The sequence below is a fragment of the Bos javanicus genome, chromosome 13 (genome assembly GCF_032452875.1).
Source record: "Bos javanicus breed banteng chromosome 13, ARS-OSU_banteng_1.0, whole genome shotgun sequence".
Taxonomy (NCBI): Eukaryota; Metazoa; Chordata; class Mammalia; order Artiodactyla; family Bovidae; genus Bos; species Bos javanicus.
Window position 1 is genome coordinate 75,714,563 of NC_083880.1, and position 245,328 is coordinate 75,959,890.

The 245,328-nt window shown below is 46.0% G+C and overlaps 1 protein-coding gene, 2 long non-coding RNA genes, 2 other non-coding genes and 2 pseudogenes across 30 annotated transcripts; 4 read left to right on the forward strand and 3 right to left on the reverse strand.

Moving 5' to 3' along the window:
- Positions 1-888: 888 nt before the first annotated feature.
- Positions 889-125,946, reverse strand: ZMYND8 (zinc finger MYND-type containing 8). Of its 26 annotated transcripts, XM_061437844.1 has the most exons (26): positions 125,859-125,946; positions 124,910-125,145; positions 123,677-123,747; positions 121,092-121,262; positions 116,061-116,131; positions 86,368-86,516; positions 77,128-77,346; positions 74,307-74,420; positions 71,672-71,764; positions 70,436-70,523; positions 67,063-67,118; positions 65,716-65,793; positions 64,191-64,306; positions 59,784-60,265; positions 41,831-41,971; positions 31,686-31,838; positions 28,578-29,090; positions 23,319-23,705; positions 21,183-21,373; positions 15,045-15,125; positions 12,061-12,139; positions 10,876-11,115; positions 9,352-9,509; positions 8,129-8,195; positions 4,471-4,554; positions 889-2,618 (listed from the first exon to the last, which is right to left on the reverse strand). In XM_061437844.1, exons 5-26 carry the CDS (start codon positions 116,083-116,085, stop codon positions 2,479-2,481), a joined length of 3,654 nt encoding a protein of 1,217 aa, XP_061293828.1. In that variant the 5' UTR covers positions 116,086-116,131; positions 121,092-121,262; positions 123,677-123,747; positions 124,910-125,145; positions 125,859-125,946; the 3' UTR covers positions 889-2,478. The 26 variants fall into 26 exon arrangements, with proteins under 26 accessions (XP_061293828.1, XP_061293827.1, XP_061293841.1 ...); XM_061437843.1 differs by lacking the exon at positions 121,092-121,262; XM_061437857.1 differs by lacking the exons at positions 121,092-121,262; positions 123,677-123,747 and having other exon boundaries at positions 23,460-23,705; positions 77,128-77,271.
- LOC133259847 (heterogeneous nuclear ribonucleoprotein A1-like) lies at positions 17,497-18,874 on the forward strand (annotated as a pseudogene).
- LOC133259950 (small nucleolar RNA SNORA79) lies at positions 36,492-36,638 on the reverse strand. The gene has a single exon (XR_009740616.1). It is a non-coding gene; the product is annotated as a small nucleolar RNA SNORA79 (small nucleolar RNA).
- On the forward strand, positions 65,864-66,661 carry LOC133258877 (ubiquitin-conjugating enzyme E2 variant 1-like; annotated as a pseudogene).
- LOC133259849 (uncharacterized) lies at positions 105,344-119,423 on the forward strand. The gene is made up of 2 exons (XR_009740535.1): positions 105,344-106,667; positions 119,069-119,423. It is a non-coding gene; the product is annotated as an uncharacterized LOC133259849 (long non-coding RNA).
- Positions 125,947-126,257: 311 nt separating the features above from the next.
- LOC133259848 (uncharacterized) lies at positions 126,258-150,720 on the forward strand. The gene is made up of 2 exons (XR_009740534.1): positions 126,258-127,752; positions 142,567-150,720. It is a non-coding gene; the product is annotated as an uncharacterized LOC133259848 (long non-coding RNA).
- On the reverse strand, positions 150,164-150,270 carry LOC133259966 (U6 spliceosomal RNA). Its single transcript, XR_009740629.1, has one exon. It is a non-coding gene; the product is annotated as a U6 spliceosomal RNA (small nuclear RNA).
- Positions 150,721-245,328: the final 94,608 nt, after the last annotated feature.

Genomic DNA, 245,328 nt, shown 5'->3' on the forward strand with positions numbered 1-245,328 from the left:
TGGGGAGGGGGACCCATCCTGCCCTGCGCCCGGCCATCGCTCAGAGACAGGGGCAAGAACCACGGCAGACAACATGGGGTTCTTCCTCTCCTCATTCCTAGACTCACAGCAACTGAGCCCTGAGAACACTCCACTCAGACTGAAGTCAGAGAGAGAAGGCCCCACTGCCCTGTCTGGAGCCTCCAAGTCCTCCCCCTCTTCCCTGGCCCCTCACTGAGCCCTGGATGTAAGCTGGGATGACTCCCACAGGCCCCTCAGCTGGCTCATGACCTGCACACGAGGCAGGTGTGCCAGCCACGCCTGAATATCCGTCAACTGGGGCTGTGACACACACTGTCACCTTCCACGTGGTAGGCTCCCACACCCACGAAGAAGAACAAAGACGCTCTTGTACGGTCCTCTCTAAACCAGTCCCATTCGGTTCCTTTCACAGCACTGGCCAGGGATGGCCTGAGGGGCCAAACCATGCCCTGCTCTTGTCCAGCCATGAGCTGAGGCGTGTTCACATGTTTAAGTGATTGAAAAAAACAAAACCAAAATAATTACATGATGCATGAAGACGAAATGACCAGGGTGTGCCTGGGCAGTCAAGGTCACACGTTGCCCACAGAGCTCCTTATAGCGGAGGCTGCCATCCCGGCCACAGAAACACAAATTCACTCCCTCCAAGTGTTCTTCCAAGACTGACCCAGGATTTCCCTTCTGTCTCCATCTCTGTCAGTAAATCCCCAAGAACTGGACTTCCCAGGAAAGCTCCCAGTGGGGGCCGTGATTTATAATGTGGAGAGAGGGGCTCCTGACCTTGTGTGGCCCTGTCTCTGTGTTTGGTCCAAATCTGACATGGCCATCCCAACCAAAGGGAAAACCGCAAATTCGAGGACGACCAAGGCATTTTTCCAAAACAGTTTAATTAAAAAAAGGGTGAAGAATCTGAAAAACTTAAGGGGTGGGGGGAACCCAAGAGAGCATACCGCGTGAGTCCACTGGCTCAGTCACAAAGAAACACCATCATCAAAAAAGATATTTAAGTTTAATACAAATTTTATACAAAGAAAATGTGAAAAAATACTTCCATATGCTAAAAGCAATTATGCTTCACAAATAAGGCCAGCTAGGCTAGGTTTTTTTTTGTTGTTTTTTTTTTTTGACAACTGCAATCGACAAATGTTCTTTCCTGTTTTCTTCTAGGACTCTTTTTTATTTCTTTTCTAATATGGGTAACTAGCTGGAAACTGTACAGTTCGCATCCTCTTATCAACAATGAAGAGAAAGGAAACGAGACTAAGATGTACAACAGAATGTACTGGAATGATATCGTACAATTAATTTTTCTCATATACATACATCGCCTTTTTGCTTTGTTCAATGCTTCTTGTTTTACACGACATACAAAATGGTTCTACATTATACGTAGTGTAACCGACAGCACGGCGGCCTCCTGCTTCCCCTCAAACTGCCTTTGTTTCATGCTGACGTAAAAACGTAAAATGCCATCGCATAAATATTACATACATGCTTCATCTCAGACGCAAATGTCCTCTCCGCGTGCGTCTCGCCTTTGACCTCTCACTTCCGTGAAGCACAGCCATCTCTTACCGAGCGGGTGTGAGTGTCTTTAAAGGAAACACAAAGCAAAGAAAAACTCTCTGTTTCGGAGCTTCTGACTCGAACGCTTTCTACGGTCCTCTCTTCTGCAAACTGAGCTGAGCGGGGCTTGTTTCTAGTTAATCTTCTGTAAACAAGGATGTGGGTGTGGGGTTTTTTTTTTGTCTTTTTTCCCTTTTATAGGAGTAGAGTCATCGTGGAAATCACATACAATTAACGAGCTCCTCCGTGTGTCCTTCTGGTCCAGAGAGCTTGCCTTTTGTAACATGACAACGTAGTATTTGAAAGGGGCCAATGGGTGCATGGGATGTGTCCGCAGCAGCACCGAATTCTGTGCTGGAAATTCCTGATCCCAATGTGCCGCGCACTGACATACGAATGGAAACGGCTCACGGGGCATCAGAGGAGGAGGAGCTGTGCGCCCCAAAGCGAGCCCCGCGCCCTCTCCGCACCCTGTGACAGACGGGCTGGATGACCATCCTTTCTCCAGCATCCAAACCTTCTTTTTGTTGTTGGGTGTGTTTTCTGTTTTTTATTGTTTTTTCCTCCTCTCTCTTTTTATAAGTTAAAGTCAATACAAATATAAAAAGGGGAAGGTACTCTAGGCTCGATGACATCCACAAATTGTACATTATTTACATCTAAAGCAAAGGTTTCACGTGGGTGGAACAGTCCTCAGTCAAGGCTATCGCCGGACGTGACGTAGTGTGGGCGGCCCTCCGTGCCGGGTGCAGAGGCCGAGTCTGAATGGCTGGCATCCTCCAGGCTGAGGGTGGCGGTCTTCCGGTCTCACGTTTCTTTGCGGTTTCCGGTTTCCCTGGCGTCTGGGTTGTTTCCCTCCATGGGGCGGGCGGCCTGTGTCCCAGCGTGTCCCTAGTCCCAGAAGGTGTCCAGGCGGGACTCTTTCGGGATGAGGCTCTTCGAACTGGTACCGGCGTTGTGCTCGGAGCGGGCCGATCCTCGCTTCTCCTCGCTGCCGCTCCAGCAACTGGATTTACTGCTCCGGGAATGGTCTGGGGAGGGGGGAAGCCAAGGGGAAACGGAGCTTTAGCATCCCTGCCCACCCCTGGCCAAGGGCAACCATCCCCTTCTACGTGATCTGCACCTGGTCCCCCAGGAAGCCACCTTCCCCTCCCGACTCCCCACAACACACAGGGGCAAAATCCTGCCACCGTTTACTGCCCTGTATTTGGTGGGGGTCTGTAAGGATTTAACAAGAGCTGGTTGGAAAAACAGGAGGGCATCATGCTCAGAGAAAATAAAGACAAGTGGGGAAAAGGTACTAAATTATCGAGGAAGATGTTTGTTGTGTGCCGCTTGGGACCAGGCACCCTTGCTGCATGAGCAGACACCAAGTACCCATGTCCTCGCTGCGTCGGACCTTGGCCACTAAAAAAGGCACTGAAATTTGGCGTTCAGTCTACTCACTTCTGTTAATGGGGTTTCTTTAATCATTGTACAGGCAACTTGAAAAAACAGACTTACACCTAAACCAGCCAAAGGAAAAGGAGTGAGGACCAGAATGGTTAAGCCCACCTGGGCTTAATAGTCAAGCCCACCTGGCTCCCAGTAAGGACGAGCTTAAGGGTCAACTGAAGGATGCAAGAACCAGAGTGAGACCTAAGGGAGCTTCAAGGACATGTGCGTTGTAAGGAGCTACATCGAGGATGAGTAAGACGTGAGGACTCTGAAGGAAGAGCCAAAGGAGGTGTCTGTCCAGCTGGGAGACAGTCCAGCCTGCAGGCTCAGCGGGATGGTCGACTCTGAGAGACCCACCAGCACATCACTGATGATCCCATCATATCCTAGATCATTTACCAAGTTCAGACAGGTTGGGACAACACTTTTTTTAACTTCTTGAGGTGGGATGAAAATATTTGATTGAAAGAAGTCGGCTGTCAAGCTTAGAGACAGAATCGGAGTGAGGGAGCAAGGGACCGGATCACCGCCTAGAAGGGTGACCGCTCGTATCACCGCCGGGTGATAGAGGCATGTGTGCGGTCCTGAGCTCTGGTTCTGGAAGAGAAGCAGCAAAGACAGTGATACGGATCTCCCAAGCCCTGGATTCACTCAGGAGGGAATGCTTCCTCGTCACTTGCATCTGTGACCCAAAGGGGGCACTACTGTGGTGGGCAGAGCTGGGGTCCGGGGTCCAGCTCTCTTACGGTCCTTGAATCCACCTCTTCTTACACGTTCTTCCCTAGTCGTGACACCTACACTGTTGTTCCTCTGCAAGGTCAGTGATGCAGCTGGTCATCACGACACGGGAACTCTGACTACAAGGCAGTCAAGTCACACTGGAGTCTCCCCAGCTCTGCTGAAGGCAGAGTCCAGCTGGGCAGCAGGGCTTAGCTTTCTTAGCACAGAAGCCGCATCCCAGAGCCAGGCTGGCCACCTGAGGAACTGCAGAGCTGACAGGACAGGGAGTGCTGGCTGGTTCAGCTGGTCACTGCAGAGCCTGTGACTCTAGAACTCATCATGAAAAGACCAAGGATGAAGCCCCTTCAAGAAGCCAGATGGGGAATTCCCTGGCAGTTCAGTGGTTAGGACTTGGTGCTTTCACTGCCAAGGGTAACAGGTTCAATCCCTGCTTGGGGAACTAAGATCCCATGAGCTGCACAGCATGGTCAAAAAAAAAAAAAAGAAGCCAGACCATCTGTCCTGGCTCTCTCGTTTCCTACTGCAGTTTCCAATGGCCATCAGAGGCACAACGAGGAAGAAACCAGGCAAAGCCAAGACCCATCACTCAGGAGAACAGGAGAAGACACGCCCACAGAGAAAACACACACGGACACACACAAGACGAGCCCTCCGCCTGCTGGGAAAAGCTCCCCGCTGGCTGCCGTGAGGCGGGTTCATACTTACACTTCTGGGCTGGGTAGTTGGGGTGCGGCTGGTGGTCTGTGGAGGTTGGGGCAGAGGCAGGTTGCTTGTCGCACCTGTTGCTAACTGGAGAGATAGCACAGGCCCCCTCAGAGTCTGGCAGAGAGCTGAGTCCGCCAACCCCACGGGCTCGCTCTCCTGCTCATCAACAGGCTACTGGTCTTAGCATGGGGGGCTGCTGGGTCGATGTCACCATTTTCCAACTCAAGGCATTCACAGGAGACTCAGGCTTTTAAAAATGCATATTAAAACCATGAACAGGATCACTGGACACAGCACGAGAATACAGGTGGAAATACGGCATACAAGGACAGAAAAGCAACCACATGAAGCCATCAACTCCCAGAATTCTGACAGCAAATTTTTCTCAGAACCACTAGCTCTACCAAGAGCTTAATTCAGCCAGGGAAACGGAAGGTGCCGGCCCCACCACACTTAGGTGGGATGGCTCCACCCAAGGAACCCAGATTATTTACGGCAAGTATAATCACAAATCTACTGCCAAGGCTGATGACAGATCAGAAAAGAGAGGGCGATGGAGGTGTGTGTGGTGAAAAGGACTGAGGGAGGAGCCACAGGTGAGATTCAGCGGGCCACTCTGAATCTCAGGACACCAACACATAACTGTCTGAGATGGAAGAGCCCGAAATGTGTGACAGGAAAAGTGTCTCAATAAAACAACTGTCATGGTGAAGAACCTGGCAGGGAAATCGCTGAAGATACGATACAGGGGGGAGGAAAAAACCTCCAGGGAAAAGTGGCTATACAGAGATGGGAATGTATTCACAGTGTACTATTTGACTCTGCAACGAACAGCACGACCATAATGATGGAAACAGATGATCACCTGTCAACCTTAAGAGAGCCAACAGCCGGAACTGAGAAGGACCAACTGCAGTTAAAGAGAATGCACACATTCTCCACCTTGATGATGGGGAAGTCAGAGCAGGAAGATGGGAAAGGCTGAATGTGACAGTGGAGGAGAGGTGAGGGAGGCGATGAGCACGAAGAGAGGGGCCCAGGGACACTGCTTCCTCCAGCTGGAGAACAAGGACGAAGGAGTAAGTGCCGAATTGGACCAAGGGAACCCATAGAGCACGTCAAACAGGGACAGAGTGGTCTGGGAGACAGGGGAGGAGAGAGGTGATTAGTGACCCCGATGCTCATCTTCTAAAGCCACAAGTCAACAAGCAACGTCTAGATAAAGTCGAGAAACAGACATATAGGGAAACAAGTTATTTACAAATAAGTACCAGATGCAAAAAGATAGCCATGAAAACTGGGACAAGGAATTTTTTTTCCCCGTACGATTTTCTCTGACTAGTCATCCCTTGGTATCAGGGATGGTACAGCAGATCCATTCCAGGACCCACCATGGATACCAGATTCCATGGATACTTAAGTCTCATGGTCAGCCCTCCATATCCACATCCACAGATTCAACCAGCTACAGACTGTGTAGAACTGTATTCATTATGGGGGAAAAAATCCACACAGACATGGGCCTGCAGGGTTCAAACCTATGTTGTTTAAGAGTCAACTCGATAGGCAGGCGTCGCTTTAAAATCTTAAAATGAAGAGACAAGTGAACAGGAGAGGCCCACGCCCACCCCCAGGAAGCTCCTGTCTCCTATTCAACCTTTCTCCCTCCCGACTAGACCCTCATCTTAAACAGCCAGGTTCCAGAAGCCAATAAAGAGCACAGGAACCTCCATGTTTTTGCAAAGCCCACTTTTCTCCAAATTCTTTCTACACTGTCAGCGAGAAGCAAGCACTAACAGAAGCCCGGAGACGTATGAGGAATCAGAAAATGAGCTGGTCTGTCTGCTTTGACGACAACCCATCAGCCAGACAGCTGTGGAGCGCGAACAGCGGGCAATGAGGAGCCGTGAGCTGCCAGTCCTGATCCAGCCTCCAGGGACCTCTGGTTCAGCTCCTTCTGCCCCTGCTCTAGAGTAACACTGCAGCACTCCCTAAAAAATGCTGACAATTCGGGACCTTTCCCTCCCTCCCCCTCTAGTTATCAGACTCCCTGGGACGGTCTTCTTCCTACTCCACCCTCCGCACCAACTCCCCAGCAACTTGAGCCTCCCTTTCTACTCCCTCGCACACCAGGGCGCTTCAGGCCGGGGGTCAGCCAGTGACGCCCACAGGCCCAATCCAGCCCAACGCCGGCTTCCAAGCGCGAGCTCACTGCAGCACAGGCCCATCTGTTTACATGCTGTCTGAGGCTGCTTCCATCCGACGACGGCAGTTCTGATAAAGACGGGGTGGCCCTCGAAGCTTCACCTCTTTTACTCTCTGGTTCTTTACAGCAAGCCTATCAACCCCTGGGCCAGGGAACACCTCATCCACCTCACAACTGGGAGATGCTGCGTCTCCCAACCGCCTTCCTGCATGAAGCCTCTCGTCCCACCCGACTCCATACCCCACAGCATCGCTGATCTTCCTAAGGTCCGTTAATCTTCCCACATGGATGCTGCCACTTGGCTGCTCCGAGACCTCAACAGCGCCCCCTGCCCGCAACAGTGTTTTCCCCACAACTTGAACCCTTCCCCATGCCAACCACCTCTGCAGCTCTGACACATCCAAAATCCTCCTACTTACGGCTCAGCTGATGTTTCTAAACTCACTCTCCACTTAAGTTGAACAGAAACTCTTTTATCACCGCCAAAAGCAGGAACGCATAATACCTGCCATACACAGCAGGCAACTCTACAAATCAACATAATGAAACCCAAACTGTAGCAGGAAGCTCTAGGCGGGTGCCATGCTGCTGAGGTCTCGAGTCCGCTCTGCCTTGGTTAAAAAGAGAAGCTAGAAGAAGGGATGAGGAAGACACCTCAGCTCCAAACTCAACGTGTCCTCAAAATGCAATCACAAGACCTGAGAGTGAGTGACAGGTGGCTCAATCATAATTCCATGCCCAGTTCATATTGCCCCTGAAGTCAGCTCATGCCACCCCCACTTCATGTCCCCTGAACCTAAACCCCACTTCCAGCGCCACTGGGAAACCTCCAGCCACCCTAACAAGGGACATGACTTCTTCCTCTAGGTACTCAATACGCAGAAATGAAAAAAAAAAAAGTTTGGTTTTCAACAGAAGAGAATGATCTAGAAGAGAAAAAGACCCTGGCTGGAGCTGAAGGACCCTGAAAGCAGCAGAACGGTTCTCACCGAGGATGAACTCTTTTGGAAGGCCCTAAAACTGGTTTGAGAGGGGGTAGGGGAAACACCCACTGGGCTAGAAAACAGCACAAACTCCACAGAAGAGGAGAACCAGAAAAGTTAGCGCCAGCCTGCCAGGTTATCCCTCAAAAGGAAAGATTGCTAAAGAAGAATCATCTACTAGAAATGGTTTTTTTCCTCTGAAGGCTCAAGTACCCTCCTCCACGGAATGTGGGCGCTGGGACCTCAGGGACAGTTTCACTCAATTTCATTCCGCTTGGAGAAATGCCTCAACGCCGCCTGCCCAGCCGCTCCCTCATCCCTGCTGACCGGCCCAGGGCGCCCCCGAGAATCCCTAAGGAAACCCAGTTTGCAAACCACCGCCCTGAACCCTTCAGGCTCTCCCTGAGGACATGGCTCCCCTCTGCCCGTGTGGAACATGAGAGCATTCACCCACCAGGGAGCAACATACCAGAGCCTTGGTTGGAGCCTAAGAGAATGGAGGAGGGCGTCTCCCTGGAGCCAGAGAGGTCGAGGGTCTAGAAATACAGAGAGAGAGAGAGATGGAGGCAAGGCACTGGGGTCAACGGAGCCCTCCCAGGGAGCCCCGGGATCCATGGGCTGCTCGTCACGGCCCCGCCAGCACCTGCATGGCCCCTGCCTGGCGTGCTCGGGGGGGTGGCCAGGTCAGCTGGGCTGGGTCTACCCCTGTGCCCTTTTCTGCCCTGTCTCCCTGGACACAGGCCTAGGGGGGCCCCTTACTCCACTCTAGAGCCTCAGTGTCAAGAACACTGTTCCTCAACTGCCCTCTCTCTGACCTACTCCCCTCTCCGGATTTCTGCCCTATCCCAAAAAGGAAGTACAGCCGTCCCCCAGGACCCAAGGTGGAATGGTTCCAGGAGCCCTCAAGGATACTAAAACCCAAGGATGCACAATTTCCTTATATAAAATGGCCCAGAAGGATGAATATAACCACGCCTTTGTATCCGAGGGTTTCACATTCACGGATTCAACCAAACACAGAATGGCATTTTGGCTGGTTGCATCTGCAGATGAGAAATCCACGGATACTGAGGGCTGACTACATATTACACCGTATTATATTGACTCACTTTTATTTCACAATAACCTCTTCCTAGGCAATACTATCAATGAAATCAAAGAGGTTTGACTTCTGGGATGACTTGATGTTTTCCCTAATACACATGAAGTAAACCCATAATGACTACAAATGTAAAAAACGGCCAACGTGTCATCTACAATAATGTCTGCATACAATCCATATACCACGCCCTGGGAAAATAAGAGGTGCAACCTCTGTGTCCAATACGGCAGCCACCAGCCAGCCATGGCGATTGCATTTAAATTAGTTGTTATTAATTTACTAACATCTGAAATCCAGGTTCTTGGTCACACTGGCCACAGTTCAAGTGCTCAACAGCCACCTGAGGCTGGTGGCTCCCACAAGGGGCAGAGGAGATACAGAACACTGCCGTCATCACAGAAGGTTCTACCGGACAATGCTTGCCCCCAACACACACCTGGAGAGGAGGAGCCCTGCAGAGACCCTCTCGCCCCCACCTGCAGCCTGAAGACAGACAAGCTCCTCCTACAGCACAGGACTCGCCGTGCCGGTGGGAGCGGGGCAGGTTTGAGATTCTGCTTGGCCCTGAGGCGTGTGGGATGGATACTCACCGAGCCACCGTCCTTGCTTTTCTCAGCTGGCGTCTCCTTCTCTTTCGAGGCGCTGCTTTCCGCGGGGGCTGCCTGAGTACTGGAGGAGGCGCCCTGGGATGACTTAGTTAGTGTTTCTGTGTTCACCTCAGGGTCTGCTTCCGGCTGAGGAGCAGTAGCTGAGGGCAAAGGGCGACAGAAGCCATGTATAAGCCAAGCGTAGTAGCGCCCAGGCCCGCAGGGAACCCTGCTCCGTGCAAACCACCACGTGTTAAGAGATGCCAGCCAACCCCGCCCAGGGCACAGCGCCGGCCCAGAATAGCTGGACCAGAGCCTTCCCAGACGCAAGAATTCCAAACTGTGCATGATATGTTCATTTTTCAGAGTCTGTGATTTAAGTTTTATTAAGTCATTCTGGAGACAAAAGCATGTTCATGAAGCAAACAGCCTGGTACAGCTGTTCCAATTACTCATAATTTCTGATTTTAGACCAGTGTTCACCTCATGCACTCGCTTTCACCCTGTAACAGCACAGTTGAGAGGTTCTGACAGACCCCATGGGCCACAAATCCTAAAACATTTATTCTCTGGACCTTCATAAAAAAAGCTCACCAACCCCTGCCTAGAGCTTCTCAAACTTGGGTCATTCATCTACCACCTTTGAAAACTTTGCCAGTCCACTGACACAGTCCCTTGTCATATTATTTATGTTATTTGCATTTAAATAAATTCTTTGAAGTGGAGACTTCTACTTCTAAACACAGAAATCTAATATTGGCCATAAATAAGTGCTAACTGTAAAATATTACTAATAAATATTATTAATAAGTTCTAACTAGACGGTGTTTCCTGCTAGAGTCTCCTGGCCTGGGATCTGCTTGCTCTGCATTAGAAAGAGATTTCAAAGACAGATTAGTTCCAAACCAACACTTTGCCATTCACATAAGAACCGGTGATTGTTTAAAGCCTTCAGTCCAGGATGGGCTCCATGGTGGGGGGCTGTCCTGTGCATTGGAGAATGGGGTAGAAGATGCATTTGATTTGTGCGTGTGTCTGCTTAGTCACTCAGTCATGTCCTACTCTTTGTGACCCCATGAACTGAAGCCTGCCAGGCTCCTCTGTGGGATTCTCCAGGCAAGCAAACTAGAGTGAGTTGCCATTTCATTCTCCAGGGGATCTTCTCAATCCAGGGATCGAACCCAGGTCTCCTGCATTGCAGGCAGATTCTTTACCATCTGAGCCACCAGGGATGCCCACATTTGGTTTGGGCAGAGACAGATATTGCCCCCAGTGGAGAACCACAGCAAGCCACAGGAAACTGAAGTCATCTGGGCTGTCATTATAAGCTCCATTCACACAAGGGAACGCTGCCAAGGAAACCAGAGGGTGGAGGCAACGGAGCCTGGAGACTTGGCTATGTGTCTGCCTGCTCTCTTGTGTGCAGGAGTCACCTGTAGTGAGTGAGCGTGGCAAGTGTCCTGTGGTCCACGGGGGCCAAGGGCCCGTCCGCCACAGCCTGGGCAAGGGGGTGCTCCTAAGGCCTACCTGACTGGGTACAAGACTTCATGTGCTCGGGCCAGTGGGCCTGCTGGCAGGGGTAGTCACAGTAGCTGGTGTTCCAGCAGCAGTAGAAGATGGCCTCCTTCTTGCAGTTGGCGCACCACTGCTTCTTCTTGGTCTCATCCACGGCCTGCTGCTTCTCCAGCTCCAGTTGCTTCTTCACCTCGGCAATGAGCCGGTCCCGCTCCTGCTCTAGGCTCTGCCGCATCTCCGCCATGGTCAGCTCTGCCAGGAGAGAGAAGGGGAGAGGACGCCAACTTCATTCCCCGATCCCGAGCCGTGGGCTCATTCACAGCAGGTCAGAGGGTGGATCCTAACAGCTGCAAATCCCTGGCTCGGGGATGTCCTGGTCATGTGAGCCAGTGCAGAGAGTCACCCTGCCTCCCTGAGCTCCAACGTCCTCATCTGTAAAATAGGCATCCACCGAGCCGACCTGAGGAACTATTTGTGATCAGGAATGTCAGGTCCTGAGGATACTGATAACGGGGCCCCGTGGTGACTCTGCAGGAAGTGCTCACATAAATCCTCAGAACAATTTTCACTCAATTCCTTCTGAAATTTATCATTCATATAAGCTTTTTTTCTATAAAATACTTACACAGCACCTATGATCTGTAGGCACTGCTGTAAACACTTTATAAATATGAACTCTTTTAATCCTCACTATTACGGAGGTGACTACCTCTATAATACCCATTTCACAGATGAGGAAACTAAGGCACACAGCTTTTAAGATGGGCAGAGCTGGGGCTACAACTTGGATATACTTCCTTCTTGATGTGTTCAGTGGCAGTGGATCTAATCTGCCAGACAGGACATCAGAGCTGATCACTAGGCTGACAGGACAATTATCAAACTGCTCAGGCTACTGAGATGTCTCTCAATGTTACAGCAGGTCAGAGCTCCCAAGCAGGAGCAGCTACCACAGCTGTTGGGATGAATTGGTTGCTGATGTCAGTATCTGCAAGTGAGGCAAGGGGGTTCCCGCCAGCTCCTGCTCCATACCTGGTTTCTCCAGGTCAGACTCCCCAGGATGCTGTGTTCTCCCCAGGAGTGGTACGTCCCCCTGGCCTACTTTTGACCCAGTTCACATCTGGGCCCGACTCTAGACACGGTAAGAAGTTCCTATCCAGAACATTCATCAGTGCAGACCAGGTCAGCAGCACTTACCCAAGTTGTGTTTCATTTCCGAGAGCTCCTGCTGGTGCAGCCACTGGAGTTTCTCTATCTCAATCCTCAGCCTGCGGATCTGTAAGGGGACAGAAAGACTGAGAAAGCGCATCTGGGTGCCTACTGCCAACAGGGCTCAGAAGCTCCAGCTCTCACTATGGGTTAATGTCACGTGCAGAGTCAGAGGGCGGGCAGCCTAGTCTCTGCTGGCCTCCCCCAGATGGGTGCCAGTGAGTTAATCCAAATTCATGAGAAATTCTGCTTCAAAACACCAAATACAAGTGATTCATCTTTTCTAAGAGATACTCCGGGAAAAGCCATTAAAGAGAAAAAGACGACCAGATTTTCAAAATAAATAGTACAGTGAGTCTCCTACATACGAACAAGTTCCATTCCTAGAGCCCGTGCATAAGCCCAATTTGTTCGTAAGTCCAACAAAGTTAGCCTAAGCAACCAACTGCACAATGGCTATATAGTACAGTACCAGCTCCATCCCGCCGCTTTTACGCTGGCTTCTGGACATCCGGGCTTGAGATAAAGGTACTGTAATACTGCACTCCACAGAGTAAAGCACACAAAGCACAACCGCTTGCAGAGGGCGTATGCACGTGACAACGTGCGCCAGACACGTGGGCTAACTTAGGTGGCTGGACGCGCAAACGTTCACATCTTTCAAAGTTCCCAATTTGAAGGTTCACGCCTAAGAGACTTACTATACATAAAAGCTTTGAGCAGGACTTTGGCCTAAAAAAATAAAACTAAAACATCCTAAAAACAGCTTTATTTTATTTCTGACCTAAAGTTTTGGGTGGGGGCCATAATCATTCACCTGAAATCCCAAAGCTTAACCATTCTGGAAACCATGGGCTATTTGGGGTGGAGGGGAGGAGGAGTATATTTGGGGCCAAATTCATCTGGAGAGAAGAAAATACAAACCAAAACTGAATTGACACAAGGCTGCTGACAGTGTTTAATCATCGCCATGGCTCTTAACTGAGATGACTTTTGCCCCCCTCCTCTGTCTATGACGCTGCAGTGCCTGGAGACACTCTGGGTTGTTTCTGGCATCCAGAGTGTAGAGACCGGGAATTCTGTTCAACATCCCGGACGGACAGGACGGCCCCCACCGGAGCGAAACATCTGGCACCGACGTCAGGAGCTTCAAGGCTGAGAAATTCTGATTCCTCCAACACAGTGGAAACAATCATACTGTATCACTGCAGAAATGCTGCCTCTAATTGTGGAAGGGGGCTGTATATTACCTCATTAAAATCTGGAATAATCTGACATCTATAGACACCCAAGGTTTCAGGTAACCTGACATCAATTAAACGAACAAAAAGGAATGAAGTATGACGACAGGTCAGGGTGAGGGAGAGGAGATTTTTCTAAAAACAGCATTTGGCCTTGTTGTTTGACACCCCAGCATAATCATAAAGACGGTCATATAGCAAAAATACCTAAAGAGATTCACTGATTTTTCTTGGGACCTCCCTGAAATCTTTACATTCACACAGCTCTCTTGAAACTTCCCTGGCAGTCCAGTGGTTAAGACTCCACGCTCCCAACGCAGAGGTCACAGGTTCAATCCCTGGTCAGGGAACTAGGATCCTATAAGCGGCTCAGTGTGGCACAAAAAAAAAACAAAAAAAGCTGAAGCACACAGGTCTGTTTAAGGCCCATCAGAGCATCTTCCTGGAGATGTTCCCCTCTTTTTCCAGGTGCCGGCCTCACTCTGCCTGCCCTCTCACATCAGTGGCTCCATGTGAGGCTCTCGTCACTTTCCATCATGACTTTCAATGACCTCAACAAGTCCTGCCACCTGTCATTTCCCCAAGGGACCCGTTTGCAGCCGGCTTGCGCTGACATTATCCTAGGAAGAAAATTCAGGGAGGCTTTAAAAAAAAAAAAAAATAAGTAAGTGGTCACTTCAGAAGTGGATATTTCCATGTTTTAACCACTCCATTCTCTAAGTAATCACCTAAAGTGAGGAAGTTTGGGATACTACCTCTTGAACACCAAGATCACTTGAATAAAAAAGTCCAAACTTCAGGAGATGACAAAGGAGCCAATTTTATATGGGGCCAAAACAACCGGTTTCTGGTTTCGCCAGTGGGTCAATAACTCGGGCTCTGGTTTCAGCTGTTTGGTTAGAAGTGAGGTGATCGCAGAGAGCAAGGTGTGTCTCCACGGCACCAGCTTCCCAGCCAAGTGAAGAAATACCCTCAATACCACCATTAAGGCAGAGCAAGCCTGGGGACCGGGGCCAGACCTGAGAGGGGTTTCCAGAGAACTTCTTCAGTTCAGTTCAGTCGCTCAGTCGTGTCCGACTCTTTGCGACCCCATAAATCGCAGCACGCCAGGCCTCCCTGTCCATCACCAACTCCCGGAGTTCACCCAGACTCATGTCCATCGAGTCGGTGATGCCATCCAGCCATTTCATCCTCTGTCGTCCCCTTCTCCTCCTGCCGCCAATCCTTCCCAGCATCAGAGTCTTTTCCAATGAGTCAACTCTTCGCATGAGGAGGCCAAAGTACTGGAGTTTTAGCTTTAGCATCAGTCCTTCCAAAGAACACCCAGGACTGATCTCCTTTAGAATGGACTGGTTGGATCTCCTTGCAGTCCAAGGGACTCTCAAGAGTCTTCTCCAACACCACAGTTCAAAACCATCAATTCTTCGGCGCTCAGCTTTCTTCACAGTCAAACTCTCACATCTATACGTGACCACAGGAAAAACCATAGCCTTGACTAGACGGACCTTTGTTGGCAAACTTCTTCAGGACGCCCCCGTATCAGCCCAGAGAAAATACCCTTAGCAAAAAGGGAGTAAAGAACGGGAGGGAGGCTCAAGGGAGAGGAGACGCATGTATACAGACAGCTGGTTCACACTGTTGTACAGCAGAAACTAACAACACTGTAAAGGAATTTTACTCCAATTTTTAAAAACTTAAAAAAAAACAAGAATGACATGTGTCACCTCTGACCTCAGCTATTGTGCTTCCAGTAGTGTTCTTCGAAAGATCGTTATATATTTCCGTCATCGTGCCTTTTATTGCATCCATCATCTGAAAAGATAAAAAGAGAAACAATCTGGGTGATCAACTTCCCTGAGACTTTTTCTAGATGACATATATCCAAAATCTACCTGTAGGCAGCAAAGGAAAGCATAAACAAAACAAAAAGACAACCTTCATAATGGGAGAAAACATTTGCAAATAAAGCAAGGAATTAATCTCCAAAAAGGAATTACTCTCCAAAATATACAAACAGCTCATGCAGCTCATAAAAAACCCCAAGTAACCCAATCATAAAATGGGGGGGAAAGATCTGAATAGACATTTCTCCAGAGAAGATACACAGATGGCCAAAAACACACGAAAAGATGCTCAACACCACTAATGATTAGAGAAATGCCAATCAAAACTACCATGAGGTGTCCACCTCACACCAGTCAGAATGCCCATCATCAAAAAATCTCAAACCATAAATGCTGGAAAGAGGGTGCAGAAAAGGGAGCCCTCCTCCACTGCTGGTGGGAATGTGAACTGGTGCAGACACTAAGGAGAACTACATGGAGGTTCCTTAAAAAACTAAAAACAGAGAGAGCTACCGTGTGAGCCAGCAATCCTCCTCCTGGGCATGTATCTGGAGAAAACTGTAATTCAAAGGGAGGCATGCACCCCAGTGTCCACTGTAGCGCTGTCGAAAATAGCCGGGACTCGGACAAAGCCTAAAGTGTCCATCACAGAGGAACGGATATGGAAGATGTACTTATGTACGACGGAGTACTACTCAGCCATAAAAAAGGCACGAAATAGTGCCATTTGCAGAGATGTGCGCGAACCTAGAGACTGTCATACAGAGTGAAGTAAGACAGAAAAATACTGTCCAATATCACTTCTCTGTGGAATCCAAAAAAATGGCAGAGATGAACTTACTGGCAAAGCAGAAACAGAGTCACAGGTAAAACAAACAAACTTTTGGCGACCAAAGGAGGGGATGGGGGAGCAGGGAGATTCAGACTGGGACTGACATATACACAGTACTATGTACACAGCAGATAACTCATGAGAGCCTACTGCTCAGCACAGGGAGCCCTCCTCAAGGCTCTGTGGTGACCTAAACGGGCACACACCCGCTGAGTCCCCCCACATCACTGGAGGGGCAGGAGGAGACAGGAGGCCAAACCAGGTCTTGGATCTGGCCCGGCCACCGCCAAGATGCCCCGGCGCCATGCCGTTTGCTCCAATTCAGCAAGAAAAGAGGACGAAGAGCACCCTTGGATCTGATGCCCGAGATTTGTTCCTGCCATTCTATCTTGCCATCCACAACTCTCTCTGGGCCCCAGGCACAAAACAAGGATAACAACAGTGCCCCTTGTAGGGTGTGTACAAGGATTAAATGAGGAGAAGAGGCGACTGTGGTTCCGTACCTGCTGAGGAGTTCATAAAGAGATACCTGTTTTCTTATTTTCACAGAAGAATTCATTCTCAAGAACATGTGATCGCAAAACTGCTGCCAACCCCCAAAAGAGTAACCCCCAATTCACCCCCAAAATAGGCGGAAAATGAATAAAGTATCTGTTGAAATATTAGTTCTCCCCCTTGTTGCAGGGACCACAGGAGGACGTTGCCAGCAAAAACACTTTGTGCTTTATGGTCAGTCATTCTGCACGGGCCTCCCTGCTCAGGTCCATTTAAAATATTCAAACGAAATTGCTTTACGAGAAAACTTTAGAGACTGGATGAAATCCAATACGTTACTAATGCCATAGTTACATTCCATTTTAAAGAAATCATGAATTTGTGGGCTGACCTTCGTTCTCACTTCCAAATATAGCAAAGAACTCAAGATTAATAAAAAAGAGCCCTTCTGCCAAAACACACAAATCTGGGTCTTCAACTCTGGGTCACCTCAGACACAAGCAAGTTCACCAGCTCCAAAACTACGTCGCTGAGTGTATTTTCTTAACTGCAAAGAAAATGCCTATCAAAAAGTTTATTCCTCAATTTTGCTCCATGAGTAAGGGGGAGAACTTTAGGAGATGGAATAAGAAGGGCTGCAGGAGCGGAGAACACTGGGCTTGGTGTGAACACCAGCCTGAGCTGCGTGGCAAACTCAGTTTTCTCATTTGTAAATGGACAACTTGGACCAAATCAACAGAAGGCGATACAAGAAGTCCAATCAATGGCAAGCAAACGAGAAGCCATTTGGGGGGACTTCCCTGGTGGCCCAGCGGCTAAGCTTCTGCACCTCCAATGCAGGGCGCCTGGGTTTGATTCCTGGTCAGAGAACTAGATCCCACATGCGAACTAAGAATCTGCACACCACAACTAAAGACCTAGAACAGCCAAACAGATAAATAATTTAAAAAAAAAAAAAAAAAAGCCATTTAGGCAATACCAGACATCTTAAGTCAGTAGTTTTAAAAAGTAGTCTCTGCTTTCTGCCCGTGGACGCCGCCGAGAAAGCATCGTTGAAGTCTTCCCCGCCTCCACTGCCATCATGTCTAAATCAGAGTCTCCCAAAGAGCCCAAACAGCTGCGGAAGCTCTTCATCGGAGGATTGAGCTTTGAAACAACCGATGAGAGTCTGAGGAGCCATTTTGAGCAACGGGGAACGCTCACAGACTGTGTGGTAATGAGGGATCCAAACACCAAGCGCTCCAGAGACTTCGGGTTTGTCACATACGCCACGGTGGAGGAGGTGGATGCGGCCATGAATGCAAGGCCACACAAGGTGGACGGAAGAGTTGTGGAACCAAAGAGGGCCGTCTCAAGAGAAGATTCTCAAAGACCTGGTGCCCACTTAACTGTGAAAAAGATTTTTGTTGGTGGCATTAAAGAAGACACTGAAGAACATCACCTGAGAGATTATTTTGAACAGTACGGGAAAATTGAAGTAATTGAAATCATGACTGACCAAGGCAGTGGCAAAAAGAGAGGCTTTGCTTTTGTAACCTTTGATGACCATGACTCCGTAGACAAGATTGTCATTCAGAAATACCACACTGTGAATGGCCACAACTGTGAAGTGAGAAAAGCCCTGTCTAAGCAAGAGATGGCTAGTGCTTCATCCAGCCAGAGAGGTCGAAGTGGTTCTGGAAACTTTGGTGGCGGTCGTGGAGGGTTTTTGGTGGGAATGACAACTTCGGTCGTGGAGGAAACTTCAGTGGTCGAGGTGGCTTTGGTGGCAGCCGTGGTGGTGGCGGATATGGTGGCAGTGGGGATGGATATAATGGATTTGGTAATGACGGAAGCAATTTTGGAGGTGGCGGAAGCTACAATGATTTTGGCAATTACAACAATCAATCTTCAAATTCTGGACCCATGAAAGGAGGAAACTTTGGAGGCAGAAGTTCCGGCCCCTGTGGTGGTGGAGGCCAATACTTTGCCAAACCACGAAACCAAGGTGGCTATGGTGGCTCCAGCAGCAGCAGTAGCTATGGCAGTGGCAGAAGGTTTTAATTACTGCCAGGAAACAAAGCTTAGCAGGAGAGGAGAGCCAGAGAAGTGACAGGGAAGCTACAGGTTACCACAGATTTGTGAACTCAGCCAAGCACAGTGGTGGCAGGGCCTAGCTGCTATAAAGAAGACATGTTTTAGACAATACTCACGTGTATGGGCAAAAAACTCGAGGACTGTACTTGTGACTAATTGTATAACAGGTTATTTTAGCTTCTGTTCTGTGGAAAGTGTAAAGCATTCCAACAAAGGGTTTTAATGTAGATTTTTTTTTTGCACCCATGCTGTTGATTGCTAAATGTAATAGTCTGATCATGACGCTGAATAAATGTCTTTTTTTTTTTTTTTAATGTGCCGTGTAAAGTTAGTCTACTCTGAAGCCATTTTGGTAAACTACCCCAACAGTGTGAAGTTAGAATTCCTTCAGGGTGATGCCAGGTTCCATTTGAAATTTATTTACAACCTGCTTGGTGGAGAAGCTGTTGTCTTCAGAACCTTGGTGTAGTTGAACTGACAGTTACTGTGTTGTGACCTGGAGTTCACCATTAAAAGGGTCACCCATGCAAAGTCATGGAGTTTTTTTTTTTTTTTGGTTATTAATGATTGTTGGCACATCCTATGCAATATATCTAAATTGAATTATGGTACGAGATGAAGTTATAGATGGGAATGAAGCTTGTGTATCATCCATTATCATGTGTAATCAATAAAAGATTTAATACCCTCTTGAAAAAAAAAAAAAGTAGTCTCTTTCAGTTCTCTTATAATTCTACAACAGATCTTGTTAGGAAGAAAGTCTCCACGTGGTACCACTAATTCTTTTTTTTAATATAATTTTATTTATGCATTTATTTCTGGCTGTGCTGGGTCTTTGTTGCTTCACAAGCTTCCATCTAGTGGCAGCGAACCGGGGCTACTCTCCAGGTGCAGTGCACAGGCTTCTCACTGCGGTGGCGTCCCATGCTGGACAGAGAGCACGGGCTCTAGGCACGGGCTCGGTGGTTGCGGTTCCCAGGCTCTGGAGCACGGGCTCGGTGGTTGCAGTGCATGGGCTTAGTTGCTCTAGGGTGTGTGGGATATTCCGACATCAGGAATGGAACCCACGTCTCCTGCATTAGCAGGCGGATTCTTTACCAACAAGCCATCAGGGAAGTTTGCATCAATTCTTTAACACTTTCATGCGAATCACTCTTTTTAAGAGAAGAAAGATGGGCTTAGGCTTCAAGCCTTGAAGAACAGGATCTGGTGAGTTTAGACTTAATTTTACTTCTATTAAGTCACTATAAGTAAAAATATGCAGTCAGTCCTAGTTCAAGGTGATGAACAGGTAAGACGAAAACCCTGAGGATGTAACCATACCTAATAGTTGAACCCTTCCTGTTCCGAAACTCAGGGACTCAATAAGAATTCTTGTGTTTTATTCAAAAGGGGGGGAACAGAAATACTAAATAAAGAGATGTTACACCAAGACTTGGGTTTTCTCTCTTTAGCAACACTGACTCAAGCATGGCTGCTTTAAAAAGCCACATGTAAGAACAATAGGTTTGTGGACACTGGACAGCTGTGGTCAGCAGGCCCGGTGCGAATTCACAAGTCAGCTCAAAGCTGGGTTAAACGGACACTCTAGATCCTGGCTGCTACCATTCAAATGCCAGTTAGACATTCACGGATTATGTGACCCTGGACAAGTTGTGTGGCCTGGCTAGCTCCCAGCATGCTCATCTATAAAATGGGTGTGAGGACGTCCCTGGCAGTCCAGTGGTTGAGACTCTGCCTTCCACTGTGGGGGGTACGGGTTTGATTCCCCAGTCAGGGAGCTAACATCCCACATGCCTTGCAGTCAAAAAACCAAAACATTTTAAAAGAAGGAAAATACAGCAATATTGCAACAAATTCAATAAAGACTTAAAAAACTGTACGCATTAAAAAAAAAAAAAAGGTGCTGATAAGAAGCCCAATGAGAAGTTAGGCAGCAATCTGCTTTCATTGTACAACTATGCATCAAGCACTGTTCTAGGCCCCAGCAGAGAGCAGAATGGACTCCCCAGGGAGCTGCAACTCTGGTGGTAATTTTCACTCCCTGGGTTCCACAGACATGAACCTGAACATCACTCCAGAGCACTTTCATTTGACAGCAAGGAGAGCTGCAAGCTTCACTTGCCTGAATTCAACAGTGAGCATAAAAGCACTTGGCAAATTAAGAGAGAAGTGGAGAGGAGGGCTGGGGTCGGGGATGGGATGCATCGGGAGTCTGGGATTAGCAGATGCAAACTATTATACATAGAGTAAACAAGAAGGTCCTCCTGTATAGCACAGGGAGCTACAACCATTGTCCTGTGATAAACCAGAAAGGAAAGGAATATGAGAAAGTATGTGTGTATGTAACTGAATCATTTTGCTATACAGTAGAAATTAAAACAACACTGTACATCACCTATACTTCAAGAGAATAAATTTTAAAAGAGAGACAACAGAACCTGCATTGAGAGGGTGCCCACAAGTGAACACAGAGCAGGCGAGCCTGCCCACCACACGCCTCCACAAGGAACACGCCAAGAGGACAGGGGAGTCGGGAAGGAACTCCACCACCTCCCGGTCCCCTTCAATTCCGGGAAAGACCCAAGGCTGGTCCTCCCCAATCCCACCGCGGGCACTCACCTTGCTAGTGTACTTGGCGATGTCTGCAGCGACATCAGCTGAGGCAGTGGCGATGGGCAGGTCTGCGCTGACCGCAGATGCGAGGGTGCTCGTGGTCCCTGAGCTGGTGACCAGGGGCGACGACTGGGTGCTGGTCACCAGGGTGATGGTGGAGGTGGATGGGCTCTGTGTGATCTCTTTCTGCTGGACAGCTGGGAAAGCAAAGGTTCTTGGTCACCCCACTGCCTCAGGAAGGCCGCCCCAGCTTGAAGCTGTGGTGGGAGCAGGGCCCAATCCACACCATTCGAGTTTCTCTGCTTTCAAGGGACAAAAATTCTCTCGTCGGCCAAACTCAAGCGAGGTTCCTCCGAGCCCTTTCTCAGCGAGACCTCCATCTGGGTCTATAAGAGCAATACGGTTTCCAACAGCTCAAGGCTGCATCCCTAGGATGACCCCCACCCCTTTAAAGTCCCCACCTACGAAAACTCAAGGCTGCCAATAGAATTGCCTATTTGCTCCAGTCACCACCTAACGACAGGGCCCAGTGTCCAGTCTCTGTGGGAGGGCAGAAGCCTACCTTCAAGACGTACCAGAGTCAGCAAACCCAGACACTTCACATGGACCAACACCCCCGTCCCACTTGGTGTAAAACTGTCCCTTTCTGACTCTACTGAGCCCCCACGATTCCCCCTCCCTATTCCCAAATTCTCCCTTTAAAACCCCAGTCCCCTGTGTACACGTTCAAACTGACTTCAGTTCATGTCGGACGTTTTGCCCTACTGCAACAGTATATAGCAGATTAAAATCCATCTTAACTACTTCAACTAGTGGCCAGCTTTGTTTATCTTTAACAGGACAATCTGGGAATTAGGAGCCATACCATCAATGAGCTCCTTCTCGCCAGCTCCCAAGTTCCCCGGGATGGCTCATTATACTTAAGGGCTATGAACTCAGGAGACTGGAACTGACCATCCCAACCTGAAAGATCCCAGACTCGGTTCTGCCCCAGCAACTCTTCAGACAGCAGGATCACTCCGGCTGTACTCCAACACTGTGTGTCCAATCGCTCAGTTTCCTTCCACCCCAATCTTCGAAGGGTTTCACTGGGGGCCCAGTTCAAGATCTGGCTACTCTTTCATTTCACAACCTGCTGCACCTCTCAAGAGTTCTGCTCACAATAGTGCACTCAGTACATGAGAGTTTCGATCAAGGAGCCCAACCACGAAGGATCTCGATGCGGGTTTCCCCAGGAAACAAGCCCTGTGTCAGTCCTCACGAGAGCTGGACAAACTAGTACCCATCAGATCAGCGCTTTGTACGGCTTTACGTCAGCCCAGATGGAGCCTCCTGCTGGGAGCTGTCATTCCACGCTTCAGCAACGGATCCTGAGGCTGCATCTTCTTGCGTTGAGGGGCTAATCCCTACTTATTAAGGTATCCTTTACTATCCACTTCTCATACTGTACTCTTTCAAAAATAATGCCCAGGGGTACACGGGCATGCACAAGGAAACTTATACAAAGGTATTCATTGCAGCACTGTTTACAACAGGGAAAAACTGGAAGCAACCTAAATGTCTATCCATAGGGGAATACTTTATTAAATAAACTGGAATACTACGCAGCAGTCCAAAAGAATCAGGGAGAGCTCTATGTACTGCATGGATGGACCTCCAAAACATGCTGATGGGTGGGGAGAAAAAAAAGGCAAGGATGGTACCATTTTTATGTTTCCAAAAAGAAAAAAAAAAAAAAAGTAATACTTTTATGAAGTCATATATATATATACATAAATATATATGCATACATGCATTAAAAAAAGATCTTATGGTTAACAATAACCTCAGAGAAAGGGTGGAGAATGAAATAGAAAGTCAATCAAGACAACAGATTTTTGTGTGTCTAGGCATCTATTTCACCCCTTTCTAAGAAGACGTGCATGTACCATTTATAAAATGAAAAAGGAAAAAGAAAAGTACAAAAAGCAAGCTGCAAAACAACTTTAAAAAATAATGCCAAATGGAATGTGTCAGGCCTCCCGGATACGGTGGCCAGGCAACCAAGGGGAACTGAAAAAATAAAACGAGGACGATTTTTCTCCTGTCCATGTGGCGAAAAGGGAGCGGGCGCCACGGAGAGCAGAGGGGGAGGCTCGGTACCTTTCACAGCCTGTCTGGTCTGATATCTCGTCCCCTGGGAAGACTGAGGCTGCTGCTGCTGCTGGCTTTGCTGCTGCTGCTGCTGCTGCTGGCGCTGCATCTTCTGCATGTGCCACTTTTGGGAGGACGTTTGAAACTTACTTGAGGAGTTCCACACGACCCGCTGCACGGCCGGGGCAGTCTCCTTCGGTAAAAGCGGCCTCTGCTTTTTCACCGGGCTTCCCGTGGTGGTGGCGGCGGCGGCGGCGGCGGCCGGGGCCGTGACCGTGGACGTGGTGCTGGCCGTGACCCCAGCCGTGGGAGTTTGGGAGGATGAGCGGGTGAGGACCGGCGTTTCGGGGGGAGACTGGCTGCCCGCTGTTGTGGATGGTGGAGCTTTACCTACGACTGAAGCCAAGGCATGAAAAAACAAAACAGAAAGTAGACGGGACTCCGGCTGACCTGCAGGGTCTCCAGGCCAGTGAGTTCCAGGTGACCATCCCAGGCTAGCATGCCAAGGACCTCCCCGTGAATGGGTACATTGTCACTCTACATGCTTAGGCCACTTCTGCAGCAGGTTCTAGCGTAAAACATCAGCCTCCTTGGGTTACGTGCTGGCTCACATTTGAGATACTTGTCAAGGCCTCCGGGGGACTGAGGCCAACATGACCCAGCCCCTGGTCTGGAGTTGCCCACCTGCTAGTCGATGACCCAGTGGATGAACAGAATCACTGCAAGTACCTTGTTTTACAAAGTTAAGAGTTCAGTAAGCACTTTGAGAGAGACTTAGCCAAAGTCCATCTGGAGATTAACAGGAATCCTTTCCTTGGCCAGGAAACCTACAGAGCATGTCCCCCAAGGAATCAGACAGCCTCCCAATGGCCAATAACAATGAATCACCCAGAAAGAAGAGTATTGTCTTTCATCTCTTCTAATTCCTTCCAGAACAGTCTCAGTGTGGTCCTGGCAGCCTTGACACCTAACACGCAAGGGAACTCCACCCCAAGGCCAGAACCTTCCCCAGCACAATGGTCTTTATGGAGAATTTAGAAGCCTTGCTTTTATTTTGACTGCAATTATTCCTGTTACGTCTTTTATGCAGAGCACAAAATACTGTTTCACCTACTGTGTGGTAGTCAAGTTTAAGTTCAAAATTGAGTTCAATTTAAAAAAAAAAAGAGCTGCTGCTTCAAATAAAAATATATTAAGTCAATAATTGTATGAGCAGGTCTTGGGTATGGCAAAAAGAATGAATGCGAGTGACTCAAGTTTGAAAAAAGCTGCCTTTTGGAGTGTATCTTCTGGGAGGAGCTGGGCTATAAGGGAGGAGGGCAGGATGTCAACAGGCAGCAGGGAGAATTTGGAGGGGAACAGCTTTAGCCAAGACATGCCCAGGAATCGGCAGCATATTGGTAAGTGAGGGCAGGCAGTGAGAAGGGCTGGTCAGAAGGCAGGTTAGAGCCAGAAGCACTGAGCAGCGGAGAGGAGATGACCACACGAGTGCTCGTCTGTAAGGGGGAGGGGGTCAGTTACTACTGCAGGGGCCCCAGGCCCTGCAGAGATGAACCTGCGTCCCCAGAGAGGACTCCCCGGGATTCACACAAAAAACACAGGTGCAAGTCAGCATCCTTAATCTCAGACGATGTGCCTGGACATCAAACACTTTTTCATAAGGACTGAAAGTGAAGTTGCTCAGTCGTGTTCGACTCTTTTGCAATCTCATGGACTAGCCTGCCAGGCTCCTCTGTCCGTGGGATTTCCCAGGCAAGAATACTGGAGTGGGTTGCCTTTTCCTTCCTCCCCCAGGGGATCTTCTCGACCCAGGGAAAGAATCTGGGCCTCCTGCATTGCAGGTGGATTCTTTACTAGCTGAGCCACCAAGGAAGCCCTTAATAAGGACTACACCTTTTTTAGGGGCTCAGCACACTTCCGACGTGTGACTCCATGCCTGTCATTTTTAGATTTCTATCACCCAGAAAAGACATGAGCTCTTGATCATTCTAGGGGAAATTTTCAGTTAACGGTGGGTCTGGAAAAACCAAGGAGTATGAAAGGAAAGGAGCGCTGACAGGCTGACTTTACTGCCTGGGGGTGGGGGTGTCTCGGTGGTTATCACAACTGACTGGCCCTCTTGGCTCCTCTGGGGAAAAATTCAGCCAAGTCCTGGGCAAGAACACAGGGCGGGGCTGGGAGAAGATCCCTACCTACAGTGAGGAGCCCCCATCCCTGCCCAGGACAACCTTCCAGATATCGGACGCAGCCTCTGCCCCTTCCCCTTCCGGGGCAAAGTGGCTTTGAGCTTAGCCCTTCTAAAAAAGCAGAGATGCCACAGGCAGGGCTTCTAACCTGCAAAAGCATCTTTAGTGCCTCTCTTTTCTGCCATGTGATTAAAAAATACACTGCCCTTGTTGATTAGCTAGCCTGAACCCTCCTTGGGCAAAGGGCAACCACAAATAGGTCTTTTTCTCTCTCTCATCTTGCAAAAGCAAACAGCTGGCTTTGTAGATGGTTAACTGCTCTGCAAGAGTCCCTTTGGAGCTCTTTTCCAAATTAAAAAAAAAAAAAATTCCAGGTTTGACGCACTCTTGGTGGGGGGGTGGATGTTTCATTTAGACACTAAAACATTTTAATTTCTAGAGGATGCTGATGGTTTATTGGGGGTGGGGGTAGGGAGAGGAAGGGCCATGGAAAATTCCATTTGTCCTAAAAATTTGGGAGCGTATAATCACCTGTAGTCTCAAAAAGAAGTGAATTTCTTAAAGGTCAACACTCCAAAAACGACCCCACCCAACTAACCTACTTCTATCAGACTCAGGTTGCTGTCCTGTACATTAAAAAAGGACTTTTTAAGAGAAGGCTAGAAATGACTGATGTGACCCGGGTAAGCATAGTCAAGGTCCTGAAGCAAGCTCCCTTAGCCTCTGCTCTGGGATCTCTAGCTAGAACAGCTGTCTTTCTATCTGAGGATTCAGATTCTGTGTATAAGCTGCACTCCAAACTGAAGATCAGCTGGAGGTCACCAAGCACTCTCCAACACACCCTTCACTTAATAAACTTATAAGTGAAAGCACATTGTTGAAAAGATGCTCAACTGCAGAGTCGGACACGAAGTTGAATCTTCAAAACGCAAATCATCCTCAGGTGACTCTGGATTTCAACCCCTGCGAAGTTCCTCTAACTGAATTATGTTTCAGAATCATCCTTTGCTTGAAAGTCCCACCATACACTCAGGGGCTCCTAGAGAAATTTGCTCCAGATACCAGTGAGAGGAACAGTTCAGCTTCATTTTATCAACTGGAGTGCTTTCTATTTAGGTGGAGATCTTTTAGGGCACTACTCAAATGTGTTTCCCTTTTTGCTTTGACTGCCAGGAAGCTCGGAGCCAAAATGGAAGCCTGGCTTTGCTAATTCTGAAGGCGGGAAGAATTATTTCTGTATACAAACTTTCCCCAGATTTCTCACTGTTCTATTTTCATCTTTCTCACTGATGTCTTGATTTCCATTTTATCAGTATGTCACAAATCCTTTCTGGAAGGAGCAAAAAAATCCCACAACCAAACAAAAGATCTATTCCAGAAAAAGAGGAATAGTATAAATGTATCCTTCATAGGAACACTGCCATCTGGGACCCAACAATTCCACAAACTTCATGGAATAATTGCTACTCCTGTTGCTTTCTGCAGCATCAGAAGTGGTACCTCAAACCCCAATCCACACAGAAATGGATGTTTCAGATGCCATTCGTAATTCTAAGGGATGGGGCAGTAATCCATCCTTCCTGACCCACTCAACTGCCTCTCTCTCTTCCTGCCTTATATCACTGAGAGATATTCCATCCTCTTTCAATGAACTGCAGGAACTGAGGTTCCAGAACAGTTCATGTTGATACAAACACAGAAGGAAGATGCTCAAAGCCCATCCCCCTCCTGTTTAAGCAGCCAGACTAAGAAATCCCCAGGGGATACATAACTGAGAAGTTACCTCCTGTCAGAAGCTGTGGGTTGTCTGTTTAGTCACTAAGTCATGTCCAACTCTTTTGTGAACCCATGGACTACAGCCCACCAGGCTCCTCTGTCCATGGAATTCTCTAGGCAAGAATACTGGAGTGCATTGCCATTTTCTTCTCCAGGAGATCTTCCCGACCCAGGGATCGAACCTACGTCTCCTGCATTGGCAGGAGGACTCTTTACCACTGAGCCACAGAATTAAACCTGGCTATCCCCTTATGTAACCCACAAAGTACAAGAGGTTTTATGGCTACAACCTCCAGTTTGTCTTTTGGCCCTGTCTCTCCTGGGCCCTTAATTAATTCTTAATTATCTTTCCTGGGTATATTGGAATCCCCTCACCACCCACTTGCCAAGCCAGCTGAGAAATTTGCTGACTGCTTCGCCCATGGGCCAAACATGTTTCAAATCATTCCCATGTTCCACTGGGGGGTCTGCCAACATGCCTGGGATGCAGCGGGTTTGAGAGCAGCCACAGCTAGTTCGGTCCCTAACAGCAGCAAAGGGAGAACTTAGGTAGTAGTCCAGAACTAGGGGAGATTTTGTTTTGTCAAACCCTTTTGAAGGCCACCACTGGGTAGACGCTACTGACATCCAGGGATACTGCTAAACATCCTCCAATACACAGGACAAAGAATTATCTAGCATAAAAAGTCAATTAGTGCCAAGGCTGAGAAACCTCGGGCCCATGTCAGTTAAACACAAATATGGCAGAACATGGGCTTAGGTGGGAATCATACATTAATTCCCCCTTGGATTTCTAGAGGCCTTAAGAAGAACTCAGCAGTCTGGTGCCACCGACCCAAAAGGTCTTACACTCTAGTAAGAAAATGTGTTTTGAGAAGCCTGGGCAGCGTGAGGGGAGGTAAAGAATAAACTCATCAAGGTCTTTGAACCGAACACTTTTAACAATTTTAGCCCTGTTCAATGTCTTAACTTTGACAAACACTTTAGGCATATAAGTGAACACATTGGAAAAGAAACTGCTTAAGTTCAAAACGACTTGACTGTTAGAAGCAACTACTACTTTCTAAGAGACTTCTTTTCCTGTGCTCAAAATCAGCCACATCAGGTACTGAGAAGGTACAAGGTGGGCAGGCCCAGGTTAAGGCCTGGTCCCGCTCAGTAACTAGCTAGGTGACCAGGAGCCAATCCAAGCTTTGCTGTGCCACCCTTCACGATGTCAGAGCGCGACATGACACGTGATACTACAAACGGCAAGGTGGCATTCTCACACCAAACCAAGAAACCGGAAACGGGCGCAAGCACTTACCCTCCTGCTTGGGAGACGGTTCTTTGGGTTCCTTCTTATTTTTTCGACCCTCCCGCCCAGAGTGGTCTTCTCCTAAATCTATGACAAGTTCGCTCTCTGAATCGGAGTCCAGGCCCAAATGCACCGTTGGGGAATCCGTCTCATCTTTTCCCTTCAGCTTATCCTTTGTGGGATGAGGCGAGGGTTTTGCTTTGTCTGAAAAGTCCTTCTCAGGCTGGGGGCTCGTCTTCTCCTTGACCGAGCTTGGGTCCGCTTTCTCGCTGGCTGGTGACGTGCTGCCTTTCAGCTCCTCTTTCGTCTCCACTGGGTTCGGCAATTTGGGCTTTTTTTTGACAGCAGATGGCTCTTTGTCCATCCGAGTCCCCTCTTTGTCTTCGGCATCTTCTGGCTCGTTCTTGGACCTCTGTTCCTCATCACTGATAGAGTCACTACCGCTACTATCTGACTTCTCAGAATCCTCCGAATCGCTGTGCTCGACAGCCGTATAAACATCTTCCGAGATTTCATTTATGCCTAAATTCAAAAAGAAAACCCAGCATGTGGCGTAGTCACAGAATAAAGAGCAGGACCAAAAAAACGCAAACATTTTCCACGCCCAACGCTGGAATGAAAAAAAGAAAATTTCACATTGCATCACATTGCATCACATTGGCCTGGTGGGGTAGCAGCAGACTCAAGTTGCAGCTGACTACAGCTGACAAATGGGACTTGTCTGCTGAGGGTTTCAGTTACTGACATTCCAAGATGACATGGGACCAAACGACGTTAATTTCTAATTTATCCAGAGCTCAATCTTGGCGGCATGGGTAACTCACTGGGACACAGAGAACGGGAGGGATGGAAGGGAATGCTACAAAGGAGTGGTTAAAACTGATCCATTTTACAGATGACAAAAAAAGAGGCCCTGAGAAATCACTTGTCCTGGGACACAAAGAAAATCAAGAGAGGCGAGGCCAGAGACATGGGCTCGAGTCAGCACTAGGGCTCTTCCAACAAACTCCCAAAGCATTAAGTCTTTTACCCTTTGCGTACAGGACTCAAAGAAATAAGCCAAGGCTTAAAGCAGGGGATGCAAACTCACAGCCCACGAGCCACATGAGCAGACATGTTATTTAGGAAGCAATGGTTTGACCCAATGCTCTCCAACATTGTGTTATTTGTTGTTTTTATTTTTAACTTAGAACATGCTGGCCAATTCATAAATCGGGAAGTTTCACATAAAAATTAAGATGCTAGGCTTGTGCTGCAAGAGCAGAAGCCCTGGCCACTCGGTCAGAGGCCTGCGAGGCTGGCCGGGGCTGAGAACCACTGGCCCCTTTCGGCTGGGAAGCAGCCTCCAGGTGGCCCAGCTGCCCAGCCCCCAGCGGGCTCCCCGCCCTGAAGCAGAGTCAACACCACTGCGTTTCTACTGTTTCTCTACTTGTAACCGAGTCCAGAGGAAAGTCACCCATTTCCACGACTCAAGCACAAGGAGAAACGATAGAACAGCAGGAGTTTCCTATATACACAAGCCCAAATGGGCAAAAGCCTATTTCTAACAATAGTTTCATTTAACCTATTCATGTTTCCTGCTCTCGGGAGTGAGCGTCATCCACCTGGAGGTAAGTAATCCGATACCCTACAATTTTGAAAACAGGAAATCCCCATCAACTCTGTATTGTCTTCATTCTAGAGCAATGGTTACCGTGAGTGGGGTCACGTAAGAGAAACTTGTAAAAGGCTAAGAGCCACAAACAGCCCAGCAGGATCAGGAGTGAATTATATCCACCTCCTCCAGGGCTCAAATTGAAAGAATCTAAAAACCAAATCTGGTTTAATTTCTGGATCTCAGGGCTTGGGCAACTGGTAACTAAAGGCTGGACGCCAGACTGACAAGCATGACCACACATGCTTGGATACTGGAGCCCAAAGGATATGAATTCAGATCCTGCTCCCCCGCTTCTATTAGTTGTGTGGCCCTGAACAGGTGAACTTCCTCTCTGAACCTCCATTTCTTCACCTGTACAATGGGTTTGTTAACAGTATCAAACCTCCAGGACAATCTATGCACAGTGCAGGAGGCATGGGAAGTCCTCCATAAATCCTTATTAACAATAACAAACTGAGGAGCTAGACCAGCTGCTTGGAAGAACCCAAGAGGGATATACCTTGCAAAATTTCATCCATGTCACTCAGTGTCCTAACCAAATGGGCAACTCAGCAAGGAATGCTTTCCTCGGACAGCCTGAGTGACTCCCAACTAGCTCCTTTCTCAGCCAAAGGTCCAGAGCACCCAGTGACATGGAAATCTCATCTTGGACTGGCTTTCTCTACTGAGACCCAGCCACCCCCTATTTCCTTATAAATACCTTCTGACTTCATTTACCTCTTCAACAAACATTCTAGAGCATCACTATGTGTATAAGACCAAGTACCTTGGAGAAGGCTAGTCTTTATAACATCTTTATTAAGACAAACCTCTCTGCCCTCAAGGAGCTTCCAGTCTAGACTGGGAGGAATACCCCCACACAAAAGGACCACTGATGCTTTGGAGCCATAAAGTACCAAAGGAGGTGGGCAGATGGGGAGGGCAGTCAAGGAAGACTTCCTGAAGGAGGTGACGCCCAAGCTCAGCCTTAGGGATAGGATTCAGGTAGGCAGTGTAAAAAGGCAGGCGGGACGAGGAAAGGGGAAAATAGATACAGAAACAGGATGTATGTGCCGGGGGCGGGGACAGGGGGGTGTGGCCCAGCCTGGAGGGGAAGGGTTTGTGCTGGGGACACTCGTGGGATACACGTGATGCTGAAGTGGAGACGCCGACACGTGCAGAGAAGCACAACGGCAAACTCAAGAGGCTCTTCCTGCTTCCAAACTTTCTTACAAGCGGCACCTCAGATCAGCAGGCTGTCACAATCAAAGAATGCACTCTGACAAACTCAAAATACCCCACTGAACAATTAACTAGCAAATGTGAAATATTCTGCCCTGAGAAATAATTTTTTGTTGAACAAACACACCAAAGTTAAACCTGCTGCGCAAACAGCAGCCAGGATCAGGCTTTCATTTCATCCAGGTGGTCCCCCTAAAGTAACGATGGTGATAACGATATAAGCAAACCGAGACACATACCTAATTGTGCTTTGCAACTCTCTATCGTCTTGTCGAGATTCAGCTGGAATCTGCTGCGAATCTGTCGCTTAGGAGAGATGAGAGGAACAGGAGCAGACTGCTGCTGGACAGACTCACTCAGCTCCTTCAGGTCCATCTCGGCCTTGCTTCGATCTGGAAGACACCACCACACCCTCATAAGATCAAGCACTGGAGGGAACTAGTGAATTACGCTCATCACTCGGCTTCTTCTCGAAAACACGCTTTTGAGCCCAGGAGGAAAAAACCTAAAATGTGTCTGTTTATCCCAACAATATTATCTACTCGACGGCCAGGGCTGACTTGGCGATAAGAGCCTGAGAGAACATTTGGCTGGTTTCTACTGAACTATCGCCTGGGTTGCTTTCAATACAGAAAATGCACAATCCCAGCCAGATCGTTGGTTTCTAGGAAGCTCAGCATCACTATGGATCCTCCAAAGCCAAAGGTTACGCTACATTCAACCTCAACAACAGCAGATAAAGTGACACTGAGTCTGGCCAGTTTGCTTTGAATTTCAGGCCCAGATCAGAGAGGGCTTGTAACCTAGAGAGGCGCTGAGCCTTGCGGAGAACATGTTGATAAAGACGGGGAGCCCAGCTCCTCCTTTACCACAGAGACTTCGATCTTCGCCGACCTAGTCTGGAGCTCAAATTAGAAAGAAAGGGTAAACAGGAACCTCCCTGGGGTACAGAGGTTAAGACTCTGTACTCCCAATGCAGCAGGCCCAGGTTCGATCTCTAGTCGGGGAACTAGATCCCACATACAGCAACTAAGAGTTCACATGCCGCCAAGGAAGGCCAAAGACACCGCGTCTCACAAATAAGACCCAGCCTAGCCAAATAAACAAATAAATACTTAAGGAAAGGGGAAATACAAGACAGGCAGACCCTCCAGCTGGTGTGCTGTACCTCCCTTTGGCTCCTGGCATCTGTCTGAGGAATGGGGACCGCTTAGTTTTGGACATGAACCTATGTCTTCTTGCTCAGGTAAGATGTCAACTCCTCCTCACCCTGACTGCAGGCAAAGGCCCCTGCTTAATGACTCAGGTCCAGAGGTTCTGCCCACCCCCACCCCCATACCACAGTTGCTGTGGGTCTTTGTATGACCAAGCTGGCCCAGATTCCAAAGGATCCATGAGCTTGTATGTCTTGAACTCCTTCCCTACCTCCTCTGCTGCCTCCTCTAGCTACTCCCCAAAACATAAAAAGGGGACAAAATGGTGGAAGTAGCAAAGGCCGGGAAACAGTGAGAGACTCTGCAGGAAGGAAGCATGGTCTTTCACCCTGACGTTGCCTCTAAGACCCCAAGCAGAGAATGCACTTGGGGTCTGATAAGGGGGTGGGGGGTGCCCAGCTCCTCTTCTCAATCCCTGAAAGCGGGTCAGGGTCAGAAAGGATGTGGGATCCCTCAAGGATCCATCAAGAACAAAGATGAGCCACCTGTGAGCTAGTTCCACTGGCTACGCACTCACTACCTGACTTCGCCCATCTCTTTGTTACCCCACCCAGAAGGCCACCTCTAGCCACCAACCTGGTGCAAAGACCAAGATACAGGCTGAGTGCTGGACTGCAGGCTCCTCCAAAGCCTTCATTCTTCCCCTTAACGTGACCCTAGCATTCCGCCCTGTACCCAAGACAGGGGCATGCTCCTAACACCACACACCAGAGATTTACCCACTTAAAGGGCCACAGGTAGTCTCCCCAAAGTCCTACACAACCCACTCATAGATGACTGGAGCCACAAATTGCTCCAACTTCATTTATCACCATAACGAGGTAAGATCAGGAAGAGCCCTGTCCCAAAGACACACTTCAGGTTGGCCACCAGTGAGATTCCAAAAGTGAGCTTTCAAAGCAAACAGGAACAGCATCCTTGTCATTAAAGCAACGGCTCTAAAAAAAACAGACCTGTGTGTGCACGCATGTGTTTGTCTGGTGTGTGTGCACACGCTGATCAGGGAACCTTCAGAGAGTCTCTGGGGGCCAGGACTGAAGATGCTTGCAAGGAGAATGGCTGAATGCACAACTACTTCAGAGGGGGAAGAATATTCATTCAATTTTACTGGAGAGGCATCTTACAAAGTAAACAGAGAGAGTGAAATAGATAAAAGAGAAAAAAAAAAAGAGGACAACTGGGGAACAGAGAAAAGAAGAAGATCTGATTAAACAACAGTGTAATCAGGACTTAAGGACTTCAACTGCTGAGCCAAGAACACGACAGTAAAAGGGGGAAGATGCGAGGCCCGTCTCGTCATTTCTGCTCTCAGAAATGAAGAAGCACTGCGTTCCAGAGGGAAACTGCAGGCAGCCTTTTCAAGTATAAAGTTGGAAAAGAAGTATCTCACAAAAATACTTTCCATGAAGTGGAGAAGCAGGAGACGGCGGTGTTGCCTACGTTACAGGAGGACACCCTGTCCTCTACAACATTCCTATGTGGTTAACAGATTCCACACAGCCGTTACCGAAAAACACAACTGACCATATCAGGCAAGGGTCAACCAAATTTTTTCCATAAAGGGCCACAGAATAAATGAAGCTCTGCAGGTGTATAGGCTCTGCTGAGTGCCATAAAATAATGTGTTAAATGAATGTGGCTGCATTCCAATAAAACTTTATTTACAAAAACAAGTTGGGGGCCAGATTTGGTCCACAGGCTGGAAACTGTGGACCCCTGACTGCTAACCTTGGCCGCACATTGAAATTGCTCACTGTCCAGTCCAGAGCTTTAAAAAAAAAACCAAAACCCTGACTACTTGGCCCCATCCCCAGAGACTGAATTCACCAGCATGCGGGGAGGCCTAAGCACTGGCCATATAAAGCTTCCCCAGGTGTTCACAACTGGCAGGCAAGGCTGTAAGCCCCTGTATTTGGACCAACGTTGTCTGTGAGGAAAGAAAATGCCTCACGATTAGCCTTAACCCTTATGCACCTTGTATGAAACCTTGGGGTTCATACAAACAGATCTACACATCACCAAAATAATCCAGTATGAGCACGTGTGTGCACCTGTGTGTGTCTACACTGCGTGGTTTTGTTTTGTTTTTGCACGTGCGCTCAGTCATGTCTGAGTCTTTGCAACCCTATGGACTGCAGCGCACCAGGCTCCTCTGTCCACGAGATTTCCCAGGCAGGAATACTGGAATGGACGGCCACTTCCTTCTCCAGGGGATCTCCCTGACCCAGGAACCCGCACTGACGGGAGGATTCTTCACCACAGAGCCACCCGGGAAGCCTTATGGGCATGCTGCCTCATTTGCGTGCCTACGTAAGGGCAATCCCTTACCTTTAGCCTAAGATTGAACATTCATAATCAAGAAGAATGAAAAGATAAAGCACTTCTCCATTGTGATGTTTATTCTAACGAGACACCACCAAAAGCCAGGGAGGGGGCTGCTCCAGGGTCCCTGAGAGCGGACCTTCAGGAGTTAAGCCAGATGTAATTATCTTTCTCAAACTTTCAGCTGTGTGTGGACTCAACTGTCCTCCGCAGGGAGAAAAGATGAGCTTCTCTTTCTTATTTAGCTCCTAGTGGCTTATCAGGACTCCTTCCACTTCTGCCCTTCTATATCGGGAATATCTGCAGAATCCACCCTGGCTGTCAACATTTTGAACTTCTCAGCTGATAGGAAGACAGCTTAGGCTATAAATGGAAACCAGGGATTGAAAAAAAAAAAAAACACCCACGCTAGAGAAACAAGGCACGATCCTCACATTGCTGGAGGGAGCATAAATCAGAACCACCCTTCAGAGGGCAATCTGGCAATATCTTTCCAAATGTCAGCAGCTCGAGGCCTCTGACCTGCAGCTCCACTTCTAGGAACATATCCTGTTTTTAGATCTGTTCACTACCACCTGGGCAGAAGGGTCTTCCTCACAGCTGTTTCCAACAGCAAAAATGGAGATCTACTCAATAACTAAAGTGCCTGGATGAATAAGTTACTGGTCACCTTTAAAGGGAATAAAATACAGCCGCTAAAATAACAGCAGCATAGCTCTCTGTGTGGTGATATGGAAAGCCCATCTGTTTAACGAAAAGGAAAATAGTCAGTCAAGGACATGAGCACTGGTGCGAGGCAGAAAAGGAGGAAAGGAAATGCAAATACTAATATATGTGTTCTCGGGCTTCTTGGTGTGGGCATTTGGGCCTAGCGGGGTGGAGGTAGGGGGCCAGGAGGGGTTCTGGCACTGCAGAATGTTTGACAGCAACCCTGACCTCCACCCACTAGACGGCAGCACTCACGGCCCAGCTGGGACAATAAAAAGGGGTCCAGGGGATTCCCTGGAGGTCCAGTGGTTAGGACTCCACCTTCCAGCAGGGAGCACAGGTTTGATCCCCGGTCGGGGTACTAAGATCCCACATGAGATACACAGTGCAGCGTCCCGACCTGGACTCCTTGCTTCAAAAGTGTGTAGACGTTGCTAACTGGGGACCAGATCACCCAGACTGATGTCTAAAAGAGCTCTCCAAGGAGACTAAATAGAGCCAACAGGGGCAGAGGGTGGACCAAACAAAGGAGCCAACACTGGTCGCTCTCTTTCTCAGCAGGCAGCAGGGGGAGGATGAAGAGAGGAACAGGTGATCAGAGGTGACAGGTGTGGACTGCCTTTTCATTCATCATCTTTCTATACTCTGACTTGGAGAAGGGAATGCCAATCCACTCCACCATCCTTGCCTGAAGCATCTCCATGGACAGAAGAGCCTGGCAGGCTACAGACCATGGGATCGTACTTTGACTATTTGTTCCCGGTGTGCATTCATTACTTATAAAAACAATTTTTTTTCTTCAATTGTGTGATTCTGCAAAAGTCAAAACACACTAACAAACAGCCAAGCCATCCCTGTGGTGTCCTGAGAGAAGACAAGCCAGCTTAGACGTATGACAGACTAAAATCCCACGGCCTAAGGCTCCAGCCACAAGAGAAACAGCCATCACAACAAAATGTTTTAAGGGCGCTTCCTTGGCAGTCAGTGGTTAAGACAAAGTTTTCACTGCAGGGGGCACAGGTTCCATCTCCGATCCGGGAACTAAGATCCTGCATGCCATGAATCATGCACCTCCCCCCGCCACAAAAAGTTTTAAAACAAAAATATAAGCACTTCTTTTTAAACTAAAAAAAAAAAGAACTCCTTTATTCAAAAGACATAGGCATACTATAAAGAATGGTCTTTCAGGAGGCACAAGATAACGGTTCCTTCAAAGGAAAATCTTTAGACAAGACACCCGGGCAGATGCTCTTATCAATCAGTAAAGCAGAGATCTTCCTCACCTCATTCACTCTTAAAAAAAATCAAGACAACATCTGGACAACCGGGGTACCCAGCCCCGCATCCACATCCTCAAAGAAGGCCTGGCCTCCACAGTCTTGCCCCCTGCTGGTGACAGCAACAGTGGAAGAATAAACCAGAGGCAAGTTTTCGGGTCTGAGGACGTTTCATCATCGGCATCTCTGACGGGGCATCGAGGCACATTTTGTCACTAACAGTATGACTAACTGCTGAGTCTGTTGAGCCCAAAGCAAACACCGTGCATGAGACAGGAGGAGAGAAGGTTCCCAGAAAAAGCAAAAAGGAGTCGAGGTGAAGGAAAGAAACACACACCCCACCCCACCTCCATCCCACCACGTGCCACAAGCATATTCTTATTCAGGACTCATCTTATTAACTGCCAGAAGGGCACAGAAGGAGCCAGAACCATCTGCCTAACTTGGCTCCTTATTTTAGAGCAGAAGAAGGGGCCCAAGACAGCAAGTGAGGCCCAGTGTATCAGCAAGCAGGGCCTTCCCCTCCGTCATGCTGTAAAATAAACCATAACAGTATCCAACTGGTATCTAACCAGTGGGCTGGCTATATTTTTGGTTGTACTTGTTTCTTTGGTCTAAAAGGTGATGGGTGGCTTGGTTTATTTACTTACTTCCTTGTTTATCTATTTTAATTTGCTGCCGGGATTTTAGTTCCCTGAAGTGAAGTCGCTCAGCCATGTCCGACTCGTAGTGACCCCATGGACTGCAGCCTACCAAGCTCCTCCGTCCATGGGATTTTCCAGGCAAGAGTACTGGAGTGGGTTGCCATTTCCTTCTCCAGGGGATCTTCCCGACCCAGGGATCGAACCCGGGTCTCCCGCATTGTAGACAGACGCTTTACCATCTGAGCCACCAGGGAAGTTCCCTGAGCAGGGATCAAACTCGCCCTTGGTAGTGAAAGCACAGTCCTAGACACTGAACCTCCAGGAAATCCCCAAACAGAGGTTTTTAATGAAACTGATGGTCAACTTTTAAAACCTAGAAGAGTTCATACTAAAAACCTGGATTTCTGTTTTCTTAAAAATTCAGGGTTGGACAAGTACAAGTTCAATGGGTGGGAGCAGCTTCCTTGAAAAACGCACTTTGTGCTTCATTCCACTGCCATCCAAATCCTCACCTGATCCTTGACCCCTACAGCTGGGCCAACTAACCCTACAGCACTAAGCGGTAAGAGCCCACGAGAGTGAAAATATGCCCTGTCCTGCAGCACTGCAGTTCACGTGTCTTGATTAAAAACACAAGCTACACACGGCAGACAGACCCAAATCTAAAGGCCAAACTCAACCACAAACCATGTGTGATCCTGGGAGGTAACTTTATTTCTCTGTGCAATGGTGCTATTACCTTACCTTGAAGGTCACTGTATATTTTTTAATAGTTTTCAAACACAGAGAGTAAAATTCACTTTTTGGAGAATGCATCAATTTTAACACCTGCGCAGATTCGAGTAACCACCAGGACAAACAGGATGCAGAACAATTCCCTCTACCAAAGAGTTCCTTTGTGATGTATAGTCAAACCCTCCCCAACTCCAGGCAATAACTGATCTTTTTTCTATCTGCATAATTTTGCCTTTTCTAGTTTTTGGTTTTGTTTTGCTTTTTAATGAAACACTATTTTGTTAGACAGAATAATGTCATTATTATCCCTGGCACTCTCACTTCTCTCTGCTCAAAATAGTTACGGGGATGCCAGACATCAAGTGCCATGAGAATTATTATTTCCCTCCACTTTCTGATTTTTCTACCCATTCACAGCACTTTTCACCAGTCCCTATCTGATCCTCTTGGCATCGGGTAACTGAAACGCCAGGCCATAAACTGCCAACATTGCCAACGCTTTTGTCTCTACTGACATGAAGCCTATGTCCCAGGAATGGAAGGAGCTGGCAGGGAGCTTCTGCAAAGAGAGCCTGGGACTCCACTGTGCCCACCACCGATACACACGCCAGGAGAAAACCTTTCTCTCCCACCGCATGACTCAAGTCAAACAGAAAGACCCAGAGCACGGCACAGATGCCCAAGGACAGCCTCGTTTAGGGAAGGAGCTAGTCCTGCCACACATGACAGGCAATTAGGAAGGGTGACTGTGAGAACGCCTCCATACAGCTTTCTTTTTGAGGCTGTGGAGGAGAGTGTGAGAAAGCACACCACACTGCTGAGAACGGGAGTGATCCCCAGGGGCGCAGATGGGTCCTCGTGTGTTCAAATAAGGAGTTCCCACCAGCCAACCTGAGCGGGAACCCCTCAAGCCACTGCCCAGCCTGTCCTGTCACTTCTGGGCCGGACAATCAGGTGATGGGGGTGAACATGGCCTCGGCCTCTGTGGGGACAGAGACGCGCCCCAGCCCCGCCACCTCTGCCTCTGCAATCCCAGTCCCTTAGGGCCTCCTCTCCAGGCCTCAGCTCCTCCATCTGAAAATGGCATCTCAGGACAAGATGAGCCCAGAGGGCACTGACCACCAGAGGCTGTGAATTCAGGCTGGAGCATCACTCCACACAGGTGGCTTCCCCTCCCTCCCTGCTGCTGTTGCTAAGTCGCTTCAGTCATGTCTGACTCTGTGCGACCCCATAGACGGCAGCCCACCAGGCTCCCCGTCCCTGGGATTCTCCAGGCAAGAATACTGGAGTGGATTGCCATTTCCTTCTGTAATGCACGAAAGTGAAAAGTGAAAATGAAGTCGCTCAATCTTGTCCGACTCTTCGCAACCCCATGGACTGCACCCCATCAGGCTCCTCCGTCCATGGAATTTTCCAGGCAAGAGAACTGGAGTGGGGTGCCATTGCCCTCCCTCCCTAAAACCTGGTGTATTCAAAGGGCTCTGGATCATACACCCTGAGCGTTGCTTTCTGCTTGTCTCCTGCTCCTTTCTCAGTCTCCTCCGCTCACTTTTCCTAAGGTCTACATGGCAAGTGGGCTATCCTGATGGCTAAGAACCCGGCTGCCAATGCAGGAGACTCAGCTTCTATCCCTGGGTCAGGAAGATCCCCTGGAGAAGGAAACGGCAACCCACTCCAGTGTTCTTGCCTGGAAAATCCCATGGACAGAGGAGCCTGGGGGGCTACAGTCCGTGGGGTTGCAAAGAGTCAGACACGACTGACCGACTAAACACCAACATGGGCAGGTGGCTCCAGCCTCTCACTCTCTTTATGCTCTGGGCCAGGGTCTCTGAGCCTCAGCAGTGCCCCCATCGAGGCTGGACAATTCTCTGTCGTGGGGACTGTTTTGTGCACTGCAGAAAGTCTAGCAGCGTCCCTCCTTCCCCTAAGTTATGAGACCTACTGCTTTGAATCCAATCCCATGAAGAAATCAATATTCTCAGAATTACACGTTCTGCCCTGACCTGGCCTGATCCAGGCCTCCACCTGCCCTCATGCCCTCTCCACCTAGGAATCTAGCAGGCATCTCAAACTTACGAAATCGAAAACTGAACCCTTGGCTCCTATTTCTCCTGCTGTAACCAAATCTGTCAACCCAGGCACGATCCAGCAGATCTCCTTTGCGGGGCTCGCTCTGGATGCTGGTAGCAACAGCCTCCCCGCGAGCTACGACAACTGAAAAATGTGTCCAGACGTTGCCAAGTGTCCCCTGGGACGAGGTGGGGGGGGGGCTGTCCCTGGTGAAGAATGGCTGACACAGGCTAATTCCCAACACAGCACTCAGAGAGGTCCTTCTAAAATGCCCGGTCACATCACTCCTCTGCCCAGATGGCCCCACCTCAAAGTCCACAAGGTCACTGTGTTCTCTGACCTCAACACCTCACCTCCGCCCCTTCACCCACTGGGACGTGTCACTGGGCTTCCTTACCATTGCTACAACACACCAAGTTCAGACTGATCCTAAGGCCTTGACATTCCTCTTCCTTCTAGAATGTTCTTCCTCCTAATACTGGAATGGTTATCTTTCCTTGTCAGACAAACCCTTGATGGGATATCACATCCCCAGAGGCTTCCCCTAACCACTGCCTCTTGCTCCCCGCCGCCATCCTGCCCAGCTCTCCCCTTGTCGAAGGAACGCCTTTTACCTTCCATGACGACATGACCTGTCTTGGTTTTTTTTCAGTTTGATTATTATTTCTCCCTCTGTAGAACCTAGCTCCACAAGACAGCAAGGCCCACACTCACCGCTCTCTGCCTCAGGCCGAACACAGTGCACAGCACATAACAGATGCTCAATCAAAATCCGGGCTCATGATGCAATCAATTAATAAAATAACTTCACAGTTGAGTGTTTAGCACTCCTGGTGCCAAGTTTAGTTAAAGACTTTGACCTGAGATAATGCTTTCGGAAGAATCTACTGAGACTCAGTAAGTTTTTTTAAAAAGAAAGTAAATACTGATTCATAAAACAATAGATACTATGTGTATACAGATAACTTGAAATATACATTTTACACATGGAAGAACTGGGCTGCTGTGGTCAAGGGCAAGTAAGGTGGTAAACACTGGCCTCAAGTGTTTCACAGTCAAACAGCCTTGCATTTCAACAAGTCCTGAGCAATGCTCTGCCAGTTCCTTCTACTCATCTCTTCTCATCTCCATCCACTGTATCTTTTCAATATTCCGCACAGAGAAAAGAGTGGTTCAAGAACCACACACGAGGATTCCCCTGGTGGTGCAGTGGTTAAGACTCCATGCTTCTAATGCAGGGGGCACGGGTTCAACCCCTGGTCAGAGAACTAGGATCCCACATGGCCAAACACAAAGAAAATAAAATAAAAATACCAACCTTAAAAAAAAAGAACCACACACAAAAGAGGACATTTTAACTTGCAGAAACATGCACAGCTGCCACAGAAAGAAGCTTCCCAAAATTTCAACTGACCCAGGTTAAGATTCAGGATGCTTCCTGTGGTGGATGTCTTGTCCGTTTTTGTGGTGACTGGCGTTGATACTTGAGGAGAGAAAGGTTTTGGGCTGCCGGATAAACTCCCCGCTTGTCCTGTCTTGGTGGAGGCTGGTGAAGCTGAAAAAGCAGGTTACTTGTTAAAAGACAGATTTACAAATAAAGGAACATATCAAGCTTGTAGGTGTGGGGCAGAGAACAGAGTACAGAAACTGTATTTGATTTCAACGAGACCCCCAAAGCACCATGGAGGGGATGAAGCGGGAAGGGCTGGCCATTTATTTCGAGCAAAGAGCTTTAACCCAATGTTAAACCCTTAAAGCCACGAAGGAAAAAGGCCACCCCAGTCATTCTATTAAACACAAAGCTCTAAGACAAATCGGCTAAGCTGCCACTGAAATTGGTTTGGCCCATTCACGGGTGTAAATCTCAAAATAAAGAGCGATTAAACCGGCCCCCACCACAGTCCAGATGCAGAGGCCAGAGCCAGGCTTACAAATGGCATGTCATCCGTTTGTGGGAGACACAGGGGCCGTGCGCTCAGCCACTGCACCTGCCCCGGGGGCCAGCTTGACCCGCTGGGGGCTCGTGGGCTTCCCATTTCAAAGGTCCTGCGACGCTGAACGAAGCCAAACTCCACGCCAGATGGAGTGAGGGAGTGTCTGGTCAATTATCTGCCTCCTCACTGGGTTTCAAACTCTTATAGGACAGAGTCATACCTATGCCCGAGTCTTTTAAAAAGAAGTTAAAATTCCCTACTTACTGCTCCCCTGAGCCCTGTCCACTGGGTAGCGGGAGGCAGGACAGAAACCAAACCATTTAACAAAACAAAGAGTTCGAATGGGCCAACCGGAACCTGCCAAGAATCTCTGAGATACCGCCCCTTTGCTGCAATGGCTCTATACTACTGGGCTGTCCTGTTACTATAGACATGGGACAGGGAGTTTCCTGGTGGTCCAGTGGCTAAGACTCTGCACTCTCAGTGCAGAGGGCCCAGGTTCTACCCCCGGTCAGGGCACTCGATCCCATGTGTCGCAACTAAAGATCCTGAATGCCACAACTAAGACTCAGAGCAGCTGAAATAAACAAACATTAAAAAAACAAACAAACAACGTGTGACAGGCAACCAAATGATTGTCCATCCCCTCAGACGCACAGGAAACCTCAAGAAAGCTGTGGATGGTGAGGGGTTTAGAACTGAGACATCCCGGGGACTTCACATGTGCTTAGACACGCTGGTGGTGGGTTCTTGCCTTGGTTTCTTTATCTGCCAAACAGGGATCCTCAGAGTGAGGATTTAATGGATTTAACTCTACACCAGGTTCAGCCAGTCAACCTACATGAGGCAGCCCCAGCTCCAGGGCCAAGACCTGCCAATGCTATTTTTAACACAACACAGCGGGAAAGACTCTAGACGTAGGGAGCAACGGATCCAAGCACAGATCAGGAGCCAGAAGGCGAGGTTCAAATCCCAACTCTGTGGCTGACGTACAATGTGACTTTGGGCAAGTGACTTAATGTCTTCAAATCTCCTTTCCTGATGGCTACAAGGAGGGACACTGATAATATAATACAATAGGATCAATAAAAGTACCCAACTTGGGGACTTCCCTGGTGGTCCAGTGGCTAAGACTCCATGTCCCAAGGCGGGGGGCCTGGGTTCAATCCCTGGTCAGGGAACTAGATCCCACATTCCACAACTAAGAGTTCCCGTGCTGTAACTAAAGATCCCACATGCCACAATTAGAAGATCCTGAGTGCTGCAACTAGGAGCCGGCGCAGCCAAATAAGTAAAGTTTTCTAAAGTCACTAAAAAAACAACCAAAGAAGCACCTAACTCATCAACTATAAGGAACAAATAAATTCATCAATTATCTAAACAGTGCCTGATCTCTATTAAGTACTATATTACCATCTGCTATTAGTATCATATTATTTCCCCATTATTTCCCCATCAACCTCCAGGGTTTTGGTTTCAATCATCTAACCTGTGATTCTTAGCCAGGAGTGACTCTGCCCTCCAAGGAGCAGTGGGCAGTGTCTATAAACATTTTTGTTTGTCACAGCTGGGGAGGGAGGTGCTCTGGAATCTAGTAGGTAGAGACCAAGGATGCTGCTACACATCCTATGATGCATAACACAGCACCCCGCCTCAGAACAAATAATTATCTTTGGCCTCAAATGTTAACAGTGCTAAGGTTGATAAATCCATACAGGGATGAAGGAGGTGTGCCTCCAGGAAACCTTCACCTTATTTGCAAATAAGGTGAGGAGGCCAGAATGAGATAAGCAAATACATGCCAACTGGTGCTTAGCAAGTGCTCAATAAACATTTGACATTATCTTGAGAATTTAAATTGTTTAAAAATATAATCAGTTTTACTGGAAGGATTAAATGCCTGCCCCAGCACCTGGCAGACAACATCCTCTCAAATCATGACCCTGATTCCCACTTGTTCTCTAACTGCAGGCACTCCAACAAGCAGAAATGCTTGTCGCACAAAGAAGTAAGAATAAAGCAAGATAAAGGCATTTCAAAAGATGTAAGTAGTAAAAACAAAATCTTCAACATTAGGACTTTAAAATTATGATTATTCATTCATGTACGTTGTTTCCAAAAGAGATGAGCAGTGGCTGAAAACAGCAGAGTAGTGTGCTCCCTCCGCAAGGACTAAAGTCAAGGCCTTTTTAGTTGCATTCCCTTAATTAAAAGCACACAGCGCGGGCGGCTGCGACCGGCGCACACAGCGCGGCCGAGAGGAGCAACCCCACGTCCGAGATCAGGGGCAGAAGCCGGGAGGACCCCATGCCCGAGGGGCGGTAGCCAAGAGGAGTTACCCCACGTCCGAGGTCAGGGGCAGAAGCCGGGAGGACTCCATGCCCGAGGGGCGGCAGCCAAGAGGAGTTACCCCACGTCCGAGGTCAGGGGCAGAAGCCGGAGAACCCCATGCCCGAGGGGCGGCAGCCAAGAGGAGTTACCCTACGTCCGAGGTCAGGGGCAGTGGCCGAGAGTACCAGGCTGCGACGGCGCAGGAACGGCCAAGAGGAGCTACCCCACGTCCGAGATCAGGGGCAGCAGCCGAGGAGCTACCCTGCGTCCGAAGTCAGGGGCGGCAGCCGAGAGTGCCAGGCTGCAACAGCGAGGAGCAGCCGAGAGGACCTACCCCACGTCCGAGGCCGGGGGCGGCGGCGGGGAGGAGCTACCCCGCGTCTGAAGTCAGGGGCGGCGGTGGAGAGTGCCAGGCTGCAATAGCGCAGGAGCAGCGGAGAGGACCTACCCCACGTCCGACGCCAGGGGCGGCGGCGGGGAGGAGCTACCCCACGTCGAGCGATGGCTGCGCCGGCGCAGGAGGGCCTAGAGGAGCTATTCCACGTTCCAGGTCAGGAGGGGCGGCGGTGAGGAGATACCCCTCCTCCAAGGTAAGGAGCAGCGGCTGCACTTTGCTGGAGCAGCCCTGAAGAGATACCCCACGTCCAAGGTAGGAGAAACCCAAGTAAGACGGTAGGTGTTGCAAGAGGGCATCAGAGGGCAGAAACCATACTCACAGAAAACTAGTCAATCTAATCACACTAGGACCACAGCCTTGTCTAACTCAATGAAACTAAGCCATGCCCGTGGGGCCACCCAAGACAGGCGGGTCATGGTGGAGAGGTCTGACAGAATGTGGTCCACTGGACAAGGGATTGCCTTGAGAACCCCATGAACAGTATGAAAAGGCAAAATGATAGGATACTGAAAGAGGAATTCCCCAGGTCAGCAGGTGCTCAATATGCTACTGGAGATCAGTGGAGAAATAACTCCAGAAAGAATGAAGGGATGGAGCCAAAGCAAAAACAATACCCAGTTGTGGATGTGACTGGTGATAGAAGCAAGGTCTGATGCTGTAAAAAGCAATATTGCATAGGAACCTTGGATGTCAGGTCCATGAATCAAGGCAAATTGGAAGTGGTCAAACGAGATGGCAAGAGTGAACGTCAACATTCTACGAATCAGTGAACTAAAATGGACTGGAATGGGTGAATTTAACTCAGATGACCATTATATCTACTACTGTGGGCAGGAATCCCTCAGAAGAAATGGAGTAGCCATCATGATCAACAAAAGAGTCCAAAATGCAGTACTTGGATGCAATCTCAAAAACGACAGAATGCTCTCTGTTCGTTTCCAAGGCAAACCATTCAATATCACAGTAATCCAAGTCTATGCCCCAACCAGTAACGCTGAAGAAGCTGAAGTTGAACGGTTCTATGAAGACCTTTTATAACTAACACCCAAAAAAGACATCCTTTTCATTATAGGGGACTGGAATGCAAAAGTGGGAAGTCAAGAAACACCTGGAGTAACAGGCAAATTTGGCCTTGGAATACGGAATGAAGCAGGGCAAAGACTAATAGAGTTCTGCCAAGAAAATGCACTGGTCATAGCAAACACCCTCTTCCAACAACACAAGAGAAGACTCTACACATGGACATCACCAGATAGTCAACACTGAAATCAGATTGATTATATTCTTTGCAGCCAAAGATGGAGAAGCTCTATACAGTCAACAAAAACAAGACCAGGAGCTGACTGTGGCTCAGATCATGAACTCCTTATTGCCAAATTCAGACTGAAATTGAAGACAGTAGGGAAAACCAGTAGACCATTCAGGTAGGACTTAAATCAAATCCCTTATGATTATACAGTGGAAGTGAGAAATAGATTTAAGGAACTAGATCTGATAGATGGAGTGCCTGATGAACTATGGATGGAGGTTCGTGACACTGTACAGGAACCAGGGATCAAGACCATTCCATCAAGATCATGGAAAAGAAATGCAAAAAAGCAAAATGGCTGTCTGAGGAGGCCTTACAAATAGCTGTGAAAAGAAGAGAAGTGAAAAGCAAAGGAGAAAAGGAAAGATATAAGCATCTGAATGCAGAGTTCCAAAGAATAGCAAGAAGAGATAAGAAAGCCTTCCTCAGTGATCAATGCAAAACAACAGAATGGGAAAGACTAGAGATCTCTTCAAGAAAATTAAGAGATACCAAGGGAACATTTCATGCAAAGATAGGCTCGATAAAGGACAGGAATGGTATGGACCTAACAGAAGCAGAAGATATTAAGAAGAGGTGGCAAGAATACACAGAAGAACTGTACAAAAAAGAGCTTCACGACCCAGATAATCACGATGGTGTGATCACTCACCTAGAGCCAGACATCCTGGAATGTGAAGTCAAGTGGGCCTTAGAAAGCATCACTACGAACAAAGCTAGTGGAGGTGATGGAATTCCAGTGGAGCTATTTCAAATCCTGAAAGATGATGCTGTAAACGTGCTGCACTCAATATGCCAGCAAATTTGGAAAACTCAGCAGTGGCCACAGGACTAGAAAAGGTCAGTTTGCATTCCAATCCCAAAGAAAGGCAATGCCAAAGAATGCTCAAGCTACCGCACAGTTGCACTCATTTCACACGCTAGTAAAGTAATGCTCAAAATTCTCCAAGCCAGGCTTCAGCAATACGTGAACCGTGAACTTCCAGATGTTCAAGCTGGTTTTAGAAAAGGCAGAGGAACCAGAGATCAAAGTGCCAACATCCGCTGGATCATGGAAAAAGCAAGAGAGTTCCAGAAAAACATCTATTTCTGCTTTATTGACTATGCCAATGCCTTTGACTGTGTGGATCACAATAAACTATGGGAGATTCTGAAAGAGATGGGAATACCAGACCACCTGACCTGCCTCTTGAGAAACCTATATGCAGGTCAGGAAGCAACAGTTAGAACTGGACATGGAACAACAGACTGGTTCCAAATAGGAAAAGGAGTACATTAGGGCTGTATATTGTCACCCTGCTTATTTAACTTCTATGAAGAATACATCATGGGAAACACTGGGCTGGAAGAAGCACAAGCTGGAACCAAGATTGCCTGGAGAAATATCAATAACCTCAGATATGCAGATGACACCACCATTATGGCACAAAGTGAAGAGGAACTAAAAAGCCTCTTGATGAAAATGAAAGTAGAGAGTGAATAAGTTGGCTTAAAGCTCAACATTCAGAAAACGAAGATCATGGCATCTGGTCCCATCACTTCACGGGAAATAGAAGGGGAAACAGTGGAAACAGTGTCAGACTTTATTTATTTTTCTGGGCTCCAAAATCACTGCAGATGGTGACTGCAGCCATGAAATTAAAAGACACTTTCTCCTTGAAAGGAAAGTTATGACCAACCTAGATAGCATATTCAAAAGCAGAGACATTACTTTGCCAACAAAAGTCCATCTAGTCAAGGCTATGGTTTTTCCAGTGGTCATGTATGGATGTGAGAGTTGGGCTGTGAAGAAAGCTGAGCGCCGAAGAATTGATGCTTTTGAACTGTGGTGTTGGAGAAGACTCTTGAGAGTCCCTTGGACTGCAAGGAGATCAGCCCTGGGATTTCTTTGGAAGGAATGATGCTAAAGCTGAAACTCCAGTACTTTGGCCACCTCATGCGAAGGGTTGACTCATTGGAAAAGACTCTGATGCTGGGAGAGATTAGGGGCAGGAGGAGAAGGGGACGACAGAGGATGAGATGGCTGGATGGCATCACTGACTCAATGGACCTGAGTCTGAGTGAACTCCGGGAGTTGGTGATGGGCAGGGAGGCCTGGCGTGCTGCGATTCATGGGGTGGCGAAGAGTCGGACACGACTGAGCGACTGAACTGAACTTAACTGAAGTAAACGAGGGAGCCATGAGGTCTCAAGAGAGGGTCTTAACACATTCCGGAAGTTCTGCTTCTGGCTGCAGGCAACTCTGACGAGGAACTCTAACCCCAGAGGGTAGCAGGAACCAAAAGTCTGCAAAAGTGTGGGGTCACACAGAGAACTCAAGCAAGTAGAGTCCATATTTCCTTTCTTAACAGATCAAGTTACAAAAGTAAGCAGCAGCAGCCGGCAGGCAATCTAGCAGAGCCCTCCCCAACTGAGAGCCTGCTGCAGGGAATTTACCAGAAACACAGAAGTCATTAGTTTTATAATTGTGTGTGTGTGTATATATATATATACGTGTGTGTGTGTCTGTGTATATATTCACAGAGTTAAAAAAATAATTATTGGAAAAATGAGCCTTTAATTTCACAAAGTTTCCTTTGTTAATAAAACTTAAGTATTGAAGGTTTAAGAAACATGTCTAAACCATGCCTCACCCAACCTTCAGCGAGGCCTCTGCACACCACTTCGAAAATATAGCCAAATCTCCCCACTTATCTCCACCCCCATCTCCAGGGCTATCACCTTAGTCCGTGAATTCTGAACAGGGGTAATGTGGGCCCCCAAAATAGATCTTAGGGCCTGAAAAAAATCTTACTCTTTATATATATAAAGCCCATTCACAGTATGTAATGGGACATATAATACTTGCAAATTTCATGAGGGTCCACTCCTAGATATAGAGCCCAAAGAACTGAAAACTTGCACTCAAACGCCTCAAGGCAGCCCTATTCAGCCCAAAGATGGAAACAACCCAAACACCCATCAACAGAAAAGCCATGGTGCAAAAGAATGAAGTTCGCATGCGCGCTGCAATGTGGGTGAAAACATCGTATGACATCAGAGGACCCAGACACAAAGGCCCCGTTTTACGGATTTCACTAAAATGAAATATCCGGAATGGGCACATTCAAATAGAATGCAGCCTGGTGGCTGGCAGGGCTGGGCTCAGAGGATGGGGCGGGGGAGGCGGAGGGACGAGGAGGGGCGGCTTGGTGGACACAGGATTTGATTCTGCAGTGACAGAAAAGTTTTGGATCGAGGTAACAGCGGTGAATGCACAATATCACACAATGTGGTGACTGCACTAAATACCGTTGAATTGTTGGCTTTTAAATGATCGATCTTCTGTTATGTGATTCTCACCTCCACTTAAAAAATTCACAGGAGAACGATTAGGAAGAAAGTGTCAAAAAAGGCTCCTTAGGGGGTGATAATCAATGAAAAAAAAAAAAAAAAGGTTGGGAAACACTGCCCTTACCTACCATTTCCACAGAGACCCTGTAAAAGCTTCGCACTGGTCCCCCAACTGCCTGCCACAGCACCCCTCTCCCGGGGCACCTCCACCTAGCAGCTGTGAGCCACCTAAAACAAGGAAAGGGAGCGCTCAGGGGCATCCTGCCGGCCAGCATAAAATCCAAGGACCTTTCCTCGTCTCTTTCTGCAATCTCCAGCCACGTGGCCTTTTGTGCTCAGCCCTTCCAAGATCAAGTCTGCTCCTACCTCAAACCTTTACACTTGGAATTTCCCAGGAAAGACACCCTCCCCACTACCCACCACTCCCACTCAGATCCTCCTGGCTGGCAGTCCTCTACATCTGGGTCCAACACCATCTCCTTGAAGCCCTCCCTGCTGGCCCCACCTAAGGTGACCCCAGTGCCCCTCCTGCCTTGAGAATACCAGCTCCACAAGCACAGCCTCCTTGCCAGCCTCTGACACTGCCAGGCACTGGAGATGACAGAATGAGTCAATATGTGAGATGATTAATTGAAGAATCAGGTCTCCATTTCTCTTCTCATGACTGTGGTCACAATAAGTAATAAAGAAATGATAATGACAATCAAAATGAAACCTCTCTCATACGCAGGTGCCCATGCACACCATCTCCTCGACATTCTGCAGCGTTGTGAGTGATTAAGCGGCCAAGGAAGAAACATGGATAAGCAGCCCACAGAAAAGAATACAAAAGCTCAAGAAGCACATTTAGAGAGAAACTTGAGTTGGATATAAATAAAGGTAAACTCAGCTAACAGGCACAGAGATAAGTAGATACAGTCTGTCTATTTATAGGCTCTATCCTACAGCCTCTTCATCTGCATGGTACACTTGGTACAAAAAATAACAACTTGGGCCCTCCCTGGTGGTCCAGGGACTCTCTGTTCCCAGTGAGGGGGCCTGGGTTTGACCCCTGGTCAGCCTACTAGATCCCACATGCCTCAACTAAGAGTTCGCATATGGCAATTAAAAAAAAACCCCGCATGCCACAACAAAGACTGAAGGTCTAGCGCGTGCTGCAACTAAACCCTGACGCAGTCAAATAAATAAATATTTTTAAAAATAAAAATGAAACATACAGGGCATACAGGGAATTCCCTGGCAGCCCAGTGGTGCAGACTCTGCATTTTCATTGCCAAGGGCCTGGGTTGGACCACAAGTCACACAGTACAGCCAAAAAATAACAAGTGTGGAAAAAAGAGAGAGGTAAAATCAAGTGTACAGAAATGCCCCCATATGTGTAAATACTTCCCAAAAGCAGTCCCACATCCTTAAATGAATGCATACTTTTTTTTTCCTATCAGCACATTCTATAGCCATACAAACTTTGGAGAAAAACTGGAGCCCAGAATTCAAAGATTAACAACAAAAAAAAACCTTGACCTTTTCTTATATACCTTTCTGACCTGCTCTAATATTGCCTGGGTTTCATTTTGTTTTAATTCTAACCATGTGCGTTTAGTCATTTCATCATTTTTTTTAAATAAAGTCAACTAGAGGCATTTAGATTATGGACCATTTTGCTCTTTTTAAAATGCTTTTACTATGGTTTTGTTGTGGGGGAGAAGCATTAAAACGGGTGCAAAAATATATTTATTAATATAAAAAATGTAAGGAAGTGAGAGGAATTCTGTATGATTCCAGTAACATTCAATAGATATGTTCTTGAAGACTTTTATTCATGACCATCTAGAGAAACATGTAAAATACTAAGCTGGCCAACACACCTTCAGCACTGGGGGTTAGAAAGTGAGCAAGGACTCTCTCCCTCTCTCTCTATATATATATTTATATACAGTTGACATTAAGAAAACAAGTTGATGTATCTGTTTAAAACATCTGCATTCGTATGATTTCATAAAACATGAGAAATGCTGTTGATGTTTAGCCACTAAGTCGTGTCCAACTCTTTTCAACCCCATGGACTGCAGCCCTCCAGAATCCTCTGTCCATGGGATTTCCCAGGCAAAGGATACTGGAGTGGGTTGCCATTTCCTTCTCCAGGGCATCTTCCTGACCCAGGGATCAAACCTGTGTCTCCTGCATTGGCAGGCAGATTCTTTACCACTGATCCACCAGAGAAGCCCAATAATAAGTGCATGCAAATAAAATGATGTTAAAGACACAATGCCAAGTTGAAAGAAGCAAAAAGTTCAGTATGATCCCATTCTATCACACACACAAAAATAATTTTTATTACTGTCATCATCAATGTGATAAAAATCTGAAGGACCACCCAATTCTTAGTAGCTGTCACCTCTCAGGATGGAATAATGGACTATTTATTCTACAATGTTAAAATTTCAAAGGAATATTTTATATTCAGGGGGAAATGATGAAATATAAATATTGAAGAGATTCAAACCTGAAGGCTGAGCAAAGGTTTATTGGTGCTGAAAATCAAAAGCATGGTACCTACATCTATGATTCCCGATGAGGACTGGAGAGATGACCATGTGTGACAATGTCTGGAGAGGTTCTGACCACGGCAGGGGTGCAGACTGGCATCAAATGGGTGGAGGGGTACTGCAGGGCACAGGACAGCCCCACCACACAGAACCATCCTTCCCAAAATGTCAGTAGTGCTGGGGTTGAGAAACCCTGTTTTAAATCACTCTAGACATTTTCAAAAGCAGAAAGACATTTGGAAATGCTCGTTTCAATTATGCCTTCAAATGGATGCCAATCCTTTTATAAAGCCATAAATCTTGCCCAAAGGAAGACCTAATTGCCTTTGAAGTCACAAATAATTTAATCAGATAATCTACTTTGATGTACAATTCACGAGTGCCGGCTAAAACACATCATTTATTATCTACATTTACAAAACCCCCAGCCTGTGCTAAGTGCCCTTCTGACTACATGAAATATAAGTTGCAGAATTAAATTAGAAAAAAGGGGCCCTTTCCTCCCACGCACCCCAGCACTCTGGGTGGGGTAGCCGGTGGAGGAGTCATGATTCATGCTTCAGCTCCTCTACTTACAGAACTTTGGAAGCAACCTATACATTCAAAGGGCTGCTGGCATCTTGCACCACTCTTGGTGGCTTGTACAAAGGACCTATATAGCACAGAATCACTGGACGATCAGTACAGGACAGAAATGCTGCTCTAAATGGTTATTTAGTAACATGGAAAAGCAGTCAGAACACAGTTTTATTTTTCTCAGATCAGCTTTAGTCGCTCTGTCGTGTCCCACTCTTTGGGGCCCCATGGGCTGTGGCTCGCCAGGCCCCTCTGTCCATTGAATTTTCCAGGGAAGAATACCAGAGTGGGCAGCCATTCCCTTCTCCAGGGGATCTTTCCAACCCAGGGATCGAACTAGGGTATCCCACATTGCAGGCAGATTCTTCACCACCTGAGCCAGCAGGGGAGCCCATTCAGAATACAAGGCTAAGTTAAATAGGTCTACACGAAAGAGGTGGTCCACGAAGCAAACAGTTCATGGACGCATTTGATGCAGCCTGTAGTTTTTTTCACTTGTCTTGGTTTGTGAGATCCCACAGCATGTGCGATCTTAGTACCCCAACAAGGATTGAACCATGCCCCCTGTACTGGGAGAGCAGAGTCTTAGATCATTAGACCACCAGGGAAGTCCTTCTGAGCTATTTTTAAAAATGGGACATAACGTGTAAAAGCTGGGGTAGTCTGTATTTTAAAAAATATTTGGGATTTCTCTTGAACAGCACAGAAATGTGGCAACACTGAGCCAACCTTCCCACTTGGCTAGAACCAGCAAGGGGAGAGGGCCGCCAGTGACTTTAAAAAAGCACAGGTCTCTAGCTCAGCGCACATATACAGAAGAGTCAGTACTGCTTTGAGAAGCGTTAGACACAGGCACCCATGAGTGGTTAAATGGTCGTGAAGACAAGCAGATTTCTGCTTCAGTTCAGTCCCTGTCACTTCCAATCCTCGCTTATTTCTGTATCTGCCTGATCCCCCAAAGTGCTTGAGTTTTCAACTTGGCATATGATTGTGTCAACCAACATAGAAAAAAAGCTCAGGATGGGGAATTCCCTGGAAGTCCAGTGCTTAGGACTCCTCATGTTCACTGCCAAGGTTCGATCCCTGGTCGAGGAACTAGGATCCAGCATGCCATGTGCCAAAAAAGAAAAAGTTCAGGAAACAATCTCTAAGGGCTGACTGTGGAAGGTGGGATTATCACTGACTTTAGTTTTTGTAACTAACCATTGGTTTATGACAAATACGTATTGATTTCACAGGGCAAAGTGTATACGAAACCATCTTCCTTTTTCCCTGGAGTAACCCATGTGGAGCTGCGAGACCAAAGAACTACCATTAGCCCAGAGGCTGGTGAAAGCCAGGCCCTAGGATTCTTACCCTAATACATATTAATTGTAATTTTATATGTATAATTTCAATATGCATATAAAATGCAACAGGATCCTGCAAGCAAAATACTGGCAAGGCATCAATTCTGGCCAGGAGGTCTAGATAGAGGAAGCAGACAAAGCATGGAGAATATAAACTACTCTGACCCGTAACATGACAAGATTCCAGGAGTGAACAGCTTCTGGCTGACCGAAGTGCTCCTCGAAGACTAAAACCAGCCCTGAGGATTACAGACACAAGATTCTGAGCTCCTCAATGCCCTAAACAAAAGGAGGGTTTCTAAACTCTCATGAAATTTTTATCTAATAACTTATTTCAATGTGTATGTTTATGCTGCAGACTATAAATTTTTCCCTGCTGAAACAAAGAAGGTTTTGCAATCCTATGACAAGCTACTATTTTAATACAATGTTAGATAAAACACAGTCTTGTCTCACTTATATTCTCAATGATTGTGTGGGGGCATTTCAACAAATATCCCATGTCTTCTTCCACTAAATGCTATTATCACTGCCAACAGCAGAGGGCAGTGGCATGCAGGGCAAAGAAAGCCAGTCTCAGAATCTGGCTGTGGAACTCCCTCATTCTTCTGAGACCTCAACCTGCCTTCTGTAAAAGGAGGAGAGTGACTCAGAGTCTCTCTTCTCTTAGTTGGCACCACATATTGGCAAACCAACCCATGTTGCCTGCAAGCTAAGAAGGGTGCTGTTCTTCTTGTTTCGTCACCAAGTCGTGTCCAACTCTTTTTGACCCCATGGACTGTAGCTCGCCAGGCTCCTCTGTCCATGGGATTTCCCAGGCAAGAATACTGGAGTGGGTAGCCATTTCCTTCTCCTGGGGATCTTCCCGACCCAGGGATCGAACCTGTGTGTCCTGCATTGGCAGGCAGATTTATTACTGCTGAGTCACTTGGGAAGCCAAGAAGGGTATTTACCACTTTTAAGTGGTTTAGGGGAGAAAAAAAGGATTCATAGCTCCTGAAAACCTAACAATCATATGGAATTCAAATTTCAGTATCCCAGTCACATACTTACTGCCTATGGCTATTTTAGTAACACAAACAAGGTGTTGAATAATTGCAGAGTTGTGACAAGAGACCTACAAAGCCTAAAATATTTACCATCTGGCTCCAGAAAGGGGACAGTTTCTAAAACTAAAAAGATTTTTAATAAATACCTTCTCTTCCTACACTACTCATTGGCTGCCTAACTAATGATCAGCAAAATCACTCAGACACATACTAGCAAACAGATTATGTTTCGTGAAACAGATTTTAAATTCTACTGAAATGGGGCATCTGCTAACTCACCATCTCAAAAGTCACTCAAATAATGAGAAACTTTGTCAGGAATTCTGGCATCATTTCAACCTCTGCCCCTCTCGAGGGATGAGAGAAGTTTAAGTAAACCCACAATATGTGTTCCTCATACTCCTCTCAACTGTGTTTCCTGAAATATGGTGTAGAAACATCCACAGTGGTTCACAGACCAACATGTTTTACTTTACAAGCTATGTGCTAATTTCATGTACATTAGGGGAAAAAAAAAAAAAAAACAGCAAGCAATTTAAACACATGAGCTTGTGTATTTTATTTAGCTTTACATGAAGCTAAATTGTGGATCTAATATGTAAGAATGTAATAAAACAGGTGGTATGCACACTATAAACAAAAAAATCATGGGTGATAAAAAGTTCAGTTCAGTTCAGTTGCTCAGTCGTGTCCGACTCTTTGCGACCCCATGAATCGCAGGACACCAGGCCTTCCTGTCCATCACCAACTCCTGGAGTTCACCCAAACTCATGTGCATCGAGTCAGTGATGCCATCCACCCATCTCATCCTCTGTCGTCCCCTGCTCCTCCTGCCCCCAATCCCTCCCAGCATCAGGGTCTTTTTCAATGAGTCAACTCTGTGCATGAAGTGGCCAAAGTATTGGAGTTTCAGCCTCAGTATCAGTCCTTCCAACGAACACCCAGGACTGGTCTCCTTAAGGATGGACTGGTTGGATCTCCTTGCAGTCCAAGGGACTCTCAAGAGTCTTCCCCAACACCACAGTTCAAAAGCATCAAGATGGACGGACGGACGTGACATTGTACAGGACACAGGGATCAAGACCATCCCCATGGAAAAGAAATGCAAAAAAGCAAAATGGCTGTCTGAGGAGGCCTTACAAATAGCTGTGAAAAGAAGAGAAACGAAAAGCAAAGGAGAAAAGGAAAGATGTTCCCATTTGAATGCAGAGCTCCAAAGAATAGCAAGGAGAGATAAGAAAGCCTTCCTCAGTGATCAATGCAAAGAAATAGACGAAAACAATAGAATGGAAAAGACTAGAGATCTCTTCAAGAAAATTAGAGATACCAAGGGAACATTTCATGCAAAGATGGACTCGATAAAGGACAGAAATGGTATGGACCTAACAGAAGCAGAAGATGTTAAGAAAAGATGGCAAGAATACACAGAAGAACTGTACAAAAAAGAGCTTCATGACCCAGATAATCACGATGGTGTGATCACTCACCTACAGCCAGACATCCTGGAATGTGAAGTCAAGTGGGCCTTACAAGCATCACTACGAACAAAGCTAGTGGAGGTGATGGAATTCCAGTTGAGCTATTCCAAATCCTGAAAGATGATGCTGTGAACGTGCTGCACTCAATATGCCAGCAAATTTGGAAAACTCAGCAGTCGCCACAGGACTGGAAAAGGTCAGTTTTCATTCCAATCCCAAAGAAAGGCAATGCCAAAGAATGCTCAAACGACCGCACAATTGCACTCATCTCACATGCTAGTAAAATAACGCTCAAAATTCTCCAAGCCAGGCTTCAGCAATACATGAACCATGAACTTCCAGATGTTCAAGCTGGTTTTAGAAAAGGCAGAGGAACCAGAGATCAAAGTGCCAACATCCTCTGGATCATGGAAAAAGCAAGAGAGTTCCAGAAAAACATCTATTTCTGCTTTATGACTATGCCAAAGCCTTTGACTGTGTGGATCACAATAAACTGTGGAAAATTCTGAAAGAGATGAGAATACCAGACCACCTGACCTGCCTCTTGAGAAACCTGTATTCAGGTCAGGAAGCAACATTTAGAACTGGACATGGAACAACAGACTGGTTCCAGATAGGAAAAAGAGTACATCAGGGCTGTATATTGTCACCCTGCTTATTTAACTTATATGTAGAGCACATCATGAGAAATGTTGGGCTGGAAGAAGCACAAGCCGGAATCAAGATTGCCAGGAGAAATATCAATAACTTCAGATATGAAAAGTTCAGGCAACAGTGATTCATGGGATTGCTGCCCATTAAAACAGTTTCTCAAGCAGAAGGATTTCAATAGGAACTCAGAGGCTGAGGAGCTTGTGTGGTTATACACCATATGTTGTTAACTTGGCTTAAATGAAATCATGTCATAGAATAAAAGTAAGCCTTTAAGGACTCTGGTCAGAAACAAGGGGGCAAAGGGCAAGCTTTTTTCTGAAGCTATGTCAACAGAAGTTATGTCATCCCAGAACAAAGCTCTTAACTCAACCTTGAATCCGTCAACCACATGGCTGGATCAGAACCGACTGCAGCCTTTACTCTGAAGAATCAAAAGCCGCTGGTGATGAACTCTGCTCCACCTAGAGCCATTCAGAGCAGCTACAAGCAGTACTTGAAAATAAGCAGCTACCCAGAAAGAAGCCACAGCGTGAACCAAAATGAGTGGAAATCTTCTGAGTTCCCCATTGACTAAGGCTTCACATTTATCTTCTGGGGATACTGATGTTCTCTTAACCGATGCCTGCTCCTCTTTTTGGGGGGCGGGAGGGGGGTGCCATGCAGCTTGTGGGATCTTAGTTCCCCAACAAGGGATCGAACCCAGGCCCCAGCAGGAAGACCTTGCAGCCCTAACCACTGGACCACCAGGAAATTCCTGATGCCTGCTCCCTAAAGAGTTCTCCGTGAAGGAAAGAAGGGAAAGAGGAAAGGAGGGAGGTAGGAAGAGGGGCTGATCTGAAAGGCTATCCAAGGGTAATACTCTGGCCAGAAGTCTAAATACTGGTGGTTCAACCTGTGGATGTGCTTTATTCATTCTGACAAATATCTTAAGACAGTTTGAGCTGCACTTTCATAACTGGAGAGTCTACATAAAAAGGCAGATTTCCCATTTCTCTGTAAGAATGTTAAAACGTGAAAACCCTAAGTCCACATTTCTGGGCAGCAACCATGGGCTGAAACCCTTGAGAATGGGGCATGTGCCTGAGGTTCACCAACAGTCTCCTCAGCCCAGAGCCTGCAGGCTGCCTGCGTCCATCATCACGTTCAGTGTAAAGCTTTGTTTTTTTACCTATGCCTCTCAGAGAACAAGAAAGAGCAAACAGTAAAGGCCCCGTTTCAAGAAAAATGACAGTAAACCCATTTCCTTGAGGAAACCATAAAGTTCTCACAGGGTTTTTTTTTTTTAATATTTATTTATTTCGCTGCACCAGGTCTCAGTTGCGGCATGTGGGATCTAGTTCCCTGACCAGGGATCAAACCTGGGTCCCCTGCATTGGGAGCTCAGAGTCCCAGCCAGTGGACCACCTGGGAAGCCCCCTCATAGGTTTTTAACATGCAACTGAATTATGTCTGGATAGAAAAGAATTCAATTTAAGTCATCCTTGCTTTTGTTACTCAGCCAGCACCCCTCCTTTGCAACACCTCTCCGGATCTGTATCAGCACGGAATGAGTGACTACCAGAATAAATAATAGAGCAGCCAACATTTTTGTAGCACTTATTATCTTAGGTACTACTCTAAACCCCTTATGTATATCGGCTCATTAATCCTCACAAGAAACACTGAGGCAGGGCCTATCATTATGGCTGTGTTACAGGAGAGGAAACCAAGGCATGGGAGGGTCAGGCGCCTTGCCTAAAGCCACAGAGCTAGTAAATGACAGAGCTGGGACCTGATCCGAGACCAGCATCCTCCTCCTTCACCTCTGCTACAGCAGCCAGGCTGCAAGATGCAACATGACTGTTAACCCGAGTGGGGCGCGGGGAGGAGTGGACTGGGACCATTCAAGGAGTGGGAGTCCTCTGCTCTCTCTGGGGAGAGAATATTCTTGTTTCCCTTACATGTTACTCTAATATTTGAGCCTTCAGTAATGCGAGTATCTGGTTTTGATAGAAAAATACTGTTTCCATTAAAATAAAATTCTTGAGAAAGAAAAAAACGATTGCAGGAAGTTGTGATTCATCTCCGAGGCATTTGAACCGAACTCTGAAGGATTTTTGGCCACCTCTGCCCACTTCTAGGAATGACCTCCAGCTGGCCTTTGGGGAACGCTTTTCTCATTTGTGGGGCCGTGCTACAGTCCACGGGGTCACAAAGGGGCAGACACGACGTAGCGACTGAACGACGACACAAGAATCCCAGTGGGTTTACGCACTTAAAATTTAAAATCGGCTCCACTGGGATGAGATCCCCCTACCCAGCTCCCTCTGACTCCGTGTTGCTCACCAGGTAGTCAGGGCCAGACAGGTGTCCCCCAGATGAGAACCCCTGTGTCGCAGGGACCCCCTGCACCCTCTCTCCCCGGGGCTGACCTGTGCTCTTGTCCAGGAAGTCCATGGACTCTTCACTGGCACTGAAGTGGCTGGATGTGGCCTTCTTCTCAGCATCCTGCTCCACATCGGAGCCCGTGTGCACGGAGGAGTTTGTACTCATGGGGGAGCGCGGCATGTCGGACAAGGAGATCCTGCGGCCTGCGCCCCCGCTCAGCATCGGCTTGCTCATCAGGATCTTGGGCGACGCCGTCATGTCAAAGCTGAGCTTGACCTTCTCCTGCTTGTCCATCTTGGCGGCACCAGCACCGGGGTTGGAGGGGTCGAGCAGCATTTGGTACTGGCTGTTGGGCGTGTAGGGTGTCCTGAATGGAGAGTAATTAAAAACCCCAAACTTCCGGCGGATATTCTCCACATAAACCTCCATCTCTTGCATTGCACTGTTGAAGATGCTTTTAGTCTTTTTCACAGAAAAAGGAATTTCTTTAGACATGAGGTAGCAATTATTTATTGGAACCCAGGCCCTGGGAGCACAAAAGAGAAAGGGAGTTTAAATCAGCCTTGGTCATTCCCAAGATTTTTAAGTTTTTTTGTGTTTTTTTTTTTTACAAATTTGATTGTGCAAGAACGCTTAAGTTGAGATCTGCCCTCTTGACAAATGTACTCTCCTAACAAGTGTATCATACATTACTGCTGTGTCAACGGAAAAACAGCACAGCCTAAAAGCTGAGAATTATGTTTTATTTGGCGGACAAAACTGAGGACTTTAGCCCAGGACGCAGTCTCTCAGATCACACTGAGAGACTGCTCCAAAGAGGCAAGGGAGGAGTCAGCATATATACAGGAGATTTTTTGTAACAAAGACCAGGTAGCCAGAACTTCAAAAGATTCCTATTAAAGAAAAACCAGATATCTCGTGTTAAGGAATTCAGCATTTTTCTCAGTCTGGGAAGATGCAAGAGTCTGGGTTCACTGAAATCTTTCCTCTGACATGCAGCTTAGCTATCTGGGGCTTTCTCAGCCTGAGTCCCCTCAGGGTGCACCACTGGGGGTCGGCTGCAGTGGCTGAGCGCTTGGCAGCTGGGTACCCATTTGTCTCCATCCTAAGCTCCCTCAGGGTTCATCATCTGGGAGTCTGTACTGGCTTGATGGCAGTACCATCCTTTGCCTACTGATAGAGCAGGCAACATTTTTTCAACAGTTAGCTGTAGGTACATGCTGGTACTGCAGCTCTCTAAAGCTTATTCAGGTTGTTTAATGGAAACTTTGTATCTGTTAATCAGTAGTCTCCCTTTTTCCCCAGTCCCCAGCCCCTGAACCTGACTATCTCAGATACCTCCTACAAAGGGAATCATGCAGTATTCGTGGAACTGGCTTATTCCACTTTGCTCAAAGTCCTTCTGGTACAGCCGTGATGCTTCATCTTTCTTAAGGCAGAACAGTATCCACTGTGTGCAGAGACCACATTTACTCCATCCATTCATCGCTCGATGGCCACCTGGGTTGTTTCCAGAATGGTGTTTTTTCTTTTTTTCCTTAATGCAAACCAAATTATCCTGGTGGAATTACCAAGATTCTTAAACATGTATTCCATTTTTTAAAAATGACTTGGTTTGAATGGTTAATTAACAATCCACTTAACAGACATGTTCTGTCACAAGGACAGAATGTGAACAAGACACTCAGCTACATTAAAAGGCTCAATAGCTTAGTCAGTTTAATCCATTAAAAAAATAATAAATCCCCTTTGCCTCTGGGTTGGTAGAGAGTAAGAAAACAGTCTGGATCCCAGACCACACCTCCGAGAAGATAATTATTCCCCAAATCTCACTCTCATGCACTCAGACATAAAGAGGTTTCTTTTCTCTTTTAAAACTGTGATTCTCCATGGGACTAGAAGGAAAGGTTAGAAAACCACAGCCCTAAAAGGGGTGCATGGTTCTGAACGTGAGATAATTCACATGGAAAAAATGGGAAAACAGCCTATTACCCTTGGGGTATGAGCCCTTCAACTCTTGATTCAGGCTAGTTCTGTCTTCCTACCATCAACCTTCACATCCTAGTGTGCTCTGCAGAAATCCACTAGAACGTGAGCTGCTTTTCTGGAATCAGCCACCCAAGTGAAGGCAGGCAGGAGACAGAAACAAAACCACCATGCTCTGGGGAAGGCAAGAGTGGATATACGAGCGTTCAGGCGGGTGTGCCTTTGCGATACCTGATGCCCCTAGCCTCAACCCAGCGTATAGATGGGAATCTGGTAGGAATAAGCGTTTCCAAGGAGACCTCAGGGATTTCATAGACCATAAACTCAAGTCAGGTACAAAGCCATGGGGAGCAACGTGGACTTAGTGGGGAGAGCAGGTGGGAAACTCACACCCAGTCTAATGCAAGGACCCCCTACTCAGGTGCTATCAAAGTGCCTTGGGAATTTGGACCCAACACCAAGTCTTCCAAAATTTTAAAGTAGAAAATAGAAACTTTTTATCTTCTCTTTTACCCAAATGTTAAGAGCATCTCCTTCCTATTTTTTAAGAGAAAACCACCAAGGAGAAACAAAGCCTGGCCATGGGGCAGAGTCCAGGGCACAGGCTGGCTGGGCACAGGCTGGCTGCCCACAGCTCACAGCTCTTGGTGATGCTAGGCCACGATGCATATGAACATGGAACCCCTCAAAATACCCACCCGCACCCTCCGAGTGCTGGAAACCACCCGCTTCTCATCCGCTCCCACTCATGCTGTCATTCTGCAGAGGCCCGCGGAAACAAAGGTGCAGCCAGGCAGAACGGGGGCTGGGCAGGAGCCAGAAGCCCCAGGGCCAGCGTCTGTGGGGCCTCCGGGGCTTTCAGCCGAGTGGGCAGGAGTCCGGACCAAAATGGGGCTCTGAGGAGCAGCGGGGAGCTCCAGGCGGCCCCGACAGCTGACGCCCCTTCGCTGGGCCAGCCTCCACTCTGTCGGTGGGGTGGAAGATGAGCCCCTACCTGGAGGGATGCTGGGGAGACGCATCTGACCAGTACCCTGCACCCCCAGGAGCTGACCAGCCACAGTCACCGGGGCTGTACCCTCTCCCATTTTTGTCCGGCATTGGTGTCCTAAGTTCCATGAAGTTATTTTACAAATGATTTCAGAAAAGGGTTTCTTTTTCTTAAAGGAGACCCAGGAAATATTGAAAGGGATATCCTATTTGCTTAGTGACAGGAAGCCTCTAGGAGGCTATGTCTTGAGAGGCAACACGGCACACAGCTGAGCTACTTTCTAATTCTGGACCTTGGTTTTCCTATCAGTGAAATGGGGATAAAAGCAGCTTCTATTAAAAAAAGCACTTAATGTCAGCTGCCACAGGAGCATGCACTCGGCCTGGCACACAGCACACACTGAAAACATGTTTCTTTGAATGAATGAACGAATAAGGGAATTTCAGAAAGCTTCCCAACAAAAAATGGTCAAGATCAAAATATAATACTTGCTATCAAACCCAGAACCATCTCCACTAATTTCCATCTTGTCTCCTATCAATGCACTGCTTGGATTCCTGGTAAGTGACTTTGCAGATTACTTTGAAATTCGTTTTTTTTCCCCCAAGATGACAAGCAAAATTTTACAAGGAGCAATTATTTCAGAGTCTGCTGTTGTTTCAAATGATAAACTGTATTTTCTGTATGTTCTGTGGGTGGGTATAATTTTCAAAATATGTCTTTTAAATATACACACACACAAACACTTTCCCAGCCTGCCTGCTAGGGCTCTGGGGGTGAGGGGGGGCGCGGTTTGCCTCATTTAATCACAACATAACTTGCTGAAAGAGAGCTGGAGATATTAACCGCTGCTCATCTCCGTCTACCTGTTGTTTTGAAGCAGGTGGGGGGGCTGCGCTCTGCAGAGAGCTGCTATTAGCTAGAGTAATTCACATCTAGCTAGAATAATTCGCATCGCTAGGAGGGGGAGGGCAGGAAGGCTAGGAAGGAGGGCTCCTACCTGTCAAAACAGCAACCCCTTCTAGTTTCCCATTTTAGCTCCACAGAAAAAGGAACAGGAGGGGACCACCCCACATGACGATGGGAGATTCATTTACCAGCGATCTGGGGAAATGTTTCTGATCCCTGAAAGCATTATTTTGAAAAGCAATTTGTGCGGTGATTTAATTTACTGCAGGGGGGAGAAAAAAAAAAAAAGAGAACAGTAGAGCTTAAAACAGCCGTGGAACTTATGCCCATGCTGGCTACATCCACAAAATCACGAAAGCAAGATCCTTTCCAACCTACCTGATAAAAACGGAAGCCGGTGCACAATCAGGCTTAACACAGCCCAGGCCAGTATTTTTAAAGTACAAGATCATCGGTGGGTATCATGACAATCAAATAATAGTCGTGCCCCCCGCCCCTTCTCACATTCACTGGCAGGATCAAAGGCTCCCTCGGAGCTACGCATTTGAAGCCCGTGTTTAACTCCCACCTGTCGTGTTGTCCAAAGAAACGGGCATCCACCTGCCCATCTTTATCCCTCAGAGCTTTCGCAGGCCAGAATGGAAACCCCTTCAGTTTTGCCCAAACCAAAGGATGTGGATTGCTCTAGGAAAAGAAAAACAAAATCCCGAGTTTGTACGTATTCGACAGCAAGAACCATATATAAAGCTCAGTAGGTGAGGTTCAGGCAAGGGAGCGGTGAGACAGACCACAAAGTGAAAGAGGACAGTTTCAAACAGGGTCTGTCTCCCCAAGCAGCAGTCCCCAGATGCGTGGCCAGTAAGCCTGGGCAAGGCTGGCAGTTAAACGGGGAAACTGAGAAGAAGTCAGCGCTGACAAATCCAGGCTTGAATCCTGGCTGTGCCACTACCACCTGGATGGCAGTGAGCAGGAGACTGACCCTTTCTGGGCAACACGGGGACAATAATACCTACAACTCTCCATTAAGTTGGAGGGTTAAATGCACATGACACCGAGCACAGAGTAACAGGCAGCACTACATACCTTTATTCTTCATCAAGTGCTACTCAGAGCCTAACTATTCAGATATTCATCTCCAAAGGCAGGAAAAGCTCTCAACTATGCTTTGATTCTCAACTCTAATGACAAGTCTTGCTGCCCAATTCCCTCTAACCCCACCCCCATACTCCCAGCCCACCCCAAAACACACCTCTCTCTACAAAGCACCAGTTTGGAAAATGTAGATCCCTGGGGACAACGAGGGTGACTGACGTTCTCTCCCTACCCCCATCCCATCCTCAAGAACCATGGTTTCATATGTAAAATAGACAGCTAGTGGATTTTACATATGGAACACAGGGGAGCTCAACCTGGTGTTCTGTGACAACCTAGAGGGGTGGGATGGGGTGTGAGGTGGGAGGGGGGGTTCAAGAGCGAGGCAACTAAGTATGCCTATGATTGACTCATGTTGGTGTATGGCAGAAACCAACACAACAATGTAAAGCAATTATCTTCCAATTAAAAACAGATTTAAAAAAAAGGGGGGGGGGGGGAATCCAGACCACCCTGTATTTTCCTGCTCTTTCCTGAGCTCTGACTATGTCAGTGTTGATTAAATCGTTGATCAAATCTTAAAGAAAGGGGAAAAAAAAAGAACCATGGTTTGGCGAGATCATGGAGTTAATCCTAGAAGGGATTTCCAAACCTCTTAAAATAGACCCGGGTGATTCGTAAGTAACATACTCATTCACCACTACTGGCTCACTGTCTGCATGACGTTGGTGTGTCTTCCTTCTGATGAGTTTTTCTTTCACTCTGCATCCTGCTGTTTTCAAGGACCAACAGACCCCGTCAATGATGATGCTTTGAACTTTTAGCCAAAGAGGTTTATCCCACCTGGATTACTCCCTTTCTGACTATAACTATATCAGCAAGAAAATTATCTAAAAACATCATCCACAGTTCCATCCAGTAAGCCACCTGATGAAAGCTGTCCTGGGTCATCCAAGGCAGAGAGTTCAGAGAACAAAGATAGAAAAGGAAACCCAACTTACACAAGGCTCACAAAACCAGTTATCTCGTTTTTGGCAGGCAGCTAGATAACACTCTGGACAAACTTCAATTTCATTCATCTGTAAAGCAAAAAGGTGTTAGAATGCGTCACTCCCAGGGGCCTTATATCTGCAAGTCCTCAAGAAATACATGACGATACTGGCAGGTAAGGTTAGCTAAACTAAATGCCACGGTGGGGAACACCCTGGACATTAATTGGACTATTTCTCACCAACCTTGATGCATTCCCCTAGCCCAAGCCATCATCATCTCTTTCTGAACCTCAGCGTCCTAACTTGGTCCATTCCCCACACACATGGAACAGCCCGAGCCCAGCCCAGGAGGTTCATTTCATCCACACCATCAAAACTAGGGGGCATTTTTCCAGGACACCTAGGCCATTCTTGGAGAAATTCAGGACATTTCCTGCAAATAACATCAATGCAAACACCTGCCACAAGAAGTCTGAAAGGGAATAAGGGGTCGGCCTTTGAGCAACAGCAATGCAAGATGGCAGCCACCACGGGCTCGGACAATTTATGAAAACCGAATATACAGCCTTAAAATAGAATGGGGACCTAAATACCCAGAAGCACCCCCCTTTGTAAGATTTGTAACAAAAACTAACATGAATGGAGCTAATAGTTCTAATGGAGTGGTGGACCCAAGAGCCGTTATCAGTGCTAGCAAAATGGCAGAATTCGTATAGCATCAAAGTTGTCCTGCAAGAGCTTCGGCGCCTAATGATGTCTAAAGAAAATATGAAACTCCCTCAGCCGCCTGAAGGACAGCATTACAGCAATTAATCAAAAAGAAAAACCACAGGCCTCCCCTGCCCCCATCGATTTAAGCAGTCTTCATTTTCCACAGTAGTAAATTTTCTAGATTCGTCTTGTAGACCTCAAAGTACTGGAAAGAAAGCTCCCATTCAAAGGCAGTTTATCTTAAGATACTGTAAATGATACTAATTTTTTTGTCCATTTGAAATATATAAATTGTGCTATAACCAAAAACAAAAAAAAAGAAGACGACTAAAAAGGACCCAGGGAAATGCCACAGACTGTGGGGCAAAGAATCATAAACTCTACGCTACATGCAGTGCTTGACCACCAGTCAAGGCTGAAAAAATCCTCTCTCTTAGATCACAGATAAGGTAAGGGTGTTATTTCATCACGTACTAGGGTCCGCTCTGTTGCTTTTACTTTCCTCAAAGACAAAAGACGCTCTCTATGGGTCAACAAATTCTCAAATCTCCACAACTACCCTCAGACAATTCCACCAATGGGAACATCAATCACCCAACCCATCATTCCAGTTACACTTAAAAGGGGACAGTGAGAAACACATACCTCATGCTCACAGATTTTGATGACTACTTTTGCAATTTGTGTCAATTTGTGATTTCCTAAGGGAATAAGACAATAGGATTAATTCAAATGGAAACACAGAAACACCTTAGGATTTATACCTCTATTAACAACCTTTTCACTTGCTTTCCCTTGGGAGTAACCCTTTAAAGGTTAAAAACAAGACATGTCTGGCTTCTAACATCAGTGTAGATGACTCTTCCCAGGAACCAGCCTTTGGTGCTGAGATACTCCCTGAAAGATGACAATTTGTGGTGGTTTCCCAACAGTTCACAAGTTAATATTTGAAAGATGCTTTTATAGTTTCAAGGCCCAAATTAGTGGAAAGGAGCCTTCTGACTTCCCCAGCAGTCCAGTGATAAAGAGTCCGCGTGCCAATGCAGGGGACGCAGGTTTGATCCCCGCTCCAGGAAAATTACACAAGTAACTGAGCCCGTGCGCCACAACCACTGAGCCCGAGCACCTTACAGCCCATGCTCTGCACCAAGAGAAGTCGCCACAACGAGAAGCCCACGCGTCTCAACCAGAGAGCAGCCCCTGCTCTGTGCAACCAGAGAAAAGCCCTCGCAGCAACAAAGACCCAGCACAGCCGAAAATAAATAAATATATAAAGGAGCCTTCTTCTGCCCATTGTCCCAGACCCCAACCCAAGAAGTGAAAGTGAAAGTGAAGTCGCTCAGTTGTGTCCGACTCTTTGTGATCCCGTGGACTGTAGTCTACCAGGCTTCTCTGTCCATGGGATTTTCCAGGCAAGAGTACTGGAGTGGGTTGCCATTTCCTTCTCCAGGGGATCTTCCTGACCCAGGGATCGAACCCAGGTCTCCTACATTGCAGGCAGATGCTTTACCCTCTGAGCCACCAGGGAATACTACGAAGAAGAGTCCAGGGAAAAGAAAACATTTAGTTGACTAACTCCAGTGTGCCTGGTGCAATGAAATTAACTCCTTAAAAAAGCCTTATTAGGAAGCAAGCATGAATGGCCTCGCTTCACCTAAGAGTAAACCGAGGTTCAGGAATCATCACATATATGAGATCACTGAGCTAATGAACTGAGATTATGGCTCCTGGTCTAACTCTTAAATCCCTCACCTTTGCACTAAACCAGAGAACAAGAAGGTCAAAAAGCCATGTTGTATTGAACAGTATGTTTTCAGAAATTGTAGATTTGGTGGCAAAAGATTTCATACACACAAATACCTAGATTTCTGACATGTTTGAAAACTCACATCAGAAAACTCTGTATCCAATAAACCACTGGAGTGTCCAATGGCGACCTCTCCAGAGTGGGCAGGAGTTCCCTGTTGTCTGCAGTCTCCAGCTCCCCGCACTGGTCATCCTGGCTTATTCTACTGTTTTTCTGCTACCTGGCTTCATTTACTTGTTTATATGATCTTACTGGCCTTTCTCTGTATTTGATTTTATAACCTTTACACAAATTCCCAATGCCTAGATACATACCTTTCTCTCATCCCTGCGTCCCCAGCCCTGCAAACACATTAGTAATACAAAATATGTACTTTAAGCAGATAGTCATCCACTCATATTTCCTTCTTCAAACATCAGCTAACAACAGTCTATGCTATAGGAAACAAGATAGGCCCTTAAAGACCTTATGCCCTGGTGAGCAACTCAAAATTTAAAAAGCACCATCAAGAAAGTGCGATAAATACTGTCATGCGGAAGGACAGGTACTGAGAGCCCTTAACAAAAGTATGTAATACGGTCTGGGTCACAAAGGAAAACTCCTCAGGACTGAAAGGCTGAGACTGAAGGACAAGGAAAAATCTTCAAGGGAAAGAGAGAGGAGTGTTTCAGCAGGGGACTAGAGGAGCAGGATGGGGCAGGACACGCTTAAAGATCTACCCGGCAAGAAGGCAGACAGAGAGGATTATGGGAGAAGATAGGGCAATGGGAAAGGTGCCCACGGGAGAGATTTTAATGGGAAGTCTCCTCCAATCTGTCCAGAAGGCTTAATCCACAAAAACGTAACTAACAAAACTTTATACAAAATCTAAAGAAAACTCCTAAAACTTAATAACAAAAAAAAATTCAATTTTTGAAATGAACAAAACATCTGAATAGACGTTTTACCAACAAAAGATGCATAATGACTAATAAACACAAAAGGTACTCAATACCTAGTCATTAGAGACCAATAAAACAGCCACTGCATAACACTTCATGCCTTCAAGAACGGCTACACAGTATCAAATGTTGGCAATGATACAGCACAACAGAACTCTCACATACACTGCTGGAAGGAGTGTAAAATAATACAACCAACTGACGAAACAATTTGGTAAAATTTCTTATAATTTAAATACAAACCTACTCAATGATCTAGCAATACCACTCTTGGGTATTTATCCAAGAGAAATGAGAGTCTATGTCCACACAAAGACTTCTGTAACAATGTTCACGAGGGGGGCTTTATTCATAATAGCCGAAAACTGAAAACAATACAAATATCCATCAACATCAACAAAGGAAATGGATAAATTGTATATTGACACAATACTGACATCACCCCTCAGTAAGAAACAAAGCAATAATACATACAACAGAAGGGAATCCCCAAAATATTATACTCTGTCCACACAGTCAAGACTCCACTGATATCAAATTCTAGAATATGGAGAATTAATTCTCAGTAATTCCTTTTGAGGAGTGTGGATTTAGTGGAGAGCGGCAACTGGGATATAATAGGGTGATAGAATTGTTTCAGGGTCTTATTTGCAGTTGGAGTTACGGAGGTGGAACACATTTGTCAGATTCATGGAATGTACCTGTAAAACCTGTGCTTTCTATTTTATATAATTATTCCTCCATTAAGAAGGACAGGGAGGCCTTCCCTGATGATATAGTGGTTAAGAATCTGCGTGCCCGTGCAGGGGACACAGGTTCAATCCCAGATTCCACATGCCATGGACCACCTAAGCCCACGCACCATGACTGAAGCCTGAGCACTTAGAGCCTGTTCTCTGCAACAAGAGAAGCCACCGAGATGAGAATCCCATGCACGGCAACGAAGAGTAGCCTCCAACTAGAGAAAGCCCACACGCAGCAGCAAAGACCCAGCGCAACCAAAGATAAATAAATAAGTATTTTTTTTTAATTAAGAGGACAGGTAAAAGCATCACATAGTCACAAGCAACAGTGGACATCAGCTCATACCCTAAAATGCATGTAGTCACCGTGCCCTATTCACACATATTAGCAATCTAAACGTAAGTTTCTTCAGCTCTGGGTTGACGCATGAGAAAAGATCCTCATTTATTTTTTTTTAATGAAAGGCAGGAGAACAGGTAACACACGCAGCATACTCTCTTTTCTAAGAGTCGTCTAAGCCACTCACCCCCATTATAAATGATGCAGTTGTGCAAAATCCATTTTGCATCAGCCAGGAAGGCTTCTGTGCAGCCATACATTTTCTTTTTAGCATTCTGGGGAGAAAAGCCACAGAAAATAATCACCAGTGAGTCTCTATAAGCCACAGCATGTAACACCTGCGTCCCCACATAATTTTCTTAGCAGTCATTTGCCAAATTAATTAATGCTTTTACTCATTTCCCAAGATGCTATTACAGTTGAGATCTATAACTCTATAAAAATGCATTCACTGAATTCATCACACTAACCTGAATCTTCTCATCTTATAGCACTGTCATTTATCAAGCAGCTTCTTCCAATGAACCAGGGTATTTTATATATTTACACATTTATTATTAATTGTACAGTCTCCCATAAGCCTCATAATTGAAAACTCAATGAAGCCATTCTTATCCCCATTTTACAGACAGAGAAACTGAGGTATAGTATTGTTAAAGAACTAATCCAAGTTCCAAAGCTATTAATTTGTGAAATTAGGATTCTAATCTCATCTTTTTGGAACGTCTTTTTTTTTTTTTTTTAACACCATAAGGGTGTAAGCAATTTTCGAAAGCAGGGTGAATTTACTGTTTGGAGGTTGGGGGAATGGGTCCATCAATACACACAATATAAAGTAATGTTTTCTCCTCATTCATGCTTTTCTTTAAGAATATTTTGGTGCCAAAAATTTGAAAATCAGCACCAAGATGACAGACACAGTCTAAAATGCTACCAGTGTAATTTTCAGCATGGAATTTCAGTTCAAACCTTTGAAAACCAGGGTTAGGCACTACAGAAATACCCTTCTCGGTGAAGTAAGTCAAGATCTAAGAAGCCACATGTTTACTGCTAACATGAAGGTTTTCCCAGATACTTAATTTTCTCTGATTCCTTCCTGCTGCTCTCATTAACACCTCCAAAAGAAAGAGAAGGGTAAACCCCAAATCAATCAAATCACTAATGCTTAGAAGCTGTAACTTTCTCGGATGAAAGGCTAGAATCACCAGCAGAAATACTATTTGGCGCTAAGCAGTGGGTTTCAACGCCCACTGCAATCCTTGGGAAAATGTTACAAAGACGTTAGGGGAATGAGCGTTCTTCCATCCAAATGAAAGTGGCGCAGGGGAGACACAGAAGAGCCATCTAACTTGAGACAGGGCTGGCAAGTGAGGGCGACTCTCGAGTCATCTCGACAGCTGTGGGCTCTCTGATGGAAGCCCACCTTTTCCAATGTACAAAGGTCCATGGGGTGGAAGATGTATTCTGCATAGTCAGGATGTTGCTCCAAGGGGACAGGCTTCTGAAATGCATCTGTCTGTAAAAGAAAGGACGCGTACACACAAACACAAACCCGTCACTGCCACGGAAGACCGCAAGCATTAACGCCTACACAGTACTTCCACAACGGAGACATCTTTCCAGAAAATACAGTTCTAAAACTTTCTACAAAACAGGCCCTTGAAAAGCTCCAAAGTGGTTTACCTTCTAATTCTGCCTGGTTATCAATAATCATGGGCCAAGCCGTGTTCCAGTTTTGTCATCTGTTCTGTTTTCAGTGTAAACTCAAAAACAGGTCCAGGCCTCTTCAGTTAAGATCGACAAGAACAATGGGCTATCAGTTACTTTAGACCTCAACTCTGAAGGAGGCTCATCTGTAGTACATCGCAAATGCCCATAATTAAAATTGACTGGCGGTGAAATTTGGCTACACCTAGGGATGACATCGGAGAAGGCAATGGCACCCCACTCCAGTACTCTTGCCTGGAAAATCCCATGGACGAACGAGCCTGGAAGGCTGCAGTCCGTGGGGTCACTGAGGGTCGGACACGACTGAACGACTTCACCTTCACTTTTCACCTTCGTGCATTGGAGAAGGAAATGGCAACCCACTCCAGTGTTCTTGCCTGGAGAATCCCAGGGACGGGGGAGCCTGGTGGGCTGCCGTCTATGGGGTCGCACAGAGTCAGACACGACTGAAGCGACTTAGCAGCAGTAGCAGAGATGACATGCCAAAAAGTTTCTCTAAGTGCCAACAGATATTTTACACATGGGTGGAAATCTTAGTGAGATTTTGCTCCTCCTCTTAGGAGCCAAATTACTTCCAACACAGGGACTATGTAAAGCGGTCCCCAGCCTTTTAGGCACCAGAGACGTGTTTTGTAGAAGACCATTTCTCCATGGACGGGCGTGAGGTGATGGTTTGGGGATGATTCAAGCGTATTACAATTATTGCGCACTTTATTTCCAATCTAATGCCACTGCTGATCTGACAGGCGTGCCAGTCCGCGGCCTGGAGGTTGGGGCCCTGGAGTAAAGCTTTTGTATCTTAGTCCACTTTTTTAAGCCCTATTTGAATCAGTTCAAAATGTGAGGCCTGGTTTGTCAATGGGCACTATTTACTTATTAATAAAAAAATATATAGGGAATTCCCAGCGGTTAGGATTCAGCGCTCTCAACGCAAGGAGCCCAGGTTTGATCCCTTGTCAAGTAACTATGACCAGGAACACACAGATACAATTTTTACGGACACACACACACTTACAGATAAGATTTAATTAATGACCAAATTGTGCTCAAGCAAGGCATGTGAATGGGTTACCATTTGCAGTTACCCGAGCTCTTTCTCATCCAGAATAAGTTTGGCTTTGTCAGTTTAAAAGATGTTTCCATAAAATCAGCAACTTTCTGCCCTGATTTTGTAACAAACAATTTAGGTAAGAAATTAACACCTTCTTTGATTTTTCTTTTTGGTTTATAATTCTACAGTGTTGACAAATCTAAATAAATCAATTTTTCCTGTCAAAGTTTGGTGTTTTATTTTTAATGAGGCTATATACTTTTGCTTCCGTTGATGGAGTTTTTGTGAAAGGGGTTCCCAATTTAGCAACACCCAACGGGCATGCTCTGAACTTTTTCCATCATGATATCAATTTCAGAATAGAATCTCAAAAGTAAAGTTTCTACATTTTTAAAGAAATTAAACCACAATGGCTACTAAAAGCATTCAGATTCTGTATTTCCATGTATTCCTTTGACTTAGAAAGCAAAGTCTCAAGAGTTTCATAAAGGGTCACCACTAGCCCATCTGGTGCCTTCGTGTAAATCTACCAAAGAACTCTACAAAAGAACCCAACTTTCTGTAGGAAAAATGTCCTAACGTTGATAATCTTGTCATAAAGTATTATTTTTAAAAACAAGGTATGTTACTGCCATCTTTCTGACAACTGTTGCAAAAAACTACAAAATGACAGCTATGATAACTGGGACTCTTTGAGAGAAACCGTTTTAAAGTACACAGCTTGCCAGTTGAGCATGGCAGGCCTGCCTTCACATCGATTTTCCTAAGGGCAAAGGCTGCGCATCAAATCCCAATTCAAACTTAAAGAAACTAAGCAAATCCTCACCCTTTACAGGAATCTCACTGGTTGAGTTTTACTTGAAGGCTCCCCATCATTAGACCCTGATTACAAATAAACTGGGTTGCACTCAGCTCTCTCACTGAAATGGAATTTTTACAACTCCCCCTTATCTAGTGTGGTCTGAGGTTTCACTTTGCAACCACTAAGAATTTTAAATCCCCACCAGCTTCCTAACATATGTCATTTTCTGACTAAACTCCTAAGGGACACAAAGTGTTCACTTTAGAGAATTCACTGAATGCCTCTGTCCAGTTAAATTTTCAGGGATTTGCATCTGGGCACACAAGACCCAAAGAGTAAGAAGCACACATGTCTGAAAAGCCAAGGTAACTACAAGGAACAAAAATGTTAACAGAACAAAAACCACCATTCTCATTAACACGTGTATCAAGGGGAAGTGTCTTTTTTTTTTTTTTTTTCGGGGAAGTGTCTTCTTACCCCTGGCTGTTTCATTTTCTGAATGGCGAACTTGAGCAGGTATGATAACTGTTCGATGGTGAGCATCGTCATGGCTTTACTCTGAGTCTCAATGCATTCTGCTACTGTGATCTTCTGCAAGTCAAAATCACACAAATACCCAGTTAGGAAAGAATATTACGATCCCATGTATTCATTTCCCTTTCCTAATTTTCCAGTAACTTCATACATAAAAAACGATCCCCATCTAAATGAGACCAGTTGTTTCGCTTGATGAGGACTCCAGTCTACTTGACCTGGGGGCTGGATCTGTGGATAAAAATGAAGCAGCACACCAATCCACTGATGACCTGATTAAGAAGTGTTGTTAGCTCATGGAGGCGATGTAATCTGAAAAGAGGGAAGGTGGGCAAGGACCCGAAAAATCGTCATTCTTATGACCTTGGGTTTCAAAAATAGGACGTGAAAGGCCACTGGAGGTTTCAGAGCACTCTCCTCACACAATGAATGAACCACTTTCCTTGAGCCTCTAGAGGTTCTGGGCTATCTTTCAGGAAACTGACAAGGCATTGATGCAATGACATCATGGATGGGGCAGGACAGTCTTCCCTACAGAAAAAGTCTAATGCGTGAAAGCAAACGAATAAGTATGATTTCATTCTCCGTCACCACTGACGTGAACCCACTCAGGACACTCCAGCAAACTATCCAAGGAGCAATCTTACATGTCTACCTCCATGGGCAAGAAAAGAGAAATTCCTATCAAAGACATGTCTGAAACCAGATTCTGCTATATAAACTGGTACCAGATCTCAGAACTGTGGAATCCTTAGGTAACAGCAAGAACAAAAACAGCCAACTCGGATGATGTCACTCTTGAATCACCTGTGTAGGGAGAGCAAAGCAAGGTTTCTCCAACTAATCTGGATTTTGTTTCCATTCTTCAGATCTCTGGATCCTCCAAAAGGAACTTTCATGGTTGGTTGTTGAGAAAAAAGGGCAACACAAGAGGTGCTCGGAAGAGGAGATGATGCACGGATCTAACTGTTCAGCTACCAGAACCGGAAACAGCTAGTCTTCCAGTTGACCGCCTCACCCATTCACTCCTGGAAGAAATCCAGGACTCAAAGTCTTAGACACAGATCACACATCTGTTTGAACTCCAGTTCGTTTCCAAGTAACTATCCACTGTGAACACCTGAGTTGCTCACTCAACTGTAGACCTCTTCTCTCCCAGCCCCAGCCCAGTCCTCCTGGCTGGCAATGCCTGGGTCCTACAATATAGACTGAAAAGGGGCCAGACAGACATTTGCAAGCCTTTCCTGCCTGGGGATTGGTGAGCCAATCCTGACCAAGGAGCCCAAGGACATGTCTTTTGCTTGATAAAAAGGGATGTGAGGAGACACACTTCTCCCAGGAGGACTACTGTCTAGCCACACGTGATAAAACCTCCAGCTACCATCTTATGGCCAGGGACACATCACCTCAACAACAAAATGTGAAGATTCTGGCTCTGAACAAACTCTGTCCTGGTCCTGCCTCTGGCTTCTTTCTACACACGATAATAAATCCCTATGGTTTCAGCTGCCTTTCATCAAGCTCTATTCTCTATAGCAAAAGTATCCTGTCTGAGCCACTATCTTCGCTGAGAAATTATTAAACAATTGGGAAGGAATGGTCAAGACAAAGGAAACAGATGAAGGCTCCAGTTTCCACAGTTAAATGCAGAGAATGAGGTTGGATCTGAACAGGAGGCCACTGCTGAACAATGTCTAAAGTAACCCAGAGAGAATCAGGGATCATCTTTTGCAATTCTAGGGGCATAACACCATTAAAATGTCATCATATTGATCTGACACCTAATTTCTTCCCACAGATTTTCCCTTTACTGTACACAAAAGCGGTATTACAGACACCATCCTAAAGCTTGCCTTTTTCCCCCCATGATCAACATCTGAGAACTTTCCATTTCCTACATAGAAAGCATCCTCATTTGAGACCTAATACCAATGTACCTTTGAATTGAGGTGACATTCCACATTAAATAACTTTGTAGATGACATTCTTTTTGTTTGCTGCTGCTGTTGTTTCACTTCGTTTTTGTTTTCTAGATAAAATTCTTATTTTCAGCATTTGGAAAAAGCATCTCAGATGGATGTTCCCAAGACTAGAAGACACTTCAGAAGAGTGGAAATCATAATTGTTTTCATGAAGAGTGTTCAGGCTTTGCTACAAATGAAATATACACGTTCCCTTCACTGTGCCAGCGTGCTTCTGACTCGGTTCCGTACCCACTGCCTTTTCCCATGGCTCCATGGCTCCTTCCCTTCTTTAAGTCTTTCTCACATCGTAAGAGGACTTCCTGGACCTCTTCATTTAAGAGGCATGCAAAAGAGCATCAGATGGCCCCCACGTAGGACACACAAACACTGGCCTTCCAGCTTGGCTACTACCGAGGATTCAGTGATGCAGCAGGAAAGAACATCCAAGAAGTAAGAAAAGAGCTCGGGATCTTCTCGAAACATATGAACTGGTAGAAGTTTGTAACTTCTGGAATGCGCACTCCAGAAGAATCAGAGAAGGCTGAAGATCTCAGAGTGATCCAAAAACCCACAAAGAATCAAAATCAATATTCAGTGCGATTGTCTTTCCAAGAGCTGGAGTGCTAAGGCCACTGCCAGTGTCGGTCCCCAAAAAGGGGGACGATCAGGACCGAGCAGAGGGAAGGCAAAGAACTTCTCTTCTCCTTGTGTTTGGATTATTTGAAAAATTTGATATCAAAGGAAGAAACAGAAAGGAGAGTAAACGAGGCAGACAATGCATTCATTCATCAGGAACTAACCTCACATTCAGGACAAAACCAGTCCCCCTCTGGTTCCGATGTCAGTCTCAGACACTTAGCGTGATAAACCCGGGGACAGAGCTCACAGCAAAGGACTTGGCCTTCCCGGTGACAAACCCAGCAGTAGAAATCATTTCGTCCGTCCTGCGGTACAACATCAACAGGGTCTGTGGTGAGTGGCTGCTTCATATAGTAAAACGGACCATGTCTTAGTTCTGACTGAAATGTAGGCAAGAAAGACAGGTTTGGTTTCAAAACAAATGTGCATTCTCAAAAGGAATTTGAACAAATACAACAATAACAACAAAAGAAAATCAGAGCATTACACACATTCATTAAAAAGCTATCTGGGGTTACTCTACTCTATATTAAAATAGAATTTGCAAGTCATTAGGTATTAAGATTTATTTATTCGATCTTGTATTTGAAGAGGCCATGACTTGAAAAGCTGGTGTCTGAGAGTTAACAGGCAGCCTAGCAGGAGAGCTCAACGGCTAAAACCAAGGCATGCCTGGGTTCAAATTTAGCTCTACCAGCTGCAGGACCAGGGCAAGTCTCTTAACCCCCCCAGCTTCAATTTTCTCATCTGTAAAATGGGGTTAATAACATCTAACTCCATGGGATTGTGGTTGGAATTAAAAGGAATCATACAACGTATGCAATTAACACAGCGCCACCATGACAAATATTGCTAATACACTTTTAAGTCCAACATATGGAAGTCTAAATGTAAAAAGCCAAGCAAGTATGGCAATTTGCCCTGGGAGTCTTTCAACAATGGGCCATGGGAGAATGGATCCATTTGGAAATAAGTCACCAAAAATGATCATTCATTTTTTTGAAGGCCACCCCTAATGCACAAAGAATTATAGCCAACAAGAGGCTTTCCTAAAACCATGCTTCTCAAACACAGGAGGCCCTGGTATTTGCAGAGAAGCCACGTTTCTTACTGAAGACAAACAAGGGTAGAAAGATAAGAGCTGGAAGTGCCAATTCATGAGAGCTAGACCCCTCCCTACGCCAAAATAGCAAGAGAAATGCTTCCCTAACGATGCATAGGAAAAGACCCTGATGCTGGGAGAGAAGGAGGGCAGGAGGAGAAGGGGATGACAGAGGACGAGATGGTTGGATGCCATTACCAACTCAATGGACACGAGTTTGAGCAAGCTCTGGGAGTTGGTGATGGACAGGGAAGCCTAGCATGCTGCAGTCCATGGGGTCAAAAAGAGTCAGACACGACTGAGCGACTGAACTGAATGAACTAAATGATACATTACAAAATCCGGCAAAGCTACTCTCTGAAAACAATCCCTCAGAAGAAACTGAAAACAATCCCTCAGAAGAAAGTCATTCAGAAAATGCCTATTGGAGACCAGTAAGAAATCTTGTTTAGGAAGCATGAGAAAGTCTAGGGGTATGTGTTCAAAATGACCTGATAACTTCCCATTTGACCTTGGGAAAGCTACTCAACCCACTTTAGCCTTGATTCCATGGACAACAGGGCAGCCACAGCCACAATGCCTACCTCGGAAAAAACCTCCTTGTTAACAAGCTTTTCCCTGTCCTTCAGAAAAACTTTATAGTTCTTTCCATAAAGATTTCAAGTATTGGTTAGGGACTGCATAATTTTTGTTGCTGTGTGAATGGGTCATTTTCCCATTACAGTCTCTAAATAGTTATTGTTGGTACATAGAAGCGCTATTAGATTTTTTAATACTACTTATATATACACAGTTCTAATAGTTTACTGATTAAAAACTTTTATCATCTCTAAGTAACCTTAGTTTTGTCGGCCCACGTCTAATACTCGTGTATCATTTTAGTTTTCTCCTTATTTTACCAGCTAGGACCCCCCCAAGATAATGGGAGAGAGTGACCACAATTGCAGGCATCCATCTTGCTCCTGGTTTTTATTATGAGGTTTTAATGTCTCCCAAATGCCTGGTACTTCCACCTTCCTTGATAAAGAGTTTCAGAGATGCTTGCTTAGCAGATCTTTATGAATCAATCCTTCTAAGCCTCCCAACTCACTTCTACTAAGAAAAGAGCTAAGACTCATAAGGGCGGTTGTGTAATTTTTGAGTCCTGTTTCAGTTCAACATTTAGAGTGCTCTACTTGGTTTCCAGCAGATAATATCATCATTAGGCTATTCTGTCCGTGTCACGTTTTTCAGCACACTGTCACACACACCATCTTCACTCTGTCCTCACCATCCCCCAGAGAGGCACTCAGGGCAGACACCACTAGTCCTAGTGGACAGATGAGAAAAAAAAGCTTAAAAGACTCATCTGACCCCTCGAGTCCAGAAGCAAGGACTCCCACCCGGGGGTCCTAGCACTTTCTCTCACCCCTATGCCCCACAGAAGATGAAGCTGAATGCAAAAGAGATTCTGATGATTCAGTGACCCCCTCAGAGAACATTCTCTGTAATTCAAAATAACTTCTGCCAAACAAACTTATGATTACCAGGGGGTAAAGGGAGCAGGGGATGAATTGGAAGATTATGATTGACATATACACATTACTATATATAAAATAGATGGGTCTCCCCAGCGGCTCAGCGATAAAGAAACCACCTTCAATGCAGGAGACTCAGGTTTGGATCTTCCTGGTTCAGGAAATGGTTGAGGAAATGGCAACCCACTCCAGTATTCTTGCCTGGGAAATTCCATGGACAGAGGAGCCTGGTGGGTTACAGGAAACGGGGTCGCAAAAGGGTTGGACATGACTGAGTGACTACCCAACAATACATAAAACAGAATACTAACAAGGACCTACTGTATAGCACATGGAACTCTACTTAATACTCTGTAATGAACTACACGGGAAAAGAACCTAAAAAACACTGGACATACGTTATGTGCCTGTTTCTCTTTGCTGTGTGCCTGAAACTAACACATTATAAACCAACAATACACCAGTAAAAATTAAAAAAAAAAAATAACTTCTGCTAATGCAAAAAAGTAGAGCGGGAAAAAAAATCTAAAATTTAGGAAGACAACTAGAAACATAATAGAGGGGACAGGAAAAGATAACAGCATCTAGAGTAAGGGCTTCTCAACTCAGATGACATCTTGGGTTAGACAATCTTGGTTGTGGGGACCTGCTCCTGTGCACTGGAGGATTTGTGGCATCATTCGGGGGCACCTCCACCCGCCACGCACCAAACTGGGACAACCCAAAGTGTCTCCAAGCACTGCCCAAGGTCCCCGGGTGGGGCGCAAAACTGCCCTCAGTTGAGAGTCACCCAGGCAGAGGCCTGCTCTCTGCCTAGGAAAAATGGTTGCTTGAATTTCTATGGGGGAGGGTGTGAAAGTGGAGGGGCTGGGGGAGGGGAAGACGGAGGAACCCCCAGAGAGATAAACTGGACCTATCAAGCGAGCAGAACTATTTCTAACCTGAGTGGGGTCCTCCAGGATGCACTGCGGCTTTCTGCAAGATAGCAGGAAGGCGTATTTAAGGGCCCAACTTCCTTTCAGTAAGTTAATAATAGAACAGGAAGAGGCATGAAAACCTCAATGAAACTAGAAGAATCAGAATGTGACAGCTCATCATCCCTTGAGCAGGCAACCCAAGTCCTTTCCATCTAACAGAAGCCAGGCTATTGCCCCTTGAGAAGTTAAACTCCCCTCCTCCATGTCCCTGCCCCTACCCCAACCTGGCCAGGGGTGGGCGTTCCCGGGAGGACCAAGAGGCGGGTGGACCAGGCTGCCCTTTTTTTAGGAGGGTTCATCCTTGATGAGAACTAGCTGGCTGGGAATCACCTTGCCAATCAGATACGGGCCTTATCGGCTGCTTGTAAGTGTTTTCTGGGCCATAAAAATAATCTGATAAATATGCAACATTTAATAAAAGGAAAGGGAAATCACTTCAGGTAGAATGAGTTATGATTTTTTTGTCCCCCACATGCACAAGGTGTGTTCTCAGAGCCAGGCAAGCAGGTTGAACACGCGTTGCTCTGGGACTAACTGCAGGCTCCGAGCGCACACGTTCTTATGTCCCTGCTCCTTCCACAGGTCAGCTTAACGAGAAACAGACAGGCTTGTTCATCGGCTTCTGGGACACCCCATGGAACACCCCAGCCTATACCAGCAGCCAGCAAGCCTTCTCTACAAAAGGGCTCTATAAAGATAGGAGGTGAACAGCTGAGGCTTCGCAGGTCGTGTGGTCTCTACTGCAACCCTCTTGTCACAGGAGAGCAGAAGTGACTACAAACGAGGTGTCACTAAGTGGACGTGGCTTTGTGCCTGTAAACTTCATTTACAGAAACAGGCGCTGGGCCACACCTGGTCTGTGAAAACCGGAGAACATGTCTGGGGAGGACCACAGACTCAAATGCCTTCTGGGGCCACACAGGAAACACAGAGAAGGAAAACTGTCCTCATTCCAGCCTGTGTTTTCCTGCATTTGATAAAAATACACAAGGGCTGCAAAATAAAGAAAAACTGCTCGGCCCTGGAGCATGAGGATGGTGCTGGAGAGAAACAGCAGGAGGGCAGAGCATCCTCAAGGCCCTCGGCTCCAGTGATCGGCACTCCTACTGACTGTCCCCTGATCCATCTTGGCTGTTAACATACTGCTCCCACCCAACAAGGAACCTGTTTTTAAGACAATGCCTGTGCTGTGTGCTGTGCGTAGTCGTGTCCCAGTCTTCGTGACCCCATGGACCGCAGGCTCCTCTGTCCATGGGGATTCTCCAGGCAAGAACGCTGGAGTGGGTTGCCATGCTCTCTTCCAGAGCATGTTCCCAACCCAGGGATCGAACCCAGGTCTCCCACACTGCAGGCGAATTCTTTACAGTCTGAGCCACCAGGGAAGCCCAAGACAATGCATGGGCCCAACATAATAAGTCCCAGCTCGCCTCCTTATGAATATGTACAGCCCTGAACTCAGAGGAGGCGACAGGGGCCCTGTCATTTCTCTGCCATATTTGATCAAAGGTACACCTAAGGCCATTATGCACAAATCTGTTAGCAGATTATTGCTCAATACTTGAATAAGAAAGAAAAGAAGTAAGGAGAGGAGGGAGAGAGAACCTCCCAAAGGATTCAAACTCAAAAATGTCCTAAGAACTGCAGATAGACTGGTATTTCTCAACAACGGTCCAATGTCACTTGAGAAAAGGTATTTCTCGCCCCATCTACCAGAGGTCATTCAGCAACCTGCCCTCCTCCACACACCAGAAGCATCCTTCCAAGCTCTGGGGTGTCCCCCATTCCCAGTTCCAAGAAAAACGCGCTTACATACTTTCTCACCTTTGTTAGAAGGTGAAACAAGATGATGGTGGTCCATTCCAGGTGGCAAAATCTTGGTGGTCCAGTGGTTAAGAATCCCCACCTCTCAATGCATCTGATCCCTGGTCCAGGAAGACCCCACATGCCTCGGAGCAACTAAGCCCGCAGGCCGAAACTACTGAGGCCCTCAAGCCTAGAGCCTGGGCCCCGCAACGAGAGGCCACTGCAATGAGAAGCACTCATACCACAAAGAGCAGCCCCTGTTCCCCACAACCAGAGAAGTGCAGGAATGAAGACTCACCACCGCCAAAAAATAAAATCCGTAAGTCTTTGTTTAAAAAAGGTATTTTAAACAAGTAAAATCAGTAGACAAAAAGGTTGAAAAAAATTAAACACAAACCTTAGAACCCTTCCCCTAAAAGTAAAGTGTGTTCTAAAGTTCTTAAAACTCTTAGAACTCCCCTAAAAGTACTCCCGCATTCCAGGCAGAGGCTTTAACCTAAAGTAATGAGCCTCCAATACATGAAAAATGGGTGGAAATTTAAAACCTGTAACTCTACTTCATAATAACCCATCTCTACCAAAAATGGGAAAATATGAGGGTGGTGGGGGGAGTTATTATGCTAGAATGGTTTTCTTTTTAGAACAATGGAACACAGAGAAATTTCAGCGTGAAGAAAAACAAGAAAGGGGTGAAGAATTTTGATATATACCAAAAATCAAGAGTATGAACGCCTAGAGAGCACTAAAGGCAGAAGGAATGAGCAAAGCTGGCAGGGGACACCACTATAGGGAGGGATGGGGAGTGCAGAAAGATAGAGCACACAGATTCAGTATCCAGCTATTGTTGGATTTCTCTGAGTTTTTGTAGGAACTATAAGTTGATATTTGACATCTCATGATCATCAAATGTTGATGACTAACAGAAATTACATTGGTAAAACCTAGCATATGGAGACATACATTTTGCATTTAATTCCATAACTTTTTTCAATTCTGTAATCTTAAAAGAAGAAAAAAAGGGAAAAAGAAGATAAAAAAAAGAGTCCAGAAGAATTTTTTTTTTAAGGATTTAAGTTACCCTTAGGAAAACAGACAGTGCTCAAGGGAAGCTGCCTCGAGGGAAGGTTTGCATAGTTTATGCAAACACTATAAACTAGAGTGAATTATGGGGTCAAGGGTCAGGAATTTCTTTTCTTTACAGTTCAGGCTATTTCTCTGTTGCCAACTCCTGGCAGTTCAGCCCCAGGGAGTTTTAGATGTGAAAAACAAAAACCTACAATCAACCTTAGAATGTTCCTTCCCAGTTCAAACCCCCATTTTACCAGGATGGGAAAGCAACGGACAAGGTCACCCAGTGGGTTTCCCAGATGCAGTGGGGCAGGAAGGAGTGTGGACGACACGTCTGGACCCCTTCTCCTCCAGAGACACGGCTCCGTAAACTCTCTCATCACTATGGAAGATGACCCATTCTGCAGATGTATAGTCACGCCCTGTGTCTGGCCATCCCTGCTGCTCGGCTCCACATGCACGGTGCCTTCTGTATTCATGAGCTCCCCCTGCGTCAAGCTCTGGGGTGACAGCAGCCACTGGCCACTTTCTGGCCACAGATTTACAAATACACCATTGTGGTCATGAGGTTTAAGTGTTAAGAGGACCCGTGGATGAGGAAGGGGGAAAAGAAAACCTGTGAATTGCCTAAGTTGGTCAGATTCTAGGAAGAGAGATGTGAGCCAATTTTTTTTTGTTTTAATTTTTTTTTTTTTAATGTGAGCCAATTCTTAAAGGACAGAAGGAAGTCACTGAGAGCACACACACAGAGAACCACTAGGAGACTCTCTCTCCCCAGAGAGGACAATATCTGCTTCATGACTTTACTGATAACTGGTAAAAGAGGGCTTGCCTTAAATTAAGATTTGAGGATTATTTATAGCCTTTGTTTTTCTTAGTCTTCAAGCCCAACAGCTATGGGATGGCTAATGGTGACGGGGGCAGGGGACCGGGGCTGGGGTGGGGGCAGCAGCTTCAAGCCAGACAGGCAGACCTAAGCTTCTTGCTATCAGGCCTTGGGGAAGTAACTTAACCTCTCTGCCAGTAAAACAGAGACGACTATACCCTTCCTCACAGCATCATTACAAACATTTACACAAAAAAAGGCTTATGAAAGGACAGGCACACTGCAAGTTCTGCTTTTAGTATTAGTCTCACCAACACTATTACTGAGCCACCATAGCTCACTTGGTAAAGAATCCGCCTGCAATGCAGGAGACCCCGGTTCGATTCCTGGGTTGGGAAGGTCCCCTGGAGAAGGGACAGCTACCCACTCCAGTATTCTTGGTCTTCCCTGGTGGCTCAGCTGGTAAAGAATCCACCCACAATGCGGGAGACCTGGGTTCGATCCCTGGCTTGGGAAGATCCCCTAGAGAAGGGAAAGGCTATATCCACTCCAGTATTCTGGCCTGGAGGATTCAGGACTGTACAGTCCATGGGATCACAAAGAGTCGGACGTGACTATCACTTTCACTCACTTTTCCAACACTGTTAATGATCTTTCAAATTGCAATTTGAAATGATCTTTTCAAATGCTCTTGATCAAGATCTTGAAATGATCAAGATCACTGAAAAGATCATTGAAATCATCTTTTCAAATTGCAAAAACTTATTTAGAAGCTATCAGTTTCTCCTGTGACGGGAGTTTCAACTCATTAAACCTGGGCTGACCAACATGGCAGCTATAAACCAGAGGTGGCCACGTAAATTTAAATTCAATTAAAAATTCAGTTGCTCAGGCACAGCTGCCACTTTTACAAGTGCTGTGGCCACACGTGGCTTGTGGCTATCACACTGAACAGCACAGGCCTGGAACATTTCCAAAGCTATTTAATTATTTCACAGATAGTCTGTGTGATTATTTCACTTAGTGTAGACTCTCGCTTAACTTTTATTATTTATGTCATTTAGCTCAATTCCTCTTCACAACAGCCCTGCGAGTTTGGTAGCAGTAAGATCATTATTCTCATTTCAGAAAATGGGAAAATGAAGCTCAAAGAGGTTAACCTGCCCACAGCCACAGGGCAGCAGCCGCGCTGGCATTTCACTGTGTAATTTGGAGAGAAAATAGATTCGTGCCCAGAAACGGCCCCTCTCAGAGTCCCGGGCGTTTAACCGTTGCTGGGTTCCTTCCCGTGAAAGCAACAATCTTATTTTATTCGACCTCAAATCCCCAGGGCCCACTTCCACATCCATAATCTGCACAAATGTGTGAATACATCCCAAGGAATCTCCTCTAAAATGGTTATCAGGAAACCGGGCATCCTGCTTGCTCCACGCTAGGAGACTCGACCTCATGGACCACGAAAGCACCTCTCATCTTTTTAAATCAGAAGAGTAGCTAGTTTGCAGCACAGAATTTTAGAGCTAGAAGGTCCCCGAGATAAGATATAAGATGGCGAATCGATGTTTGCATCGAGGATGGGGTCTGCCAGGGACCGGGCACTCTGAGAAGAGATGGGGACCAATTACCCAAGTCGCAGTGGGCAGTGGGTTGGGAGGGCGGCTGTCTCTCACCACAGTCCTAAACCCATTCTTTTACAGATGAGAAAATTGACACCAGAAGGGAGCACAGGCCTCAGCCATACCACCCCCTCCAGGCAGAACTCTACACTGTCCTACCAGCCCAGCCTAGCAGGGTAACATCCTCAGGCCACGAGGGCAAACAGTGCCAACATGAGAAAAAAAGAAATCCAAGGAATATCCCCAAATCCTAGAGCATGGTATCTCTATCTTATCTGGGTCACTGCCCTGTCCCCACAAAGAGATCTGAAAAGCCACTGGGAATTTCTCCCCAGGCCCATTTTGAGCTCCTCTTGCTGTCCCATGCAAATGACAGCCGGAGCAAGGCAGCTTCCTAAATGCCAAGCAGCCGGGCAGTTAGAGAAACAACAGCCTGTGTCCGCAGCCCCGCCCCACCCTCTAGAGTGCGGACGCCATTCCCGGGCCTCTTACCTGCTCCTTATTGTTATTGTTCAGTAAGCCGGGTTTCTTTTTCTTTTTAATGGGACTTGTGGATGTGTCCTGTGGCGAGTGGCCATTGGAGGAATGAGGAGGGCTGGGGAACTTTCTTTTCTGGGCTGTTCTCTCTGTGGAGCCAGGATCTGAAAGAGACACACAGGATCACGTATTTTAACACAGTCAGGACCAGGCCCCGCAGGAAGCGGGGTGTGGAGGACACACTCATTTTGTCCCCAAACTTAATGCTATCTTATTGATCCTCCTAGAATATACTTACCCCACTGTCTTCATTACATGTCTCAAAGAGGTAAGACGGTCTTTCTTTTGCATATATAACATTTCTGTGAAATTTGTAATTTATGGCCAAAATAAAAAAATTGAGAAACTTCACATAATACCCTAGATTTGGGGCTTCTATTAAAAAAAAAAAAAAAAATCAGAGCCTGCAGGGCCTTATACAACCAGATCGAGCTGAATATTTGCCAGCCAGTTTTTAGAAGGGAATATGCCCTCTATTTTGCCCAAATCCCCACCATTCCCTTTGCTGATAAAGGTCCGTCTAGTCAAAGTTGTGGTTTTCCAGTAGTCATGCATGGCTGTGAGAGTTGGACCATAAAGAAGGCTGAATGCCAAAGAATTGATGCTTTCGAACTGTAGTGTTGGTGAAGACTCTTGCGAGTTTCTTGGACTGCAAGGAGATCAAACCAGTCAATCCTAAAGGAAATCAAACCTGAACAGTCATTGGAAGGACTGATGCTGAAGCTCCAATACTTTGGCCACCTGATGCAGAGAGCCAACTCATTGGAAAAGACCCTGATGCTGGGAAAGACTGAAGGCGAAAGGAGAAGGGGGCAGCAGAGGATGAGATGGTTGGATGGCATCACTGACCCAATGGACATGAATTTGGGAGACAGTGAAGGACAGGGAAGCCGGATGTGCTGCAGTCCATGGGGTCAAAAACAGTCAGACATGACTTAGCAACTGAACAAGAACCACCACCAGCCTTCCCTACTGTCTCCCTGTTGACCAGGTCATGAACCAGCAGCCATGAGCTGTCACACACCCAAGAAAAGAAAGAAAGTGAAGTCGCTCAGTTGTGCCCGACTCTTTGCAACCCCATGGACTATAGCCTACCAGGTTCCTCTGTCCATGGAATTTTCCAGGCAAGAGTACTGGAGTGGGTTGCCATTTCCTTCTCCAGGGTATCTTCCCGACCCAGGGATCGAACCCAGGTCTCCCGCAGTACAGGCAGACGCTTTACCGTCTGAGCTACCAGAGTCACAAACTCAAGGCTGATGGCAAAAGCAGGAAACCATGAGAGACAGGCCAAGAAAAGAAGGCCACATACTTTTAAGAAAATGAAGGCAAACATAACTCGTGGTAGAAGACAAATATTTATTCACATTTATCAGATTAACAAAGTATAACTATGTAAAAAAATATATACATATACCCCACCCACCAGAGTTCCCGTGACCCAATCACCAGTAGATAACGTGTTTGTGACTATCCTCCAGAGATCAACAGAGAGCTGCATTCTCACCCGCGTCTCATCTGAAAAATACGAACACCACCCTCGACAATCCGTTTCTATTTTTATTCTCCCCGTACCTCATTTAAACACAAGCATTCACACAACCATCCTATCTTCACCTGCAAAGATCTGAATCCGTTTCCTGCCCGATGGCTCTCCCACTAGCTGACAGAGGCCTGAGCCCCTGCTATGCTTGAGGAATGAAAACTCCAGGGACCAGAGGAGCGCAGGACTGTGCCAAGAGCACAGGTGGCAGAATGGGATACAGAGTTCAGAAAGATGACTATCTGCGAAGATGGCCTGATGACGTTCCCCAGTTCCAGGGTTAACTCTCGGGCAAGTCCCAGCATGCGGGCTCTGCTGTGTGTGACCAGCCTGTGTCTGGGATGGTGGCCAGAGCTGTTGGGGCAGATCACCAGGGTCCAAGGGCTGGAGCACCCTCCAGCATGCTTCAGACAATGGACCACTTTTGCAAAATCCAATCCACACCAGGGAGTTCTCTCTGCTCACCAGGCAGGCTGCAGGAAAATCCTGAACAAACGTTTGGAGTGCTGCACTGAGACCAGCCCCGAGAGGAAATTAAATGCTAACCACAGGCACCTTGAGGGAGAAGAGACCTCAGAGTCAAGGGGCCACCCCACAGACATCAAAACAGCGGCCTGGAGAGCCCAAAGGGATGGCTCAGAGGCACACAACAGCTAGTTAGTGGGGAAATGCACTAAAAAGATGTAGCCTAGGACTGGCAAGTTTCCCCGGAGAGAACCTCCTCTCATTCCCACAGGGATCCTCACCCCACATCACCATCATACGTGAAAATGCACACGTTCTCCAGAGGGTCTCTGACCTAACAATCTCCTCCTAGAAACATTCTACAGGCCTGGTCACAAGGCAGCAAAGCATATACAAGATGATTCAACTGCAGCACTTGGTGTTACAGCTAAGACTAGAAAGGACTTCCGTGTCCACAAACTGGGAGTTGGCCTGAACATACAGTGGGATACAGCCATGAAGAAGAACAAATCACCTTGAGACAAACTGACGTGTGATAATCTCCAAGCTTCTGGGTCAGGTTAAACAGCATGAAAATACCAATGACGCTCTCCACAGAACTAAACAAATTACAATTTTAAAATCTGTATAGGAACACAAAGACCCTGAATAGCCAAAACAATCTTGAGAAAGAAGAACAGAGCTGGAGGAATCACACTCTCTGACTTCAGACTATATTATTTAATACAAAGCTACACTCATCACAACACTTTGGTACTGGCATAAAAACAAGACACGAAGATCAATGCAACAAGACAGAGAGCCCAAAAATAAACCCACACACTTATGGTCGATCTATGACAAAGGAGGCAAGAATATACAATGGAGAAAAGACAGTCTCTTCAATAAGTGGTACTGGGAAAACTGCACAGCTACATGTAGAATAAAATTAGAACATTCTCTAACACCATGTACAAAAAAGCAATGCATGTCTAGCACCAATAATAGACCAAAAGACACAGCCCAAAAAAGATGGGTTGGTTTGGGTTAGCTTGGTTTTTTTCGGGGTTTTTTTTTTTCTTCTCCTCCATTTTGTTTGGGTTTTTTGTTTCTTTTTGAAAAAGATGTTTTCATATATATTCATATTTACATAAGCCTAAAATACTCCTAGTTGAACACAGAAGCCTAAGTTCTTAATGGGGACCGGAGGTTGCCTCAGGGGAGGAGAATCTGCAAGGAGTGGACGCAGGACTTCTTTCTTCTTTCCGCTGTGTATCCTGCTGTACTTGACCATGTTCCTGAACTACTTTAACAAAATAAGGAAAAATAAAAAGGAAGTATTTCGAAGGTACAGTGTCATATTTAAAAAAAAAAAAAAAACCAGTAGGTGCAAACCAAAGCCAGTAATGAGCAAATGACAGAGGCCTGACTCAGGATAAAAAATGTGACCAGATGTACAAGCTTAGGGTTGATCCGTGCGGGCCTACAGACCCCAGGAAGGAGCTTGAAATTTGTTCTGTGTGCATCTAATAAATCCAAATAACCCCATTTATGTATCAGAGGACAGGTGTTTAACAAAACCATTTTGGGGGCTCAAAGGAGATGTGTCCCAGGAGAAACGGTACCCAGGCCAGGCAAAACTGAAAGCCACTGGGCCAAGGTGCTGCTTCTGTACATATTGTTCCCTTAGTGCACAAAGTTTGAAGGAGGAGAGCACTGGAGCAAAGTCAGGCCAGTGGAAAGCTAGGAAAATGTTTGGGGAAAAAACAAATAACCACTGACTCCTGAACAACAGGGGTTGAGCCCGCAGCCACCACCACAGCTGAAAATCCACATACTGCTATCTCTGCCTCAAAAACAAAGGAATGGGTAAAGGACTCACCAAAAAGCAGGAAGCTGAAGCAATCTGGATAGAATCAGGACTCAAGCCCTGGTTTTTTGTGATTCCACATACTGTGATCTGTAATTGAATACAAACTTTTCCCCGCACTTAAAAATTGGCAAAATGAAAGTGCGTGCATGCTCACTCAGTTGCATCCGACTCTTTGTGACCCCCATGGACTGCAGCCTGCCAGGCTCCTCTGTCCATGGGATTTCCCAGGCAAGAAAATTGGAGTGCGTCGCCATTTCCTACTCCGGGGGATCTTCCTGACCCAGGGATTCAACCTGTGTGGCCTGCATTGGCAGGCTGATTCTTTATCACTGAGCCACCCGGAAAGCCCAAAATGAAAAGACAAGTATTCTATGTATTGAAAAAAAATCCACGTGTAAGTGGATCAGAGTAGATTCAACATGTGTTCTTCCAGAGTCAAGTTTAGTGTATCGATGTTTCTCAATGGAGTACTAGTGGATTTTGGAAAGGATGGCCCCTCCTCATTGCAAGGACAACCCCAGCCCCCTCATACCCGCTGCCACTGATGGTTCCAAACACTGTGACAAACAAAAGCACCCCAAATACTTCCTGAACCCTCCCAGGAGTGGTACCAGCCTCCTGGAGCACCTCAGAGCTAGAGTATGGGGCACAATGAATGGAACCCACAGCCCAGCCCACGCCTGGTCAACCTCTGGGGCCAGAAATGGCTCCAGCTCCTCCCTGGGCCATCTAAATCATCCGCCTGTGGCTGAGATCTCCTAGGACAATGGTTCCCCATCCAAGTGTTGTCCCCACACTAGCCGCAGCATCACCTATGAATTTGCCGGAAATGCATGTTCTCAGGCTCCATGTCAGATCTACAGAATCAGAAACTGGAGCAAGGCCCAGCAATCTGGGGTATAAGCAGGCTTCTGGAGGATTACGGAGAAGGCTAATTTGAGATGCTCTCGCCTGTGTGTTTAGGAGACAGAGTTTGAGTTCTCCAGTCTCAGGAATTGCCTTGCCTTCCTCATCGCCATCTAGAGGGTTGGTTCAGGACCCCAGGAAACAGAAGCCAGGAATGAGGCAAGGAGAAAGAACTGAAACAGCTGAACAACTCTGCCTCCTTCTCAGGGCCTCGGGGACACATCTGTAAAATGGGAGGAAAGGTAAGGAAAGGGACCAGACCAGTTCTTACCCGAAGTCCATGAAAGTGCCTCAAGGCCCCATGAGCTGCCTGCCACAGTTCTATACGTGGATGCAACTTCCTGAGAAAGGGGGCCTGAGCCTATTTCACCTTTTTAAAGGTGAATCGACTCTAAAGATCAAAAAGCTACAGGACCAGAGGATCCTAAAGTCTTTTAACTTTGAAATTCGTTAATGATACATGAAAGAGCAGGATGGGGCGGGAGTCACTAGAAATGAATATACTCATAAGCCATTGAGAGTGGAGGAAACAGTTTTCCCCAAGGCCACCGGGAAATAAAAGGGCAGGAGGGTCTAACTCAGTGAGAGGAGGGGGTCTGACCCAAGGCTGCCCACACCCAAGAGGATCCTCAACCTTCTAGTCTGAGCAAAACAGAAGAAAATCCCCAATTCTGTTCCCGGTTACACATACAGCAACTTGCTCCGGAGTTAAGGTGAGTATCTGTACAGTGGCTGTATCCAAAAGGATACAAGAAATTTAATAGAATCCAAACAACAGACACATCTGTCAACAGCAGAGGCTCTCACTGAAGCCTCTTAGGGAGAAAAACTGAAAAATGCCTGTTGGATTCAGGGTCCTTCTGAGATACGAGACAGCAGGCTGGCAGCATTCTGACTACCAGCCTACCCACTCCAGTGGAGGCCAGGCCTCTGCTGGTGATAGAATGGTGGGTGGGAACCTTGCTGTAGTCATGGTAACAAAGCTGCCTTGAAGACCATTTCCAGAAAGCTGAGTCAAAGGTTTTTGTTTTTTTTTTTTTCCCTTTATGATGATTTAATTCTGACAGGGACATATTTCTAAATGCATTTCATGTATAAATTTGGAACGATGATGACACACACCCACTGTGCACCGAATCACCAGGGAAATGGTTCACCCTTGATCTGAGAGACCTTCCTGGCCAAGTGGCAGGACCTGGGATGCTCTGGGCCTGGCCCACACCCACTCCCCCAAAGTCAGTCTGGTTCTGAAGGAGTTAACATGGGCAAGAGAGCAGAGCAGAGAAGAAAAGGCCAGGAGCTGTGACTCAGGAAAACAGCTTGGCATGGAGCAGGAAGCAGAATTTCCCCTCCTGTGACATTTCGCTGAAATCTTAATAATATGGCAAGTCTCCTGGGTATTAGGAGCCAGGCTTGTGATGCCATCCTCCCCGAACCCGTGTCTTGTGAAAGGCCAGAAATAATCCCACTCAGCCCTTCCTAGATGTCCCTTGACACAAGGGACGCCCTCCTCCCAGATAACGCACCCACAGGTAGCAACAGCTAAGATGCGCTTGTATTGCACACAATGCACCAAGCCCTGTTCAAAATGCCTCCCGTGTCCTTCCCTCTAAGTCACCGGCCCAAGAGCACACAAGCGGCCAGGCTGGGATTCAAGCCCAGGCAGCAGAACTCCAAGGCCCACGGGTTGGGCCTCACCCCAGGGAGAGAGGCTTGCCTCAGGTCTGTTGCCCGAAAACGTCCTAATTCAGGGTCTTTGCGTTCAACAGCACACACTCCTTTTGCTCTGATCACGCGGAATGTGGGGGTTGCGGTGCTCCAGGAACCAGAAGGAAGATGGAAAATTGTGACCGTGTCACTTGCAACGATGCACAGTACTGAAGCACATCCCACCTCCCAACCCTCACAGGTGGCACCACAGCCTGGCTGGCATCACAAAACAGGCCAGTGGGGAGTGGCGCTCCACAGCCATCTCCCTTCCCCCAACACTCCTCCCCAGTGTCCATCCATCCATCCATCCAGGCACCCCTGCCCCCACCCACATCCGGCACCTGAGTCACAGCTCCCCCGCCCTTCTCCAGAGTCCAGGAAATGACACACCAATTACAGGGAATTGTCTCCTCCAGAGAGGGAAGGGGCCCCAGCCGAAGGCCAGGCGCTTCCTGGGGAGGACCAGCCCAGTAGTGTGTTTTTATGGGTGTTAAATTTCCCTGATGCTGTCAATGGCGGGGCGGCCGGGGGCGGGGGCTGAATGAAACAGGCCTGGACCAGCACCGAAGGCCACAGAGGTGGGGTGACCCACCATCAGCTGGCTGGAGATGGACAGTCTCAGGCAAACCCGTACAAGCTGGTCACCCTACACTGAAGTCAGGCCGGGCGGCACAGGATACAGGGCGGTCAGGACACGTGAGAGTGCAGCGTGGCTCTAAGCAAGTTCCTTAACCTCTCTGTGCCTCCACGCTTCCTTCCGGCAGATGGAGATGGCGGTACCCCACGGAGTAATCCACAGATTAAACAGAGTTAATTCATGAGATGCTCTTGGTAAGACAGAGAGGAAGCACTGGATAAACAGTAGCTAGTTCTTTTAAAAAGCAACACACATCCCCCTTCTTTCTCATCTTCCTCCTCTTCCATCCTTCTCCAGAAACAGAGTCGATTTCTCCGAGAAAGCGTGCTAAATCAAGGCCACAAATTCTGTTACGGAAATACCAGCCTATATAGAAGGAGCCCAGGGCATGATGTCTCCACGTCCATCAGATCGTACAGAGTCCAGGTTTCCCCCTGCCACAGCGAAGACAGGGGCAGGGGCAGACCGGACGCCTGCGGAGGCTCAACCACGAAAGCAGGCGCCATGGCTGCCAGCCTTCATCGTGGCCTCCTTCCAGCATGACCACAGGCCGCTTTTTACCAGGAGCGGCAGAGCCCAGCGCGGCTCATCCTTTCCGAGCCTTTCCCAAAGACGCAGAGCAGGTACCCTAACAGACCTCCCTCCCCAGGAATCCTTCAGGCCCTCTCCAGCCAGTCATTACATCATAATGAAACAAAAGCCCGGAATTTCCTCCAGGCCCGGAGCAGAAAAGGAGAGGAATCTAGAGCAAAAGTGGGGGCAGGGAGGGGACAACGGTTCTCTTGCCACGGACCAGGTCCCAGCCACGAGGAAAGAGTGAGTGACCGAAACGCTCAGGTGAACAGTCTGCGGACCAGGGACCCACAAAAGCTGGAAGACACGGCCGCGACCTGGGCCTCCCAGGGAAAGGCCACCCTGGCCTAAGCCGGGCTCCTTTAAAGGTCTCCCGCATGTGACTGTGAACTTCCAGATTAGGGAAAGAAGGGCTGGAATGCAGATGAGGAAACGGGTCATTCTCAACTTGGGGGACACGTCACTGGACCAGAATCTGGGTACCTCGGAGATCCAAGCGAGCGAGGGGCAGATAACCCTGCGAACGGGGCGCTTACCTGCCATTGAGAAAGCTCTGCCGTTCGGAGGGCCTAGCCTCTCTTTAAAAGAGAACAGAGGCTCACACACGGCACACATTCCTGCTTCCGGATGCTCAGCGGCCTCTCCCAGGGGGAGGAGGAAGCGGCAGGGCCGGCAGGCTAAGAGTCACTGCTTCCCAGGCCGGCCGGCGGGGCCGGGACAGCCTCGCCTCCCTGCAATCAGACAGCCCGAGGCCCACGACAGGCCTCTGTGTCCCCCAAGCTTGCAGGCTCTCATTTATCACCCTCAGCAGACAGCGGCTCGGCTGAGCTGAAAATCTTCAGTGCCAGCACCAGAGAGCCATTTATTTCGCTGATGTGAATAAACACAACAAATTGCATGGTTCTACTTGGCCCGACTGAGAATATCAGAAGGGAGGTGGGGGTGGGGGAAATGAAAGTTGGGGTGGCTTGCATTTTGAAGGTGGGTTTTTTTTTTCAATAATTGTTTCCAATTTAGTTCTGATGCGCCTCTTCCAGAAATGAGAAAACCATCTTCCCACTGTACAGACTCAGTCTCCCTCTCCCCCACCCTCCTCCCTTTCCACCTCCCTCTCCACCTCCCTCTTTCTCCTCTCTCTCCCCCACCCAATAATGCAGAAGTGGTGATTAATGGGCACATTCATATGTAAAAGATGAACTTCCAAACTCTCACGGCCAGACAGAGAGAAGGCTTCCAACAAGGGAAGGAGAAGAGGCTGATTTACAAATGAATTCCCTGTTTAGCCTTCAATATCTAGAGGCAATGGAAACCAAGTAGCCCTTTCTCCTTCCCCCACCCCGCCTCCCCCAATCCCAGCTGGGATGAAGCCTCTGGAAAAAACGACAACATCTCAACAGGAATTTCCTGGTTCCCGAATGCCAAGCTCTTTCAGGCTTTACAGAGCGAAGGCAGGGCCCAACTCCCTAAGAAAAAAAACCGCTGTGCCACACCCACCCCCCTCAGCAGGTCTAGGCCCAGAAGGCTGGCAATCCAACGCGTGTACACAGACGAGGCCTTTAAAGACCCGCCAGACTGCCACAGAGAAAATGTGGAGGAACCAGTCGCCCCCAGCCTTTACAGCGCAGCTGGCCGAGGAGCAAGGTCGCAGGAGTTGGTCCCGGTGCCCCGAGCCCGTGTGCATTATTTATCCGGGCGGCAGGGACTCGGCTCAGGTTCTGGAAAGCTCAGGTGCTGGTGGGTAGCTTTCAAACTGCAATGGGGAATTGCAGCATCAGAAGGCCAGTTCGGAAACAAAAAGACTGCCAGCCGCCAGCTGAAGTAGCAAAGTGGGCTGGAAACGAAAGGGGCCACAGGGAAGGGGGTGGGCAGATGAAGGAAGAGGTGCTGCCCCCGGTGGTAACCAGGCAACGTTCCCCACCCACCCTGGGCGGGGTCTGGCCTCTATAAGTCGCCTTATTGAAGACAAAGAAAATTCTCTAGAAGACACCAGAGAAGAAGGGACAGGCCCTCTAGTCACCTCATTGCCTCTTTTCTTTTTTTTTGGAGGAAGCAAAGATGTTAGGCCCAGAATGTCACTCAAATTACCCCGGTCAAAAGGACGCCCAAACATCACCCGGATATGGAGGCCCCCAGGCTTAAGCGTGTACAGAAGCATGGATTAGCACAGCCCCTGCAACACGCCGTAAGAGGAAAGTCAAAGATGGGCAGTAACTCCAATGTCATCCATAGGGGACTGAGCACGTCTTTGTGTACTGGCGTGGGGCAAAATCCAAATGCAAAAAGGCCAGAGATAGAACCTGGGTGAAAGAAATAGGAGCTGCGTGGGCTCCGGGTTTGCAAAGGCCTGGAGGAACACCCAGGAAAATCAGCCAGCACGGAAGTCCTCTTTGAATGATTTCTGATCCCAGTCACGTATTTAACTATTTAAGGTATTTTTAAATGGCCATGGGGAGAAATGGATGAGAACAAGATTTATGGGGCTCCCAGTACATGCCAGGGACCACGTCTGCACCCCACCCCCCGCACGCAGGAGGAATTCAGAACATCTCCCACACCCCACCACCCTCTCCCTACCCTGGCATTAATGAGGAGCTGCTCTTAAGGGGCTCAGGTGTCTGAAACAGTGAAAAACTGGTTCTCAACCCTTCCCCTCAGGGGACACTTGGCAATGTCTGGAGACACTTCTGGCTGTCACAACCAGGCAGAGGGGGGGTTGCTACCTGGACTCTGCGTCCAGGGGTGCTGCTCAACACCCCACCGTGCTCAGGTCAACTCCCATCCCAGTGAATGATCGGGAACAGGACATGTCAATAGCCCCCGATGTTGAGAAAATCCCTGGCAGTAAAGAAACTTCCAGGGAGTTGCCAGGCAGGTCTAACTCTGTGTCAATACACCACCCACGAAGGTTTCTGCAGCCATTAAGAAGGAAAATGATGCCTTATGTTTCACCTGGCGGCCCTGACTTCAGATTTCAAAGAGAAGAAAACAATGGGATCAGTCAGTCAACAGAGAGTCACTGAGAAACTCCTAGACATCTGGGCTCCCTGAGAAACCACCCAGGGAAGGGCCCTGCCCCGCTGGGAGGACAGCCAGAGACAAACAGTACTAACAGCTCCCGACACAAGTGTGAACCGACTGACTCCCCACTGCAGCTCTAGGAGGCAGTGGGGCCAGAGACTCCCCCCGTTTTACTGATGAGGAAACTGTGGCCCAGAGAAAAGCAAGCCCGTGAGGAAGTGACTAATAAATAATGGATACAGAATATATTCCACCTAGAAATACTGAATGAGAAACTGATTGCAGATGGACAAAAAGCTGAGCAGGACAAATACTGGGAATTTGTGAATAACACACTGGGGAGAGAGTATAACCAGGACAGGATCTCTGCGCTTTCTTTCTCAAACTTGGCTTGTGTGAGTCACAGCTGATATTTATTAAGAAGCTACTTTACAAATCCTCCCCCAGATCCCATGAGGTAAGGATGGTTTTTGTTTGGACTTTCTGCTTTGGTTCTTGGCCGTACCACAGGGCGTTTGGAACTTCCCCGACCAGGGATCAAACCTGTGCCCTGCAGTTAAAGCACAGAATCTTAAACCAACGGAGTACCAGCAAAGTCCAACGATGATGGTTTTGTACCCATTTCATCGGTGAGAGGTGAAATCACCTGTGCCTTAAGGCACGCAGGTCAAAGCAGCAGGCTGGGGCTCCATCATAGCTGGGTCCCACTCCAAAGACAACACCCCCTCCCCCAAATCAGTCAGCTGACTTTCCTGAAGTCCAGGGTGCCACCTTGTAATTCTCTATCACTACGGGCATGTTTACCAGGGGGGATTCCCTGCTAGCTCAGCTAGTAAAAAAAAATCCGCCTGCAATGCAGGTGACCCCGGTTCAATTTCTGGGTCAGAAAGATCCCCTAGAGAAGGGAATGGTTACCCACTCCAGTATTTTGGCCTGGAAAATTCCATGGACTATCACAAAGAGTCAGACACAACTGAGCGACTTTCACACACAAGGGCATGTTTGGTGCCAGCCAACGTCAACACAACACTGTTGTTCAGCACGTGGACTTTGGAGCCACACCCCACCAGGTCTAAATCCGAGCCCTTTCACCAAGTCCTTCGGCAAGTGACTTAACCTCTGTGCCTAGTCAACCCAGCTGTTAACTGTTAAAGACTCTTCCTTCAAGGACTGTTAGGAATAAAAGAGGTTTTGTGAGCACAGTGAACAGCTCAAAACACCACCAGTTATTACTGGTAGGTAACCTCGGTGCCAGAGCAAAGACATAAACCCAGAAATTTCAAACCAGTTTCCCCCAATCATTTTGCCTCTTCACCTTGATTTGCCCCCCAATGAGGCCTTCCCAGCCTGTTCCTGAAAAGGGTTCACTGATGGGAAATACCAGACTTTCATAGTAAGTCCTCCCAGGCTGGCACAAGTTCAACCAAGCCAGCTTCAAATCTCCTCAGGGCTCAGGATTTCCTCCCAGATCAAAGAAGCACCAGGTTGGTGGCCCACAGACCCAGCCCGGCCGTGACCTTCCACCCTAGGATGCCTCCTAACGCCCTCTCCTCCCTACTCAAGTGAGACTCAGGAAGCCTGGGAGAGCGCTGGCCTCAGAATCCTAGTAATCCTCAACATGCGTGAAGAATGCCAGACCTGGCAGGGTTAGGATGGAGGCATGGAAGTGCCTACGTGGTGTCTGGCACACAGCAAGTGCTCTGCAGAGAGCTGTTCCTCCCCTTCCCACCCTCCTCCTGCCGGTTCCCGTTTGGCCCGCCCTTCACAGTGGCCACCATCTTGATCCCAGCCCTGGGACTATTCACTTGCCCTTGCCAGCAGCCTTCTTCAAACCTAAAGGAAATAAGCCATCCCCTACTTAAAACCCACTGCCAAGGGGCTTCCTGCAGACGCCCAGCATCTTATCAGGACTCACCACGCCCGCAGGGATCGGCCATGCCCATCTTTTACCCACCTTTCTTTTACTCAATGATAACCACAAACAGCTTATTTTATGGCTCAGCTGGTAAAGAATCTGCCTGCAATGCGGGAGACCTGGGTTCGATCCCTGGGTTGGGAAGATCCCCTGGAGGAGGGAAAGGCTACCCCACTCCAGAATTCTGGCCTGGAGGGTCGCAAAGAGTCGGACACGACTGAGCAACTTTCACTTTTAACCACAAACAACCCCGAAGGAGCCATCTCATTTGTCCTGGCTGATTCTTCCACCTGGCACGTTCTATGCCCAATCTTCCCATAGTTGGCAACTTCTACTTTTGACCTCAATAGTCACCTCCCCAGAGAAGCCTTCCCTTACCAACCCAGTCTCCGTGGCTTCTTCTATCATCTTAAAATAGTTTCCGCCCCCACAGCCCGCCCCTTCACTGAAGTCATCTCTAGCTGGAAATTATCAAAACATTCTCTTTTTTACTGATTCGCTAGCTTATTGTGTCTCCTCCAGAATGAGAACTCAATCTCAGTTTTTCTGTGTTTCTTTGCTGTAGCTCAATGACTGACACCCAATGTGGCTCAGAGGCAGTCCCCAAACACACTGGACCAGCTAAATGAAGTGTGATCACAGCAAACTCCAGTTTTTCTTCCCAGGTCTAAGCATTTGTCCCGGGAAACCAAGACGGCCAGAGGGTCTTGGTGAAGCGGGCAGGGAGGATTACACAAAAGGGAGCCTGGCCATTCCAGGGTCTGAAAGAAACTGAAGGAGGAAATTCCCTTTTCAACAGGTACTCGGCTATTCTCGCTTCTGGCCTAAAGAGCCCATTTTCCCCAAAGGAGGAGATTAAGTGAGGATTTATATCTTGAACGTGATGGGGCCTAGCAGCTAAATGCAATTACAGAGAAACCAAAGGCGGAAAACTCAGAAGGGTTTTCTCTGGCCACTCATTTCCTAACTCCCTCCATTCTTCTTGGGGAGAGCTATTGTTTCAGAAAGATTTAGTGTTAGAAAAGAATGACTTTCTCCAGGGAAAACACACTCCCAACTGGGAGACTCCCCACTGTGATGATCGTTTACCACACCTCTTAACCCAGATTCTTCTCCCTTTTTCTTATCAGACCTTTTTAAGGCCACCGAGGTTCTCTTTTCCATGCCTCCCTGAAGGCTTGCCTGGACTGTCCAGCATGGGCCTGCAAGACGAAAAAAGGGGCCCATCGCATGGGCACTCATCCATGGGAAGCCAGCAAGATGGGCTCGACCTCAAAAAGGGGAGAGTAAAAAATGACTTCTCAAGTTCATCTTCCCTCCATCCCACTCAACAGGCATGCGACAAGAGAAATTAACTCTGCTCTCTTCTGTCTCCATCTTTGTTTCCCTGGGCTTCTCAGATAAAAACATTTTCACCCGGCTTGAGGGGAGTCTCGATTTGAAAGATATTTGTCAAGTAACTCTCAGCAACTACTAATATGTCTGGTCTCAACCCAAGAAATAGCAGCCTGGTTTAAAAGATGGTCCCCATGTTCCTGTGTGGGTATGGGCGGTTACTAGAGGCTGGTTAAGAAGGTGAAGGGCAAAACCAGGTCAGTCTTACTAGGAAGAGGGCCCAAGTGACAGCTGATGAGATGAGCCAGTGATCTAGAAGAGAAGCAGTGGCCAGGAAATCATCTAAGCAAACTGACAGCCCTGGCCTGGGTGGGAGATGGCCCCACGGAAGGATTCCAGACTGCATTCAGCCCACCCCTCACAACTGTGTGATTCTTTAGTTGCTGATATTTAGAAATTGGGAAAAACTGATCTAGAAATCCAGATTACTAGCTCCTCTTTAAAAAAAGAAAATTAAGATCCAGCCACAAAAAGTCCCCATTTCCACATGGTACGATCCTCCAGGCTGCTTCCCCTACCCTTAGGATGGAACATGAAATTCCCCATTTGCCAAGGTTTCCATCATTCTTAACTGTCAAGATAATTAATCGTAACCTTGAAAATCCCTTTAAGGCAGAGCAGAGAAGGGCAAAGCAGGTAAATAGTAGGATAAGAGATAAAGGATGCTTTGCTAAAATGGCTAAGATCGAGACAATGCAAACCCAACGTGGTATACCTTTGTTTATATTTTTCTAAGAGGAAGACAAAGGACAGATGAAAACATATCAAATTGTCAACTAGGTTACCTGGCAGAGGATTTCTGAGCTTTTTCTTTGTATACTTCAGCTTGTTGCCAGGAGATGAACTGACTTTATCATTTGAAAAAAATTCAGGGACTTGCCTGGAAGTGCAGTGGTTAAGACTCAGGTCTCCACTACAGTGGGTGCGGGTTCATCCCTGATCTAGGAATTAATATCCCACATGCTGCAAGTGTGCTCAAAAAAAAAGATTAAAAAAAAGAGAAGAAAATCCAGGGCTTCCCTGGTAGTTCAGTGGTAAAGAATCTGCCTGCCAATGTGGGAGACACAGGTTCAATCCCTGCTCCGGGAGAATCCCACAAGCCACGGAGCAGCTAAGCCCATGCACAGCTATGAAGTCTGTGCTGTACAGCCTGGGACCTGCAGCTACTGAAGTCTGTGCGTCTTAGAGCCCATGCTTCGCAACGAGAGAAGCCAACGCTCCACAGTGAGAAAGTAGCCCCTGCTCTCTGCAACCAGAGAGCAGCCTGCGCAGCAACAAAGACCCAGCTCAGCCAAAAGTAAATAAATAAAAATTTCTTTTTTAAAAAAAGCAAAGAAAATCCAATCAACCACTTTATTCCCTTAGTTTCTATTTCTTGCAAGAGAGTCTTCATTCAAAAAGCATTTATTGAGCAGCTACTACAAATCACTGGTTTAGTCACTAAGTCGTGTCCAACTCTTGTGACCCCCATGCACTGTAGCCCGCCAGGCTCGTCTGTCCGTGGGATTCTCCAGGCAAGAATACTGGAGTGGGTTGCCATTTCCTTCTCCAGGGGATCTTCCCCACCCAGGAATTGAACCCAGGTCTCCCGCATTGCAGGCAGATTCTTTACTGACTGAGCCACGAGGGAAGCCAGGACTAGAAATCGCTAGCCCACATTAAAGAGGTAAGAAGACCTGGTCCCTGTTATCAGTTCAGGAGGAGACACAACGGGAAAAGAATGCAACAACAGAGGCTGAAGGCTGGGGAGACGGGGGCCCAGCACATCCTGGATTCTTTTTCCCCCAGCCAGTGCACCAAGATGCCAAAGAGCCTGGCAGAAAGGCAGTTCAGAGGGGCCTGGATAGCAAATACCAGTTGAGAAGATGGGAAGATAGCTGTGTTCTTTTCTTTGCGGATCTTTTCAAAAACCGCAAGCCCAGGAGAATCTAATCAAGGGAAATTTAAGACACTGATAAAATTATTTTTTTAGCATGTTCTATGCTGAGCCAATCCGTAGCTAGATGTTTCCACCTACTACATCCAGCACGACATGTTAATGTATGGAGAGTTGTAATGCAGTGCCGTCCAACAGAACTTTCTATGGTGATGGCAACATTCCGTATCTGGGCTATCTACATATCTGGACAGCCTCTAGCCACGTGTGGTTACTGGGCACTTGCAATGTGCCTAGTCCAACTGAAAAAGGAATTTTTATTTCAATTAATATAAACTGAAACAGGCTCAGAGTAGCTACCTAATCAGACAAGCCTCACTTTAGAAGCTCAAGCTGGTTTTAGAAAAGGCAGAGGAACCAGAGATCAAATTGCCAACATCTGCTGGATCATGGAAAAAGCAAGAGAGTTCCAGAAAAACATCTATTTCTGCTTTATTGACTATGCCAAAGCCTTTGACTGTGTGGATCACAATAAACTGTGGAAAATTCTGAAAGAGATGGGAATACCAGACCACCTGATCTGCCTCTTGAGAAATTTGTATGCAGGTCAGGAAGCAACAGTTAGAACTGGACATGGAACAACAGACTGGTTCCAAATAGGAAAAGGAGTTCATCAAGGCTATATATTGTCACCCTGTTTATTTAACTTATATGCAGAGTACATCATGAGAAACGCTGGACTGGAAGAAACACAAGCTGGAATCAAAATTGCCGGGAGAAATATCAATAACCTCAGATGTGCAGATGACACCACCCTTATGGCAGAAAGTGAAGAGGAACTCAAAAGCCTCTTGATGAAGGTGAAAGTGGAGAGTGAAAAAGTTGGCTTAAAGCTCAACATTCAGAAAACGAAGATCATGGCATCCGGTCCCATCACTTCATGGGAAATAGACGGGGAAACAGTGGAAACAGTGGCTGACTTTATTTTTCTGGGCTCCAAAATCACTGCAGATGGTGACTGCAGCCATGAAATTAAAAGACACGTACTCCTTGGAAGGAAAGTTATGACCAACCTAGATAGCATATTCAAAAGCAGAGACATTACTTTGCCAACAAAGGTTCATCTAGTCAAGGCTATGGTTTTTCCTGTGGTCATGTGTGGATGTGAGAGTTGGACTGTGAAGAAGGCTGAGCGCCAAAGAATTGATGCTTTTGAACTGTGGTGTTGGAGACTCTTGAGAGTCCCTTGGACTGCAAGGAGATCCAACCAGTCCATTCTGAAGGAGATCAGTCCTGGGATTTCTTTGGAAGGAATGATGCTAAAGCTGAAACTCCAGTACTTTGGCCACCTCGTGCGAAGAGTTGACTCATTGGAAAAGACTCTGATGCTGGGAGGGATTGGGGGCACGAGGAGAAGGGGACGAGAGAGGATGAGATGGCTGGATGGCATCACTGACTCGATGGACGTGAGTCTGAGTGAACTCCGGAAGTTGGTGATGGACAGGGAGGCCTGGCGTGCTGCGATTCATGGGGTCGCAGAGAGTCGGACATGACTGATCTGATCTGATCTGATCTGATACAACAGACAAGGGAGGAAGTTCAGCAGGCAAGCGGGATCCTTCAGAATCCTCCACCCATGCTTAAGGGAAGAATCTGGTAGTAGCCTTCAAAGCAAAATGATTTGGGGGCTAGAAATGTTTGTGGACTTGCCACCTTCAGCCTAGGTTGGAAATTTCTCAAACCTTCAGGATGTGTGAGAATGTCTGATCTGAGCAGATTACCATCCTGTCCTTTTCCTGGCCAATTTAGGGTACTTTCCAGGGTGATTTCTTTTTTCTTCACCACGCTTGCAGCTTGCAGGATCTTAGTTCCCTGACCTTGGATCGAACTTGTACCCTCGGGTAGTGAAACCATGAAATCTGAACCACTCGACAGACTGCTAGGGAATTTCCCCCGGGAAGGTTCCACAAGAGGGGAGCCTGGGTCCCCGAGGACGTGGAGAAGACAGGTCCCCAGGGAGAGCAGCCTGGAAGGATGAACAAAGGTACGACCCGGTGAGGAGCAGGAGGGAGCAGGCAGGCACTCAGGTTGGACAGGCTGAATAGGAGGGGCAAGTTCTGCAGGGACACTGACCAGAGTCCCAGAAAGCACAGATGGAGCAGGGCCTTGAATCTCGACTCAGGACTGGGGTCATCTTCTGGAGCCACCAGCAGCCCCAATCAGGCAAGCAAGACAATCGCACTTGTGTTTGGAAAAGGGCCCATTACAAGTGGGCTTAATACCTGGGGAAGGAAAGAAATCAGAGGGAAGGGGGCCATTTCAAAGAGCCCCATATCCCTGGGGGGAAAGACAGATAAGCCACCGATCATTTCAGAGAGAGAAGAAATTTGAGCTTAGGTAATTATTTCCAGGTGCGGAAGATGCTGGAAACAAAGCCATCCACTCTAGCTGAAAGGCTGCTTTTACTTCCTTCTCCAGGAGTTCTATCCACCTCGTAGACAAAGTCAAGTCATTCACTCATTCATTCAAGAGATATATTTATTGTGCTCCATCTGGAACAAGTGGTGGTAAAACGGGCACCAGGGAAAATGAGATGCACGAAAACAAGAGGCAGGACCCACCCCCACCTGGAGCCGGAGCACCCAGGGCAGGTAGGATGTTGGGAGAAAAAAGAGCGGGGAGGACCTTCCTTCGGAGGATCTGAAAAGATCAGTGTGGCTGGAGTAGAGAGAGAGGGGCACACAGAGGCAGGAGGCTGGAAAGGCAGGCAAGGCTCACACACAAGGATATCAGGATTTTGCTCTTCATCCTAATACCAAGAAGCGAGCCCTTAAGACTTCAAAGCAGGAGGTGGTAGCTGAAAGAGAGGTTCCTTTTAGAAAGATCAGGAGGGTAGGGCAGATGAGAGATGGGAGCCCAATTAAAAGACTACTGCGGGGACTTTTCCGGTGGTCCAGTGGCCAAGACACCCCACTTCCAATGCATGAGGTGCAAGCTTGGGGGAACTAAGAGCCCACATGCTGCTGGGTGAAGCCAAAAAAAAAAAGACTAGTACAGTTCACTGGTGATAACCTGAAGAAGAGTGGTATGTACAATGTATTATTGTAAGAAAGCAACAAAAAAAAAGGCAAAAGGATAGAAGAATCAAGGCTCAGTCCCATATCCTGGCCTAGCCAACTGGCAGAGTCCTGGCTTATTCACCATGGGAGAGAAGCAGGTGTTTTGTTGGGGGAGCAGGAGGGAAGGTAGACAGTGAAATCAGTTTGGGACATGTTGAGTTCGAGACGCCCATGACCAACAGATCGGGCAGTCAGGTAGGCAGCTAGCCCTCTGCATCGTAACTCAAGAAACATCTAGGCTGGAAGTAAGATATTCATGAGTCATAAAGCCACAGATGTGGGCGAGATCACCCAGGGAAAGAACGTGCTGGGTAAGATGAGGAACCAAGCTTTCAGCGACGCCGTGGTGGGGAGAACAGGAGGAGCCAGGGGAATCAGAGGGAAAGCACAAGAAGAGGCAGGTTCCAGGAGAAGAATGATCAGCAGTGTCCACTGCCTCTGCTAGGTCAGGGCACGAAGTGCTGACACCACCCCCTGGAGTCTACAGGAAGCCCGGCGGGAACTGCTAACATGCAGCGTCTCGGTGGATGCCACCACGGAGCTGGCAGCACAAAGCAGGAAGTAAGGAAACCAAGACCTAAGTACTGACATTCCTTTTACCAAATTTGGCTATGGAGAGGCCAGAAAAAGGAGAAACACTAATAGGAAGGATGCAGGGTCAAGAAAGGGAATGTGGGAAAGACCTGCGCGTGTTCAAAACTCTGTACATTACTCAAAAGGCTAAACACAGAGCTACCCTATGACCCCGTAACCACACTCCGAGGTCTACATCCAAGAGAAATGAAAACATACACCCACATAAAAACTCATCCACTAATGTTCACGGCTCCGTTCTTCATGACAGCCAAAAAAAAAAGAAACAACTCAAGTCCATCAACAGATAAATGGATAAACAGAATGTGACAATGGAATGTGGTGGAACATTATAAAGTCATAAAAAGGAGTCAAGGAGTGGGGTGAGGGGACTCCCTGGTGGTCCAGGGGCTGAGACTCTACGTGCCCAACACAAGGGGCCGGGGTACAATCCCTGGGCCAGGGAACTAGATCCCACATGCTGCACCTAAGAAGTGCACATGCCACAAAGCTGCTTGCCATGACTAAGACTCAGCACAGCCTTAATATAAGCAAATAATTTTTTTAAGTGGTATGTGCTACAGCATGAATAAGCATAAGAACATTAATCTACAAGTAAGAAGTCAGACATGAACGTTCACATCCTAAATGATTCCATCTATACGAAATGATCCAGGTAAGCAAATCCAGAGAGGAAGAAAGCAGGTTAGTGGTTACCAGGAGCTGGGATAAATGGGCAACGAATGGGGAGTTACTGCTAACAGGTCAGGGAGTATTTACTAGGGTGATGAAAATGTTCCAAAATAAGACTGTGGTGATTCACTGAACGAAGCTTCCCTGGTAGCTCAGCGGTAAAAGAATCCACCTGCCAATGCAGGAAATGAGGGTCTGATCCCTGGGTCGGGAAGGTCCCCTGGAGAAGGAAATGGCAACACACTCCAGTATTCCTGCCTGGGAAATCCCATGGACAGAGGAGCCTGGCGGGCCACAGTCCATGGGGTTGCAAAGAGTTGGACACAACTAAACGACTAAACAACAAGATGATCACTGAACAATTCTGTGACTGGATTAAAAAACATGTTGCTGGGAATTCCCTGGTGATCCAGTGGTTAGGACACTGTGTTTTCAGTACCAAAGGCACTGGTTCGATCCCTGGTCGGAGAACTAAAATCCCACATGCTGAGCAAATCGGCCAAACATAATACTAATACTTTAAAAATAAAAACCATGGTTCTGTTCCCTTTGAAACGCTGGCTCTCTGGGTTCCAGGAAAGCTGAAGGCAGGACAGAATTGCGCGGGGGAGCACCCCACTCACCCCAACCCTGAGATGTGGGCTTGCCAAGCTTGCTCCCCTCAAGTTAATCATCAAAGGGCCTCCACCAATGGAGCAAAGTGAAATAACTACTCTTTGAAACTTTCAAGCAAAAAGAAAAAAAGTGCCAGGATCTCTAAAAGGCCTCAGACCTAGAATGTTAACTCCAGAGGCACTGGGAGGAGGAAAAAGGAGAGATGGTTCTTTTGAAACTAAGGTTGAAAATGGATCATTGTAGATCACAGTCTTCTGGAACAACAGCAGTCACATAAACACGTTAACGTAGGTCAGGCTTCAAAACTGGGGCAAACGCAAGGTTTTCCACGAGTGAACCACGGAGATAAACTGCACAGAAGGTGCTGACAGGATTCCGTGAGCAGACTGCACCGAGGCTCTGCAGGCCAAGAGAAGGCAGGTTTCTCATTCAGAAAGCCGTATCCAACATTCTCAAGAGTTGCAGGATATTTTAGACCTTGTTGGGAGAGGAACGATCTGGTAGTTATCTAACTCGCAAATCAGCTCCTTCCACTGCACAGTACAAGGACGGCACTTCTCGGGCTGGAGGAAATGTGAAAGAGCCAAAACTGAGTTAAAAATACTGATGCTCATTTTTGAAAAGAAATATTCTCAGCACTTCAGCCTCGCACTGTGATTTAATGGGTGTTTACGGTTGTATTTTCTTAAAGTTTCCTTGGGGAGAAAAAAGAAAGAATGATACAAGGTCTCTGTCTGAGAGCCATCCTCATAAACAGTCCCTTTGTGAAACAAGCTTAATTTACATACAACAGTGAGAACGAGGATCCTGTACTAATTAAGGTTGGGCTGGTTAGCAAATTGCTGTAATTGTATATTCTCCAGCTTCCTGTCTTGGAAAACAGATTCATACCGAGGCAAATCTCAGCAAGAATGATACTGTTCAAGATTTTAATATCTTGGGCTTCCGTTGCATCTGTGCATGGTTTCCAAGTGACTCGTTCCCTTGCGCGGGTGACATTACACAGACATTTTTAAAAAATGGTTTCAGCTTCGGCAGCCTGGCATCCACACACCACAATCATACTGCAAAATGCACACAGAGCAGGATCAAGACGCAGGCAGCCCAAACGGCAGCCTTTGTACGGGGCCGTGAGCGCCCAGCGTCCATCACTTTCCAGACTTTAAGTCCCTGTCCTTGGAGGAGCCACACTCCTACGTCATGTGGCTAAAATCCCGTACTGAACTGTGCTGTGTCCAGTCTCCTGCAGAGAATGCAAACCCACAACTCTCCCACCACTTGTGACCCGGAGATGTGTTCTGCTGGGTTCGTGCATGGTCTTTCAGAAACTGGGCTACACAGATCACGATTCTAAACCAGGCATTTTTACAGGAGGCGGGCGCGGAGGGGAATAAAATCCCAGCTGGTGACACCAAGTGAGACATATTCCTGTTCCTGCTTTGTTCAGCAATCAGATGGAGGCACCCTACCCCTTTAGGACAGATGGTCTCCCACCCACCAAAGGCCCCCAAACCCTGGATACCAGCTACATTCAGTGGTCCACCTGCTGTGCCCTGAGGACATCTCACCCGGGATCCTGGGGACTCATGACCAAGTACAAAGGTTTAAGATCAAAGATAAAACCTAACCTCTCTTCTCTACTTGGCCACTTCATTAATCCCTCTGAGCTTCAGTTTCCTGAACTATAAAATGGGAATAACAACACACCTGTAACACAGCATTATTAAGAGAATAAAACGAAGTAATCTACATCTAATACTTGATACCTAGGAAGTACTCAGGAAAACAGCAGCTAGGCAAACACACTTGGCACCTCGACGGTAGTTCCGAGTTTTGCTCTAGCATCTTTCAGCAGATCATTACCCCTGGACACAAATGTCAACCTGACATCTTGAAAGTGCGAAAGCTTTGTCTCCTGAGAACTAAAACGCTCCAGTAAATGCCAGGGCTGGCGTTATGGCAATGACTGGCTTGGGAATTATTCAGTTAATAAGTGAGTATGTGTCAGGGGGAAGAGGGTGCACAAATTGAAATTCACTTAGAGAATCTAAAAGGTCGTACAAACTAGACACAGGAACAGAATGAAAGAATTCTGAGCCAATTCCTGTTAGGATTTCTACGTTTCTCCACTACAGTTCAGGGTCTCCTCTCCACCCACAAGGAGGGCATGATGCTGCCAGTTTCCCAAGATGCCCGGTGGTCCTCATCCTCCTTTGAGGAATTATCTCTTCCCCAGTGAGGGCAACCCTGGGGGGTCCAAGTGTCTAGTACCAGCCCTTCCTTGAGCAAAGGGCAAAAAAAAGACACTAGGCAAGGGACTCTCCCTGCGGACTCTGTCCTATTGATCTGCAGAGACTGTACATTTAGCTTCACTGCCCAGAGCAGCCCTGGGCCTCCAGCCACTCCGCTGAGTCCATGAGGCAACTGACCACCTTCCAGTCCATCCCTTCCCTGCTCCAAAGAACCCGACCTGGCTTCCGCTGCTCACAACAAATGAACCCCAATCGGACGGTATCAGGTAAGGGCTGAAGCATGAATTTCCCAAACCGTAAGAAAAGCAGGCTAGAGGAACAAGTATGTGTTCACAGAGCCCACAGCCTCACAACGTTGATTTCGAATCATCGGGACTAAGAGAGATAAGCCTTCACTCCCGCCTTTGCAAGGGGGTCACATTTGGACCAGGCTAACTTTAGCTCTCAGAGCCCCAGCAACCCAGTATCATAACTCCAGGCCTTTCTTTGCATATGCAGCATCCTCACCTAACCCCAGAGGTTCTATCAGAAAGGCTCCCTAGACATAGAAGCAGCCAGTCAGTCACCTGGCCATCCGATGACCCTGGAGGGTGGGAGCTTGGCTCCACACAAGGAAAGCCGTCCAAGGCAGTCCCTGGGGAGAGTGGAAGGTCTCCCTCGAAACCAGGTACCCCTTCCCCTCCCGATTCCCCACCAGAACAGAGGCTCCAAAGGTCCTGAGAAAATCAGTCCAAATGTCTCAGAGGATAGGATGCCTGTCCTGAGCATACCCGCTGGACTACCCTATACAATTCTCTTTTTTTCAACTGAAGTACAATTTTTTATTGATTTATGTTATATTAAATTCAAGTATATAGCATTTCAATTCAGTATTTTTACAGATTATACCCCATTATGACAAAGTGACTGGAATTCCCTGTGCTGTGTGTACATCCTTACTGTTTATCTATTTCATAGACAGTGGTCTGTAGCTCTTAATCCCATACCCCTACGTTGCCCGTATATGTATTTCACACCTAAGTGACAGCATGCAGTGCCTGTCTTTGACTTATCTTGCTAAGCCAAGTATTGTCTAGGTCCATGTGTGTTGCTGCAAAAAGCAGAATTTCATTCTTTTTTATAGCCGAGTAGTATTCATGTGTACATATGCATCTTCTTTATCCCTTCTCTTGATGGACACTTGGGTTCCTTCTGTATCTCAGCTATTGTAAATAGTACCGCTATGACTATCAGGGTGCACGTGTCTTTTCAAATTACTTATACACACACACACACACACACACACACACACACACACACACACACAACCAGGAGTGGACTGCTGTAACACGGTAGCTCTGTTTTTAGTTTCTTTGAGGAATCACCATACTGTTCTCCATAGGGGCTGCACCAATTTACCATCCCGCCAATAATGCAGCAAGGGTGTCCTTTTCCCCATATCATCGCCAATTCTCATTATTTGTACTCGTTGATGATGGCCATTCTGAAAGGTATGAGGTGATCTCTTATTGTTAAAGTTTTGATTTGCATCTCTCTGACATTTGCGATGTTAAGCATCTTCCACGTGCCCAAAAGCCATCTGTGTGTTTTCTTTGGGAAAACGTCTATTCAGGTCTTCAGTCCATTTTTTGATTGGGTTGTTTGTTTTCTGATATTGGGCTTTATAAACTGTTTATATATTTTGGATTATACAATTCTTCATTAACGACCTCCATGCCCTCCTCCCGGAGAAGGCAACGGCACCCCACTCCAGTACTCTTGCCTGGAAAATCCCATGGATGGAGGAGCCTGGTAGGCTGCAGTCCATGGGGTCGCTAGGAGTCAGACACGACTGAGCGACTTTGCTTTCACTTTTCACTTTCATGCATTGGAGAAGGAAATGGCAACCCACTCCAGTGTTCTTGCCTGGAGAATCCCAGGGACGGCAGAGCCTGGTGGCTGCCGTCTATGGGGTCACACAGAGTCCGACACGACTGAAGTGACTTAGCATAGCATAGCATAGCATAGCATAGCACGCCCTCCTCCTGGAGACTGGAAGCAGGGAAAGAAGCAGAACTTGCTGAGTAAGGCTTCCACCTGATAGGCTTATCAACACAAGTGTATCCCTCCTCAGCTGATTCTAATCATGGTTAACACTTCCATGCACTAGCCATGTTCCTGGCACTGATCTGGGTGCTCTACACATGTGAGCAAATTTAATCTCCACCATAACCCTCTGTTCTTATCACCCACCATGCACAAGGGGAAAGTGAGCCATGAAGAACGGCCCAGCTAGGCACAGGGCAGCCAGAATGCAAGCTCAGGGAGTCTGACACTAGAGCAGGTTTTCTTAAACCTCCGTGCCATCCTGCCTCTCAAATGGAAGGGAAAGGCTGACAGTGGTGGTGTAGGCCCTGGAGAGAGAAGGGGCCTGCAACATAGCCTAGGAGACCATCAACAAACAAACAAATAGAAGCATAATATCGTGGACAAGGGCTATGAAGACCTTCTGGAATGCCGTGAATGTTCAACCACCTTGATCCGGGCCGTGGTTCCACAAGTGCACACACGTGTTAAAGTGCATCAAGCTGAATGCTGAACGTAAGACTTTAAATGGGGAGTTCCCCGGTAGGCCAGTGGCTAGGACTCCACGCTTCCAGTGAAGGGGGCCTGGGTTCAATCCCTGGTCAGAGAACTAGACCCCATATGCTGCAACTAAGAGTTCACGTGCCTGCAACTAAAGACCCTACACGCTGCAACTAAGATCTGGTACAGCCAGATGAACTTTTTTTTTTTTTTTTACGATTTTAAATGTACCAGAAAATGGTAAGGAATGGCAGATGGTAGGAGCCACTTCTCACTGTGAGAGTGGGAGATCAGGGATTACTTTACGGACAGAAAGCTAGAAGGATCCAGGTGGTAATGGATCAGACTCAGAGACACCTGCAGGAGCTCAATTTAACATAGATACAAATAGAAGTACTTATAGACGCGCCTGCATGTAGGTTCCCGTGCACATACGTGTTTCTTCACTCTGTCAGCTCAAAGGACCTAGAAGCAAAGACACCTCAGTAGCGATGAGCGCATCCAGCACCCAGATCTTGGTTTCTAAAGCTATTCTCCAATAACAAACAGGGGGCCTCAGGGAAATGGCTAATTCTAGGCAGAAAATACATACAAGATGAGCCTATGTGGTGGTGGTGGTTTAGTCACCAAGTCGTGTGCGACTCTTTGAGACCCCATGGACTGTAGTCCACCAGGCTCCTCTGTCCATGGGATCTCCCAGTCAAGAATACTGGAGTGGGTGGCCAATTCCTTCACCAAGGGATCTTCCCAACCCAGGGATTGAACCTGTGGCTCCTGCGGCTCCTGTCCTGCAGGCAGCGTTCTACTGTACCCTGAGCCACCAGGGAAGACCCAAACGAGCCTAAAGCATCCTAAGAAATGCCGAGAGCACTTCTGCAGTGGAAGAAAGTAAAACAGTATTCAGTCAATCAACCGATCAACCAACAATGACGTCAAAGGGACACAGGAGCCAACTGAAAATGCTCCCAGTGGCCAAAGCTGGAACAATTTGAGCAACAAAATAAGTAAGTAGTACTGAACTATAACCCAAAGTATAAAACAGTTTAGTCCTGCTGATATAAATAAATGGCTGAACAAACATATGAGGAAAACAAGACAAATCTCCCATACAGAAGAATACAAAATACTTTATGTAGCTATTCTGGCCTTCGGGAGATGGGACGTGGCTCCCTACTCTGTAAATGTGGGCTGGGCACTGTGACTTCCTTCCAAAAAGGAAGGGGAAAAACCTGACAAGCATCCCCTTGGCCAAGTGACCAAGGTCAACATCACCAGTGGTGAACTATATTCACAGTACATACCCTTGATATGATGTGATGAAAACAGCACTTTAAAGCCTTCCTCTCAGAAACCCGTAATTCCAGGCTACTCCTGTCCAACCATGAGAAAATTATTATCCCCAAATGAGGATCATCCTACAAAATACCGCCAAACTAGCAAAGCCATCAAAAACAAGGAAGATTTAACAAACTGTCACAGCCAAGAGGATTCTAAAGCAGACACATCACTTAAATGTCATGTGGGAGCCTGGGTGGGGTCTTGGAACAGAAAAGGGATCTTAGTGGAAAAAACTAAGGAAATCTGAATGAAGCACACCAATTCATTAATTGTGACATATGGACCAGACCAATATATGGTGTTAATAAGAGAGGGGAAACAGTGTGTGTACCTGTGTGTGTGGGGGGCGGGGGCAGGAGGTACTATGGGAACACTCTGCTTATCCAGAAAGCTAAAAACTGCTCTAAAATGAGGCTTATTTTGAAAACCTATCAGAAAACAATGGAAGGGCTCCGTGGACTGGGTGGCCACCGAAGGCCTCCCTGAGGAGATGACGTCTGAGACGGCTGAGATGAGAAAACTAGGCAGCCGGACCCAGGGCGGCATGCTCCCAGCAAAGGGCCCCCAGGAGAAGACGGAGCGGGGAGGAGGAGCGGGGAGCTCAAGTGAGGTCAGGCGCACAGAGCGTCCCAGGTAAACAAAAGAGAAGGAAGCTGAAGGGCTCAGGCTAGGCAGGACGGTCACAGTGACTGCAGACTGGAGCCTGAGGGCGCTGGAAGGGCAGTGGAGGGACTCAGCAAGAGCAGACAGATCCGATGGACGTGTTTTTCCAAGATCACCCTGGCTGCTGCTGGGAGAAGATGGGGAGGTGCAGATAAGAAAGAGGGACAGAGATGATCCCAGAGTGATCACACCTCGGGCAGCCCAGACATAGGGCGAAGGGCCAGGAACGTCCAGGGGGTCTGCAAGAAGATGAGAAGTGGGGTCTCCACACACAGACGGACGGGCCTGAGCAGGCTGATAGTCCCCAGTTTGGACCCTTTTGGAGAACGACTGGGTTCCGGGCCCTTCCAGGCCCTGAGTGTTCAGGAAAGAAGCACCTCCTTGGAATCAGAGCCTCGACGTGGTCCGATCCCATCCTACACTGACCACCTGGGAGACATTAGCACTCAGAGCCTCAGTTTCCTCATCTGTAAAATGGGAACACGACCTCCCACATCCTCCCAGGTTAAGAAAAGGCTCCTGGACCCTCCAAGCACAGCCTGCATAAATGCCGCCAGCATGCGTTATCTTCACAAGAGAAGCCCAAGGTGGAAGGACTCTTGGAATCTAACCCAACAGCCCATTTTACAGATAAGAAAACTGAGCAGCAGAGCCAGAAAAGTGTCCAAGTGATGCACAGATCAAGCACAAAGAGCCCACCTCCAGCTCCCATTCTCTCGAGTTTCTTCTCCACAGTCAATTCTGACCACCAAGGGGAGCTGGGACCTGCTTCCCCTCGGCAGCTGTCTCCGGACACCTTTTGTTCAGATTCCCCTGCGGCTCTGCTGCTGGTCTAGCCTGAGCCGGGTGGGGGCTGTGGGGAAGGGCAGCAGGCCTCAGACTGGGCCTTGTCTCCCTCCCAACATCCTCTTCCCGCTCCCCAGGCACTGACCACCCACCCGGGCAGCCCAGCCTGCCCACCTCTTTGAACCAGGCCAGACCCTATCAGGCTGGCCAGACCCAACAACAGCCACCACCAGCTGACCCTCCTCATCGCCCAGAACGACAGGCTGTCTTATAAAAACCCTCAAAAAGCTCTGTTGTCTCAAACCCCTTTATGGAACCACATTTTGTGAAGCTCGTGAGCTGGAAAGGAGTCTTTCTGGCCGAGTCTATACTCATCCTCTGTCTAGCCCTTCCCGCCACCCCCAGCACAGGTACCCAGTGACTTGTCGAAGGCATAACAACACCGTGGTACAACCACTTAGTTTGGAGAGGAGCATTTTCATCAGCCTTCTAAAAGCACCCCTAAGGCAACGTGGATAACTGCTTCCTTGTAGGAAACCTAGTAAAATCTCATACAGACCAAACAAAAAGTTACCAATATCACAATTAGAAGATCTTTGAGGCACTCTAACACAGGATTCTGAACAGAAGCACACACCCGTGTTTACTCTGACTCGCAAAATTCTAACACTGGCCCCAGAATTCCAGGAGGTCCTAACATTTTCCTTTACTCACTAACCAAGACCACCGTTTTCCAGGAAGTGGATCACCTTCGTTCCACCTTCGCAATTCCAAAGAGACCTTTTATTAAAATCGGAAACCAAGAAGCGGCTGGAGATGCCCGTTGCTTCTAGAACATGCTTTATTTAAATTGATTCCCAAAAGTCACCCTGCAGAGAGCTAGCCAGCCATCCTCAGTCATGACACACACCACGTAAGACTGACTGTCAGGACAATTCCCAACAGGTCAGAACACCTAGCCAGACATGCAAGGGAAAGAAAATCAGGAGATTTCTCTATAAATGAGGGTCATCCATCAAAGGCGCCAACCTCTCAAAATGGGAGGAGTGTCGCAACCTCGGCTCGTAAGCCACACTTGACTGCACTACAACAACAAGAAAAAGGAATTCCAATTTCCTCCTCTGCTCTGGAATAGATAACACAAGGTTTTCACTTACCTTTGGAGCGGGTGGAAATATCCATGCCCTCTACCACCTCCTGTTCTGTTTTTATTTCCTCTTCAGCCAAGCTGAAACAGAGCAAATTATGTTCACGTTTTAGGTAGACTGAGAACTTGCCCCATGGGGGCATTTATTCAGAAGTTCTAACAACAAAGCCACCTTTTTAAGACAATCCCCCATCCTTAGATGAGGCACGGGGAAAGAAACCCACATCTGATTTCAAACGAAGTGTTAAGATTCCTATAGGGGTTTTTTAAAATAATAGTTTGTTCTTGAAGTCAAATGACTATTCCAGTTGTCATGCTATTGGGGGATGCAAAAGGCTTTTTTTAAATGAGACACACAGTTACAATCTACCGCCCTGGACCAGTGAAAACCCAGCCTCTGAGTAAGTAAGTTTCTTGTTAACACTGGGTTCAGGCTGGAGATGGTTTTCAGGGTACTTGGAGTTCTGATCTCTTTGAGTTCTGCAAGGCAAAGAGTATCTTTGCAGACCTCCCTGCTAAATCTTAAAATTCCCCAATGAGGCAGTGATGAGGCAGGGACATGAAAATACATACATTAAATCACAAAGTAGAAAAATATGCCTAGGCTAGAAGCAAAAGGCCTGGCTTCAAAACATTCAAACCACCAGCATTTAGCCCAGGAATTAAGATTGGGGTCTCCACACTCCCAGCCCCTGGGATGTTTCTTCTCTGCAGCAGGCATGGCTTAGAGAAAGTATTCAGCACTCTTCTGAGCTGTGACTAATTATCTCCCCCCCCCCCCCACCAAAGTGGAATGAGGAAGGATTATTTAAAAGACAGGCTGAGAGTTGGGGGTTGGGACAAGAAGTAGGGAAAACCAGGCCCCTTCACCAGAATCTTCTCTCCCTCTCTTGGCCAGAACTCTCCCCAGCTGAACAAAGTGCAGGCTATTTCCATTTTTCCCATGGATACACATACACTTCTCAGGCCACGCCAGGAAGATCTGCTTTTAAAAGTGCCAACTATTTGAGGTGTTAGAACTTTCCAAACATTCAGCTGACAACAAAGTGATAAGAATTTGAGCAATTATTCTACATGCATTTCCATCGGACTGTGGTTCAACAAGAAGAAATGAGTGCATCTCCAATTGAGATGGCTGAAATTTTCTGGAAGCCTCAAGAGCCAGGACAGGAGGGAGGCTGGGTAAGGCAGGAAGAATCAGAATGTCCCGCCTGTGTTTTGTGGTCTGGGACAGTGATGAGACAAAGTCCCAAATGGCTTGGAACCTCAGGGTCAGGTGGAGATGCATTTAGGAGAGTTCAGTGTTTGGTGAGACTAGATAGAAAAAGGAAGAGATGAGAGCTCAGGACTTAGTTAGAAGAACTTGGAGGCCTCCAACTTCACTGGTCTCAGCAAAGAGAAGAAAGAGAAAGGTAGTTTGCTTTTAAGCCAGAATATTAACACATTTAGGCCTCTGATATTGAACCCTGTTGACAATTTCATTCACACTGCATCTGTAGGGAAAGCTTGGGACACAAACCACCAGAGAAACAACAGACATGTTGTCACAAGCGGTTTTCGTCAGAAGCCAGCGCCTCTGAAATTTAAACATGTCGCTAACATGCAATAATAGAACAGTGATTTGTGGCAGGTGATTTTAGCACGGGTACTTTTTCTTCCAACTTAAGAGGCAAACATTCTCAACTTCGAAACACACCCCCTGCATGTAACACACCCAGTCGAATGGATGCTGCGGATGGTTTCTTGCTTGGGGTGACTGGAAATAAATTTTAACAGAAAGCCCCAGGCGGTCCCTTCAGAGAGGGGGGAAAATGGTCAGCTTCAAAAGCACAAAGAGCAACCTTGATCTTTCTAGCAACTAGAATTCTGTTCCCCTCTCTAGCACGAAGTATGTGAAATACTAAACTTCTTGAAACTGATCCCATATTTTGAGTGATGGAAGAAACGCTAATCTGGTATCCAACCAAAATGTTCAGTGGTGAAAAGAAACAATTATGCATTTACAGAGCCTACCCCTCCTCCCCCAAACCCACTTGAAGGATTTCTGCAGTGATGAAAACATTCAAAGGTGTATTGATCACGGAGGAGGGCTGCATTCAAGAGAACAATTATTTGGCTTGTAACAGCCTAGAGGAGGCTGAATACTTCAGGGAGGAAAGCTGCTGAGAGGCTAAGAAAATGCAAACTAGCAAAGGGGTAGCTATTTGCTGCAGAGTTTAAGATAATCAATGCTGGAGCAGAAAAGGGGAAAAAAAGTTAAGCTGTTTTATCTTTCCAAGTATTACAAAGTGGGCACCATAATCACCTAACTCTAACAACAGCACCACCAGCTTTAGCCAAGGATTTGAAGGACAACAATTTCAGAAAACCATCTTTTTCACAGATCAGCAAGCCATCCTTTCAAAGGGAACTCATACATGCACGCGCGCGCGCGCACACACACACACACACACACACACACACACACAATAACTTGTATTTGACTAAAGGAAACTGCAATGTCTATGCATTTAAAGGGCAAAAAAAAAAAAAAATTCATTTACAAAAGACCAGAATGCAAAATTAGTCATTTTGAATAGCCACATCTAAAGGGACTTCCTTTTTTCTACACCACTGATCTCATTTTTTTTTTTTTTTTTTTTCGCTTTTTTGGTTTAGTGTTAAGTACTAGTATGTTGTTAGGTGGGGGGAAAATATGAATATTACATCAAAAGTGGTGGTGAGAAAAGATTTGTACCTGTCTGAATGCCCCCACAGATCTCGGTCAATTTAGGTTAAGAACTGTTCAGTCATTTGGAGGAAAACAAAAAAGCAGTCAAATAATAACTGTTAAGAAAAAGAGGCTACGTCTGGAGAAAAGACGTTGAACTCTTGTCATTAACACATTAAAGTCTTACAAAATACACAGCAGTTTTCCTTCCATATCTGCTAGCTTCCAGCAACCCCGATTATTTAAATCCAAAACAATGGAACAAGCAGTCCTTGTTTCAAACTGACATTACTTTTTTTTTTTTTTAGGTCGGCTGGGGGCCCGCTAAGGGAAAGAGTAAAATTAGCTGAAAATCAAACAACAGCCTCTCACCCCAACAGGAAAATACCCCACCAACTAGTTGTATATACTGTATGCTCCCACCACCATCCCCTCTTACACTCACAGGTTCGCCTAAGTCACTTGCCCCTGGATTTCACACACTGATACATTTCAGGCAATTAAAGAAGAAATAACCAGCCCCTGCACAACCAAGACCATCCCATCCCGCCCAGAAAGAATAGAAGATTTCTCCCCCAATGCCTGAGCAAGAAAACCTCTGCTTACTTAACCTGCATGCACTGGAAAAGAGCAATTAAAAGTTGCAGATGAACTGCACCTCCAGGATGTTTTAAGCCTTCTGATTATTAATTCTGAAGACTCAAGGCTGGTCCGTAATTCCCAGGAATCCCATCCCCTCCACACTTCCAGTAGAGAGAGAGAAAAGAGAAAAAATAGCTAGTTTGGATAGAAAACTGCCTGGAAACACAATGCCCAGATATTTCTTTTCCCCAAGTGCCCTTACTATTTGACTTTTAACCAAGAATATCTAACCCCTCTTAGAATATATAACCAGCATGCACAAGACTCTGGGTCTACAGCTGAGGACCATCACACAGCAATTCAAGAATCATGCAATCAGTAGAAAGGACTTTTCCTTCAGCTTTTTACTTTCATTCAAAATACCAAACTGGTCCAGGCTGTAAGAAATATTTCATCCCCAAGATACAAACATCTTTCCTCTTCCAGATCACAAAAGAGGGAATATCAAAATCCAAACACCATGCTTCCCTAAATCTGCAATTAATTTCTTTAAAAATGGGGGGGGCGGGGGAGGGAGGGAATGGTTAGCAGCTTTATATAAGCACTCACCTAAAACAGGCAGAGTCATCGGGAGCTAAGCTATTTATGCAGGATTCTTAAAATGGCGTCTGGCAACACTGCCTCATTCCTGTATTGAAGCTAAAATGGTAGCAGTTTGTTCAATAGCTGTAGCTCTGGCTTAAGCAGCCCTGCTAGTTTCAAAGCCACCTTCCTAAATATCAGAACTAGGAAAAAGCTCAACCAAAGGACACCAACAACCAAACGTTTAGAGGCTTAAAAAAAAATCTGCAGTGACAGGGGGAGTTTGTGAAGTCACAGGTTCCTAAGGAAAACCCTTCTCTTTCAGATCCTGAGCCTTCAACGTGAGGCTCTACAGTGAGGCCCCCTTACCCTTGAATTAGGTGGGTGGAAGGTTAAGAATCAGGCAGCCCTGTGGCATAAAGTGCAGACAGACAGGTGTCTGCGCAGACAACAAAAATCTTAAAAGGGCACGGGCTGGGGAGGGGGAAGGAAGCCCATTCCCCCTTGCTGGTAGATTAGAAACCAGCCTTGCATCCCTACCAAAGAGGAGCTGGGGAAAATGAAAAGTGCGTCCAGGGCAGCAGGCATCTGAAGGGCTGTACCCCAGTCTGAGGCCAGAGGAAAATAAAAAGGCCATTTAATAAGCCTGGAAACGGCCCCCAACACCCAGCCAGTCCTAAGACAGTTAACATCAAGGAAAAGACAATCCGAGTCTGCAGAGGAGAAACAACAGGAAAACCTCCCCCTTAGCCAAGGCACAAAGAATACTCACAAATTAATTTTTGTCCACCCCCAACAGAGCCCTCAAAATTAACCATGGGTTTAGCAAAACCTGCTTTCACAGGCCGAGCTAAGAGCCTCATAGTGGATAATGTAATTTACGGTTACAGGTCTGAGCATGGCCTCAGAGTTTTCAAGGTGACTGTTTTGGAGCTTCAGGAGAGAAAGGAGGGCAGAGTGCCCAACGCTGTGCCAGGGCGAGGACGGGCGGCTGGCTCCTGGCCGGCCGGTAGGTAGGTAATCTTGATGAGGAGGGACAGGCTGGCAGCCCAGTTCGCTGCACTGCTGAAATGGCTCCTGCCTGCTTGTTTATCAGTAAGCAGAGTGGGGCGGAGGGGGAAGGGCGGCCATAGCCTTAGCAACCTGAAGCCAAGGGTGAATCCTTACTTGCTTCTGCCTTTGCAAGCAAGGCAAGGGCTGGCTTGCTACACTGACTCTCCCTTCCTCCTTCTCTGCGGTGGGGTGACCAGGGCACTTTTGCAGGTATCCTTCTTTTCAGGGTCAAAGCAGAGGTAAAGCCAGACCTAGGGCTTTCCAGCTGACAAATGTCTGTGGCCTCTGCCCAGGAGACAGAAGGGGAAAAGGAGTCAAGAGAAACAAAGAGATCACACACATGTGAGGTGGCTGGACTTTGCAAAAAAGAAAAACCTACCTTTGCTTTCAGGTTTTGCTGGGTTGCTGTCACCCCGCTTTCTGAAAGAGTGACTCATCGCCACCGGCCCCCCCCCCATCTCTCCTGTTTAAAACCTGAAGCCATTTCCCCACTGTTCTCCCCGGGTAAGAAAAAGGGGAATGTTTTGTTTAAAATAAAAGGGGTAACAAGAAAGAAAGAAAGAAAAAAAAGCTATTGTTTTCATCTCTAATTTATAATCCAGGAGGCCCCATTGTTGCTTTTCTTCCTGACTCAAATCTTTGAGCTGTTAATTATAAAAGTAACTAGACTCAGCTTCAGCAGGCAAATCATGATCCTATGCAGCAATTAGAAAAACTCTGTAGAAAGTTTACTGAGTGATTATATATAATTAATTCTTAGTTACAGACAGAACATTGACCATTTTCTGGAGCTAATAAAAGCAGTTACTCCCCCTCCCCCACACGAATGCCACTTAATTTCCCAAAGCAGAAAGTGAATCCATCCTGGAGGGTCTTGAAGGGAAAAAAAAAAGAGAGAGAAAGAGAGGAATCAAAAGCTCCAGTGTCTGTGTTTGTTCCTTGCAGCTGTGCATCCTCTTTGGGGATTGAGGCAGAAGGAAAAAGGAAAACAGCCCAACAGTTCTGGTCCTCCCTCTGCAATTTACAAATGTGGCAGAGAGAACCCATCTACCTTGATGTAAAAAAGAAAAGGTGGGGGGAGGGAGATGCCCTAGGCATGGAACCTAGGGGATGCTTCAGCTCAGCAGACCTCCTTTTCCTAAAAGGAACAAAGATGGTAGAAATTTCCAGAAGGCCTGATCTGGGTCCGGCCACTGCAACTGTCAATCTGTAACCTTTCCTCCAAGTCTATTGGCTCAAAAGCTGGTAAGAGGAAGTCCATTGGGCTGCACGGTGAGGCAGGTCTGCTGCCTCTTACCTAGTCCTGCTGCAATGCAGACATTTATTTACCCCCACCCCCTACCCCGAGTGAAAGCTGGAAAACAATACTACTTTGAGAGCAATTAACTTTTTACAGACTCATGTCTGCTGCTTGGCCACAGTACCAGAGGCAAGAGGCTGGCTTGGTCCAGGGCTGAGAACTTGCTGGGGCTGCACATCTGAAAACAGATCTTGGCTTTGCAAACCTGTGGGAGCCATTTTAATGCAAGCTTTTGGAGGACAAGTGCCCTGCCCTTAGGTCTCCTTCCAGCCCAACAAATACACTATTATGCAAACACTGACGGCAAGAAACCAGCAGTCTTGTGATTAGATACTGCGCCTATGAACCTCAATATGTAATTTTCATTTACAGCCAGGAGATAAGAACAAAGAAAAGAGCTAAAGTGTCTGAACTTTCTGGTGTGGGGTACAAGCACACAGTTCTAAGTACATTTCATCATTAATGGCCTGTCTCCTTACTCTGAGAAGCTGGCCTGTCTTACACAGACTTTTCTCACGCTTAGAATGAGGTACATTCCTCGTTATTAAATGACCTTTTCCCAATGGGTTCTCAAAGGTGGGTTGCTGAACACCACTTTAAAAGAAAGACTACTGACTCCATAAAGTTGGCAAAATACAGCAACTGAATATACTTCCAGCTTTTACAGTCCTGGATTGGTCTCCAGGCTGGAAATGTATGAAGTGGAACGTCTAGGGAAATTCTGAAGCGAACGCTAAGCAAGAAGCTACTTTTTTGACTCTGAAGTTCTAGCTGCAGCCTTGAGAGATCAAGGGGAAATGTAAAAAGTAAGAAATAAATCAGAAGTAAAGGCAGGCGTGCATACAGATGTGTGGGGCAGGCTTGGAAAAAGGCCGGGTCTGGGATGTACTGAATCCTGAATCAGACCAAGTTTGGCGGTGGGTGGGATTTTTACAGACATGTTAAGTATCTTAAAACATAAGTACTGACACCACCCCCCCCACACACACACCACCACCCCAGCTCCTCCCCCCCACCCCCCCCCCCTGCTCTGTGACTCTAACACCAAGCAGTTTCCTTACATTTCACAAGCAGATTGCCTCCCCAGAGTTTTCTACTTAATATCCAAACAAACCCAATTCAAGGTCTCCAGTCAAGTCACAATGAACTGAACAATTTCTCCCTGTCTGAGGGTAAACAGGAAGTATAATCTTCAATCCTAGACCCAGGTTATCAGGAAAAACAGTGGATTCAAACAGTCACCTGAAATCAAGACTCTATTTAAAAGCCCTCCTTGGGTTCCTGCTCATTAAAAAAAAAGCCCCCAACGGCTGGAGCCAAGACCCCCCTGTTACAAACAGACCCCAAATGTTCGCCAAACTCTTTATACATGGTCACAGAAATGGATTGCTTTACTTACCCAACAAATGTTCAAGCAACCGTCTCATTTTTCCACAGTTAAGAAGAGAGAACAGGCTGGCAGATTTGGGACTTGATCAAAAAGGAAATTTTTTTAAACAGTTACACGGGATTATTAAAAACACACACACAACAACAACACCACAACCCAACCACTGAATATGGAATGCTGTCATGAGCCACAGACGTGATTTTATTTCCTCTGCACTGTATCACACAGGAGGACAGAGGGTGATACAATGTAAAATGAGGAAAGGAGAATGAAAAAGCAGGGGAAAGGATACATGAGTTCACTGAAAACCATGCACGAGGAGAAAACGAAGGGATTCAAAAGACTCCTCAGATTTATTGCAGGATGTTGTCCAACATCTTTCCCCCCACAACCTCCTACACTCCCCCCCCCACCCCCAATCCCCATCCCTACTCCAAAAACTTCCTCCAAAGCCTAGAAAACACTTTCAGAAACATTTGCTGGCTGTAGGCTGGCTTTGCAGAAGAACACTCTGTATCAACAGAAGTCAGGAAAAAAGGCTGAACAATGTAGTTTCAAGTGAAGAAACCCTGCAGGAAGAGAAAAGACCATAGGGAGACACCACCACCCACCTAGGCCCCAGGACCCAGGATCTGTCCTTAGCGCTGCTCTTCTGCTGAGGCCTTTGGTTCTGTTTCAAACACACGTCCTCTCTGGCCAGCACTGAGTCCGGCCTTCCCAGCACCTCTTTGGAGGTAAACTTGCCTGCTTTGCTGTCTGCCATGAGCTCTCCTTGGAGGGGAGCCTGCTTGCTTACCTTCCATTTTCTTTCCCCAGCAGGCATGTGACACAAGAGAAGACAATAGTACAGGGTTGGGGGGGGGAGGGGGGGACTGCTCAGAGAGAGAGAGAGAGAGAAAGAGAGAAGAGGGAGGAAGGAAAAAAAAAAAAGCTTCTTTTTTGGCAATACCAGGATCTAGCTTCACACTCTTCTAGAAACACCATGTCCTGGTGGAAGAAAAGGTGTGCCAGGCCCTTGCCAGTTTGCAAAATCGAGCTCTGGCTAATGGCTACTTAGCCATGTGACCCAAGAAAGCAAAAAAAAAAAAAAAATTTTTTTTTCTCTCTAAACAGTTCCAAGTTAACCTAAGTGCTGTGGGGGTGAGTGTGGCACGGCCAGCCACAAGAAATCACACGGCTCGCCCACAAATGCGGATGTCTCAGAGGGAGGGGGAGAAAAGATGGTTAAAAAGTCGAGCTTACCTCTGTGGATGCATTGTTAACACTGTGTAATGTCAATACTTATAAAACATGGAGGACAGGCTCCTAGTTCTCACAGAAAAAGGGTTTGGCACTTCGGCTTGATGATCTGGCCACTTCATGAAAGCGCACCCCCGATTGGCTGCCCCGGCAAATCGGAGTGTAAGGCGGCCCCGGATTGGCTGAGACACTTCCTGAGCGATTATCTTTGTGAGGCTCTGGTGAGCAAGAGAGCCATCCTGTGCATAGAGAAAGACAGGCTAAGCTAGGCCTTTTGCAGCAAGAAAAACTGAGGAAAGGGGCCCCCAGACGCCCTTCTCCCACACCCTGACTAGATTTCCCAGCGCGGGCGAACCAGTGCAGCCAGCCTGACCTGCTCCAGCAGAGCCTGAGGCCCACAGGCCACGGGCAAGAGAGTTTTGGGGGGTGAGCTGGTAGGACTCAACCTCATCTGCCCCCTCAGAAACGGCTCTCTCTCGCTGAGAGGAAGGCTAACCCTTTTCTGGAACAATCCAGCAGAATGTTCTGCCCCCCACCCCACCCGCGGGGGGGAGGATGGGGACTGATGGCTGGAGGGAGGGGAGGCCCAGGAAAAGGCCCAGGGGCAAGAGAAGGAGGCTGGAGGCAGGCCTCTGAGCAAACCAGACAAGCCAGGAGAGCCCCCCGACCCCACCCCGAAATCGCCCCAGAGCAGCCCTGGGCTTCTCAGAGGCCAGAGGACTCAGGCTGCCAGGGGAGGAGGGGAACCAAGTGGTCAAAGTTTGCATCGTCATTGTCCGAATGCCTCCTCTGGACAAAGCAGACCAGGGAGGCCACTTGTCCCCCGGCCCAGAATCTAACCTCTCACCACCCCCACCGCCCCCGCCAGCCAGAACTCGAAAAACCAAAATGGTTTCCAGCCTCCCTGCCAGGATGCCAGGGCCCCCACCCCCACCCCCACCTCCGTCCTTACCCTAAGAAAAGCCAAAGGCGCTCCTAGCAGGCCACATGCCTACATCTACAAACTTCCCTTCCCCTCCCCGGCCCCCTCCCCCACGGCTGAGGCCTGCTAAACCTGTCAGTTAAACAAAAATCTGACTTCCGTATTAGTCTGCGATGGCTTCAGCTTCCTGCCTATTAACCCTCTCTCGGACTCTGGGCCTGGCTGGGAAGAACTAGGCCCTGAGATCGCAGAAAAGGCCTGTGGAAAAATACCAGCGGCAGCTCCCCCGGCAGATGCAGAAAGAGAGAGAGAGAGAGAGTGAGCGAGCCGCTGTCTCTCTCGCCTTGGCTTCCCAAGGAGGCGTGTACCTTCTGAATCCAGGGCACAGGCAGTGCCTCCCGGGCTGAGAAGCCATTTAAATCCAGAGGGAGAAAGAAAGATGTCAAACTCAGCCGGGAACAAGAACCCCCATTATTAGTCAGGCCTACACCCACTGCTTAGACCTTCCTGCCACAATCAGCCTTGTATGGTGGTGCTCGGCAAACTGGGCCCTCGGTGGGCAGACAGATCCCGTGAGCTTTATTAAGGACTCTTGCTTAAATTTATTTCTACAGAGAGCGGCTTCTTCGGGTCCCCAAAGGCAGACGGAATGGCTATTTCACACTCAGCCCTACCCTGGCAGTCCCCCACAACCACCACCTCCACCGGATCTGTGGCCCTGCTCCCCAGTAAAATATTAACTAGCATTTCAGAACCACTTATAATTCCACCCATCTCAACAGCATTAGGACGTCTCTGCCTGTTTCCTCTGTCAGGCTGCCTTTGCCGTGGGTCTGTAGCCTGAGGAAGAAAAAGCAGATCCAAAAAAGGATCTTAAAACATTTGGTGCTCGCTTGCTTCTTCTTTTTTTAAGACAAGGTGCTTAATGAACAAGTTTAAAAAAAAAAACAGCAAGCTGGAACAACAGAAACTAAACACCGTTCTTCAGAGGCTGGAGAGATCTTCCAGAGGTGACGCACATATGCCAGGAGGTAAAAACCGTAGCCCAGGCAAGTCTCCCCTTCTCCTAAAATTAGGACTTGCGGGCGTTCTCCTTCCTACCCCGTGCGTTGCCACAAAGAAAACGGTGGAGCTGAGGGCCTGCTCGCCCTGCCCCCGCCCCCGCCCCCACGGACAACAGATGCCCACCGCGTGTACATCAATTCTTCCTGGCCGGGAATCTCCTATCAAGACAGGAACAAGCCAGGAATCCAGCCCCTCTGTACACCGCAGGGGCAGGGCCCAGGCTGTATGAAAAGGGAGGGGATTTTGTGGCTGCTGTCTTGCATTTTAGGCTGAAGAGGCCAAGATGCAGGGAGGGACACCTCCACAAAGGGCTAGCACTCAGGACAGCAGGCTGGGCCTCGCCCGAAGGGAGGGCCCCCTCTTCCTGGGGGTGGAACTGGGTACCCGGAGACCAAAGAGAGGGCGGGGTGGGGGGGACTGGGACAGGAGGCCAGAGCTGATCGGACTGTGCTCTCCCTCCCGGCAGTGTGGGCAGGGGCCCCCCACCGCCGGCCCCGAAGGAACATTCTCTGTGTCCATGGGTGCTGCTCTGGGGGAGGGGGAGACAAGTAGGACGACGAGTTTGTGGCGGATCTCCCAAACAGCTCACTTCCCAAGCGGACGAGGAAATAAAATACAGCGCTGGTTGGCGTGGTGGATTTTAACCCCGGATTAAAGCTGGTTGCATAAGCAGCTGCAGCATCCTCCCCCTCCCCCCTCCACCCCGATCACTTGATCACTTGAAATGTTTTCTGGGGCAAAGAGCAGGAAGCTGCCGGCTTATTCTGGCAGCTCCGCTCCGTTTGAGGAATGCTGCTGGCATTCGAGTAGGTCTGAGGTTATCTGGAAAACAGCAATTCGGCTGGGGACAGAGACAAAGGTATGGTGGCAGATGGAATCCTGGGAGGGACGCGGATTGAAAAAGGAAGCCCAGGGCAGGCCTACTAAGGGCCAGTTCCCAGGGTTTGATGGAATGTGGCTGATAAGCAGGGAATAAAGAAAACCAAATGCTGCTGGCTTCAATCGAGAGATTACCCAGTGGGCCCCTCTCAAACCCCCACTGCACAGAGTAATCTCAGCAGCTTCTGCACGCTCGCCCTGGGCCTGGCGCTGGCTAAATCAGCATTTTACACAGACTGACTCCACGAAGTGGGGAGCATTGTTTGAGAGCTGGAACTGAGCCCAGAGAGGTGAAGTGAACTGCCCAAGGTCACACAGCAAGCCAGTGCTAGAGGTCAGATTTCCAACCCAGTGAAGACGTCATATCCCTAAAGCCTGTACTTTTGCCTGCCTCTAAAGAAAAGAAAAAAGCCGAACCAAGCAGAGCAGAAACGAGGCTGAAATCTACCAACAGTGACTGCATGCTCTGCGTTTTCTTTTAGGAGTTTGACTTCTTTGAGAATGTTTTAAGTACTGAATAATGAAATTGGGAGACCTTTAGGTCAGAATCATTCAAAGACTCAGAGAAAGCTCCTCTCTCCCTACAAACCTCCAGCAAGATGTCCAGGGTGACACTTTGCTAACTCTAAAATCAGAAATATAAAAATCCCTGGAAACCAGCTTTTCTCAAAAGGGTGGTTTTGCCCCCCAGGGGTTAGGTAGCAATGTCTGGAGACTTTGGGGCGGTCACAGTGTGGGAAGAGAAGTGCCCTTGGCATCCAGTGGGTAGAGACCTGGGATGTGGCTAAATATCCTACCGCGTGCAGGACAGCTCCCAGCAAGGACTTACATGATCTAACCGTCCACTGCACCAAGGTGGGAAACCTTGGCTTAAAGGAAAGGAAGAAAAATCCAACCATTGTGCCTCTGGATAGCAAAGCCAGCACAGGCCTAAACAAGCAGGTTTCGTGGTGATATGAATAAGCCATGAGCTAGTAAGAATAGATGAAACATGTCTCTTTTAATATTTCCAGGAGACAGAGAATCTGGGGATAAAATCTGGCTGAAGGAAGCCAGAGTGTCTCAGTGACAAAGCTGAGGGCCTCCGAGGAGAGCAAAGGGTTGACCTCAGCCCCCTTCCCCGGGCTTCTTACTGGCCCAGGCCTGGCCCCACTGAAATGGCCCACAGCCAGGCCAGCAGCAGGAGCGACCGCCTCTGCAAGCTGCATCCCAAGATAGTCTGTTGGGCTGACTATGAAAATAAGCACCCTTGGAGTTATCTGCCTCCAGCGAGCAGCAGGCCTCCCTGTCCGTTACGTGAAACGGCCAGGACCGAGGGCGGGAAATGTCTGAAATATCTTGTTTTGTTTTGTTCCCTTTTGGCCAATTGAAACCAAGGCCGACTTCGGGCACAGAAACAGAAAAGCTCCCCTTCAGAGCATGAAGCTGACCGAGTCATGTTACAGCCGTAAAGGGGCAATTAGGATTCGGTCCCTACCTCGGAGAAGAGGGGTCCTCTAGAAGGTTTTCTTCCTTTCGTTTTTGTCTTCTTTCTAGGAGGGATTGGCAGGATTACGCTAATGGAGGGAGGAGGGAAGGAAGGGCAGGTGGAGCGGGGGAGGGGATGGTACTTGACCATCAGGCAGATGGCGGCAGTGTGGGTGGGCAGAGATGTAATGGATGCAAGAGAACAAAAAATCAAAACCAGGAAGATTCAGGACCTCCCCTGACCTGCTCTTTTTATTTCCTAGCAATTACCATTATGGAAAGAAGAGCACATATTTATATGTTCTCTTTTCATCTCCCACTAGACCAGTGCCAGTGTCTGGAGACGTTTTAGGTTGTCACACCTGGAGGAAGGGAGGCAATGCTACTGCATCGAGAGGATAAGGATCAGGGATGCTACTAGATGTCCTAGAGTGCCCAGGGCAGGCCCCCACAGCGGAGAGCTAGCCAGCCCCTGAGTCTCCAGGGCTGACGCTGAGAAACCCTACATTAGCCTGAGAGCTTCTACAAGGCAAAGATCTGGCCTGAATCCTTCACCGTTGTCCCTTTAGAGTCTCACACTGTGATCAATATGTATTAGAGCTCAATTAAACATCATCTCCTGCCTGGGCAGTTGCACATGTCTCCTACCTGAGCCCCTGCTTCTGCCCTTGCAAATGCTTGTGCGCACACACACACACACACACACATCCTTTAAAAACAAGTCAGATCTCATCCCTCCTCTGCTCAAAATCCATCAATAGCTGCCAACTCACAGTAAAAGCCCAAAGACTAAATATGGCCCACAGGCCTCCCCGGAACATCAGGGCCCTTGGCATCTCTGACTTCACGCATCTCCTTCTCTGTTCCCTTGGCTCACTCTGCTCTAGCCTCTGTCCATCTGTTCTTTCCAGGGCCTGACTCCGAACCTCCCTCCTCTGGGCCTTTGCACTTGATCTTCCCAAGCTCCCAATCAGTGGACCTCCCAACTTCCCCAAAGCACCCAAAGCAGCCATTCCCCTCCTCTGCCTGCATGTGGCTGCCTCTTCCTTCCTGCCTTCTTGTCGGTTTCAGAAAGGAGGTTCCATTCCCACAGCCATCACCGCATCCCCCCCAGCCCTGCTCCTTCTATCAGATGCCTTCTGATCTGAGCTCTGGCTCCACAGCCTTTCTCTTACGTCTTTAACCTTTTTCCTTTCTTTCCCACATCAAGAGGGAGAATGGTGCAGTGGTTGAGTGTGTGGCTGCTGGCATCAGGCTGTCTGAGTGTGAATGCACCTGCCCAACTTGCCAGCTGGGCAGTCTTGCCTGAGCAACAAAATTCTCTGTGCCTTGATTTCCTCATCTGTACAATGGGCACAATTGTAATGCCTACTTGGAGACATTGAAGGGACCCATCCCATCAAGACTTGCAGCAACAGAGCACTCACTTGTTTGCTATTCCTTTTTCCCTGTCTACTCACTCTTAAAAGGATATTTCCTGGATGGTTCCCACTCAGTTTTCTTTGTTCTTTCACCATCAAATTTTCCAAAGGAGGAAAATAATAAATTCCGATACGTACCGTGTTCCAATTACTATGTCAGGTACTGTTCTAAGCAATTTACATGAACTAATCCATTTACCTATACAACTTTGTAAGGTAGTGTTAGAATCATCAACCCATTTCCTAGATGATGAAACTGAGGTAGGAACAAGCAATAGTCCTATTCTAAGAAAACTTCTGTGTTTCTTGACTTCCTACTTTTGCATTCCAGTCCCCTACAATCAAAAGGACATCTTTCTTGGGTGTTAGTTCTTAAAGGTCTTGTAGGTCTTCATAGAACCGTTCAACTTCAGCTCCTTCAGTGTTACTGGTTGGGGCATAGACTTGGATTACTGTGATATTGAATGGTTTGCCTTGGAAACAGAGATCATTCTGTTGTTTTGGAGATTGCATCCAGGTACTGCATTTCAGACACTTTTGTTGACCTTGATGGCTACTCCGTTTCTTCTAAGGGATTCCTGCCCACAGTAGTAGATATAATGGTCATCTGAGTTAAATTCACCCATTCCAGTCCATTTTAGTTCGCTGATTCCTAGAATGTCTACCTTTACTCTTGCCATTTCCTGTTTGACCACTTCCAATTTGCCTTGATTCGTGGACCTAACATTCCAGGTTCCTATGCGATATTGCTCTTTACAGCAACCTTGCTCCTATCCTTGCTTCGGACCTTGCTTCTATCACCAGTCACATCCACAACTGGGTATTGTTTTTGCTTTGGCACCATCCCTTCATTCTTTCTGGAGTTATTTCTCCACTGATCTCCAGTAGCATATTGGGCACCTACCGACCAATATGGGGAGGAACTGGGGAGTTCCTCTTTCAGTACCCTATCATTTTGCCTTTTCAACCAAAAAAAGATGTCCTTTTCATTATAGGGGACTAGAATGCAAAAGTAGGAAGTCAAGAAATGAAGTAACAGGCAAATTTGGCCTTGGAATATGGAGTGAAGCAGGGCAAAGGCTAATAGAGTTTTGCCAAGAGAATGCACTGGTCATAGCAAACACCCTCTTCCAACAACACAAGAGAAGACGCAACACATGGACATCACCAGATGGTCAACACCGAAATCAGATTGATTATATTCTTTGCAGCCAAAGATGGAGAAGCTCTATACAGTCAGCAAAAACAAGACCGGGAGCTAACTGTGGTTCAGATCATGAACTCCTTATTGCCAAATTCAGACCGAAATTGAAGAAAGTAGGGAAAACCAGTAGACCATTCAGGTATGACTTAAATCCCTTATGATTATACAGTGGAAGTGAGAAATAGATTTAAGGCACTAGATCTAACAGATAGAGTGCCTGATGAACTATGGACAGAGGTTCGTGACATTGTACAGGAGACAGGGATCAAGACCATCCCCATGGAAAAGAAATGCAAAAAAGCAAAATGGCTGTCTGGGGAGGCCTTACAAATAGCTGTGAAAAGAAGAGAAGCAAAAAGCAAAGGAGAAAAGGAAAGATATAAGCATCTGAATGCAGAGTTCCAAAGACTAGCAAGAAGAGATAAGAAAGCCTTCCTCAGCGATCAATGCAAAGAAATAGAGGAAAACAACAGAATGAGAAACACTAGAGATCTCTTCAAGAAAATTAGAGATACCAAGGGAACATTTCATGCAAAGATGGACTCGATAAAGGACAGAAATGGTATGGACCTAAACGAAGCAGAAGATGTTAAGAAGAGGTGGCAAGAATACACAGGAGAACTGTACAAAATAGACCTTCACGACCAAGATAATCACGATGGTGTGATCACTCTCCTAGAGCCATATATCCTGGAATGTGAAGTCAAGTGGGCCTAAGGAAGCATCACTATGAACAAAGCTAGTGGAGGTGATGGAATTCCAGTTGAGCTATTCCAAATCCTGAAAGATGATGCTGTGAAAGTGCTGCACTCAATATGCCAGCAAATTGGAAGACTCAGCAGTGGCCACAGGACTGGAAAAGGTCAGTTTTCATTCCGATCCCAAAGAAAGGCAATGCCAAAGAATGCTCAAACTACCGCACAGTTGCACTCATCTCACACGCTAGTGAAGTAATGTTCAAAATTCTCCAAGTCAGGCTTCAGCAATAAGTGAACTGTGAACTTCCAGATGTTCAAGCTGAATTTAGAGACAGCAGAGGAACCAGAGATCAAATTGCCAACATCCGCTGGATCATGGAAAAAGCAAGAGAGTTCCAGAAAAACATCTATTTCTGTTTTATTGACTATGCCAAAACCTTTGACTGTGTGGATCACAATAAACTGTGGAAAATTCTTAAAGAGATGGGAATACCAGAGCACCTGACCTACCTCTTGAGAAACCTGTAGTCAGATCAGGAAGCAACAGTTAGATCTGGACCTGGAACAACAGACTGGTTCCAAATAGGAAAAGGAGTTCATCAAGGCTGTATATTGTCACCCTATTTATTTAACTTATATGCAGAGTACATCATGAGAAAAGCTGGGCTGCAAGAAGCACAAGCTGGAATCAAGATTGCCAGGAGAAATCTCAATAACCTCAGATATGCAGATGACACCACCCTTATGGCAGAAAGTGAAGAGGAACTCAAAAGCCTCTTGATGAAAGTGAAAGAGGAGGGTGAAAAAGTTGGCTTAAAGCTCAACATTCAGAAAACGAAGATCATGGCATCCGGTCCCATCACTTCATGGCAAATAGATGGGGAAACAATGGAAACAGTGTCAGACTTTATTTTGGGGGGCTCCAAAATCACTGCAGATGGTGACTGCAGCCATGAAATTAAAAGACGCTTACTCCTTGGAAGGAAATTTATGACCAACCTAGATAGCATATTCAAAAGCAGAGACATTACTTTGCCAACAAAGGTCCATCTAGTCAAGGCTATGGTTTTTCCTGTGGTCATATATGGATGTGAGAGTTGGACTGTGAAGAAGGCTGAGCGCAGAAGAATTGATGCTTTTGAACTGTGGTGCTGGAGAAGACTTGAGAGTCACTTAATTGATGCCTTTGAACTGTGGTGTTGGAGAAGACTCTTGAGAGTCCCTTGGACTGCAAGGAGGTCCAACCAGTCCATCCTAAAGGAGATCAGTCCTGGGTGTTCATTGGAAGGACTGATGCTAAAGCTGAAACTCCAGTACTTTGGCCACCTCATGCGAAGAGTTGACTCATTGGAAAAGATTCTGATGCTGGGAGGGATTGGGGGCAGGAGGAAAAGGGGACGACAGAGGATGAGATGGCTGGATGGCATCACCGACTCGATGGACCTGAGTTTGAGTGAACTCTGGGAGTTGGTGATGGACAGGGAGGTCTGGCGTGCTCCAATTCATGGGGTCGCAAAGAGTCGGACACGACTGAACTACTGAACTGAACTGAACTGAAGAAAACTTCCAGTTTCTTCTGCCTCACTACTCACCAACTCCTTAATGCCTCTCAATTAGCTATTTACTCAGAAGACACCATGCTATCAATAAGGGAATGGTTAAATAAACATGGTTCTGCCACACAACAGAATACTATGCAGCTGTGAAGAAAGAATCTGGGTCTAAAAAGAAACAGAAACAGACGAATAAATACAGAGAAGAAACTGGTGATTGCCAGAGGGGAGTGGGATGGGAGAGGTTGGACGAAACAGGGGAAGGGGAATAAGAGGTACACACTCAGAATGCTGAAGAATTGATGCTTTTGAACTGTGGTGTTGGAGAAGACTCTTGAGAGTCCCTTGGACTGCAAGGAGATCCAACCAGTCCATCCTAAAGGACATCAGTCCTGAATATTCATTAGAAGGACTGATGCTGAAGTTGAAACTCCAGTACTTTGGCCACCTGATGCAAAGAACTGACTCATTGGAAGAGACCCTGATTCTGGGAAAGATTGAAGGCAGGAAGAGAAGGGGACGACAGAGGATGAGATGGTTGGATGGCATCACCAACGCGATGGACATGCTTCTGAGTAAACTCTGGGAGTTGGTGATGGACAGGAAAGCCTGGCGGGCATGCTACAGTCCATGGGGTCACAAAGAGTCAGACATGACTGAGCAACTGAACTGAACTGACTCCTACTTATAAATAACAGAGATGTAGTGTACAGCATAGGGAATAGTCAATTTTGCAATAACTTTGTATGGTGACAGTAACTAGACTTATCATGATCAATTCATAATGCATATAAATGTTGTATACCTGAAACTAATAAAATATTGTATCAACTGTACTGCAACAAAAATAATAATGGTGGGTTTTTTTGCAATTTGTGTTTTGGCCACACCATGTGGCTTGCTGGATCTTAGTTCCACAACAAGGGCTTGAACCCAGGCTGCCACAGTGGAAGTGCCGAGTCCTAACCAGTGGACTATCGACTGTCAGGGAATTCCCAATGTTTTTAATCTTAAAAAAAATAATCTGGGAACCCTTTTATGGAACAAACTCTAAGACATATTGTTGAGTTTAAAAAACACAAGAACAGAACATGGAATATAGTCATTTGTTGTTTTTTAATAAGCAAACCTGTGTGAGTGTCTCTTTAACATGTTTGCTTACTATGCATAGAATTTCTTGGAAGCATACTTAGGAAATTGATAGCAATGGTTGCCTCCAAGGGGTCCTGGGTGGCTGGGGGTCAGGAGTAGGGAGGAGACTTTACATTGTATCTTTTTATTTTTTTAATTGAAGTATAGTTGGTTTACAATGTTGTGTTCACCAACCATGTGAATGTATTACTTCTTCAAAAATAAATTAGTAAATGTAATATGAGGAAAGTTGTTAAAGACGGAGCAAAAAGAGATTAACGTGTAGCCTGTCTAGCTTCCCCATTGGGTTACCTGTACCTTTCGTGGCTTTGGCACTGTTTTACAACTTGTAGAAGAGGAATAGTTATGCAAATGATGCTCGTCCACAGAAATGCAAATGAAATCCCCTGGAATGCAATTGATTATTGCCCGGTGGATACTGAACTGCCAGTTTTTGCATCTATTTGTAAATTCAGCATTCCTTCCTTAACTGTGCAGTACTTGGAATCCTCCTTTGAATTTGGTCTTAACACCTTAGAAGCATCATTATTTAAACGAGTTAGATAAAATCTCTAATGTGTTCATTTTATATTTATATTATTTTTGAGCAGTGATTTAAAAAAAAAAAAAAGGTCATCACTGACCTCCAAGAATCTACTTCAAGAAGCTAGTTAGTATTGGGTCCACGTTTGATACTGGGCATTTCTGAGTCTCCAACCAGTTCTCTGTCCAGAGACTCCAACTCTCCATCTGCACCTTAACTCCAGACTCTGCTCCGTCTTCCTGGCCAACAGTGCTTCTCATCTGGGCTCTGGAGCCAGCTTATGGGGGGAAAGGGGTCCATTCCAAGCTCCCTCTCTTTGTACCTACGGAACTTGAGCAGGTGACTGCCCTTTTGGTGCCGCAGTTTCCAAGTCTGTGAAATGGGGATTATGGTCCTGGCTGCAGAGACATTGTGAGGATTAGTTTAACAACAGGCGCAGAGTGCGGGCTTAAGAAACCTTAGATGTTTTTTTCTTCCCTCGAAACTTTTCACGTGGTCATTTCGTCCATTGCCACAGCAGATTCCGAATGTAACTACCCAGGCCCAACCTCTTCCCTGGGCAACAGGCCTTTTCTTGCTGTGGATCCAAGCTGTGTGCAAATATGCAGGGAGCCCTAGCTCTAGCTCTGAGATTTATTGTCTGTTCCTCCTGCCTTCAAGGAACTGACAGCTGGGCAGTGGAGGTAGGGAGCTATTAAACAAATATACTAATAACATAACAAATTGAGACCAGCGCTGTGAAGAAACAGCTGGGTGAGGATATAGACAAGTCACAAGATGGTGGGGGGAGGCCTGCTTTACACAGGTAGGGAATGCGGTGGTGACATAGGAGCTGAAGGATGAAGGAGATGGAGCCTCCCAGGTGGAGTAGGCAGCAGGACAAAGGCCCTGAGGCAGGCCTGGCTTGGTAGCTTGGTGTTCCAGAGGAACAATTAAAGTCCAAGTGTGACTGCTATACTTGAGCATGGAGAAGCGAGAAACAAGCTCACTACTTCCTGCCATCCTTCCGTTACTCAGACTCAAAAATCTTCCAGAATATTCTTTATCCTTCCACATACACACCCCCCACACACACGTAGTCCACACCATCTCCAAGTCTACCCCAAATGAGAGGCCCCTGGGACACGTACAATCAGGGCCTGAGCCGCTCGGAACGAAGTCTACCGGCGTCAGGTGACAAAACCCCAACTAATTTCCGTAACGCCCTACACCTGGCTCTCTGCCTACAAACAGTACTTCCAATCTCATGAAGTTGGACTGAAGAGCCAAAGAATTAAAAGGTGTGAAGGGATAAATCAGGAGTTTGGAATTGTCAGATTCAAGCTATTATATATATTAATAGATAAACAAGTTGCTACTGGATAGCATAGGGAACCGTGTGATAACTTATGATGAAAAAGAATATGAAAAATGATAAATGTATAACTGAATCGCTTTGCTGTACACCAGAAACTAACACAACATTGCGAATCAACCATTCTTCAACTTTAAAACCTTGATTAAAACAAATAAAGGGTATGAAAGTACCCGCCATTAAACAAAACATTCACAATGATCTGTCTCATTGCTGTTTTCTGAGCGATTCTTCACTAATTAAATGCAACCCTGACTCCCCCCATCAGCACCACTTCATCTAACCCCATACCTGACTTTCCCACCCTATCGCCCTGTTTTTCAGTGAAGCTGGGAAGCATGTCCCAAGTCTGTCCCCCTGGGGCTCCTTCTCCTTTTCCCTTGCTTGCTGGCATAACACCCACTCTTCAAGTCCTGGTTGCCACATCACCTCCAGGAGGTCTTTCCTGATTTCTCACCTGGGAGATTTCTAGGCCCCCGAACTCCTCATGGCCCCTGCCTGTATGAATTCTCAGCGTGGGGGTTCCTGGGATCTCCCACTGAATAAGGCAAACTCAACTTCTAGACTCTCCCAAACCAGCTCCTTCAAAAGTCTCCTCTATCCCAGTCAACAGAATCACACCCTTTGATGGGTTTGTTTCAAACCCCCACCCTTGACTCCCACTTCCACACATACCCTCCTCCAAACCATCAGCAAGCCTGGGCATCCTTCCCCCCAAGAGTGTTCTGAACCTGGCTCTTGTTTGTCAACTAACACCCTGAATCAGCACCATGGCCTCTGCGCACCCAGGGGACCCCTACAGCCTTCTCCCCAGTGGTTCCCAATCTGCCATCTTCCTGCTGAATCACCTGAGGACTCAGCTCTAGTGGTGTGAGAGGCTTGTTTCACCTCCCAGAGGTTCACCCTGTGCAGTCAAGACTAGGAATCCTGTTCTGACTGATCTCCAGTCTCCCATCCTGCCATTTCTGGGCGCTTCCCCTCACAGCATAGAGAAAGCCTATTAAAAAATATCACCCGCCTGCTCAAAACTTTCCATGGACAGCACTGGTCGCAACAGACAAAAGGTAAAAACAGCTCAACTGTCCACTGACAAATGAATGGATGAACAAATTCAGTGTATGTTCACAGTAGATTATTCAGCTACAAAAAGAAATGGAATACTGATGTAGACAACAGGCTTGAACCTTGAAAGCCTTATGCTAAGTCAAAGAAGCCAGATACAAAAAGCCAGAGTTAAATGAAAGATCCAGAAGAGGCAAACCCAGAGACAGAAAGAACACTGATGGCTGCCGGGGGCCAGAGAGGGCTGGGGGGCAATATGGGGAGGGACTGCTTAATGGGTATTGGCGCTTTCCTTTTGGGGTGATGAAAACATTCTGACAGTGGTGGTTGTACAACACTGTGAATGTACTTAATGCCACTGGATTGCACATGCTGAAATGGGTGACGGGACTTCCCTGGTTCTCCAGTGGCTAAGACTCCTTGCTCCCAGTGCCTGGGGACTGGGTTCGATCCCTAGTCAGGGAACTAGATCCTTCATGCCACCACCAAGAGCCAGCGCAGCCAAACAGGTAAATAATAAAAGGAAACATTAAATAAAATGGGTGAAGTGGTAAATTGTGCATTATAAATACGACAATTTAAAAACACTTTCCACAACCTTTTATGTCACCTTGGATAAAAATCCCAACTCCTCCACGGCCCTCCCCTCTACTCCCACCGACTTCCCACTGGCTCACTGCACTCCAGCCACCTGTCTGCCACCCTGCTGTTTTTCAAAGCACCCTTTGCTTTTTCCTACCCCTCATGTGGGGCTCAGTGGTAAAGACTCTGCCTGCCAATGCAGGAGACTCGGGTTCAACTCCTGGGTTGGGAAGATCCCCTGGAGAAGGAAATGACAACCCACTGCAGTATTCTTGTGTGGGAAATCCCATGGACGGAGGAGCCTGGGGGGCTACAGTCCATGGGGTCGCAGAAGAGTAAGACACGACTTAGTGACTAAACACGGCCAACAATCTCTCTTTTGACCTTAAAGTTTGTCAGTATTTCTGTCTTGCTCTTGAATCTCTCCTGCTGTTAGAAAGTCCACAAGTGTAAAACTGCCATTTACATCTTGGGTTCCCCTGCAGCGGCACCAGGACTATTGAGGGAAGTCAGAGTTTGTTGAGTGACGAACTGCTTGCTTGATTGGAATGGATTCTTTACATCCACTTTCTGGCATCACACCCTGTCTTCATACCTTCCCCTCTTAAATCACACCTTTTCATTCCCTGGCTCAAAACCCTCCATGGGTTCCCATGAGTTGAGAACAGGAGTCTGCAAAGTACAGCCCACAGACCAAATCCAGCCCACCACCTGTTTTTGTCTGGCCCATGAGCTAAAAAAGTTTTGTTACATTTTTAAATGGTTGGGAAAGAAGTAAAAAATGAAAGCAATTTGGAGAATGCATGAATTATACGAAATTTTGGAGAAGGAAATGCAACCCACTCCAGTATTCTTGCCTAGAGAATCCCACACACAGAGGAGCCGGGCTGGCTGTAATCCATAGGGTTGCACAAAGTCGGACACAACTGAAGCAACTTAGCACAGGAAATTCAAGTTTCAGTGTCTATAAGTAACGTTTTATTGAAACACAGCCTTGGGCACACACTTGTTATCCAGGCCTGCTTTTATGGTACAACAGGGTCTCATATCACTTTCACTTTTCACTTTCCTGCATTGGAGAAGGAAATGGCAACCCACTCCAGTGTTCTTGCCTGGAGAATCCCAGGGACGGGGGAGCCTGGTGGGCTGCCGTCTATGGGGTCGCACAGAGTCGGACACGACTGAAGTGACTTAGCATAGCATAGCATAGTTGCAATAGAGATCATACATGGTCCTCAAAGTGAAAGTCACTCATTTGTGTCCGACTCTTTGCGACCCCGTGGCCTATACAGTCTATGGAATTCTCCAGGCCAGAATACTGGAGTGGGTAGCCTTTCCCTCCTCCAGGGGATCTTCCCAACCCAGGGATCGAACCCAGGTCTCCCGCATTGTGGGCAGATTCTTTACCAGCTGAGCCACAAGGGATAGTCCTCCGAGCCTAATATAATTACTACCTGGTCCTTTACAGAAGGGCTTTCCCAGGTGGCTGAGTGGTAAAGAATCTGCCAGTCAATGCAGGAGAGGCCTGTGTGAGGAAGATCCCCTGGAGAAGGAAATAGCAACCTACTCCAGTATTCTTGCCTGGAAAATTCCACAGAGGAGCCTGGTAGTTACAGTCCGTGGGGTTGTAAAGAGTCATACACGACTGTATGACTGAGTATGCATGCACATTTACAAAAAATCTCTGCAAATTCCCTCTCAGCTGAAAATCCTGTACCTGGCCTGCAGAGCCCTCTCAGGCCTGGTCCCTAAATCTCTGAGCTCAAGGTCTTTGCTCAGCACCCATCTGAGCTGACTCCCTTTTTCCTTCCTAGGACACAGCACAACACATAAGCACCTTAATTCTTCCCTTAGTACTTTTTGCTTGTGTACAAAGGAAGGAACTCTGTGAATCTGTTCACTAATATTCCCCAGGCTACCAAAGACCTGGGTACCATAGTAGCTGCTCAATAAATATTTAGCCAATGAATCACACTTTTTTCTTACATAAAGGAGTTTCTCTGCAACATCTTCAGTAGATCAACCATGGCCCTGATTTGGATTTTGCACCTTCTTGCAACGTACAATGTCATAATTTATATACAAATAGAGAAAGTTGACCACCAGTCATTTTATCTATGGCAATATAGAGAAATACAAACAAAACAGCTTTCCCCTTCAACTGTTTATTGACTCCAGTCACCTGACCTACTTTGGGGTCCTGGAAATGTGGTGCTTGCATCTAGTCAAACTGGTTCCCATCCTTTCTGGACCTCTGCACCTGGTCCTTCTGCTTCAGAGCCAGGACCAAAGGTCACCTCCTCCAGGAAGCTCTCTGGGATCACGCCACATCCCAACAGTGATTTGCCTTCCCAAGGCTTATTCTAAAATTAAGTGTCCTATTTCCTTTTAAGGCAGGAAACGTGTTGTTTTCATATACAGTTACCACCGCAGAGTCCAGAGCAGGTCTAGAATTCAAGACTCTCTCAGTGTTTGTTTGGGTGACTGAAATCCCTTGAGTTTTTATACACAATTTTTAAATAGTTTGTGACTGGATATAAAAAGATGTTTAATCCTTTATTGATGGGGGGGGATTTTTGCAGAAACTAAAGCCTGTGGCTGGTGATTTGTTATGTAAGTGATATTGATACGGCTCTGGTCAATAATGTGTTAATATGTACTTGCTAAGTAACTAGAGTGACTTCTAGGAGCTTTCACCTCCTTTTAAAGCCACTCCCACCTCCAGCTCTTGTCAGAAGATATCACTATCGTCTGGCAGTATCATCTTTACCTTAAAGAGCAGATACATCCGGAGTTTCCTACCTCCAGGTGCTGATACAATCTTTATATCATTTAATTGATCCTCCCAATAACTCTATGCATCAGGTTCTATTATTACCTTCGTTTTACAGATGAAGAAACGGAGGCAAAGAGACTAAGTAACGTACTCATCTGAAAAAGGAAAACATTCATAAGAAAAATGAACTCCCAACCTCAAATTTCAAGAAACAGATACTGTGGGAAAGAGAATCAAGGCAGACAGGAAACACTCAAATGCGATCCGAAATCAGTTTCACAGCAACAAAACAGAGGACAGTAAAGCCCCCAAAGAAATCCCAGACTTGGGCGATTTGGTCAAAACTCAATCGATTCTCACATGATCTCAGGCCACCAAAGCTCGTATTTCCCAGCCAGTACTGCAAGTCCCAAACCTGGTCATCACCCTTGACCTCTCCTCTCCCTCTCCTCTCCCACTTCCCATCCGGGAGCTCCGTAGGATTTACCTGCTGAGTGTCTTACACTGTCGACTGCGGCCACGTAACTCCATTCTACAGAGGTGGTGGCCTGCTCCAGATCCACCATTAGCTGTTATCTGGGCAGGAAGGGAACAGCCTCCCACCAGCCCCCAGGTCCCAGTCAGCTCCCATCCCCCACTCTCAGCAGCCAGAGAGATCTATTGAAATTTCAATTTGGATCAGGACACACCCCCATTTCCCGCCCCTTACCTCCAAAAACCTTTCAAAGATTTCCCATTGTTCTCAAGTCAAAGTCTTTCATTTTTAACCAAGCCTTCTGGGGTCTGCAGGATTCCCTTCCCCAACTTCAGCTTAAGTCTCAACTCCAACCAGACCCCAGCCATCTTGGGAGGCTCTGATACCAACAAGGCTTCTGACCTGGTTCAAATTCTGACCCTGCTATTCATTCTCTGTGTGACCTTGTGCAAGTAACTTAACCTCTGGGCAAATGCGAATTATAACGTAGTCCATAGTATTGACAAGAGTCAATTGGTTCCTTTCAGTTCCACTGGATCATGGAAAAAGCAAGAGAGTTCCAGAAAAGCATCTATTTCTGCTTTATTGACTATGCCAAAGCCTTTGACTGTGTGGATCACAATAAACTGTGGAAAATTCTGAAAGAGATGGGAATACCAGACCATCTGTCTCTTGAGAAATTTGTATGCAGGTCAGGAAGCAACAGTTCCAACTGGACATGGAACAACAGACTGGCTCCAAATAGGAAAAGGAGTAGGTCAAGGCTGTATATTGTCACCCTGTTTATTTAACTTATATGCAGAGTACATCATGAGAAACGCTGGACTGGAAGAAACACAAGCTGGAATCAAGATTACTGGGAGAAATATCAATAACCTCAGATATGCAGATGACACCACCCTTGTGGCAGAAAGTGAAGAGGAACTCAAAAGCCTCTTGATGAAAGTGAAAGAGGAGGGTGAACAAGTTGGCTTAAAGCTCAACATTCAGAAAACAAAGATCATGGCATCCGGTCCCATCACTTCATGGGAAATAGATGGGGAAACAGTGGAAACAGTGTCAGACTTTATTTTTCTGGGCTCCAAAATCACTGCAGATGGTGACTGCAGCCATGAAATTAAAAGACGCTTATTCCTTGGAAGGAAAGTTATGACCAACCTAGATAGCATATTCAAAAGCAGAGACATTACTTTGCCAACAAAGGTCCGTCTGGTCAAGGCTATGGTTTTTCCTGTGGTCATGTATGGGCGTGAGAGTTGGACGGTGAAGAAGGCTGAGCGCGGAAGAATTGATGCTTTTGAACTGTGTTGTTGGAGAAGACTCTTGAGAGTCCCTTGGACTGCAAGGAGATCCAACCAGTCCTTTCTGAAGGAGATCAGCCCTGGGATTTCTTTGGAAGGAATGATGCTAAAGCTGAAACTCCAGTACTTTGGCCACCTCATGTGAAGAGGTGACTCATTGGAAAAGACTCTGATGCTGGGAGGGATTGGGGGCAGGAGGAGAAGGGGACGACAGAGGATGAGATGGCTGGATGGCATCACTGATTCGATGGACGTGAGTCTGAGTGAACTCCGGGAGTTGGTGATGGACAGGGAGGCCTGGCGTGCTGCGATTCATGGGGTCGCAAAGAGTCAGACACGACTGAGCGACTGAACTGAACTGAACTGAGGAGCGGTGCTGAATCCAGCCCAGAGAGCCCACTGAGAATGTGTAATCGTGGCGTCGTCATGTGGCTAACCCGCTTTGAGAGTAACCCGTGGGTTTACAGGGGCAACCACAGTACCTGTTCTTAACTGCTCCCACCTGGACCTAAAGTCAGACAGAATCACGGGGGTCTGACCTAGGGAATGATTCTGTTTCTCACCAATGTTTTCTTCATTTGGAGACAGGGATCGGATGGTCGTGGGGTTTGATAAAAGAAGTCTGGAATTCTAAGACCAGTTTGATCAGACGTCCTGCTCTTTGCAGTTAACCTGAATTGACTTGCCAGTGTTATAGGTTCATTAAATTCTCACCTTTGGGGCACCCCTGCCATGGCCAATGGCAGCCTAGTCATGGCTCTTGACCTGACCAGTGGACCTTTCTCCACGAACGTCCCCTGGAGGAAAGAACCTTCAGCTCCAAGGTCACCTCCTCCCAAAGGGCTTTAACCAGTGGAGGCGCCCCAGCCCCACCCAGCAGTCACCCTGTATGACATCACCCTGTTGCACTGAGCCCTGGGGCTGTCAGCAATCACACCACAAGCTGTTCTCTGCTGACTTACTGGATTCTTGGTCTCCCCCAGCTAGACGTTCAGCCCCAAAAAGACAGGGTGCTGTCTGGCTAGTTCAAAGTGTATCCCCGGCCCTAGGAGCCTACCAGGTCCAGAGCAGACGTCACGTTAGAGCCTGTTAAAAGGATAAATAATAGTAATAGTAATAATAACTCATGTTAACTGCCTGCTGACTGTTTTTTGGTCCCCAGGTGAGGCTCAAATCAAAGGTTTTCATATATTAAGCCACTGAATCCTCCCAGCATTTTGAGGTAGGTACCCTGGCTGCCGCTTTGCACTAGCTGTTCCCTGTGCCTGGAATGTTCTTCCCTCAAAAAGCCACAGGACTCACCCCCTGCCTTCATTCAGGACTCCGCTCAAATGCCAGCAACTCAGAAGCCTTGCCAGCACCCTCTCAACCCACGCCCCACCGTTAGGGGCTGAACTGCGTTGTCCCCGCCAAGAAACGTAATGGATTGCCCACCCCCCCACCCACCCCCAGCTGAGAATGTGGCCTCTGGGGAAGTAGGATCTGTACAGAGATCAAAACGGAATGGGGTCATGGGGGTGCACCCTCATCTAAGAAGCGCGGTGCTCTTATTCAAAAGGGACTTTTGGACCGACATGCACAGAGAGAAGGTGCTGTGGAGACGCACAGGGAGAAGGCGTTGGGTAGACGGAGGGTTGGTCTGCAGGATTTACAAGCCTCGGAATGCCCAAAAGAGCTGGGAAACCAGCAGAAGCGAGGAGGAGACAAGGAAGGATTCCCCGCCCCCCGCACGTCCCCACCGACACCTTGGATTCAGACTTCTGGCCTCTAGGAGGGCAAGACAATAAGGCTCTATTGCTTTAAGCCGCCGGGTTTGTGGAACTTTGTTCACAGCCTAGGAAACCAAGACACACGCTTGTTTTTCTTCCTGGCACTTGCCACCACCTGCCACTGCACTGAGACATTTGTCTCTTTACTTCCCGCACCCGGCCTGGAGTGTAAGTCTGTCAGGGTCAAGGTCTAATGCTCATGCATCTGTTACAAAGCCTGACATGGATTTGTTCTTTCAAGAAGCATCTACTGAGTGCCTACTGTGTGCCAGGTTTTTCTGTAAGTGCTGGGGGTACAGCAGTGAATTTGGCAAATATTCTTTGAAGCTGACAGTCTAGGGAGAAGAGACAGATAATAACAGGAAATGGTGATAAGTGCTATGGGGACAAATATAGCAGGAAGGGACCCAGGGACTTTGTGGTGGGCGGCAGTGATAATTGGGGTGGACAGAGACCTCCAAAAGGAGGTGACAGCTGAGTGGAGGCCCCAAGGAGATGAGGGAGGAGGCACAAGGGTATCTGGGGAATACATTACAGGAAGGGCCGCGGTTCCCCGCCTAGAGATTTTGCCCCCACCGGAGGACACGTGGCAATTTCTGGAGATATGGAGATGCTGTGGACAGCCAGTACGGAGAGGCCGGGAATGCTGGTGACCATCCTGAAATGTACCCCCCCACCCCCCTATCCCCACAACAAAGCTAACTAACCAGCCCCAAACATCCGTAGCATGAAGTTAAGAAGCACAAAGGCATGCGGAGGAGGAAGGCCCACCCTGAGAGCTTCCTGCAAGTGTAGGTGCTGGGTACTGGGTGTTGGAGAAGGGCTGGAAGGATTTATACCAGGGCAGGAAAGAGCAGCAGAGGAGGTCGGAGGTCGCCGAGGGAGGGAGGAACAAGACGGCCATTGGGACCATTTTAAGGAGCTCAGTTTGTTTTCTAGTTTGGCTGCTTTGGGTCTTAGTTGCATCGGGCGAGATCTTTAGTTCTAGTTCATGGACTCTAACTGCAGCGTGCGGGCATCATGGCTCCGCAGCATGTGGGATCTTAGTTCCCCAAACAGGGATCGAACTCATGTCCCCTGCATTGCAAGGTGGATTCCTAACCCTCGGACCACCAGGGAAGTCCCAGGAGCTCCGTCGTTATCCTCAATGAGACAGGGAACCACTGGCAGCTTTTCAGTAGAGGAGAGACACAGGCTGGCTTACTCTGAAGGATCGCCTCTGGCTTTGCGGCTGCAAGTAGACCAAGTGACGGGCGAGGGCAAGAGGAGGGAGTCCAGTGGAGAGGCTGTTGGGCTATTTCAGGCCCCAGGTGAAGGTGGCCCAGATCAGAGTGGAGACTGAGGAGATGGAGAGAAGGGGTAAGGTTCTAGATCTGCTTGGAAAGTCCAGCTGATAGGGTTTGTGTGGGGTGGGAGAGGAGTGGATGACTCCAAGGTTTGAGGGCCTGGGTTGCTGAGAAGATGGGGTTGGTGTGGCAGAGATGTGGAGGTAAAGTGGGGAATGGGTTGGGGGAGGACAGAAGAGGGGATGAAGGACTCTTAGTCTTACCGGTAGACGGCAAGGAAGCAGTTGAATAGCCAGGGTGGTGAGTGGGGGTAAGGGGGAGTTTGAGCTGGAGGTATAAATGTGGGAAGAGGCATCAGCGTATAGACAGTAGATGGTTGGATGGCATCAGCGACTCGATGGACATGAGTCTGAGCAAGCTCCGGGAGTTGGTGATGGGCAGGGAAGCCTGGCATGCTGCAGTCCATGGGTTTCAAAGAGTCAGACAGGACTGAGCAACTGAACTGAAAGGCATGATAGGGGATGAGATTTCCTAGAACTGGAGGTTCTAGGGACAAGACACACGTCCAAGGGCCAATCCCTGAGGCTCTCCACGGTCGGAACATTTGGTCCTGACAGTGAACTCCTAAAGATGCCAAGAAGTGTCCGGTGAGTTGGGAGGAGAACCAGTCTAGAGGCACTTCCTAGAACCCTAGGGGAGAACGTGTCTGAAGGAGGAGGAGTCAGCCACCTCACCAAATGCTCCTGATCGGTCAAGTTGGCTGCAGCCTGAGAACAGACCATTGACTGGATTTACCAACACGATGACCACAGAAGCGCTTCACAAACCTAAACCTCTGTTGATGGACAGCCTCAGATGTCCTCAAAAGATGGTCACTTCAAGCCGTGGGAAAGCAGCTTAGAAAGACGTGTGCGTTCAAGCCTGGCTTGGGCATTTTCTAGTTATGTCACTTTGGACATGTTCTTGCCTGCCCCGATGTCCCAGTTACCTCCAACACTGTCGAGTAGATGAGATCATGATAAGTAAAGAGGCTCTTAGCCTCATAAACCCAGAAACGCCTTGTAGCGGGCAGTGACTGTTGCTGGTGTCTGAAAAGACACCACCGCTGAAATCGACACTCAAGGTCACCCGGCTTCTGCTGACATCATCCAGCAGAGAACAGACTGAGAATTCTCAACCTTTCAAGGACGGTATGTGCTGTTAGCGTGAGGTCGGAAACCATCATGCTGCCTAACAAAGATATAATGCATATATTATGTTAATCTGCATGATTTTGAATAGGAAATGAATACACAGGGTAAAGAATTAAAATATAGAAAAGTATCCAGGGAAAAATTAAGTTTCTCCAATCTTTTGATGCCCTCCCCAGAGGCAATGACTACCACCAGCTGACAGAAAGTACCCAGGCATCTTTCCTGGCAGTGGTACCCCCCCCTCCTTTTTTTTTTTTTTTTTTCCAATCTTTTGGCCACACCTCACAGGCATGTGGGATCTTTGTTCCCCCTCCAGGGATCAAACCCACACCTCCTGCTTTGGAAGTGTGGAGTCTTAACCACTGGATTTCCGGGGGAAGTCCCAGAAAGGAAATTTAGACACAGACAGACACGCACAGTGGGAAGATGAGGTAAACAGAGGCAAGGAAAAGATGGCCATCTACCAACCAGGGGGAAAGGCCCAGAAAAGAAGTCCTTCTCCCTCCGTGCCCACACACTGATTTTGGACCTGTCGTCTCCAGAACTGTGAGACAGTACATGTCCGTGGTTTAAGCCCCACAGTCGGTGGGACTTCACTGTGGCAGCCCAAGCAAGCGTCTGTCGCCTTACCTGCTCCACCACCAGTGGAAGGTCGGCTCCACCAGCACCAGGGATTTATGTTTTGATTTTTTCCAAAATTTTTCATTGAAGGAAAACTGCCTCACAATATGGTGTTAGCCTCCGCCATACATCAAGATGAGTCAGCCATAAGTACACATGTGTCTCCTCCCTCTTTAGCCTCCCTCCCACTTCCCACTGTTTTTTGGTTTTTTTTTTTTAACATTTGTTTTTATTTATTTGGCCGCACCGGCTCTTAGTTGCAGCACACAGGGTCTTCCATCTTTGCAGCAGCAGGAAGGATCTTCGGTTGTGTCTTGTAAACTCCTATCTGCAGTGTTTAGGGTCTAATTCCCCAGCCAGGGATGGAAACCGGGCCACCTGCATTAGGATCGTGGAGTCTTAGCTACTTACTGGGCCACTAGGGAAGTCCTGATTTCTGTCTGTTTTTACCACTGCTGTGTGCCCAGAGAGCTACAGTCTGGCAGATTGTAGAGGGTCGGTACATTTCCAGAAGGAATAAAAGAAGGCATGTGTGGGCTCCATTCCTGGGCAGGGAGTGTGTTGGGCTGAAGAGGTGCGTAGGAGAGCTGTGAGTTACCTATAACTGAGGGGTGGGTAAGGATAAGAAAAACATGCTGTCTTGTCCTGTCTGGACACTGTTCTCCAAATACATAAAAACCTGTGTGAAAGGTTACAGATGAGAAAAGTCAAAGGTCAGAGAGGGGAAGTGTAGTAGGTTGATTGATGGCCCCCAAAGATATCAGAACCTGTAAATGTTTCCTTATTTGGAAAAGGGGACAAGTCCGGATGCGATTAAATGGAGGAGGATTTCAAGATGCGGAGATTATCCTGGGTTTTCCAGGTGGGCCCTGACTGCAACCTCATGTATGCATCCCTCTAACAGAAAGGCAGTGGGAGACTTGAAGACAGAGAGGAGACCAGGTGACCACAGATGCCGAGACTGGAGTGATGTGGCTGCAAGCCAGGGAAAGCCAGCTGCCTCAGAAGCTGGAAGGGGAAGAGCCTCCAGCTCTGTGACACCTTGATTTTGACCCAGTAACACTGATTCTGGACTTCTGAGCTCCAGAACTGTGAGACGATAAATTTCTGTTGTTTTGAGCGGAACGAAAGCAAAAGCTGCCTAATTCTGTTTAAGTCCAGGTGTTAAGGACACTCCATGGGCCTCTACCCCGTCCTGATGCCCCAACCCTGGACAGAACCACCATCATTTTATCCCTGGACCTTCACGTATGGCTCCTTTCCTAGTCCCCTCACAGCTACACTTTCCCCCACATCACAGTCCTGTACCTTCTCCATACCTAGCGTGACCTGAGGATTTTGTTTCTCCCCATGTCTAAATCCTGCCTTTTCACTGCACTTTGGATCTCTTGCAAAATTTCTTTTCTTTTTTTTTTAATTTGTTTATTTTTTATTGAAGGATAATTGCTTTACAGAATTTTGTTGTTTTCTGTCAAACCTCAACATGAATCAGCCATAGGTATACATGTATCCCCTCCCTCTTGAACCTCCCTCCAATCTCCCTCCCCATCCCACCCCTCTAGGTTGATCCAGAGCCCCTGTTTGAGTTTTCTGAGCCATACAGCGAATTCCCGTTGGCTATCTATTTTACATATTGTGATGTGAGTTTCCACGTTACTCTCTCCATCCATCTCACCTCCCCTCCCCTCTCCCCATGTCCATAAGTCTATTCTCCATGTCTGTTTCTCCATTGCTGCCCCGTAAGTAAATTCTTCAGTACCATTTTTCTAGATTCTGTATATATGCTTTCTCTTTTGGACTTACTTCACTCTGTATAATAGGTTCTAGGTTCATCCACCTCATTAGGACTGACTCAAATGTGTTCCTTTTTATGGCTGAGTAATATTCCATTGTGTATATGTACTACGACTTCTTTATCCATGCATCTGTCAATAGATATCTAGGTAGCTTCCATAAAAATATGGAGCACTTCACGAATTTGTGTGTCATCCTTGTGCAGGTGCCATGTTAATCTTCTCTGTATCATTCCACTTTTAGTATATGTGCTGCTGAAGTGAGAACCAAAATTCTTAAAAAAAAAAAATTATTTCCTGTGCTGGGTCTTAGTCACAGCATGCAAGATCTTTGATCTTTGTTATGGCACCTGGGATCTCTAGTTTCAACATAGGAATTCTTCGTTGCAGCGTGTGAGATCTAGTTCCCTGACCAGAGATGGAACCTGGCCCCCAGCACTGGGAGCACAGAGTCTTAGCCACTGGATCACCAAGGAAGTTTCTCTTCCAAAATCCTCGACACTGTCGACAAGACCCAGCCTGGGAGTCCAGAACCTAATGTTCTTTGTTGTTGTTGTTGTTGACATGGTTTGATTCTTTAATAATGGTATCATATTACTTGTAAAATATGAAAAGCGAACATAAAGAAAAAAAAGCGAACATAAAAGCCAAAACACTAAACAGAAAAACTATTAGAAATAAATATAATTTTTTAAAAACTAGCAGTATAAATGATTAACATACTCTTCTCTGTTACTCATATTCTTATACAAAAAATATACATACAAAAAAAATATACATACATATACATTTTAAAATCTAGTTAACAATAACAATAAAACCAATTAAGTCGATAGGCACCTAACCTTTAAGAAGAAAACTATGAAACTTTGTTTGTGGAGAAGGAAATGGCAACCCACTCCAGTGTTCTTGCCTGGAGAATCTGTTCTGCCTGGACGGCAGAGCCTGGTGGGCTGCCGGCTATGGGGTCCCACAGAGTCGGACACGACTGAAGCGACTTAGCAGCAGCAGCAGCAGGGTTGGGGGATAAGAAAATTTGGAAGCAACAACAGCATTTCTTTCTGGGGTAATGAAAATGTTCTCAAATCAATGTTGTACATCTCTGTGAATATATTAAAAGCTATTGAACTGTAAAAAAAAAAAAAAAGAAACTTTGTTTGTTGTTCAGTCATTACGTCATGTCCGACTCTTGGCCACCCGATAGACTGTAGCCCATCAGGCTTCTCTGTCCATGGGATTTCCCAGGCCAGGGATTGAACCTGAGTCTCCTGCATTAGCAGGTGGATTCTTTACCGCTACAAAGGATGTAAAAGTACGTATAAAAGAGTTGAGCCACAAATAGACACAAGTATGTATGGAATTCTCATAACAGAAGTGACGCATTAAATCAGGGGGAAAAGATGTCTAATTCAGTAAATAATCCTCAAAACAGTAGCTATTTGGAAAACAACGGTGCTGGATTCATGCCTTATTCCTTGGCTATCAAAGATGTAATGGTTAAAAACAAATAGACCATAGAAACTGGAAGAAAGCACGAAAATCTGCCTGCCAATACAGGAGGCCCAAGAGACACAGGTTTGATCCCTGGGTTGGGAAGATGCCTTGGAGTAGGAAATGGCAACCCATTCCAGTATTCTTGCCTGGAAAATTCCATGGACAGAGGAGCCTGGTGGGCTAGGGTCCCAAAGAGTTGGACATGACTGAGCGAGTGAACACAACACATAACATTTTAAGGCCAACAAGCAACTCAGTTTCAACTTCAGAAGTTAAAACCTCCTCCAGTGCTCTTTAGCTCCAGCTGTTAGCTACTACTCAGAAACGTGAGCCCAGTATGGCCAGATCTTATGATTTTTAAAAAAAATCTGAAGTCTAGATTTTTCTGGAGAACACTTTTTAAAAAACCCCACAACTTAGTCCACTTTTAAAAAACATGGGGGAGGGAGGTGGGAGGGGGGTTCAGGATGGGGAACACATGTACACCCATGGAGGATTCAAGTCAATGTATGGCAAAACCAATACAATATTGTAAAGTAAAATAAATAAACAGAAAAAAAAATAAAAATCATACAAAAATTTCAATCATTACAAAAATAAATATATAACTAATGAAAAAAAAAAAACCATGCAACAGCCCAAAATTCGCATGGCCACACCAGGGCCGTCTCAGGCCCATGAACCTCAGGCCGCTGCTACGAGCCGGGCTGTCCTCTCGCACTCTTCCCTGCGTCTCAGTGGGGCTACGTTTACTGTTAGTTCCTAAAACCAAGCTCCTGCTGCTTCCTTCCCTGTGGCCTTCTGGCGCTTTCCTCTGCATGAGGCCCTGCTTTGCCTTCCTCTGAGCCTGATCAGCACGGACTTATCTGGTTCTCCACTTCCACAGAATTTTCCCCCAAAGGCCCGCTGTGGCCACCTCCAGCTAAGTTAGTCCCCCCTTTTGCAGTTTGAATCTCCCTTGACTCCTTTTCCGTTTCTCTGTAGTGCTTACCACACTCAGATCAGATCAGATCAGATCAGTCGCTCAGTCCTGTCTGAATCTTTGCGACCCCATGAATCACAGCACGCCAGGCCTCCCTGTCCATCACCAACTCCCGGAGTTCACTCAGACTTATGTCCATTGAGTCAGTGATGCCATCCAGCCATCTCATCCTCTATCATCCCCTTCTCCTCTTGCCCCCAATCCCTCCCAGCATCAGAGTCTTTTCCAATGAGTCAACTCTTCGCATCAGGTGGCCAAAGTACTGGAGTTTCAGCTTTAGCATCATTCCTTCCAAAGAAATCCCAGGGCTGATCTCCTTCAGAATGGACTGGTTGGATCTCCTTGCAGTCCAAGGGACTCTCAAGAGTCTTCTCCAACAAAACAGTTCAAAAGCATCAATTCTTCGGCGCTTAGCCTTCTTCACAGTCCAACTCTCACATCCATACATGACCACAGGAAAAACCATAGCCTTGACTAGACGAACCTTTGTTGGCAAAGTAATGTCTCTGCTTTTGAATATGCTATCTAGGTTGGTCATAACTTTCCTTCCAAGGAGTAAGCATCTTTTAATTTCATGGCTGCAGTCACCATCTGCAGTGATTTTGGAGCCCCCCAAAATAAAGTCTGACACTGTTTCCCATGAAGTGATGGGACTGGATGCCATGATCTTCGTTTTCTGAATGTTGAGCTTTAAGCCAACTTGTTCACTCTCCTCTTTCACTTTCATCAAGAGGCATTTGAGTTCCTCTTCACTTTCTGCCATAAGGGTGGTGTCATCTGCATATCTGAGGTTATTGACATTTCTCCTGGCAATCTTGATTCCAGCTTGTGCTTCTTCCAGTCCATCGTTTCTCATGATGTACTCTGCATATAAGTTAAATAAACAGGGTGACAATATACAGCCTTGACCTACTCCTTTTCCTATTTGGAGCCAGTCTGTTGTTCCATGTCCAGTTGGAACTGTTGCTTCCTGACCTGCATACAAATTTCTCAAGAGGCGGATCAGGTGGTCTGGTATTCTCATCTCTTTCAGAATTTTCCACAGTTTATTGTGATCCACACAGTCAAAGGCTTTGGCATAGTCAATAAAGCAGAAATAGATGTTTTTCTGGAACTCTCTTGCTTTTTCCATGATCCAGCAGATGTTGGCAATTTGATCTCTGGTTCCTCTGCCTTTTCTAAAACCAGCTTGAACGTCAGAAGTTCATGGTTCACATGTTGCTGAATCCTGGCTTGGAGAATTTTGAGCATTACTTTACTAGTGTGTGAGATGAGTGCAATTGTGCAGTAGTTTGAGCATTCTTTGGCATTGCCTTTCTTTGGGATTGGAATGAAAACTGACCTTTTCCAGTCCTGTGACCACTGCTGAGTTTTCCAAATTTGCTGGCATATTGAGTGCAGCACGTTCACAGCATCATCTTTCAGGATTTGGAATAGCTCAACTGGAATTCCATCACCTCCACTAGCTTTGTTCATAGTGATGCTTCCTAAGGCCCTCTTGACTTCACATTCCAGGATGTCTGGCTCTAGGTCAGTGATCACACCACTGTGATTATCTTGGTGGTGAAGATCTTTTTTGTACAGTTCTTCTGTGTATTCTTGCCACCTCATCTTAATATCTTCTGCTTCTGTTAGGTCCATACCATTTCTGTCTTTTATCGAGCCCATCTTTGCGTGAAAATTTCCTTTGGTATCTCTGATTTTCTTGAAGAGGTCCCTAGTCTTTCCCATTCTGTTGTTTTCCTCTATTTCTTTGCATTGATCGCTGAAGAAGGCTTTCTTATCTCTTCTTGCTATTCTTTGGAACTCTGCATTCAGATGTTTATATCTTTCCTTTTCTCCTTTGCTTTTTGCTTCTCTTCTTTTCACAGCTATTTGTAAGGCCTCCTCAGACAGCCATTTTGCTTTTTTGCATTTCTTTTCCATGGGGATGGTCTTGATCCCTGTCTCCTGTACAATGTCACGAACCTCTGTCCATAGTTCATCAGGTACTTTATCTATCAGATCTAGGCCCTTAAATCTATTTCTCACTTCCATTGTATAATCATAAGGGATTTGATTTAGGTCATATCTGAATGGTCTAGTGGTTTTCTCTACTTTCTTCAATTTAAGTCTGAATTTGGTAATAAGGAGTTCATGATCTGAGCCACAGTCAGCTCCTGGTCTTGTTTTTGTTGACTGTATAGAGCTTCTCCATCTTTGGCTTCAAAGAATATAATCAATCTTATTTCGGTGTTGACCATCTGGTGATGTCCATGTATAGAGTCTTCTCTTGTGTTGTTGGAAGAGGGTGTTTGCTATGACCAGTGCATTTTCTTGGGAAAACTCTATTAGTCTTTGCCCTGCTTCATTGCGTATTCCAAGGCCAAATTTGCCTGTTACTCCAGGTGTTTCTTGACTTCCTACTTTTGCATTCCAGTCCCCTATAATGAAAAGGACATCTTTTTGGGTGTTAGTTCTAAAAGGTCTTGTAGGTCTTCATAGAACCGTTCAACTTCAGCTTCTTCAGCGTACCACACTGGGAAGAATGAATTCATTGTAGAATCCAGTCTCCCTGTTCCAGGCTGTCACCTCTGACATACACCCACCTTTCTTTTTTTCTTTGGCGCTAGTGATAAGAACCCGAACCCACCTGCTAATGCAGGAGACATAAGAGACAAGGGTTTCCTCCCTGGGTGGGGAAGATCCCCTTGAGGAGGGCATGGCAACCCACTCCAGTATTCTTGCCTGGAGAATCCCATGGACAGAGAATCCCATGGACAGAAGAGTCTGGCGGGCTACGGTCCATGAAGTCACAAAGAGTCAGACACCAATGAGCACCGACGCATCATCAACAGCCAGATGAAGAGAGACAAGGAGCCAGGTCCCAAACAAGGAAGCCTCTGTCCTTGTGGGGTGCGGGACCTCGCACAATGGCACGTGAAAGCCTTCTGGTTCCCTACGTGGAAGCTGTCTGAGAAAGGACTACAGAGCTGTCCTCTGGGGGTTTTATGGAGGCTTGATCACACAGGCATGACTGACTAAGTCATTGGCCAGTGGTGATTGGTTCGACCTCCGCAAGGAAGACCCAGCATAGCCGATAAATAAATCTTTAAAAAGTAAAGAGCTTTAGAAGGAGGATCCACTACTTTGTTTCTCCAGCTACGCAACCTGCATGTGAGTCTGAGTTACTGTGCTATTCTCCCCAGAGGCTCTCAGTTTCTTGAGTAGAGACATCAGCTGTGGAATCCCTTTGTTCTCCGTGTCCCCTGAAGCTCACTGCTAGGTACTTAGTAAACTGTGCCTTTATTTGTTCATATGTTCATTCATTCTAAGGACAGTATAATGTAGACTTTGAAAAGTCTGCCTTACGGGCCCCAAATGTAAATTTCTAACAGTGCGACACTGTGGAGCCCACCGTGCATCACTTATTAAAGTATCTTCCTGATGTGCATTCTGCCTTTTATATATTAATTTGTTTTCTGCTTAAGGGGAGGAAAATTCCGTTATGGTAACAAAACGTAGGCTTTTTATTTAACAAGGCTGCCTTCGCCTGGCCTGGCCAGGCCACTCGTCCTTCATTCTGAGTGAGATCCACCCTAGCGACTTCAGAAGGCGGCCTCTGGAGCCGGGCTGGGACCCCAGGGAGTCCAGCGAGGCCCAGGGCCCCACATTTAAGGAGGCACTTGCTCTTAGGCATCCGCTCAATGCTCACATGACCCTGAGTGTCAGCGCCTCCTTAAATGCTGCCTTCTGGATGCCTCCTTGCCACACCCCAGTCCCAGCCTGCTTTTCAGTCCAGGGCCTGGGAGTCCTGGCTCTGTGAAGAGACCCGGAGGTGGCCAGACCCAGAGATGGGGTCTTCAGCTATGAAATGGGGTCTTGGTGAGGATTAGGTGAGATGGGGGCTTGTCAGGGGGTGTGCACAGTGCTTTGCATGCCGCCAACACTTAACTGTTTGCTGTCCTTTTACCAATTCTTCCCCCAGCCAAGGCCCAGGCCAGGAGCTTTCTGGAGTTTCTCTAGTTTCTTCCACACACAACCCAGGAGAAGCCTGCATCTCAATTCTGATTCTTCAGATGAAGGAACCAGGCTCTGACCCCTGGCCTCCTTCTGATTCCAGCACTTTCCTATCTACCCAAAGCTGGAGGCTTTACTAATAAATAGCAAGTCAGGTGCTTCTTGGCTGGGGATTTCAATCCTCACTGGGTGTCAGGATTACCTGAGGAGCTTGTAAAAGCACAGATGCTTCAGGAAATTCTGGATTAATTGGTCTGGGAGAGGACCAGACATTGAGACAGTTTTTAAAGATCTCCAGGGATTTCCCTGGTGGTCAGGATTCTGTGCTTCAAAGGCAGGGGGCACTGGGTGATCTCTATTTGGCCACTAGGATCCCACATGCCACACTGGGCAGCCAAAAAAGAAAGAGAAAAGAAAAAAAAACTCCAGCTGATTCTAATGTACAGTCAGCTTTGAGAATAAAAAGCTTTAAACTATCCTGAAAGAGAACTCCAAGGGGTGGTTGTGAATTTCAGCATCTCATGCGATGCATAAATGCATGCACGCATACACACCACAAGCTTTGCAGTCAGTAAGACAATAGAGAGAGAGAGAGAGGGAGAGAGAGAGAGCTGAAATTCAATTTCAGCTCCACTTTTCAAACAAATGTGGTTTAGGGGAAATCTCTTTACCTCTCTGAACCAACTTGAGCACCATCAGAATCACCGAGAAGCTTTACTGAACACTCAAAGGCCCACCCCATAATTTCATCAAAAGGTCTGGGTAGGGGCAGCAACTCTCCAGGTGCCGCTGGTCCTTGGAACAGGCTTTGAGAATCATTGCTGGGTCAATTGCCATGGTAATAACCTCTGATCAGGTCGCCATCTCCCGTTTCAGATTCAATCCTTGACACCTGTAAAGTGTATCACTCTGTATCCTCACAGCCACAGGATCCCATGGTTATCAGTAGTTTAGGAAGGAGGCAACCCAGGTTCCTGAACGTGAAGTGGCATGGTTAGGGTCATACAGCCAGAAAACTGCCAAAGTCTGGGTCTGAACGCTTGTCTATAATTAAAGGCAAGAGAGGACCTGTGCCATCAACTTCTTTTCAGGCAGCAGAGCAAGCTCTCCGACCAGCTGCCAGAGCTCGCCTAGACATCCGCGTGGCACACCCAAGGCTACAAACGGGCAAAAGCCTCCGGGCTGCTCTCTTTATTCAGCGGCTTGGAGAGCGGCCAGCGCCCGACTCCGTGGAGGAATGGCGCCCCCTGGTGGCTGTTTGGAGAGCTTCATTCCGCGGCCCTAGCGGGGCGCTCTTGGTCTTCTGAGTCATTAGCATTCTTGGGCCCTGTTACTAACATGGAAAATATGATTCAGTTCATTCCATCTGCAGAAAGAACTCTCCGGGTGTTGAAAGGGGGTGGGGACTTCAGAGCTGAGGAATGTCAAGGAAGGGCGGTGGACCGGGCCCTGGGGACTTCAAGGGGCTGGTGTAAAATGGCGAAGCTGGTAAAAGCACCGCTGAGAACAATCGGGACTTTGACCTTTTGACCTTCCCCAAGACTCCTACTGAGGCATGTCCAGGATGAAATCTCCTAGAGTTGTTATCAAAGTCCGGTGTGTTCCCTGAAGGCCAGTGTCCCCTTCCTGATCTGGTCCACTTGTTCATTCCGTTAATCATTCAACAGATATTTTTTGAGTGCCCACTATGTGCCAGCACTGTTCAAGGTGCTCGGAATACAGAAATATGCAGGACAGAAACCCCTAGGATGGTCAGTGAAACAATGAATCAATGAATGAATAGAACACATGGAGAAAAATTAAAAGGGGGAATGGAGACCTCACTGAGAAGATGCCGTTTAAGCAAAAACATAAGGGAGAGAGAGAGACAGAGGCCATTATCTGGGGGAAGGAATGTTCCAGAAAGAGAGAATGGTAAGAGCGAAGGCCCTGGGGCAGGGCAAGCATGTATGTTTCAGGGCTTAGAATAAGTTCTTGATGGGAAATTGGGATCTGTTTTTTCATTCCAGGAACCACTTGCCCTGTTATAAATGGAATGGTTTTCACTAAATTCTAAAACATAAATACTTCAGCCTGATCGGGGTGGGTTGAGAAGAGAGAGGGAGGTGTAAAAGGGGGAGTCAGGAGCTACAAATACACCTTCAAGAAACTTTACTAAAATAAGGAGCAGAGAAATGGTGGCGTCCCTGGGAAGGACATCTAGGATAGGATCCAGGCGGGAGAGATCCAGGTGGCTCCAGGTAAGACTCCTTGAGGCTCAGCTGGTAAAGAATCACCTTACAATGCTGGAGACCTGGGTTTGGTCCCTGGGGTGGGAAGATCCCCTGGAGAAGGGAAAGGCTACCCACTCCAGTACTTTTGCCTGGAGAATTCCAGGGGTCACAAGAGCCGGACACGCCTGGGCGACTTTCACTTTTTCGTGTCTGTGGACCTTGGATGACCCCTGGATTTGGGTCCCGGATTCTGCCCTCCTATATGATTTTGTTTGGTGCCAAGATTTTAATTGGCATCTTGCTGATGACGACTTCCCCACTTACGTCTGCTCGTTTATGTTTCCTAAGCATGTGTCTCCAGCCATTGTCATGTTGTCTAAAACAGAACGCTTGACAGCTCCATTGAAACCCACCGCCTTTCCATTTGGCTTTATAAGCACGGAAGTGAGGACTGGGCTTTGTCCTCTCCTCCCTCCCACCCCACGTCTGGGCTTGGTCAGCTCTGTGGGCGCCAGCTCCCCATCTCTCGATCTCCTTGCCTTCATCCGTGCCCACTGCAACCAATTTCCTACCCAGCAGTCAGGTGGATCGGAAAAAGTGAATCACATCAGCTGCTGCTGCTGCTAAGTCGCTTCAGTCGTGTCCGACTCTGTGCGACCCCATAGCCGGCAGCCCACCAGGCTCCCCCATCCCTGGGATTCTCCAGGCAAGAACACTGGAGTGGGTTGCCATTTCCTTCTCCAATACATGAAAGTGAAAAGTGAAAGTGAAGTCGCTCAGTCGTGTCCGACTCTTAGCGACCCCATGGACTGCAGCCTACCAGGCTCCTCCGTCCATGGGATTTTCCAGGCAAGAGTACTGGAGTGGGGTGCCATTGCCTTCTCCAAAATCATACCAGACCCTCACTTAAAATTCTCCACTGGTTTTCCATAACAAACAGGAGAAAACCTCTCTACCATGGCCTCCAAGATCCTGCATGATGGCACCCTGGCCTCTGATTTTATTTCATACATTCTCTGCCTCTTCCATTATAGTCCAACTTGTCCAGCCCCACTTTGTGTTTCTCAAAGATTCTCTTTCCAGGGAATTTCCCTTGAGATACTCTCCTCCAGGGTCTTCGCATTGCCAGCTCCTTCTCATCGTCCATTCTTGCTGAAATGTCATTTCCTTGAGAGGACTGCCCTGGTGCCCATTCTAACGTGGCTTCCCCAGAGGAGGCTTTTGTGTAAATGTAGCCTCCCTGCTCTGTAAACCACAATTAATCACCGATTCTAGTGCTCATTAGTTCCTACCAACTGGTTTCCTAGCCCCAGGTCCTGGTTTTTCAAGAAGCCTGGTTCTTCAGCTTTTCTTTTAAGTCAATAAATTCCCCCACAGCCTACCAATATATTCCATCTTGTTTTGCTTAATTTAGGCTTTTGGGGGGCGGGGCTTAATTTAGTTTTCTGTGATTTGTAACTAAAGAGCCCTAAGGATTATAGCTTCCATTATAGGCCACAATCCTTACGGTTCAAAGAGAATTCACTGAACTGCACCTAAGAAATGCTTTAGGTCAATGAAATAATGATGATGATAATTGAGAGTGGTAAAGAATCTGCCTGCAATGCAGGAGATTCAGGAGATGTGGGTTCGATTCCTGGGTCAGGAAGATCCCCTGGAGGAGGGCATGGCAACCCACTCCAGTCTTCTTGCTGGGAAAATCCCATAGACAGAGGAGCCTGGTGGGCTGCAGTCCATAGGGTCACAGAGTCAGACATGACTGAAGTGACTGAGCATGGATGAATGACAGTAATATGAAATTCATACCCTTATTGAGCACCATATTAGAATGTGGATTCTATAGCTGTACAGAGACCAAAAGAGAATAGGAGACTAATCCCCACTCTGTCTATTGGCTCTAATCCCTTGAATCTATTTGTGCATTCACCACATTTTACCAATGAACTCTTCTAGCGATGCTCCTCATCCCTGCCTCTACCTTCACACGTGTCATCACGGTGGGCATTTTTGTGCATATCCCCGGTGGGAGTTATACTCAGGATAGGTGATGCCATGTCCTAAGGTATGTGGGTGGCAAGTCTGGGCAGGTTGCTCCCAGCAGAGCTGCTCCCACTAACAGCCGTAGGGGAACCTATGCCCCCTGTGAGGCTTTCCTGGTGGCTCAGACAGTAAAGAATCTGCCTGCAATGCAGGAGACCTGGGTTCGATCCCTGGGGTGGGAAGATCCCCTGGAGGAGGGCATGGCAACCCACTCCAGTATTCTTGCTTGGAGAATCCCTATGGCCCAGTCCATGGGGTTGCAAAGAGTCAGACATGACTGAATGACTTAAGTATTGCCCCCTGCAGTAGAAATGTTGAGTCTTAACAACTGGACCGCCAGTTCAGTTCAATTCAGTCGCTCAGTGGGGTCCAACTCTGCGACCCCACAGACTGCAGCACACCAGGCTACCCTGTCCATTTCCAACTCCCAGAGCTTGCTCAAACTCATGTCCATCAAGTCGGTGATGCCACCCAACCATCTTATCCTCTGTTGTCCCCTTCTCCTGCCTTCAATCTTTCCCAGCATCAGGGTCTTTTCAAAGGAGTCAGTTCTTTGCATCAGGTGGCCAAAGTATTGGAGTTTCAACTTTAGCATCAGTCCTTCCACTGAATATTCAGGACTGATTTCCTTCAGGACTGACTGGGGTTGGATCTCCTTGCTGTCCAAGGGACTCTCAAGAGTCTTCTCCAACACTATAGTTCAAAAGCATCATTTTCAGCGCTCAGCTTTCTTTATAGTCCAACTCTCACATCCATACATGACTACTGGAAAAACTATAGCTTTGACTAGATGGAGCGCCAGGGACGTCCCAAACTCCCTCTCGTCTTAATCCTTGTGATTCATGGGGACTGACCTTGCTCTCTCCTTGACTGCACTGGCCAATCAGCATGTTGCATCTCTCAGTCAAGCAAAAGCATGAGACTCAAGATGGGCCAGTTTAGAGCTAATTTAGCACTTTCACTGCAATTTTTGGGGAAAAGACTCCTGTGTGGCTAGGCTGGTAATTCTGGAGTTGTTGGAGGCCATCATTGTTACCATCTCCGGGGAGAAGCTGCTTGAGTGGGTGCAGCCTTCACAGAAGAAAGCCTAGCTGAGAGATGAAGATTAAATATGGATGTCATCGCGTGTGCCCCTGGAACCAACCATGCCTGAAGCTGATTTGCATTGAAACTTACAGAAGTCCATAAATTCTTTCTTTGCTGAAGCTAATTTGAGTTGAGCTTGGGTTACTAACCGCGAGAAATATTTACTGGCAGCCCATGCCTCATCTACCCTGCTGCCAGGCACACGTGGGTCAGAGAACAAACGTTTGTTGATTGAATGAGTGACTCCATGTGTGGGAATAAATAAGACTTGAGAAACAACCCCCGTGAGCTCTCGAAGAGTTCAGATGAGGTAGTAATACTGGGAAGGCCCATAAATAAGAAAATGGGCTTTAAAAAAATTCCTTTTGCTAAATTTAAATTCTAAAGCTAAACAAGACATCAGAGAAGGTGATGGCACCCCACTCCAGTACTCTTGCCTGGAAAATCCCATGGATGGAAGAGCCTGGTGGGCTGCCATCTGTGGGGTCGCACACAGTTGGACATGACTGAAGCGACTTAGCCGCAGCAGCAGCAGCAAAAGAGACATAGGAAAGCTCACGCACTGCCGTTCAGTTTTGTTCTTTTTGCTTTTAGACCGTCAAGTCATCCTCATTAAACTACGAAGGTAACTTAAAACCCAGCCACTTGTCCCCTAGCGGGATGGAGTCCAGACACACACACACAAGACTTTCTCGTCGACGACTTTCCAGGGATATTTTCCTTTGCACTCATTTTTATGAAAAGCGAGTTGACATAGGTGCTAAGAAACCCCAAGAGTGCCACCCAGCTGACAATGATGTGAACTAAACGTAACATTTGAATCTTTTTGTCTTCGAATTTTTTTACGCATAAAAAAAGTAATATGGGACTTCCCTGGTGGTCCGGAAGCTAAGACTCCATGCTCCCATTGATCCCCGGTCAGGGAACTAGATCCCATGAGTTGCAACTGAGACCTCGTGTGGCCAAAAAGAAAGTAATATGTATATTGATTAAAAAAAATTTTTTTTTGGCTGCTCCATATGATTCGCAGCCCCTAGCAGTGAAAGTACAAAGCCCTAGCCACCAGACAGCCGGGGATTTCCCTGCCTTTGATTTTTAAATTACCAAAGGTCCAGAAGAACAGAAGGGCAGGATCCTTTCCACCTCTGACTGAGGCCCCAGTTGCCTTCTCCAGAGGCAGCCACATTGCCAGGTTCTCTTGTCACTTTTTAGAGATGCTCAGCCTATATAAGTTCTATCAGCCAGCCCTCTTGACTGCAAGCAACAGAGACGCTAGCTTACACTGCAAAGGGGTTTACTGGAAGACTATGAGGAGCTTATGGAATCAGTAAGAAGGATAAAAACTGGCGGGAAACGAGGGAGCATAGAAAGAGCCAACTCCTTGGAAAAGACCCTGATGCTGGGAAAAATTGAAGGATAAAGGAGAAGGGGCAACAGAGGATGAGATGGTTAGATAGTATCACCGACTCAACGGACACGCATCTGAGCAAACTCCGGGGATGGTGAAGGACAGGGGAACGTGGCATGCTGCAGTCCACGGGGTTGCAAAGAGTTGGACACAACTGAGCGACCGAACAACAAAGCATGGAAAATTCTGCCCAGGTCAATGTCACCGCCACCACTGGACGCGTGGAGAGCCGGATCATATGCCTGCCTGAGCACTCAGTCGCTGACACCTGACCAGCAGAGTAGATCCAAACTCACTGTACGTTGATGTCAGCATTTTTGAGTCAAGAAGTGAAACTCCTGGGCAGGAACGTCTAATCGCCCAGGTCATCTGCCTCCACGGTCAGGTGGTGGAGACAAATTCTCTTTATTTGTAATTTTGAGAAATTTTGCTAAATTTCTTTCCAAGAAAGTGACTGTTTCAGTCTCTGCTTCTAACGGCAGTCCAGAAGAATGTATCTTGCCCCAAAGGTGCCAAGAGAGCATAAAGAGTAGGATTTTGAACCCACAGTGGATGACTGAATACACGTTGTGAGAAAGATTAAAAACATCTGACAGTTGTTGGTCCAAATCCCAACAGAATTCAGAGATTCTAGTCCGGTCCTTCATAAGAAGAGAAAAAAGTTGCCGGGATAACAGAGGTGTAATTGGCCCCGTGGCACTTAGGGGATCCCTTTGACAATCAGCCTGTGATGGGGGGCAGGGTCGGATTTGTTTTTATCTCTATTGTTAAGCCTTGAGTTTCGAACTCATTAGAGAAGAAATCCTGGGGGTACCAATTCTCAAAGGGCCCATTAAGATTTGACTTCGGGGAATGGGCTTTTGAATTGCCAGGCAAAACGAAACCATAAATGTAATGGTGGCATGGTACTGCTGTGTCTAAGTAGCATAAGAAATGAATCAGTTGAGTGACTTTCTTCCAAAGTGATTTTCTTCCAAAACAAGGAATCCGAAAGTAGGTAGCTGCTGTTGCTGGGTGAAGGACATATCAGAGCCAGCCAGCTACTCTGTGGTCATCTTGGTCTTTCTTTCTCGGTGCAACGAAGTGACTGCTGAAGCTCCTTGTGTCATGTCAGTGTTCAAGGCAGGAAGAGGTCGGGGCAGGGCTGGAGCCAAGTTTCGTCCGTCCCTTTTATCAGGAAAGCAAACGTATTCCTGGAAATCCAATAGCGTAGTTGGCAGCCACAGCTGCAGAGGATCTTTCCAACTTCTAAAATAGGAGGAAGAAGAGAATCAGAGGTTGGAAACAGTAGCTGGCTCAGCCAAATGGCTATATCTGTCCTAAGAAACATAAAGAAGCCATAGTGTTTTGGAATATTGAAAGCTCTTGTCTTTCCTTCAGTTCTTGCACCTGACGGGCACTGCCATAATTTTTCATGCCTGTATACATCTACAGGAGACTTAATAGTAAGTCACTATGTGAGTTATTAAGGGTTATTAAAACGCTGTATTTGTGAACTAAAATTAGCCAATTTATCCCCGCCAGTGTTCTGCCAAGTCAGTCTGGCTGCCACTCAATGCTTGATGGCTTTGCCTTTGCACAAATAGCTGAAATTCCTACAGTTTAAGGAAAAGACACTTTGTTATCGAAGTTATCTTAAATTGGTTATGGTTCTCAGGAGCTGCTTCTATTTCCTGTATACAAAAAGATATTGCACCTTCTTGTGATTGAACCGTGGCTTCCAAGAAGGTATGTTCAAGTCCTAACCCTCCTCCTGGTGTGACCTTATTTGGAAATAGGGGCATTGCGATGTAATTAAATAAAGATGAGATCATCCCGGGCTAGGGTGGGTCCTAAGCCAATGATTGGAATCTTTATAAGAAGAGAAAACAGACCTTTGTGCACTGTTTATGGGAATGAAAAATGGCGCGGCCACTGTGGAAAATGGTTTGGCGCCTCCTCAAAATGTTAAGCATAAAGGGCCCTCTGACCAAGGAATTGTGCTCCTGGGTATACAGTTGGCTCTCCGTGTCAGTGAAACCTCCATCCTTGGATATAGAGGGCTGACTGTAGGTGACTTTAACATCTTTGGATTTTCATATCCAAGGGGCTGGCGGGATGATGGTGGTCCTGGAACCAATCAATTGATTGGTTGATTATCTACCCACGGTAATTGAAAACAAATTTTCAAAGACACGAATGTTCATAGCAGGACTATTCACACAAGCCAAAAAAAAAAAAAGGCAGAAATAACCCAAATGTCCATCAACTCATGAACAAATAAACACAATGTATTATATTGGTACAACAGACTACTATCCAGTCACAAAAAGGAATGAAGGGGAATTCCTTGGAGGTCTAGTGGTTAGGACCCTGCATTTCCACTGCAGGGGGCATGAGCTCAATCCTTGATTGTGGAACTAAGATCCTGCAAGCCGTATGGAGTGGCCAAAAAATAAAGGACTGAAGTCCTGATCCATGCTACAACAAACATGTATGAACCTTGAAAACATGCTCAGTGAGAGAAATCATATGCAAAAAAGGCCACTTACTGCATGATTCCATTTATGTGAAATGATTGGAATAGGTAAAACCATATATAGAGAAAGCAGGTTAATGATTGCTGGGGGCTGAAGGGAGGGAGGGAGGAATGAGGAATGATGCTAATGGGTATGGAGTTTCCTAAAATTTAGGATGAGGAAAATGTTTCAGAACTAGACAGAGGTGATGGTTACACAACACTGTGACGGTGTAACCTCCAGTGATGGTTGATTTTGTGTTATGTGACTTCCACCTCAATTTAGAAAGAGAAGGAGGATGAGGAGGCAGAAAAGGGAAAGAAAGAAAAAGTCATAACATTTATTGCTGGTGGCCATATGGAGGAAGTCCATATATATTTGCATATTGTTACAGTGGCCTTTGGTCCATATCTTTTAACATTTTAACACTTCTGTGGGATAGGTTCCACTCTTAGGAACCAATATGTAAGGATATACATATTGTATATGAACTATAAAGAAAGCTGAGTGCCAAAGAATTGATGCTTTTGAATTGTCGTGTTGGAGAAGACTCTTGAGAGTCTCTAGGACTGCAAGGAGATCCAACCAGTCCATCCTAAAGAAGACTAGTCCTTAATGTTCATTGGAAGGACCGATGTTGAAGCTGAAACTCCAATATTTTGGCCACCTGATGTGAAGAGCTGACTCATTTGAAAAGACCCTGATGCTGGGAAAGATTGAAGGAAGAGGAGAAGGGGACGACAGAGGATGAGATGGTTGGAAGGGATCACCGACTTGATGGACATGAGTTTGAGTAAACTCCAGGAGTTGGTGATGGACAGGGAGGCCTGGCATGCTGCAGTCCATGGGGTCACAAAGAGTCGGACATGACTGAGCGACTGAACTGAAGGATATACAGGAAAGATTTATGCAGTATTGTTCGTAGTGGCAAAAATGGAAAACAAAGTGAATACCCATTGAAAGGATAGTGAATACATCGTGGTATAGTCACACCACAGAATACTACACAACCATTAACATGCTCTCTGCCATTCTCCAGAGAAGGCAATGGCACCCCACTCCAGTACTCTTGCCTGGAAAATCCCATGGATGGAAGAGCCTGGTGGGCTGCAGTCCATGGGGTCGCTAAGAGTCGGACATGACTGAGCGACTTCACTTTCACTTTTCACTTTCCTGCATTGGAGAAGGCAATGGCAACCCACTCCAGCGTTCTTGCCTGGAGAATCCCAGGGACGGGGGAGCCTGGTGGGCTGCTGTCTATGGGGTTGCACTGAGTCGGACACGACTGAAGCGACTTAGCAGCAGCAGCTGCTGCCATTCTCACCTGGAGGGCTTTCCATGTGATACTGTTTTGTTTTTAAATGATATTTATTTATTTACTTATTTTTGGCTGTGCTGGGTTTTCATTTCTGGGTGGGCTTTTGTGTAGTTATGGCGGCTGGGGGCTACTCTTTGTTGCAGCGCGTGGGCTTCTCACTGCAGTGGCTTCTCTCATTGCAGAGCACGGGCTCTAGGGCACAGAAGCTTCAGTGGTTTCAGCAGATGAGCTCAGTAGGTGGGCTCCTGGGCTCTAAGCACAGGCTCAATAGTTGTGGCACAGGGGCTTACTTATGCCAGGGAGGCCTGGCACACTTCGGTTCATGGGGTCGCAGAGTCGGACACGACTGAGTGACTGAACGGAACTGATAAACTGGACGTCCTCCCTGTCCATCACCCACTCCCAGAGTTTACCCAAACTCACGTCATTGAGTCAGTGACACCATCCAACCATCTCATCCTCTGTCGTCCCCTTCTCCTGCCCTCAGTCTTTCCCAGCATCAGGGTCTTTTCAAATGAGTCAGTTCTTTGCATCAGGTGGCCAAAGTATTGGCATTTCAGCTTCAGTCCTTCCAATGAATATTCAGGACTGATTTCCTTTAGGATGGATTTTTTAAACCCCTAAGATGTGCAGCCGAAGCTGAGAATTACTGACCCAGCTAAGGTGCTCCTTAAACTTTAGTGTGCACAGGGAGCACTGAGGCCACACTGTCGACATTCCCATTGAGTAGGTCTGGGTGAGCCCAAGAATTTACACTTCAAACAAGGTCTCAGATAATGTGGATACTGCTGGTCCATGGACGACACTTTTAAGACCTTCTCATCTAGAGGGCTGAGGGGAAGGGGGAAGAGAAGAGCAAAGGCTGTGAGGTGTATGAGGGGCTTGGCAAGTCAGGCACTAGAGCTGCTGAGGGGCATGGGGGACAAGAACTTTTAATTAGTATTGCTGTGAATTTCGCTTCTGTTCTTGAGAGATGGGGGTGGGGTGGGAAATGCGATTCCTGTGTAATTACTTTCAGCTGTTGAACTGTGTCTCCCGTGTGACTTCTCCAAGGATAAACCTACATGGATCTCTTAAGTTCGTGAGGGTTACAACTATCTGGTTACCCTCCATTGTTGTCACTAATTTTTTTGTCCAGTAGAAAGTGATCACAGGTCAAGGATAGGCCATGGAGATTTTGCCCTCTAGAGTGGATCATTGGAGAAGGCAATGGCACCCCACTCCAGTACTCTTGCCTGGAAAATCCCATGGACGGAGGGGCCTGGTGGGCTGCAGTCCATGGGGTCGCTAGGAGTCGGACACAACTGAGCGCCTTCACTTTCACTTTTCACTTTCATGTATCGGAGAAGGAAATGGCAACCCACTCCAGTGTTCTTGCCTGGAGAATCCCAGGGACGGGGGAGCCTGGTGGGCTGCCGTCTATGGGGTCGCACAGAGTCAGACAGGACTGAAGCGACTTAGCAGCAGCAGCAGCAGCAGAGTGGATCATAGTGTAGAGAGTTAGCTCCTGTGGAAATGAGTCTGAGGGGTCTTGTGGAGCCAGGCGTACCCCTATAGAGACCACCTTAAAGTGGTTTAACATCCACCAGGTATCCTTGTTTGCAATACATCAGCCCCTCATCTGGGTTCCCTTTGTCTTTTCAGATGAATGGCACATCCATCATGGACAAGACTCCGGTTCTGCTTGTTTTCCCTTTGTTCTTTCTTTCCTTTTTTTTTTCTTTAGTTCTGCCAGTTTATGGCTACCAACCTGTCTCCCTCCACCCTCATGTCTGTGTGCTCAATCGTGTAACCCCATGGACTGCAGCGCACCAGGTTCCTCTGTCCATGGACTTTTCTAGGCAAGAATACTGGGTTGCCGTTTCCTTCTCCTGTTCTTTCTTTCATTAAACATTTCCTCCACATTTTCTACCTGCCAAGCCTTGATTGAGGCTCTGCAAATACAGATCAAACCAAGTTATAATGGCAGAGATGGCTGGTTGACCACCAATATCCTCATTCCCCACGCACCTCCTTTAAAAAAAAAAAAAAAAATTCTGGCCATGCAGCACAGCGGTCAGGATCTTAGTTCCCCAACCAGGAATCTAACCTGTGCCCCCTGCAGGGGAAGCGTGGAGTCCTAACCACTGCACTGCTAGGGAACTGGCCTCTCCTTCATTCTTGAACAAGAGAACTCATGAGTTTTACCCGGAACATGCTTGTTCAGTTGATAACTGCATTTCTGAGCTTCTTTTGAAGCCAAGTGTTCATGTGACTAAGTTCTAAGATGTTCATGTGAATTTATGTTAAGATGTGAGCAGAAATGATGCATACTTCATCCGGGTCTATTTAAAATAATGGAGAGGAAATTCCTGGTGGTCCAGTGGTTAGGATGCCGTGCTGTCATTGCCAAGGGCCTGGATTAGTTCCCTGGTCAGAGAACTAAGATCCTACAAGCCTTGGCCAAAATAAAATAATGGATATGTTCTCTGTTTGCTCTTTCTCCTGCCCTTTACAACTGGCTGAGATGATGGTCTTTTGGCAGGAGCCAGAGCAGCAACCTTGGGCCCAGAGGTTCAAACTGTGACTTGAAGTTGTCAGTGTTTCTACCCTAGAACTACCTAAGTCTGAAGTAGGTGAGAGAGGAAATCAACTTGATTTTGTTTGAGCCAGTGGCAACCTAGATTGTACCTAGACTAATAAGTCTCTGATTATCTCCTGTAGTGAAAGAGACAAAAGAAGTAGTTACCCAAAAAGTGTCACAAGTACTGAAATAAAGATAACCCTATGGTGTTGTGGGGCTCTAAACTAGGGCTTGCTCAGACTTAACCTGGGTGTCCAGTGGTTAAGACTTCATAGATCCATTGCAAGGGGCATGGGTTCAATTCCTAGTTGGGGAACTAAGATCCCCCATGCCATGTGGCAAAAAAAAAAAAAAAAAAAACCAAACCCCAAAACTTGGATATGTTCAGCATAGGCTGGGATGTCCATTGATAAAGGCTAATGAGGAGGATCCCTGACAAGGATCCCCACAGATGGAAACTGCAGTAGAGCTGGACACTGAATCAATGAAGATTCTCTGATTTTAAGTAACAGCAACAAAGTCCAACAAGGACTATATTTAAGGGATAATTCATTTGTTCAACAAACTTTTGCCTATCACCTGTTATGTTCCTGGCACTGTTTAGGTCCTGGTGATTGGCAGTGACTAAAACAGACAAAACTTGCCAAATCAAAACATAACTCTGCCCCCATAGATCTTATGATCTAGTGCGGGGAGATTTATTATCTCACAAAACAATACAATCCATAGATAGGTGGTCTCGGGCTGGTAGATATGGAGGTTCAACACTGTCTTTAAGGACCCATATTCCTTCCATTTCTTTACTCTGCCGTCCTCAGTGTATAAACTTTGTCCTCAGCCTTGTAAACTCATGAGTGCAAGAAGGCTGCCACTGTTCCAGGCATCACATCACATGCGCATTAACCCAGTGGAGTAGAAAAGACAGGGTTTCCTCCCATGCAGCTATTCTTTTGTTGTCTAGAAGGAAAACTTCTCAGAAGTCCTCAGCAGATTTCAAGTCCCATTTTCTAGAATTGTATCACATTCCTGATAAAATCATTGGCCCAGGGAAGAAAACAGCCATGAGTGGCTTAATCAGAGATCACCAACTCTTAAAAATTATTAATGACCTCAGGGAGCCTTCTTTTGTGTGATTATATCAATTGATATTTGCTGTATTCAAAGTTAAAATGAAAAATGTACATGTTCATTAGTTCATTTAAAGTTACCCTTTGCATGTTAATATAAATACATTTTTTTAAATAAAAAATAGTATATTTTCTCAAACAAAAAAATCAGTGGAAAAGTGGCATTTTAGATTTTTCTATATTGCTTTAATTTCTGGCTTCATAGAAAAGGCTGTATTGTAATTTCTATTTTTGCCTTTAATTCATTGTGATAAGTTTTTCTGTTTGAGATATATGAAGAAATTCTGGCCTCACACAGATAAGTTGTTGCAAAAAGCAGGGCCTTGGCGACCCTCGGGAGGGTCTCAGGGACCCTCAAGGGTTCTTGGATCACACACTGAAACTCACTGGTTTAGATCAATAAAAACTTAGTCCCCTATTAGCATCTGTACCATTTTTCTGGATTCCACATGTATATATTAACGTGCGATATTTTGTTTTTCTCATTCTGACTTCCTTCACCCTGTATGGCAGACTCTAGGTCCATCGGTGTTTCTACAAGTGACCCAATATCGTTCTTTTCACGGCTGAGCAGGAATCGAGATGCAGACGTACAGAGTGGACAGGGGACACGGGCGGCAGTGGGAGGAGTGGGAGGGAATGGATCGGGAGGCTGGGGTTGGCGTTTCTGCACTGCCGTGTGTACAGCAGTGAGTGGGAACCCGCTGCGTAGTGCAGGGAGCTCGACTCAGTGCTCTGTGATGACCTGGATGGATGGGATGGTGGGGAGGTTAAAGAGGGAAGAGGTACAGGTATACGTACGGCTGATTCACTTCCGTGTACAGCAGAAACTACACAAGGTTGTAAGTCAGCTATACCCCAATTAAAAAAAAAAGCCAAAGAGAAAAATAAAACAGCTCACTCCCTGGGCTCTGAAGACGCTCAGCTCCCACCCTGACGCCGCACAGCCCAACCTCCCTGTGAACACATGGCTGCTGCCATTCTTGAAAATCACACAGTTCTTTTAGCAAGGAGAAAGGAGAGTGACTGTTGGGCAAGCAACCCACAGCGTTTGCCACAAAGCGCTGTGTACTAGTGGTTTTCAAGGTTACTTGACTGTGTCCATAGGGAGAGATAATACTTCATATATATTACACACATATATACAACAGGAAGAAAAGTTTTGTAAAATGATACTTAGCCTTACAACATGCAGTGCACTGATATTTTCTTTTCCTTTTTTTTTTTTTTTTGAGTAATAGCCATAACTCATTAACTCATCTCATGACTCACTCTGTCTCATGGGTCATCATCTTCAGTGTGAAGAATACTGCTCTCTAGGGACTTGTTAGTTGATTGGATAGAGGGGCTGGGAATCTAAGAGGAGGGAATTTAATTGTCTCAAAACTGACCAGAAAAATTTCCTGAGAAGCCCAGGTTGACCCTACCTTTTCCCTAGTGACCTGTAGTAATTCCTTTATGTTTATTAGGGGGAGGTAGGCTCAACTCAGTCTTAAGTTAAAAAAAAGAATAATAATTTAAAAATTTTTTTGACTTACAATTGGGAAGCCCAGGAGTTTCTTGACCATCAGGCATAGCTGGAATCAGGTACTCCACCTATAAACTTGGATGCTCTCCAGGTTGGCCTCAATTTCAGACAAGAGTGGCCCCCTTCAGCAGCTCAGCTTTAAAACCCACAGAGGAGGGACTTCCCTAGTGGTCTGGAAGTCTGTGCTTCCACTGCAGGGGGCAGGGTTTGATCCCTGGTCGGGAAACTAAGAAACCCCATCCACAAACTGCAGCCCAAAAAAACAAAACAAGAACAACAACGAAAAAAACAACCCACAGAGGAAAGAAAACTCTGGCACAGTATCCCGGTGCTGATGCTCATTGGCCATGTCTGTATGCTCACCTTAGGAAGGGGATGTTGAGATCTGACTCATCTGAACTGCATGGGATCAGCTCTCCAGTGAAGGACTGGGGAGCTGTTGCTTAGAGGAGAGGGTTCTGAGCAGGCAAGCCCAGCAGATGTTCACTATCCCAGGCGTCGTGAGAAAAAAGAAGGCATCGGGTCTGGAGCAATGTTATATTCCTGGGGAGTGGCACAGACAAGGCTCAGAAAATATCTGTTGCCAGAACAAGTCTTATTTGTTTGCATGACAGAGAACACTGAGCCCATGTACATGTTTCAGAAGGTAAAAGAAGTCGAGATAGACCAACAGATCAATGGAAGAGATCAGAGAGGCCAGTTTCAACTGACACATACATGGCATTTTCAATAAAAGTACCAAGGTAACTCAGTGGGCAAAAGAATTTTGTTTTGTTTTTTAAAATAAATATTGCTGGAACAATTTCATAACTGAAAAGAAATGAACTCAAGGAGAATTCCCTAGTGGTCCAGTAGTTAGGAATCCACATTCCAATATGGGGGGCTCAGGTTTGATCCCTGATTGGGGAACTAAGAGCCCATGTGCTTTGAGGCGACTAAGCCCCAACGACTGAGCCTGAGTGTTCTGTAGCCCGTGGGCCACAACGGAAAACGGATGCGGCTAAATAAATGCATACTAAAAATTAAAATAATAAAAAAACATTAAAAAAGAAAAAACAACAACTTGATTCCTACCTCACGCTATGCATGGAAAATGTGAGCTGGATCATAGGCCTAAACACAAGATGAAAAATAAGCTTCTAGAGGAAAATGTAGGACCCACTTGGAATGGACAAAGATTTCTTAGACAGGATATCATAAGCTCTAACCATAAAAGGAAAAATTTACAAATTGGACTTCACTGAAATTAAGAAAATTCTGCTGTTTATAATTCACAGTCTAGAAAGCAAAAAGCCCACTGAATTGTATACTTTAAAATGGTTAACATGGTGAATTTTATGTAATGTGAATTTTATGTCAATTAAAAAAATAAGTATCATATTGCTTGATTGCAAAACTTTAGGATACTAAATTGTCAAGATGACTAGAGAACAAAATTAAATCACTTCAAGGAAAAAAGAATGAAAATGAAAGGCACAGACTTAGAGGAAATATTTGTAATACGTGGATTTGACAAGCGAATTGTATCTAGAATATATAAAGAGCTCTTACAATTGAGTACTATGAGGATGACCCAACAAAAATACTGCATAAAATGGAAATTCCCTGATGGTCCAGCAGTTAAGACTTAGCACGATTGCTGCTGTGGCCCAAATTCAATTGCTGATGGGAGAATAAGATCCTGATGTGGCCCAAAACAAAAACACAAATGGATAAAAGGCTTGAACAGTTGCTTCACAGGAAAAGATATATGAATGTTCAATAAGTACATGAAATATTGCTCAACATCATTAGTTATCAGAGAAATGCAACTAAAACCATAAATAAATACCATTACATACCTGTTAGAATGACTTAAGGAAAAAACAGACAGTACTAAGTGGTATTAAGAATATGGAGCAACTGGAGCTCCTGTTCATTGCTGGTGGGAATGGAAACTGGTGCGGTCACTTTGGAAAAGAGTTTGGCATTTTTAAAACAAATTTAAACATACAGATACTATATGACTTAGCTGTCCTATCTAGATAGTCAGTGTCTCGATTGTGATGGTGATTACGGTAACCATACACATTTGTCAAACCTCGTGAAACTATAAACGATAAGTTTTACTGTATTAAATTGGACCTCAATACACATGATGAGTACATCATGAGAAAAACTGGGCTGGATGAAGCACAAGCTGGAATCAAGATTGCTGGGAGAAATATCAATAACCTCAGATATGCAGATGACACCACCCTTATGGCAGGAAGGGAAGAAGAGCTAAAGAGCCTCTTGATGAAAGTAAAAGAGGAGAGTGAAAGAGCTGGCTTAAAGCTCAACATTCAGAAAACTAAGATCATGGCATCTGATCCCATCACTTCATGGCAGATAAATGGGGAAACAGTGGAAACAGTGGCAGACTTTATTTTTTTGGGATCCAAAATCATTGCAGATGGTGACTGTAGCCATGAAATTAAAAGATACTTACTCCTTGGAAGGAAAGTTATGACTAACCTAGACGCATATTAAAAAGCAGAGATATTACTTTGCTAATAAAAGTCCATCTAGTCAAGGCTATGGTTTTTCCAGTAGTCATGTATGGATGTGAGAGTTGGACTATAAAGAAGGCTGAGTGCCAAAGAATTGATACTCTTGAACTGTGGTTTTGGAGAAGACTCTTGAGAGTCCCTTGGACTGCAGGGAGATCCAACCAGTCCATCCTAAGGGAGATCAGTCCTGAGTGTTCATTGGAAGGACTGATGTTAAAGCTGAAACTCCAATACTTTGGCCACCTGATGTGAAGAAGTAACTCATTGGAAAAGACCCTGATGGTGGGAAAGATTGAAGCTGGAAGGAGAAGGGGATGACAGAGGATGAGATGGTTGGATGGCATCACAGACTCAATGGACATGAGTTTGGGTAAACTCTGGGAGTTGGTGATGGACAGGGAGGCCTGGTGTGCTGCAGTCTATGGGGTCGCAAAGAGTCGGACACGACTGAGCGACTGAACTGAACTGAAATGTGATGACTTTAAAACAGACAGAATATGATTCACAATAGCAAGTAATAGGATGCAGAGTGACTAGAATCCCCCTACATCATTGATGAGGGTATAGAAGGTACAACCACTTTGGAAAACTCTTTGGGGATTTCTTATGAAGTTAAACACACACCTGAAACTGAAAACTGTTAGTCACTCAGTTGTGTCCGACTCTTTGTGACCCCATGAGCTGTAGAATGCTGCCATGCTCCTCTGTCCATGGGATTTCCCAGATAAGAATACTGGAGTGGGTTGCTGTTTCCTTCTCCAGGGGATCTTCCTGACCCAGGGATCGAACCCAGGTCCCCTGCATTGCAGGCAGATTCTTTATTGTCTGAGCCACCAGGGAAACACACACCTAACATAGAGCAATTCCACTCCTCTAAGTGTGTGCCCAAGACATATGAATGCTTATGTCCACACAGGCTTGGTCAACAATAGTCAAAGCAATTCTTTCCATTATAGCCCCAAACAGGAAACAACCCAAATGTCCATCAAATCGGTGAGTGAATAAACAAACGTTGGTATATTAATATAGGAACGTGATCTTGTTCATTTCTGTCTCCTCAGTACCTAGAATACTTGCCTGCCTGGCATATACTGCTGCTGCTGCTGCTGCTGCTAAGTCACTTAAGTTGTGTCCGACTCTGTGCGACCCCAGAGATGGCAGCCCACCAGGCTCCCCCGTCCCTGGGATTCTCCAGGCAAGAACACTGGAGTGGGTTGCCATTTCCTTCTCCAATGCAGGAAAGTGAAAAGTGAAAGTGAAGTCGCTCAGTCATGTCCGACTCTTAGCGACGCCATGGACTGCAGTCCACCAGGCTCCTCCATCCGTGGGATTTTCCAGGCAAGAGTACTGGAGTGGGGTGCCATTGCCTTCTCCATGGCATATACTAGGGTGCTTAATAAGATGATGTTGTGATGATTGTTGATTCTAAAACCTGAATAAATAGCATCTATACGAATATGATTATGTAAATATTTTCCACCACAAAACAACGATGTTACTGGCCTGACATAACGGGAAACGGAACTTCCTTTGTGGTACTGTCTTCTGCTATGTGGCCCTGGTCCTAGGTCACCAGTAACATCCCATTGTCTTGAAGTGTGTTGGTACCTTTTTTACCAATGGTGCACTGGGGCTGTCACACTCCAGCTCACAGAAACCGATTGCACACATCTCTCCCCAACTCCACGTTCAGCTACCTCATGTTGGCAGCTTGAAACTGGCCATAGTAGGAGTATTTACATCCCCGAATTGGAAAACAAGACATCAGAGCTTTCTCCTAGAGCCGGTTGTGAACCACGTATCGGCACATCACTGCTTAGTCCTGTCCCTAACCCTGGCTGCCTCTTGGTTTCCTTTTAGCTTCTCCGATCTTCCGCTACCTGTGTGACAGTTCCCCACAAATCCCCCCTGTATTTCTGCCTTCACTAACCAGATACTAAACTTGTTGAAAGAAGAAATGAATTTCTTCACCTTTTGCTTTTAGAACATCTTCAAATGAAACAAATCTACCTCTTAATGGCGTTTTTCATGGAGCCTATTGACTTTCTGTCTTGTTCTTAAGTCTTCTCGGACTTGCTGCCCATGCTCGTGCGTTCTTAGGTTGATTCCCCCATCTCTTGCCCAATGTGTCTTCTGCTTGCTTTCACTTCCACTTTTAATTTTCTGGGGTTCATCTTGAGTTATTAAAAAACAAGCAGGATTATGATTGTTGAATATGGAAATATAGGCCTAAAGCACTATTTGCTTTAAAACTTGAGCTCCATATTCTGAAGGATTTCCTTGCCCTGATATTTCTAAACACTAATTTGGTCTTTTTCTATTTTGCAGCATATACAAAGATGGAAAAATTTTTTTCAATTTCCAAATTCTTGTTCTGAGGTGCCATCTTGGAATAAAGTTGGAGATGACTGTGGTTGTATAGACAAAATATAGCGAAAGAAAGTTTTTTGCACAAAAAGCATTGAACAGCAAAGATCAAAACAAGACTGTCACACATACTCTGGTGATGAGGCCATAAGACAAAAGGCACTGGCATATCCTGGTAGTACAAAGTGATACAACTTCTCTGCGGATACTTTACAACCTATGTGAAGTGTACACTGGCATTTTCCCTTTGCCTTAGCAACTCCACGGTCAGGTATTTGTATTTCAGACACACCTGTGCACATACAGGAGAAAGTGAGTGCAAAGTTCCCATTGCCGTGTTATTAGTCATTGTAGGAGTGGAAACAACCAGAGTTTCCATCTATAGGGAGTGACATAATCACATGTGCAATAATATGTAATAATAAACGAAAACAATGAGGAAGCTCTCTTTTTTATTGCTATTGAATAACCTTCAGGAGAGAGTGAAGGACAGGGAAGCCTGGCATGCTGCAGTCCATGGGGTCACGAAGATGACTGAGCAACTAAACTGAAATGAACTGACATGACTGAGTGACTGAAAACAGCAAAATATGTATCTTCAGGTTGTATTATTAAGAGAAAAAAGCAGGGTACAGAAAAAATTTATGCAGGATGCCACCTTTTTTGTACAAGGGGGCTCAATATTTTTATTTGTGAACAGGAAGTGTTCACGAGAAACTAACGAAAGTGTTTACCAGTGGCAACGGGAGATAGAGGAACTCAGTGGACAGAGATGAGTGGGAGTCAGTGTTTTCTGTATATCCTTTTCTATGTCATCTTCCTTTTTTAACCTTATGAATGTAATTTCTGTTTAAAAATTAAACGGAGGACTTCCCTGGTGATCTGGTTGCTAAGACTCTGTGCTCCCAATGCAGGAGGCCTGCGACTGATCCCCAGTCAGGAAACTGGATCCCATATGCTGCAATTAGGAGCTCACATGCCGCAACTAAAGATACCGAATGCCAGAATGAAGACTGAAAATCCTACATGCTGCCACCAAGACCTGGCACAGCCAAATAAATAAATATATGTATATAAAGAAACATTATTTAAAAATCAATAAATAAAAATTAAATGGAAAGAATGTAAAGCCAGAATATGTCAATCACTTGTCACATGCCAGTTTCTATGCTGAGAGTATTTCATGTAGAATCTCATTTAAAACTCATGCTGAGAAGCAGGAATAAAATCCAACATCTCAGAGGTGAAGACTGATGCTCAGGTAAGTTACACTGTAACTCTCTGATTTGAACATGGTACCTCTGATTCTAGGACTTTGCTCTTACCCTGTGGCTGACTACTTTCCATCAACTCCTCCCATCAACTGCACTTCAATAAAAAATAAAAATTAAAGAAAATATAAGATACTTTCAAGGTAGGCATTAAAAAATGTGACTGGGGAATTCCCTGGCAATCCAATGGTTGGGACTTCTCACTTCCACTGCAGGGGCCATGAGCTCAACCCTGCAAGCCACGTGGCCAAAAACAAAATGAAAATGTGACTAATCTTGACTCAAGTTCAATTTGAATCGATAGTCCAAAAACCAGTGAGACTTTCAGAAGAAGATACATTTTCATGAACTCAAAGATGGGACTGAATTCATTGCTCCCTCTTTAGAAATTGTAACAAGTGGGTATCATGTCTCAAGGCTGCTGTGACAAAGACCTACCCCAGGCTTGGTAGTTTAAAGCAGTAGAAGTTTAGCCTCTCATGCTTCTGGAGGCAAGAAGTCCAAAATTAAGGTGTTGCACGTTTGCTTCCTTCTGGAGATTCTGAAGGAGGATCTATTTCATGCCTCTTTTCTGGCTTTTGGCAGTTGGGTGCCATTCTTGGCTTTCCTTGGCTTGTAGCTGCATCACTCCCGTCTCTGCCTCCCTCATCTCATGCCTTCTCTGTGGGTCTGTGTCTCTCCGCTTAGGAAACCACTCATTGGGTTTGAGCCCATTCTAATCACTATGACTTCATCTTAATGACACACTACTGCCTAAATATGGCACTTAGACATACTGAGTTCAGTTCGGTCGCTCATTCGTGTCTGACTCTTTGTGTCCCCATGAATTGAAGCACTCCAGGCCTCCCTGCCCATCACTAACTCCTGGAGTCTACATGGGTCTCCCAAACCCATGTCCATCGAGTCGGTGATGCCATCAGCCACCATCCTCTGTCGTCCCTTCTCCTCCTGCCCCCAATCCCTCCCAGCACCAGGGTCTTTTCCAATGAGTCAACTCTTCGCATGAGGTGGCCAAAGTACTGGAGTTTCAGTCTCAGCATCAGTCCTTCCAGTGAACACCCAGGACTGGTCTCCTTTAGGATGGACTGGTTGGATCTCCTTGCAGTCCAAGGGACTCTCAAGAGTCTTCTCCAACACCACAGTTCAAAAGCATCAATTCTTTGGTGCTCAGCCTTCTTCACAGTCCAACTCTCACATCCATACATGACCACTGGAAAAACCATAGCCTTGACTAGACAGATCTTTGTAGGTAAAGTAATATCTCTGCTTTTGAATATGCTATCTAGGTTGGTCATAACTTTCCTTCCAAGGAGTAAGCGTCTTTTAATTTCATGGCTGCAGTCACCATCTGCAGTGATTTTGGAGCCAAGAAAAATAAAGTCTGACACTGTTTCCACTGTTTCCCCATCTATTTCCCATGAAGTGATGGGACCAGATGCCATGATCTTAGTTTTCTGAATGTTGAGCTTTATGCTAACTTTTTCACTCTCCTCTTTCACTTTCATCAAGAAGTTTTTGAGTTCCTCTTCACTTTCTGCCATAATGGTGGTGTCATCTGCATATCTGAGGTTATTGAGATTTCTCCTGGCAATCTTGATTCCAGCTTGTGCTTCTTCCAGCCCAGCATTTCTCATGATGTACTCTGCATATAAGTTAAATAAAACAGGGTGACAATATATAGCCTTGATGAACTCCTTTTCCTATTTGGAACCAATCTGTTTTTCCATGTCCAGTTCTAACTGTTGCTTTCTGACCTGCATATAGGTTTCTCAAGAGGCAGGTCAGGTGGTCTGGTATTTCCATCTCTTTCAGACTTTTCCACAGTTTATTGTGATCCATACAGTCAAAGGCTTTGGCATAGTCAATAAAGCAGAAATAGATGTTTTTCTGGAACTCTATTGCTTTTTCCATGATCCAGAGGATGTTGGCAATTTGATCGCTTGTTCCTCTGCCTTTTCTAAAACCAGCTTGAACATCTGGAAGTTCACAGTTCACATATTGCTGAAGCCTGGCTTGGATAATTTTGAGCATTACTTTGCTAGCGTGTGAGATGAGTGCAATTGTGCGGTAATTTGAGCATTCTTTGGCATTGCTTTTCTTTGGGATTGGAATGAAAACTGACCTTTTCCAGTCCTGTGGCCACTGCTGACTTTTCCAAATTTGCTGGCATATTGAGTGCAGCACTTTCACAGCATCATCTTTCAGGATTTGAAATAGCTCCACTGGAATTCCATCACCTCCATTAGCTTTGTTTGTAGTGATGCTTCCTAAGGCCCACTTGACTTCACATTCCAGGATGTCTGGCTCTAGGTGAGTGATCACACCACCGTGATTATCTTGGTTGTAAAGATCTTTTTTGTACAGTTCCTCTTTGTATTCTTGCCACCTCTTCTTAATATCTTCTGCTTCTGTAAGGTCCATACCATTCCTGTCCTTTATCGAGCCTATCTTTGCCTGAAATGTTCCCTTGGTGTCTCTAATTTTCTTGAAGAGATCTCTAGTCTTTCCTATTCTGTTGTTTTCCTCTATTTGTTTGCACTGATCTCTGAGGAAGGCTTTCTTATTTCTCCTTGCTATTCTTTGGAACTCTGCATTCAAATGGGAATATCTTTCTTTTTCTCCTTTGCTCTTCGCTTCTCTTCTTTTCATAGCTATTTGTAAGGCCTCCCCAGACAGCCATTTTGCTTTTTTGCATTTCTTTTCCATGGGGATGGTCTTGATCCCTGCCTCCTATACAATGTCAAGAACCTCTGTCCATAGTTCATCAGGTACTTTATCTATCAGATCTAGGCCCTTAAATCTAGATTGGGCCCCTACTGACTTGGGGAGTTCTTCTTTCAGAATCCTGTCATTTTGCCTTTTCATACTGTTCATGGGGTTCTCAAGGCAAGAAAACTGAAGTGGTTTGCCATTTCCTTCTCCAGCTGTATAATCTTCCACTGTATAATCATAAGGGATTTGATTTAGGTTATACCTGAATGGTATAGTGGTTTTCCATACTTTCTTCAATTTAAGTCTGGATTTGGCAATAAGGAATTCATGATCTAAGCCACAGTCAGCTCCCGGTCTTGTTTTTGCTGACTGTATAGAGTTTCTCCATCTTTGGCTGCTAAAGGATATAATCAATCTGATTTCGGTATTGACCATCTGGTGATGTTCATGTATAGAGTCTTCTCTTGTGTTGTTGGAAGAGGGTATTTGCTATGACCAGTGCGTTCTCTTGGCAAAACTCTATTAGCCTTTGCCCTGCTTCATTCCGTATTCCAAGGCCAAATTTGCCTGTTACTCCAGGCGTTTCCTGACTTCCTACTTTTGCATTCCAGTCCCCTAAAATGAAAAGGACATCTTTTTTGGGTGTTAGTTCTAAAAGGTCTTGTAGGTCTCCATAGAACAGTTCAACTTCAGCTTCTTCAGTGTTACTGGTTGGGGCATGGGCTTAGATCACCGTGTTATTGAATGGTTTGCCTTGGAAACGAACAGAGATCATTCTGTCGTTTTTGAGATTGCATCCAAGTACTGCATTTAGGATTCTTTTGTTGACCATGATGGCTACTCCATTTCTTCTAAGGGATTCCTGCCCGAAGTAGTAGATATAATGGTCATCTGAGTTAAATTCACCCATTCCAGTCCATTTTAGTTTGCTGATTCCTAGAACGTTGACGTTCACTCTTGCCATCTCCTGTTTGACCACTTCCAATTTGCCTTGATTCATGGACCTGACATTCCAGGTCCTATGCAATATTGCTTTTTACAGCATCGGACCTTGCTTCTATCACCAGTCACATCCACAACTGGTATTGTTCTTGCTTTGGCTCCATCCCTTCATTCTTTCTGGAGTTATTTCTCCACTGATCTCCAGTAGCATATTGGGCCCCTACTGACTTGGGGAGTTCCTCTTTCAGAATCCTGTCATTTTGCCTTTTCACACGGTTCATGGGGTTCTCAAGGCAAGAAGACTGAAGTGGTTTGCCATTCCCTTCTCCAGTGGACCACGTTCTGTCAGTCCTTTCCACCATGACCCGCCCATCTTGGGTGGCTCCACACAGAAAACTAATATCATGTTTATGGTGGCCCCTTAATCACAGAAAACTAGCCAATCTGATCACATGGACCATAGCCTTGTCTAACTCCATGAAACTAAGCCATGCTGTGTGGGGCAATCACAAAGACCTGGGTTCAAATTATATCTCTATTTTGATCAAGCATACAGAACTGTTTATGGTGTGTCTCCAGGCTCAAGATATGGAGTCACGAGCAAGACAAAACATTGCTGTGCCTGTGGACTAGTACGGGGAATTGACTTTTCTGAATCTCAGTTTCCTCATCTGTAAAATGGATATGAACACAGTACCTAATTCTCAATGTTGCTATGTTAGATATTATTATATTACCTTTTTGTTGTAGATAGGAGTTGAGATGAAATCCATGTGGTCAAGAATCCTTGTAGATTTAGATTCCACTTCTATACGTTGGAGCTTTCTTCATTTGTTTGAAAGTGAATGTGTAGTCGTTAAGTCGAGTCCAACTCTTTGCGATCCTATGGACTGTAGCCTGCCAGGCTCCTCCGTCCATGGGATTCTCCAGACAAGAATACTGGAGTGGGTTGCCATTTCCTTCTCCAGGGGATCTTCCCGGACTCAGGGATCGAACTCGGGCCTCCTGCATTGCGGGCAGTCTGTTTACCATCTGAGCCACCAAGGAATCCCTTTCTTCATATGTTTATATACTGTACTTATCAGTCGCTCACTATGTGCCTGTCAACCTGGAAGAAAGCGGGGCTGAGGTTCAAATCCAAGCTCTGCTGCTGCTAAGTCGCTTCAGTCGTGGCCGACTCTTGTGCGACCCTATAGATGGCAGCCCACCAGGCTCCCCCGTCCCTGAGATTCTCCAGGCAATAACACTGGAGTGGGTTGCCATTTCCTTCTCCAATGCATGAAAGTGAAAAGTGAAAGTGAAGTCGCTCAGTCGTGTCCGACTCTTAGCGACCCCATGGACTGCACCCTACCAGGCTCCTCCATCCATGGGATTTGCCAGGCAAGAATATTGGAGTGGGGTGCCATTGTCTTCTCCACAAGCTCTACCACTCCTTAATCAAATGGCTTAAGTCTCTGAGGCTTAAGTGAAGGAGGCTGCTTCAAGATGAAAACGAAAGGAGAGAATAATAAGCAAATGGAAAATTAAAAACACAAGGAGAAGGTTAAAGAGAATGATTTCTGAAACCCAGGCCTCCCGTAGGTATCTCTCTGTTGTTTGTCCCACCGTCCTCTGTTTGGAACACAGACCAAAATCACACGGCTTTTGAGGCGTTCTTCCTCTGTCCCTTGGCTGAATTGAACTTGTGCTGCTTCCTCTCTCCTTAAATATCCTTTCCTCTGGACAGGATGTTCCTTAAGGAGGCAGAACATCTTGGCTAACTTTAGTTTGCTATTTTCAGGCTGAATTTGTTCCTGGGCAAATCAGCCACAGTCAGAGTATCCTCCCCAGGTTGGATGCTTCTGGCACGATGGTGCAGGGTTTTGTGGGATGCAAAAGCTTAGTTCTACTAAGATCTGAATCTTAAAACCTGGGATGTATCTGGTTAGGGTATCCTATCCAGTCATTAAAAAAAAAAAAAAATCCCTGACCTGCAGAAGGTATGGCAAGATGATTAAATTGCTGATTCTTTTTTGATGCAAGTAGGAAAAATGAACAACAAACCACACAAAGCTCAGAGCTGTCTGCAGCGGACTGAGAAGCTGGGGGTACCTAGCCACTGACTCCTGTATCCTAGCAGTTGAAGATGACTCCTAAAGGCAGGAGGTCCTTGGCACTTTTTCTGGGCTGCCCTGAAGCCCGTGCTAGAGGTAGCCCTCAGGCTGGAAGACCCAGGTGTGTGAATTAGGAGGCTGAGAGCGAGCCAACGCTGTCCGGCAATTGTGGCTGACCTCAGAGGTGGGTCACGGGGTTTTGGCATGGGGCACCAAGGGCATTGGTTATAAAGAGAATGCGTGTGTTGGCCTGCAGAACTGGGAATACAGGGGGAATTCCAGTTTCAGGCAGTGCTGGATCAAGGATCTCAAATAATGCCAACAGAACTTGGGTTCTGCCTTTTAGTTCTAATTCTCTGTTGGCTTTATGCTCCACAGGGAGCTCCTAGCAGCTCCAGATTTAGTCCTACTGGTCCAGGAACTGAAACCGTTTACCTCAGATTAGGACTTGACCCATCTGCTGGAATCACACCTGGCCAAAACTCAGTCTGTGACTCACCCACATGGGCCAACACCCACATGGCTGGGTCTCAGCCAAAACCCGTGGTACCTGGTTTCAGGACCTAATGAAGCTCAGGTTCTTGATGTCTTATTGTGAAATGTCATGTGGTTAGTTTTTATGGGCTGGGTAGTTTCATATGCTAATGAGTGGGAGGATTTTTCCAACTATTATGGGGACCGGGTGGAGATTTCCAGGAATTGGGTCACCACCCACTCCTCGGTCTTTTGACAGTGCCTTGGAACCTTCCTGGTGCCTCTGGGTGTGTCATTTAGCTTGCTGATTGAGGATCAAGGTTGAGTCTTGGACCCATTTGATGTTAATTGGTTTATGTTGCATCCTTAGGCTATGTCATTCTTTCAAAAGTTGTGCCCTGCCCCCTTTTCTCCTGTTACAGAACCCCAGAACAGAACACTTCTATTCTAACACCTGAACTGACTCGCCGGGCCTGGCTTGAGTTACCTGCCCAGCTGGACTCTGTGGCCATGAAGGTATGGCCCTCTGATTAACCACAACTGAGTCACAACAGTGCTGATAAATGTCTAACATGGCTTTTTGGGAAAATAAAGGTTTGATTTTGGTATTCCCTGGTAGTCCAATGGTTCAGACTCCACGTCCACTGCTTGGGGTCCAGGTTCCATCCCTGGTCAGTGAACTAAGATCCCATAAGCCTTGCTGCATGGCTGAAAAATAAAACAAAAGGTTTGATTCATAGAATTTGCCAAGTTCTGTGGTGTAAATACTCCTACCACAACCAATTCAAGTTACCAATGTGGTGTCAACTGCCTTACAACGCTCCTATAATTTCACCAGCAGCTCTTGTGAGCCTGTGCTTGAGCTGTGAGTCAGCTCATGCACAGCACTTGCTCATAAGTCCACCCTTTAGCCCAGGCAATTAAGCCACCCCATGCGTTCCATGTGGACTGAGAGTGGGAAAGGGGTGGTTCCTTAGAGGAAAATCAGGGTGTGGTTATAGGAGTAAGAGTGATCAGATGCTGAAGTGGCAAAAACAACACAGGTCCATCCAGTGTCCAGTGACATCCATCCATCAGATTTTTTTTTTTAGTTCTACTGGTTTATTTCTACCAACCCATCACCCTCCACCCTCATGCACACATGCTCAGTCATGTAACCCCATGGACTGCAGCCCACCAGGCTCCTCTGTCCATGGACTTTTCCAGGCAAGAATACTGGAGTGGGTTGCCATTTCCTTCTCCACATCCATCAGATTAAAAAAAAATTTTTTGGCTGCATCAATTCTTCGCTGTGGCACATGGGATCTTTAGCTGCATAAGAACTCTTAGTTGCGGCATGTGGGTTCTTAGTTCCCTGACCAGGGATCGAACTCGGGCCCCCCTGTATTGGGAGCTTGGAGTCTTAGCCACTGGACTACCAAGGAAGTCCCTCCAACCACCGTGTTGTATTAGTTCACATTTGCAGCCTTCCTGCTGAGTAAGACATGTCCTCGCAAACCTTAAACTGGTAAGCCCTTATTCTCATGCTCCTGGGTCAGCAGATCGTGGCTGGGCTCCGCGGGCCAGTCCCGCCTCAGGCTGCAGGTACGCTGGGCTGAGTCGGCCCCGCGTGTTCTTCATTCTTTGTGGACCAGCGGCTCCTTGAGACCTGTTCTTCATCAGGCATCCATAGGAGCTCCCGAGGCCAAGTCAAACTCATAGAAGGCTCTTCTCACGGGACATCTGCTAACATTCCATTGGCTGAAGCAAGTCACGTGGCCGAGCTCAGCTCTGGAACTGAGCAGTGCATTCCGCCCACAGTGGGAGGACCGGCAAAGTCGCCAGGTGCTCACAGGCTAGTGGAAACCTACTGTGCGTGTTGTGTTATGCGGCGAGTCTCTTTGTTCACTTAAGGCCTCGTGATTGTTCCTCCAGGTCAGCAGGTGTAGATCTAACTGGTTCTTCTGAATATTTGAATCAAATTCCATCCTAGAAACAGTTTATCAACCATTCCACTATTGGTGCATGTTTATATTATCAGGTGTTTTTTTTTTTTTTTTGCTTCAAACATTCTGCAGTAAATATCTTGGTACATGTATCTGTACATATTCTTTTTCTAGAGCAGGGATCAGAAAACAGGTTCCACAGATCAAATGCAGCCCAGCACCTATTTTTGTAAATGAACTTTTATTGGAACACAGCCAAACTTATTCACTTGCATAATTTCTATAACTGCTCTCTCACTACCCCGGCAGGGCTGAGTCATTGGTGCAAAAACTGGATGGGTCACAAAGCCTAAAGTGTTTACTCTCTGACTCTTTACAGAGAAAGTTTGCTAATCCCTGTTCCATAAGGTAGAGTTCGCACTATGGAGACGCTGGTTAAAAGGAAAAGAGTATGTGTTTTAAAATGTTTAATAGATATTGATATAATTATTTCCCAGCAGTAAAAATATTCCTTCTTTATTTTTTGAAAAGTTATTTATTTGCCTGTGCTGGGTCTTAGTTGTGGTATGTAGGCTCTAGCTCTCTGACCAGGGATTGAACCTGTGCCCCCTGCATTAGGAGCTTGGCGTATTAGCCACTGAATCACCGGGGAAGTCCCAGAACATTCCTCCTTTTTTTGTTGTTGTTCTTTTTTTATTTTATATATTTTTAAAGAATATTTTTTTTTATTAAAGTTATACACACTGTTGTAGGTGAAAGTGTTAGTTACTTAGTCATGTCCGATTCCCTGTGACCCCATGGATTATAGCCCTCCAGGCTCCTCTGTCTATGAAATTCTCCAGCCAAGAATACTGGAGTATGTAGCCATTCCCTCCTCCAGGGAATCTTCCCAACCCAGGGATCGAACCCTGTGGTCTCTTGCCTTGCAGGTGGACTCTTTACCGTCTGAGTCACCAGGGAAGGTATAATTAAATATAGAAGTATATAAAGAAGAAAACACACTCCTCCACTGCTCGAGTTATCAGTTTGGTATGGCATTTCCAATCAATAAAATTAATGCAGACACACACACACACACACACACACACACAGTTCCTTATCTCCTTCTCTCCCCCCTCTTTTTTTTTTTAAAGACAAGAATGAGATCAGTTTGTTCCTATAGCTATTATCCCTGAAACATTTTTGTATTACTCTGCTCTCTTTCCAATGGCTCCTGTCCAGAGAGATCACTGCAGGTGTTTGGACACGAAAGTCCTAGGAGCCAGTGCCCTTAAAAGTAGAACTTCCATTCATCATGTTGAATCTTAGACTATTTGTTGGCTCTGAGAAGATAATAACCACCTGTTTCAGTGCTCTCTGTCCCTGAAGAAGCCGTATTTGTATGACTCGTGCTTCAGGTCATCTGGTGGCGTCTCAGTTCAGTGAGTTAAAAATGCAAAGTATGTATTGTAGCCTGCGAGGCCCTCGGTGACCCGGCTCTCAGCCACTCTTTCGGGGCTGTTCTCCCCCGGATTGTCTGTGCCGTCTCTCACTTCCTCAAAGTTGCACCAGGCCCTTTCCGGGTTTGTCCTGGGTTGGCCGGGATTCTTTCAGTTACAGGAGGCAAAAACCCAGGTCAGAGTGGCTGAAGCCCAGAGGAGCTTCTTGACTTGTGTGATGGAAAAGCCCCAGAGAGAAAGTTAGAATAAAGACTGGACGCCTCATCCCCGTGGGTTATCTCTGCCCTCTACCGTACTATCTTTATTCTCAGTCTTTCCCAAAGGGATGTGAAGACTCAGCTTGCATCCTAATGAGCTACCCTAGTGGAAAGAGTGGTACTTTCACTTCCTCTCAATCGCTCTAGAGAAGGACCTATGGATGACACATACTGAGTCAGCTGGGATCGAGTGACTATCTCTGAACCAATCACTGTGACGATTCGTGGATAACTAGGTATCAGGACACACTGATTAGTCAACCCCAGGTCTTATCTCCCACCGGCCCCACCAGCCCTGAGGCAGAATCTCCTCACCTGCAACCCAAGCACCACAACCAGGGAGTTCGCCCAATGGAAACCAAGGTGCTGCTACCTGAAGCAGGAAAGTGGCTGCTGGCAGGCAGAAAGAATGCCCTTCAGACATATTGTTCCCTCTGCAGGCAACACCCCTCCCTCACCTTCCACCTTGATAACAGGGTTCTTCTCTGTAACTTTGGTACAAGGCAAACGATTGAAAATGGCACCACTGTCTATCGAAACAAAGGATTGGCAGTAATCGTGGCTTTCAAAATACAGTTTTAAGAGCAGCAGCAGCAGCACTTGGAAATTTGCTAGGAATGCACGTTCTCAGGCCCCACCCTCCTTTTACTGAGTGGGCCCTGCAGTCTGTGTTTTAAATCCGCATGTAAGTTAGAACCACCGAGTTTGAATACTAATGCTGAATCATAAAATAGAAAGCTATTGGACATTGCAGTTTCAGAAACCATTTCCTTAGAGGCTCAGAATTTGAATAACAGCAAGTTGCTCATTGGTTACAAAAGCTCCAATCACTTTTCTGGCTCTGAGTTTAGCTGTTCATTCTGTCTTGTGCCATTGTTCCTGTGGCTTCTGTGGCAGCCGTTACAGGTAACTTTCAACTTCCGAGTTCAAAACTCTTCTCTTTGGGACTTCCGCAGCAGTCCAGTGGTTAAGTGTCTGTCTTCCAATGCAGGGGACTCAAGTTCAATCCTTGGTCAGGGAACTAAGATCTCACATGCTGTGGGGCAGCTAAACCTGAGTGCCACAACTCCTGAGCCTGTGTACCATGACTAAAAGCCTGCTCACAGCAAGGAAGACCCAGTGCAGCCAAAAATAAATGATAAATAAAATTTTAAAAATAAATAAAAAGTAAATTTTTTAAAAAAGAAGGAAAAAAAATAAAAAAAGAAACAGCAAGTCTTCTCCCTTACCTAGAGGCCAGAAGGCTGAAAATGACATTTCCAGCTCCTTCTCTCCTTGAAGCTAGGGGTGTCTGTATAAAAGGAAATCTGCTGGGATCCTGGTTCAATCCTTGGTCAGGGAACTAAAATCTTCACAAGCACAAACTGCAGTATGGCACGCCCACCCCCCCAAAAAAAAAACTCCGAGGGCAAATGTACTGACTTCAAATTAAAAGAAAGAGAAAAAACATAAAATAGGAATGAATATGACTATAAAACAGAATTTTATAGCAGCATTATTAATTGTGAAAGCCAGTCTTCATAAAAATGCCTCTATATATGGAAAGCTGTTTGTCGGGTAGATTATCTCACTTTGCAAGAATGCAAAGTGATGTGTAGTAACTGCCAAGAAGCTGCAGCCCACAGCAGATTCAATGAATAATAATCGAATCATTTAAATTACAAAAATAAAGTCAGAATTTTCTACAACAGAACAAATAATGCAAATGTGGGTACACTTGAAAATTTCTTATAAGACATGAGGTAGTGGTGGGGTTTCGTTGCTGAGTCGTGTCCAACTCTTGCGATCCCATGGACTGTATGTAACCTGCCAGGTTCCTCTGTCCAGGGAATTCTCCAGGCAAGAGTACTGGAGTGGGTTGCCATTTCCTTCTCCAAGGGATCTTCCCGACCCAGGAATCCAACCAAGGTCTGCCTGCATTGCAGGCAGATTCTTTACCAACTGAGCTGCAAGACTGGTAAGTGGGACATTGCAAATTCAAAGGTCCTTAAAATAGCTGTGCTTGGGCTTCCTTGGTGGCTCAGTGGTAAAGAATCTGCCTGCCAATACAGGAGATGTGGGTTTGATCCCTGGTCCAGGAAGATCCCACATGTCAAGGAACAACTAAACCCATGTACCACAACCGTTGAGCCTAAGCTCTGAATCAAGAGAAGCCACTGCAGTGAGAAGCCCGAGCACCACAATTAGGAAGTAGACCCTGCTCTCTGGAACTGGAGAAAGCCCCGCGCAGCCAAAAATAAATCAATGAATAAATCTTAGGAAAAGTAGCTGTGCTCACTCTCACACAGTAACTGTGCTGCATAATCAACGTAGGGCATCTTCTCTAGAGTTTGATGAAACTGATTATACGTAAACCAATTAAATATCCAAGCTCCAAAAATGAGCTTTAGGAGCAGGTAGACAGAACAGTGAGCTTTTTTCTTTGAAGCATTGACCTTCCAGGGTGAACACTGTGGCTGTCTCCAGTATCAGTTCACTTCTTCCTCTGTTACTTAAGTCACTGTCATTTTTGTATCACTCATCACCAAAATGAGTCAAAATTGACACACAGCTAGGTGTGATTTTTTAAAAACATACGCATATGAAAAGAATATTTTATTGATGGTGGGGGCTACACATCTGGATACAGGTGCCCAAACTCATCTAACTGTGCATTGAAATTTTTATTGTATATAAATTTCATCTCAAAGTTGGAGAAGAAAGAAATAAAGCACAATAGACATTTTTAATTATTTATTTTTGGCTATGCTGGGTCTTTGCTCCTGCACGGGCTTTTCTCTAGCTGGGGTGCGGGGGCTTCTCATTGTGGTGGCTTCTCTTATAGGAAAGCCTAGACTCTAGGACACGTGGGCTTTAGTTGTTGCAGCCCCCAGGCTCTCGAGCCCTGGCTGTAGTGTGGCACCTGGGCTTAGGCGCTCTGAGACACGTGGGATCTTCCTGGACTGAGAATCGAACCAGTGTCTCCTGCTTTGGCAGTTCAGATTCTTTACCACTGAGCCACCAGGGAAGCCCAATATTTTTTTTCTTTTAAATGTAAATAAAAAGTATCTGGGCACTCCTCTGCTGGTCCAGTGGTTAGGACATTGTGCTTCCACTGCAGGAGGCATGGGTTTGATCCCTGGTCGAGGAACTAAGAGCCCACAAACTGCACAGTGAAGCAAAAAAACCCCACAAAAACCAGAACCCAACTGTGTTTTAGTCAGGATTTTTTCAAGAAACAGAACCAATAGAATATATATACATATATATATGTGTGTGGATGTATCTTTATGTAAAAAATAAGAAATTGACTCACCTGATTATGAGGTTGGTGTGCCAGAATCGGCAGAGCTGATGTCCCCGTTCAAGTCCAAAGGCCAGCATAGAACAGGCGAAGCTCATGTCTCAGTTTGAAGGCTGGCAAGCAGGAGAATTCTCTCCTACTGGAGGAGAGTCAGTCTTGTGTTCTACCCAGGCCTTTACAGGATTGGATGAAGCCTACCCACACTATGGAGGCCCATCTGCTTTATTCAGTCTACCAATTTAAATGTTAATCTCATCTTAAAACACCCTAACACAAACAGTAGCTGGAATACTGTTTGACCAAATATCTGGGCACACCATGGCCTGGACTCTGCTAAGTCAGTTCAGTCGTGTCCAGCTTTTTGTGACCCCGTGGACTGTAGCCCACCAGGCGCCTCTCTCCATGGGGATTCCCCAGGCAAGAGTACTGGAGTGTGTTGCTGTGCCCTCCTCCAGGGGGTCTTCCCGACCCAAGGGTTGAACCCAAGTCTCTTGTGTCTCCTGCACTGGCAGGCAAGTTCTTTACCACGAGCGCCACCTTGGAAGCCCTTATGGTCCGGTCAAGTTGACACATGACATTAACTCTCAAACTGAGTGTATTGTATTAGTATGAAAGCAAAACAGGAAAGGAAGCTCATGTTGCTTTGCATGATGTGCCTATAAGCTTGCTTTGCTTTTAATTTATCCCTGAAAAAAGTGTGCGTATATATGGAAACTATTCAAACTGCAACACAAATTTCTATAATAAAAATGCTTGACCTGCTGAGCATAGTCATTCGCTCCGGAATGACTGTTTTTTTGTGTGTGTTCTTTTGAAATATGCATGTGCAGGTGTAACTCTATCTGTGTGTGTTTGGAGGATATTAAACCAATGTATAAAAATACATGGGTCCTAGGATGAGACACTCTATAGGCCCAAGATCCAGGGCCTGGCCTGGAGAGTGAGGTCATAGGGTCTCTTACGAAGTGTAGAAAGCCTTCTTCTTCTGCCTCTCATGGCAGGCTCCTGCCTGGGACTGGGAGCCCTTGTGGAAAAGGCAGGCATGATTGAGAACAGCAGGCTTCAAACCAGGGTGCAGGTGCCCCTCAGGAGCTGCGAAGAGTTTAAGGGAATCCGTGTACAGCTCCTCAACTTCCCTTTGCACATTTCTCTCCAGCTGTTTTTTTTTTTTTTCCTACTGCCCCTGCATAATAACTGTTCTCTCCCTTTACAAAGGAAAGTCACACTTCTCCCCATTCCTGAGCAACTTTTCTTATGGTTCATTGTCCCAAGGTATAAAAATTTTCATAGTACCACCCAAAAATACAATTTGAGAGACTGGTAACCATTATTCCTCTTTAACTGATCCAGAACAAAAGTTTTAAAACTTTTAATAAGAACACTTTTGGTCACAGGAAACTTTTTGAAAAATAAATTATGTCTATACATATATAGTTATTTATCGCCTACACGGCTTTCAGGATCTTAGTTTCCAGCCCAGGCATTGAACCCATACCCGCTGCAGTGGAAGGTTGGAGTCTGAACCATTGGATTTCCAAGGGAAGACCTGGTCACAGGAAAGTTTAAAAAAATATTAATTTCAATCCTTAAACATATTATTTCCAAGGAGGGCAAAAGAGTGATCAATAAAAGACTCTAAAGCACAGACTTATAATACCTTAGGATAAAATATTGTTGGGGGAGCAGAATGCAAATTAAAGAACCACAGTGGGTGAAGTAAAACTGCCATTCTGTTGTTTGTGGCTTTTTTTTAATGGATAGAAATCAAATTATTATGGTATTGATATGTTTTAGGGATACTTTTAGGGTGATGAAACTGTTTTGAGATATCAGTACTTACTGTATGCAAACATTACATCATTTTCAGCTGTTCTAATGATTTGATTTTTTAAAATTGAAGTGTAGTTGATTTACAATATGTTACTTTCAGGTGTACTGACTTTTAAAAATATGCCATCGTTTTCTTTTAAAAAATATTTTTATTTATTTGGCTGCTCCAGGTCTTAGCTGTGGCATTTGAGTTCTTCGATCTTTGTTGCTTCATGCAGAATCTTTCATTGTGGCGCCTGCCTTGCACTCAGAGTCAGCCGTAGGACCCGCAGGGAAGTCCCCTGCATGGTTTTTTTTCAACTGAAGTATAGTTGATTTACAGTGTTGTATTAATTTCTTCTATACAACAAGATAACTCAGCTATACACATATATATTCGTTTTCATATTCTTTTCCATTTTGGTTTATTACAGGTTATTGCATATAGTTCCCTGTGCTACGAAGTAGGACCTTGTTGTCTATTCATCCTATATATAATAGTTTGCCTCTGCTAATCCCAAGTTCCCATTCCTTCCCTTCCCCATCCCCCAACCCCCTTGCCAACCAGAAGTCTGTTCTCCTGCATCATTTTTGAGAATGCCTTCAGAAAAGAAATGACCAAAACGCTTGAAGACAATTAAGAGAGGGGAAAAGAAAGCCTGAAGTCTTCTGGCTTAGTGGGTCATGATGGGGGAACAACCAGGGAGCTGAAAGCCCGGAGCGGAGATGGTGTGCGATGCAGGGAACACGGGAGGGGAGGGCCTTCGCTCACGCCTGATGTGGACTCCACGTGGAGGGGGCTCTGTAAAGTTGCCTCTGCTGATGAAAGACAGTGCAAGCACATGGACAGGCAGATGGCAGGCACTCCCAAGACATTCATGCATGCTATCTGCTAGGGGGTAGATGATCGCTTGGCTGGAGGTGACCCTGCAAGTAAGTCCTGCGGAGCAGCCTCGGCAGGGCCTGAGGGAAGGCTAGAGCAGCAACTTAGGAAGGTCTTCAGCCCTGGACTGAGCCCACAGTCTAGCCTGGGGCAGCAGATGCCAGGAGAAAGCCCTGTGATGGGACCCAGCCAGCATTTCTTGGAAGATCCCCACCCATCCCCAGCTAAAGGCCCCCTTTGCTGGTGTCCCAAACCCTAAATCATGCTTTTTTGGAACATCTTAGAGAAGGGTTGTTCTATGGACTGAGTTATGTCTCTCCCTTCTTCCACAAATTCATACACAAAAGCCCTAACCCTGAATGTGATGACATTGGAGATGAGGCCTTTGGAAGGTAGTAAGTTTTAGATGAGGTCATGAGGGTAGGGTCCTTCTGAAGGAATTAGTGTCTATTTTAAGAAAAGAGCTTGCTCTCCTCTGCCCTCCCTGCCCTGCTCACATGCTGCGCTGTACTGAGTAGCTAAGTCATGTTGGACTCTGAGACTCTGTGGACTGTAGCCCTCCAGGCTTCTCTGTCTGTGGGATTTTCCAGGTGAGAATACTGGAGTGGGTTGCCATTTTCTCCTCCAGGGGATCTTTCTGAACCAGGGATCAAACAAGAGTATTGGCAGGCGGTTTCTTTACCTCTGAGCTACCAGGCAAGCCCTCCCCTAACATGCTGCTGCTACTGCTAAGTCGCTTCAGTCGTGTCTGACTCTGTGCGACCCCATAGACGGCAGCCCACCAGGCTCCCCTGTCCCTGGGATTCTCCAGGTAAGAATGCTGGAGTGGGTTGCCATTTCCTTCTCCAATGCAGGAAACTGAAAAGTGAAAGAAGTCACTCAGTCGTGTCCAACTCTTAGCATCCCCATGGACTGCAGCCTACCAGGCTCCTCCGTCCATGGGATTTTCCAGGCAAGAGTACTGGAGTGGGGTGCCATTGCCTTCTCCGCCCTAACATGAGGACACAGCTAAAAAAATAAGTAGCCATCGATAAACCAGGGCGAAGGTTCTTACCAGGAGTGGAATTGGCTGGCACCTTGATCTTGGACTTTTCCAGTCTCCAGAACTGTAGGAAATAACTGTCTCGTCTGAGCACTAGTCTAAGGTATCTTGTCAGAGCAGCTGAAGAAGACTAAGCGTGGGAAGAAACAGCTCTAAAGGGCTTGGTATTCACTTGACTTCTCCAAGGAAAGCCTGAATTGCCCAAGTAAACTGTGAAAAACTTTATTTCTCAATCGGGGCTGGAAAATGGCATCTCCTGGGCCTTTAGCAAGATGCCTGTGCCTGAACCCCCTTCTCAGAGGTTCTTCCTTCATTTCTGTGGGGTGCAGTCTTGGTATCAGAGCCTTCAAAATCCCCAGGTGATGCTAGTATGTAGCCAGGAGCAGAACCACTGGTGTAAAGAATGAGACGAGGCCAACGTTATTTATCTTACCTCCAAGCTTCTCTCTCTTTTTAACAATTTTTATTTTATATTGGAGTATAGTTGATTTACAATGTTGTGTTAGTTTCAGGGGCACAGCAAAGCTTTACAGTTGTACATGTTCATTTATTTATCCTTTTCAGATTCTTTTCCCATACAGGTTATCACAGAATATCGCATAGGATGCCCTGTTCTATACAGTAGGTCCTTGATGATTATCTATTTTATAAATATATAGCAGTGTGTATATGTTAATCCCAAACTCCTAATTTATCCCGCCCCCACCTTTCCCCTTGGTAATCATAAATTTGTGGTCTATGTCCCTGAGTCTGTTTCTGTTTTGTAAATAAGTTCATTTGTGTAGTTTTTTTAGATTCTACATAAAAGCGATATCATATGATGTTTGTCTTTCTGACTTTCTTCACTCAGTATGATAATCTCCTGGTGCACCCATGTTGCTGCAAATGCATTATTTCATTCTTTTTTACGGCTGAGTAATATTCCGCTGTACATGTGCACCACACCTTTATCCGCTCGTCTGTCGATGAGCAAGTAGGTTGTTTCCATGTCATGGCTGTTGTAAATAGTGTTTCAGTGAACTTTGTGATGCGTGTACCTTTACAAACCCTGTTTGTTTGTTTTTTTCTGGATATACGCCTAGGAGTGGGATTGCTGAATCATGTAGTAGTTTTTAAGGAAACTTCACACTGTTCTCCTTAGTGGCTGTACAAATTTACATTCCTACCAACACTGTAGGAGGGTTCCCTTTTCTCCACACCCTGTCCTGCCCACTTTTCATTAGAATTGGGATTCTAATCAAAAGTTCTTTGGTGACACAGCTTACATGCAGGGTCCACGCAGACAGCTGCGTTGAATGTGAACTGCAGAAAAGCACCTGTCTGAAGGAGTTGAAAACTGAGCTTTGCACTGGTCAACTTCAGTTCATTTCAGTCTCTCAGTCATGTCTGACTCTTTGCGACCCCATGGACTGCAGCACGCCAGGTTTCCCTGTCTTTCACCACCTCCTGGAGCCTGCTCAAACTCGTGTCTATCGAGTCGGTGATGCCATCCAACCATCTCATCCTCTGTCGTCCCCTTCTCCTCCTGCCTTCAATCTTTCCCAGCACCAGGGTCTTTTCAAATGAGTCAGTTCTTCACATCAGGTGGCCAAAGTATTGGAGTTTCAGCTTCAGCATCAGTCCTTCTAATGAATATTCAGGACTGTTTTCCTTTAGGATTGACTGGTTGGATTTCCTTGCAGTTGAAGGGACTCTCAAGAGTCTTCTCCAATACCACAGTTCAAATGCATCAATTCTTCGGTGCTCAGCTTTCTTTATGGTCCAACTCTCACATCCATACATGACTACAGAAAAAACCATAGCTTTGACCAGGTGGACCTTTGTCAGCAAAGTGATGTCTCTGCTTTTTAATATGCTGTCTAGGTTGGTCATAGCTTTTCTTCCAAGGAGCAAGCGTCTTTTAATTTCATGGCTGCAGTCATCATCTGCAGTGATTTTGGAGCCCAAGAAAATAAAGTCTGTCATTGTTTCCCCATCTATTTGCCATGAAATGATGGGACCAGATGCCATGATCTTCGCTTCTCAAATGTTGAATTTTGAGCCACCTTTTTCACTCTCCTCTTTCACTTGCATCAAGAGGCTCTTTAGTTCTTCTTCACTTTCTCCCATAAGGGTGGTGTCATCTGCATATCTGAGGTTATTGATATTTCTTCCGGCAATTTGGTTCCAGCTTGTTCTTTATCTAGCCCAGCATTTCACATGATGTGCTCTGCATATAAGTTAAATAAACAGGTTGACAATGTACAGCCTTGATGTACTTCTTTCCCAATTTGGAACCAGTCCATTGTTTCATGTCTGGTTCTAACTGTTGCTTCTTGAGCTCCATACAGATTTCTCAGGAGGCAGGTGAGCTGGTCAGGTATTCCCATCTCTTGAAGAATTTCTGACAGTTTTTTGTACTCCACACAGTCAAAGGCTTTGGCATAGTCAATAAAGCAGACGTAGATGATTTTTCTGGAACTCTCTTGCTTTTTTGATGATCCAGCAGATGTTGGCAATTTGATCTCTGGTTCCTCTGCCTTTTCTAAAACCAGCTTGAACATCTGGAAGCTCACGGTTCACATACTGTTGAAGCCTGTCTTGGAGAATTTTGAGCATTACTTTACTAGCATGTGAGATGAGCGCAATTGTGCGGTAGTTTGAGCATTCTTTGGCATTGCCTTTCTTTGGGATTGGAATGAAAACTGATCTTTTCCAGTCCTGTGGCCACTGCTGAGTTTTCCAAATTTGGTGGCATATTGAGTGCAGCACTTTCACAGCATCACCTTTTAGGATTTGGAATAGCTCAACTGGAATTCCATCACCTCCACTAGTTTTGTTCATAGTGACGCTTCCTAAGGCCCACTTGACTTCACATTCCAGGATGTCTGGCTCTAGGTGAGTGATCACACCATCATGATTATCTGGATCATGAAGGTCTTTTTTGTAGTTCCTCTGTGTATTCTTGCCACCTGTTCTTTATATCTTCTGCTTCTGTTAGCAGGGAAAAAATGCCTTTCATAGGGGACGTTTTAGTTGCTCCTTGGCATGTGGGAGCTTCCTGGATCAGGGATTAAACCTGTGTCTCCTGCGTTGGCAGGCCGATTCTTTACCACTGAGCCAACAGGGAAGGCCCCAGAGGGGATCTTTTAAAAACTTACAGAAAAGTCCCTTCTCATTAGGCTGGGGGAGGTAGCCTGTAAAAATATGTATAAACTCAACATTCTTTACTTTCTTCACAAGGTGGGAGCTTCTAAGGATTGTAGTCTATGAACAAGGTCCCACCTGTGGAGTTAGTTATTTGGTTTGGTCCAGGCAGTATTTTGATGCAAAGACAATTGTTACGTAAAAACCCAAATTTCCTGTTCCTCTTAAAAGTAAGATCTGGAAAGGACAGCATCTCATTTCTACAAGGCAACAAAATGCTGCTGCCAGAGCGTATGGTCCTGATTTTTCCACAGTCCCCACCATGCCCTGTTGTCTCCCATTAGCTGGATTTACTCATTCACTTTACAACTCATATGAAGTGTGTGGTTTATGAGCTCTGCTCTCCCATCCTACACCTCGCTTTCGTCATTCAATCATGTCTCTTAGAGATTTTTCTATCTGTAAAGTTGCCTCATCTTTTAAATGGCTGCACGCTGTTCCTTTGGATCTCTGACTTAGAGCATTCCTCTGTTAATGAACATTTAGCTTGTATCCAACTTTTTACTACTACAAACAGTGCTGTAGTGATTATCTTTTCTCATGCTTTATACATAGGCAATAGTGTGCCTAAATAGGCTGTACCTGTCCAGAGAGTCAGTTGTTCAAAACTCATTAAGAGCCAGTTGCTGAACTCCAGGTAGCTTGAAATCAGCAATGGCAAAAGTATTGTGTGTTTACACCACAGGAATTGGAAAATGCTACAAATCAGAGTGTCCCCCACCACCTTGCCCTGGAAAGCCTTTATACCAGTACACCTTTGCCAAACGGAATTCTAAATAGTTCCAAAGATCAGGAGTCAGAGAGCAAAGCCAGTTAGCACCATGAAATCAGAACAAGCTCTGGCTGGAAGGGAGATACTTGTTGGTTAGGGGAGGAATTGAGGTCTGGGTAGCTGATTGACTTTTTTCCCGAGCTACGGACCCTTTGAAGTAAAAACTAGGGTACTGAGGGGGTGGGAATTCTTTTTTTTTAAATTTTAATTTATTTTTAAAAATTTATTATTTATTTGGCTGCACCAGGTCTTAGGTGCGGCACGCAAGATTTTCCATCTTCATTGCAGCATGCGGAATCTTTAGAGGCAGCCTGTGGGCTCTAGTTTTCTGACCAGGGATCAAACACAGGCCTCCTGCATTGGAAGCACGCAGTCTTAGCCACTGCACCACCAGGCAAGTCCCCTTAAAAAAAAAAAATTAAAGTATAATTGACCTAAAACACTGTTAGTTCCAAGTGTACAATATAGTGATTAATACTTTTGTATATTATAAAATGATCACCACAAGGGTAGGGATTCTTAGTCATGTACATGCTCACAGATTTTGGTTTAGTACTCAAATGCCCAGGTGACTAGGATAATGGTATTGCTTAGAGCTGAGGTCAAAGTTTATTGGTGGTGGTGGTTTCATCACTAAGTCGTGTCTGACTCTTGCGACCCCATGGGCTGTAACCCGCCAGGCTCTCCTGTCCATGGGATTCTCCAGGCAAGAATACTGCAGTGGGTTGCCATTTCCTTCAGGGGATCTTCCTGTCCTAGGGATCAAACCTGGGTCTCCTGCATTGCAGACAGATTTTTTTTTTTTTCTACCAACTGAGCTATGAGAGAAACCCCATTATTACAAAAGGTCAAAGATTCCTGCCCTGTTTGTGGTAGGCATCAAATAGGAAAATGGATGCAGATATTTGGAGAAGCATAACTAGCCTCCCAGAAACATTAGGTAGATGCTAGAAAATCCCCACACAATGGTTTCTTCTATAATAATTAACGCTTTTCCATGGAAAAATCAAGTCCTTCTTGGCCCTGGCAGAGTAGCATTGCAGTGTACAGTGGTTTGTTCCTGCATTGCCTGAACATCCAGCATTTCATGCCCCAGGAAAGGAAAGATACAGAAAGAGGGGGCGAAAATGCCCCGCACCCACCCTGTTTTTGATAACTGTACTTGTGGAGGTTCAAGAGGCAGTTTGGCCTCATCTGATTGTGAACTCGGTTCTTTTTTCAAAATTTGTATTTATTAAAAAATTTTTAAAAAACTTTGGTGGAGGACTTTCTGGTGGTCCAGTGGTTGAGACCCCGCACTTGCCCTGCAGGGGGCTTGGGTCCGATTCCTGGTCGGGGAGCTAAGATCCTGCAAGCCGTGTGGCATGGTCAAGAAAGAAACACCAGTTTTCCATCACTTGAGCGCCTCAGAAGATACAAGTGGCTTGGCCTCTTCTCAGCCTCTGAGAGGCCCTGTGAAACCTGGTTTCTTAGCTGAGATGGTCCCGCTTACTTCCCTCTCCACGGCCACGTTTTAGCTCCTGTGGTCAACCCTCCAGTGAGGTCATAGGTCGGGCCTTTGGAAAGATGGTGTCTTGGGCTAGGTTCCTCTCTGCCAGATACAAAGATTGCGGTGCAAATAGTCAGCATGGAAGGTGGTTCCAGGAGGCTCCATGAAGGAATGCAGATGTAAGGCAAGGGAGGGAAAAAAGCCACCACATTTGTGTTGATGAACAGGTTGCCTCCATTACCAAGTGCAAGGCAAGATCCTACAGGGACTTCTGGAAGATTCCAAGGAACATAGGCCGTATCACCGATTTATGCCACCTGAGGGATGGGTGCCACCCCTGTCACTTAGGGCTGCTCCTGGGACAGCTTCCCAATACTCTTGCCTGCCCAGAGCAAGGCCTATGCATGCCAGAGAACATCCTCAGGTGGAAAATCACAGGTGTGTCCAGTAGGTACCCCCAAACTCAGTGGCTAACGTTCCAAGTCCATCTCCAGTGTTTAGGAGGACTCTGGAAATTGCAGTCACTTGTAAACCCCTCAGTCATGAAGTAACCTGGAAAACCTGTTTACTCACCAAGTTACTGATTTATTAAAAAGAATATTAAAGGGTATAAGTCAGCAGTCAGGGCTTCCCCCGTGGCTCAGCAGTTAAGAATCTGCCTGCAGTGCAGGAGATGCAGGAGACATTGGTTCGATCCCTGGGTCGGGAAGATCCCCTAGAGGAGAAGAGGGCAACCCATTCTAGTATTCTTGGCTGGAAAACTCCATGGACGGGGGGCTTAGTGGGCTACAGTCCATGGGTTTGCAGTCAGACACGACTGAGCACAGTACACACCATCAACAACCAGATGAAGAGATATAGGGAGCAAGGTCCCAGACGAAGAAGCTTCTGTCCTTGTGGAGTGGGGGCCCTGCAAAATGCCGCATGGAGGCATTCTCTGAGAAAGGACCCCAGGGTTGTCCTTTGGGGGCTTTATGGAGGCTTCATCCCATAGTCACGATTAACTAAGTCATTGGCCAATGGAGATTGGTTCAACCTCAGGTCCCTCCTGTTGTTGTAAACTAAAGTCCCTCAGTCGTGTCTGATTCTTTGCAACCCCATGGACCGCAGCACGCCAGGCCTCCCTGTCCATCACCAACTCCCGGAGTTCACTCAAACTCACGTCCATTGAGTCGGTGATGCCATCCAGCCGTCTCATCCTCTGTCGTCCCCTTCTCCTCCTGCCTTCAATCTTTCCCTGCATCAGGGCCTTTTCCAATTAGTCAGTTCTTCACGTCAGGTGGCCAAAGTATTGGTTTCAGCTTCAGCGTCAATCCCTCCAGTGAATATTTGTGGTTGATTTCCTTTAGGGTTGACTGGTTTGATCTTGCAGTCCAAGGGACTGTCAAGAGGCTTCTCCAAAACCACAGTTTGAAAGCATCAATTCTTCAGTACTCAGATGAGACGAAAATTCCAACCCTGTAATCACAGTTGCTCCTGGCAACCAGCCCCCTGCCCTTGAGTAAGGAACTGAAGACAGGAGACCGAATTTTGGGACTTTCAGTGCAGGGATACAGGGGGCACAGTTTCAGTCCCTGGGCTGGGAACTAAGATCCCACATGCTGCATGGCATTGTTCCTCCCTGCCCACCCCACCAAAAAGACCAAATATTATCCCATTGTTCTTTTTTCAATTAAAAAATTTTTATCTATTTTTAATCAAAGGGTAATTGCTTTACAATACTGTGTTGGTTTCTGTCATATATCAACATGAATCAGCCATTGGCACATGTATGTTCCCTCCCTCTTGATCCACCCTCCCTGAGTCATACGGCAGATTTCCACTAGCTTTTTTGCATATGGTGATGTTTATGTTTCCATGCTCCTCTTTCCGTCCGTCCTACCCTCTCCCTCCCTCTTTGTGTTCACAAGTCTGTTCTGTTTTGTCTTCATCTCCATTGCTGCCCTGCAAGTAGATTCATCAGTACCATCCTGCTAGATTCCATATCCCTTTGTTCTTTTTTTTTTTTAATGCAATTAACATAAAACCACTTTATTTATTTATTTATGGCTGCCCTGGGTCTTTGTTGCTGTGCGAGGGCTTTCTCTAGGTGTGGCGAGCAGGGGTGACTCCTCCCTGCGGCAAGTGAGCTTCTCGTCGCCGTGGTTCCCCTTGTTTCAGAGCACAGGTTCCAGGTGCACTAGGCTCCAGGGCTTCAGTAGCTGCAGCTCGCTGGCTCGGTATTGGCGATCAGGCTTAGTTGCTCTGCAGCAAGTGGAGTCTTCCTGGACCAGGGATCAAACCCGTGTCCCCTGTATTGGCAGGTGGATTCTTATCCACTGGGCCACTAGGGAAGTCCCCCTGTTGTTCTTATCTTTCAGAAAATTGCAAGGGTTTCAGGGGCTGTGAGCCAGGAACTGCAGAGGTATATTGGTCATCTGAATGACCAAATGGATATTTTTCCTGTAAATTACAATACAGCACACCAACATTCTGAATTTCGGTGACAGAAGAGGATGTTGCTTCTTAAGACCCCCCCCCCCCCAATCCCAGCAACAATTAAGGGCTGAATAATGCCCCTGGTGGTTTTGATGCGGAGAAGAGAGGGACAGTTTCCAAAGTCTTTCAAAGGCCATTAATGTGATTGCACAATTGCTTTCCAGACAAAAGGGCAAATTGAACTGTTTTTTAATGTCAAGAGCTAAATAGCCTGGAGAAAAATATAAAATAAGCAATAAGCAACAGCTCTAGACACACAACCCTTTCAATGTAACAGCATGGAGAATCCTGGCTCAACATTTCCCACTTCCAACCAGCACCTTCTTGGAGTTAACCTTCTCCATTTATCTTGAACTGAGTAAGAGCTAAGCCTTCTTAGCCCTTGGGGCTTCTGATTTGAAAGCCTTTCCTTAAACTTGTCTCAATCTATGTGATTCGAAAAATGCTCTGATTACACATTGAGAGTGGCGGTGTTAATTATTGGTGATGATCAGACTTAATGAAAGGGGACTTTGTCAGCCATCCCCTGGCTGTTTTCATAGATAGGAAGGGTGCTAACAAGTGCTAATGGCTTGACTTGGAGAGTTCACCTCCTTGGGGGCTTTTGACCTTCAGTCACATCCTGAAATATTACCCTGGAGTTTGCTCTAAGCAACTGAATGTTTGACTTTCCTCCTGTAAAGAGGGTTGTATATACTCAGATTTCTCTATTGAATTCCTCCTAGAAAATAGAGCCAGGGTTCAAGTCACAGTGAGCAAAACCCAATCACTCTATTCCTTTGACTTCATAGCTGTGTTTCCATATAATATGTACTGTGCTCTTGTGTGATGTTACATTGTATTATTTTATAATGCTATAGTTTGTAATGCTGTATATATTGTATTTTATTTTTTAGTTTATCTGCCTCACAAGAATTGAAACTCCCTGAGGGCAGAGATTGGTCACCATTTACCTCTGTAGCCTCAGTACTTAGATGAGCGTACAATAAGAATCTGTAATATGTTTGTGGAATGAATGAGTGATCTGTTTATTGTCCAGAGTCAAAGGAATGTAAAGCAAAAAGTTTGAATTCAAAAGTACCTTATTGGGGAAAAGACAGTATCTTCAGGACTGTGGTGCTGGGAAAGCTGGACTGTAGCGTGTAAATCAGGAAAGATGCTGGGTTGGTCAAAAACTTCATTTGTGTTTTCCCATAAAGTATTACTGAAACCTTGAAAGTACATGGGAACATGGGTGGGTGTGGTTCAGTTTGTTGAGTGGGCTTGATGATGTTATCAAGGACAAGGTTCCTTCCCATTTATTTGATCGTCTCCTGTGGTAGCAGTTAGTAGTAAAAGCTGACTTCCAACCCTATGATCACAAGATGGCTGCCATAGCTCAACCCATTTCGTGGTTCCTCAGTCATATGCAGAGAGACTGTTCCTCTCCCAGATGCCCCAGAAAATCTAGCTTCTTGTGGGCTTAAGTTGAGCTGTGTGCCCAGCCTTGATCTGAGAATTTAGGCCAGGATATTGGCTTATGTGAATTAATTTGGGTGTATACTATATGCCCCCAAAGTGGGCATGCAGTCAGTTTTCCTTAAGATACATGCTCTGTGCAGGGGTAGTGTGGTGATTGGCCTGAAAATTAAAGCACTCTCCAAAGACAGTATGATCTATTTTCTATGATTAAATTTCACATTTATGTGAAAAATATTATGTATTTCCTCTGGTGGCGTATATGTCTAGGGAAATCTATATGAAGAATACTGGAAGGATCCACTGCAAACTTATATTAGTGCCTACTTCTGGGGAGAGGCCGCAAACTGCAAATTAGTAATCAAAGGCTATTTTGGATTTATCTAGATGGTTTAGTCGCTAAGTCGTGTCTGACTCTTGTGACCCTGTGGACTGTAGCCCACCAGGCTGCTCTGTCCACGGGATTTCCCAGGGAAGAATACTGGAGTAGGTTGCCATTTCCTTCTGCAGGGGATCTTCCTGACCCAGGGATCGAACCCGGGTCTCCTACACTGAATCTAAAAGACGGATCCTCATCCGAGGTGATTCTGCCCCTCCAGGGGACATTAGGCAGTGTCTCCAGATATTTTTGGTTGTCATGGTCAGGGGAGGGGTGCTTCTGGCATCTAGTGGGTAGAGGTCACCCACTGTTAACTGTCCTGCGATGCGCAGGACAGTTCCCACAGCAGAGGAGAGGTATTAGCCTAAAATGCCACTAGACCTGAGGTTGCAAAACCCTGATTTAGAACATTTTACTCTTTTTAAAAGCAATTTTATTTATTTATTTTTGGCTGTCCTGGGTCTTGGTTGATGTGTGGGCTACTCTCTAGTTGGCGCTCGGGCTTCTCACTGTGGTGGCTTCTCTCGTTGCGGAGCACCGGCTCTGGGGCACATAGACTTCAGCAGTTGTGGCTCCCGGGTTCCAGAACACAGGCTTGATCACTGTGCATGGGCTTAGTTCCTCCACAGCATGTGGGATCTCCTCAGGTAGGGATCGAACCCGTGTCTACTGCATGGCCAGGTGGATTCTTTACCACTGAGCCACCAGGGAAGCCCCTACCTAGAACATTTTGCTTTTTATAAGGAAGTAAGATTCAATATTACTTGCATAGCTAAAAGTTGATTTTTTAATAAAAGGTTGTTGTGGATACTGTGATTTGCTGTCCACTTTCCCGTTCAGGACTCGGGATGACTCACGTTTGTGTCCCTCTTTAGAAATCGCCCTTAGCTGGAGGAAGCTGCCTTGTCTAAGCTTAGGAGAACTCTCTAAGGGCAGCCTTAATCTTTGAGAAACCTCTGCGGCTTCAGACACTTGGGGTGATACTTCTTCGTGGTGGGAGTGCTGCCCTGTGTGTTAGAGGCTGTGTAGCAGCAGCCCTGCTCTCTACCCTCTAGAGGTCTCCCCTCCACTTCCAATAATCAAAAATGTCTCCAGACATTGCCAAGTGTCCCTGGGGTGGGGGGATTGGTCCCCTCCCTGCATCATGGACCACAGCTGTATCCAATGCCTGCTTGATGCAAGGGTCCAAAGGGCTGGCCCCCCAGCCGCAATTCGGAACATCACTGAGGGTTATTCCAGCATTAGAACTCCTCATGGAGTTGGCCGAAGTCCCTGTAATTGTCTCGTAGCTCCATTTCTTCCTCTGCCCCATCCCGCTTCCCTCACCCCTTCATAGCTGTTTTTTCAGGAACATCCCCTGGTAAACGTTCCACCTGCTAATCGCCCTCTCAGGGACTGTTCCCTAGGGCAGCCCATCTGAGACCAAGATCAAGGCTCAGAGGGGTTCAGTGATTTACAGCAGATGGCACATTAGGAGCTGAGATGTGATGTGGAGCAAGGTTAGGAAGCTGGCTCCTGACTTCCAAAACGGTGCTCAGCATGAAACTTCCAGATCTTCTCCTCACTGGGGGTCTGCTGACACTACCTCTCAGTGAGCTATGACTCTTCCACCCCCACACCTACCCCTTCTCTCACCAGAGGGGCAGAAAAATGCATAGAATGTTAAACCTAATGGCATGAATTCAATTCCTCTCTTTCTAGTTCCTAAGCTGTGTACCTTGTAGACATGCCTGTCTGCAAATTCTTTTGACGAGTTGACAGGCAGCAAGTCCAAACGTGTAGACTTTTCAGCTACAAGTACTTCAGACACGCTCACAAAGGCCTTCTGTTCAGAAAACTTCTGCCTTTAGGTAAAAATATGGAGGTAAAAGACGCCCATAAAGACCATGATTGGGAAAAAGTAATTTCTCCTTGTGATGGTCCTTTTTCAATGACAGAAGGTTAGTGGTCTGGTATGACAGTTTTTACTATACCAATGATAATAATAATGAATATTATAAAATAATAATAAGCACTAATAGAGCCATTCAGTTCAGTTCAGTCGTTCAGTCTTGTCCGACTCCTTGTGACCCCATGAACTGCAGCACGCCAGGCCTCCCTGTCATCACCAACTCCCGGAGTCCACCCAAACCCATGTCCATTGAGTCAGTGATGCCATCCAACCATAGCATCCTCTGTCGTCCCCTTCTCCTCCTGCCCTCAATCTTTCCCAGCATCAGGGTCTTTTCCAATGAGTTACTTCTTCGCATCAGGTGGCCAAACTATTGGAGTTTCAGCTTCAACATCAGTCCTTCCAATGAACACCCAGGACTGATCTCCTTTAGGATGGACTGGTTGGATCTCCTTGCAGTCCAAGGGACTCTCAAGAGTCTTCTCCAACACCACAGTTCAAAAGGATCAATTCTTTGGCACTCAGCTTTCTTTATAGTCCAACTCTCACATCCATACATGACCACTGGAAAAACCATAGCCTTGACTAGATGGACCTTTGTTGACAAAGTAATTTCTCTGCTTTTTCATATGCTGTCTAGGTTGGTCACAGCTTTCCTTCCAAGGAGTAAGCGTCTTTTAATTTCAGGGCTGCAACCACCATCTGCAGTGATTTTGGAGCCCAGAAAAATAAATTCAGCCACTGTTTCCGTTGTTTCCCCATCTATTTGCCATGAAGTTATGGGACAGGATGCCATGATCTTAGTTTTCTGAATGTTGAGTTTTAAGCCAACTTTTTCACTCTCCTGTTTCACTTTCATCAAGAGGCTTTTTAGTTCCTCTTCCCTTTCTGCCATAAGGGTGGTGTCATCTGTATATCTGAGGTTATTGATATTTCTCCCAGCAATCTTGATTCCAGCTTGTGCTTCCTCCAGCCCAGCGTTTCTCATGATGTACTCTGCATATAAATTAAATAAGCAGGGTGACAATATACAGCCTTGACGTACTCCTTTTCCTATTTGGAACCAGTCTGTTGTTCCACGTCCCAGTTCTAACTGTTGCTCACTCACCTGCATACAGGTTTCTCAAGAGCCATTGCTCTATGCCAATTGCTACATGGTTTTTATATATAGTTATGAATTATATATTATTAGCATATGGTATCTTATATGAGTATGTATTTTATATGTATTGATAGCATCAGTCAGTTCAGTTCAGTCATTCAGTTGAGTCCGACTCTTTGCCACCCCATGGACTGCCGCACGCCAGGCTTCCCTGTCTATCACCAACTCCCGAAGCTTGCTCAGACTCATGTCCATTGAGCTATTTATATTATGTATAGTATATTGCATACCATGTATCTATGAGGTTGCATACCATGTATCTATGAGAGAAGTATTGTTATTTTGCTCACTTGTTGATGAGGATTCTGAGGCACAGAGAAGTTAACTGATTTCCTCAAAGTCACACAGCGAGTAGTGGGCACAGCCCATCCAGCCTGCATGACTGCTGGTAGTTTTCAGGATCTGCGGTTCCATGCTGGAGCACGTTTATACAATTGAATACATTTACTAGCTGCTTCTGCTAAGTTGCTTCAGTCGTGTCCGACTCTGTGCGACCCCAGAGACCGCAGCCCACCAGGCTCCCCCGTCCCTGGGATTCTCCAGGCAAGAACACTGGAGTGGGTTGCCATTTCCTTCTCCAATGCATGAAAGTGAAAAGTCAAAGTGAAGTCGCTTAGTCGTGTCTGACTCTTCACGACCCCATGGACTGCAGCCCACCAGGCTGAAGAGATGGAAAACTGTTTTCCTCCCTGCCATCTCTCGTCCCTCCCAGTAAAAAATAATTGAACATAAAAAAATTAAATAGTCTTTATGTTAAGGAGGGATGTTTAAGCTTCCATCAAGGAGCATGTGTAAGTGCTAAACATGGACCTCTGTCATTATATCTTAAAAGGAAAATATAATTATGTATTTTTAAGTATTGGATCTGTGATGTATTTTTAAGTATTGGAACTGCAAAGTCTAATGTAATGCATGATTATGTTATTCAACTTTTGATCCTTGCAGTGTCCTACTTTTTTTTTTCCAGTTGTGCGTTGTATGTAAAAAGCAGGGGAGTTGATCAGTTACTCGGCAGTTCGAGCACTTTCTGCACTGGATCTCTCTGTGGGAGGGATGTAGTGAGGACCGGACTGACTGCGTGGCTCATCTTTTACTCAGAAACTCTGACTTGGGTTTTGTATTGGTCTGTTTGTGCTTCACCACTGGCAAACGGGATCTGATCAGACTGAACTTCCTGTAGAATAATTCACAGAAAGTTATTTATGGCTTCTTAATCTTTCCGATCTGAACTAGCAACTTAGGGTAAAGGAAGACTGTTGAGGAAGTCATGCATAGGATTAAAAAAAGAAAAAGGAAGAAGAAAGAAAAAAAGAAATGAAAAGGTCAGAATGATCACCATCCTAGGTGTCCATTAGAGGGGGAAACTGTTCGAAATCACAGGCTGAGCTATATACTGTATTTGTGTCTCATATGTTAAAATCTAACAGAGGACGGGGGAAAAAATCCCCAAAGCTTAATTCTAAGATTGAAAACTTCTGCCTTCCTTTTGAGACTTATTCAAGAAGCTTAGCTGAGTGGTTTGGAGTCAGATCACCTGGGTTGAAATTCTGCTTCTACCCCTTCCTAGTTGGAAATCTTTGTGCCTCAGTTTATCTTTGAAAGGTTAGCTGAATTAATACCTGTAGACAAGTGCCTGGCTCTAAGTAAACACTCATAAATATTATATAATAATAGTATGATTATAATAACAATAAGTAATAATAATATCAGCTGTTATTATTTTAGAAGGAAACTTTTTTCCCCTCACAGTCCAATTTAATTCATCAAATACTGGTTGTGTCCTTTCTAGACATCCAAACTTTGTGCTTGGAATCAGATCTGCTGGAGCTACCATCCATTTTTTAAATTTTATTTTGATTTTTTTTTTTTTAAATTTTGGCTACGCCACACGGCTTGTGGGGATCTCAGTTCCTCGTCCAGGAATTTAATCTGGGGCCACAACAGTGAAGTGCTGATTCCTAGCCAGTAGACCACCAGGGAACTCCCTCAGAGCCACTGCTTTAGTTTTATTTGAGTTGTGTGTTGGGCTAGGAAAGAAAGTAGACTTGGAGGACTAAAGACTTCTAACTATCGAACGAATTAGATATCTAACTATCTAATAGTGATGTCTGATTAACATGGTTCATTTGTGATGTAAAACATGAGCAGATTGCAAATTTTACTGGGTTGAATATCATCCTTCGGAAATTCATGTCCAATACAAACGAATTTATTTACAAAACAGAAATAAACTCACAGTCAGAAAACAAACTTATGGCTACCAAAGGGAAAAGGTGGGGGAGGGATAAATTAGGAGCTTGGGATGAAAATATACACACAGCTATTTTTAAAACAGATAACCAACAAGGACGTACTGTATAGCACAGGGACCTATACTCAATATCTTGTAATAACCTATAATAGCAAAGCATTTAAAAGAGAATATGTATTATATATATATATGTCTGAATCACTTTGCTGTATACCTGAAACCAGCACAACATTGTAAATCAATGATAGTTCAATAAAAATTGTAAAAAATTCATGTCTATCAAGACCTTACTTGGAAATATGGTCTTTGTAGATGTCATCAAGTTAAAGGAGGTCATACTGGACTAGTGAAAGTGAAAGTCACTCAGTCACGTCTGACTCTTTGCAACGCCGTGGACTGTACAGTCCATGGAATTCTCCAGGCCAGAATACTGGAGTGGGTAGCCTATCCCTTCTCCAGCGGATCTTCCCGACCCAGGGATCGAACAGGGGTCTCCTGCATTGCAGGCGGATTCTTCACTAGCTGAGCGACCAGGGAAGCCCTAGGATGGGCCCTAAATACAATATGAATGGTGTGCTTATAAGAAGAAAGAAATTTGGACACAGGCACAGACACACAGGGGAGAAGGCCATGTGAAGACAGAGGCAAGGATTGGAGGGATGCATGTACAGGACGGAACAGCAGGAATGCCAGCCCAACCAGAAGCTGGAAGTGGCAAGGAAGAGTTCTCTGAAGGGAGTGCAGCCCTGCCAACACCTTGATTTTCCTCCTCTAGCCTCCAGAACTGTGAAAGAATGCATTTCCATTGTTTAAAACCATCAATGTTGCGGTAATTTGTCATTGCACACTCACAAGGAGAGAAATGGAAATTAAAATCACACTGACATGCCATTTTTAACCTGCCAGTTTGATAAAGATCAAAAAGTCTGATAACACACTTAGTTGGCAGATGCATTGGGAAATTTATTGCTGTCATGTATTGCTGATGGGAGCATGCGTATAAAGATCCACCTATAACCTCTTTGGAGATAATCTGGCAATTTCTATCACAGTTACAAATATACATACCTTTTGACCCAGCAATTCCACTTCTAAGATTTATCCTATGTATGAGAAATGTGCATGGAAAATTGTGCGTAGGCAGATTATGCATTGCAATATTATTTGTAGTCACAAAAGATTGGAGACTAAATGTTCATTGTCAAGTGATGTTTGAACTATAGAACACCTATACTAGCAGTCAGCAAACTCTTTCTGTAAAGGGCTGGAAAGTAAATATTCCAGGTGTTGCAGATCATGCGGTCTCTGTTGCAGCTCTAGTTCAAAAGAAGTCATACACTATACAAATGGCCATGGCTATGTTCCAATAAAACTTTATTTACAAAAAAACAGACAATGGCTAGATTTGGCCCATGGGACTTCGTTTGCCAGCCTTTGACTTATGCAATGTAATTATGAGCTGCAAATTAATGAGACAGCTTTCTATGCTTTGTTATGCAATGACTTGCAAGAATACGTGAAGAAAGGCAAGTTCAGAACAATATGGATTTGTAAAAAAAAAAAAACACCTGTATAGAAACAATGTCTTTATGTATTCATGGACAGTATAATGATCAACAAGATAGTTGACCCCAGCGCTTATTTCTGGTACCGGGAATTGTGTGGCTCAGGAATGCAGTTCGGGGAATATTTTTCTTTGTACCTTCTGAATTCTGACCCATGGTAAATTACCTATTCAGAAAGCTAAGTAAACATTTAAAATTTAAAAAGCAAATGGATTTCATTTACTACCACAAAGACATTCACTTCACACCCAGTGAGCTAAGAAGGGTTTTTATTTTTAAAAATAAAAAATAAAATTGATTTCTTTTAAATCAAAAGAAGGATAATTTTTAATACGTGATATAAAATTCAAGTTTCGATGTTGATAAACTGAATTGAAAGTCAGCTACATTCATTCATTTATGTTTTGTCTGTGGCTGTTTGGGGCCTCTAGTGGCGGGGTTGAATCACTGAGGAAGAGGCCTAAAATATTTATTATCTGGCCCTTGATCTAAACAGTTCGCAGATCTCTGTTCTAAATTAAAGAACAAGACAATCTTTGGCAGGCTTCTAGAAATAGAATATTCTAACTGAATATTGAATGACCAGGGACTTCCTTGATGGTCCAGTGGCTAAGAATTCTCCTTGTACTGCAGGGGATGGGGTTCAATCCCTGGTCAGGGAACTAAGATCCCACATGCCTGGAGCAGCTAAGTCCGCGTGCCGCAACTAGAAAGTCAACTCTTCATTTCGCCGATGAAGGATCCTGTATGATGCAAATAAGACCTGATGCAGTCAAATAAATTAAGATATACATATTGAGTGACCTGTCCTTTTTCTTTTTAAAAAAAAAACTAAATGGCTCATGAAGAACTCAAAAGGAAACTGGGAGTTTTCTGGCTTCTTCTTAGAGAATGTTAGAAAACCCAGGGCCCCTGTAAACTTAAGACCTTTACCCGTCAACTTTGTAAATCAACTATACTCCAATAAAAATTAACTTAAAAAAAAAAGACCTTTACCACCTGTCTGGATTGCCTTGTTCTCTAAGCTTGGAGAGGTCATCAGAGTCAGAAGAAGTATCCCAACCCCCAACCTTATCATACGAAAAATTCAAAGTATTTGAGGTTAACAAAAAGCCCCAGATGGCCTAGAACTTCTTTTAACCTTTATTAAGACTGAATCAAAGCTTTTGGTTTTTGTTGGTTTGATAGTAGGAAGAGTATTTTGTCCCCAACAAAACAAGTCTAAAAGTTTACCCACTCTGAAAGTTCAGTTCTTGGTTTATAAGTGAAAATTAACACATATAAAAGGTTAGGTAACAATAGGACAGTCAATAGCTGTGTGTTTCAGTCTTTTGGACACTGATCCCCTGTACAATATAAATTTTATACTATGATCCAGTATACACGTAAGTACCCATATGCTGAAATAAAAGTTCTGATTTCAATGTATGTCATTTAGTGTGTTGTGATATCTTCTATTTAATTTCATTTTATTTCCTATTTCATTTTGGTCTAGTCTAGTTTGCTTGTAAATGAAGTATTAATCATAACTCGGAAAATTAATTTCAGAACCTACTAATGCATTATGAAATTCATGGATTGAGATGTGAGGCTTGAAAAACACTGGTCTCTACTCTTTAGGAACAGTAACGGTGTATGGAATTCCCTGGCGGTCCAATGGTTAGGACTTGGCACTTCCACTTCTGTGACCCTAGTTCAATCCCTGAGGGGTGAATTGAGAACCCCTACACCGGCAATATGGGGGAAAAAAAAAAGAATGGTTCAAGGAAATTGTTTAAGTGAAATATGATACAAGTGTACAGTGTAATTATATAATCATTAAAATAAGTGTGGATAAAGTCTGTGTCCTGATGCAGAAAGGGTCCCCCAAATATATTTTTGTATTTAAAAAACAGATTGTAAAATGCACAGTATTAGGTAGGACTGTTTTGGTTGCAGATAACAACAAACACCCACATTCATAGTCCAACTTCCCCTGGCTTCAGCAAAAAGGAAATTACTGACCTTGCTTGACTCTCAGCTCCTTCTCCTGGAGTCAAGCTATAGAATTGGAGGTGGGTGAGAGACACTTCCCAGGTGGGGCAGTGGTAAAGAATCCACCTGCCAGTGCAGGAGACACAGGAGAGCAGAGTTCAGTCCCTGGGTTGGGAGGACCCCCTGGAGAAGGAAATGGCAACCCACTTCTCTTACCTGGAAAAATCCAATGGACAGAGGAGCCTGGTGGGCTACAATCTATGCGGTTGCAAAGAGTTGGACACCACTGAACAACTAAAACAGCAACAAACATTTGCCCAAGTACAATCTTCTAGCCATTCCCACTTGCTACAATTTCTCAAAGATTACTAACAGCATTTCCTCGATCACATCTGCAAATTATTTCAGTCCTTTGGAATGTAATTCATCAGTTTAAAAACTTTTTGACAAGGTGAATACGGTAACAGAGTCCAAAAGTTGAGCGTTTTTCCGGGAGCCTTCTCAACCTCTCCCCTTCGTGTAAGATTCTCCTCTGATTACTTCTCCTTTAGTCTGTGTTTACATTTTGTGATTTCTTAAAAGTGGGTTCCTAGGCAACCAGCAGAGCTGGGGTCCTGGATGTGCACAGAGAACTAGGAACTGGGAAACTGGGCTCCTGGCATGACCTTGCCCAAGTTCACCACAGGACTATAGTAGATGTCTGTAGTTCGGTCCACCTAGCAACTCTTCCTCCTCCTTGTAGGAACTTCACTCCAGGGTTCCTCAGGGGAATTTCCCCTCCCCACTTAGTCACTGGTTCTGGTGGGGCTGACCCTGCCCCCCACCCCCTACCCCAACCAACCCTTGGGCTCCATGAATAAGCAAGTCACTCAGATCTGCCTGGTCCCCAGTATAGCTCTTCTCTGATCTCAGTGATTGGCTCAGAGATGAGCACGTGACCCAAAGCAGTCCAGTGAGAGTCAGTTTTGGGATGTTTACTAGAAGTCTTGGAGAAATGTGCTCTTTTTCTATCAAAGGATGATAGGATATAGGGTTGTACCTACTGTGGGCTTTGGTGGGGCACCATCCAAGGAAAGCTTATTGGAAATGAAGCCAAAGCAAAGGAAATGACCAAGAGATGAAGGGAGGATCGTGATCTTACTCTTTGAGCCTCTGGATCGGTCCATACCTGAAGCTGGAACTGTCGGTGTGATTGCAATCCAGTGGACCTGTGACTTCTCTTTTCGTAAGCTAATTTGATTTGGATTTCTGTTCCTTACTGTCAAGAATCCTGATTAATACAGTCCTTGGGTGAGTTACTTCATCTATCGTTGCCTTAGTTTTCTTATCTGAAAAAAAAGTACTGACAATGTGAAGTGAAGCAATTTATTGAAAAGCAACTGAGACAAATATAAAGGTTATACCAATTTCTGTTGTTGCCAAATAACATATGAGAATGCCTAGTTATTTCCCAACATCCATTTTTTGTTCCTTCATATTAACAGACCGACAACTTCTAGTATAGCTTATTGTCACCTAGAATCACGGATAAATTTCCCAACTTCCCTTGCGGTTTGGTATAGTCACATGACTCAGTTCTGGCGAGTGAGATGTAAGTGGAAGCAGGTGGAGGCTTCCAGAAAGGAAAGGGTGTACCTGTCTCTCTCTCTCCTTGCTTCCTGCTGCAGGGATGCAGATAGGACAGATGGTGTTCCAGCCGCTATCCTGAGTCCTGTGGCTTTAAGAGTGGCAGGCTAGATGAAGCAGGCAAACGGAAAGAAACCAGGACCCTTGGGGAAACAGACTTAACATACCAGCCCCGGACAGCTGACCTACAGAGTTCTTCTACACGAGAGAAGGAATGAACGTCTGTCTCCCTTACGCCACCAGTTCGTCATGCCTCTGTTATTTGTATCCAAGCCCCAGTTCAGTTGACAGTGCCATTTTCCCCACACCCTCAGCAAATTTAAAAAAATTTGGGGGGACTTCCCTGGTCCAGTGGTTAAGACTCTGCACTTCCAATGCAGGAAGTGTGGGTTCAATCCCTTGTTGGAAAACTAAGATCCCACAAGCTGCACAGCCAAAAAATAAAAAATAAATAAATTAACGTTAAAAACATTGTTTTCATTTTACCAATTAAAAATCGGTAAAAGTATTAAAAATTACAAATTATTATTAGTAAAAAAAATATTATTTAAGTTGTTAAACTCTTAGGGCTTCCCTAGTGGCTCAGTGGTAAAGAATCTCCCTGCCATGCAGGAGGCATGGGTTTCATCCCTGATCCGAGAAGATCCCACATGCCTGGGAGGCAACTAGATTGAGCCTGTGTTCTAGAGCCTGTGCTCCACAACAGGAGAAGCCGCCGCAACTGTAGAGTAGCCCTGGCTCCCACAAGTGGAGAAGAGCCCCAGCAGCAACGAAGACCCATCACAGCCACAAAATAAAATTAAAAAATAATTAAAATTAGTATTATTAAAAGTTTTTCATTTTACCAATCTGGTAGGTGAAAAGCAATGCCACTTTATAGCTTTAAATACATTTCTTGTAAGAGATGATCTTATTTTTATACGTTTATGAGCCATTTGCCTTTTATCTGTCTGTGAGCTGTTTTCATTTTTTTTTTTTTTGACTCTAATCTTAGGATGCCTCTTCCCTATGGTTGTAAAATAGTTACCAGCTGCTCCTGGCTTCTGTCTCATCCTCCCAACAACCTCAGCAGGGAGATACCACTTCGCTAGATGATCCAACAAAACTTTAGTGATTGTCAAGGGAATGAGAAGGCAAGGCACAGATGGGAGAAAACATTTGCAAATGACGTACCTGATGAAACACTGTTTTCCAAAATAGACAAAGAACTCTTAAAACTCCACAATAAGAAAGCCTACAATCCACAGAATGGGCAAAGGATCTGAACACATTCCTCATCAAAGAAGATAGTCAAATGGCAATGTCATCAGGGAAATGCAAACTCAAACTGTAAGTAAATATCATTACAGAGCTGTTAGAATGGCTAAAATCCAAATGACTGACAGCACCAAGTGCTGGCAAGACTGGGGATCGGCAGGAACTCTTGTTCGCTGCTGGTGGCAGTGCAAACATGGTACAGCCATTTACAAAAGTGTTTATTTCTATTGATTTATTTATTTGGCTGCTCTTGGTCTTAGTTGCGGCAGGCAGGATCTTTTAGTGGCAGCATGTGGGCTCTAGTTCCCTGTCCAGGAATTGAACCCGGGCCCTCTGCATCGGGAGCGTAGAGTCTTAGCCACTGGACCACCAGGGAAGTCCCGGAATGGCCATTTGGAAGAGAGTTTGGCAATTTCTTATAAAATTAAACATGCTCTTACTGTATAATCTAGAAATTGTACTTTTGGTATTTAGCCCAAATTAGTTAAAAACTTACATCTGCACAGAACCTGGGTCTCTGTTGCTACATGCGGACTTGTCTCTAGTTGCGGCAATCAGGGGCTTCTCTCTAGTTGTGGGGCACAGGCTTCTCATTGTGGTGGCTTCTGTGTTGGGGCACGGGCTCTAGAGTAAGGGCTTCAGTAGTTGTAGCACAGGAGCTTAGCTGTTCCTTGGCACGTGGGATCTTGCCAGACCAAGGATTGAACCCGTGTCCCCTGCATTGCAAGGCAGATTGTTAACCACTGCACCATCAGGGAAGTTCAATAAATGTTTATAGGTGCCAAGCTTGGAAGCAAGCAAGATGTCCTTCGTTGAGTGAATAGATAAATAACCTGTGCCACCTTCATACAGCGCAAAATTACTTAGTGCTAAAATAAAATGAGTTGCCAAGTCACGGAAAGACGTCAATGCATATCAGTAAAGGCAAAGGACGGAGAAGGCAATGGCACCCCACTCCAGTACTCCTGCCTGGAAAATCCCATGGATGGAGGAGCCTGGAAGGCTGCAGTCCATGGGGTCGCTGAGGGTCGGACAGGACTGAACGACTTCACTTTCACTTTTCACTTTCACGCATTGGAGAAGGCAATGGCAACCCACTCCAGTGTTCTTGCCTGGAGAATCCCAGGGACGGGGGAGCCTGGTGGGCTGCCGTCTATGGGGTCGCACAGAGTCGGACACGACTGAAGCGACTTAGCAGCAAGGGCAAAGGAACAGGCTCCGTACTGTGTGATTACAATTATAGGACATTCTGGAAACGGTGGAACTATGGAGACAGTGAAACAACCAGTGGTTGAGGGATGAATAGGTGGAGCGTAGAGGATCTTTAGGGCAGTGAGACAGTCCTGTACCATGGACCCATGCCATTCTACATCTCAGGTGGCCCAGTGGTAAAGTGTCTGCCTGCCAATGCAGGAGGCACAAGCGACGAGAGTTTGATCCCGGGGTGGGGAAGATCCCCTGGAGTAGGAAATGGCAAAACCAGTCCAATAATCTTGCCTGGAAAAGTCCACAGGCCGTGGAGTCTGGTGGGTTACAGTCCACAGGGTCGCAAAGAGTTGGACAGGACTGAGCAACGGAGCATGCACGGGCATAGAATATACACCAGTAAGACTGAACCCTGAGGTTAACTATGGACTTCAGGTGACAATGATGTGTCAGTGTGGGTTCACAGATTGTAGCCAACGTACCATCTGGTGGGGAATGCTGAGGGTAGAGAAGTGTGTGTGTATTAGGAGGGAGGGTATATGGGAACGCCCTGTACTTTCTATTCAATTAAAAAAATATATTTATTTTTATATATTGATTTGACTGTTCCAGGTCTTAGTCATGGCACCTAGGATCTTCAGTCTGTGGCAGCATGCAGAATGTTTAGTTGCGGCATGAGAACTCTTAGATGAGGCATGTGGGATCTAGTTTGAGGATCAGGAATCAAACCTGGGCCCCCTTTATTGGGAGCATGGAGTCTTAGCCACTGGACTGGTACAGAGTCCTTGTGAATCAGAAACTGCTCTAAAAAAAAAAAAAATTTAAATCTATAAAAAAAAACAAAGCAAAGCAGAGGGTTTGGGCCTGACTAGATGAACTTAGCTCACGTCTCTCTCTGATCCAGAGTGTGGCCGGGAAACTGAGCACGCAGGTTGAGGAAGCCCAGGTACACGGCCATCTCTGGAGGGAAATCAGTCCTCCAAAACCACATGGGAGAGGGATGGGGAGAGGTAGATGCCTAGAAAGAAAATAAAGTCTTGTTTCCTGAGAGGAGGAGAATGGATATTGGGAGTTGAAAACAGTGGATATTGACTTATTGACTATCCTTGACATTGAGGAGCCATCCGATCATCAGACAGAACAGAAAGTCCAGAGGCCTGGAGGTAATAAAAAAAAGTCAGAGCTTTTGGGTATTTAATGAAGTCCCATTGAAGTTGACAACTTCGTTAATTTATTGAGCACCAAATATGGGTCAGAGAATATGCTTGAAGTTGTAGAGACTTTTGTGAATAATAACTCAGTGGACAAGTCCATTAATTTTCAAAGGCTTTCGTGTTTATTCAGTGAACATGTAGGAGACAGTTCCACCACTCCAAAATTAAATTACCCATGGCCTAATTAGAATATCCATAAACCTCCCAGATCATTACAATTTTAGAGAATTCCAGGGTTCAGAGGAAGCCAGAGCAGTCCCGTGACTCACCACAATCCCCACCCCCACCCCCAGGCTCCCAGGACACACAGCTAACTTTTGAACTTGACTGACTTATAATGACCACTTCAAGGAAAGAAAGTGCTTGCCAAGTGTTGCCCATGGTTACTCTTGAGGACCCTGCCCCTAACTGTGTGCGTCAATCTGGAGATTGTGTAATTGTTCAAAAGAGTGAAATTCAAACCAGACGGTAATGAACTGTTTTCACGTAGCCTTCAAAAAGTTGTTTTTACATAGGCCTTTTGAGGCCAACAAAACCAACTTTTGACTATCATGCTTTGAAATGAAACACAAACCCCTTTTATTCTGAGATTTAGTCTCTGGATACTTTTGAAGTGATTTTGTTAGTTTTTTAGGTTTTGCTTCACTAAGTCCCACATTATTCTGTCACCATCCGTGATAAAGAAGGCAACAACAGTTCCTCTGCCTCCTCCACCCCAGATTGTTCCAGTTTCTTGGTTAAAGAGACATTTACCCAGAGGAGAGAAAGATGGGCCATATCATTAACCTTTTCAGTCCATCTGCGTTTATTAAACACTTAGTATGGACTTGATACATGAAAAAATCAAAGAAATGGACCCTCAGACCGTCCATAGAGGAATAAGACTCTCTCAGTGACAGGCTGTGTGATCTTCAGCTAGTTACTTCACATCTCTGAGCTTCTGTTTCCTGAATGTAAAATGAGGACATTTTATATTCCTATACAATATGTTATATTATATACTATGTTCCTAAGGGCCACGCCGGGCCTCCACTGCTGCACTTTCTCTAGCTGCAGTCTGAGGGCTTCTCATTGCGTTGGCTTCTCTTGTTGTGAAGCATGGGCTCTAGGTTGTCAGCTTCAATAGCTGTGGAGCATGGGCTTAGTTGCCCCAAAGCATGTGGAACCTTCCCTGACCAGGGATTGAACCTGTGTCCGTTGCATCGGCAGGTGGATTCTTAACCATTGGACCATCAGGTGGTTTACTTACTCATTTATTCAACAAACATAGTTGGAGCTTCTGCTCTGTGCCCCCATACTCTTTTAGGAAGTAGGGCCACACAGTAACCCTGCGAGTTATACAAGGATTTTGGTGCAGATGGAAGCCAGGCAGTCAACAGGAAGCCTTTGTACATGAGCATTTATGGTAAATTACCTACAGAAACCTCAGAAGAAAAAAACACGAGTCCGAAGGCCACTGTATTACTTATCTATTGCTATGGTACAAACTCAGAGAAGGCAATGGCACCCCACTCCAGTACTCTTGCCTGGAAACTCCCATGGACAGAGGAACCTAGCAGGCTGCAGTCCATGGGGTTGCGACAGGTCAGACATGGGACACGACTGAGCAACTTCACTTTCACTTTTCACTTTCATGCACTGGAGAAGGAAATGGCAACCCACTCCAGTGTTCTTGCTTGGAGAATCCCAGGGACGGGGGAGCCTGGTGGGCTGCCATCTATGGGATCACAGAGTCAGACACGACTGAAGCGACTTAGCAGATTTAGCAGATGGTACAAACTGCCTCGAAATTTATGAGCTTAAAATAGTCAACATTTCTTGCACAGTTTCTGGGGCGGGGTCAGGAATCCAGGAGGGTTTAGCTGAGTGGTCAGGGTCTCCCCCTGGGGGCTGCAGTCACCTGAGGTTCAGTAGGACTGCAGGATGGGGCTCTAGCTCTTTTATGTGGTTGTTGGCAGAAGTATGGTCCCTCGCCTCACGGGCCTCTTCATAAGCCAGCTTCTGGCAGAGCAGCTGGCTGAGCAAGTGATTTAAGGAAGAGAAAGAGGGGACTCCCCTGGTGGGCTAGTGGTTAACAGTCTGCGCTTCCAGTGCAGGGGCCACCGGTTTGATCCCTGGTGGGAGAACTGAGATCCCACCTGCCACATAGAGTGGCAAAAAAAAAAAAAAGAGAGAGAGAGAGCAACGGAGACAAACTTGGTGTCCTTACTTGGTATCTTTTGTAAGTTTATCTCCGAAGCGACAATGTATCATCATTCTGCCTGATTCTCTTGGTCTTACAGACCTGCCCATGGCTCTGTGTGTGTGGGAGTGGGGAGGCCTGCACAGAGCCATGAGAGCCAGTGGAGCAAAGGATCACTAGGGGCCACTTTGGGGTTTGGCTACTAAAACCCCTCTCCCATAGGTTTTTTTTTTTTTTTGGCGATTTCTCATTTTAAGTCAGTATTCACCTTTACACTTAAATTTGTGTTCATCATTCTGTTCATTTGCTTGGTTCTATTTTTTTCTTTTTGCCCATACCTCACGGGATGTGGGTTCTTAGTTCCCCGACCAGGGATTGAACCTGTGCCCCCCAGCAGTGGAAGCATGAAGTTTTAACCACTGGACCTCCAGGGAAGTCCCATTTGCTAGTTTTTAAGGAAGGCTTCCTCAGATAGCGAAATCTTCAGGTCCCACTAAACCTGGGTCCATCTCTGGTCCCAAAATAAGTCTGCTGTTCGTGACACTAGGAGTGTTAGAGATTTTGCACGCAGGGTTGGAAGAAGATAGGACCCAGTCCAGGGAATTTGCTAGCTGAGGGCCTGCCCTGCCTGGGGGGATGGTGTAAGTATCAGCTCCTCCCTCACAGCCTTCACTCAACATTTCTTTAGAAGCTTAAACTGCTGGAATCAAACCAGAGGTTTCCAGGAGTGACAAAGAGATAAAGTTGTGTGTGTGCACTGTGGTGCTGTATTTGAACATTTTGACAGTGATCAGGTGAAACTTTGCCAGCGCTGATCCACTCTCCTGTAAGTGTTTGTGCCTGGCAGGGGGGCTGGCCCAGTGATTGGACACTCACTTTCAAGTTAATTGACTTGTTTGGTCTCCTTAAACCAAGCAAGTGATGAAATGCAGTTTTTTTTTTTTCCCTCTGTTTTCTTTCCTCATGCACCAAGAAAAACAAAGCTGGCTTTGAAACTCTAATGCATCTATTAATTTCTGAGGCTCCAGCTCTAAATTAGCAAAAACAAAACAAATAGACAAAAAAAAACTCCAGCTTTTTTGATCCTTGTTTGGGCCTCTGTGATCTGAGACGGACCTGGTTTCCCTGACCCCACACAAAGTAGATCGTGAATGATGTGTTGTGATTTGTTGTATAAAGGAAATGACCACCATATATTGAATATGCACTTTTTGTGTCACAGCTTCTGTATGTATTATCTTATTTGCCATTCATTTAACAGGCTAAGTTTAATGATCCCCATTTTGCAGATGAGGTTCAGAGAGGCTAGCTTGCTTACGTACAGTCACCCAGCAGAGAAACGACAGTTTGGATATGAATGGAGGTGTGTCTGGCTTAGGAACTCATGTTCTTTCTCCTATGAGGCCCTCCTCCTTCCTCTGATTAAGTCAGATTCCTCTACTATATGACTTGAAAGCACCCGGTAGCTTTGCTGCACACTACTTATTCAATTTCATGGTTATATTCCATTGTAACAGTTATCTATTGCTATGTAACAAAAAAACGATCCCAAAACGCAATTGCTTAAAACGTGTTTTTTTCTTATGAGTCTTTGGGTATGGTTCTTCTGGGTTTGCTGGGACAGCCAGATGCCTGGGTCTTTTTCACCTCAGGTCTTTCCTTCAGTGCTTTTGGTGACCTGGGGGACTTAGGGCAGAGTTCCAAGTGAGTGAAAATAGAAGCTGCAAGGCCTTTCAAGGTTTGAGCTCCAGAACTCGTACAGTATCCCTTCTACTCATTATATTGATGGAAACGGGTTCCAATAAGCTTCACGTGGGTTTAAACCATGTCACAGTGTTTCTCCAGTGCCTGGAACAGAGCTGGTACACAGAATATTTGTTGACATAAATAAGATGATCACAATGTATTTTTCTCCTAGCACTGTGGAACTTAGAAGTTCCCTAAAATGGTGGTTATTCTTTTATAGCTTTCCCAGGGAACATAAGTAATATCGATGATTTTTACTGCTATCGGGACACCCGATTTCTACCGAATGGCACAGAATGATCTTCACTGTTCTTCCCAACCTGCCCCCAGTTCCCTGTTATCTGATACTTAGTATGCTAGCGATGCATTGCCAAATTAACAGAGGGGCAGTGGAAAATAAGAACGAAGAGTATGGCCATGGATTTCAAATCCTGGTCCTACCTCTTACTAGTTGTGGGGTCTTGGGCAAGTCATCCAAGCTCTCCGTGCTTTTGTTTTCTCATCTTAAAACGGGCATAATACTAGATATACATCTGGAAATTGATGGAAGAATCAAGTGGGTTAATACTTGCATAAAGCAAGAAGGGTTGGCATTCTGTCACTATTATATAAGTGAAAGTTGCTCAGTCGTGTCTGACTCTTTGCGACCCCATAGACTATACAGTCCATGGAGTTCTCCAGGCCAGAATACTGGAGTGGGTAGCTGTTCCCTTCTCCAGCGGACCTTCCTGACCCAGGAGTTGAACCGGGGTCTCCTGCATCGCAGGCAGATTCTTTACCAGCTGAGCTATCAGGGAAGCCCAAGTATTCTTGCTTGGAGAATCCCATGGACCAGAGGAGCCTGGCAGGCTACAGTCTGTGGGGTCACAAGAGTTGGACGCGACTGAACGACTAAGCACAGCACAGCATTATGTAAGAGTTAACTGTTATTGTAAGTAACCTATAGTGCCTGACTTCAAGTTTCCAATGAGTCACTTTCTTAAGATACCACATGATCTTTTGAGAGCTGTTGTTCTCTGCCTTATCCAACAGTCTTCAGAGAATCAGGAAGCCATCAAGATGAGCTCTGAACAAGCGTGAGAGCAACCTTCGCCAGTTCACGGTTGGACAGCTTTAATGCACCAATTTCTAATTTCATTTATAGTGCTTAGATTTTTAACTGTAGTTTTCTATCCATATGAAGGAGGATGACTTTTAGAGAGAAGTCAGCTTTACAGGCTGACACAGAAAAATTCTTTTGTAGCATGGTGCTTTCCTTTATTGTATTATTATGTTATATTGAAAAATTTCAGACGTGTTCAAAAGGAGAGAAAAGAATATAACCAAGCCCTGTATCCATCATCTATCTGATGATTTGAGAAGCACCTTGCTGAAGATATGGTGGTCTGTCTATAAAATGGTGTACAGCAGGCTTTAAAAAGAAAAAAAGTCTTCTGTTATGGAAAAGATGTCTAAGAAAATTAAGAAAAAAGTTACAAAACAGTCTACACACTGTATTTCCATTTGGTATAAAAACAATGTGTTTTATTGGCACATATTTGCAATATCGTCATTTATTCCCACAGAGCCTGAAAGAGTGGGCAGGATTACCAAGCAAATTTACGGCTATGCAAGCCACACGCACACATGCACACACACAAGTGCACACACACGTGGGGTGGCTGGGATCAGGGGATTGGGTCCCTCTTCTCTCTGCCCATCCCTGAATCCAGTTCGGGCCTGGATGGAGCTTGCAATCTTGGGGTTCTTGGGGATGTTGTGGTTTGAAATGGCAACACTCTAGAATGCATTTGGAGCTGTCTTAGCAGGAAGCTGGGGCTTTTTTGGTGGCTCAGATGATAAAGAATCTGCTTGCAATGCAGGAGACCTGGGGTCAAGCTCTGGGTCAGGAAGATCCCCTGGAATGGCAACTCATTCCAATATTCTTGCCTGGAAAATCCCATCGACAGAGAATCCCATGGGCAGAGGAGCCTGGCGGGCTACAGACGATGGGATCCCAAAGAGCTGCTAACAATTTCACTTGCTTTAGCAGGAGGCTTCTTGGCTTTCTGAAGTTCTCAGAAGGGAGTGTTTTTGTAAGACACACACCTCTTTCTCATGTTAATGTCGGGAGCTTCCCTGGGCTCCACTTTCAGGTATTATCATTCTGGACTGAGATGGGGAGGGATGGAGGTGTGTATCACCCACCCCCCCACCCCCCACCCCCCCGCCCCGCTCTTTGGCCTCCTAGGGGCTCCCGAGATGCTGGAAGTTAACATTTTGGAGTGTTTGCCTTGAACTTGTGTTTGCAACCAGGCTGGGGGATGGGTGCTGTTCCTCTGCACAGCTTAAGGATGAGGAAGCTGCAGAGAGTTCAGAGACGTTCCCAAGGTCACACTGCTCTGTATGGGCTGCCTTTGAATCTCAGTCTCTTAACCGCTATTAGACCAGCTGACTAAACACAAAGAATGTTCTAGAAAGACAGCAGAGACTGAGTTCAAGGTGGTTCCCTCAGGGGATGGAGCCTGGGCAGGGGGAAAGGGTGAGGGGAAGGGTGCAAGAAGGCTTTTAGTGTCCACCTACTACTTTGGCCAGACAGGTGATAATAGCAGAGTTGTAGCTAAGATCAAAGCACAGATTCAGAGCCAAGTCACCCGAACTCACGTGGGGCTTGACCACTTGACTGGCTAATGACTTGAGCAAGTGACTGCCTTCCCCTGCAATTCAGTGTTTCCCTATTCACACGGAGATGATGATCAATGTCTGCTTTCCTGGGGTTGCTTGAGAACTAAATGAGTTAAAGTTTTTGTTTGTTTTTGGCTGTGCCCTGTGTGGCTTGCAGGATCTTAGTTCTCTTGACCAGGGCTCAAACCCATGCCCCTGGAGTGGAAGCTCAAAGTCTTAACTGCTGGACTGCCAGGAAAGCCCCTAAATGATTTAAGACAGTCCTAAAACGCTTACAACATCTACAAAACACTTAGAACGGTGCCCTGTCACATGGTAAACACTGAACAAATTTTAACTAGTGTTATTCTGAGCATTGGTATTTTTCCATCAATATGTATTACTTTTAAAATAATAAAAATAATAGACTAGTTCTTTTAAAAGGTCAATACAATGTCTAATAAAGTTAGACATATACCTACCTTGCTGCTAGGTCACTTCAGTCGTGTCCGACCCTGTGTGACCCCATAGACGGCAGCCCACCAGGCTCCCCCGTCCCTGGGATTCTCCAGGCAAGAACACTGGAGTGGGTTGCCATTTCCTTCTCCAATGCATGAAAGTGAAAAGTGAAAGTGAAAAGCTCAGTTGTGTCCAACTCTTAGCGATCCCATGGACTGCAGCCTACCAGGCTCCTCCATCCATGGGATTTTCCAGGCAAGAGTACTGGAGTGGGGTGCCATTGCCCCGTAATTCTACTCTGGGGTTACGAGAAATATGTGCACATGACCACAAAAAAACTTGTTCAGGAATGTTCATTACAGCTTTTTCTCTTAATAGACCAAACTGGAAATGTCCACCAACAAGAGGACAGATAAGTAAATGGTGGTACAGTCAGAAAATGGAATGAAAAAGTGAAAGTGTTAGTTGCTCAGTTGTGTCCAACTCTTTGTGAGTCTGTAGAGTGTAACCCACCAGGCTCCTCTGTCCATGGGGTTCTTCAGTCAAAAATACTGGAGTTGGGTAACCATTCCCTTCTCCCGGGATTCCTGACCCAGGGATTGAACCCAGGTCTCCTGCATCACAGGCAGATTCCTTGCCGATCTGTGCCACCAGAAAATGGAATATTCAGCAATAAAAAGAAAGAAACAGTTAAAAAAGAAAGAAAGAAACTGTTGATACCTCCAGCAGTCAATATGATTGAATCTGAAAAACATTATTTGGGAGAAAGAGCCCAGATGCATAAGAGTTCATTCTGTATGATTCTATTTATATCAAATGTAAGAACAGGCCAAGCTAATGGTGATAGAGGTCAGAATGGGGGCTAACTGGTTTGGGGGAGGGGGAGAAGGCAACTTTCTAAGGACGGAAATGTTGTGTGCCCCAGAAGCCATTTTGGTTGTCACAACCAGCATTTGGTGGATAGAGGTCAGAGATGCTACAAACATCCTCCAGTGCTCAGGACAGTCCCCACCACAGAGAATTATCTGGCCCCATATTTCAATGAGAAACTTTGGTATAGGGTTTAAGTTGCTTAAGCATGTCCAAGGATTTCTGCGTTCTCATAGATACTTGCCGTTATTATAGGCAAAATCTGAGTAGCAGGGATGAGTAGTTACCCTTGGGATAGGATTGTTGCTGGAAAGAAGCTATTCAGCCAGGAACTTTTTCCACCCTCCTTTGCATCGAGGCACGCCCAGACAATTCATTCTTGCAAATAGGAGCAAAAGTAATGTATGTTAGCTCGAGGCGAGGCAGTCAAGAAACACATACTCTTTCCGCACTCTTTTCCCTGCCCCCTCTGGATGTAGACAGTGATGAAAAACTGTCAGTCAACTGGCAACCCAACACAGGATGGCCCCTGAACAGGAGATAAAAGTCTGTTATGCAAACCCTGGAACGTTGGGGTTTATTTGTTACAGTGGCTCATATGATTCGAATAGAGTGTTCAACCAAAAATATAGTCTCCAAAGTGCAGATTTTCCAAGCTAATCTGTTAAGGAACAGTTAATCTCACTTGTAAATTCTCTGAGAGCAGAGATCATAGGATACACATTTTCTTAATCCCCCATAAGGCTAAGCACCGTGTATCTTTTTTCTTCTGAAGTCATATGGCTCAGTGGATTGGAAGAGATTTTAAGTATCCTTTTGTAATCTTTCCAAGACACATTTATTGGACCACAAAACACCAGCTCTCACACTCTCATCCCATGTCTTCTGGGGTAGTTACCTTACCTGATGCTCCAGACTTGAGTTCAGACTGACTGAAATCAATCAATGTATTTTCATCTTCCAAAGAATTGATGTTTTTGAACTGTGGTGTTGGAGAAGACTCTTGAGAGTCCCTTGGACTGCAAGGAGATCCAGCCAGTCCATTCTGAAGGAGATCAGCCCTGGGATTTCTTTGGAAGGAATGATGCTAAAGCTGAAACTCCAGTACTTTGGCCGCCTCATGTGAAAAGTTGACTCATTGGAAAAGACTCTGATGCTGGGAGGGATTGGGGGCAGGAGGAGAAGGGGACGACAGAGGATGAGATGGCTGGATGGCATCACTGACTCGATGGACGTGAGTCTCAGTGAACTCTGGGAGTTGGTGATGGACAGGGAGGCCTGGCGTGCTGCGATTCATGGGGTCGCAAAGAGTCGGACACGACTGAGAGACTGAACTGAACTGAACATCAGTCTTTGGGTCACAGATGGGCACATAACCAAGTCAGAGCCAACATGATATAGGATTGTAGCTGAGGCTCCTGCACGGAAACAATTCCTTCTCTTTCAAGAGAGAACCCTGAGGATTTCCCCAGTGGTCCAGTGGTTAAGAATCCACCTTCTAATGCAGAGTACGTGGGTTTGAGCCCTGCTTGGGAAACCTGGTGGCTCAGACAGTAAAGAATATGCCTGCAATGCAGAAGACTTGGGTTCAATTCCTGGGTCAGGAAGATCCCCTGGAGAAGGGAATGGCAACCCCCTCCAGTATTCTTGCCTGGGGAATTCCATGGATAGAGGAGCCTGGCGGGCTACAGTCAATGGGGGTGCAGAGTCGGACACAACTGAGTGACTTACACACACACCGGGGAACCAAGATCCCACATGCCTCAGGGAAGCTAAGCCTGTGAGCTTCAACACTGGAGCCCACACCTTCTTGGGTGGACCATGTTCCACAATAAGAGAAGCCCGCACACTGCAATGAAGACCCAGCACAGCCAAAAAACAGAGAGAGAACCCTGAATATATTCTCTCTTTGCCCAATTGTTGCTGTAGGTTTGTGAGTCTTCCATGAAATCACTTTGCTGACAAGACAGCAATGCTTGGAGCTGACAAGGAGCCACAGGTAGAGACGGTTCCCAGGGGCTCAAGCAGGGTCAGGACATACATTCTTTCTGCATTTCTTCTCTGCTTCACTCAGCATCTTAGCTTTGGTCACTTGTGGTGACAAAACGAAACCCACAGTTCAAAACATTCTAATCACAATGTCACATACCTCTGTTTATAAGAAAGACCTTTCCCAGGAGCACTCAGCAGATTTCTCCTCTTATTGGTCTAGAGGGTATCACGTGACTGTGCCCCACCAATCACTGCAAGGTGTCTGTGTCCCCATGATTGACTCTATCTCTCATGCCTCTCTTTTTCAGGTTGAGGCTGGGACCAGGACCCATCTTCCTGGAAATACATGGCCACCAGAAGAAAACCTGTTCACAACCAGAATTCCAATGTAAATAGCAAGAATTTTTTTTTTTTTTTTTTGAGTAGGCAAATATAGTGTCTGCAATTATAAATATTTAATTATGGTTATTTGTGTATAGCTATATCAGTCAATTGGCTTCCGACATGGCTCAGTGGTAAAGAATCTACCTGCCAATGCAGGAGATGCAAGAGACTCGGGTTTGATTCCTCGGTCAGGAAGATCCCCTGGAGTAGGAAATGGCAACCCACTCTAGTATTCTTGTCTGGAAAATTCCAAGGACAGAGGAGCCTTGTGGCCTACAGTCCCTGAGGTCCCAAAGAGTCAGACACAACTGAGTGATTGAGCACCCATGCATATTGGTCAATTCCAAAAAATAGAAAACTTTCACAAAAGAACAAAAAAAGGAGAAATTGATGGGCTTGCACAATTCAAAAGTTCAAGGGCTTCAGCTTCAGATATGGCTGGATCCAGGAAATGATGTCCTGAATACATGTTCTTACTTTTCATCTCTTGTTCTGTTTGCCCTTTATTCTTGGGCAAAAGTTCACTAAGAGATGGCCCCAGAAGTAATAAGCTTACTCCTTACTTAGCAACTCTTAGGCAGTTGTTTTAACAAAAGTTTAAGAATTGGCTTGGATCACAACTCTGTCCTTGGCCACGGTCTCACTGGCCAAGCATAAATCCTGTGTTCACCTCTTGAACATGAGGTCATCACTATCTCAAAACAGATTCATAATGTGGGAAAAGAAGCCAAAAGGCTACTAAACTGGACTTGGAGTGACTGGATGACCCTGAGGGCACCTCCCGGTCCCAGCATGCTTTGTCCAAGGCAGAGGATTCTGGAGCTTCTCAGACTTTCTTGGTTTCCTTCACTTATTCCTCCCTGAGACTGAGACTTGGTCTCTCTTTCTCTGTACTTAGCCTCTTAGGCCACTGCTTCCCAAAGCCTACATCTGGGGTAGGGAGGAGGGGTGGGGGTCTTTCTAAAATTCAGATTCTGATTCAGCATCTCTGAGTTGGAACCCGAGATGCTAGGTTTCCATGAACCTCACTTTGAGTAGCAAAGGATTACAGTGCTTCCTGGATTTGCTCTCAGCTTCCGAAGGAAGCCACAATTGGCTTAGGAAGAGAATTAGATCATATGAACTTTCCTTTTTAAAGAAATGTAAATTAAAAGGTGAATCAACTTAAAGAAAAAAAAAAACTATTAAAGAATAAAAAAGTGATTTGTGGCCACGGCAAGATTCCTAAAGGCATTACACGACCGACTGATATCTGCGGAACTCTGCTAGAGCCAAGCTCTCTTTTGGACTTTGAACCGAGCTGGACAAAGATTCCTTGCTTGAAAGCTGGTGCTAGAGAAATCTTTCAAAGACAGACAGTTGCTGCTTCCTCCAGGTTGGGCTTCAAAGTCCAAACAGCCTTTATTCACAGCCTCTTTAAAACCTAGGGGCAATTTTTGTTTTCCTCCAAATAAGACCTTAATATTTGGGAGAGGAGAAGGCATTTTGTATACTAACTGCCAGTTGCAAGAACCAAGCGGCCAAGGCATCTGGCTTTTGAAGTCTTGCCAAACACACTTATAAAAGTTAGCAGCCCAGGCAAGACCCCAGAGTAGCGTCCAGAATTTGAGGCCTGGAATGATCCTAGCTGGTTTATTTTCTGGAAGTTTGCCTTTGCTGACCAGGCGGATTTAAGCCCCACTCAGTGTTGTAAAGAGTGTGTGTGTCTGTCCTGGGTTGCTCTTCTTTGACTCATTCAATTATAAACACCTGATTTCAAGGAACCATGGCTCATGTCAGCTTGGATTTATCCCTGGAGCATCACATATTTATTTTGGAGGTGGTTGACGTGGCAGAAAGAGTGCCGACGCACCCCAGAGGGGAAGTTTAAGCATGTTTTTTCTGACCTCGGTTTGCACCAGTAGTCTCCCTAAAATCATACCTCATTTGGATTATTTTGGTGAAAAGTGCGAACTGATTTTAAAAAGTGCATCTTTATTCTACAACACTGTTAAATACTGCTAAATCTGGATAATAGGGATTATTTTTTTGTTTGTTTATTAAATATTTTTTTTTGGCCATGCCATGTGGTTTGTGGGATCTTAGCTCTCCAACCAGGGATTGAACCCAGGCCCTCAGCAGTGAACGTACAGAGTCTTAACCACTGGACCACCAGGGAATTCCCTGGGGTATTTTTAAAATGCAGATTCTGATTCAGCAGATCTGAGTTGGGGCGTGAGGGCCTATATTTTCATGGACCGCACTTTGTATTTATTTATTTATATAGAAATATAGTTGGTTTACAATGTAGTGTTAATTTCTACTGTATGGTAAAGTGACTCAGTTATACACATGTATACTTTCTTGTTTTATATTCTTTTCCATTATGTTTTATCCCAGGAGATCAGATACAGTTCCCTGTACTATATAGTAGAATCTTGTTGTTTATCCATTCTAAAAGTTATAAATAGTTTGCATCTAGGAACAAAACTTTATCGGCAAAGTAATGTGTCTGCTTTTTAATATGCTTTCTAGGTTTGTCATAGCTTTTCTTCCCAGAAGCAAATGTCTTTTAATTTCATGGCTATAGTCACCGTCTACAGTGATTTTGGAGCCCAAGAAAATAAAGTCTTTCACTGTTTCCAGTGTTTCCCCACCTGTTTGCCATGAAGTGATGGGACTGGATGCCCTGATCTTAGTTTTTTGAATGTTGGGTTTTAAGCCAGCCTTTTCACTCTCCTCTTTCACCTTCATCAAGAGGCTCTTTAGTTCTTCTTCGATTTCTGCCATAAAGGTGGTGTCATCTGCATATCTGAGGTTATTGATATTTCTTCTGGCAGTCTTGATTCCTTCTTGTGATTCATCCAGCTTGGCATTTCAAGTGATGTACTCTGCATAGAGTACTTCTGCTTTATTGGCTATGCCAAAGCCTTTGACTTTGTGGATCACAACAAACTGTGGAAAATTTTTCAAGAGATGGGAATACCAGACCACCTGACCTGTCTCTTGAGAAATCTGTATGCAGGTTAAGAAGCAACAATTAGAACTGGACATGGAACAACAGACTGGTTCCAAATAGAGAAAGGAGTACGTCAAGGCTGTGTATTGTCACACTGCTTATTTAACTTATATGCAGAGTACATCATGAGAAATGCTGGGCTGGATGGAGCACAAGCTGGAATCAAGATTGCAGGGAGAAATATCAATAACCTCAGATATGCAGATGACACCACCCTTATGGCAGAAAGCAGAGAACTGAAGAGCCTCCTGATGAAAGTAAAAGAGGAGAGGCTTAAAACTCAACATTCAGAAAACTAAGATCATGGCATCCGGTCCCATAACTTCATGGGAAATAGATGGGGAAACAGTGAGAGACTTGATTTTTCTGGGCTCCAAAATCACTGCAGATGGTGACTGACTGCAGCCATGAAATTAAAAGACACTTACTCCTTGGAAGAAAAGTTATGACCAACCTAGATAGCATGTTGAAAAGCAGAGACATTACTTTGCCAAGAAAGGTCTGTCTAGTCAAAGCTATGGTTTTTCCAGTAGTCATGTGTGGATGTGAGAGTTGGACTATAAAGAAAGCTGAGCCCCAAAGAATTGATGCTTTTGAACTGTGGTGTTGGAGAAGACTCTTGAGAGTCCCTTGGACTGCAAGGAGATCCAACCAGTCCATCCTAAAGGAAATCAGTCCTGAATATTCATTGGAAGGACTGATGCTGAAACTCCAATACTTTGGCCACCTGATGCGAAGAGCTGATTCATTTGAAAAGACCCTGATGCTGGGAAAGATCGAAGGCAGGAGGAGAAGGGGACGACAGAGGATGAGATGGTTGGATGGCATCACTGACTCAATGGACATGAGTTTGAGTAAACTCCAGGAGTTGGTGATGGACAGGGAGGCCTGGCGTGCTGCAGTCCAGGGAGTCACAAAGAGTCAGACATGACTGAGTGACTGAACTGAACTCGGCATAGAAGTTAAATAAGCAGGGTGACAATATACAGCCTTGACACACTCCTTTCCCAATTTGGAACCAGTCCGTTGTTCCATGTCTAGTTCTAACTGTTGCTTCTTCTTGGCCTTATATCCTCTTTTTTCCCTTAATTAAGCATTTATTTTGAGATATCTGAAGATTCATGTGAAATTGTAAGAAATTACATAGGTCCTGTGTATCCTCTACCAAGTTTCCCCCATAGCAACATCTTTCAAAGGTATAGTACAATATCCCAACAGAAAGTGGACGCTGATTCATCCTCGATACAGAGCATCTTCCTCAACACCAGAGTTCTCATGGAGCTGCAGGGTGTTTGAGGGCTGAAGGGATTTAGTCTGTGGGCATTTGCTTTCTTAGGAGAATAATGCTCGGAACACAATTGAAACTTCTAACTAATTTGAATTCAACAATTCAGTATAGGGCTTCTTACATTTTCCCAGGACTTAACTCAGGCTCAGACGCCAGGTCCTGGTCACCTGGTTTCCATAGCTCATTGGCAACTGGAAATTCAGCACGGTCATGGTTGTTTTTGCTTCTCTCTCAAGGATTTTCAGATAAGTAGGGACCTGATCCTAGAGAAAATGCTTTGGACCCAGGGGAAGCTAAACGGTGGCTTTAAAACAAAATACCTTCATTTAAAAACCTTTTTGGCCATGTCGTGTGGCTTCTGGGAACTTAATTGCCTGCAGTAGCAGTAGCAGTGTTACTCACTCAGTTGTGTCTCTTTGCGACCCCACAAACTGTAGCCTGTCAGGCTCCTGTATCCATGGGATTCGCCAGGCAAGAATACTGGAGTGGATTGCCGTTCCCTTCTCCAGAGGATCTTCCTGATCCAGGGATCGAACCCAGGTCTCCTGCATTGCAGGCAGATTCTTTACCATCTGAGCTACAGGGAAGATCAGGATAGTTCCCTGACCAGGGAGCGAACCCGGGCAGTGAAAGTCTAATCACTGGAATGCCAGGCAACTCCCGACATATCCTCATGTTAGTTGAGAGGAAATTATTATGCCCAGCTGAGAATATGTAGGTCTCCCCTCGGAGTCATCAACTATCCTAATTTTCCCAGGATTGAGGTGGTTTCTGGCATGTAAGTGCTAAAACCAGGGAAGGTCCTGGGCTAATAGGGAGGAGTTGGTCACCCCATACTCAGCTCAGATTTGGAGGATGGAGGGGAGATTTCAAAAGACAAAGATTAAGAGAAGCAACAGTTCTGTTCTTTCAGATACTTTTGGTTTGCTTTTTCCTCCTACACAATTTGAGAGCTCCATGTACACAGAGCCCATTTTTCACCTGTAGGTCACCCAGCATCTATCTGCTGAGAACAAGGTCCCTGCCCTCCCTCATGGAAATACATTCATCATTGTGTTCAGGAAATTCATCATGAACATAAAACTGTTTTCTACTACACCCTCTTGTGCTCAAATTTCCCCAGCTGTCCTAGTAAACTTCTTTATAGCTGCTTTTTTGAAAAAAAAAAAAAAAATCAGGAGTTGAGAATCGAATATTGCTTTTAATTGTCACAGCTCCTTTGAATCTCTCTCTCTTTTTTTGGCCATGTGTGCAATCTTACTTCCCCAACCAAGGATTGAACCTTCCCCCTCTGCAGTAGAAGTGCTGTGTAGTAACCACTGGACCTGCAGAGAAGTCCCTTTGAGTCTCTTTTAGTCTAGATACAATCCAGCCTCCTGGCCTTCCTTTACCTTTCAAGACAATGATTTTTTTTTCCAGAGTCTAGGCTAGTTCTACACCATGTCCCTTAGTTTGGGATTTGTCTGATTGTTTTTCCAGGTTTAGATTCTGGTTAAACATTTGGCCAAATATTGTACTACAGAGGTGATAGTGTGTGTGTCCTTCTTGGGAATAATTTTTAAATTTATGAGAGCTGACAGCCCAGCCCCTTAGAGGGGAAAGTACTGAAATCACTGAAAGGAGAAGTACCTTGGTCAAGGTCATATTTGCTCCTTTATTGGTGAATCTAGACTCTAACTCTGGTCTCCCATGTCCCTCTGAATCTACATTCTTGGTCTGTCTTCTCTGTTCTTGGAAACTGATTTTTTTACCTCCCTCCACGGTATACTTTTTTTTTCTTTCTGGTCAGAACTCTGCTTTTGAAAAAACAAAACCTTTTTTCCTCATTACTTTTGCACAACAAGGCCTGGACTGCTATTGTTTGCTGCAAACTTCTTTGCATCCGATTCTTCCTCTTTTCAAGATAAGGCCTGTTTTTTTCCCAGGGTTTAGGGAACCACACCTATAAGAGCTGTTCCAGGCTCTCCAGCATTGTTTCCCTTTCTTTGATAAGGGCCTTTGCTAAGAGCTCTCCCTTTGTCTCTTACCTGTCTCCACTTAAAAAGTCATACTGTTCATGGGGGTTCTGAAGGCAAGAATACTGGAAGAGGCAGAAAGCGAAATGGGAGAAAGCAAAGAGGAATTAAAGAGCCTCTTAATGAGGGTGAAAGAGGAGAGTGAAAAAGCTGGCTTAAAACTCAACATTAAAAAAACTAAGGTCAAAAAAAAAAAAAACAAAAAACACTAAGGTCATGGCAACTAGTCCCATCACTCCATGGCAAATAAATGGGGAAAAAGTGGAAAGAATGACATTCTATTTTCTTGGGCTTCAAAATCACTACAGATGGTGACTTTAGCCATGAAATTAAAAGACATTTGCTCCTGGAAGGAAAGCTATGACAAACCTAGACAACATAATAAAAAACAGAGACATCACTTTGCCAACAAATGTCCGTCTAGTCAAAGAAATCGATGGTTTTTCCAGTTGTCATGTACGGATGTGAGAGTTGGATCATAAAGAAGGCTGAGCACTGAAGAATCAATGCTTTTGAACTGTGGTGTTGGAGAAGACTCTTGAGAGTCCCTTGGACTGCAAGGAGATCAAACCAGTCAATCCTTAAGGATATCAACCATGAGTATTAATTGGAGGGACTGATGCTGAAGCTGAAACTCCAATACTTTGGCCACCTGATGCAGAGAGCCGACTCACTGGAAAAGACCTGGATGCTGCGAAAGATTGAAGGTAGAAGGAGAAGGGGGAGATAGAGGATGAAATGGTTGGATGGCATCACCAACTTGATGGACATGAGTTTGAGCAAGCTCCGGGAGATAGTGAAGGACAGAGAAGCCTGTTCATGGTGTTCATGAAGCCTGCAGTTCATGGGGTCGCAAAGAGACAGACACGACTTAGCAACTGAACAACTCAGAGAGTCACTTTTCTCTGAGTTTGGCAGCATGGCCATTTCTGTGATGATGGGTCAGTCATTCCTGTGTTGTGCATTCTTCAGAGCCAGTTAGCAACCATCCCCCAAAATCAGGGCTTAAACCAAAGGTTCTGACACTGGAGAATGTTAGGATTTCCTTGGTGGTCTGGTGGTTAAGAATCCACCTTGCAATGATGGGGATGCAGGTTCCATCCCTAGTCAGCGAACCGAGATCCCATGTGCCCTGGAGCAACTAAGCCCGAGCTCCACAGTTGCTGAGCCCACATGATGCAATGAAGATCACATCCCCCTGTGCTGCAACTAAGACCCAATACAGTCAAATAAATAAACAAATAAATATTAAAAAAAAAATAAAACTTGAAAAGTGCATCGGGGCTTCCCAGGTTACTGAGTGGTAAAGAATCTGCCTGCCAATGCAGAAGACTCAGGAGACTCAGGTTTGATTCTTGGGTTGGGAAGATCTCCTGAAAGAGGAAATGGCAACCCACTCCAGTATTCTTGCCTAGAGAATCCCATGGTCAGAGGAGCCTAGCAGGCTACAGTCCATGGGGTCTCAAAGAGTCGGACACGACAGAAGACTGAGCCCACATGCATGCAAATACATCGGAGCTACCTGCAGGGCTTGTTCAGTCACTGATTGCTGGCCCTACAGCCAGAATTTCTGTTTCAGTCACTGGGGAGGGGAGGATGTGCATTGCTAACCTGTTCCAGGCGAAGAGGATGCTGCTTGTCTAACAGCCTACACTTTTAAGAATCATTGACTTGGAATTCCTCGGTGGTCCAGTGGTTAGGACTTGGTGCTTTCACTGCCAGGCTCAGAGTTCAATCCCTGGTTGGGGAACTAAGATCCTGCAAACTTTGTGGTACCAAAAAAAAAAAAAAAAAATCACTGCCATAAGTTGGCATTTATGTAATACTTAAATGCTTCTATTGAAGTAAATTACAGACATTATAACACGCACAAACCTGATAATCCCCTCTTCCCAACAGCTCAAAACCTCTACTTTCCCTTCTTCCCACTTCAAACTAATCTCTTGAAGTTTTTTCCTAGCATCCCATATCCATCCCTTTCTCCTACATCCAATTCCAAGCTCACATCAACCTCTCACCCTGATGCTGCAGCCAGTTCCTCTCTGGTGTCTTCTCCAACTCCTGCCCACCCCTCTACCCACCTGTCACCCAAGTGATCTCTGAAACCTGCAAGTCAAACCATGTCTGAAAACACATGTGTTTTCTCTGCTGAAAACACATCAGCGGCTATTGCTATTAGAATAAATTGCAAACTTCTTTTACAACAAACCAGAACCTGCCTGTCCCAGCCCCCTGCCTCCCTGCTGGAAGTTATCACCTACTTCTCCTGCACCGGAGTCCTCCAGGCTCTGCACACAGCAAACCATTTGCTTGAATAAATGGGTAACCCTGGTTGCCTCTAGGGAGGGAACCTCGTTAATGTAAGAAATAAGTAAATACAATAAAAAACGAACCAAAGAAGTAGTTCTGGGGAATTTCCTGGTGGTGCAGTGGCTAAGGCTTTGCACTCCCAATGCAGGGGGCGAGGGTTCTGGCCCTGGGAACTAGATCCCACGTGCCTCAACTAAAGATCCTGGTGAGCTACAGGGAAGACCGAAGCTCCCTCGTGCCACAGCTGAGACCTGGCACAGCCAAATAAATATATATATATATTGTTTTAAAAAGAAGTAGTTCTGTGATTGCTCTCTAACCTATCATAATAACCCATGTATTTCTTTTCCTTTCTTAAATGTATTTTTTTGCCACACCCTGCAGTGTACAGGATTTCCTGACCAGGGATCGAGCTTGTGTCCCCTGCAGTGGAAGTTTGGAGTCCTAACCACTGGACTGCCAGGGAAGTATTTCTTTTTATGGCACTGATTATAATCCGTAATTATCTTGCTTCTGTGTTCAACTTTTCTTTCCTGCCCCTGCCCCATCACTAGATTAGGCTCCCTGAGAGCAGGGAGTGTGCCCCCTCTCTCCCTCCCTCCCTCCTCCCCTCCCTCCCCCTCCCCACTGGGGCTCACCATTCTATTCCCAGGGCTCAGCAGAGTGCCTGGTGGATGGCAGTTATCTTCACAAATATTTGTGGAATGAATGGATCTTGTATAACAGGGACAAGGTGGGGAGGAATGTGTAATGAAATCACCTGGAGATTTAGAACCTGCATACTTGGACTCCAGACCTGTTGGGACGGAGCCTTCCGAGGTTAATTACTGTGTAATGCACTTTGAATGCCAGACATCCTCTGCCAACTCCCTTGCCAGGCGGTTGTGGCTGCTTGAACATGTCAGAGTCAGCAAAATAATGCCAGAATTGGTTTGCTGGGTCAGGACTTAGCTTTTCTGCCTGCAAAATGGGCAGAGTGAATTAAAGTCAGCTTCAGTCTTTCTGGTGGCTCAGGCAGTAGGCAGTGGCACCCTACTCCAGTACTCCTGCCTGGAAAATCCCATGGACGGAGGAGCCTGGTGGGCTGCAGTCCATGGGGTCGATGAGGGTTGGACACGACTGAGCGACTTCACTTTCACTTTTCACTTTCATGCATTGGAGAAGGCAATGGCAACCCACTCCAGTGTTCTTGCCTGGAGAATCCCAGGGACGGGGGAGCCTGGTGGGCTGCCGTCTATGGGGTCGCCCAGAGTTGGACATGACTGAAGCGACTTAGCAGGCAGTAAAGAATCTGCCTGCAATGCAGGAGACCCAGGTTTGATCCCTGGGTCTGGAAGATGCCCTGGAGAAGGCAATGGCAACCCACTCCAGTATTCTTGCCTGGAGAATTCCATGGAGAAAGGAGCCTGGTGGGCTACAGTTCATGGGGTTGCAAAGAATCGGACACAACTGAGCAGCTAACACTTTCAGTCTTTCTTGTGATGTTTTTATGATTTTTGCCATATACTTGTACCATCAATAATTTTTTTAGTATTTTTCTTAAGATCAACATTTATTTTTGGTTATATGCATTTTATTTTAAAAGGAAATATTCTATCAATGTATAAGCATCCTTTGATATAAACAGAAAGTAGAATAAAAATAAAGACAGTGAAACAACCTAGTGTGAAAACATTTTGGCCAGCTACTGTTGCCTGCTGGAAGCTTTAGAATTTCAGATGGTTTTTCCTTTGTTAAAAAGGAAATTACACTCCACCGAGACTTTCTACTAAAGGTGGAAGAATTGGAAGATGGTGTTAAACATGGATGATTTTCTCACAGTGCTATTTTGTGATATCTGGATATTTTACCAAGAATCCTCTCACCTGCCTGCAGGGAAACATCTAATTCAAGCAGCTCATTTCAAAAGTGGGGAAAACAAGGCCCATAATGGGGAATGGAATTTCTCCAGGACACTCATTGGGAATTTATCAAGTGCTTTGGACTATGAGTTTTGGTAATAGGGGCTGCAGCCACTTGTGCCTGGGGCAGGGGCTGGCACAGAGTGTCACTCAAGAAATGTATCCCTGATTACTAACATTTCTCTAGTATGGTCATCATCCACTCTATGTAAATTCTAGGTCAATTGACATTGAATCTTTTTGGTCCTTAACTGAACTTTCAGTTCCTTGAGGGCAGGGACTGTATCTTGGAATGTAGTTCATATACCATTCAATTAACCCATTGAAAGTGTACAGTGCATTCATTCATCTGTTGGTTTTTGGCTGTGCTGGCTCTTTGCTGCTGCTCACAGGCTTTCTCTAGTTGCGGTGAGTGGGGGCTACTCTCTGTTGCTTGGGCTTCTCATCGGGGTGGCATCCTTGGTTGCGGCACGGGCTCTGGGATGCACGGGCTCAGGAGTTGTGGTCCACACGCTTGCTGTCTCTCCACATGTGGGATCATCCTGGACCAGGGATCGAACCAGTGTCCCCTGCATTGGCCAGAGGATTCTTAACCACTGGACCACCAGGAAAGTCCAGAAGTGTACCGTTCAAATAAAGAAAATATATTTATGAAATTAAAATGGTTTGTAGTGTATTTGCAGAGCTGTGAAATCATCATTACAATGTTAGTGCAACTTCATAGCCCCCTAAAGAAACTCTGTACCACTAGCCGTCACTCTGTCTCTCCCTCCCTCTTGCTGTGCTAACCACTGACCTACTCTCTGTCTCTATGATTTTGCTCATGTGGATGTTTCACATAAATGGAACCCTACAACATGTGGCCTTCGTGACTGGCTTCTTTCACTTAGCATAATGTTTCAAGGTTTGCCATGTCGCATGTATCAGTACTTTATTCCATTTTATGACAGGATATTATTTCATTGATGGATATACCACATTCTGTTGATCCGTTCGTTGGTTGATGGATGTTTGGGTTGTTTCCATTTTAGGGCTTCTATGAAGAATGCTGCTATGAACATTCATGGACAAGATTTTGTGTGGACACGTGTTTTCAGTTCTCTTGGGCAGATATCTGGAAGTGGATTGCCAAGTCACATGGTAACTCTAAGCTTAACTTTTTTAGGAGCTAGGTTGTTTTTCAAATAGCTGCACCATTTAAATGGTACCTTGTAGGGGCTTCCCTGGCCATTTAGTAGTTAAGACTTCGACTTCTAAAACAAAACACAACAAAACACAAACAGAAGCTCTGTTGTAACAAATCCAATAAAGACTTTAAAAAATGGTCTGCATTAAAAAAAAAAAGTCTTTAAAAAAATGGTATTTCATAGTATTTTGTGTTTTATGTTACTTTGGAGCAGTTGGTTGCAAGGTATCAAGACTCACTCAATGGACTTTAGGAAAGGGTGGGTTTACAGTAAGGATATTTGTAGGAATCTTACCTGTGGCTTCATCCTTATAGAAAGCCAGCAATAGCCAAGTAAATGGGCCTCGCAGGAGAAACAGTATCAAGACCATCTCATCTTATCCTGCTCAGCCGCACTGCCTTCCTGTTCCTCCTGGGATGCCCCCAAGTAAATCCCCGCCTTTGCTCCCTCTCTCAGCAATTCCCTTTCCTCAGCTATTTTGAGACCTGCTGTCTTGTCATTGTTTGTGGGTCACCTCAAGTGTCATCTCCTTTCTGGAGTCTGACCTGACTTCCTAAAGTAGCTTCACCAGCCTCTAGCCTCCCTTCAGTCACCTGTATTATTTCTTTCATGGCCTCGAACACGTTCTTATTTTATTTTTGTTTGCTTCAAGATCATTCATCCCTCTGCCCAATTTCTCCACCCGCAGAACCTGAGGTCCCTGGGAACAGACCTGTCCTGTCTAGGCTTCCATCTCCTGTTCCACAATAAGTGCCCGTGAGTACGCCCCCTTACATGGTAGAAGGAACTTGGCAGATGTAACTAAGTCAAGGATTTGGAGATGGAGAGATCATCTGGAATTATCCCAGTGGGTCGAATGTAACCACAAGGGTCGCTGTAAGAGGGGAGCTGGAGAGTGAGAATCAGAGATGTGATAGCAGAGACAGAGGTGGGAGTGGTGGGAATGCTGGCTTTGAAGACAGAAGGAGGCCACGAGCCAAGGAGTGTGGGCAGCTTCTGGAAGCTGGAAAGGCAAGGAAACGGATTCTTTCCTGGAGCCTCCAGAAGGAAGATACTTTTCAACTTTAACCCCCTAAGTCCTATTCCAAACTCGTGACAATCAAAACTGTCAGACAATCGAAACTGTCAGATAATATGCGTTATTAAAAAAAAAAACATATTTATTGGCTGTGCCGGATCTTAGCTCTGGCATGTGGGATCTCCTGTCTTCGTTGTGGTCTGTGAGATCTTTAGTTGTGGCACAAGGGTTCTTTAGTTGTGGCATGGGGAATCTAGTTCCCTGACCAGGGATCGAACCTGGGCCCCCCTGCGTTGGAAGTGTAAAGTCTTAGCCACTGGACCACCAGGGAAGTCCCAGCTTGTGTTATTTTTAGTCACTATACTTGTGGCAAGTTATTAGAGCCACAGTAGGAAGCATTAAGAAATAAGCACTGAATAGTTCAGTTCAGTTCAGTTCAGTAGCTCAGTCGTGTCTGACTCTTTGCGACCCCATGAATCGCAGCACGCCAGGCCTCCTTGTCCATCACCAACTCCTGGAGTTCACTCAAACTCACGTCCATCAAGTCGGTGATGCCATCTAGCCATCTCATCCTCTGTCGTCCCCTTTTCCTTCTGCCTCCAATCCCTCCCAGCATCAGAGTCTTTTCCAATGAGTCAACTCTTTGCATGAGGTGGCCAAAGTACTGAAGTTCCAGCTTTAGCATCATTCCTTGCAAAGAACACCCAGGGCTGATCGCCTTTAGAATGGACTGGTTGGATCTCCTTGCAGTCAATGGGACTCTTAAGAGTCTTCTCCAACACCACAGTTCAAAAGCATCAATTCTCCGGCGCTCAGCTTTCTTCACAGTCCAACTCTCACATCCATACATGACTACTGGAAAAACCATAGCCTTGACTAGATGAACCTTTGTTGGCAAAGTATTGTCTCTGCTTTTTAATATGCTATCTAGGTTGGTCATAACTTTCCTTCCAAGGAGTAAGCGTCTTTTAATTTCATGGCTGCAAGCACTGAATAAGCACCTGGCAAAAAAATGGATGATTGGGGAAGACCTCACAGGTACTCAGGTCCTAACAGAGAGCTCTGCTGGCCCAGGCAACAGTCCCAGGACTCCACTTACCACCAGCAAAGCTGGAGCTCTGCCCTTAACCAAGCTCTGTTTCTTTCTCTATTTTGGGGTGTCTAGGGTCATCTTCTTTTCCTTCTTGCCTCCTACCAGCTTCCCTTACCCTCTACTCTGCTTGGTTCCTGGTCAAACTGTCTTGGTCTTTATATATATATATATACATATATACATACACACACACATATATGCATATATATGAGTCTCTAAGTATAGTTCTTTTCATATATTTTGGCCCCTTCTTCTGTGTCTTTAATTATTTATTTCTCTCCATGCCACATGGCTTGAAGGAACTTAGTTCCCTGGCCAGGGACAGATCAGACCTGTGCCCCCCACAGTGGAATGCGAGCATTCCTAAGCACTAACCTGTCAGGCAATTCCCTGTGTGTCTTTATTTTTTAAATTTTATTTTAAATTAATTTTTGTTGGAGTGTAGTGAATTTACCATGTTGCATTGGTTTCTGCTTAGAACAAAGTAAATCAGCTATGCTGCTGCTGCTAAGTTGCTTCAGTCGTGTCTGACTCTGTGCGACCCCATAGACGGCAGCCTACCGGGCTCCGCCGTCCCTGAGATTCTCCAGGCAAGAACACTGGAGTGGGTTGCCATTTCCTTCTCCAATGCATGAAAGTGAAAAGGGAAAGTGAAGTCGCTCAGTTGCGTCTGACTCTTCGAGACCCCATGGACTGCAGCCCACCAGGCTCCTCCGTCCATGGGATTTTCCAGGCAAGAGTGCTGGAGTGGGGTGCCGTCGACACAGATTCTAATCTTAAGAAGAACCTTTTTAAGATCCTTTTCCCACACAGGCTATTTCAGAGTACTGAGCAGAGCTCTCTGTGCTGTACTGTTGTCAGAGTGCTCAGGTTCTCAGTTGTGTCTGACTCTCTGCGACCCCATGGAAGGTAGCCCCCCAGGCTCCTCTGTCCATGGGATTTTCCAGGCAAGCATACTGGAGTAGGTACGCCATTCCCTTCTCTGGGGGATCTTCCTGAACCAGGGATTGAACCTGCGTCTCCTGCACTGGCAGGCAGCTTCTTTACCACTGAACCATAGTAGGTCCTTGTTAGTTATCTATTTTATATATGGTAGTGTGTATATGGGAGAAGGCAATGGCACCCCACGCCAGTACTTTTGCCTGGAAAATCCCATGGGCGGAGGAGCCTGGTGGGCTACAGTCCATGGGGTCACTAGAGTCGGACATGACTGAGCACCTTCACTTTCACTTTTCACTTTCATGCATTGGAGAAGGAACTGGCAACCCACTTCAGTGTTCTTGCCTGGAGAATCCCAGGGACAGGGAAGCCTGGTGGGCTGCCGTCTATGGTGTCGCACAGAGTCGGACACGACTGAAGTGACTTAGCAGCAGCAGCAGCAGCAGTGTGTATATGGGAGAAGGCAATGGCAACCCACGCCAGTACTCTTGCCTGGAGAATCCCATGGACGGAGGAGCCTGGTAGGCTGCAGTCCATGGGGTCACTAGGAGTTGGACACAACTGATCGACTTCACTTTCAAATTTTCACTTTCATACATTGGAGAAGGAAATGGCAACCCACTCCAGTGTTCTTGCCTGGAGAATCCCAGGGACGAGGAAGCCTGGTGGGCTGCCATCTATGGGGTCGCACAGAGTCAGACACGACTGAAGCGACTTAGCACCAGCAGCAGCAGCAGTGTGTATAGGTCAATCCGATCTCCCAATATCTCCCTTCCCCCCTCTTCTGTGTCCTTGATAATGATGATATCCTATCTCTTCCATGGTTCTGATCCTAGCATCCTGTCTACTGAAGTTCCAGGGGTCTAATCCCACCTTTACTGGGTGTGCTGATCCTGAGGATTGTTTCTGTGGGTTGTAATTTAGGAGGGATAGGAGCCCAGCGCCTCATTTCCGGTCCTCGTATTTGCGTTCCAACCTGAGACCCTTGCTGTTTGAGACACCTCTCTCTCCTGGCTGCCATAGTATTAGTTCGCACTTCACAGGTTTGGTTTTTGGTTCTATTTTGGGGTTTTTTCTTTTTTTTTGCACCTCTGGGGATTTCCCTTATT

Coding starts and splice junctions, on each gene's coding strand:
- ZMYND8 (XM_061437835.1), bottom strand. CDS start 124,430: ATGGCAGACAGCAAAGCAGGCAAGTTTACCTCCAAAGAGGTGCTGGGA. Junction 86,517..116,060: donor TATTTCCACCCGCTCCAAAG/GTAAGTGAAAAC, acceptor TGTCTCTTTCAG/ATCCTGGCTCCACAGAGAGA. Junction 77,347..86,367: donor ACAATAACAATAAGGAGCAG/GTAAGAGGCCCG, acceptor CCTACATTTCAG/TCAGAACTAAGACATGGTCC.